Source organism: Hypanus sabinus, chromosome 9, assembly GCF_030144855.1.
Source record: "Hypanus sabinus isolate sHypSab1 chromosome 9, sHypSab1.hap1, whole genome shotgun sequence".
Lineage (NCBI taxonomy): Eukaryota > Metazoa > Chordata > Chondrichthyes > Myliobatiformes > Dasyatidae > Hypanus > Hypanus sabinus.
In genome coordinates this window covers 24,480,619-24,768,976 of record NC_082714.1, presented here as the reverse complement: position 1 = coordinate 24,768,976, position 288,358 = coordinate 24,480,619, and the positions used below count along the sequence as shown (strand labels likewise).

Here is a 288,358-nt window from a genome sequence, read left to right as displayed (position 1 = left end):
ACTGGGACTGCCAGAATTCTAATTTGCACTGTGAAATCCTCAAGAAATCTGCCAAAGAATAAAACCTTAAACACTGAATAGATTAGAGGGGTGGGAGTATGGGTTCCTCCCCCCTCTCACTGTTCTTTTTTTCCAGTGTTGTCTCCCTGCTTATGATTATTTCATTAATCAACAGAAGTAAAAGGCAAATCATTATTATATTTCTGCTCACGGGATCGTGTTGTACACAGATTGACTGTGCATTTCCCACTTTACAATTGTGACTCCACTTCCAAAATACACACAAACTTAGTTGAAAAGCACTTTGGAAAGTCCCCAAGAGTCTGAAAGGCGCTATATAAATTCATGCCCCTCTCGATTTCTGTTCATTGCTTTGCTTTTCTGATTATTAATTCCAAGGCAGAACCGTATGGACAGCCCCATGAAGGTCACAGCAAAGACAGGATTAACCAATCGGCCTGCTCTGTATTGAAAGGTCTTGTGATTCAATGAAAACAGAGTAGCTGAGGTGGTTTGCAAGTTGGTGTACTTGCTCCTTGGGGAAGACTGAATGACACAGGTACTTATGTTTCATGGAGGGTGCTCAACCGTCCTTTTAATTTCTGAGATCAATAATTTCAACTTTGATCCTTTATTATTCAATTTGTCAGGAGGTCAGCTAGTCAGAAAACATTACCGTATTTTATTTAAAATAAAAGGCTATTTTTGAAAAAAAAAAATTAATTTCCTATCGAAAACTTTCCAAGTGGAATGAAAAGTCTGCTTAAAACATCTGAAATTTCAGGTTGCAGTGAAGAGCTTCCTTGATCCATCCAGTCCCATACTTAATCACCTCCCAATTTAGCATAGTTCCTGCCTTTGTTTCGCAGTGCTTTTTCTCCCAAATACTGCCTCAATCTCCAATATTCTCAACCCCCCCCCTACATCATTCATAAACTCTAAAACTTGCCTCCATATTTCTGAATTTTTCCAAGGCCTTATTCATGATGTTCAGTTTCATAAGATGCCAGATATTCCCAATGCTATTATCCACAAATCCAACGCCCTGCACTAGCCTTCCCTTCCCACAAGATCATCGAACTACAGGAGGAGGAAATAGAGGTCCATGAGCCAGTCCTCATTAGAATATTGGAGGTAGAGAGCATCAGGAACTTGGTGTTAGGTTTCCAATGGTAGGCTCATTCAGTAAGTTAGGAGGCATAGTATCTAGGGAAACTTGTCTGTGTGGATTCGGAACTGGCTTGCCCATAGAAGGTATATAGTAGTTGCAGATGGTTCATATTCAGCCTGGAGGTCAGTGACCAGTGGTGTTCTGCAGGGATCTGTTTTGCACCCCTATCTTTGTGTTTTTTTTTTAATTGACTTAGATGAGCAAGTGGAACGATGGGTTAGCAATTTTGCAGGTGACATGAAGGTTGGTGGAGTTGAGAGTATTGAAGAAGGTTGCCAACAGGACATTGATAGGATGCATAGCTAGGCTGAGAAGTGCCAGATGGAGTTCAACCAGGAGAAACGTGAAGTGATTCACTTTGGAAAGTTGAATCTCAAGGCAGAATACAGGGTTAATGGCAGGATCCTTAGCAGTGTGGAGGAACAGAGAGATTGAGTTCAAAGCTGTGAGATAATGTTGTAGCTCTATAACACCCTGGTTGGACCACTCTTGGAGGATTGTGTTCAGTTCTGGTCACCTTATTATAGAAAGGATGTAGGAGCTTTAGAGAGTGCGCAGATGAGATTTACCAGGGTGCTGTCTGGATTCAAGAGCCTGTCTTTTGAGGATAGGTTTCTCTTTGGAGTAATGGACAATGTGAGGTAACTTGATAGAGGTGTACAAGACGATAAGAGGCATAGCTTGAGTGAACAGCCAGAGGCTTCTTCTCAAGAGTGTAAATGGCTAGTACCAAGGGCATAATTTTAAGGTGATTCAAGGAAACTACTGGGGGGGGGGGAAATGTCAAAGATAGCTATTTTACACAGGAGAGTGTGTGACTTTCATGATACCAGTGATGCAGTTGGTTGTATGTGTTATTTGAAGATGCATTCATGGAGTGTAAATACTCATATGTGTTCATTGAATTTTTTACAGCTCTCCATACAGATTCTTACCGCTAAACTAGCAGTAACCTTGAGAGAATGTAAGAAACATAGGCTTAAGTAGATTATTTGGCCCATTGAGCCCATTCTACCATTCAATAAGATTTGCCACAGCACTATTGTCCAATGCTCTTAGTCCAAAACATTATCCATATCTCTTGACCTTTTCATAACCAAAATATTATAGATTCCTGTCCTTAAAATTTTCATAATCTAAACATTCAGCAGTAACTTCCACACTAGAGAATTCAAAAGGCACATAACTCTTTCCATGAGGAAATTTCTTCTCATCTCAGTTTTCAATATCTATACTGTCATTGTGACCTTAAATTCCTAGATACCCAATCACAAAAATTGATGCCAGCATCAACCTTTCAAATCCCTTAACAATCTTAAATGTTTGAATGAAATAACCTCTCACACTTCTGGAAGCCTTTTCTACTTAACCTCACCTTATAGAACACTGTCCTTATTGTTGAAATCGATCCAATTAACTCCTGTAGCAATGCTTGAAAGGCATGTACATCCTATCTTAGGTACAAGGACTAAAAGTATTTCATATGTGATCATACCAAAGACCTATATAATTGCAGGAAGACTATGAAAGATTACTTTGCCCTTATGCCAAATCCCTTTGTAATGAAGACACGCGTGCTTTTTTTTCTTCCATATCTCTTGCCGTACTTCTTTGTTAACTTTTTGAGATTTATAATAAGCTCACCCAATGAGTTTTGAAGAATGAGGAGTGATCTCATTGAAGTACACAAAATTCTTATCCGGTTTGACAGGATGGTTATGGAAATAGCAAACTGGTTTCAGTGGCTGAAGTGTCTAGAACCAGTGGTCACTATTTCAAAATAAAGGTCAGCCTTTCAGAGAAACTGAATAGAATGTAGAGACTCAGTGTATCCAAGGCAGAAAATGTTAACTAGCAAACCAAGGGATCACTGAACAGGAGTACATGAAGAGAGCTGCCTTTTCAATCAGGTCCACACGCAAGATTAAAAAGGCATAACTATGCAGCAGTTTCTCGAAGTTGGACTGTGAACAGTCACTGAATGGGATTGATTGGAAAGAGTGAAGAAAAATAATGCAAGCGCAAACAGAATGGCAATTCTTGGAGTGGCCATTGTCGTGAGTGGAGCAGTGTTGGAATGGCTTTGGCTCATGGGGCGTAGGTGAGATCTGGCTTGGGCAAGGTAAAGTATCTGGTAAGTTTCTCTTTTTCTTCTTAATTCTTCATTCCTCGTCTGTTAGGACATAGCAGTGCTGTGAGAACGGCTTCAGGGGCAGTGTTTTGTACTGTGTGTCACATCTGGGAATTCTGGGAGACCTCCAGATCCTGAATAAATGCATCTGCACAGGTTGTGCTGAGCTCAGAGAAGATGTTAAGGGACTTCAGCTGCCACTCAATAACCTTTGGGAGACTGAGGTGGTGATAGACAGGAGCTGCAGGGAGGTAGTCACCCCTAGGAAGCAGGAGGTAGGTAACTGGATGACTGTCATGAAAAGGAAGGGAAATGCACAGCAAGTGCAGAGTACCCTCTCAATAATAAGTATACCACTTTAGATACTGTGGAGGGGGGTGACCTACCAGGGGAGCTGCAGTGACCAGCTCTCTGGCACTGAGTCTGGTGCTGTGGATCAGAAGAGTGGAGAGGTGAAGAGGGTTGCAGTGGTGTTAGGAAATTCCATAGACAGAGAAACAGAGATGAGTTTCTGTGGGCATGATAGAGACACCTGGATGGTATGTTGCCTCCCAGGTGCCAGGGTCAAGGATATCTCAGATCAGCTCCATGGCATTTGAAAGGGGGAGGGGGCAGGGGTTCAGATTTATGGTTCATTGGGATCTCTTCTGAGGAAGGTATAACCTGTGCAAAAGGAATGCGTAACACCTCAACTAAGGGAGAAAAATATCCTTGCAGCCATGTTTGCTAGAGCTGGTTGGAAGGGTATAGAAACTGGGGTGATAGTGATGAGGATGAGGTAGTTGGTTTACAAACAGAGGCAGTGTGTAATGAGGCCGATAACAAGAGAGGCTGATGATAGGACAAAATTGCAGTCAACAGGATGAGTTGCAATGTAAAATGCGGACAAAACCTAAAAGGGTGAACAGAGGACTGAAAGTGTTGCATTTGAATGCACAGAATAAAGTAGATGAATTTGTAGCACAGTTACAGATTGGCAGATATGATGTTGAAGACATCACTGAATCATGGCTGAAGGAAGATTACAATGGGGAGCTTAATATCCAAGGATACACATTGTATCGAAAGTACAGGCAAGTAGGCAGAAGGGGTGGCGTGGCTCTGTTGGTAAAGAGTGAAATCAAATCATTAGAAAGACAATAGACAATAGACAACAGATGCTTGAGCCTGCACCGCCATTTTGAGATCATGGCTGATCATCTACTATCAATACCCGGTTCCTGCCTTGTCCCCATATCCCTTGATTCCCCTATCCATAAGATTCCTATCTAGTTCCTTCTTGAAAGCATCCAGAGAATTGGCCTCCACTACCTTCCGAGGCAGTGCATTCCAGACCCCCCACAACTCTTTGGGAGAAGAAGTTTTTCCTTAACTCTGTCCTAAATGACCTACCCCTTATTCTCAAACCATGCCCTCTGGTACTGGACCCTCCCAGCATCTGGAACATATTTCCTGCCTCTATCTTGTCCAATCCCTTAATAATCTTATATGTTTCAATCAGATCCTCTCTCAATCTCCTTAATTCCAGCGTGTACAAGCCCAGTCTCTCTAACCTCTCTGCATAAGACAGTCCAGACATCCCAGGAATTAACCTCATGAATCTACGCTGCACTTCCTCTACAGCCAGGATGTCCTTCCTTAACCCTGGAGACCAAAACTGAAGTCCTCCCTCCTGCACCATCATCTCAGTGACATAAGGTTAGAAGGTCTTGAATCATTGTGGGCTAAGGAACTGCAAGAGTAAAAGACTCTTATGGGAGTATATACAGACCCTCAAGCAGTAGTGAGGATGCAAGTTATAAAGGGAGATAGAAAATGCATGTCAAAAGGGTAATATTACAATAATCATGGGGTATTTCAGTATTCAGGTACATTGGGAAAATCAAGTTGGTGCTGGATCTCAAGTGGGGAAGCTCTAGAATACTTACAAGATGGCTTTTTAGAACAGCTTGTGGTTGAGCACACTAAAGGATCAACTTTTCTGGATTGGGTATTATGCAATGAACTAGAATTGACTAGAGAGCTTAAGGTAAGGAACCCTTTGGGAGTCAGTGATCATAATATGATCAAATTCACACTTCAATTTGAGAAGGAGAAGCCTAAGAGAGGCTTATAATAGAGCAAAAATTAGTGGGAAGTTAGAGGGTTGGGAAGCTTTTCAAACCCAAAAGAAGGCAACTGAAAAGTCAATAAGGAGGAAAAGATAGAATATGAAGGAAAGCTAGCCAATAATATTAAAGATGATGCCAAAAGTTTCTTCAAATATATAAAGTGTAAGAGAGAGGCAAGATTGGATATTGGACCATTGGAAAATGATGCTAGAAAGGTAGTTATGGGAAACAAGGAAATGGTGGAAGAACTGAACAAGTATTTTGCATCAGTTTTCACTGTGGAAGACTAGCAGTATGCTGGAAGTTTGGAGTGTCAGGCAGCAGAAGTATATGAAGTTGCCACAACTAAGGAGAAAGTTCTTGAGAAACTCAGAAGTCTGAAGGTAGATACGATTCCTGGATGAGATGGTGTACACCTTAAGGTTCTGAAAGAGGTGGCTGACAAGATTGTGGAGGCATTTCAAAAAACAATTGATTCTGGTGTGATTCCAAAGGAATAGAAAATTGAAAATGTCACTCCATTCTTCAAGAAGGGAGAGGGGCAGAAAAAAGGAAATTATAGGCCAGTTAATGTGACCTCAGTAGTTGGAAAGATGTTGGAATCGATTGTTAAGGTTATGGTATCAGGATACTTGGAGGCGCATGATAAAATAAGCCGTAGTCTGCATAGTTTCCTTAAGGGAAAATCGTGCCTGACAAACATGTTGGAATTATTTGAAGAAATAACAAGCAGGATAGAGAAAGGAGAATCGGTTGATGTTGTGTACTTGGATCATCAGAAGTTCTTTGACAAGGTGCCACATGTGAGTCTACTTAACAAGTTAAGAGCCTACAGTATTATAGGAAAGATACTAGCTTGGAAATAGGTACAGAGGAGATATCAGAGGTAAGTTTTTTACACAGAGAGTGGTGAGTGCAGGGAATGGGCTGCCAGTGACCATGGTGGAGGCAGATTTGATAGGGTCTTTTAAGAGACTCCTGGACAGGTATATGGAGCTCAGAAAAATAGAGGATTATGGGTAACCCTAGGTAATTTCTCAGGTAAGGACATGTTCAGTGCAGTTTTGTGGGTCGAAGGACCTGTATTGTGCTGTAGGTTTTCTATGTTCCTATGGATAAAACAGTGGTTAACTGGCAGGAGGCAAAGAGTGGGAATAAAGGGAGGCTTTTTTGATTGGCTACTGGTGACTAGTAGTGTTCCACAGAGGTCTGCTGGGGCACTTCTTTTTATGCTATATGTCAATGACTTGGATAATGGAATTGATGGCTTTATGGCCAAGGTTACAGATGATACGAAGGTAGGTGGAGGGGCAGGTTGCTTTGAGGAAGTAGAGAGGCTACAGAATGACTTAGACAGAGTAGGAGAATGGACAAAGAACTGCAGATAGAATGCAGTGTTGGGAATTGTATGGTCATGCACTTTGGTGGAAGAAATAGAAGTGCAGACTATTTTCTAAATGGAGAGAAAATTCAAAAATTTGATGTGCAAAGGGACTTGGGAATCCTTGTGTAGGATTCTGTAAAGGTTAATTTACAGGTTGAGTCAGTGGTAAGGAAAGCATATGCGATGTTAGCATTAATTTCAAGAGGATTAGAATATAAAAGCAAGGATATAATGTTGAGTCTTTATAAAGTACTTGTGAGGCCTCACTATAGACCATCAGATATAGGAGCAGTATTAGGCCATCTGGCCCAGCAAGTCTGCTCCGCCATTCAATCATGGCTGATCCTTTTCTCTATCTCCTCCTCAACACCAGTGTCCAGCCTTCTCCCCGTAAACTTTGATGTCATGTCCAATCAAGAACCTATCAATTTCTGCCTTAAATACATTCAATGACCTGGCCTCCACACCTGCATGTGGCAACAAATTCCACAAATTCATCACACTTTGGCTAAAGAAATTTCTCTGCATCTCTGTTTTGAAATGACGCCGCTCTATCCTGAGGCTGTGCCCTCTTGTCTTAGACGCTTCCACTGTGGGAAACATCCTTTCCACATCTACTCTGTCCAGGCCTTTCAACATTTGAAAGGTTTCAATGAGATCCCCCCTCATTCTTCTGAATTCCAGCGAGTACAGGTACCCAGAGCCATCGAACGTTCCACTTGTATGATAACCATTTCACTCCTGGAATCATCCTTGTGAATCTCCTCTGGACCTTCTCCAATGCCAGCACAACTTCTCTAAGATGAGGGGCCTGAAACTGTACACGATACTCAAGGTGAGGCCTCACCAGTGCCTTATAAAGCCTCAGCATCACATCCTTGCTCTTGTATTCTAGTCCTCTTGTAACAAATGCTAACATGGCATTTGCCTTCCTCACCAACTCAACCTGCAAGTTAACCTTCAGGGTGTTCAGCACAAGGACTCCCAAGTCCCTCTGCATCTCAGATTCCTGGATTTTCTCCCCATTTAGAAAATAGTCCGCACATTTATTTCTACTATCAAAGTGCATGACCATGCATTTTCCAACATTGTATTTCATTTGCCACTTCCTTGCCCATTGTCCTAATCTATTTAAGTCCTTCTGCTTCCCTGTATAACAGAGATCAGGAGGAATTTCTTTAGCTAGAGAGTGGTGAATCTGTGGAATCTGTTGCACAGGTGACTGTGGTACGCCTGTATTTAAGGCAGAGGTTGATGGATTCTTGACTGGTCAATGCATGAAGGGATATAGGGAGAAACAGGACATTGGGGCTGAGAGTGAAAATCAATCGGCCGTGATAAAATGGCAGAGCAAACTCGATGGGCCAAATGGCCTAATTCTGCTTCTATATCTTATGGCCTATATGGGGTTAATGTGTGGAAGTGGTGCTAAGTTAGAAGATCAATCACCTTTATCCTCATGATAAAAGATGCAGAGGAAGGCTTGAAAATAGACCATTTTCAGTAGAAAGCAGAAAGATTTGAAGGGTCAATGAAGCAAACAGAATAGAAAGAATGGTGACTGGGGTAATCTGGATAGAGATTATATACTTATAATGTTAAATGGGAGAGTTGTAGCAGAGAGGGCAGGAAAAATTGTTGACACAGAGAGATCAAAAGTTATGAAGTACCAAAATAGAGATAGTGATTAATTAGGTTGAGAGGGTGATAGAAAGATAAGAAAACATGGGAACAGGGCAGGAACATTGAATGAGATCCTCCTGTTCACACAGCAGATTAACAGCATGATCGGACCAACTAGGCTATTCTAGTTTTATAACTACACTGACAATTCCTTTATTCATTTTGCCAAAAAAACGTACTTTGCAAAGTTTATGTTTAAATTATTTTGTAGTTAAGATTATGACAACATTGAATACATTTAAAAGAAGTGGCAACCAGTTTTATTAAGAACATTTTTTGTTAGCCTAGAGCAGAGATTACTGTGGTGATGTTTTTTCTATATTTACTGCATTTAATAATCATTTTATCATAGGGAATTAGAATATACTGCTGAACCTTTATCACATGCCTGACAGTTGCAGTCATTAGCACTGTAAATATGGTAACTTATAATGAGAGTTTTCAAGGCAATGGTGCAGTGTTCCATTCCTTCCACGTGTCTATCAATTTATTCCACTGAATAACTATTATTCTATAGATAGTTAGGCTGGCTGATTATAGAAAAACAAAGCAACTTAAACTATCACAAGTCATGATGTATAAAATCTTCAAGCTGGTGATTCAGTCTTCGGAATGTTGCACACACCTTTATAAATTTTATTATGCATTGAACAAACAATAAACTAAAGATTCTGAGTTTAATCAATCGAGAAACCAAGAGAAAATCTACAAATCTAATGCTGTAAGTGTGGGTTTCAGCGGAGTGTAAAAAGAATGTCAGGATTTGTTTAAAATTGGATCCTTTGTTATGCAATTGCACACATACCCAGCAAAGAGGTGAGGCATTAGAGGAAATAATGTAATCAAGACCAGAAATATTTCTTCATGCAACATTTTTATTGTCTGCTGCTCCACCTTCAATACTATAGACCAGGGGTGGGCAAACTTTTTGACTTGAGGGCCACAAAGGGTTCTAAAATTTGACAGGGGGCCGGACCAGGAGCAGATGGACGGAGTGTTTTGGTAATACACCTCATAAGAGAAAATAAAATATCATGGGATATGTAGAAAACATGTGCTTTAATTTCAATTGAAAATGAACAAATGCATTACAACAAAATATCTGTCTTTGAAGTCCCATGGTATTTAGCTATTTATTGAAATGACTTTTAAAATACTGAAAATTAAATGAATAAAATACAGTTTTTTTTAATAGTAACAGTTATTATTTTAAAGCACTGAAAATTCTGTTATCCTTCAAGATATTATCATCATCACTCTCCTCCTGTCTGTCTTTATTGTCTTAAAAACGGTAGGAGATGCAGGTCTACTTGTCCTGCTCCTTCTTATTCAATTGTCCCCTGTGCCAAAACTCAACAACGACCCGCACAATGACAGAACAGTGAAAGCGTGCCAGTATGCGGAGCGCATTTTTTATTTTGAGAACGTACGTGCACCTGCGCACTACTCATGTCCATCACTTAACAGAAATGACATGTAACATGTAAGGCTTATTGAAAAAAATATTTTCAAATGCAATTTTTACATAACACAATGAAGAAACTTATTTTTAATTTCAGTGGGAACAGTGTTGTTGGTCTCCCTTTTTAGCCAGCGCATCAAAGTCTAGATTTAGTTTTGTTGTGGCGATTCTCAGGATGGATCTGAGGTGTTGGTTAGTTAACTTGGATCTGTGGCTGGCTTTGTTGATGTTCATGACGCTGAACGCCTGTTCACACAAATAGGTCGAGCCGAACAAAGAGTAAAGCGCAAATGTGGAGTAATACGCTGCACCTCAACAAAGGTCAATGTGTAGCGGTGTGCTACATGCAGCGCTAAAATTACGACACGGAGTCGGTAACTGCAGTCGAAGAAAAAAACTTTATTCGAAATCCCCAGCCTCACTTTTAAGCCTCCCTCAACCAGCCCTCCTGCGCAGAGGCTCCAAAGCTCTGTGCTCGCAAATCCCTGCAGGCTATCTCCCTTAGCCGGAATGCTGGCTAATTGTGAGCCGGGTCGGATGTGCCAGGAAATGGGTCGCCACAAATGTATATAGAGTGCGTCATCTATTGGGAAAACGCCAGAATTGCGGGGGAAAAATGTTAACAAGGTTTATTAATATAATTTCATCAAGGTCTGCGGGCCGGATTAAAAAGCTTAACGGGCCGCATGTGGCCCGCGGGCCGTAGTTTGCCCATGCCTGCTATGAACCCAAGCAAAATAATCACCAAACTCTGAGACTTGAGAGTCAACAGCTGTCTTTGTAACTGGATGCTCGATGTCCTGACCAACAAACCACAATCAGTAATGATAGGCAGCAACACCTCTGCAACAATTATTCTAAACACTGACACCCAACATGGCTGCATCCTCAACCCTCACTTTTCTCCCTTTCTACTCATGACTCATAGGAAAGGTGATAGATAAGACCTACAGAGAGGTAGTCACCCCTAAGCTGCAGGAGGCAGATACCTGGGTGACAATCAAGAGTGGTGAAGGGAATAGGCAGCAAGTGGAGAGTACCCCTTGGCTGTTTTCCTTAATAATAAGTATTACAATAATAATAACTTATTTATGGAGCCCTTATCAGACAGAGGATATAATTCAAAGTGATTCACAGTTAAGATAAAGTGCAATCATGAAAATAAAAGACAAAAAAATGCTAGTTAAATGCAAGGTTAAATAAATAGGTTTTGAGCTGGTGTTTAAAAGTGTCAACTGAAGCTACATCCCTCATAGGTGTTGCATTTCACAGGTTCAATAGGTTTCAATAGATACATTTGATGTTAGAGAAATGTGTACAATTTACATCCTGAAATTCTTTTTCTTCGCAAACATCCACGAAAACAGAGGAGTGCCCCAAAGGATGATTGACAGTTAAATGTTAGAACCCCAAACCTCCCCAACTCCCCACTCCCTCGCTAAAGCAGCAGCAAACCAATGCCCCCTCCCCCACCAGCAGAAAAGTATTGGCACTCCCCACCGAGTACTCAAGCATGCAGCAAAGCATCAATAAAGACACAGGCTTGCAGCACCCCAAAGACTACTGGTTTACCCGGTGTTCGACATACCACAGACTCTCTCTCTCTCTCTAATAAGGGAAAAAGAGGTGTCCACATTTCACAGCGAGAGAGGAGACATAACAAAGCAACTGGCTGATTCATGGTGTTAAAAGTCTTGTTGCATCACTTCTTCTGAGCTCCGTGTCCAAAGAACTCGAGTCTCTGGGAACACAGCCAACAGCCAGCTTGCTGCTTGCAAATCTTCCATCTCCCACGAAACATCAGGCGATGGTGGCACCAGCCTTGAATCCCACCCCCACCCCCCACCAGAGCCAGGAAAATCTGGCACCCCAAAGGTGCGCTGGTCTCCCCGACCGTATCCTTGGCATATCGAAAAGCAGCTGCTCATGAGGGCCCCGAGAGCAGGTCTCATTTCCACAAAGAACCAAACCGAATCAGAGAGCAGTACGAGAAAAGATGTCATGTCAATTATCTTTTGTGGGGGGGATTGTCTAAATTTAAGAACCCACTTTGGATATTGTTGGGGGAGATGACCCACCAGGGGAAGCTGCAGTGAATGGGTCTCTGGCACTAAATTTGTTTCAGTGGCTCAGAGAGAAATGGGGTGAAAAAGGAGTGCAGTAGTGATAGAGAATTCCATTGTTAAAGGAGCATGCCGGAGATACTATGGATGTAGAAGAGACATCCTGACGTTATGTTGCCTCCTATGTGCGAAAGATCAAGAATGTCAGAATCAGAAACAAGTTTAATATCATTGGCTTATGTTGTGAAATTTGTTGTTTTACGGCAGCAGTATGTTGCAGTATATAATAATAAAGACTATAAATTACAATAAGAAGTATATATAAAAAAAGAAAATTAAATGAAACAAATAGTGCAAAAAGAGAGGAAAAGTACGGAGGTAGTGTTCATGGGTTCATTAACCATTCAGAAATCTGACGGTGGAGGGGGAGAGCTGTTCCTGAAACCATAAGTATGCGTCTTCAGGCACCAGTGCCTCAACCTTGATGGTAGCAATGAGCAGAAGGTATGTCCTGGGTGACAAGAATCCTCAATGATGGATGCCGCCTTTTTGAGGCATCGCCTTTTGAAGGTGTTCTCGATGCTGGGCAGGCCAACGCCAGTGATGAAGCTGGCTGTCTTCAACTTTCTGCAGCTTTTTCTGATCCTGTGCAGTGGCCTCCCCAGAGCAGAAAGGTGATATAACTAGCTAGAATGCTCTCCACAGTAAATCTGTAGAAATTTGCTAGAGTCTTTGGTGGCATACCAATTCCCCTCAAGCTCCTAATGAAGTATAACTGTTGGTGTGGCTTCGTTATAATTGCATCAATATGTTGGGCCCAGGATAGATCCTTAGAGGTATTAACATCAAAACACAGAAAACCTACAGCACAATACAGGCCCTTTGACCCACAATGCTGTGCCAAACACATACGTACTTTAGAAATTACCCAAGGTTACCCACAGCCCTCTATTTTCCTAAGCTCCATGTACTTATCCAGGAGTCTCTTAAAAGACCCTATTGTATCCACCTCCACCACCATCACTGGCAGCCCATTCCATGCACTCACCACTCTGCATAAAAAAACTTACCACTGACATCTCCTCTGTACCTACATCCAAGTACCTTAAAAGAGTGCCCTCTCGTGCTAGCCACTTCAGCCCTGGGAAAAAGCCTTTGACTATCCACATGATCAATGCCTCTCATCATCTTATACACCTCTATCAGGTCACCTCTCATCCTCTGCTGCTCCAGGGAGAAAAGGTTGAGTTCACTCAACCTATTCTCATAAGGCATGCTCCCCAATCTAGGCAACATCCTTGTAAATCTCCTCTGCATCGTTTCTATGGTTTCCACATTCTTCCTGCTGTGAGGTGACCAGAACTGAACACAGTACTCCAAGTGGGGTCTCACCAGGGTCCTATATAGTTGTAACATTATCTCTCAGCTCTTAAACTCAATCCCACAATTGATGAAGGCCAATACACCGTGTGCCTTCTTAACCACAAAGTCAACCTGCGCAGCAGCTTTGAGTGTCCTATGGACTCAGACCCCAAGGTCCCTCTGATCCTCCACACTGCCAAGAGTCTTACCATTAACACTATATTCTGCCATTATATTTGACCTACCTCTTCACACTTACCTGGGTTGAACTCCATCTGCCACTTCTCAGCCCAGTTTTGCATCCTATCAATATCCCGCTGTAACCTCTGACAGCCCTTCACACTATCCACAACACCACCAACCTTTGTGTCATTAGATGAGTCATCAGCATATTTACTAACCCATCCCTCCACTTCCTCATCCAGGTCATTTATAAAAATCACGAAGAGTAAGGGTCCCAGAACAGATCCCTGAGACACTCCACTGGTGACCAACCTCCATGTAGAATATGACTCGTCTTACAACCGCTCTTTGTCTTCTGTGGGCAAGCCAGTTCTGGATCCACAAAGCAATGTGCCCTTGGATCCCATGCCTCCTTACTTTCTCAATAAGTCTTGCATGAAGTACCTTGTCAAATGCCTTGCTGAAATCCATATACACTACATCTACAGCTCTTCCTTCATCAATATGTTTAGTCACATCCTCAGGAAATTCAATTAGGCTCGCAAGGCATGATCTGCCTTTCACAAAGGCATGCTGACTATTCCGAATCATACTATACCTCTCCAAATGTTCATAAAACCTGCCTCTCAGGATCTGCTCCATCAACTTACCAACCACTAAAGTAAGAATTGAATTGAATTTGAATTGAATTTCGGTTTATTGTCATTTAGAAACCCCAACTGCAATGCAGTTAAAAAATGAAACAACACTCCTCCAGAATGATATCACAAAAGCACATGACAAAACAGACTACACCAGAAAATCCACATAACATTTGGCAATCCCCAAATCCAGAGTCCGGAGAGGCTGCTGCGTATTAATATCGCGCTTCCATCTTAGCGTGTTCCCCGGAAAGGAGCTCCAAAGCCACCAGACAAAACAAGATTACCCAGATACACCAAGTCAGGAGACCAACTCTACCACCCAACAAACCAAAAACTAAAGCTACAAGATCTACACAAAACCACATAATTACAACAGTGCAAATAATACTATAATTGATAAGAAAACAGACCATGGGCACAGTAAAAATAGTCCAAAGATGTTAAAAGACTATAAGTTTGAAAGAAACCACAGTACAGTTTCCACAAGTCCTCAGAGTCCTGATAGACTCGTCATCCCACACAGGTGGCAGAAGGGAATACCCCCGCTATGGACTTCCACGGCACCGCCGGACTCAGCCTCGCGGACGCAGCACACGGTGAAAGCGCCCCAACCGCAGCGGACTCCGAGTCCATCGAACCTCCGACCATCCCCTCCAGCACAGCCTCTCTGAGCACCAACCTCTGCCAAGTGCATTACGACACCCCTGCCACCGGCCACCAGCAATGTGACCCCGAGGACTGGGGACCTGTTCTTCCCAGCAGAGTCCCGGACCTCACAACAGCAGCAGCAACGAAGTAGGCCTTCCTGGAGATTTCCAGATGTTACTCTGTGCTCCCACATCCGTTTTTCTTCAGATTAGGATTGTGCACGGCTCCCCACTTGACAAATAACAGATATCAACTCCAGAGAGGCTGCTGCAAACTGCGTTGTGCCACCATCTTGGAATATAATTATAATGTCACTGGTCTATAATTTTCTGGGCTATCTCTCCTCCCTTTCTTGCATAAGGGAACAAAATCTGCAACCCTTCAAACCTCTGGAACCTTTCCCATCCCCACTGATGATGCAAAGATCATTGCCAGAGGCTCAGCAGTCTCTTCCCTTGCCTCCCACAATCGTCTGGGGTATATCTCGTCTGGTCCCAGAGACTTATCCAACTTGATGCTTTCCAAAAGCTCCAGCACATCCTCTTTCTCAATGTCTATATACTCAAGCTTTTCAATCTGCTGTAAGTCATCCTTATAATCGCTAAGATCCTTTTCCATAGTGAATACTGAAGTAAAGTATTCATTAAGTACCTCTGCTATCTCCTCTGGTTCCATGCACACTTTTTCATTGTTACACTTGATTGGTTCTATTCTCTCATGTCTTATCCTCTTGCTCTTCACATACTTGTAGAATGCCTTGGGGTTTTCTTTAATCCTGCTCGCCAAGTCCTTCTCATGGCCCCTTCTGGCTCTCCTAATTTCATTCATTAGCTCCTTCCTGCTAGCCTTATAATCTTCAAGATCTCTATCATTACCTAGTTTTTTGAACCTTTCATAACTGTTTCTTTTCTTGTTGACTAGATTTTCAACAGCCTTTGTACACCATGGTTCCTGTACCCTACCATCCTTTATCTGTCTCATTGGAATGCACCTATGCAGAACACCATGCAAAAATCCCCTGAACATTTGCCACATTTCTGCCGTACATTTCCCTGAGAACATGTTCCCAATTTATGCTTCCAAGTTCCTGCCTGATAGCTTCATATTTCCTCTTACTCCAATTAAACACTTTGCTAACTTTTCTGTTTCTATCCCTCTCCAATGCTATGGTAAAGGAGATAGAATTGTGATCACTGTCTCCGAAATGCTCTCCCACTGAGAGAACTGACACCAGACCAGGTTCATTTCCCAATTCCAGATCAAATACAGCCTCTCCTCTTATAGGCTTATCTACATATTGCGTCAGGAAACCTTCCTGAACACACCTAACAAACTTCACCCCATCTAAACCCCTAGCTCTAGGGAGATGCCAATCAATATTAGGGAAATTAAAATCTCCCACCATGACAACCCTGTTATTATTACACCTTTCCAGAATCTGTCTCCTTATCTGCTTCCCGATGTCCCTGTGGTCTATAAAAAACACCCAGTAAAGTTATTGACCCCTTACTGTTTCTAATCTCCACCCACAGAGACTCAGTAGACCATTCCTCCATGACTTCCTCCTTTTCTGCAGCTGTGACACTGTCTCTGATCAGCAGTGCCACGCCCCCACCACTTTTGCCTCCCTCCCTGTCCTTTCTGAAACATCTAAAGCCTGGCACTCTAAGTAACCATTCCTGTCCCTGAGCCATCCAAGTCTCTGTAATGGCCACAACATCATAGCTCCAAGTACTGGTCCACACTCTAAGCTCATTTGCTTCGTTCATGATGCTTTTTGATTAAAATAGACACATCAGTCTGAGTGCATCCCTTATCTATCACCTGCCTATTCTCCCTCTCACACTGTCTCCAAGCTTTCTTCATTTGTGACCCAGGGGCCCCTTCCTCCATCTCTTCAGTTCGGTTCCCAAACCCCAGCAATTCTAGTTTATACTCTCCTCAATACCCTTAGCAAACCTCCGTGCCAGGATATTGGTCCCCCTTGGATTCAAGTGCAACCCGTCCTTTTTGTACAGTTCACACTTGTCCCAAAAGAGGTTCCAAGGATACAGAAATCTGAATCCCTGCCCCCTGCTCCAATCCCTCATCCACACATTTATCCTCCACCTCACTCTATTCCTATAGTCACTGTAATGTGGCACAGGCGGTAATCCCGAAATTTCTACCTTTGAGGTCCTGCTTCTCAACTTCCTTCCTAACTCCCTGTGGTCTGTTTTCGGGACCTCCTCCCGTTTGCCACCTATGTCATTGGTAACAATATGTACCACAACTTCTGGCTGTTCACTTTCCTGCTTCAGGATACTGTGGACGTGATCAGAAACATCCCAGAGCCTGGAACCTGGGAGGCAAACTCCTATCTGTTTTTCTTTCCTGCGCCCACAGAATCACCTGTCTGACCCCCTAACTATAGAGTCCCCTATGACTGCTGCCTTCTTCCTTTCCCTACCCTTCTGAGCCACAGGGCCAGGCTCTGTGCCAGAGGCATGGCAATTGTTGCTTCCCCTTCTCCAACAATACTCAAACAGGAGTACTTACTGTTCAGGGGAACAGCCCCTGGGGTACTCTCTAGTGTCTGCCTCTTGCCCTTCCCTCTCCTGACTGTTACCCACTTATCTGTCTCCCAAGGCCCTGATGTGACTACCTGCCTATAGCTCCTCTCTAACACCTAAGAACTTGAAACTGCTCACCCATTCCATTCCTAATCCCTCGATGCAGATTGGTGTGTGTTCCCTCAACTTCCCCTTCCTGAACTCCACAATTCATTCTTTGCTCTTACTGACATTGAGTGCAAAATAGTTGCTGAGACTCTACTCAACCAGATGATGTATCTCTCTCCTGTACACCTTCTTGTCACCATCTGAAATTCTGCCAACAACAGTTGTGTCATCTTCCTGCTTCAGGATATCGTGGACGTGATAGATAGCTGCCGTTTGAACTGTGCCTAGCCACACAATCGTGTGTGTAGAGAGCCAGTGTTGATTGTCAGCAAGGAGGTGTTATTTCTGACCCACACAGACTGTAGTCTCCCAGTGAGGAAGCTGAGGGAGGTATAGAGGCCCAGGTTTTGAAACTTGATGATTAGAACTGAGAGTATGATTGTGCTGAACACTGAGCTGTAATCAAGAAATAGCAGCCTGAAATAGGTATTGCTATTATCCAGGTGATCCAAGGCCGAATGGAGAGCCAGTGAGATTACATCCACTGTAGACCTATAATGGCAATAGATAAACTCCAGCTGCTCCAGGTCCTTGATGTTTTATCATAGGGGATTACTTAGTACAGATATCTGGGTGAGAATTAAAAACTATAAGGATATAGGAATAACATTGGGTGTATGTTGTAGACCGCCTAAATGATTTTAGTAAACATCTCCATCTGAATATCAGAAAAACAAGTTCTGAGGGTAATATTATAGTTATGGGAGACTTTAATTTCCCAAATATTGAGTGGGAGAACGCAGTGACTAATGGATTACAGGAAAGTGAATATGTTGAGTTATTAAATGATTGTTTTTGAGCCAGTATGTAAATGCACCAACAAGAGGGGAGGCCTGTCGAGATTTGATATTCTGTAACAATCAGGATAGAATTTTGAGTACAGATGTTGTTGATCCTTTAGGAACAAGTCATCATAATATTGTTAGTCTCAAAGATTTTGGGGAGAGTATTTCAGTAAAAACCAATATACACTAAGCTGTATAAACCAGTATTTAAGCTATATAATGCACTTGTGAGGCCACACCTTGAGTACAGTTTTGGTCTCCGTCTTTTGCAAGAGATGTGAAGGCACTGTAGAGTCCAGGGAAAGTCAATGAGACTCATTTCAGGTCTGCAGGGTATGAGTTATGAAGAAAGATTGAAAGAAGCAAATCTTTTTTGCCCAAGTGTTCGTAGAATGAGAGGAGACATGATAGAAGTGTTGAAAGTATTTAAGGGTGTAAGCAAGGTGGATGCCTGGGGCTACTTCATGGGGCTATAGGTGGAGACTGGTTAAGAGAAGACATCAGGAAGCCTTTCTTTACACAATGAGTTGTGGACACCTGGAACAAACTATATGTGTATAAGATGACGAGAGGCATTGATTGTGTGGATAGCCAGAGGCTTTTTCCCAGGGCTGAAATGGTTAATAAGAGGGGGCATAGTTTTAAGGTGCTTGGAAGTAGGTACAAGGGGGATGTCAAAGGTAAGTTTTACACACAGAGTGTGGTGGTGCATGGAATACACTGCTGGCGATGGTGGTGTAGGCAGATACAGTTGTGTCTCTTAAGAGACGCCTTTTAAGGTATTCTTAGATAAGTACATGGAGCTTACAAAAATAGAGGGCTATGCAGTAAGGAGATTCTAGGCAGTTTCTAGAGTAGGTTACATGTTCAGCACAACATTGTGGGCCGAAGAGCCTGTAACATGCTGTAGATTTCTATTTTTCTACCTAGTTGTGAGGTTGAGAGTAGAACCTTAGAGAACCTCAAATCCAAACTCGATAGCTATTTCAACACGCTATGTGAATCGGAATTTGGCAAGCTTTGTTGGGTCAAATGGTCTTTTCTAATGTTATAATGTTCTAACGCTTATGCAGGAGTTTATTCTGGCCATGACCAGCCTCTCAAAGCACCTCATCACTGTAGGTGTGAGTGCCATTGGGTGGTAGTTGCTGAGGCAGATCACTGGTATGATTGTTGCCCTTTCGAAGCAGGTGGAAACTATTGACTGCAGCTTTGAGTGATTGAAGATGTACTTGAGCCAGTTATTTGGCACATTTTTTCAGAGCCCTACCAGACCCTGATTTCTTGCGAGCGTTCACCCTCTTGAAAGATGTTCTGACATCAGCCTCCAAGACAGGGATCACAAGGTCAGCAGATGCGGCAGGGATTCGCACAGCTCTCGTTTTATTCTCTTTTTCAAAGTGCACATAAAAGGTGTTGAGCTCGTCTGGGAGTGAAGCATTACAGCCATTCATGATGCTGGGAAGTAATGGTTTGCTAACCCTGCCAGAGCTGACTTACATCTGACTCTATCTCTCACTTCAATCAGAATTGTTTTCTCACCCTTAAAGTAGCCTTCCCTAGGTTGTACTTGGACTTCTTGTATAGTTCTGCATCACCGGTCTTGAATCGTAGATCTAGCCCTCAGCACACCGCAGATCTCCTGGCTTTTGGCTTCAGTGTGTTTGATATGTTCTCGAAGGCACACACTCATCTTCGCAGGCCTTGATGAAGTCAGTAGTAGCTGTGGCGTAGTCATTCAGACTTGACGATGAGTCCCTGAATTGTGATCTGGTGCACAGAGTCCTAAAGGGGAAGGGTGAACAGTGGGAATTCATGCTACATAATGGTACCAAAGGCATACATACAGAACATAGGGAGTTAGGCAGAAAACCGAAATCAGGGGTACTGATCTCTGGATCAGTACCTGATCATGGCCTGTGCCATGTGCCAGTGAGGGTAAAAATAGGGTGATTTGGCAGATGAATGTGTGGCTGAGGAACTGGTGCAGGGACAAGTTTCAGATTTCTGTATCATTGGGATCCCTTCTGGAGGACAAGTTACACAGAACTCAGATGGAACCAATATTCTTGCAGCTGTTGGGGAGGGCTTGAACTAATTTGGGAGAAGGATGGGAACTGGAGTGATAAGGCTGAGTATGGTATATAAGTTGATGCAGAGTCTAGTGAGACTGAGGAGGGATAAGCAGATGATTGGCCAAAATTGCAGTCAGTGGGAAGAGTTGAAGGGTAATGTGGAGGCTAAACTGAAAAGGGTAATAAAAACAGGACTGAAGGCTTTATATTTGAATGCAAGCAGTATTCAGAATATGATAGATGATCTTGTAGCATAGTTAGAGGTTGACATTGTGGCCATCACTGTGTTGTGACTGAAAGGAGATTATAGTTGGGAGATTAACATCCAAGGATACACATTATGTAGAAAGGACAAACAGGTAGGCAGAGGGGATGGGGTAGCTCTGTTGGTAAAAAATAAAAATCAAATCCTTAGAAAGAGGTAACATAGGATCAGAAGATGTAGAGGTTGAGCGCACTAGGGGAAAGTCAGTTCTGTACTGAGTGTTGTGTAATGAGCCAGATTTGATTAGGGAGCTTATGGTAAGGAACCCTCAGGAGGCAGTGATCATAATATGATAGAATTCACCCTGCAGTTTGAGAGGGAGACGATAAAGTCAGACATATTAGTATTACAGTGGAGTAAAGGAAATTACAGAGGCTTGAGCGAGGAGCTGGCCACAGTTGATTGGAAGAAGACACATGCAAGGATGACAGGAGAACAAGAATGGCTGGAGTTTCTGGCAGCAGTTTGGAAAGCACAGGAAAGATACATCCCAAAGAAGAAGCACTCTGAAGTGAGGATGGGGCAACCACAGCTAATAAGGGAAGTCAAAGACAGCATGAAAGCAAAAGAGAGGGCATATGATATTGCAAACATTAGTGGGAAACCAGAGCATCAGGAAGCTTTTAAAAACTAACAGAAGGCAAAAAAAAAAGAAATAAGGAGAGAAAAGATGAAATATGAAGCTAAGCTAGAAAATGACGCTGGAAAGGTAGTAATGGGGGACAAAGAATGGCGGACGATCTTCCTCAGGAAGAAGTTAGAAAGAAACTTTGCATGTTCCATCAATTCTTACCAATTTTTTTCAACACACTATAGTAACCATTCTACCTGGATGCAAAATACTTGGTATAGGAACTGGTTTGCAGGTACCACAAAAAGCTGTTGAGAATTGTGGACACAGTCAGCATATCACGGAAACTAGCCTCCCTTCCATGGACTCTGACTGTACTTCCTGCTGTCTCAGTAAAGCAGCCAGCATAATCAAGGACCTGACCACCCCAGACATTCTCTGCTCTCCCCTCTCCCAGAGGTCAGAAGGCACGAAAGCCTGAGAGCATCAGGCTCAAGGACAGCTTCTACCCAGCTGCTATAAGATTATTTAATGGTTCCCTAGTGCGGTAGATGTACTCTTCCCTATCTACCTCATCATGACCTTGCACCTTGATGTCTACATGAACTGCACTTTCCCTGTAAGTATTGCATGTTCTTCTGCATTTTTTTGTTTTACTTTTGTACTACGCCAGTGCACTCTATAATGAATGAACAGATCTTTATAAACAGTATGCAAGACAAGCTCTTCACTGTATCTCAGTACAAACCAATTCTAAATTAATTCCAATTTCAAATCTATTGGTCCACTCAGTTCCACAAATAATAAACAGACAGTCCAACAGGAATTCCATGACAAAATCTTTTTTTACACAAGGAGTGATGAGAATTTAAGCACACAATCAAAGGGCAAATGACACAGATGTATTTAAGAGGAGCTGAGCTCTCTGTTTCTGCCTACCTGCTGGTATATTTGTCATTCATATCTTTGCTACCTCAAGACTTATTCCTTTTTTTCTTATTCAAATTTTTATTATTATTTATTCTTATTTTACAAAGCAGCACAGCATATCATAGAGCAGATACAGAAAAGCATATTTACACAGCCATCCCATGACAGGAAAACATATAAAACTAAGAAACAGAAAACAAAACTTCTAATTTAAGTTTAAATTAACATACAACCAAAATTGATCCCACACGTCTTGCACTTTTCCCTCACTGTTAATTCTTCCCAACATGAGTTCATATGATGAAATCTTAACCATTTCCTCAGTCCATTCCCTCACAGTGGGACATCTAGGTTTTATAAAATGTTCAAGCACTCTGTAGGTGAACCGTGTAACAATCTCAAAGCAGTATGGCAGAAGGATCTTGGAAGCGATATTGAAGATAATGAGTGGTCAAATGTTTTACCGAATGTGGGTAGACATATTAGGGAAGCGAGAGGGAAACTTATTCAGTATAAGATAGTACACAGATGTTATTGGACACCAACTAGACGCTACAAAATGGGGATTGTTGATAATCATTTATGCTGGAAATGTAAAAATGAGGTGGGCACATATTTTCACATGATTTGGGAGTGTTCCATGGTTCCTCCATTTTGGTGTAAAGTTCTTGATTTGTTGGGGAATTGGTCGGGTCCTACACTGCCCTTGTGCCCACGGCTCTGTCTCCTGGGTGATAGGACTATGATACCTAATGTAAACATTGACAAATTTACTATTTTGAAGGTGGGTCTCATCACAGCTGCAAGAATTACATTGCAAAACTGGAAAGATTTATTCGTTATAGTACCTGCCCACACCACCTCTACGTTTTCTCTTGAGGCTGCTGTCTGATTGCTACACTCTGTAAATCTGAGTTCATCTAAAACCTTTCTATCCATGCTCTGTTTGTACCAGGTCCCATTTGCCAAACATGTCTCTGCAAGTTAACCTGCACTGGATCCCAGCAGGCCAAACCTCAGTTTCAAAATCATCAGCCTTGATGCCAATCTCACCTATGGTTTGGTCACTTCCTATTTCTGTAATCTCTTGTAGCCTTATAAATCTCAGTGATTTCTGGCTTCTTGCTCTTCCCTGATTCCAATGGATTGTTAATCCTCTCCACACCTTGCTGATGCCTCGACACCACTGACCAGCTTAATTCCAATGGATGCAGCAGTAGAATGCCTTTTACTGCCTAGAACATTAATGTTGGTGACATAAAATTACTGCTTCACTTCAGTTTCACACAAACCCCTTTCCAACACAACATGAACCTAAATTGGAATGTTTATTACATAAGATGGAGTCTAATCAAGTTTGGGGATCTGGGTAACTCTGTTACAAATATTAGCAGGCTGATTGGCTGTAAGGTTGTATCCTTCACAACAACCAGATGGCGGGGAGATGTTTTTCCAGACAAGATTATGCACTGTTGTAAATGCACATTAGCCACAGTGTAAACTAGTTTCAAAACGGTTAACCTAGATGATATTTGCAAGGTCACGTTGTTGCAGGAGGAACTCTGCACAAAATATCTGGTCTCATTCTGCCAGTGTCCAGCAATGCTAAATCAAAGAAAAATAGAACAAGAATTGAATAAGAAAGCTGTAACTGTAGAGATTCATCATCATGACATTTAATATTGTGCAAAAATACAACGGAGCTTTTTTTATAGTATTTCTGGTGAAAAGGTATATAGGAGGAAACACAAGTAACTATGATAGTTGCACACTAAATCATAGAGTTAGAATATTGGAGAATTTATCAGCCACAATGGTGCTAGGAATTGTTACCTTTGTCACTAATCACTTATGAGGGACAGTTTCTTCCATTAATGACTGTCAGTTAGAAAGATACAAATATAGAAATCAGATAGAAACAAAATTACCCCATCATGTCTTTTTAATTTAAGAATAATCTGCTTTCTGCCTCAAACTTAGATAAGAACTGTTAGGTTCCTTTGGCTGGCCTCCATTGTCTGGTTGTGTAACTCTTTCTCCCTGGTGTGACTGTTTCCAAAAGTTTTCTCTGTAGCCACTGTAAATTTCAACTGCTGCTTATTTAGCTCTTAGTTCTCTAAAGTTAGTTAGTCTTCCACTCTTCCACAGTCAGGGACTTGCTGTATAGCACTTTGTTGATATTTCTTTACCCATTTATCTATTTTGTAGCATCAGAATATGCAGGATTATTCATAGTTTTCATTAAGAACTGAGGAATCTAAACATATCAGTAGATCCAATGACTTAAGCTTATCCACCATTTAAAAAAAAGCTTTACCATGATTCTTTACCACATTCACTTTCTTGCCGGATCCCTTGGATTACTATAGTGTGCAAAAATTATCCACATTTCTCACAACTTATAATCATTTGGTTAAAAATATATATTTGCCCCAGATTAAAATCATGAGGACAATCAAATGCCAAAGTCAATATGTATTCAAACTTCAAGGTCTGTCCATCGAAATTATATTTGTTGCACTAAAATCATCACCGCCACACTCATTAGAGAATGAAGAACAAGATTGAAGACCTAAGGGCAAGATCACTGTATTGAAGGGAAAAAAAGGAATTCTGTGTTTCATGGAGACGTGGCTCACTCCAAACACACTGAGTGTATCGGCAAGACCTGAAGGCTTCTCAATACACAAGATGGACCAAATGCTGATTCAGAGAAGGCAAAATGTGGAGGTCTGTGTTTAATAATAAACTCATATGTGGTGCTCATATGTGGCATTTTTGTCCAACTCTTGTTCCCCCAACCTGGAGCATCTAATGATTAAGTGCCGACTTTTCTACTTACTAAGAGAGTTTTCCTTTGCGATTTTGATGACAGTTTACTTACCGCCAAAAAGTGACGTTAATCAGGCACTCGAGATATTGAAGGCTGCCATCATCAAACAAAGAACGGCCTATTCTGATGCTTTTCAGTCAGGCTTGTTTAAATAAATCTCTGCCTAAGTATCATCAGCCTATAACCTGCACACCATAAGGAATGCCTACCATTCTATGCCCAGACCGCATTTTGGGAAATCTAGTCACTTAGCTGTACCTCTCCTACCTACATTCAGGCAGAGGCTAACCAGTAAGACTCCAGAGATAAAGACACCAAAGAAGAGGTCATGGGAGGCAGAGGAGTTGCTCCGAGTTGGTGGACTGGGCTGTCAGAGGATCTGAAAGAATACACCACGCTTGTCACAAGCTTTATAGACGAGGATATCTCCACAAAATCATCCAGAATCTTCCCCAACCAGAAGCCCTGGATCAACCATGAGAGTGCAAACTTAAATATGGCATTGCAGCTGTGCTTGGCCTCTCTGTCATAAGTATAAAGTGAGCAGAGCATTGTGGTGCACTGTGCTGATGGAGATTGTGAAAAGTGCTAACAGATCGGTGGCATTGAGGTCTGGTGATGCAAGTAAGCTCCAGGTACGATCTCTGGAAAGCCACCTCAAATGCAAAGTGGCATTTCTGACCCTAACTTGAATCACTGAAGGATGTTCATCAGCTGTGGCAGGGCTTAAATGCTATTGCCTCTTACAAAGTGAAACCAAGCAACAGGTGACAACAAGGCTTCACACCCAGGTGAGCTCAATGCTTTCTGTGCCCACTTTGACCATCAAAACATGGAGGAACCTTCGCAAACTTCCATTCTCCCTGATGACCCTGTGATTTCTATTTCTGAGGCCAACATGAGGGCATTCTTCAGGAGGTGAACCCACAGAGTACATCTGGCCTAGGGGGTACTTGGCCAAGTCATAAAGCCCTGTGCTGATCAATTGGCTGGAGTGTTTATAGATATCGTTAACCTCTCGCTCAACAGTCTGAGGTACTAATCTGCTTCAAGCATATTTACGTTATACTGTTGTCTCAGAAGAACATGGAAATCTGCCTCAATGATTAGTTTCCAGTGAGATCCAGTTACATCCATTGAGATGAAATGTTTGAGAGGCTGGTGATGAAACGTACCAACTCCTGTCTGAGAAGTGGCTTGAATCCATTCCAATCCACCTATCAGCCCAATAGGTCCACAGCATTTGCTATTTCATTGGCTCCTCACTCAACCCTGGAACATCTGGACAGCAAAGACGCACACATCAGGATGTCCTTTATCAACTACAGCTCAGCATTCAATGCCACCATCTCCTCAAAACTAATCAATAAGCTGCAAGAATTTGGCCTCAATGTATCGTTGTGCAATTGGATCCTCGATTTCTTCACTTGCAGATCCCAATCAGTCTGGATTGGCAACGACATCTCGTCCACAATCTCCATCAGCACAGGGCGCCACAAGGCTGTGTGCTAACGTCCTGCTCTACTCACTTTATACTTCTGACAGTGAGGCTAAACACAACTTCGATGCCACATATAAGTTTGCTGACGACATTACTGTTGTTGGCCAAATCAAAGGTAGTGACGAATCAGCATATAGGAGGGAGACTGAAAACCTGGCTGAGTGGTGCCACAACAACAACCTCTCCCTCGATGTCAGCAAGACCAAGGAGCTGATTATTGACTTCAGGAGGAGGAAATTGGGAATACATGAACCAGTTTTCATCGGAGGATCAGAGGTGGAGAGAGAAAGCATCTTTAAATTCCTCAGTGCTATCATTTCAGAGGACCTGTCCTGGATCCAGCATGTATGTGCCATTGCGAAGAAAGCACAGCAGCACTTCCTCTTCAGTAGGAGTTTGCGAAGATTCATCATGACATCTAAAACTTTGACAAACTTCTGTAGATGTGTGGTGGAGAGTACAGCCTACTATGGAAACACCAAAGCCCTTGAATGGAAAATCCAAATTAAAGTAGTGGATACAGCCCAGTACGTTGCGGATGACGTCCTCCCAACCATTGATCACATTTACACGTTGCAGGAAGGTAATGTCCCTCATCACAGACCTTCACCTCACAGGACATTCTCTCTTCTCACTGCTGCCATCGGGAAGATGGTACAGGAGCCTCAGGATACACACCAGGTTCAGGAACAGTTATTATCCCTCAACCATAGGCTCTTGAAAACGTCACTCAACTTCACTTGCGCCATCATTGAAATGTTCCCACAACCAATGGACACACTTTTCATCTCATGTTCTCAATATTTATTACCTATTTGTTATTTGTTATTATTTCTTTTTTATTTGCACAATCTATTGTCTTCTGCACTCCAGGTGAACAACCAAGTTGGGTGTTTTGGTTATGGTTATGGTACCCAGAGAAAAACCACACAGTTGTGGGGAGAACATATTAACTTCGTACAGATGGTGATGGGAATTGAACGTGTGTTGCTGGCACTGTAAAGCATTACATGAACTGCTACACTATGATGCAACCCTATTGTATATATGAGTAAAAAATTTATCTATTTTGCCAAATTTGTTTGCTTATAGTATTTACAAGAGTGTCAAACTACCTAGGATGTAGTTCAAACCAAAGCTGCAATATGTTCTTCATCTGAGCCTGAACTTCTGTGGTGATTTCTTCTTGCTCCCTGTGAGTCTCCCCCCAAGGTCTTTCTTAGCTCTGTTTCCAATGCCTGTGCTTCAGTCAGGGAGATGCATTTGTCAGCCCCGCGCTGCTCCGCGGAGTCCTCTGCAGCTGTCTTTCATCTGATGCCAGCCTCCTTTGAAAAGATGTTCACTGTTGCTCTTAGCAAGTTGCCGGCCTCAGAGAAGCAAGTCCCAATTCTGCAGTCGCTTAGTCTTTCTGCAGCTACCGAAAAAGCCAGAGGTTAAACAGAAAAACACAAGACCCAAGTGTGAAAGAGATAATAAGGAGTGAGAGGGACAAAACAGGGACAGGAGTTGAATCATAAGGCAGTATTATAGATAAAACAATCACTTACATTGCCATTTACTGCATCTAAAATTATTTTTCTTAACATGTCAACCAGCAAGAATAAAATGCAATATGTCAACTTAATAATTATAACATTGGATATCAATTAAGGATGCAGGAATTATTTCTTTCCAATCAGTTTATTGCTGTTTATTTCCATGAGCGGCAACTGTTCATCAGCATACAGAACGATTCAGGAAGAAGAATGTTCTATGTGCCATGAAGCCATCACTGAAAGCTCGATGGCCAGCTGAGCTGAACAGAACACAAGCTGCTGTCGTACCACAAACTTGCTTCTTCAGTGTCCCAATGCATCCTCAGTGTGTGTCACAATGCATCCTCAGTGTGTGTCCCAATGCATCCTCAGTGTGTGTCCCAATGCATCCTCAGTGTGTGTCCCAATACATCCTCAGTGTGTGTCCCAATGCATCCTCAGTGTGTGTCCCAATACATCCTCAGTGTGTGTCCCAATGCATCCTCAGTGTGTGTCCCAATACATCCTCAGTGTGTGTCCCAATGCATCCTCAGTGTGTGTCCCAATACATCCTCAATGTTGCAAAGCAACCGCAGTGTCCCAATGCATCCTCAGTGAATGTCACAATGCATCCTCAGTGTGTGTCCCAATACATCCTCAATGTTGCAATGCATCCGCAGTGTCCCAATGCATCCTTAGTGTGTGTCCCAATGCATCCTCAGTGTGTGTCCCAATACATCCTCAGTGTGTGTCCCAATACATCCTCAATGTTGCAATGCATCCTCAGTGTGTGTCCCAATACATCCTCAGTGTGTGTCCCAATGCATCCTCAGTGTGTGTCCCAATACATCCTCAATGTTGCAATGCATCCGCAGTGTCCCAATGCATCCTTAGTGTGTGTCCCAATGCATCCTCAGTGTGTGTCCCAATGCATCCTCAGTGTGTGTCCCAATACAACCTCAATGTTGCAATGCATCCTCAGTGTGTGTCCCAATACATCCTCAATGTTGCAATGCATCCGCAGTGTCCCAATGCATCCTTAGTGTGTGTCCCAATGCATCCTCACTGTGTGTCCCAATGCATCCTCAGAGTCCCAATGCATCCTCAGTGTGTGTCACAATGCATCCTCAGCGTGTGTCCCAATACATCTTCAGTGTGTGTCACAATGCATCCTCAGCGTGTGTCCCAATACATCCTCAGTGTGTGTCCCAATGCATCCTCAGTGTGTGTCCCAATACATCCTCAATGTTGCAATGCATCCTCAGTGTCCCAATGCATCCTCTGTGTTCCAATGCATCCATAGTGTGTGTCCCAATACATCCTCAATGTTGCAATGCATCCTCAGTGTGTGTCCCAATGCATCTTCAGTGTGTGTCCCAATGCATCCTCAGTGTGTGTCCCAATGCATCTTCAGTGTGTGTCCCAATGCATCCTCAGCGTGTGTCCCAATGCATCCTCAGTGTGTGTCCCAATGCATCCTCAGTGTGTGTCCCAGTGCATCCTCAGTGTGTGTCCCAATGCATCCTCAGTGTGTGTCCCAATGCATCCTCAGTGTGTGTCCCAATACATCCTCAGTGTGTGTCCCAATGCATCCTCAGTGTGTGTCCCAATACATCCTCAATGTTGCAATGCATCCGCAGTGTCCCAATGCATCCTTAGTGTGTGTCCCAATGCATCCTCAGTGTGTGTCCCAATGCATCCTCAGAGTCCCAATGCATCCTCAGTGTGTGTCACAATGCATCCTCAGCGTGTGTCCCAATACATCTTCAGTGTGTGTCACAATGCATCCTCAGCGTGTGTCCCAATACATCTTCAGTGTGTGTCACAATGCATCCTCAGCGTGTGTCCCAATACATCCTCAGTGTGTGTCCCAATGCATCCTCAGTGTGTGTCCCAATACATCCTCAATGTTGCAATGCATCCTCAGTGTCCCAATGCATCCTCTGTGTTCCAATGCATCCATAGTGTGTGTCCCAATACATCCTCAATGTTGCAATGCATCCTCAGTGTCCCAATGCATCCTCTGTGTTCCAATGCATCCTCAGTGTGTGTCCCAATGCATCCTCAGTGTGTGTCCCAATGCATCCTCAGTGTGTGTCCCAATACATCCTCAATGTTGCAATGCATCCGCAGTGTCCCAATGCATCCTTAGTGTGTGTCCCAATGCATCCTCAGTGTGTGTCCCAATGCATCCTCAGTGTGTGTCCCAATACAACCTCAATGTTGCAATGCATCCTCAGTGTGTGTCCCAATACATCCTCAATGTTGCAATGCATCCGCAGTGTCCCAATGCATCCTTAGTGTGTGTCCCAATGCATCCTCACTGTGTGTCCCAATGCATCCTCAGAGTCCCAATGCATCCTCAGTGTGTGTCACAATGCATCCTCAGCGTGTGTCCCAATACATCTTCAGTGTGTGTCACAATGCATCCTCAGCGTGTGTCCCAATACATCCTCAGTGTGTGTCCCAATGCATCCTCAGTGTGTGTCCCAATACATCCTCAATGTTGCAATGCATCCTCAGTGTCCCAATGCATCCTCTGTGTTCCAATGCATCCATAGTGTGTGTCCCAATACATCCTCAATGTTGCAATGCATCCTCAGTGTGTGTCCCAATGCATCTTCAGTGTGTGTCCCAATGCATCCTCAGTGTGTGTCCCAATGCATCTTCAGTGTGTGTCCCAATGCATCCTCAGCGTGTGTCCCAATGCATCCTCAGTGTGTGTCCCAATGCATCCTCAGTGTGTGTCCCAGTGCATCCTCAGTGTGTGTCCCAATGCATCCTCAGTGTGTGTCCCAATGCATCCTCAGTGTGTGTCCCAATACATCCTCAGTGTGTGTCCCAATGCATCCTCAGTGTGTGTCCCAATACATCCTCAATGTTGCAATGCATCCGCAGTGTCCCAATGCATCCTTAGTGTGTGTCCCAATGCATCCTCAGTGTGTGTCCCAATGCATCCTCAGAGTCCCAATGCATCCTCAGTGTGTGTCACAATGCATCCTCAGCGTGTGTCCCAATACATCTTCAGTGTGTGTCACAATGCATCCTCAGCGTGTGTCCCAATACATCTTCAGTGTGTGTCACAATGCATCCTCAGCGTGTGTCCCAATACATCCTCAGTGTGTGTCCCAATGCATCCTCAGTGTGTGTCCCAATACATCCTCAATGTTGCAATGCATCCTCAGTGTCCCAATGCATCCTCTGTGTTCCAATGCATCCATAGTGTGTGTCCCAATACATCCTCAATGTTGCAATGCATCCTCAGTGTCCCAATGCATCCTCTGTGTTCCAATGCATCCTCAGTGTGTGTCCCAATGCATCCTCAGTGTGTGTCCCAATGCATCTTCAGTGTGTGTCCCAATGCATCCTCAGTGTGTGTCCCAATACATCCTCAATGTTGCAATGCATCCGCAGTGTCCCAATGCATCCTTAGTGTGTGTCCGAATGCAACTTCAGTGTTTCAATACATCCACTGTGTGTGTCACAACACATCCTCAGGATCGCAATGCATCCTCAGTGTGTGTCCCAGTGCATCCTCAGTGTGTGTCCCAATGCATCCTCAGTGTGTGTCCCAATGCATCCTCAGCGTGTGTCCCAATGCATCCTCAGTGTGTGTCCCAATGCATCCTCAGTGTGTGTCCCAGTGCATCCTCAGTGTGTGTCCCAGTGCATCCTCAGTGTGTGTCCCAATGCATCTTCAGTGTGTGTCCCAATGCATCTTCAGTGTGTGTCCCAATGCATCCTCAGTGTGTGTCCCAATGCATCTTCAGTGTGTGTCCCAATGCATCCTCAGCGTGTGTCCCAATGCATCCTCAGTGTGTGTCCCAATGCATCCTCAGTGTGTGTCCCAGTGCATCCTCAGTGTGTGTCCCAATGCATCCTCAGTGTGTGTCCCAATACATCCTCAGTGTGTGTCCCAATGCATCTTCAGTGTGTGTCCCAATGCATCTTCAGTGTGTGTCCCAATGCATCCTCAGTGTCCCATTGTATTCTCAGTTTCCCAATGCATCTTCAGTGTGTGTCCCAATGCATCCTCAGCGTGTGTCCCAATGCATCTTCAGTGTGTGTCCCAATGCATCCTCAGTGTCCCATTGTATTCTCAGTTTCCCAATGCATCCTCAGTGTGTGTCCCAATGCATACTTATTGTCCCAATGTGTTATGAACGTGGTGAAATCCTTGCAAAGTGTGATCATTGAAGTGATGCATTTTTGATTATTCAACAGCATTTAACTACAGTTACAAGAATTGCCAGATAAATTAGTGATAACGGTGATGAATATCACAGAAACATCGCTGCTCTTCTGTGAATAATGCACTGGAATCCTTTACTTTAAAAAATTGAGGATATGTCTTCGTGGCTCAAGTGCAGCAATTCCTCAACTGTTCACGTAGGCAAGACTGTGATTACATTTTAGCTGCATTCTTCGAGTCAAAATCATAAAATGTTTTCGGCATAAAAATCGGCCTTTTGGTCCACAGGCCTACGCTGACCTTTCTGCTTGCCCACATTGTTCTCATTTGCCTGTATTAAGTTTGTACCTTTTATCATTTGTCTATTTATGTATCTGCCAGCCCTCCCATTCTCCCTAACCTGCCTGGTCTGCTCCTTCCACCAGACCTCATTAATGTCTCTTTTTTTCTCAAATTAAGCTTCACAACCCCCTGCCAAACTAGTTTAATCTATCCCCAGTAGCATGAGCAAAACTCAAGAATATTGCCTCCCTCCCCCCCCCCAACCCAGTTTAGATGCAACCTCTCCCTCTTGTACAAATCCCATGTAGCAAAGATCCAATTACTGACTGCCTGCCCTGCAGCTCTTTAGGCACTGAGTTAGTTATATTATCTTCCTATTCCTACCTTTGCTGGTATGATCGGTAAAGAGTGCTTCTAAGATTGCTACCCTAGAGGTCTTGTTTTTTTAAAACTTCTTCTTAACTCTCTAAACGCACTTTGCACTGCCTCATTTTTTGTTCTACCTACTGTACATCATTAGTACCAATGTGTACCATGACTTCTGGCTGCTCTCCCTCTTTGTCAAACGTTTTGTTTTCTTGATCCTGGCCATTCCGTGTACTGCTCTCTGCTCATTAATAAATCCCCCACCTCTGATGCCCACCTAGAGTTTACCCTTCCCGGCTTTGTAAGTGGTGTCACAAGCCTGGATATTTACTCTTTTCCTCTGAAAGGCCACATCTCCCAATAGTTTCCACAACTGGCACTTTTGTGATGTCCTGGGGGAACTAGACTCTCAAGGGTGCAGATACGGCCGGGGCGGCCATCACCGGGGATGGACTCTGTATTGGGGCCTGATGGTGGAAGCCGAACCCGTGGCTTATTCCGCTCCGATTAAAGCATCGGGTAAGATTAAAGTCATTGAGGATGAGAGCAGTAAATAAACTCCGGCCTGTGTTTGACCGGTCTCCTTCTCTTCTCACTACTGTGGTCAGGCGGGAGGTGCAGGAATCTTGGGTCGCACACCACCAGGCTCGGAAGCAGTTGTCGCCATCGGGCTCCTGGATGGTCTTCACTCAGCTCAATGCTGAACGGGCTCCGTAGCTATGGATTCACCCTCGGGCACTCTGCATGTGTTCTCCTTTACATTTTTTATTGCTATTTGCATGAACTGGTCAAGGCATCAAGGCCGGGGGCAGAGGAGAACCCGTCGTTCAGCTCACTACTCGGTGAGGTTTACTCACTGTAGCGCTGAACTGACTTTGCAGCGATGGCATGCTGCCTTTGATATTTCCCACAGCACTGAACTGGCCCCGCAGCTAGGGCCTACAGCCATCAGGCTCCTGGCTTCACTTACTGATGCACCATCAATAACTCACACTGAGACGTAGGCGAGATATCGGCTTTTATTGACTGGAAGAAGGAACCAGGAGTGAGTGTCTATCATACAAGGTCCTGGAGACTGAGGCCGATCTTCAGGCCGCAGGTCTCCTTTATACAGGGGCCTGTGGGAGGAGCCACAGGAGCAGTCAGCAGGGGCGTGTCCCGACAGGCACATAGTTCACCACACTTACCTCAGCACGGCACTGGCTCTATAGCTGAGGAATCACTTTCCGGGACTGTGTGATTAATGTTCTCTTTGTTATTGTGTTACTTCTTTATTATTTGCCCGATTTGTTCTTTCTTTCACATATGGGTGTTTGGCAATTTTTGGCGTATGTGGTTCTTTAATGGGTTGCCTTGTTTTGTGGTTCTCTGCAGGAAGATGAATCTCAAGGTTGTACACAGCATACATTCTTTGATAATAAGTCTACTTTGAAAACAGTATACCTGTTTGAGAGAAGAATTGAACACAGGGGCACTTGCTTGAAAGTACTACCTTCCTGATGGCCACCCATGTCCTTTATTTCTGAACCTGCAGCATGGCCAACTCACTAACATACTACTTGCAATATTTTCTGCATTCTGGATGCTACATACCAAGTTCAATTGCAGCTCTAAATGCTTCACGCTGTGCTGGAGGAGCTGCAGCTGGGCACACTGCAATATCTCCCACATCCTGCAGGGGGAGCATACCAGAGCCCGGGCTTCCATTTCCTTTATTCCCAGTTTTTATTGCAATTTTCAGTGACCCACTTTAGCATGATCTGCACATTTCTTATAACCATCTCCAATCATTTATATAAGTGAAAAGTTAAAGGGAATCTAGCACAGATCTCCTGGGAAACACCACTACCTTCCTATATCCGGCTATCAAGAAAACATTTATTTACCTGCCTCTTTTGACTAGACATCCAGCCTCCTCTATAAATGAGTAGCTACGTTTATTTATATCAGCTACTACAAATTTTATTGCTGAGTTCTATCACTTTATCATACGCCTAATGAATGTGCAATATCCGTAACCTTCCCAAGGGCAATTAGAGATAGCAGTAAATGCTGGTGATTTCCACTTGCTGATGAAGATCTGATGAATGTTTTATCTTTGTTTAACAGAATGAATTTATCACATTCTGTCTACCTAAGCACTCTGATATCTTCAGAAAGATCCCATTAAAGAAGTCAAGAGCAAAATGCTCTTTGCAAACATATGTTGATCACACTATACATAGTTCGTTATGCTTCAGTCCAGCATTCAACACAATCATCCCTCAGAAACTGATTGGAAAGCTGAGCCTACTGGGCCTGAACACCTCCCCCTGCAACTGGATCCTAGACTTCCTGACTGACCTCAGTCAGTCCGGATCGGGAGCAGCATCTCCAACACCATCACACTGAGCACGGGGGCTCCCCAGGGTTGCGTGCTCAGTCCACTGCTGTTCACTCTGCTGACCCACGACTGTGCTACAACACACAGCTCGAACCGCATCATCAAGTTCGCCGATGACACGACCGTGGTGGGTCTCATCAGCAAGAACGACGAGTCAGCTTACAGAGAGGAGGTGCAGCGGCTAATGGACTGGTGCAGAGCCAACAACCGGTCTCTGAATGTGAACAAAACAAAAGAGATGGTTGTTGACCTCAGGAGGGCATGGAGCGACCACTCCCCGCTGAACATCGACAGCTCCTCGGTAGAGATTGTAAAGAGTACCAAATTTCTTGGTGTTCACCTGATGGAGAATCTCACCTGGTCCCTCAACACCAGCTCCATAGCAAAGAAAGCCCAGCAGCGTCTCTACTTTTTGCGAAGGCTAAGGAAAGTCCATCTCCCACACCCCCATCCTCATCACATTGTACAGGGGTTGTATTGAGAGCATCCTGAGCAGTTGCATCACTGCCTGGTTCAGAATTGCACTATCTCAGATCGCAAGACCCTGCAGCGGATAGTGAGGTCAGCTGAGAAGATCATCGGGGTCTCTCTTCCCGCCATCACGGACATTTACACTACACACTGCATCCGCAAAGCAAACAGCATTATGAAGGACCCCATGCACCCCTCATACAAACTCTTCTCCCTCCTGCCGTCTGGGAAAAGGCTCCAAAGCATTTGGGCTCTCACGACCAGACTATATAACAGTTTCTTCCCCCAAGTCATCAGACTCCTCAATACCTGAAGTTTGGACTGACACCTTGCCCTACTGTCCTGTCTATTATTTATTGTAATGCCTGCACAGTTTTTGTGCATTTTATGCAGTCCAGTGTAAGTCTGTAGTCTAGTGTAGCTTTCTCTGTGTTGTTTTTTATTACATAGTTCAGTCTAGTTTTTGTACTGTGTCATGTAAACCATGGTCCTGAAAAAACGTTGCCTCATTTTTACTATGCACTGTATCAGCAGTTATGGTCGAAATGATAATAAAAATTGACGACTTGACTTATGAACAAATTCAGTCTATTGTGGACTGTAGAAGCCTTGTTTTCTTCGATATTGCTCCCAAATGTTACAGTGAAAAAGGTGAAATGCAGGACAAATCTAAATTCTTTGCTCCAGATTTTGTTTTCGGTTAACGATGGTATGAATATGCTTCAATGACCTTCCCGTCTCTACACCTAATTGAACACAGCAAAACAATTGTACAAATGAGAATGGGAAAAATCTGAAGGTGCTGGAAATCCAAACAACACACTCAAAGGCTGGGGGAACTCAGCTGGTCTGATGGAGGGTCTTGGCCCGAAACATCGACCGTTTGGTCATTTCTATAGATGCTGCCTGGCCTGCTGAATTCCTCCAGCACTTTGTGTGTGTGGCACAAATGAAGCTGGGTGCACACTCCTTCTCAGTTAGTAGTAAGTGGCAAAACTGACAGTGAAGCTGGTTTTGCGGGAATAGATATATCACAAGTGAACTCAGTTTGAATATAAGAAACACTTGTTGATTATTTATATTCTCTTTACAGAAGGCTGTCGGTCTATAAGGCTGAGCGATGGAGGCTGGATTCTAAAGTAAGTCATACCAATCAGGGGGAGAGTCAATGGGAAAAAAACAGCTCCAGTCCCACGACTGCAGCTGAAAAAACTTGCTTGGTTCTGAGGTGATCGGGTAGTGGCGTTCCTCTTGCGCTGTGCAAGGGGCATCACCCCGGACCATGCAACTGAGCCGTGCTACTGGAGATGAAGAAGCTTCTCAGCCAAGCGTGCACCCTCACTTCCCCTTCTCTCACCAGCTTCTCCATCTGTTTGTTTACACTGCTGTGATGCCCTCTTACCAGCTCCAGGACTGCAAAGACAGATAGCCTCACCCCTGCTAATGACCACGGCACAGCAGTAGGCATATAAAGACCACGGAAATACAAACCACAGCCTCAATCTTGTTAAAGTCGATGCCCCAAGCCTTCAGCCTTCATTAATGGATGCTTGTTTTAAAATTCGCTGTTCTATGCATCTCGAGTTCTCCCAAGATCTTTAGTTTAAATCTACTTTAGGCACCCGGCACAGAACAATATAGTTAATAGTAATAAGGGGAACATTGGCAGTGAATAGCTAAACTGAAACATGAAAACAAGGAAAAAGGGAAGCTGGAGGATAATTAGGCATTGTAATTCCCACATACATCAAAGCAATCAGATATCCTGTTTTCTTCTTGAATACTACTAATTATGTAAGTCCTGGCCCTTGCATTCCACCTGTGGGCCTGAATTTGTACCTATTTTATGATAATCATGCCCAGCTAAGAGCAAAATATGGACAGAGAACATAGAGCATTGCAAGACAGTATAGGCTCTTTGATCCAGGATGTTGTGATGATGTTTTATCCTACTCCAAGATCAATCTAACCCTTTCCTCCTACATAACCCTCTTTCTATCATCCATGTGCCTATCAAAAATTCTCTTAAACGTCCCTAATGTATCTGCCTCTACCACCATCCTGGCAGTGGGTTCGATGGACTCACCACTCTCTGTGTAAAATACCTACCTTTGGCATCTCCCCCTATACTTTCCTCCAATCACCTTAAACTTATGTCCTTCTACACTACCCACAACACCACTGAAGTTTCGTAGAACCATGGTCACTCTCATCATTGTATTATTATTTTCTATCCCGATCAGGGTCACGTGAAGCCATGGGAGCAGGTGATGGATGGTTTATGTGCAGATGGTGCATATCACAAGTCCTGGTTATGTGACCACTGATGCCAGGCAGACAATCCCTGAAGAGTATTGAAAATGGCTGGGGTCATCCGACTTGTAAAGACACTGCCCAGAAGAAGGCAATCACTTCCGTAAAAATATTGCCAAGAGCAATCATGGTCATAGATCATATGACCCGGCACATGATGATGATAATGATATGTCCTGTTACTTTACTATTTGCTTAACATTGGACTCGTCATCTTTCTTGATGTACAATGCAAGGTTCTCCACCATATTCACTCTAAGCACTACAGTCAGACCATATTTTTCAGTTTAACTCTAATTAAATTCATAAAAAATTCTAACCACATAGAAACAAACCTAAAATATATCAAAGGTAAAATGGATTGAATGCTCTTCTGTATCATATGATTCCATGATTATACGGAGAAAAATAAGTAGTGCAAAAAGCCAGTTCAAAAATTTCTGTCATAATCTAATTATCAATGACATTCTTGAATTATTCTTGTTATGGTATTTGTATACGGACAAGATGATACTCCAGCTTGTGACACCTCAAATTTCATCTGGGCACCTTCCAATTTGACCGTGTCTACATAAATTTCTCTAACTTACGGTCATTTCTCTCTTTCTGTCTTCTCTCTTTTTCCTTTCATCAGTTTGGCTCCCCTCTTACCCCTCCTCTTCTCTTCACCTGCCCATCACCTCATTCAGGTTCCCCTTCTCCTTCAAAAACAAGAGAGAATTTGCAGGTGCTGGAAATCCAAGCAACACACACACACAAAATGCTGGAGGAGCTCAGCAGGCCAGGCAGCATCTATGGAAAAAAGACTCAGCCCTGCCGAAGGGTTTCGGCCTGAAATGTCAACTGTGCTTTTTTCCATAAATGCTACTTAGCCTGCTGAGTTCCTCCAGCATGTTGTGTGTGTTCTCCCTTCTCCTTCCCCTTCTCTCATGGGCCACTCTTCCCTCCTATCAGATTCCCTCTTAAATCTTCCAGCTAGCATTTCCCAGTTTCTCACTTCATTCCTTCTCTCCCACGCACAAACCTTTCCCCTCATCTGGTTTCACCTATCACCTGCCAGCTTGTACTCCTTCCCCTCCCTTCACCCTCTTATTCTGCCTTCTTCCCCCACCCTTTCCAGTCCTGAAGAAGGGTCTCGGCCCAAAACATCGATTGTTCATTTTCATAGATGCTGCCTGACCTGCTGATTTCCTCCAGCATTTTGTGTGTGTGATGATGTGTGTGTATTTCAGAGCTGTAACCTCTGAAATAAAACCATAAAATGCTGAGAGTACACACAGGTCAGGAGAAACAGAAATTAAACTTCAGAGCTGCAATCATGCTCAAAGCATCCGGCACTGATGGTCCACTGCAGCTATCTTATGTCTGGACAACTTTTAGATGGGAAAAATAACTGCTAGAAATTTACCCATAACTGAGCAGCCCATAATCTTGGAGTTTTTCTTTCTTTCCTTCCTTCATATTTTTTAAAATTTGGGATCCTCCAGATTCCACATCTCATCCATCTTTTCCCCATCCTAAGTACATTGCAATTTATACACATTTCCTTCAATTCAGTTTAACAATGTACTTATTCTCATCTTTAGTATGGCAGGGAGAGCCAAAAGCAAGCTGCTGGAGGAACTGAATGGGCCATGCATAATCTGCGGTGGAACAGGGAGAGGCAGATGGAACAAGGTGGCAGAGCGGTAAAACTGGGAAGCAGAGAGGTTGGTGTGTGTGACAAGTGGAGTGGGAATTGGAAAGAAGGGTGTGTGTGAGAGTGGACCAGGCTTGATTGTGAAGAACAGATGGGGAGAGTTCAATGTTCATGCCGTTAAGCTGTAGGTAACCCAGTGGGATATGAGGTGTTGTTCCTGTAGTTTACATTTGACCTCATCCTGGCAGTGGAGGAGGCCAAAGTCCATGTGGAAATGGCTTACAATCAGAAGCTCAAGATGGCAATTGTGGACAGAGCACGGGAGCTCAGCAAAGCCCATTCTGCGCTTGGTTTTGATGCCCATCGTCAACGTACTGCACCAATTCTGTTCCCTTCTTCAATGTTCCTTTTTTGCCCAGCAACTCTGCCTTATCAGGTTCTACTCACCAACTTCCTCCCTTGTCTGTGTCAAAAGCACGAACTCTGCCATGGGGTCTACGGGCTTGCGCAGGTGGACAGCAGAACAGTGTCGAAAATTTTGTTTGTGAATATGCACATCCTAGTTAATTAGTGTTCCATTACAGTGATATTTAACTCCCTTCCTCTCATTCCAGTCTTGTCGATACTTGACGAAAACCACAGCAATGTTTACACTCCCTGCTTACCTTCCTCCTTGACTGGGAGAAAAGACTACCATTTAGAGTGATACTGTAAAGGTGCGGTATTCATTTAGTATTCCGTTATTGCTTCCAGCTGCAGTGCTGGCATTTAACTTTCAGCTTGAGAGTTTTAGTCAACAGCCCTGTTGGCCTAGCAATTATTGTTTTTGCTTTCCTTCAAATTCAGCAACAGTTCTCATTAAAGACAGTGAAATGTTGATCCACTCCAGTCTCTCTCTCTCTCTCTCTCTCTCTCTCTCCCTCCCTCCCCCTCTCCCTCTGCATTTGGGACATATCCGCATCCGCACCTCTTGACAGTCAGACTGAGTGATTTTTGTTGTCTCCACAGATCACCTCCCACCTTCTGTCACTACCTGAAACCCTTCCTCTCCCATCTGGCTCCATCTGCCCATGATCCTTCCTCGCTGGATCCACCTCCAGTTTATCCGCTCCTGCTTCACCCCGCCGCACCTTCAAACTGGCTATCTCCCCTTTACAGTCCTCTTAAGTTGATGCAGGGCCTCTATCTGAAATATCAACTATTCCTTAGCCACCACAGATGCTGCCTGACCTGCTAAGTTTCTCCAGCATCTTGATTTTTGCTCCAGATCCCAATATTGGCAGTCTCTCATGTCTCCGGAACACACACAGGTATGGTTATTTTATTACTAGATGTCATCTTTCAGTCCACAGAAGGGACCCTGTTCTCAGAAGCCTTAGCTCTTTGACCCTTCTGACTGCCCCACTGAAGCTTAACAGAAGCTCTTTCAGTAGCGAGTTCAGCAATTTCAGATCACTGCGGTTACTGCCTTTTTAACAGACAAAGATGCTGACAGTGATTTGGCTATTTATTTAATCACTCCTAACTCCAGCTCCATTATTTACTTTCCTTTTTATTTTTTTCTCCTGTCCCCAACATCTTCTGTCTCAGTACTTGCTCAATACCTGTCATATACTGCATTCTACTGGTGACTCATCATCCAATCACTAGCAAGAGAAAATCTCTAGATGCTGAAGATCTGAGCAACACACACAAAATGCTGGAGGAACTCAGCAGGCCAGGCAGCTTCTATGGAAAAGAGTAAACAGTCAATGTTTCAGGCTGTGACCTTTCATCAGGAATGGACAAAAAAGGTGATGAGTCAGAGTAAGAAGGCGGGGAGAGGGGAGGAAGAAATACAAGGTGGTAGGTGAAAAATGAAACTGGGAGGAGTAGAGAGGTGAAGTAAAGAGCTGGGAAATCAATTGGCGAAAGAACTAAAGGGCTGGAGAAGTGGGAATCTGATAGGAGAGGACAGAAGTCCATGGAAGAAAGGGAGAGGGTAGGAGCACCAGAAGAAGGTGATGGGAAGGGAAGGAGATAAAGTGAAAGAGGGAAATAGGAATGGGGAATGGTGAAACAGGGGGCATTACCAGAATTTTTAGAAATCGATGTTCATACCATCGGGTTGGAGGCTACCCAGATGGAATATAATGTGTTGTTCCACCAACTTGAGTGTGGCCTCATCACAACAGTAGAGGAGGCCATGGGCTGATATGTCGGAATGGGAATGGGAAGTGGAACTAAAATGGGTGGCCACTGGAAGATCCCACTTTTTCTGGTGGGCGGAGTTTAGATGTTCCCAATCTACGTTGGGTCTCACCGATATACAAGAGGCCACACCAGGAGCACTGAACGCAGTCTATGACCACAACAGACTCACAGGTGAAGTGTTGCCTCACCTAGAAGGACTGTTTGGGGCCCAGAATGGTAGTGAGGGAGGAGGTGTAGGGGCAGCTGGGGCACTTAACTTGCAAGGTTAAGGGCTAGGAGGGAGATCAGTGGGGAGGGACGATTGGACAAAGGAGTTGCATAGGGAGTGATCCCTGTGGAAAACAGTAGGGGTGAGGGGAGGGAGATGGGAAAAGATGTGCTTGGTGGCAGGATCTTGTTGGAGATAGCGGAAGTAATGGAGAATTATGTGCTGGACGTAGAGGCTGGTGGGGTGGTAGGTGAGAACAAGAGGACACCCTATCCCTGGTGGGGTGATGGGAGGATTGTGGGAGGGCAGACGTGCATGAAATGGAAGAGATGCAATTGAGGGCAGCATTGATGGTGGAGGAAGGGAAGCCCCTTTTTTTGAAGGAGGACATCTCCTTCGTTCTAGAATGAAAAGCCTCATCCTGAGAGCAGATGTGGCAGAGATGGAGGAATTAAGAGAAGGGGATGGCATTGTTACAAGTAACAGAGTGGGAAGAATTTAGTCCAGGCAGCTGTGAGAGTCAGTGGGTTTATAAAGACATTGGTAGATAAGCTGTCTCCAGAGATAGAGATGGAGAGATTGAAAAGGGGACGGCATTGGAAATAGACCAGGAAAATTTGAGGGCAGGGTGGAAGTTGGAGGCAAAGTTGATGAAGTCAACGAGCTTTGCACTGGTGTAGGAAGCAGTCGTCTGTGTAGTGTAGGAAAAGTAGTGGAGTGATACCAGTGTAGGCTTGGAACATAGACTGTTCCATGTAGCCGACAAAAGGACAGCCATAGCTGGGACCCATGCAAATGCCTGTGACCACCCCTTTTGTTTGAAGGAAGAGGGAGGAGCTGAAGAAGAAATTATTGAGAGTGAGGACCAGTTTTGCCAGATGGAGGAGGGAGGTGGTGGAGGGGATCTGGTTGGGTTTGGTGTCCAGAAAGGAACAGAGAGCTTAGAGGCCTTCCTGGTGGGGGTTGGATGTGTATAGGGAATGGACATCCACAGTGAAATTAAGATGATCAGGGCCAGGGAACTTGAAATCATTGAAAAGATCCAGAGATGCAGGTAGGAAGGGACTGAACTAGGGGGGGATAAAGCTAAGCTGAGGTATACAGATGTAAGTTCAATGGGGCAGGAACAAGCTGAAACAATGGCAGATTTGAGGATATTGGGTAGGAGGTAGAAACGGGAGGTGCAGGGTGGAAGAACTATGAGGTTGGTGGCAGTGGATGGGAGATCCCCAGAGATAATGTCAGTGATGGTGTGGGGGACAATGGCCTGGTGCTTCTTAGTGGAGTCCTGTTCGAAGTGTAAGTGAGAGGAGGTGTCTGGCAATTGTTGCCTGGCCTCAGCAAGGTGGTACACCAGACTACTACAGTGCCCCTTTATCTGCAGGCTTGACGGTAAGGTTAGGATTAGTGCAGAGAGAGTGGAAAGCAGTGCATTCAGAAGGAGTGAGGTTGGAATTGGAGAGAGGAGTGGTGAAGTCGAGACGGTCGATGTCTCGTCGGCAATTAGCAATGAAAAGATCCCGAGCAGGTTGAAGACCAGAGTGAGATGTCCAGGAAGAGGAAAAGGGTTGAAGATGGGTGAAGGGGTCATCAGCATGGGCAGGATAGTCCTTGCCAGAGACGGAGACGGCGGGAGAAGAGCTCCGCATCATGGCGGGCACAGAACTCACTCTGCCATCCGATTTCTGAATCGATATTAAATTCATGAAGACTACCTCACTACTTCTTATTTCTATTTTTGCACTACTTACTTAATTTAATTTGATATATACTTACTCTAATTCGCATTTTTCCTAATATTATGTAATAATATTTCCTTATAATATCGTACCGCTGCCGCGAAGACAACTAATTTCACGACATAAGCCCAAAGTCGTAACCAGGTCTTTGCACACGTCTTCTCAACTACATTCTGGTCGTAGTCTCCTCATATGGTCTGAGGTAAGCGTAGAAACCTGTGCAGCAAACCATGCGTGAGAACTCTGTGTGTGATAGGTCCTGGAGCAGAGATTGCTTTTTTGCTCATTTCAGTGGATGTGAATACCCGACAGGGACCAAGGTATTTGTTGATTCATAGTTTTCACAATTGTTTGAGTTCTTTTAAATATCTTTAATCTTTTACTTTAAAAAAATAACAAACATTTGAACACATTTGGAATGGTTTTAATAACGTTGGAAAACTTCTGAACATTGTAATATTTTAAAGCATGACAGTATTTTAATAGCCCACTATGTCAGGCATAGCTTAGTCAACCAGTTTCGGATAAGGCTAGTTTTGTACTGCCCACCTTCCCCCACTCCAACCTTTCCTGTGCCCCACGTTTCTGTGGAGCTGCAGCAGGCCTTATACACACATAGGCTTCTGCCTTTCTTGCTCGTGAGGGCGTCCACTCTGGGTTGTCTGAACTTTCCTCGGCAGTCAGTGGTGAGGATGGGCAATCACTCTCTGACCACAGATTCTAAGTAATTATCTGTGATTTTCTCCCCAGTGCAACTGTTTCCAACAATCTGAGCGTCCGGTTTTCCCCAGCCTTTTGTTTCTTGCACACCAGCCAACCTCCTGAATATGCAAAGTTTAACCTGATAAATTATTTGTAATATTAGTGTCCTTTTAAACCTCTGTACCCCACAGTGCTTCTTCATTACTTGCCTTAGGTATGAAATCTAGCTTTCATCTTGTTCCATAGAAAATGAAACATGATTGTTTAAAAAAGCTTCTCTAAATTCAATTCAAATGTAGGTGCTTCTGAAGATCTTAAAGTGCTTCCATAATTTAGGTGACTCGCTTTTAAATTGAAATATACACTCAGTGGCCATTTTATTAGGCAACTCCTGTACTGAAAAGAGTGGCTACTGGGTGTACGTTTACTGTCTTCTGCTGCTGTAGCGCATCCACTTCAACGTTTGATGTGTAGTGCTTTCAGAGATGCTCTTCTGCACACCACTGTTGTAACGTGTGGTTATCTGAGTTACTGTCCCCCTCAATCTTCTATGTTGTGCTGGGGCAATGGCATCAACTCGGGTGATGCCAACAGGCTGAATAAACTGATTAGAAAGGCTGGCTCTGTGAGAGGAGTCAAACTGGACATACTGGATGCTGTGGTAGAACAAAGGACCCTGTGGGAAATCCTGGCGATTCTGGACAATGTTTCTCACCCTCTGCATGTCACTTTGGCTGAACAAAGCAGTAATTTTAGTAATAGACTAAGACAACTGTGCTGTTCCAGAAAGTACAATATGAGACCATTAGGCTCTATAGTGAGTCAACATACAGCGGGGGAAGTGATGACCCCTCCTGTTAGACTGTTTATTGTAACTTACTTTTACTCTTTCTACTTCTCTTCTAATATTTGTAACTGTGCACTTGTAATGCTACGGTGACACTGTAATTTTCTTTGGGATCAATAAAGTATCTATCTATTTTCCTGTCAGCTTGAACTAGTCTGGCCATTGTCCTCTGAGAGCTCTCTCATTAACAAGGCGTTTTCTCCCACAGAACTGCTGCACACTGCATTGTATTTTGTTTTTCACACCATTGTGAGTAAACTCTTATCTGGAGACCGCTGTGTGTGAAAATCCTAGGAGATCAGCAGTTTCTAAGATACTCGAGGAGCTCGGCAGGTCGGGCAGCATCCGTGGAAACGAGCAACCCGCGGATGCTGCCCAACCTGCTGAGTTCCTCCAGTGTGTTGCTTTGACCACAGCACCTGCAGTGTACTTTGTGTCTAGGATACACAAACCACCCATCTGACACCAACAAACATTCCATTGTCAAAGTCACTTAAGATCACATTTCTTCCCCACTCTGATGTTTGGTCTGAACAACAACTGAACCTCTTGACCATGTCTGCATGCTTTTATGCATTGAGTTGCTGCCGCATGATCGACTGATTAGGTATTTGCATTAATGAGCAGGTGTACAGGTGTACCTATTAAAGTCACCACTGAAAGTACAGTATTTATAATACTCATGCTTTCTTTCTTTATCTCCCCCCCCCCAGATTTTTAACACATGCATTCTGAGACATTTTAGTCTCCTTCTTTGCTTGCTTTTTGCACACTTTGTAATTCTTTAAGGCTTTAACCCATAACTATTCCAACCGCAATTACCACTATTTCTTAATTAGATCTGTTTTCCCACTGCCCTTGCTCAATTGGAATTCTTTTTTTAATTTGGACCCTTCAATTCTTGTCAGAATGCATTTGACCTTTACTTCACACGTAAGTACTGATGATATTGAGTATTTTTAGAGCTGGTCCCTGCTTGAATTGACAGTTTAACTAATTTGTTAAGACTGGGTTCCTTTCATCGGACGTTAATGTTTTAATTATTTCTATACCAACACCTTCCTTTGGCAATACGTTTATGCTCTTTCTTTCCCAGAAATATACTGCTCTCCACCTCGCTCCACTCATTGTCCCAAGTCAGACCTGGTACTGCATCCTCCCCTTCGGGCATGAGCTACTGATATTGGTAATGTCCCCTGTGTAGAACGTTTACAACTTCACCTCACACTGTCTGCAGACACTGTCTTTGAGTTTGTTTTCACTTTTTTGTGGTCAGCCATTCACTCCCAACATGAAATCCTGGCAGATGTTTTACCTTCACCCAGACGCAGCACCACTAATAAATAACTTATTTTCTGCATTCGTAACCCACCTCTCAGACAATAATGTTGCTTTACAGTTTCTCTCTCCGGGTAAAAATATTTATTCATACATTCACTTCAGCTTACCACAATGCTACATCATCCATCCACTCTTTGAATTTAAGCCTCTTCTTTCCATACTTTGTTGGAAATAGATTCAAGTTCATTGATTCAGCGCCTCACCTTGAAATGATGCTTGAAAGATAATACAGAGGCTGGCTATACTTTAGTTGTTGGGGGTCTTGCACATGAGCTGCCGGGTGCCTGCATAAATTCTTTTGCCATGTATTGAATGTAATGAGCAGAGCAGGCAGAGACACACTCCAGATTCTTCAGGGCAACTAAGTTAATTTTCATTGTTTTTTTTCAAAGGTCAACCCTGTGGAGTCAGGAAGTGGAGGCATACATGCGATTACTCTCTTTAATCATTGCTTCTTCACCTCCCCATTCATCCGTCAAGCCACAGGTACAAGGAGACGGGTAATCTGACATTTTTTTTTAAGCGAGTGACCTATTTTGCAGATGTGACAGTCTTTGTTAATGTTAATGAGACCCAGATTCCAATGTCTGTGGCCTGTGGTCCTTGCTTTCATAGCAGCATCATTGCATATATTTCAGGCAGAGTAAAATCTTTTGAGTCGGAGGTAATTAAATGTGATTGAAGAAAGAAGGAAAGCATAGCTGAGACCAAGATCAGATCACCCACGACTCTGTTGAATAGTGGAGCAGACCTGAGAGGCTGTATAATCTTCTTTTATGATTTTATAAGTTTTCAACATAAAGCCTGAAGAAAAAACTGAAGACTATTCCATACATTATTTTAAATGGGGTGCTACAGCAACGTAACACTTAAAATGACAGGATTACAGCTCAAGGTGTCGGAGTTCAGAGTTCAATTCTGGCATTCTCTGGAAGAAAGTGTGTACTTTCTTCCTGTGTGTGTCTAGGTTTCCTCTGGGTGTGCCGGTTTCCTTCCACAGCCCAGAGATGTACCAGTTGGTTGTTGTAAATTGTCCCGTGATTAGGCTGGAGTGAAATAGGTGGGTTTCTGGGTGTCACAGCTCAGTGGACTGCGCTGAATCTCCAAATAAAATGTCTTATATATTAATGAACACAGGGCTTCAGTCTCCACATGATGTACAGATGTAAGGCTTTCCTTAGGGGGCTTTGAATATTTGCTTGAATCTTTTCCTCATTCCTCCTGGTAATCCCTTTCTACCACAACACTGAGAGTGTTTATTTCTGGAGTTAGGTGTAGGGCATGAAAACAACTTGGCCTGTCCAGTGCAACCAGCTGAGTCTAATGAGGGCCTCATGACTTAAGCTGTTGGCCCGGGAGTAACCACTGACTCTGATCGCTTATCCCTCTAGTGAACTGAAGGGGTAAACAGCTCCATACTCACTCAGAGAAGCCAAAGGCAGTATTGGATTGAGAACCTAGGGAAGGTTGTAGAAACTGGAATTATGTAGTGTTAATATCACTAGAGCTGTAGTTAGCTCTTCATATACGGTACAACAGGCTGGTAGCAGGAGTACAGCCAGGGCGCGAGTGAGATGCTAGGCATCAGGATATAATCCTATGTAGCTGTTCACTGTAATTATTTTATTCAAAAGTACTCAGAGGACTGATTTGATTGACAAGTTAGCTATTAATTAAGCACGAAAATACCAGTGGCTGCTTTCAAAGTAGAACCTCTGTTTTAATTTGTGTGGATTGTGTTATTTTGAGTGGAATTAAGTCGATTGCACAGCTGAGGGATGTTGATTTACGGGAGGCCGTCAGAATGACAAGATAGCAGAATGAGTAAAGACAGTCTCACTTGACCTGCAGTTCAGCTGACTCGAAACTATTTTAAATTATTTATTATTTCTAAATCCCTTTGTTTTAACCGAGCTTTAGAGTAGTGCTGTGCAGAACTCATTTCACTAGTTCTTTGAAATTTAATACAAATTATTTATAAGTGGATCCATTCATGCTCAATGTTTGAGAGTCAAATGGATCCAGTCTGTACTGTGAGAGAGCGCACCATCTCACTGACATTTTCACAGACATCCTCAACTCTTATCCAGACTACTTTCCCCACATGCTTCAGATCAGCCACCATCATCCCGGTACCAGAGAACTCTACACCCTCAGAGCCCAATGGCTACTGACGCCAGTCATCATGAAATGCTTTGAATGGCTGATAGCACACATTAAAAACTCCACTCCAGCCGCATTGGACACACACCAATATGTTTCCCCACAGGCGTGCTCTACGATAGATGCCATAGCATCTGTCATTCACACACCGAGAAAACAGGGACACTGATATCAGATTTCAGTTCGTCGTTCAGAACTACTATCCCACGGATCTTGGTGAGTGAACACCTACTCCTCGGTCACTGTGTAACTGGTTGTTGGACTTCCTAACAAGCTGACCTCAGATAGTCAGGATGCACAACTGCTCCCAGCTCCCCATCATTCTCAACATGAGTGCCCCCCAGGGCAGTGTGCTGATCCCACCGCTGTACACTCTGCTCACGTGTGGCAGCATGGCCAAGCACCCGAGTAATCACATTGCCAAGTTCGCCGATGACACACGGTGGTGGGGCTCATCACCAATAACGATGAGATAGCCTACGGGGAAGAGGTGGAAGAGCTCGAGGCCTAATGCCAGGCAAATAACCTCTTCCCTAATGTCAACAAGATGAAGGAGGTGGTTATTGACTTTGGGAGAACTTGCACCAGTCACACCACCCTTTACAGCAACGGCACAGCAACAGAAACTGTGAGCAATCACTGGCTCCTGGGAATGCACATCGCACACCTTTCCTCAGAGCACATCCTGCCGAGTCAGGAAAGCTCACCAACATTTCTATTTTCTGAGGAGGCTGAAGAGAGCTGGAGTTTGTACATCCTGTTACATACCCACAGTTTGATCACGGGACAGTGGGATGATGTAATGGTCTTGTGATTGGGATGATGTAATTGTCTCATGACCGTGGGGTGATGTTATGTCAATGTGACACAGTTCTCAGTTTCATTTCTGTGCAACGTTGTTGTTCCTGGTCGGAGGTGTGGAGGCTGCACCGGTTTTGTTTGTTGTAGGTTTATTTTTCCCTTACAGTCCAGTATCGGAGAGTGAAGGCATTACCGGAGTTATCCGAGTTCAAAGGATTGGATAAAGTTAATGTCGTTCAGCTTCTTGGGAATGATCGACCTTTTTAAATCTTGGTTCAGGAATTGTGGCAGGCACATTTGAATTCAACCCCTGCGAGCTGGGGAAGGTTCGTGCTGTGACCACCCTCCAGTCAAAAGGTCAGTACCTTTTATTTCCTCGTGATTCATTCGGACAAGCCATCTCCCTGTGGTGGGATCGGCAGATTCATCGTTACTTCGAAGGAGTTGTTGTTTCAGGGAAGTCTCTCCTTAATGACTGTATAAATCACATGGACTTCTGAATTTACCACTCTAACTCTGTGCTTAGATGAGAACTCATTAAGAACAGTTTCTAAGTTTGACTATTTGTTAGATACAGCCGACTAACTTCCGGTTAAGTTAGTCGTTCGTTTACTTTTCAACGTTTTTGAGCAGAGGTTAATAAATCTCGTGGTTTGTTTATAACCCTGTCTCAGTTTCATATCGATTGCTGCCGGTTCGTAACAATCGGTGCTCACATCACTCTACAGACGCATCCTAACCAGCTGCATCACTGCTCGGTACAGAAGCTACTCTGCGGCCACAGGAAGGCTCTGCAATGGGTAGTTGAAACTACCCAACACATCACTGGCACCAGCCTACCCTCCTTCAAGGAAATGCATACAGAAAGGTGCAGGAAAAGGGCCAGTAACATCACAAAGGATCCCACCCACCCTGCTCATAGACTATTTTCCCCACTCCCATTGGGGGGAGGTTATCTGCATCGATGCCAGGACCACCAGTCTCAAAAACAATTACTTTCCCCAAGCAGTTAGGCTGATCAACATCTCCACCACTACTTTATTATTTCCCTTCAGTCACCTTATATACAGCCTAGCATCACTTTATGGATATATAATCAATCTACGTACAGTATATAAACTATCACATGTATTAATATTCATTGTGCATTCTAATTATTAGAATTACAGTGTGTTCTTTATGTTTTGTAGGGATTTTTGTGCGACATTGTATCTAGAATAAAAATTATTTAATTCTCCTCACACTTTTGTATAGGTAATGATATTAAAGGTCTCAAAGAAACATTGAAGCAGGAAGTGATCACTTATGAACAACCGGTGCAAAAAAAATGGAAATAGATAATTCATGAAGGAAATAGGCAAAGACCAGAAAGGGAACTCCTAGGGCGGAGGGGTCTGCATTTATTTGACAGTATTTCTGCAGATTAGATCAATATTCCTGCTGTTGCCGAGAATGACAAAGCAGGGGAGAAAACAAGCAAGCAGTATGAAAATATTGAGAGAAAGAAAAAGTAACAGTGTTGAAAACAGTCAAGTGTTCATTCTGTCATCAATGGGAAAGGCAAACTTCTCTGGATATGCCAGGGTGCAGGCGGAGCTGCAGAAATCTATACCCTTCCAAGAATAGAGGCAGATTGGAGCTGGTGGAGGAGATTGGATGATTTCTTTATTCCTCTCAGACCTGAGGTTACCTGTGAAAGCAAAAGATTAAAAAAAAATTCAATAGTTGTACACTTGTTCATAAAGGAGTGCACGGAGAAATCCCGGTAATTACAGGTCAGCAAGGTTGCCCTCAGTGATGGGAAAAATTCTAGAAAGATAATCCCCAACAGCACTAGAGGTCTCTTGACTTATTGTGTTTGGAGAAAAACGATATGAATTTGTTAGAGACAAAACATGTCTAACGTGATTGAGTTTTTAGAGTGGGAAATGCATTGTGATGTAGTGTATAAGGACTTTGAAGAGGTGTCTGATAAATTGCCACAACAGTCCAGTGATCAGGTTTGAAGACTGTAGAATGAAAAAGGTATATTGCAGCATGGACAGCAATTGTCTGTAACAGAAAACTGAGAATGATAGTGAAAGGTTATGGTTCTGGTCAGGAAGGAAATGTACAGACAAGTGAGCATGAGATTATTCCTAGGAACATCGCTTTTCTTTATGTTCATGGATTGGATTTGGTCTTGAGCAAACAATGCACAATTTCCAAATCAGCAGATCACTTGAAGGCATGGTGAATTGTTAGGATAGCGATAAACGTTAAGCAAAAGTAGACAGCTGATGGGATGGATGCACGGATGGCAGATGAAACATAACGCTGAGAAATGTGAAATTTTGCCTAATGGTAGGAAGAATTAGTTAGTAAGACACTTAACAAGATCCTCCATAGTAGGCTGATTCAGAAGGTCAGGACATGTTGGATTCGGAGCAAGCCTTTTATTGGATCCAAAATTGGCTTAGAGATAGGAAAGAAGTAATGGCAAAAGGACATTTTTCTGATTGGAAGTCTGTAACTAATGGTAACAGATGTTAGAAGACACGAGTAGTGGTTAAGGGATGTTTTTTTCCTGATTGGATCAATGGTCTACCACAGATCAATGCCTGGTCCATTAATACTTGGGACATATTTCGAATGTACGGTATAATTAGTAAGTTTGCAGGTGACACAAAAGTTGGTGATGTTGTGGCTGGAGAGATATGTTGTCTAAGGCCACAGCAGAATATAGATCAGATGGAAAGTTGGAGATAGTATTGGGCAGATGGATTTTAATCCCAACATGTGTGAGGTGATGGATTTTGGCTGGTCAAGCAGGGATAGACCTATGCAGGGTACTAAGGAACATTGATTATCAGAAGGACCTTGGGGGTCCAAGATCTTTGAATGTAGAACACAGGTAAATGATGTAGATCAAGCTTGCCTTCATGGGTCATGGAGTATAAAATTCAGGATATAATGATTCATTATTGTAACGGCACACTGTATCCTGTTACCGGTCAGTACTCAATAGGAGGGATGAAGTATCACTGGAGTGAATGTGGAGAAGCTTCACCATGATGTTGCTTGGATTGGAGAGACCAATAGACTGATTTTGTTACTCCTCGAGCGGTGAGCAGAAACATATATATGAAATCATTACAGGCAGAGATAAGGTTGATAATCAGAATCTTTGTCCTATGACAATGTTATCAAAAACAATAGGGAAAGGGTTTAAGATGAGAGGAAGGAGCTTTAAATGTCATTTGGGTGGTAAACGTTTTACACAGAGCTGTTGATATCTGGAACTCTCTGCCATAGCAGGTGGTAGAGTCAGAAAACCATCACTATGTTTAAGAGAATTTAATAGGCATGGCATGGAAGGACATGGACCCAGTGTGGGCAAAAAGGTAGGGGTGGTCACGGTGGGTGAAGAGCCCACTTCCGCACTGTGCAACTCTCCCTCTCAAAGAATAAGAAGGGATAACTTCAACTAAAATTCTTAGGGAGCTACATGAAACAAAAGGTCTGGCAGTTTATGTGCATCATTCATTAAAAGATAGTGGAATGAGAAAGCAATTAAAGTAACATAGCAATCTGAGGTTTCACAATTTTATAGTTTTATAATAGTACTATGAAATCAACTGTTCCCTACGTACCTGTTATTATATCATGAGTGCTGAATTGGCTTGTAGAATTTTCCTTCCTGGGAGGAGGTACATTAAGAAGAAGTATATGGAATTGTAAATTATTTTGTTCAATAAAATATTTCATCTTATGGGTATTCACCACTATGTGAGAGAGAGAGAGCAGCCATCAAACTGCAGTTCTAAAGTTTGAATACAGGCCCCGCTGAATGAGGTCTATTAAGAGCTTCATACAAATTTTGCATGAATTATTTCACAGTCCTAGACATAGCCAGTCAGGCAGCATCTGTGGAAAGGGGATCCAGTTAATATTTCAGATTGAAGGCTTTCCAGAGCGTTGTACTCACTCTGGGGTGGTTGCTGCACAGCTCCAGCTGAAAGGTTGATGGTTGATCGGAGCCGGAACCCCTGAGTCTGCAAACCCGCAGAAGGCTGGAGGCAGAAGGTGGCATGTCTAGGGGTTAGAGGACTGTGAATGCGTGTGGAGGAGGGGTTGTGAGTGTGAAGGAGGAATGGGGCTTGATTTGCTCTGTGACCTGGTACACTCCATTTTGTCGTGCTCTGCTGAGCATGGCTGACGTGCTACGTTGGCACTGGGATGTGTGGCAGGCTGCCCCCAGCACATCCTTTGGTGTGTTGGTTGTTAACGTATTTCGCTGTGTGTTTCGATGTACATGTGATAACCTGAGCTATGACTGGGTAACAGCCCAGTTGTGAGCTTGTTGTTGGAACTTTTCTGGCAGCCATTAGCAGGATATCTGCTCCTGTCCATTGTCAAAGCTATCACATCTTGGAAGCTAGCTGGGAGTATTTTGAGGGTTAAAATTTCCTCTAAATCAACTTGTCAATATTTTGCAGATTTAATTTAATGCAGTTGTCTTTCAAACAATTGTGAGCAGGCCAACTTAATTAATCTGCCAGTGACCTTCCATAATATTTCCTTCAGGAGCGATACAAAAGCATGCAGTAGAGAATTTGTATAATGTCTATCTCCAAGGCAGCTGTTTGAAAATATCCAGCCAAGTTCACTTCATATTTTGAGTTATTAAACCTGAAACAAAGGTGATATTTGTTATCTCTCAGGCTCATGTTGGACAGCGTAATATAAGGAATCATTTAAGACATCACAAGAATATGAGTAGGGGATATGAACGGACAAGTAGTGACTTCTGAGGCTTCTGTCTCTATCTATTTGGCTCAGGCAATGAACAATTTAAAATAAATGAATTAATAATATCACAAAAGGAGCAAAAGAAGAATCTGAGAAAAGTTTTGAAGGTTTCTCTAAATTTGCAGTACCATATGGCATTTGTAAAGATGAGTTAATGGAAAATGATTCCCCTGTGATATAAACTGGAATTAGGCCTGGAACATGAAGTGAATTCTTTGCAATGACATTGTAGCCATGCAGCATCCCACATGGATTCATATGAAGCCATAGTAAAGTGTGAATTAGGTAGCATTGGCCAAAGGTGGAAATCAACCAGCCACCCTTACAGAGTGGCGAAAGGAACAACAGCCTCCTCTTCTCCCCAGATTTGTTTTCACATTCAGTGGAACTGGGTCCAAGATTCAGAGTTGAGCTGGGATGAAAACTTATGCCCAACACACTATTCTGAACAGGGAAATTTTCATTTCTCATTATAATGCAGGAGAAGGTTATTCAGCAGATCAAGTCTATGTCAGCTCTCAGAAAAATACCAACAGTCCCATCTCCCAGCACCCTATTCTAACTCACATACCCATCAATGCCAAGTTTACCTGCCCATCACCTTCGCTAGTCAATATACCAACACACCTCCGGGAAGTAGAAGGAGCTGGAGCAACCTGCACAAAGCCACGTAGAATAGGAGGGGAAACGTAAAATATAGACAGGTAGCACCCTAGGTCAGGACTGTTGTGTATTTAATATTTGAATATTATTGTAAATATATTGTATGAGTAAGCATTCTTTGTTTACATAATTCATTACAAACTATATATAAAAGTACGTGAATGGTATACGTTATTACACCTCCACATCATAAGTGCATGAACCGCTAAAAGTAAAAAAGTAAACTAGGACACATTATCCCCAGCTCCGTGTATTTCTTTCAATTAGTTTTATGTTTTGGACACAAACAGTGGTGACGAGGAAGTTTTAAATGAACCAGAGGTGACTATCTACTTGTTGAAACACAGCGAAACATTTGAGTTTTGACAAAAGCGCAACGAGATGTTCAAGTTAAGAAATGGAGCACGTGTTTCTCCAGAAGGGGACAGAGACAGTCATGTTAAAAAAAAAGGCAGACAGTCAAAGTAAAAAATGGCTGAAGTCACTTAGTACTTTAGCACAAAGGTGTTTATTAGGTGTGTCAAAAATCAAACTTGCAAACGTTAGTGAAATTTGTGAAAACTGCCAATATTTACAAAAAGATATCTACCAGAAAACACATAAATAGTTCCATACTTGTACTTGGCCTGTGTGAACTGCTGGAAACCCCAATCTCTCTCTTCTACCGAGAGCAATGAACCCCATTTATTAGCCATCAGGACATACCATCTTTAATTACCCACAAAGTTAACTTAAGAGTGCACATGAATCAGAATAGGATGCACCCCACAATGCAGCTTCAAACAGAAGTATCTGCTTTAAATACAGAATAAAAGTAACATATAGACATTTACACATCCCTATTACTGAGGAAATTGAATATTCCACTGTGTATGGTCCAAAAAACATCATAAAGCCAACTTGAGTTCATTAGGTCAGTTTAGGACCCATTATGAGAGTATACCAGGGAAGACGTTGAATTGCATACAGTCAATGCAATGACAGCAGAACGACAAGGCAAGGTTTGTGTGTGTGGGGGGGTAAATAGTGTGTTTACCAAGCGCCCTCCATCATGTTGCCACCCTTCCCTCCTACAACGATGTCGCTCAGCAGCTGAGACAGGTAATCTGCAGTAACATTTCTTTTCCCTGCTTTCTGGTGGACACAGAATTTGAAGGGTTGAAGCTCCAGGTACAGTACCACCACGTCACTCTGACATTAAGGTCCTTCATTATCTGAATCTATGTCAACGCTCTGTAGTCTGTGAAAAGTTCAAACTCCCTGCCAAGGTGCTAATACCAGGCCCACTTAAAGGACAGACACTCCTTTACGACGGTGCAGTGCCTAGTTTCCCTTCAGAGGAGTTTCAGCTCAGGTAAAGGACAGGTCACTCTTCTCCAGCACTGCTCCACTGCCTGCACCTGAGGCATCCAAAATGACAAGGTAGTATTTGTGTGTGTGTGTAAGGAGTGTGTTTACCAAGTGCTCTCGGTCAAACTCACTAAAAGTAAAAACAAACTAAGGACAGATTACCCCCGGCTCCGTGTTTTTCTTTTGATTAGTTTTATGTTTTGGAGTTACAAATCATAAAAAGGATTAGTCAGGGTATCAAAGATTGCCAGGAGAAAGCAGGACCCAATGCCTGGAGCTGTGAGTCACCGGCACTAATTCTGTTCTCCTCCAGAATTCTAGGAGACACAAAGAGTGATTTCAAAGTTCAAAGTAAATGTATTATTAAAGTACATATTTGTCATTGTATACAACCCTGAGGTTAATTTTCTTGTGGGCAATTGCAGTAAACACAACAATCAGTGGAAGACTACACCCAACAACCATTGCAAAAAAAGCATTTTCTGCAAATACAAAAAGAGAGAAAAAAAAGTAATAATAATAAGGAATAAGTAATAAATATTGAGAACATGAGATGTAGAGTCCTTGAAAGTGAGTCCAGTCAATGGGGTTAACCCTCTCAACCCCGTTCTCCTGCTTTCTCCTGGTAAACTTCGATGCCCTGACTAATCATGAACCTATCAAACTCCGTATTAAATATACTCAATGACTAGGCCTCCATAGCCGTCTGTGAAAGTGAATTCTACAGATTCACTGCCCTCTGACTAAAGAAATTGTTTCCTATCTCTGTTCTAGATGGTTGTCCCTCTATTCTGATGCTCTGCCCTCTGGTCCTAGACTCAGCTTCTCCACATCCACTCTATATAGCCCTTTCAGTATTCAGTAGATTTCAATGAGATCCCCCCCTCATTCTTCTAAACAGCGGGAAGTGCAGGCTCAGATGCATCCAATGCTCCTCATATGCTAACCCTTTCATTTCTGGAATCATTCTCGTGACCCTCTCTGGACCCCCTCCAATGCCAGTACATCTTTTCTCAGATAAGTGACCCGAAACTTCTCACGATACTCTGAGTATAGTCTAATTCTTTATAAAGCCCAAGCATTACATTCTTGCTCTTATATTCCAGTCTTCTTGAAATGAATGCTAACATTACATTTGCCTTCCTCACCACCAACTCAACATGCAAGTTAACCTTTAGGGAATAGAAACATAGAAACATAGAAAACCTACAGCACAATCCAGGCCCTTCGGCCCACAAAGTTGTGCCGAACATGTCCCTACCTAAGAAATTACTAGGCTTACCTAGAGCCCTCTATTTTACTAAGCTCCATGTACCTATCTAAAAGTCTCTTAAAAGACCCTATCTTATCCGCCTCCACCACCATTGCTGGCAGCCCATTCCACACACTCTCCACTCTCTGTGAGTGAAAAACATACCCCTGACATCTGCTTGTACCTACTCCCCATCACCTTAAACCTGTGTCCTCTTGTGGCAACCATTTCAGCCCTGGGAAAAAGCCTCTGGCTATCCACACAATCAATGCCTCTTGCACATGGACACCCAAGTACCTTTACACCTCTGATTTTTGAATTTTCTACCGGTTTAAAAGATAGTATGACCATACACTTCCCTCACTATATTCCATCTGCCACTTTATTGCCCAGTTTTCCAATCTATCTTAATCCTTATGCAAACTCTCTGCATCCTCAACACTACCTGCCCATCCATCTATCTTGTATCGTACACAAACCTGGCCTCAAAGCAATCTGTTCTGTCATCCGAATCATTGACATGTAAACCTGAAAAGAAGCAGTCTCAACGCTGACCCCTGCAAAACACCACTAGTCACCAACAGCCAATCGGAAAACGTACCCTTTATTCCCACTCTTTGCCTCCTGCAAATCAGTCAGTCTTTTATCCATGTAGGTATCTTTCCTATAATACCATGGGCTCTTATCTTGTTAAGTAGCCTCATGTGTAGCACCTTGTCTAAGGCCTTCTGAAAATCCAAGTAAACAACATCCACTGACTGTCCTATTCTATTCTGCCTGTTACTTCCTCAAAAAATTCCAACAGATTGGTCAGATAAGATTTCCCCTTGAGGAAACCATGCTGACTTTGTCTTATTTTATCATATGGCTCCAAGTACCCCAAAACTTCATCCTCAATAATGGACTCCAACATCTTCCCAGCCACTGAAGTCAAGCTAATTGGCCTATAATTTCCTTTCTTCCGCCTCCCTCCTTTCTTAAAGAGTGGAGTGAATCCTCTCTATTAGTTATCCATAGGCCCTGGAGTCAGTTCAGTGTTGGGCTAAGTGAAGCTATCCCCTCTGGTTCAAGAGCCTGATGGTTGAATTGTTAATTGACGCTGTAAATTTTCCTGCAATTAGGCTAGTGCTAAATACATGGGCTGCTGGGTGGTGTGGTTCATCTGGCCAAAAGTGCCTATTCCGCTCCATATCTCTAAATGTATAAATAATTAAAGAGCATGTTGTTATACTGGAGGGGATATAGGCTTTTGACATTAATGTTCAATGTTCAAGGTAAAATTTATTATCAGAGGATATACATGTCACCACATACAACCCCGAGATTCTTTTTCTGCAGGCTTAATTTGCAAATCTATGGAACAGTATCTGTAAACAAGACCTATAAACTGTAAACAAACATCAGGAACGATAAACTGTAAACAAACTGTGCAAATACACATACATAGCAATAAATAAAGAGCATGAAACAAGAAGATAATGGAGTCCTTAAATGAGTGTAGTTATCCCATTTGGTTCAAGAGCCTGATGGTTGAGGGGCAGTAACTGCTCTTGAACCTGGTGGTGTGAGTCCTGAGGCACTTGTACATTTTACCCGATGGCAGCAGCAAGAAAAGAGCATGGCCTGGGTGGTGAGGATCTTTGAAGATGGAGGCTGCTTTTCTTTGATAATATTTCATGCAGATGTGTTGAATGGTTGGAAAGGTTTTACCCATGATGTACTGGACTGAATCCACTAACTTTTGTACGATTTGCTGTTCAAAGGCATTGGTATTTCCATACCAGGCCTTAATGTAGCAAGTCAGTGCACTTTCCACCACACATCTACCTTTGCTGAGGTTCCTTTAAAAATCAATCTACATTCTGATGATCTTGTATATCTTGATTATCAGAGGATGTGGTGTGTGGCAAAGTGTAGTTGATAAAGGATATTTGTCTTCCAGTTGTGTACTGTAACCCTAGTTTTGTACACTTTATTAAAAGAGACGATGACTCAGAGTTTGATCTCTGAGTGTACACACATAGTACATTAGCGTTTTCGAATACTGTAAGATAGCTGCATTCATATTGGTTCTGAAGATATTATTTTTATTTTATTATTTAGAGATACAGCTCTGTAACAGGCCCTTCTGCCCTGACGAGCCCACACTATCCAATTACACCCACGTGACCAATTAACCTACTAACCTTTTACGTCTTTGGAATGTGGGAGAAAACCAGAGCACCCGGAGGAAGCCTGTATGGTCACGGTGAGAATGTACGAACTTCTGCAATTTGGTGTGGTTGCATAGTCTACTTGAGCCCAGTCTACTTTTAGTTTGGATCTGTGGTTTGATCCACTGGTTCTGATTATATCTTGCATATCAATGTGTAGCCAGTGTGGAGTGGTAATATATTTCTAAAGACAGCCATATTTGGAAATGGTTCGCCATTATCCTTTTTGTTTGATTGAGGTTGAGAGAAGTCAGTTCTGCTCTCTACTTTCTGTCATGATTTGTGTGTAGTGAAGAACATTACATCTGCAGTACAATTGGGAGGTATACCTCAGTCATTAGGAAGAGGTAGTTGAGGAAGGCACTTACGATTATTTTCCCTGTGGCAGACAAGATGAACTCTCTGTAACAACCACAATGGAACATATCTCATTCCTTGAAGATAGTCACAATTTTTAAACCTCTGAGATCTGTTAGCAAACTTGGTCATGCTAATTATGGTCACGAATTTCCATCAAGGGTATTTTTTGGTCATAGTTTAGCTTTCATCAAGTATAACATCTATTCTGGAGATCTTGGTTTTCAATCGTTAGATGGTTTTTATAGACCTGACAAAACTAGGATTATAGCAGCTTGTATGCCCTTGGATGGAATAAGGAGTTTCACATTCACATCAGAATTTCAGTGGAGCAAATCTTTGATATCTCTCTCTCCCTCTCTCTCTCTCTCTCTCTCTCTCTCTCTCTCTCTCTCTCTCTCTCTCTCTCTCTCTCTCTCTCTCTCTCTCTCTCTCTCTCTCTCTCTGTCTCTCTCTCTCTCTCTGTCTCTCTCTCCTTCCCTCCCTCTCTCCCTCTCCTCTTTTTCTCAAATTATCTCTCTCAGGTGCTGGCATTGATACCTGTTCTGGATAGCAATTCATTCTGACAGTTTATTTTTGATGAGGCCATCAACACCACAATTCATAGCATTCTGCAAACACTTCTCTCATTGAAACCTGTTCTAGTCTTAAAAGGTAGTTTAATAGCTGGAATACTTTTAGTTCAAAAAATGTTTCTAGTTTTGTTTCAATGGGCATCTGTAAGCATCAGACTTCAAGAAGTACCCAGAAAGCCAGCTCAAAGAGTGTATAATAACAACCAGACCAAAAATTTGCAATATTACAGTAGAATGGTGAGAGACAGGCGTGGAAGGACACAGAGACAGAAGAATATAGATTCTGGCTTCTCTAAACTTGACCATAGACTATCGATTTTTTAGTTCAATTTTGTCAGGGTATAATCAGGATGGTCCACTATTTTTAATATACCAAAACCACCGACAAAGAAACTTGTGTCCGATAGCTCTGAAAGAGAAATGAAAATGTTCATGTGAATCACAGCAAGCTCCATAAGCTGAAGAGTTGAGCTGAGTTGTTGAAAGGCTCAGAAATTCCAGGACAAATCACTGCTTGAGATAAGTGCATTACAGTCCCCTCCTGAAAAGCAGAATGTAATTGGAAATCCCTTTGAGAGATGAAAGCATTGTACATATGCTGGTGAAAAATGATTGTGTCACATTGAATATCTGTGTATATAAAAAAAATTGTCACCAATCCGTGGTGAGGAAAAAAGGAATACTGTAACAAGGCAGGGAAATAAGAGTAACCTTTCTTTTGGAGAGGAAACACAGCTGAATTTCATGAGGAGGAGCCGGATCATGAAGGGAAAATCCCTCAGATTACTTCCTCCAGGAAGTAAACAGATTGTTGAAAGTGTTACCACCCAGCTCATTTGAAGTAAAGGGTCCAGACAGTCTTGAACAAAAACTAGATAGATTGCATTTTGTAACTCCAAAGATGAAACTAATTGAAAGCAAACCACGGGAGCCCAGGGATAAAACATGTTTTCTTCAATTTTTCTTTTAGTGAGTTCCACGCTTATGATATGGTGACATAATGATGTATGCCAATCATGTACTTTGTACATATAGCCCGTAATGAATTACATAAGCAACAAAGAATGCTTAATCTAGCAATATATTTACAATATTACCCAAATATTACTGAAATATTAAGTACACAACAGATACATGAGCAAAGAAAGCACTGACAAGATACCAATTGATTGGATGAAATTGGCTGACAGGAAACTTATGTAGAGTACAAATACTTTCAAATACCATTTGAGATGGATGTGCGCTATTTGTGCTATAAATTATTTTTAGGAATAATCTTATGGATTAACAACCAGAACAAGTGAGAGAGTAATGCGTTTAAGGAATATTGCCAGTGGCTGAACAGGTGGGAGTTTGAAAGTTGAAAGGTTTTGTGTTCCCCAAGAAGAGATGTATAAAGGAGTAGGCTTAGGAAGGGAAAGTTCAAAAGAAAAGTATTATCGAAGTACTGTATGTATGTGTCACCATACACTACACTGAGATCATTGTATTCCAGGCATTCACAGTAGAACAAAGAAATACATTAGAATCTATGAAAAATTACAGAGAAATAAAGACTGACAAACAACCAATGTGCAAAAGAAGACAAAATACGCAAATACCAAAAAAAATGAATAAACAAGTAAATAAATAATACTGAGAAGATGAGTTGTAGAGTCCTTGAAAGTGAGTCACTGGGTTGTGGAATCAGTTCAGAGTCGAGGTGAGTTACGTTATCTGCACTGGTTCAGGAGCCCGATAGTAGAAGGGTAATAGCTGTTGTGGAACCTGGTGGTGTGGGACTTGCGACTGTTGTGGCTCCTTCTGCGTGGCAGGAGTGAGGAAAGAACGGTCAAGATGGGGGGGTGGGGGGTTCCTTGATGTTGGATGCTGCTTTCCTGTCGCAGCGCTCCTTGTAGATGTCCTCAATGATTGGAAGGGCTTTACCTGTGATAGACTAGGCTGCACCCATCACTATTTGCTGTCTTTTCTATTCCTGGGCATTGGAATTCCCATACCAGGCTGTGATGCACCCAGTCAGGATACTACCACAGCACATCTATAGATGTTTATCAAAGTTTTATATGACATGCCAATTCTGTGCAAACCTCTAAGAAGTTAAGAAAAGGTATGTGGCAGGAGAGTGAATTGACCAGAGATTAACCTGCTTAAGACAATGAGAGCTGGTAGGCTCAAGGACTGGATGGTGGAAGGTTATATGGTATAGAAAATTTAGACAGAGTTGAGGAAACTAAAGTCAGAGGTGAATCGTGAGACATAAAATCTTAATTTGAAGTAGAAAAGTAATGAATATTTATCAAAGAGTGAAAACTTTAAATTGTACTTATGTCAGCAACAGAGAATGAGAAAAGTCCTCTGGGAATTCACACACTCTTTTAATTTGAGATGAATTCTAGATTATCATCATTCATTTGTATCATAAATGAAGCTTTTCTCATTGAGTAAGAATGGAAATAAGAATTTTAATATCCATACAGATAACGACCAGGGATTTTGACTGTTTGTGATCCATTCGCACCATTGAAATAACTGCCTAGGGAAGATAATGGATCCCCAGTGTTACATAAGATTAAAATTTTGGGATAATTCAGCTCAGTCTCAGGATAATTCAGATTCCCTGGCACATAGTTTGGGTGGGGAAAAGATGGGGAGAATTCTCCGCATGATATTGAATGAATACCAGAGAGGATTGTCCATACACTGTGAAAGAAAATGCTTTCCTCTTTCAAGTTTTATTCTTAGATTCCTCCCCACTGCCCCACCTGCAGATACAACATTAACATAAATTGGTTAGATGCAACGCTAAATTTTCTATTTCACACAATTTTATAAATTTATGGCCATGTGTTTCGGAGGAACTGAGATAGAAAACTGCACAATGTTGCACACATGTAAACTCCATGTTTGGCGCTGAGGTTACACTCCACACCTCTTGCAAGAACAATAACAACCTCTTGGATTTGTGCTGTGGTCTTTCTGGAAGACAAATAGCATATTAATTTCACTCCTCACATTCAACTTATCCCTCTTCAAAATCACCCCTGCACAAGATCTACAACTATTCATACAGATAAGGGAGTGCAAGGTTCCTGATATCAGGTATTTTTTTCACTAAGGCAGAACTCCTGTGGGTAGGTAACATTACCATGACAATCCAGTATATTACTTTTCCAGGGTGTGCAGTGTAAAAACACTGCCAACAGGCCAAGGTGATATACTTAATCAGCGTCAGTGTTAGATAGAGATCTGAAAATGTTTCCTAGATATAATGAAGCTTAATCTCACCTACATTTCTGCAAGGTAAAGCCAGCATGATTTGGCCTGCAGGAGGAAGGAGTCAGACTACAACTCTGCAGGTGAAATTGTGCAGTGATATGTTGCACTGAAGAAACCAGCAGATCTGACAGGGAATTAATGGATTCTGCTAAAGGTCAGTTTCCAAGCATTCTTAAGTTTTTTTTCTAATACAGCAAACCTTGAAGGCAGCAAACTGAAGACTATTTTGTAGTGCGGTTTAGTCAGATTATATCTAATCCTTCAATAAATAGCTGCTCTGGGAACAGGGAAGATTGGGAACTTTCACCTTTTGACTACTAAATCCCAGGGAATTCCAAGTTCACTCATCCAGCCACTTACCACTCGCTGGATGTATTACTAACAGATCAATAACATGACAGTAATAAAGCTATATAAAACGTTAAGAAAGGTTAGAATAATCCCTAACTAAAATAATCATCCAAAATTGAATTTGAAGCAAAAGATTTAGACCACACTTTCCTTCTCTGTTTAATATTTTTCTGCCTATCTTTAGCTTGATTTTTTTGTATTTAATCAAACGCAATTATTTCTGACAATTGATCTCAATTAAAGATCAATAAAAAAATCCCTGGCTCAGTGCTGCCCACGTATCCAGGTTGGAGAAGGGATCAATGTTTAGAAACAGCTTCAGACAGTTGGCCACTTGCAAAGGCCAATCCAGGAGCCTAAGCCTGAGGTTCTGCACTGGTCAATCAATTTCTGATCCATTTATTTCTGGAACAAAAACAGGAAGCCACACAAAATCCTGGAGGGAACTCAGCAGGCCAAGCAGCATCTATGGAAAAGACGTTTCAGGCCGAGACCTTCATCAGGACTGGAAAAAAAGGTGTGAAGTTGGAGCAAGGAGGTGGGCGGAGGGGTGGTAGCTGAAAGAGGGAGGAGGAGGGGTAAAGTGATGAACTGGGAAGTTGATTGGTGATGGAGATAGAGGGATGGAGAAGGGGGAATCTGAGAGGAGAGGGTAGAAGACCATGGTAGAAAGGGCATGGGAGGAGCACAGAAGGAGGCGATGGCAGATACGGAGATAAGGCGAGAGAGGGAAACAGGAATGGGGGGATGGTGAATGGTGGGGGTGAACACTGGAAGCTGGAAAAATCAATGTACATGCCATCAGGTTGGAGGCAACCCAGACAGAATATAAGATGCTGCTCCTCTAACCTGAGTGTGGTCTCATTGACGTGTCTGGTGGAGGCCATGTTCATGAGCCATTCTGTGCTCAGCAAGTCCACACCAGCTTTTTAGTTCAATCATCTACATCATGGCTGCTAAACCAACATACACAAAATGCCAGAGGAATTCAGCAGTCTGGTAGCATCTATGGAGGGAAATGAACAGCTGACATTTCAGGCTGAGACCCTTCATGGTGAAAGTCAACTCAATTCCTCCAGCATTTTGTGGATGTTGATCCAGATTTCAAGTACCTGCAGAACCTCTTGCGTGTCCCTCATGGTGGCTGAGTGTGGCTCCTACCAAACACCAGATGTACCAACACGTCAATCAGACTTGCCACGTAAGCCGAGTTTGACACACTTGTTTGTCCTTACTGCATGATCTATAAAATACTTCAATTTCACCATAAAATTATTCTTCACCCCCAGTGTCCACCATTTCACAATCACAGTTAATGACATGTTTACCTATAATCTCCCACTATTCATCTGCAATTCATCACTCCATATTTTGTTTTTCATAAAGTAATACTGACCATATTTTACCTCTATGAATAATCTATTTTTGCAGTGTCTCTAATCAATTATGTCAAATTGTGAAAGAATTGCTCTACAAATTGATGTAATTTAGCCCATCATATGTACACAGGGTCTTTATAAGCACAGTCGGAAACGAACCATGCACACCCTTAGTCAACGTGATATCTGAAGCCCCATTCCTGGACTTCAGCCAATGCCTCTCTTCTAATGCCAGCCTTTCATTTGTTGCTAAGAGACCAACAAGGTCAGTCAAGGTCCCTTTTTTAAAAAGAAACTGGTTTAGATATTACTCAGAGAAATGCAGGCATAAAGCAAATGCCTGAGGCCATTGATAAAATAGTGTATCAGTAGGATGGTCCTGAAAAGCCAAGGGACATTTTTATTGTTGACAACATGCTGCCTGGGACCAGGGTTGGAGACAGTATTTGGGGTGGGTTGCTAAAATAAAACCCAAGGACAAAAGTGATTAGAGTATGGGTTTGCAGAGTTTGGCAGAGGGGAGGGTGGGATGTGGTCTACAAGAAGGACAAAGGCAGGGAGAAGGGCATGCACTAGAGATGGGACATGGCCAAAGGTGGCGTATGGGATTCAGGCATACAGGTATACATCTATAGGCTAGGATAGTGAAGAAATTGAGGTGGGTGAAGAATGAGAGAAAAATTGGCCTCGGGTTTGTTGATCTGGTTTTCAAGGGGCCAAATCCTTTGTTCAGCATTCAGAGGGATAAAAGATAAATTGTGGTTGAATAGGTTCTGGGCTCTGCGGTAACCAGGAAAGAGACTGAGATCGTGGGTCAATACCTGGTCCTAACCAGGATGGATTAGCGAATGGTCCGGAATGAAGTAACTTAGATCTCTTGGAGTGCAGAGGAGCTTGTAGAGAATTGGAGGAGTGGAAGATCTCTGTCTTTGGGGGTGTAGGCATCAGAGATGGAGAGAGTTTAGGAACAGTATTTATCCCTCAACCATCAAGCTCTTGAACCAGAGGGGATAACTTCACTCAATTTCACTTCCCTATCACTGAACCTTTTGCACAACCTATAGACTCTCTTTCAAGGACTCTTCATCTCATGTTCTCAATATTTATTGTTTAGTTATTTATTATTATTATTTCTTTCTTTCTGTATTTGCACAGTTTGCTGTCATTTTCACATTGTGTTTGCCCATCTGGTGTGGGGTCTTTCATTGACTTTATTGTGTTTCTTTCTATTTACTGTGAATGCCTGCAATAAAATGAATCTCAGGGTAGTACAGGGTATGTACTTTAATAATAAATGTACTTTGAACTTCTTTTGAGTCTAGACATCGGTCTAAGGTGAGATTAAGGTCCCTTACTCTGTGGATGGTGGCTATCAGAAGAAAGTGGGACTGCTTTATTTATGGGTCTTACCTTTCAGGGTTTCCAACCCTGGCCTGCCTTATCCAAAGCAACCACACTGTTGAGTGTCAACTGCATTTGTTCTTGGGACAATATAATTTCCCCTGCAATGTCTCAAAATGGTAAACAGACTAATGGCTGGAAGAACTCAACATCTGGGAGGAAAGGAAGTATCATCGTTTCAGGCTGAGACCCTGTATCAGAATTGCTCCATCTGGAAGGAGGTGGCATGAGAGCAGCAGTAAGGAAGCAGAGGAGAGCAAGCTCCATCAACCATAGCAGCAGGGAAGCTGCAAATCCTGATCAAGGGAATTCCAGATGTGCTGGAATAGAAAGGCCTCATCTTAAAAACAGATGTGTGGGAGACAATGAGCCAAGGAGACAATGAAAGAGACGGCATGGGAAGAGGTGTAGTCTGTATACCCGTGGAAGCCAGAGGGCTTCTGGTGGCCCTCACCATCTGGGATGTGCCCACTTCTCATTACTACCCAATGAGGAGGACATACAGAAGCCTGAAGACCCACACTCTACATTTTAAGAATATCTTCTTCCCCTCCATCATTCGATTTCTGAACATTACTTTCCTATTCCTCTTCTTCACTATTTATTTATTTTATCTTTTATTGTAAATTATGGTCGTTTTTTGTGTCTTGCACCATATAGCTGTCACAAAACAACAATTTTTATGATGTGTGCCAGTAATAATAAATCCGAGCAACACACACAAAATGCTGGAGGAACCCATCTATGGAAGAGTACAGTCAACATTTCAAGCCAAGACTCTTCATCTGGGCATAGATGCTGCCTGACCTGCTGAGTTCCTCCAGCATTGTGTGTGTGTGTGTGTGTTGCTTGGATTTTCAGCATCTGTTGATGCTGATAGACCTGATTCTGATTCTGAAGTAGTCCAAGCAAATTTAAAAGCATAGTGGAACGCTTAAAAGGGGTGTTAAAAGCAGAAATCCTGTCAGTTTTGCAAGGGGAGGTGCAAAACTCTGCTGAAATTATTATTATCAAATTTCACTTCATGTCCATTTTTAGTTCAAAGGTCAAAGTATATTTATTATCAAAGTACAGACCATACACAATATATAACTTTGAAATGTGCCTTCGTCCCAATGGCCCCAAAAGTAGAAACTGAATAGAATCCATTTTAAAAGACAGTCAAACATCCAATCTGTGGAAAAAAAAGAACAAATCATGTAAACAATAGAAAGTAAACAAAGAACACTCAGAACTAAAGTTCATGAAAGTGAGCACGCAGCCACAAAGCCAGCTCATCAATGCAGCTAGTCTAAGAGCCCATTAGTTGCAGGCTACAGCCTCAGTTCAGCATAGAAATGTGGATCAGCAAGATGAACACTGGCCCGTGTCGTGCCTCCAGCCCCAGTGCCACGACCTTTCCAATCTGGCCCTGCACTTAAATCAGCTAAACTTCAGCACATTCCTCACTGAGCCCTGCTGCTTTGATTTGGCCCCAAGTCTGCTCCAGCAACAGCCAAACCCTGGCCTGTTCCTCACTCTTGGGTCAGGGCCACACTGCCTCGACTAGGCCCGTACCCAACCTTTTCATTCTGGCTTAGCGCTTAACTTGACCGTATATCAGCTTGTTCCTCACTCTCAGTCCCAGGCCCTGCTGCTTCAGTTCAGCTCCAGCAAACACCAAACATCAGCTCATTCCTCGGTCTCAGGCCTGACCCTTGCCACCACAATTCAGCCCCTACCCGCTGCACCTTTGAGACTCCAGTTCACCGGATTCTCCAGAACACCACAAAAATGGCAGGTCATACAGGTACAACTCTGAAAGGCAAGTTACAGCCTGTTGATTACAGTGATCTTTGTCCAGAAATAGAGTGATTCATTGAGTAGTTAGTAGATTTATTTGTAGCCAGTAAATGTCTTTGAGTCTCACCAGCACCATCTTAAACTGAATTTTTCAACTTTTACATTTAATGTTAATAATTCTTCTTCAGGAATTCCTTTTGAAAGAAAAGGATCTCAGATATCTGTTTCTCTCTCTGCAATCCTGCCGGACCTAATAGGCACTTCCAGCCTTTTCTGTCGGACAGTGTAATGGAGTTCCAACACATTGCGCCATAAAGTACATCAACTTCCAGAATAATTTTGAACAAGCTGGAAAACTTCATCATCTCAAAGAGAGAAATCCTCTTGTGGTCCCAGAAGGATTAATTTCCAAGTTAGTTAATTCTGCACAGTATCAGAGAGAATTGCAAAAATATAGTCATGCTAATCATGAATTCATAACGATTTGCAAGACACAGAGGAGTATGGGTACAGTAAATCCTGAGATTATCAGAATCATTCATGCTACTAAATCACTTCAGAGACTGAAAGCCCTTCCTCTAAATCTATTCTACAGATATTTGATTAATCTGAAATTAAACAATATTGTTCATCAGCTGCAGCACTGTATGTTGGCATCCATCTGTCTTGTAGGAGGTTGGTTTGCATTGCAGTGATCAACTTCACCTCAGGAGCCAGGCTCTGGTGTGGCAGTCTCCGCTGCTCCTGCAGTGGATGGAAGAGGTGGACTAAGGAGGTGCAAAATTAGCCGAGCTTTCTGCATTCCCTTTTGATGCCCTCCTCTGCAGTCAGTCTCCCGACTTCACCAACCACTGTGGGCATCGTGAAAATCACAGTGAACGTCACCTTGCACTGAGATACTCAGCCCACAATCAAACAGAACGAGATCGAGAACTGGAAGGTGTATAAGAAATTGCTTACCGAGGTGGGAGCCGTGACACTTGGGCAGGTCCAGGAAGAGGGGCTATCTAGAATGAAAAACAATAAAACAAATCATCCTAGCCTTTACCCCCTCACCACTGTCCACACTTGCTCAGACCTGTGTGGTGAACTACATATTCCTGTCTGGACACGTCCCCTGCTGACTGCTCCTGTGGCTCCTCCCACAGACCCCTGTATAAAGGCGATTGAGGCCTGAGCCCGGCCTCTCAGTCTCCAGGATGTAGTATGGTGGTCAACTACTGCTTGTTCCTTCTTCCAGTCAATAAAAGCCGATATCTCGCCTTACGTCTCAGAGTGAGTTAATGATGGTGCATCAACCTGCCCGCAGTTTTTCCAGATACAAGTGGACAGCTGCCTCTGCCAATCACCACCTCCAACCTCTGGAGGGACAACATGGGCTACAGAGGTGACAAGTCCTCTGGCAGCATATATTAAGCTCTGGGAACGCCCTCACAGTTATTGACAAGGGCTATTGAAGTTTAAATTCCAGTGACATTTAAAAACTATTCAACTCATATTAAATAGTTTGAAATGTAAGAAATCATTTAAAAAATTGGAAATGTAATTCAAATAAATAAGTTCAAACAAATAATAAATAAGTATCAAAATAAAGAGTTTCTATCAAAGAAACAGGTTACTATATGGATGCCAGACTTGACTGGAATAATACTGAGGATCAGTTATGAAGTGAATCCTAACCCTCACCTTGATCAGTCCTGTACACAGTGGCGTCTCACCACAGCAGTCAGTGGCCCCTATACTGAGACCCAGCCTGTGTTTGACACGTGGGCAAAGTGAATGACGGTGATGACGGTCATTCCTCTGCAGATTACCGGTTAGTAAACAGTACAATCCAGGCCTCTGCTTTCAATGGAAATTGAAGCAAACTACAAACAAACGTCTCTCAGTGCAAAAATGAATTTTGGAGTTTGCTCTGGATATAATTGAAATGGAACTTTATTGCATAATGAGCAAATGTTTGTAATCAGCTCCATTCTGTCCTCTTCATGCAATATTTATAACGCTATTAAAAAATGATGAGATTCTGTAGCAGCAAGGATAATTATATTTCTGTAAAATATGCCATATATATGACCCTTAAGTTTCTGTAAAAATTATTATAACTGCACCTTCTTGCCTCCTACCATAATGACATGTACAGCAAGGTGCAAATATCTTCGGCACATGTATGTAGCTAGGGTGCCTAAGACTCTACTTGGAACTGAGAGCGAGGTTGTAAATCTAATGGGAGCAGAGGATGTTGAGAATGCCGAGGGTGGAATGCTGTGGGAGGGGTGTGGGACAGGTGGCAGAGAAGGAGTGCCAGGGGCGGGAGTGACACACCCAGCCCTGAGACACCAGGCAAGGACACTTCATTGCTAAATAATCGGTTTATTGATCGTAACAGAATAGATCTCCGGTACTTCCCGCTTTCCCGCCCCTCTCCCTACCCCTTTTCCCAACCATGTTTCCCCTCTCCCTGACCCCAGTCCACAACAGAGACCCATATCAGAATCAGCTTTATCATCATTCACATATGTCATGAAGTTTGTTTTTTTTTGTGTCAGCGGTACAGAGCAATACATAAAATTACTATGATATTGTGCAAAAGTCTTAGGCACCCTAGCTATGTATATTGTATGTGCCTACAAAGCTGCACAGTACTGCAATGCTCCAGCTGCAGTGTAATTGGTTCCAATTATAACTAGAAGTACATATGTAGGCATGCCAGCAAAGAGTTCATAAGATCTTAAGAGGTTTGGCACATTAAGTGTAAACCATTAGGGACTGGAGCCTCCATCTTCATTACATTTGGGTAAAATGCAAATGGTTGCACTTTGCTTCAGTCAACTGCTTGTTAGCCAACATTTGCATCCACTCTGGGACCTAAGGCCCCAAAGCTATGAGTCCTGGAGAATGCTTTCAAGTGGAAGCTGCAGAAAGGTGTTGAGGGGTGGGTGGAGAATTTCCTTCTTGGAAGCTGTGATTTTTGCCAGCGGATGAATGGCTGCAATATTATTTATCGAGCAATGCCTTGAGTTATACTCTTGGTAACATCGGGTGTTGTGGATACTTGCAAGGACCTGGCACACAGTGCAACGAGGGGAGTGGTGAAGAGGTTACAATGCAATATTGAAATTGGTTTCTCAAAATCAATAAAGGATTAAGGTCAAAGAAATGTTTGCCCTGTGGTTCCATAAAGATTGAAACAGAAGGGAACCCCAGCCACCTGATCCACAGTCGATTGCCCAATTTCACTCAATCATAAACACCAGCCAAAATGCAGAGTGTAACGGAGTATCCTAACCAGGGATCTTCAAAGTATGGGATCAGTTCGGTGAATAGTCAAAAATTCCGCCCTTATACTAATGGTCTCCCTGGGAGCTGTCAAGATCCAAGAGAAAATCTGCAAATGCTGGAAATCCGAGCAACACACACAAATTACTGCAGGGTCTCAGCAGGCCAGGCACTCCTGCTGAAGGGTCTCGGCCCGAAACGTCAACTGTACTTGCTTTCATAGATGCTGCCTGGCCTGCTGAGTTCCTCCAGCATTTTGTGTGCATTTTTGAAGAGTCAAGTACATTTACTATCAAAGAATGTATGAAGTATACACTATGAGATTCATCTGCTTACAGGCAGCCACAAAGCAAGAAACACAGAGAATCCGATTTAAAAAAAAGCGAGACGATAACTACTGTGTTGAGAAAGTGGAGGAGGGTGGAATAAACACACACACGCACACGCGCGCGCACACACACACACACACACACACACACACACACACACGCGCACACACACACACACACACACACACGCACGCACGCACACACACACACACACACGTACACACACACGCACACACACACACGCGCGTACACACTCTCACACACACACACACGCGCGCACACACACACACACACACACACGCGCGTACACACACACGCACACGCACATGCACACGCACACACATGCACATGCGCACGCGCACACCAGGCAAACAATAGGTGCAAATGACAGCATTCCAAACCAAATGGAGTCCTTAGATCCCTCCCCAGAGCAGCCGGAGTAGGCTGAAACCTCGATCTTAGTTTATCATGTTAGCGGGACAAAAACACCACAAAGCCTGCAGACGACAGCCTCCAGAGCAGTTCACAGCCTCAGCACTTCTGGTCTGTCTGGACCGGTGTTTAAATTGTCCAAGCGCCAGATGGTGCCATGCTTTAGGGGCAGAAGCATGCTTGGGTCGCACAGCCCAAAGATGTTCAGGATCTTACCAAATCGGCTCAATGATTGGAGCGTTCCAACCTCACAGCGGGGTTAGGTGGACAGGTAATGAACTCTTCCGCATCGACTCCACTCCAAACCACTCATTACAGTTCCAACAGCGATACCAACTCCGTCTGCAACCCCGCCTTGAACACATTGCCCCTCAGCTTTGCGATACACCCTTCCTTCAAATCAGCTTCGCTTCTCCTTGCTTCCTCATTGTTTCCAATGACAGTTTTCCACAATTTACTTCAGAAAAGGTGTTATTAGTAATGTTTTAATTGAATTTCGTGCCTTTTGAACTAACAGTGGGCTGTTGCATGTGTTCAGTAGTGCCATCTTAAACAGGGAACTGGAATTTTGTGCGAAAACATTTCGCCTAGCAGGAATTCTTAAACTCCTACAGTTTTTACAAGCTGAAAGCAGGAGAGCATAACTGCCACGTAGATGCCATTGCATTTGGAGGAGTGTCCCTATACCAGAAATGGATGGTTTGGTCACTGCAATCTTGCTGACTCCATACGTAGTACATTCTGTTCAACAGCCACATTCGCAGTCCCACCGCATGGAATAGCAACGTGACTTTCTCTACTGTGGATGCCTCATAGTGCACTGTTACAAAGACAAGGTAACAGTCCACTTCAGCTTTTTATTTGGCCAATACCGGGCTGATTTTTAAAAAATTCTTTCCCCTCCCTCAGCCAATTCACCAAATCTCCAGAAGCAACTTTTCTCAAGTCTGTGGTAATACATAGGATCATTGTTCTTCATTTCAATCAACCTTTAGCAAGCCTCAGTTGATAGTTTGCAGATTTTCTGTGGTGTTCTTTCATTACTGGACTGAAAGGACCTTGTAGGACCAAGATAAACATGGAGGAATAATCCGTTAGTACCCAGCTATGGATAAGCAGCCCCATTGCCTTGTGGACAGCCTCGGGAGAACAAAGGCTGTGGGAGTAAACCCAGACAGCAAATCCAGATCCACCCTGAGGCGGCTTGACATCATTGAACATCCTGCAGCCAAGCTGGTGCCAAACATATTGCTTCATAAGCTTTCCTTTGGACTACACTGGTGAGGTCAAGAGGGGGACCTTGACAACTGGGCATCTCAGGATCTCCATACCTCCCACCCAGGCCTGTGATGATAATCGCCATTGCCCATCGTCCTTCGAGACTGTCGGACGCCAACCGCCACCACCACAACCAGTTCGCCGGTGTGAAAAATAACAAAAAGAAGTCACTGAAAAGTCAGACTGCCCACTCTTTGAAGTTCAAGTTCAATGTTTCTGTCATTCAACCATACAAAGGTCTACAGCTAAACAAAATGTCATTCCCCTGGGGCCAAGGGCAAAACACAGTGCATACAGTCACACACAGACATATAGTTACAATCCAGGACATACAATCACAGAATAGTGTTATCTCAAGTAGCTGAGTGAGACAGCCTGAAGATCGGCAGGTTGACATGAAGTGCGTGGTAAATGTTTATGTAAGATAGGCATTATTATGATAAAACAAACAATTGTGTAATTATATAAAATAGCAGCAATTAAAGATGAAAAGTGACCAGTGCAGGATGGGATGAGAGTGTGGCTGTGAATTAGGGAGTGGTGGTGGGTGGGGTGGTGCGGACAGGATGTACAAGTGTGATGGGTGGCAGCTGTGTGTCAAGCAGCCCAGGGGAAGAAGCTGTTACCCAGCCTGACAGTTCTGGCTCTTATGCTGTGGTACCTTCTGCCTGATGCCAGGAAGTCAAAGGGATTGTGGGAAGGATGGGAAGGGTGTTTGACAATGCTGGAGGCTCTGTGTATACAGTGCTTCTGATATATGTCCGGAATGGGCTGGGTGGGGGGGGGTATGAAGAGAACGATGATGTTTTCAGCAGCCTTCCCTTCCATTGCGGAGTCTTATGATCTGACCCATTGCAATTTCCATCCCTGTTAGTGATGCGGCTGGTCAGGACACTTTCGAAGGTGCTTCAGTAGGAAGTGGTGAGAATGGAAGTAGGTCCCTTGCCTCGGTCTCCTCAGGAAGAGGAGGTGCTGCTGTGCTCTCTTGGCTAAAGAGAACAAACTTCTAGAGCTATAGCGTGGAGAGCATTCTAACTGGTTGCATCACCATCTCGTATGGAGGAGCCACTACACAGGATTGGAAGAAGCTGCAGAAAGTTGTAAAATCAAACAGCTCCATCATGGGCACTAACCTTCCCAGTATTGAGCACATCTTTGGAAGGCGATGCCTCAAAAAGGCAACATCCATTACTAAGGACCCCCAGCACCCAGGACACGCACTCCTTTCAGTGCTGCCATCAAGGAGGAGGTACAGGAACCTGAATACACACACTTATAAAGATAAGCTAACCAAGAATATAAAAGAGGAAACCAAAAGTCTTTTCAAACAGATAAAGAGTAAAAGAGAGATGAGAATGGATATCGGACTGTTGGAAAATGACGCTGGAGAGATAGTAATGAGGGATAAAGAAATGGCAGATGAACTTAATAAGTATCTTCCATCTGTCTTACTGTGGAAGACAGTAGCAGTACGCCAGAAATTCAAGGGTGTCAGAAGTTGTAGTTGTTATTACGAAGGAAAAGGTGCTTGGAGAGTTGAAAGGTCTGAAGGTAGATAGGTTACATGGACCAGATGGAATACACCCCAGGGTTCTGAAAGAGATAGTTGAAGAGATTGTGACAGACAGACATATTTTATTGATCCCGAGGGAAATTGGGTTTCTTTACAGTCGCACCAACCAAGAATAGTGAAGAAATATAGAAATATAAAACCATAAATAATTAAATAATAAGTTAATCATGCCAAGTGGAAATAAGTCCAGGACCAGCCTATTGGCTCAGGGTGTCTGACACTCTGAGGGAGGAGTTGTAAAGTTTGATGGCCACAGGCAGGAATGACTTCCTATGACGCTCAGTGTTACATCTCGGTGGAATGAGTCTCTGGCTGAATGTGCTCCTGTGCCTAACCAGTACATCAGAGAGTGGATGGGAGTCATTGCCCAAGATGACATGCAACTTGGACAGCGTCCTCTTTTCAGACACCACCGTCAGAGAGTCCAGTTCCACCCCCACAACATCACTGGCATTACGAATGAGTTTGTTGATTCTGTTGGTGTCTACTACCCTCAGCCTGCTGCCCCAGCACACAACAGCAAACATGATAGCACTGGCCGCCACAGACTCGTAGAACATCCTCAGCATCATGGAGGCTTTAATAATGATCTTTCAACGATCACTAGATTCTGAAATGGTTCCGAATGTCGTTCCAATCTTTAAGAAGAGAGAGAAGCAGAAGAAAGGAAATTATAGGCCAGTTAGCCTGACTTTAGTGGTGGGGAAGATGGTGGAATCTATTATTAATGATAATATTTCAGTGTATTTGGAGGAACATGATAAAGTAGACCAAAGTGAGCATGGCTGCCTTAAGGGAAAATCTTGCCTGACAAATCTGTTGGAACTTTGTGAGGAAATAACAGGGACAAAGGAGAGTCAGCGGATTTTGCTTACTTGGATTTTCGGAAGGCCTTTGACAAAGTGCTGCACATGAGGCTGCTGAACAAAATAAGAGCCCATGGTGTTACAAGAAAGATACTAGCATGGATAGAAGATTGGCTGATTGGCTGGAGGCAAAGAGTGGAACTAAAGTGAGCCTTTTCCAATTGGCTGCCAGTAAGTAGTGATATTCTGCAGGGTTCAGTTTGGGACTCTTTCTTTTCACGTTGTACATCAGCCTGTGGTGGGCCTGCCTCGGCTGAGGGTGTCTTGTGATAAAAGGCCAAAACACCCAGTGATGTCGAGGTACACAACTGAAGGTGGGTCATAATGATGGTAACGTCATCTAGTGGTCTTCTTTAAGAACTATTTCCACTCAAGTCAAGTGCAGTGCAGAAACTTTAGGGATGGTGACATCCAGTCCTATTAATCAAACCAAATGAGTTGTATGATGGAATTGATGGTTTTGTCGCCAGGTTTGCAGACAATATGAAGGTAGGTGGATGGGCGGGGAGTGTTGAGAAAGCGGAGAACCTGCAGAAGGATTTAGACAGATTAAGAGAATGGGCGAAGAAATGGCAGATGGAATACGGTATCAGGAAATGTATGGTTATGCACTTTGGTAACAGGAATGAAAGCATAGACTATTTTCTAAACAGGGAGAACATTCAAGAATCAGAGGTGCAAAAGAACTTGGGAGTCCTTGTGCAGGATTCCCTGAAGGTTAACTTGCAGGTTCAGTCATTGGTAAGGAAGGCAAGTTGAATGTTAGCATTCATTTGTATGTGATGCTGAGGTCTTATAGAGCATTGGTCAGGCTGCGCAGAGTATTGAGAGCAGTTTTGAGCTCCTTATCTAAGAAAAAATGTGCTGGCATTAGAGAGGGTCTAGAGGAGGTTCAGGAGAATGATTCCAGGAATGAAAGGGTTAATGCATGAGGAGCTTTTGATGGCTCTGGGCTTGTACTTTGCTATGAACAGCCGAATGTCCTAATTCTGCTCCTATATCTTTGGTCTTAACATTTCAGGAACAGCTTCTTTCCCTTTGCCATCAGATTTCTGAATAGACAATGACCCATGTACGCTTCTTCAATATTTTTTCTTTATTTTGCTATCTCTTTGCACTATGTATTTAATTTAATTCATATAAATTACTGTAATTTTTAGTTTTTTATTATTATGTATTGCAATGTATTGTTACCACAAAATAGAAAATTTCACGAAATATGCCAGCAATATTAAACCTGATTTTGAGTTGGTGTTGAGGGAACAGGTGAGATCATCAGACGTGCAAGCCACGAAACTTGGTGCTCCTTACTCTGTCCACGGAGAAGTCATTGTTGTGCAAGATGATCGGTCTGCACCTTCCTGAAGTCTACATCATCGTTTTAGTCTTGTCCATGTTGAGACTCAGTTGTTATGTGTACGCCAGTCCATGAGCTGCTCTAATACGTCCCTGTCTGCCATTTCATCACTGTTGCTGATGAGGCCAAGTACTGTTGTGTCATTAGCAAACTTAACGATGTGGTTAAGACTGGATTTCGCAGTACCATCGTGAGTTAGCAGTGAGAACAGCAGCAGGCTGAGCACGCAGCCCTGGGGGTGGGGGGAGGGGGTGCCAGTGCTCAGTATGGTGGAGCCAAAGATATTACTGCCAATACGACTGTCTGTCAGGAAGTCAAAGATTCGATTACAGAGGGAGGCATTGAGACCCAATATGGACATTTTTCTGTCACCAGTTTCTGTGGAATAGTTGTATTAAAAGCAGAAGTGAAGTCAATGATACACACAAGAGATTCTACAGATGCTGGAAGTCCAAAGCAACACACATGAAATGCAGTTGGAACTCAGCAGGTCAGGCAGCATATAGGGAAATGAATAAACAGTCGATGTTTCGGGCTGAGACCCTTCCTCAGGACTGGAAAGGAAGGGGGAAGATGCCAGAATAAGAAAGTGGGAGGGAGGAGACGGAGGACAAACTGGAAGGTGATAAGTGAAGTTTGGTGGGTGGGAGAGGGAGGATGAGTAAGAATCTGGGAGGTGATGGGTGAAGTCAATGAACAACATTCTGACATGGCAGTCACCATTGTCCAGGTGGGACAGCGCTGTCTAAAGGGCCGATGCTACGGCATCGACATTGGACTGATTTGGGTGATATGCAGACTGTTAGGGAATGTGCTGGGAAGGCTGGATTTAAATAAGTTCATGACCAGCCACTCAAAGCACACCATTGTTACTGTGGTCAATGGCACAGCACAGTAGGCATTGGACAGGGTGCAGTCAGTTTCTTGAGTACTGGGATGTTAGTGGTAGCCTTGAAACCTGTGGGGATGGTGGTCTGACCCGGGGAGATGTGAGAGCATCTGCTAGCTGGACTGCATGTCTCTGAACACAGGGCCAGGTATGTTGTCAGGCCTTGCAGCTTTGTGTGGGTTGATCTTGGCTAAGGTCTTCCTTATATCAGCTGTGGCCAGAGTGTGCTTAAACTGGCTGTGACAACTTGGCATGTCAGTGTGTTTATAGAATTTAAATTAACAGATGATCATACGGTGTTAATTCTTGATGGAGAATGTTGTATTAATGATTTTATTCCTATTAACAGTAATAAGTCATAGACTATAGGAGATTAAGAAAAACATTATGAGGTGCAAAATCTCCTGAACCTGCTAGTCAAACTTCCCTTTTACATCCTTTGCCTTTTTGTTATTCTTTCAAATCTCTAATTGACTTTGACATTAAACATTGCTCTCTTAAATCTGGTGACTGGGAGAACAAACAAATACTTATGAACATGAATATTGTTAATAGATACGGGTTAACCTTCTCATTCCTGCAACTGGTCAATTATTGGTGGAGATTTAGAAATTTTTTTTTTAAACTTTATAAAAATGATCCTGCATTTTTCTCTTTGATGTGCCTTCAGTTCCTACTGCCAGCAGAATGCTTGCTGGCCCTAGTCTATACATTGTTGACATCAGAAGCTAACCAGACTCAGACCTGATTAGTACCTGGTTGGCAGAAGGTTTAAGTTCAAATGAAACCAGTGCCACTGGGTCCCTCTGCCCAGGGATCTTCTATAATGTAAAACATGGTATGATATCTAAGATAACCCTGGTGTCTCAAGACCAGCTTTGAGTTTGTCTTTCAGAGGTTTACAATGGAAACTAAATATAAGCCCAAGGTGCAGAAAAAATCCCGACTAAAGGCTTGAAATGGAGTGCCCACTTACTCACTCCCTCACTCACTCTTCCATTCCCTCACTCACTCAAAAATCAAAATCTGTCTCAAGCCCAGCCGGATAAATGAACTTTAAGGAATTACCAAAGGACACCTACAATCCATGGCAGAAGCTAATATCTGATATTGCAAGGAAAAACCTCATACAATCATATTTCACAGAAAAGTGTCTGTTAGGAAACAGTTTCAATTCTGTTATAAATATTTATGAGGAATATTAGCATTAATCTAATTAGATATGGTTGTTATGCGGTAACATCCCATTTTAATTAAATCCAAAGCACACTGCAAACTGCAATTTGCACCCAGGTTTTCTTGCTATTTCCATCTCCAGTCTATCCATTTGAACATATTTTCTTTAAATTGAGGAAACGATCAGAAGCAATCACAACAATATATGTATTTGTGCTTCCACATGACAGGTGAATCTCGTCTATATATTAGTTTAGGGACTTCTGTATTATTGAAAATTTCAGTATGAAATATCACAAGTCAAGAACAAAATTTATTCACAAGTGCAAGTTTGAATGTATCTTATTTTCTAAATAGAAAAAGTTTACTGTGTAAAGTTTGCTTCAGTTGTTAGAGGCCGTATTTCCTGAATAGTCGTGAACCACAACTAGCAAATGATAGTACATAAGAGCATCATTGGTAACGGTTGTTCATGTATTCCACATTTAAGTCCACTGGGGGATAAAATGGATCTAATGCAACAGCAGCAAGAACATGTTTGCTAAAACAATGCAGAAGATTCATCGGCCAACACAGAAGTCTTATTTTGCATTGCCATGAAACGTGGTTGCCTGGAAAATGAACGGCTGAAAAAAAATAGTTCTTCTCATCTGAAGAAAGGGACAAAAGAATGTGTGTTGCCTACAGTTTAACTGCATTCAATAACTGATAGGCACAGTTCATTGTAGTTATATATAAAAATAATACTAGGGCCTGTTGTTTTGCTTTGTAGCCGTCAGACTTACAGTATTTATAGCATTCATAGAAGTGCAGCTGACCTTTAAATAACCTAGAGCTTTGACTCCAGCTAAATTTTGGAACAGAAAAGCTTCTAGCTTTCTCTGCGACCTACAGAGAGATGGAGAAACATTACTTTGTGTTTCAAAGCCTTTTACTTTCAGACAAATATTATGCTACTAAAGTTTCTCAAGAATGTATAGTGATTAATTGGTCATATGGTATGAGCGAGTGCAATCACACTAAATCTAATTGACGTGCTTTGAAATATTATTCACTCTCTTGAATTTGTTCATTCTTTCATGTTTGTGGAATGGGTCAAATGGCCTCTGCAGCTGACGAATGAATTGATGACAGTAATATTATTATTCATTAATAGACGCAGCAGTCAGGAGTCACACTTGGTCCATATAAATTATCAGAAGGAGGTTTCCACGGTTCTACCAGTCACCTTTACATAGCATAATGGATTCCCCAGTTTTTCTGATATAATATTTCCTGTCTTAATGTCCCTCTAAGTATTATAAAAACACTCCTAGCGTGTAGCTTTGGTTACAATTTGAAATGTAAGTCTTTTCCTGATAACAATTTACCAACCAGTGGAGATGGTTACCATGTCAGTTCCCAAAGATGTATTTGTACTCTTGCGAAATCCAGTCTACTTGCTCCACTTTAGGCCTTTGATATTCTCCTCTTCCTCGTAAGCAGCCCCTGGGAATCGAGACTGGCTTGCCTCTATTCCAGTTTGATATTCTTTAATGAAAGCATCGATATGAAAAATCACACTCCGGAACAGATTTTATTCATAGCTGTGATTTTGAATGCTTCTAAATTTTGAAATGGAACACAATATATAGTGCAAAACAGGCTGCACCTGTATAGAGCATATTTCCAGAGCCTTTCCCTTCGTGTTCTTATTAATGTCTTAATCCTTTTTAATTTTGTCAATTTATCTTCTGTCTCACTCATTGTTAAGCTTTATGTGACCAACATCATCCTAGTAATGCCACTTCAAACCTTTGGTTTCATGAGAAGAGGAATCTCAACAAATACTAATATATACTACAGTCATGACAATTAATCATATATTAAAAGTTTCACATCTCCTGGCCTAATGCATATCACTAATGCAATATGTGAAGAATTAATCATGTCTTCAATAATGGGTGCCCATCTTTCTGTCTTGGGTTATAGAACTGCCAAGAAAATGATCGGCTTTCCTGTGTCAAATGATACTGTCTCATGCAGAATAACTGATATCGTTGCAAAAGATATTGAATCCCAGCTGAATGAAAAAATACTAACATCAGGTTGGTGATGTCTGCACTGACATTTTGTAAAGCTGTAGTTACTATTGTTTACCTGCTCAATGCTCATGAAAGGGTCTTTCCTGCATGACAGTGTATTTTGCCATGAAGATTGTCACAAAAATAAAACAGGCGCTGAAGTTTTCTGAGTTCTGTGTGAGTATGTGATAGAACTTGGATCCCAGTGGGACTGCTTCACTGGCATCTGCACTGTGGAGCAGGTACAGTTACAGACAGATGTTCAGTCGCAGTGGCCAGAGTGATGGCAATTGCTTCATTTGTAGAGAGCGACTTGCCGTCAAGTAGCTATCTCTGACGCTTAACCTCATGTCAATAATTTCTATTATGAATTCTGTAAAGGCAAATACCCTCAGCACTCACATCTTTGCTGTTTTGTGTGAAGAAATAGGGCTGACTGCATCAAGCAATTTTATTAGCTTCATGGCAACACGAGTGAATCTGCAGATGCTGGAAATAAATAAAAACACAAAATGCTGGCAGAACTCAGCAGGCCAGACAGCAACTATGGGAGGAGGTAGTGACGACGTTTCGGGCCGAAACCCTTCATCAGGAGTGAAGTAACATGGGATGGTCAAGGGGGGATAAGAAGTGGGGGGAGGGATAAAGTAGAGAGTTAGGAAGTGATATGCTGGAGGGAAATGGGCTAGGGGGAAGGTGGAGAATTATGGGAAATAAAAGAGAAAGAAAGGTAGGGCTGGGGCAGATTATAGTGAGGGGGGAAAAAGAGAGAGAAAGAGAACCAGACTGAAATAATAGATAGGGATGGGGGTAAGGTGGGGGGCAGGGGTATCAACGGAGGTCTATGAGTTGGATGTTCATGCGGGCAGGTAGGAGGCTACCTAGGCGGGAGATAAGGTATTGCTCCATCAACCTGCGTGCAGCCTCATCTTGACAGTCTGCTTGCTGAGTTCTGCCAGCATTTTGTGTTTTTACTAGTTTTATGGTAGCTTTTAAAGTAGTTTTAAAGTAGGGAGGTGCAACTTAACAGTGTGTTGCTGAGGCTACACCAGGAAATCTGCATAGTTTTACCCAACTCAAGAAAAATACTTGCATTGGAGATGCCATTTTCACTGCGCTGAGAGAGTTCACTAGGTTTTGTTTTCTGTGGCCAAGGTGTTGATGGATGAAGAGAGGGTGAACAGACTGGGCGTGTGCTCACTAAAGTTTTGAGGAATATAAACTACTTAAATCATAAGATTCAGGATGGAATGGCTATGTTAATTGGGAGGATGTTGACATTCCAGGCCGAGATCATTCTTCAGGACTAGAAAAGAAGGGGAAGATGCTGGGATAAAAAGTTTGAGGCAGAGGAAGGAGTACAAACTGGCAGGTGATAGATGAAACTAGATGAGGGGCAAGGTGGGTGGTGGGGAGAGGGGTTAACATAAGAAGCTGGGTGAAGGGGAACCAGAATGGGGAATAAAAAGAGAGAAAATGGGGAGCGGGGAGGAATTACTGGAAGTTAGAGAAATTGTTCATGCCATCAGGTCAGAGGCTATCCAGATGGAATATGAGGTGTTGCTCCTTCAACCTGAGTTTGCCTTCATCATGACAGTAAAGGAGGCCATGGACTGACAAGTCAGAATGGGAAAGGGAACAGGAATTGTTCACTTAAAACAGAGATGATGAAGAATCTCTTCTTTTCAAAAGATCGTGACTCTTTGGCAGTCTCTTTCACAGAGCGCTGTGGAGTCATAAAGTATTTTCACGACTAAAGTTGCCGGTGGATTTGGACTACAAAGAAGTCAAGTATGGGTAAAGGAAAAGAAAGATCTGATAAGCTCTCATTTTATTGAACGGTAAAAATGGATCAATGGGCAATTGGCCTACTTCTGTTCTTGTTTCTATAATGGTAGAGATGCTTCAAGCTAAAATAAGTTACTGAACCAGACTGAACATTGGAAAGACACAATGAATGTCCTTGTTTAACTTTCATTCCCAGATCAAAAAAGCTTCTGACAACACAATAGACACAAGGAAGCTCATTAGGATCTTGTAACCAATTCATTATAAACTACATTAGAATAATAGCAAGAAAAATTGATCTTGTTATCATGCCTCTACTTATGATTTCATTAAAATTATGTACTGCTCTCTGCATTTGATGGGATCTATGTCAAAATTAAAGCACTCCCCTCTAATTCACCAGAGATATAGTGCATACTTTTCAATACGAATAAGTTTATGTCAAGGGTTTCTTCTAAAATGTAAACTTCCAACAGAAAAAATCTATTATTTGAAATTATTATGCATACTAAAGATTATTCAACTTAGTTAAACCCCATTGTGTATTTCAATTTAATTTCAAGATTAAATGTACAAATCTAGCATTGAAGAAAAAGACATAAGTTGCTGAGATCTTATAAGAAGTCAACATTAGTTTAGGACAGGGATTCCCAATCTTTTTTTATGCCACGTACCCTTAACATTAACCAAGTGGTCCGTGGACTCCAGGTTGGGAACCCCTAAGCAAGCCAATCCCGGGCATTGGAAATTTTGAGAAATACTGCACTCTCTCACATCCCTTGCACTTTGCTTTTCACTGCTTCTGATCTCTGTATTGCTTATAACTTTTCAAATTTTGTCTATATACATGAGCATGCCTGTACTATGCCTTAAGATTAGATAACATGTATTTTCTATTATAAAATACCGGTATTTTTATAGATGTTTCAAAAGTTTAATTTAATTTTGTGTTAATTTTTTACTTTTGATGTATTTCTTTACTAATAGCGTTTACCCTTTATTCAAAGCTATTAAACAGTATTACCAATCTGTGTCTACAATCTGTATTAATCCATAATCCAAGTAATATGATGTTCTGAGATGTATTATTCATGGAGAAAAGAGAGGCAAAGAGGTGTAAGGAGATAATTCTAGCATTAAATGTCTCACCATCTAAAGGCATGATAGTGGTGTGGTTACATTCAGAAATGGTCCAGAGGACAGAATCAAAGGAATGTTAATAGAGCAGAACACAGGGCAAGCAGAGATTGCAGAAATAAGACAAAGTGAAACTCTGCAGGGATTTGAAAACCAAGATGTAAATTTCAGAGTGGAGATATTAATTTAACAGAAGCAAATACAATTTAGCAAGTACAAGAGGTAATGTTGAACTTGTCTTTCTGTGAACTGGGACAAGGGTAGGAGAATAAGAAAGTCTAGCTATGTGCATATTGTAATAGCAATGACTGTAGGAATGAAAGACGAGTATCTCAGCAGCTGGAGTGGGGAAGAGGCTGGCCTTGTTGTGGGCATGGTAGCAGATGTCGCAGTGATGACATAGATTACCTCTTCAACTCGCTGGGTTTTATAAAACAGCAAAATTGCCAGGAACAGAATGTTATTTAGGGAACAAATTTCTGACAGGGGCATAATCTCTAATTTGTTCTTTCAAATGTTCATTGGAGGAAATTTTTGGTCATCCGTACCGGACTTCTGCATCTGTCTATTTAGCTCATTGCACATACAGTACATACATAGGTACATACTGTGAACGTTCATTTAGGCATCTGTATTTACTTGAAGCTAAGTACTTATAGACTTATTTCACTGTTAATATCAAATAATAATGAAATCACTAAATATTTTGATGTCATTTGTCATGTCAGATTAATAACCTCTCAGAACCACTGAAGATTATTGGCACAGTTTATACCAGCAAATATACCCTGTGCTTATGAGAACTGGAAGCTGTAGCTATGATCAATGTTGCCTGTCTTTACAATGATATATAGATATTCATGTGAAAAGAGAAAGTGTAGTAGCACTCAACAATGGAAACTTACCCCCTTCTTCCACTTAATTTCAAGCATCAATCATGTTGCAGGCAGCTAGAATTCCTTTTACACATATGCTCAATAGCAGGAACCTTTACTACATCAATATGTGACAATTCTATTACCTAAACCATCTTGTAGGTAGTTTTGATGAAATCAGATAATTAAGGTCAAAGTCGATGGTCTTCTTCTGAAAAATCCCTTGCAGTGGTAAATAATTTCATTGGTGTATGATTCTTCAGCATCGTCAGAGAGAAAGGATTTTATATTGTTAAGATATTTTCAAGGATGATTCCTAATTAGAAGACACATTAAGAAATTTCTTATCTGTGTTTTGCCAGGTTTTCAATGATTTTCAGTTTTATAGCTGTTACTTAAATCTAGGCAATGGACTATTTTACAGTTTTAGCAATTTAAATAGTGTTTTCAGTATAATTTAGGAAAAATAACAAGCTTTAACAAGCTAATATATCCTTAATTAAAACAAAATGCTGCAAATACTGAGAAAGTCAGAAGAGTTCCATGGAGAGAATTATTAAGTCTGATCAATGACCTTTAAATAGAATATTCCAAATGAAGGTCCTCATGCTGAAACACTAACTTGATTTCTCTACAGAGGCTGCATGGCTTGTTGAATATTTCCAACATCTGCTCATCTTTTAAATTAACAGCTCCTTCAGTATTTTGCTTTTATATTGAATCAATAAAATCCTTATAAATACCAAATTTAGGATTGAATGCTCAAGATGCCTTGGAAAAAAAAATCTACAGTAATCAAGCCAGGTATTCAATTTCATTTTTTTCAGTTATATTGCAGCAGCAGATTTCCATTTAACAATGGTTTGCATGGAAATGACTAGTGCGAACATTGCAGTTCTTTCTTCTAATTTTATTTTCAAAATTAAACCCTATCTTTAAGTAGTTTATTGCAAAATTGCTAAAAGAAAATCACCCATGTATGAATAAAAATAAATCTTGCCATCATTGTAAATGTGCCATGAATTTGGCCAGCTTATGGAGAGAAACATTCTGAAAACATTAACAGTAGCCTTTCTGGCAAACGTTGCCAACAGATAACCTAACTATGAATTTCAGTTTGATGTTGTTTTAGAAGAGCATGCTAAATAGACAAAATTTCAACATATCCTTGCATCAGCACATGTCACTATTCTTAATGTTTATTTGGGATGAACTATCTCCCCACTTATCCCACCCCAAATGGTGGGAGAAACCAGAAGGGTAACCAAATATAATCAGATACAAAGGGGTAAGTAGCTGGATTTTGATCATTCAACAGACTTGAATGCAGGAAAGTTGCACAGGGTATCAATGTGAAGATTTGTCTCATTAATTGATCTTTCTACTTCAGTATTCCTGTTAATAAACGGTTTTAAATTTTATCATTTTCTTGGGATATGAACATGCTGGTAAGACCGGTATTCATTACCCATGCCTGCTTGTCCTTGAGAATGTGGTGGAGACCAATGTTCCCTCTAAGGTGTGCACATGCACAAATCTATTAGTGCACAAAGGAATTTAAACTCCCCACAAAAGATTGTCACCCGCTACCTCGTTGGCATGTTAAGTATATTTCAGGATCGTCAGACACAATCACATTTCCTTTTCTGGTTTCTGATGCAGACAGTGTAGGCAATAAGATGTTTGTGATTATTTGGTTATTTATACTGTTTTTATTGAAGAAGTTATTCTGTTCGCACATGTTGTTGTCACTGGACAAGCACAGCACAAGATTTTTGCGCACTCTGATAATTACGAATTAGAGGGAACATTAGCGGAGAGCCATGTTCTTGAAAGACAGCAATCTGCCTGATGAAGCTACATCCATGGTGGTGTTGAGTACCCTGTAAAGATCTGGGAATGAAGGGAACCACTTGAGAACAGTCTTGCTGAATGTAAAGGCCAGAAGCGCTGTCAGAAATTCTTAAAGCTTAGATGAATAGATTTGACCTAAGTCTGCAACAAATACCAGGAATTTTGCACTCAAGTGCCCAGTGCTGGAAGATATTGGCACCATGGTGAGTTGCCAGATGAGCAATCTTGAGATTGGACTAAAATGCAGAAACATAAATTTAAATCTATCCCCAGCAATTGTGGTATTAATAATGTGAAATAATGAGAATGAAATAGTTAGTCATTAATAATCATAATAGCTAAACTGATGGTCATAAAAAAAGCTCAAGTGATTCATTAATATCATTCTGGGTAGGAAGTCCAGCAGTCTTAGCTGGCCTGGCCCATAAATCACTCTAGACCCACCACTGCAGTTATCTCATACATGTCCTGTGCTGTAGCCTAGCAAGTCACTTAATTCAAGGGAGATTTGAGATTGGGCTTTGTCCAGTAATGGTCAAGTTCTGGCAAATTATTTTTTAAAAACTGGCTAACAGTTAGGAATACAAGAAGGAATCAGAATCAGAATTTGTTTTATTATCATTGACACCTGTTGTGAAATGTCTTGTTCTGTGGCAGCAGTACAGTGTAAGACATAGGAAATTACTATAAGTAACCCCCAAAAAACTAAATAGTGCAAAAGAGGAATAGTGAGGTAGTTTTCATAGACCATTCAGAAATCTGATGGCAGAGGGAAAGAAGCTCTTCTGATAACATTGTGTGTGGCTCTTTAGGTGCCTGTACCTCCTGTACCTTGTTGGTATAATGAAAAAAGGGCATGTCCCAGATGGTGAATGTCCTTCATGATGGAGACTTTCTTGAGGCACCACCTTTCGAAGATGGCCTCAGTGGTGGGCAGTCTTACATTTGTGATGGAGGGTCCACAATCCTCTGAAGCTGGTTATAAGCCTGTCCATTGGTACCTGCATACCAGGCTGTGCTATTACCAATCAGAATGGTCTCCAAGATACATCTGTAGAAATTTGCTAAAATCTTTGGTGACATACCAAATCTCTCCAAACTTCTAATGACGTATAGCCGCTGGCGTGCATTATTTTTTGTAATTCCAAAGCATAAAACTAATTAAAAGAAAAACACGGGTGCCCAAGGGAATGTGTACGCTTTGTTTTACTTCTTTGGTGAGACAAGCATTCATGACGTGGTGGCATAATGATATATGCCATTCACTTGATTTTACATATAACACAGAGTGAATTATGTAAGCAAACAAAGAATGTTTAATCAAACTATACATTTACAATATTAGTCAAATATTACTGAAATATTAAATACACAACACTGTGTTTTCTTCATAATTGCATCAACATGTTGGCCCCAGGATAGATTTCCAGAGATGTTGACACCCAGGAATTTGAATGTGCTCACCATTTCCAAGGTTGACCCCTCAATGAGGACTGGTATGATGTTCCCCCAACTTCTCCACCCTGAAGTCCATAATCAATTTCTTGGTCTTGCTGATGTTTGGGTGCAAGGTTGTTGTTTTGACACCATTCGCCCAGCTGATCTATCTCACTCTTGTACACCTCCTAAGTTTCTGCCAACTATATTGGTCTCAGCGGCAAATTTATAGATGCCACTTGTGCTGCACCTAGCCACAATCATGAGTGTAATGGGAGTAGACTAAGCACACGTTCTTGAAGTGCACGTAAGCTGATTTTCAGCGAGGAGATGGTGTTACCAATCTGCACTGACTGTAATCTCCCAAGGATACAACTGGAGAGAGAGATATACAGAGGCTCAGGTTTTGAAGCTTGTTGATGAGTGCTGAGAGGATGTTGGTGTTGAACACTGCACTGTAATCTATAAACTAGAGCCTAATGTATCTTTTGCCGTTGTCCAGGTTCTCCAAAGCCAACTGGAGAGCCAGTGAGATTGTGTCCACTGTAGAACTGTCATGGCAGGAGGTAAATGTGGTGGGTACAGTTCCTTTATCAGGCAGGAGTTAATTCTAGGCATGACCAACCTTTTCAACACTTTTTCACAAGAGATGTGAATGCTACTGGGTGTTGAGTATTGAGGCATCTCACTCTCCTCTTCTTGGGCACTGGCATGATTGATGCTCTTTTGAAGCAGATGGGAACCTCTGAAAATGTCCTTGACCACTGCAGCCAGTTGGTCAGCACAGGGTTTCAGTACCCTACTGGGTACACCATCATGGCCTGAAGTGTTGTGACTATTCACCCTCTGAAGGATGTTCTGCCATTAATTTCTGAGACTGAGTTTGCAGGGTTGCAAGATGCTGTGGAGTTTTGCATGTGAGTAGCTTTATTCTCCCTTTCAAAGTGAGCGGAAAAGGCATTCAGCTCATCAAAGAGTGAAACAGCGTAGCCATTCATGGTTTTCGGTCTCGCCTTATAGGGAGCAATGGCGTGCACGCCCTGCCACTGCTGTCATGCACCCGATCCTGTCTGTAGCTTCACACCAAAGTACTGCTTCACTCTCACAATGGCACTCTGTACATCAGACCTGGACCTCTGAAGTTCTAGTCTTGATCACTACGGATCTAACCCTCAGCAACTGTGAATCTCCAGGTTCATCCAGGGCCACTGGTTTCTGTATGTTTGGTATGTTTTAAGATGGCACTGGTAAAGCTCCACGACTGTTTGCTGGTGGCAAGTAAAACAGACGCTTTTTCAGCTAAACAATTACTGAAGCAATAGACTGTAACTTCCCTGTCGGAGTTGAGCTTTTAAACCACCTGTACGACCTAGCATTTTTGCAGTGGGAGCTGAAGCCTGGAAGATGCGGGATGGCTGCCGTGGGGTGCGCACGGGCCGAATCGGGGGGGGGGGCACCAGCCCAACAGCGTATCAAAGTGGCAGAGTCAGGGTCTGAGAGCAAGGCCTGGGTGGTTTAAGCGCTGGGTCAGATTGAAACGAACAGGATGTCAGGGCCAGAGGTAAGGCTGGAACCAGTTCTAGTCGCAGCTCTGTGGGGTTTACTCATCTCCGTGCTGGACTTCAACTCCTCACTCCACAAGGTTTACTCGTCTCTGCACCAAACTGTGGCTGTGGCCCGCCAATATCAGTGTGAACACACTTCAGTTCTGAATGCTATTTGCTTACTTTTATTGTTTGCACAATTTGTCTTTCTTTTCTCTGCACGTTGGATTTTTTTAATAGGATCTACTGGGTTTCTTTGTAAGGAGATGAATCTCAAGATTGTATAAAATATACACACTTAGATATTAAATGTACTTTGACTTTGATATTCTCAAAGTCACACGCTCATCAACACAGGTCTTGATGAAGTCAGTCTTGACTGTGGCGTATTCATTCCACACCTGAAGATGAATCCCTAAATATGGTCCAGTTCACCAATTAAAAAAAAACTCTTCGTTTTTTTGCATACTTATCAGGCAACAGACTCAAATGGAAATCTCACTCATACTCCCACATGCTATTTAAATATCCCTTCTTTTAACCAGGTGCACCTTGTGACATGATATCAAAAGGATTACATTAAAAAAAGCTGCTGATAAAGACGACAGCAGGAAACATGCCTCGCCAAAGTGCACTGGAGAAATTGTAGGGGGCTTTCAGTTCCTTAATGGATAAGAAGCACTTCCACAATGCACTCCAAACCCTATGCGTTCAAGCAACCAAAGCTTGCCCTCTGTAAAGTACACTTGAAATCATGGACTCATCTTCTCCATACAGAAAAGAACATAAATAAGTAAAACGATCAATTACAAATAAGGCAACAGGCAAAATGAGAGCCAGGGAAGGAGAAGACACTGAGAGAAAAGGAAAGTAGAAAAGTAAAAGAGCAAGAGTGCAAAAACTATTCAATTAGGGTGTAGAATTGTTATTTTTCTTGTAGTTTAACTTTCCAATGTTTGCTTGTGTTTTTAGATAATCACCTACATACTTTAAAGTAATTGTTCAGTAAATTTTCCAGCAATTACAGTACAGTTGCTTTAGCATTTCTCTACAAACTTCTTTGTTTTCAGTAGCAGATGTAACGCCACTTGAATCTGGCTGTGCAGGTTAATTGTTATCACTGGAATTTGTATTATCTCTAGACTGAGTATGAGATGACCACAAATTCTTTTTTCTTTGTTCACTTGGCTACTCTCTCTTGTTCATTTCCCACTCTTATAAAACTTAGTATCATAGGCAATTAGTTTTATTGATTAGTATCACAGGCAATTAGTTTTATCAATTAGTATCGTAGGCAATTAGTTTCCAATAGGCAATTAGTTTTATTGATTAGTATCATAGGCAATTAGTTTTCTTGACTTCCGAAAATCCTTTGAATCACAAAAGTGTCATAACCAATGTCAATCCTTCCTGTTGTGACACAGAGTGTTAACTGTGGTTCAGTGTGTAGAAGAATTGTTTCTGAGTCCAAAGGTCTTGGGTTTGAGTCTTATTACGCAACATAATAGTCCAGGGTTGATACAGCAAGTGTGTCACTCAGGCTATGATCCACCTTTGCTGCACGGAGAAGGTATTGTGCCTTTTTGGCTGCTTTCAGCTGGTATTTGGGCATGCAATTTCCTTTTAGTAACCACTGACTTTCAGAGGTGCTAATAAACAACCCAGGAAATGCAAACAGCACTTGATGATTTCCTCACCAGTTCCTTGTTCTTATTCATTTATTGACATGCAGTGCAGAAAAGGCCCTTCCAGCTTCACCGCTCAACTTAATCCTGACCTAATCAAGGGGCAATTTACAATGACTAATTAACCTACCAACAGTATATCTTTCAACTAAGGGAGGAAACTGGAGGACGATGTACAAACTCCTGACAGGCAGTGGCGGGAATTGAACCCGATCACTGGTACAGTAAAGCATCATGCTACCCACTACACTATCATGCCGCCTCACAACAACATGTTCCCATGATAACAGCAACAGCTGTAGGTTAGCCTACTCCATCGCAGTCACCCCGTCAAGCCCCAGGACCCTTGTGAGTAGATTTTCTATCGGTTACTTCAGAGCTGTGGGATCTGCTGGTATAGGCCCAGTTGGCGCTCTGGCACAGTTTGACGAGAGATCACCACAAACAGAGTACATCAACATAACCGTGCTGTGATTCTACACTGCACATAGCTCAGCTCAGTTGTTGCTATTGACTTTATAGATTTATTCATAGATGCTGTTTGAGGTGTGATATAAATGATTAATAAAAAGAGCTTCTTGCTTGCAAATATGCTTTTTTATTTCTCAACTACAATAACAAATCATATAAAAATTATGAGTAATCCCTCAGCCTGGTAAAATGTTTTAAAAATACATTGCTAAATAATTAGCATTCAGTTCAGGTTTAGATTATCTTGTTGCATTAGATTTTGCATGAGTGATAATTAAGTTTTGCGTTTGGGCTGTGAGCAGTCTCTGCAAAGGCTTTTTAAAAAGTGTTGTAACTATTTTCCTTTGTCTTGAAGAAGGTACATTGGATTTTCCTGATCTGTCAGCACCCTTGGGTGATGGTATGCCCATGATCATCTCATGTCAACCAAAGTTCCCTAAAGTTGCCAGGCTTACCCTTCACTCTAATAGGAACGTGCTGCTCCTGGACTCCCAATATCTCATTTTTAAAAGCCTCCCATTTGCCATTCATTTCTTTCACTTTAAACAGGCTCATCTTAATTGACCTCTGCTAGATCATGCCTGTCTCCCCCCAAAATTAGCCCTGCTCCAGTTCAGGACCCCAACCTGTGGAGTGGTCCTATCCTTTCCCATCACTATCTCAAAACTAATGGAATTATTATCACTAGACAGCCATTTCAGTTAGCAGCTCTGCTTCATTCCCTAAGAGAAAGTTCAGTAGTAAACCCACCCGAGCCGGGTCCTCTACACATTGACTCAGGAAGCCTTCCTGGAGACTTCTCACAAATTCCATGCCATCCAGGCCCTTAACATTCTGGGTAGCCCAGACGATACCAGGGAAATAAATCTCTCTCACTAATACAATCTTATCATTCTTATAACTATGAGCAGTTTTCCACAATGCTGGTCCTCAAGTTCCCACTGACTACTGGAGAGTCTATAACGCAGCCCCATCAGAGAGACACTCACCCACTTGTTTCTAAGTTCTACACATATGGCTTTACTGGACAATCCCCGAAGAATGTCACCTATGAGTACCTAAGAAGGGCCTGATTCTCAGAATCAGAATCAACTTTAATATCATCGACATTTGTCATGGAGTTTATTGTTTTGCAGCAGCAGTACATTGCAATACATAATAATAACAGTAAATTACAGTAAACATCTATATATATATATATATATAAAACAGTTAAATTACATAAATAGGGCAAAGTGAGAACAAAAAGTATTGAGGTCGTGTTCATAAGTTCATTGTCCACTCAGAATTCTGATGGCAGAGGAAGAAGCTATTCCTGAATCATTGAGTGTATCTCCTCCCTGATGGTAGAAGCAATGAGAAGAGGGCATGCCCTGGGTGACGGGGTCCTTAATGACGGACGTCACCTTTCTGAGGCACCCGCTCCTTAAAGATGCCCTGGATGGTTGTGGAGGCCATTGCCCATGACGGAGCTGACTGAGTTCACAACATTATCCAGCTTATTTCATACTCCAATACCCTATGATCAAATACTGCTGTTGCATCCTCTTATCAAAAAGGCTGCGCACCCTTCTCGCTTACCATGAGTTCTGTCACATCTGTACCATCTCTATCCTAGAATATTGAGCTTCCTGTCTTCTGTCAGTCATTTTTCAGTTATGGCTATAACATCCCAGATTTATGAAGATGTTTTCAGGACTTCGGGGGCCTGAGTTATAGGGAGAGGGTGGCCAGGGTAGGCTTTCATTCCTTGGAATTGAGGAGAATGACTGGAGACTTTATAGAAATGCTTAAAATTATGAGAGATATAGATAAGGTGGATGGTGACAGCCTTTTCCCCAGGAAAAAGAGGAGCCCAAAACTGGTGGACATAGATTTATGGTGAGAGGGGAAAGATTTAAATGAGACATGAGGGGCAACCTTTTCATGCAGAAGGAGGTGAGCCTATGGAATGAGCTGCCAGAGGAAGTGCTGAGACAGGTACAATAGTATCATTTAAGAAGCTCTTGGAGAAGCATATGGAGGGGCAGAGCTCAGAGGGATATGGACAGAACACAGGAAATTTGAGCCAGCTGCATGGAGAACCATGGTTGTCATGGACTTGTTGGGCCGAAGGGCCTGTATACAGGCTCTATGATTCAGTAACGATGTTGGGTCAGGGATTTCAGGATCCAATATCCATTAAGGAAGTCGGGTACATAATATCAACAGACGGACAGACAGACATACTTTATTGATCCCGAGGGAAATTGGGTTTTGTTACAGTCGCACCAACCAAGAATAGTGTAGACAATATAGCAATATAAAACCATAAATAATTAAATAATAATAGATAAATTATGCCAAGTGGAAATAAGTCCAGGACCAGCCTATTGGCTCAGGGTGTCTGACACTCCGAGGGAGAAGTTGTAAAGTTTGATGACCACAGGCAGGAATGACTTCCTATGACGCTCAGTGTTGCATCTCGGTGGAATGAGTCTCTGGCTGAATGTACTCCTGTGCCTAACCAGTACATTATGGAGTGGATGGGAGACATGCAACTTGCAACTTGGACAGCATCCTCTTTTCAGACACCACCGTCAGAGAGTCCAGTTCCACCCCCACATCACTGGCCTTACAAATGAGTTTGTTGATTCTGTTGGTGTCTGCTACCCTCAGCCTGCTGCCCCAGCACACAACAGCAAACATGATAGCACTGGCCACCACATCCTCAGCATTGTCCAGCAGATGTTAAAGGACAGGAAATAAAGACTGAGGAGATCAAGGGGAATATATGGCTGTATCTCTAAACTCAGTTGGAGAAGACTGAGACCAACCTGATGGGGGGTAGTTGGGTGTGGTGGATGGTGTTTATTTCACTAATCAAGCTAGCATTGAATTTCTTACTTAATATTGTCATCTCTATGACTTATAGGGCAAAGACACTTAGAAGAAGTTTGAGAAAGGACTACTATTGGTAAACATGGAGCCAAGTGGAAAAAAGGGCAGTTCAAAGCATAAAAAAAAGCTAACAATCATAATCACACACTTGGGGCATAGGACAGACCACGCCTCAGAGCCTGTGCATTTAAGTGTGACACTGAATTGAAATCTGACTATTGCACAAATAATAAAATTCTCATTCAGGAAATTAATTTTGCATCCAAGTTGCTGAAAAACAACTATATCAAAGAAAGAGACAGTGACACCGTTCCCTAGGGAGTACTTGCCCTTGTTGCTTAGTCCCTGCGGTGAAGAAAGATTATCTGGTAAAAGTAGTGAAGCACAGTCTGTGTTCACAAAACTAAATCCAAGTATAATTAACACCTGCGGAGGAGGAAGCTGTAAGGAGAAAATTCATAAACACGAGAGATTTTGCAGATGCTGGCTACCTTGAGTAACACAAAGCACTGGAGGAACTCAGCCGGTCAGGCAGCGTCAATGGAAAGGAACAAACAGTTGACATTTTGGGATGAAACTCTTCATCAGGACTCGTGTTTCCTCGGTAAGGAGAGGAAATGAGGAAGACAGATAAAATATCCAAATTAATTTCTGTGTGGGCTCATTCCTGAATGGATCACATACAATGAAACAACTGTTAGTGCTTGAATTGTGCAGAATTTTGTTATCTTGGTGAAAATACTAGAATCATCCTTAACCTTAGTTGCTGATCAGACAACTAAAATGGCTGCAGAGGCTTCTATCCACTGATGGTCTTGCTGCATTTTGCATTTTAACCCTCACTTTGGCGCCGTTGACAAGGCATCTGGTTCCTTCTGTTGGATGAGTTCCACAGATCCCAGATGTGAAGAAACAGCTGCCATTTGTCCATAATCGGTTCACCACGCATTTCCTGCGGAAGGTATATGTCCAATGAAATCTACCAATGTAGAAGATTCTATCATGGTTCACTGTTCCTTTACTTGGGTGTTGTCTTTTCCCACTTGTGCCATCAATCTGCACTCTGAACGGAATTGTTATGAAACCTAACTTAGGACGCAAGGCTGCAGTCCCACCCTTGTTTCCTCACAGAGGCTGACAGGGTAGTCGGGTGTTAGAGGTTTTGTTGCGTGCAATTTGAGGATTAGTTAAGCTAATGTTTTTTTGTAAGCCATCACCTCACCTTCTGATTTCAGGTTCAAGAGCAAGAGGAATTTGATGGAGTTCCATTACCAGCTCAGACAGGTGCAGGCAAATGAGAGTTCTGGGCGAAAGGCTGAAGCCAGCACAATACAGAAGCACTTCTAATGGCACTGATAGCACAAAAAAGAAAGATTAGAATACAAACCTAATGTAAAGGCAGAAGTCAAAATGACACAGTAAAATACATCTTCCTTCTGAATTTGGTACAATGTAGAAATCAAAAGTAATTTTCTGAGAGTGTATCCATCCACATAAGACAAATTTGATTTTGTGTAAGGCCAGAGAGATCCCTAAGCAGTGCTTAAAGACTCAGTGATACCTCGTTCAATAAAGGGTAACATTGTTATTTTTTTCAACAGGAATAACTTTGGATAGAATAAAAACAACTTTCATTTTTCAGTATCATTGTTGTCATAGAGTTTGAATCAATTTATAATAAGCAATGAGATTAAAATAATGAAAGGATCAATTGAAGTGTGTTATGATTGCAATGTTTAATATTCCAGAGATGTTAAAATTACTTTATTTTTAGATATTAAAATAAAGAAAACAAATTAATCATATTAAACATTAATAAATATTTTAATATTAAAGATAAAGTAAAATAAGTTAATGATATAGCTAATTTTTTTAGCATGTCTGTTGCTCCAGGTTATTTGAACATCAATGGAAAATTACAAACGTTTGTACATTCAGTGACTACTTCAGTAGGTATCTCCTGAACTTAAAGAAGCCATTGAATGTACGTTCGTGGTCTTCTGCTGCTGTAGCACATCCACTTCAAGATTCTATGTGTTGTGCATTCAGAGATGCTCTTCTGCACACCACTGGTGTAACGAGCGGTTATTTGAGTTCCTGTCGCCTTCCTGTCATCTTGAACCAGTTTGGCCGTTCTCCTCTGACTCCAACTCCAAAAGCAAGGCTTTTTTGCCAACAGAACCATCACTCACGGGATATTATTTTGTTTCATGCACCATCCTCTGTAAACTCTAAGGATTGTTGTAGACGGGAATCCCAGGAGATCAGCAATTTCTGAGATACACAAAGCACTCTGACTGGTACCGACAATCATTCCATAGTTAACATCGCTTAGATCATGTTTCTTCCCCACTCGGATGTTCGTTTGGAACAACAACTGAACCCCTTGACTGTGTCTGCAAGCTCTTACGCACTGAGTTGTTTGCCACATGATAGGCTGATTTGCATTCACCTAGTAAAGCGGGCGCTGAGTGCAGTTGCCCTGATTTCAGTGACACACAATAGGAAGCAAAGATTGAAATCTGTTGCTGTGCTTTTCCAAATCTCATGATAAATTTTAAAACCCAACCAATAAGTAAGAGAGATAGGAATGAATGAGGATGTTTTGACTGAATTTTTAATGCTTTTGAATACATTTCCTTAAAAATCAACTTCTTCAGCACTGAAGCAGAAAGCAGCTAAGCTTTTGCAGGAAACCTCCTGTGAGAAAGGATGCTGTCGGGGATAATAGGATTGTCCGTGGCTCCAACTGAACCACCTGCCAAGCCACTTCTTTGCAATCTGGATCTCTGGAGTAATTTAACAGGGAGCTCTTGAATTTGCTCAACAATGAACTGCAGCATTCAAACTTCTTTTTAATGTTCCTTTTACAGAAGGAGAACTCTGTGTGCTCTGGCAGCAGATCAGATCTGTTTTATGTCACGTGTAGAACCTGTATCAAGGGGGAACTGAGATAAAGCAAATGAAACATTTCATTGTCTGGCATATATTAGTTTTTACAATATGACAAAGATTTATTGCAGCAGTTTTTCTTTGCCCTGTGTTTCTCTTCCACTTCTTTACTAATGGCTGCCAGCACGAATATTATTCCCCTTCTTCAGTGTCTGCTGTAGCCTTTGAACTCTCACAACACAGCCACTCAGCCCTCTGCTCTCTCTGTAAATTCAGCTCCATTATGTTTTAGTAAAAAGAAAACTGCTGCTTAATGTTTGACCTGATGTATGCCAACACTATAATGACATGCTCAGTAATTCTTTCCCTTTGGGTTGTAGGCTCTGGTGTCTTTGGAGGATTTTAGTTAAAGTAATCATATCAGAGTCACGTTTATCGTCAGAAACATCAGTCATGAAACTTGTTGTTTTGTGGCAACAGTACAGTGCAGGCATAACAAATTAAGTTACAATTACCAAAAAAGTGCAAAAGAGGAATAGTGCGGGTTCATGGACCATTCCGAAATCTGACCGCAGATGGAAAGAAACTTCTTAAAATGTTGAGCGTGGGTCTTCACACTCCTGTGCCTCCTCACTGATGGTAGGAATGAGAAGAGGGCATGATGCAGAAGGTGCGGGCTCTTAATGATGCTGCCCTCTTGAAACATTGCCTTTTGAAGGTGTGGGAGGCTTGTGTCCATGATGGCACCGGCTGAGTCTACGACCCTCTGAAGCCTCGTCTGACCCTGTCCATTGGAGCCTTCAAACCGAGGGTGATGCAACCATTCAGAATGGTCTCACAGTACACCTTTAGAAATTTGGTTGAGTCTCTGGTGACGTACCAAATCTCTCAAACTCCTAATGTAGTACTGCTACTGGCATGCTTCATTACAGATAGATACTTCATTGATCCCAAAGGAAATTACGCTGTTGCTGTAGCATTACAAGTGCACGGATATACAAATATACAAATATTAGAAGAGAATTAAAAAATAATAAAAAGTAAGCTTCCTCAAACCATCCAACAGGAGGGGTCATAACTTTCCCAGCTATAGGTTGACTCATTATAGAGCCTAATGACCTAATCCTCCACCTATTTTCTATGTTTCTATGTTTCTAATGGCCGAGGGTAAGAATTACCTCATATGGCACTCTTTGGAGCAGCACAGTTGTCTTAGTGTATTACTAAAAATGCTCCTCCATTCAGCCAGGGTGGCATGCAGAGGGTGAGAAACATTGTCTGGAATTACCAAGATTTTCTGTAGGGTCCTTTGATCTAGCACAGCCTCCAGTGTGTCCAGTTTGAAACCTGTAACAGAGCTAGCCTTTCTAGTTGGTTTATTGAGCCTGCTGGGATCACCCCTGTTGATGCCATTGCCCCAGTACACCACCACATAGAAGATCGTACTGGCGACAGTTGACTGGTAGAACATGTGAAGGAGAGGCCTATATTTTCCAAAGGACTTCAGTCTCCTCAGGAAGAAGAGGCAACTCTGGCACTTCTTGTACACAGCCTCTATGTTGGTGCTCAAGTCTGTCATCCAGTTGCACCCAGGGTACTTGTATGTCCTCATCACATCCACGTCCTCACCATCAATTGTAACAGGGAGCAGTGCAGGCTTAGTCTTCCTAAAGTCCATCACCATCTCCTTTGTCTTACCGATGTCGAGCTGAAGATGATTCAGCTTACACCATTTGACAACATCCTCCACCAGGGCCCTGTATTCATCCTCCTGTCCTCCCTTTATACACCCAACTATTGCTGAGTCATCAGAGAATTTCTGTAGATGACATGACTCAGTGTTGTATCTAAAGTCTGAGGTATACAGGGTGAACAAGAAGGGAGCCAATACAGTCCGCTGTGGGCCCCAGTGCTGCTTATAGCCATGTCTGATACACAGCTCTGAAGCTACACAAGCTGTGGTCTTCCAGTCAGGTAGTCCATTATCCAGGATACAATGGAAGTGCCAACCAGCTTTGAACAGCGCTTTTCCCCCAGCAATGAAGGCTGTATGGTGTTGAAGACACTTGAGAAATCAAAAATCGTGATGCTCACAGTGCTGCCCTGCTTATCCAAATGGGATAGGCTCTGTTCAGCAGGTAGATGCCAGCATCAGCGATTTCAATGTCCCCCGGTAAACAAACTACAGGGGATTGAAGGCTGATCTGACCTGGGAGTGGAGGTGAGCCAGGTCCAGCTTCTCCAGGGTCCTCAAGATGTGGGAGGTCAGCGTCACTGGACAGTAGTCGTTCAAGCCTTTCGGTTGGTCCTCCTTGGGTACTGGGACCACACGTGATGATTCCCACACTGTCAGGACCCCCTCCAGGCTGAGACTCCACACGGCTGCTCAGCACACTCCCTCAGGACCTTGGGGCTCACACCATCCAGTCCCAATGCTTTGCCGTGTCTGAATTTCCCCAGAGCCCTTCTCACCTGCTCAGGAGTGAAGGAGAATCCATGATGACTGGGGAGCTGGTGGGATGTGGGAGCAGGGGGAGGTAAAGATCGGGACGATGGCAGTTGTTATGTTGAGGGTAGGTGCAGGGCAAGGAGGGGATGTAGACAATGCTAGCCTGTGGTGCTCATCAATGTGCTGAACTGGAGGGGGGAGGAGGGGAGGTGTTGGTGCTGAGGAAGCGTGGAGTGCCTCGGCACCAAGACTGGTGTGCAGAGGGTGGTGTAAACAGGAGAGCAATTGTCAAACCTGTTGAAGAATTGGCTTAACTCAGTAGCCTATTCATGGCTGCACGCCAAGGCTCTACAGATAGGCTGATTGAAGCCAGTGATGTTCTTCATGCCTCTCCATACTTCCCATGTGCTACTCTGTTCAAGCTTGTTCTCCAGCCCTCTCCTGTATTCCTCTTCAGCCACCTTGAGCTTCTCCTTTAGCTCCCTCTGCACATGTTTCAATTTCTCCCCATCTCCTGATCTAAAGGAATTCCTTTTGGCGGGCCCAAGACAGATCTGCTGATTGTTGACTCTGAGATATGGACCAGAAATTGCTCACTCTTTCTACTGCTGACCCCTCAGTGAAAATTGGTATGCTTTCTCCCCTTCCTGAAGTCCACAATCAATTCCTTGGTCGTGGTGACATGAACTGTAAGGTTGTTGTTGAGATACTACTGGACCAGCTTATCTCTGTTGATCCAGTACGTCTCCTCATCGCCATCTGAGACTCTGCCAGTGGCACTGATGTCACTTTTGCCAAGTGTGTTAACAGTGAGGAGGACAATTTTCCAAATATCTTCCTGTGGCAGGTAATTAAGGGATAAGTCCAGTTGATTTACTAGTTTTCAATGAATAATAATCAATTGCATTTCAAAAACTAACAACAAAATATAACTGCCAGGAAATTGGAGTTATGACATTTTGAACAGTTGCTACTGACACTGGTCAAGCTATTTTTGAATAAATAAGCTTGCATTATTATCTAGTGCTACAGTTTATAATTCTAAATATGCATTTATAAACTAATAGTACTGACTTAAATTGAAATGGAAACTTAACAAATAGCAGTTTTAAAAAGGAATACATTTTGAAGTTATATATTTTTACAATACCTTATTCAACCTAAATGAAGTCTGGTCAATTTACCAGACCACCGAAAAGGATTCTCAAAATAGGCTGTGCTGTCCATTCTACTAGTGAGCTGTCTATCAGGAGCATTTCCCTCCATTCCCCATTTCCTTCTCACCCATGAACATCCGTGTACGTCCTTTACAGGGCTGCTGGGTAAGCAATGGTACTACAGGTTGTCTGGGAATGATCCCAAATAGAGGAATTGAGCCTTGTGGTAGTTTCCTACCCTTGTATGAAATCTTCTGCACTGACAGTTTTCATGTGCTGCATTAAAAATTCTTGGAGCAACACACACAAAATGCTGGAGGAACTCATCGACGTTTTGTACCGAAACCCTTTGGCAGGACAAGTCCCGAAACGGCAGGGTTTTGGCCCAAAATATCGACTGTACTCTTTTCCATAGATGCTGCCTGGCCTGGTGAGTTCCTCCAGCGCTTTGTGTGTGTTTCTCGGATTTCCAGCATCCTCAGATTTTCTCTTCTCTGTTCTCGGAGTTTAAAGTAAAAACACCATTTTGAATAAGAGCTGGGGAGTTACCCACAGTGATCCAGCCATCACTTAACCTTACTGCAAGAAAACAGAATACTTTCCTGATGGCTTGTTCCTGCCATGTACCCATTGGTTGCTGTGATTCTTACACACAACAGTAAATACACCTCAAAAGTACTTCATTATTTGTAGTGCACTGTGATATCCTAAAATGCCAATACTTCTTTGGAATCATCAATGGGAAACGAAGGAGTTTCATAAAGCTTTGATGAAGGTGCCTTACCCCCTACCTGGTATGCAAGGCATTGGCATTCTCCTAACTGCCAATAAACCTATATTGACATGTCAAGATAGAGTGGGCATCGAGACGATGCTTCCTAGACTGAAGGAGTCTAGGACCAGAGGGCACGGCCTCCGGTTAGAAGGATGTCCCTATAGAACAGATTAGAGGAGGAATTTCGTAAGCTTCTGGGTGACCAAGGGTCTTGGTCCGAAAAGTCAACTGTTTATTCATTTCCATAGATGCTGCCTGACCTGCTGAGTTCCTCCAGCATTTTGTGTGTAATGTCTAGGACAAGCTTGTTACACCGAGTGGTAGGTGCTGGGAACAGGCTGCTGGGGAGAGTGGTGGAAGCAAATTCTGTAGTGGTGTTGAAGAGGCTGTTCGATTGATACACAAATATGCAGAGAACGCTGGCATATGGATCTTGTACAAGCAGAAGAATTTGAGTTTAATTCGGCATTCCATTCAACGTGGTCATTGTTGGCCTAACAGCTTGTTCCTGTGATCTAACTGTGTTTAATTACTATCTTTGTAACTCATAACACTGCCATGATTTGTGTCACCTGCAAAATTACAAATTTAGTCTGGGGCGTAAATATGGATTGAAAAAACAATGAGCCTCTGGTCCAAGAAATAACCATTTTCATCACAAACTTTTGCCAGCCATTTCCAGTATGTCTGCTCTCAAGATTTCTGATAGGATGTGCTTCAGATTTGTTGGTGCGCTTTTGTGCAGCACCTTATCAAAAGTCTTCTGTTAATTAATGTACACGACATTGACTGTATTACTCTCATCAAAGGCTCTGGCAGCAGGCAGCAAGTGAGAATAAAGGGGGCCTTTTCTGGTTGGCTGCCAGTGACTAGTGGTGTTCCTCAGGGGTCAGTATTAGGACCGCTACTTGTCACATTGTTTGCCAATGATTTGGAGAATGGAATTGAGAGCTTTGTGGCAAAAGTTTTCAGATTATACAAAGATAGGTGGAGGAAGTGCTGAGTGACCAAAGGGATTTCAGCAGGACTAAGACAAATTGGAAGAATGGGCAAGAAAGTGACAGATGGAATAGTGTTGGGAAATGTACAATAGTGCATTTTGGTAAAAAGAGTAATAGTGTAGCCTATTCCTTAATGTGGAAAAGGTTCAATGTCAGAGGTCCACAAGTACTTAGCAGTCCTCATGCAAGACTCCCGGAAGATTAATTTACAGTTTGAGTCTGCGATAAAGAAGCCAAATGCAATGTCGGCATTTATTTCAAGGGGAATAAAATATAAAAGCAAGGAGATAATGCTGAGCATTTATAAGACACTAGTCAGGCCGCACTTGAAGTAATTGTCAATAGTTTTGGGCCCCATGTCTCAGAAAGGATGCATTGTCTTTGGGGAGAGTCCAGGGGAGGTTCACAAGGATGATTCTGGGAACAAAGGAGTTAACATATGAGGCGTGTTTGGCAGCTTTGGGCCTATACTCACTGGAATTTAGAAAAATATGTGGGGGATCTCATTGAAACCTACAGTATGTTGAAAGGACTAGATGGTGTAGATGTGGAGAGGATGCTTCCTATAGTGGGGGTATCCAGAAGTAGAGGTTACAGCCTGAAAATTGAGGGATGACCTTTTAGAACAGAGGTAGGGAGGATTTTTTTTTTAACCAGAGAGAAGTGAATCTGGCCAAGTCAATGGGTATATTTAAGGTAGAAGTTGATAGTTTCCTGATTGGTCAGGGCATCAAAGGATATGGCAAGAAGGCAGGTGTATGGGGTTGAGTGGGATCTGGGATCAACTATGATGGAATTATGGAGCAGACTCAATGGGCTGAATGGCCTAATTCTGCTCCTATGTTGTATGGTCTTATTGTCTTCTGGCTGGTGCCCATGATGGAACTAATTTTACAAGTTACTGGTTTTTGCAACAGATTGATTAAACATGAATTTTCTTTGACAAATTTGTGATAGTTTGCTTTAATTAATCTGTTTTCATCCAAGTGATGATCAATCCCGTCTTGGATAATGTTCCCAAAAGTTTTCTTACCACTTTGGTTAAATAAAAACAGAAAATGTGGGAAAACTTGGTGGGTCAGGGTAGCATCTGTGGAGAGAGAAACAATATTTACCAAGGTTATACTGAGTGCTATGAATTGCTGAGCTTAACTTTACTCCTTTTCAAATGAGTGAATAACAGTTTCCATTCTCCTCTCTTATTACCATCACCATATCGAAGGATTATCAGAAAATTGCAGTCAATCCCTCTGTGTTTTGTTTCTCACACTTCTTGCAAAATTTTAGGATACAACAGATTTGATACTGGTGACTTACTTGCTTTAAATGCAACCAACTCTTTCTGCTCCCAAATTTTATTGCATCCAGTTCCTCAACCATGTCTTCCTCCATAATTACTTTGTAGGCAATGTCCCTTCTAAAGTGTGTGCGAGTGTTAACAATGTGGAGTTTGTGATGACTTGTCTGCAAATTTTAGAACTGACTTATTTATACTGTTATTATTGAAAAAAATATTGATTCAGTTAGTCAAATTCCGAAGAAGCAAAGGGCATGAAGTGCAAAAGAACTGCTAGTTCATTTAATGTGGATTGGCTTAACGAAACAGTAGAAACTGCTACACTGAAAGCTCATGAGGTCAGGAACGTGCAGCTATGAGAAATATTTATGTACAATACAGAACCTGTGTGTATTGTCGCTATGCAAAAGATGCTGGAGAACTTACAAGTGGGAAGAAGTGGAGTGATATTTAGGATCTTGACTTTTTAAAGCGTCCTTTAACAAGGAAATCTCATATGGACAGTGTGCAAAAGCTTCGGCAAGAAATCCTTCTTTACCCGCTATAGGCATATGTTTTGTAAGTGTGCAGATGAATGAGAGTGAAAACGATTAAACCCAGAGGAGATCAAATTTCTTATTATCAGTGTTTTGCTAGCTGTTAAAATTAATACCTCTGTATATAAATTTCAGTGCATACAGGTTGTTGTCACTAGGCAAAAACTTGCACAGCCTAAGATTTTTCCACACACATGATCACATGATCACAAGATAAAGGAGCAGAAGTAGGCCATTCAGCTCATTGAGTCTGATCTGCCAATCCACCATGAGCTAAGCTATTCTCCCATGTAGTTCCAATTTCTGGCTTTTTTCCCATAGCCCTTGATACCCTGACTAATCAGATACCTGTCAATCTCCGCCTTAAAAATCTTCAATGCTTGAGCCTTCACAGCTGTATGTGACAACGAATTCCATAAATCCAAGACCCACTGGCTAAAAAAATTTCTCCTCACCTCTGTTTTAAATGGGTTCCCTCTAATTCTAAGACTGACCTCTTGTCCTGGACTCACCCACCAAGGGAAACAGCCTTTCCACATCTACTCTGTCCAATCCTTTCAACATTCGAAATGTTTCTATGAGATCCCCTGTCATTCTTCTACTCTAATGAATACAATCCAAGAGCCAATAAAATCTCCTCATATATTAGTCCCTGCATTTCAGGAATCATCCCAGTGAATCTTCTCTGACCCCTCTCCAACATCAGCACATCCTTTCTAAGATAGGGAGCCCAAAATTGCACACAGTATTCCAAATGGGGTCTCACCAGTGCCCCATAGAGCCTCATCAACACCTCCTTACTCTTATACACTATTCCTCTTGAAATGAATGCCAACATAGCATTTGCTTTCCTTACTGCAGATCCAACCTGGTGGTTAACATTTAGGGTATCCTGCATTAGGACCCCCAAGTCCCTTTGCACTTCTGATTTTTGAATTTTCTCCCCATCTAAATAATAATCTGCCTGATTGTTTCTTCTTCCAAAATGTACAACCATACATTTCTCAACATTGTATCTCATCTGCCATTTCTTTGCCCACTCTCCTAAACTGACCAAGTCTCTCTGCAACCTTTCTGTTTCTTCAACACTTCCTGCTCCTCCACCTATCTTGGTGTCATCCGCAAACTTAGCCACAAAACCATTTAATCCATAATCTAAACCATCAATATACAGTGTAAAAAGAAGAGGCCCCAACACCGACCCCTGCGGAACACCACTAGTGACCGGCAACCAACCAGAATAGGATCCCTTTATTTTCATGCTTTGCTTTCTGCCTATCAGCCAATGCTCCACCCATTCCAATATCCTTCCTGTAATTCCATGGGCCCTCATCTTATTAAGCAGCCTCTTATGCAGCACCTTATCAAAGGCCTTTTGAAAATCCAAATACACTACATCCACAGCCTCTCCCTTGTCAATCTTATTTGAGATTACCTCAAAAAATTCCAATAGGTTGGTGAGACAGGATCTTCCCTTCATGAAACCATGCTGGCTTGGGCCTATTTTGACAGGCACCTCAAGGTAATTCATAATCTCATCCTTGAGGATCGACTCCAATAACTTTTCAACTACAGATGTCAGACTAATAGGTCTGTAATTTTCTTTTTGCTGCCTCCCCCCTTTCTTAAACAACGGAACTACATTTGCGACCTTCCAGTCCTCTGGAACCATGCCTGCGTCTACTGATTGCTAGAAGATTATTTCCAATGCCTCCACAATCTCCAAAGCCACCTCCTTCAGAACCCGTGGAAGCAGTTCATCCGGTACGGGAGACTTATCTATCCTTAGTCCATTTAGCTTCTCAAGCACTTTCTCTCTAGTAATCTTGACTGTACCTAATTCTATTCCCTGAGACCTCTGGCTATCAGGTATGTTGCTAAAGTCTTCCACTGTGAAGACTGATGCAAAATACTCATTTAGTTCCTCTGCCATTTATTTGTTACCCATTATAATTTCTCCAGCATCCTTTTCATTAGGTCTTACTCTTTTACTCTTCATATATTTAAAAAAACTCTTAGTGTCCTTTTTTATGTTAATTGCCAATTTCCTTTCATAATTCATCTTTTCTTTCCTAATGACTTCCTTAGTTTCCTTCTGTAAATTTTTAAAATTCGTCCAGTCCTCAGTTTTCTCGCTAATTTTTCCTTCCTTGTACGCTGCCTCTTTTGCTTTTATTTTAGCCTTAACTTCTCTCGTTAGCCACATTTGTGTCATTTTTCATTTTATGATTTTCTTTTTTCTTGGAATATATTTTTCCTGCACTCTCCTTACTTCTTGTAGGAATTTCATCCAATTCTGCTCTACTGTCCCTCCATTTAGCTTACTTTTCCCATCAACTTGGGCCGGTTCCTCTCTCATACCACTGTAATTTCCTTTGTTGCACTGAAATATTGATACACCTGATACCAGTTTCTCCTTTTCAAATTTGAAACTGAACTGGACATTACAAATTAAAGGGAACATTGTTTGTAGGCACTGTCTCCCGTAATAAAAACTGAAGCAAACTATTCATTCAGTACATTGTGCCCTCAGCATCTGTGTATAATCTCCAGTTTCTCTCCTCTTTGGGCCTCACTGCTCTGTGTGCTTTTCTTTCACTCTTTAAATGCAGAAATGACCGTTAATAAAATCTATTTACAGCTGAAGTAAATTCAATACCATTTCTGTTAACTTTTATTAAACTGCACTTAACTTAAAAATTTGGGAAATTATAATCTTTCTCACATTATCTGTTTTGTAGAGTTGACATACATTATACATTAACATGATTTCAAAACCCATTTGTAATATTGTCTTGCTCCATTGTTATTCTTCTAGGTGTACTCAGTATATTAGCTGTTAATGAAAGCATGGTGTCTTGTTTTTGGGTAGAGGCATTCTTTGATTGTACCTGATCAAAATGAGTTGAATGCTTGCTCCAGCAACATCATGAAAGCAGAATCCTGCTTAGATCACAAACAAAGCTGGAAATCTACACAAGTTATGCGTGATAGTGTTTTACACTTGGCATAAAGGTGTTTGCTGCTCAGAATGATAGCTGAATTATTCAGCATTGTTGTTGAGGCAACATTCTATATGGCTGGGGCCAAAGGAGCCATCGCCTGTTATTAATTAAACAAGCAGGAAGCAAAATTGTTTGGTTTCTTGCAAAGAATATATTTAGACTGTGTTTTCTTTCATTGTGAGCTGAATGGAAACAGCTCTCTTCATTGTGCCTAAGGCATTGGAATAGTATTCTCCAGTCTCTACTCCTTCTGATTTGATTTCTCATTACCTTCCGCCATTTGTGCTCCTGGCCCCCATCCTTTTCGATTGGCACAGTGTTTTTGGTGCCCCTCTTATCACTGCTGAGGGGCAGTGGCAGAGTCTCTGAAGTTTTCCCCTTCTGGAACTCTAACTGTGTTGTTCCTCTACACTCTCTGCTAAACCCCCATCACTATCACCACTGGCAGTGCCTTCATTACCCACAACATGACAAGTGACTTGTCACTGCAAGCTCTGTGCCATTGCGCAAGAATAGCAGGCTATCACGGGAGTGACAATGCCCATCATCAACAAGGGATGGTGTTCCAAACCAGACAAATAATTGCAACAAGACACAATTATTCACTGGCAATACCTGTGGAGCGTTAGGATGCAACTGAACAAAAGACTGCGGAGCGGAACTTGAAGTAGAAAGCTTCCAATTGGCTTCTCTTAGCAAAGTTTTTTTCCTTCTCTTCTACGCTGAACTCCTTTTATATTTGAATCTTGGGATTCTATTCAGTCAATTAAATATATCATTTATTCAGAACCAATGGCTCTGAATGTGCGTCCCCAGTTTCTCTTTCCATAAGTGCCGTTTGCTTCTGGTGCAGTCCCAGAAACACCCCTCCCCCCCACCGCCGTCCTTGCCTTCATGTTTCTGCACCACCCTCTGCTCTTTCCTTGTTCGAGCCTCCTCCCTCATCCCCCTCACTGTGAGTCAAGAACATTATTTCAAAATGAGCCTGAGGCCCCTGTCCTTTTGAACCAATCTCATTCTCATGGCCCAGGAGTTCAAGATTGCTTCACTGTATGCATTGAATGTCGCTCCGAGAATGGGAGAAAGATCGTGCACTGAGCGGAAAGTAGGGAAACCTTATAAATATCTTGTTCCTGAAACGATTGAGCCTTGTGTCGTATCTGCTTTACAAGAGATGAGTGTGAATCCTATTGCCTTTGAGTAGTAGTTAGTGGGTCACTTTTGCTGTAGTCCTTCTGCTGAAGATAAATGCACTTCAATGTTCGATGGGGTGTCCCAGGAATTAGAATTAGTGACAATTAAGGAAAGGAAGAATATTTCCTGTCAGAATGGTGTGCAACATGGAAAGGAATAATTGGCAGGTTGCCTTGCCTGCCTGCTGAGATCTAATTGTTGCAGAGTGCCCATGCAAAATAGCAGGGTCAAATAACTCTACATGCATGGCATGTTGAAAAGCCTAACTAGATCACTTTATGTGCAAGTGTAATGGTACTAGGTGGAAATCACTTAAAAATTAATGCAGTATTGAAGGGTTGAAATAGTTTTTTTTATTTTGTGATGGGTAATATTTATTCTTTAGTTATAGGAAGTTTACAACACTATAAAATGAGCTCCAACATATTTCATCGATAGACTATCTTCTCACACCGTTTTAATCGTCACTCCTTCACTGTGATTAGACTAATCAGTGACAAGCGGTGTAATAAGAATCACAAAACAGAACTGGAGACTGATCAAGGTTTTTGATAGGAAAAGATGCAAATTGTTGCTGATGTTGGTTAAGAATAAGACAGCTAGGATGCTTGTTCAAGGTCAGATTACTATAGTCTTTCCACCGGCAGTTTGAATTGGAGATATTAACAGGAGCTAATGATTGACAGAACGTCTGACTACACGCAATGCAGTATATATAAAAAAAACAGATCTGTGTCTGTATGGGCTTGGTTTATTCCTGAAGAGTCACATTGGCTAATTAGCCTTGGCTGTCACATTTCACAGTTCCTGTAGATTTGGTAACCTGTCGCTGTTGTTCTGAGCCTCCTCCTGAGATTAGCAACATATTCTTCACACTTGTGTATCAGTTTGATGTATTTTGTGGACAGTTCTGGTGAATTTCATTGATCATCCTAGACTGAGCAAGTTAAAGCAAGCACCCAGCCTATACTTGCTGCAGTGCTGTGAATAATTTGGGCCATCTGTATAACGTGAGGGGCATCTCTTCCAGGCAATTGAAAGCATAAAATTTTCAGCCACCTGCCTTTTCGCTTCATATATTATGTGCATAATTTGCATATCCACTACTGTTGATGTTTCTAATATATTTTTCATTTTGGTTTGCTTCTTCCCCAGCTGTCATTGATTTGAAGATATATTCAATTAAAGTTTTGTTTTGCACATAAAGCATGGCTTTTATTGGAAAATTATGAAAAGCATTAGATTTATGAAAATGAACGGTTGCCAAAGTGAAGCCTGCTGAAGGTTTCTGAAACTAAAAAAAGTTTAACATCTGTTAAAATCTCGGATATTCATCGTTTACCTTGGGATGAGTGCTGATGAAGTCTAACTTTGAGAATCTGAATCACACATTAGCACTGCAATATCACTGAGCTTCCATTCATCATTCTAAACCAAGCAGCACACAGAACTCCAAACCAGAATGTGAAAGCTAAAGCAAAGCCTTCAGAAACACGAGTAGGTCTGCAGATGCTGGAAATCCAGAGCCACACACACAAAATGCTGGAGGAACTCAGCAGGCCAGGCAGCATCTGTGGAAAAGAGTAAACAGTCATTGCTTCAGGCCAAGGCTCCTCATCAGAACTTCTAATGAAGGGTCTCAGCCTGAAACGTCGGCTGATTATTCTTTTCCGTAGATGCTCTGGCCTGCTGAGAGAACCTTCACAACCACTTCTGTTACCACTGGGTCCTAAAATGCCAATGCCAACATTACTCTATCAGTCACACTGACAGAGTATCCAATTGCATAGTGCTCTTCAAAGAAATTAATGAACAGAGTTTTAGTGAATAAATGAAAAACATTTTGAAAATCAGTTAAAGTTAACAAGCAGTTGTATTACTATGGAGTTTGTTTACATAAAGATGAAGATTAGCTTTATTTGTCACACGTACATCAAAACATACAGTGAAATGCGTTATTTACATCAAATTAAATTGGCAAGGATTGTGCTGGACAGCCCACAAGTGTCTCCTGCTTCCAGCACTAAGATAAGGTGCCCACAATTTGCTAACCCTAAGCATACATCTTCGAGAACGTGGGAGGAAGCTGGAGCACCCAGAGAATATAGTATTTTCAACTTAACCAAAAATGGCGCACTGTAGCATAGCAATTAGGACTACACTATTACTGCTCGGAACGGAGTTCGGATTCAAATCTGGCACCATGTTCATGGGTTCTGTCTGTGACGGCACGAGTTTCTTCCAGGTGCTCCAGTTTCCACCCACTGTCCAAAGATGTACCAGTTGGTAGGTTAACTGGTCATTGAAGATTGTCCTGCGATTAGGCTAGGGTTCACTATTAAATAGGTGGGTTGCTGAGCAACACCGCTTGTTAGCCCAGAAGAGCCTGTTTCACACTTTATCAAGACATTTCACACATTCATTATCAAACACAAATGCAAGAAATTAGGGCGGGTAAGTAAATGCTTCATCAAAATGGCAGGTTTAACAAACCATCTTGAAAGAAAAGAGCTTTTGAAAACTGAAGTTTTGGGTGAATTACAGAGCAGGTGCAGGTGAAGCTCTGCCACCATTGGTAAGGACTTCAAGTTCAGCAATAATTGAAAACTACATTTTGAGAAGTAAAGATATCTTGGTTGGAATAGAAGGTTAGAGAAGATTATGGCATTAGAGTAAGGTAAAACCAAAGAGTAATCTGAAAACAAGAATGGGAATATTAAATCATATTGATGTTTAATTATGAGCCAGAGTAGTTCAGTGAGTGCCAGACTTAGAGGTCCTGGTGCGAGGTAGGACATGGGTAATAGAGTGAGAGAGGTCAGCCAAGAATGTATTGGAGTAGTCAAGTCTGGAATTAACAAAGTTAAGAATTTCAGCAGCAGATGAGCTGAAACAGTCAGAGTTGGGCAATGTTAATGAAGCGAAAATATGCAGTTTTAGTAACAGCACAAAGCTGAGCTCCAAAATCCAGCTAAGTGTCAAATATGACACCAATGTTTTGAAAGGTTTGCTTCCATTTCAGACACTAGCCAAGGAGGGGGTACATACCTGGAGGCCAAGGAACAGACTTTGAGAAAACTGAGTACCTATGAAACGCACTCACTGTTGCAGAGCATGTCAAAAGGAGGAGGAAAGAAACAATAGATTGAATTTTGCTAAGTGGGCAGTGCCAGCATTTTAAATTTGTTGTAAATTAGAGGCTGCTTAGTTCTTTAGAAAGCCAATTGATAGCATGGAGCATGGACTACAAGTGGCAGATCTCAATGTCAGCAGCTGTGCATTTTGGTAAAAACAAGCAGCAGTAGTTAATTATACCCTACATAGAAATACGCTTAGTGCTGTGGATATACCGAGGGTCTTCTGCTTACGGGTTGACAGGACGTTAAACGTGGCATTTAGTGTCGATAAACCTGCTAAAGGAACTAATTGAATTCTAGCTTTCATCACAAGAATATAGAATGTCAAGACCAAGTAGAAACATAAGCATACTTAAAACCTTATTAATAACTCCACTAATGCAATTATTAATCCACACACCACCTCAAGCACATTGAGCTGGAAGCTGAATCACCATCTGGTATTGGGGAGCGTGGTAGTCACCACACAGGATTGGAAGAAGCAGCTGAAACTTGTGAACTCAATCAGCTCCAACACAGGCACCGGCCTCCGTAGCATCCAGGACATCTTCAAGGAGTGTTGGCTCAGAAAGGCAGCATCCATCATTGAGGACCCCCATCATCCAGGGCAAGCCCTCTTCTCATTGCTAGCATCAGGAAGGAGGTACAGCAGGCACACACTCAGTGATTCAGGAACAGCTTCTTCCCCTCTGCCATCAGAATTCTGAATGGACATTGAACCCTATCGCACTACTTTTTTGAGCACAAATTTAATTTAACAATTGTATAATTGCTTACAGTAATTCAGTTTATTATTATGCATTGCCATGTACTGCATAATGGCAAAATAATGAATTTCATGATACATGCCAATGATATTAAACCTGATTCTGTAAAGAAGGTAGAAGTCAGATTCACCAGAAAGTTCCTGCTGGAACAAATTGCAGTTATATGTTAAGATTTGAATATCTGGGGCATTTTTTCATTAGAATATGGGGTGAAGCCCATGGGTATGAAACATTGACTCTCTTTCCCCAATCTCAATGCTGAATATTTCCAGTATTTTTGTTTTTTGTCCCAGCTTTCCAGCTGTCTGAGGTTTTGTTTTTGTACAGATTATGAAGTAGCTCAGTAGAAATGTTTAGAATTAGGAAAGGAGGGATAGAAGCAAATGGTTTCCAACAATCTAAAAGGTCAAATGTAAGAGCCCATAGATAGAAGAACTGGAACAAAGGCCAAAATGAATCTCATTCTCCAAGAATTGTGAAGCTGCAGAGTTCACTTACTCGTCAAAATGTTAAGACAGCAAGTGTTTCCAAATTTGTCTCTATTAGATAAGCGCATAATATAAAAGGAATGTAATGATAGGTTAAGTAATGGTAATTAGAATTATTTGTTTCAATGGAGAGCAAAGACCACATGGATTGGTTACTTTCTGATTTTTGTCCTTATGAATCGAGTTGAGAATTGTGCCTTGTTTCAGATCCTCAGCAAAATAACTTTCGGACACCTGAAATTTCAGTAATAACAGTTCAGCTATCTCAAATTTCTTGACCAATAACACACATTGCTAGATGAGGTGAAGGGTTATTTAATCATTCTATTGCATTTGCAATGCTCTACAAGCAATGTTTGTCATATCATCATCAGGAACATTCTGTGATCTGCTGCAATTTCCAGCTTTCTCAACCCATCTCACACTTGCTCTCTCACTTTTTGGCCTCTTTTGTTATGCCCACAAATATAGATTGGGAACTACAGTACATTCTTCCAAAATCTTACAATTTATCTGATTGCCATATTAACGAGAGTCTTTTTTGCTTCAGTGTTCCCTCTAAGTCAAAACTCCATGGTATTTGATTCCTAGATGGACATTAAAGCTTTGGACACTTTTTGTTTGTGTATGCCATACTCTGCCAGAGTCTTGACGACCACTTTTTTCTTCAAGTGGTTGTCTTGGAGGAAAGATTCTGTGAATGGAGACTACCTCACTTTTTAAAAAAAATATATACAGTATTTGTTTTTGCACATTTTAAAAAATCTATTCAATATACATAATTGATTTATTTGTTTATTTATTATTGTTTTATTTTATCTATCATTTTTTTCTTTCTCTGCTAGGTTATGTGTTGCATTGAACTGCTGCTGCTTGTGTCAATTAAATTGGTAATTAGGTGGCTAACTAAAATAACCTCGTGCCTACGCAATGTCCATTTTCCTCACAGCCACGTGCCTATCTAAAAGTCTCTAATGCTTCTACCTCCTTCAACGTCCCAGGTAGCACATTTCAGCCACCCATCAGTCTTTGTGAAGGGAAAAAAAAACTTGCCCCTCACATCTCCTTTGACATCATCCCCTCTCACCTTAAATGCATTTTCTCTGGTATTTGCCATTTCAACTCTTAGAGAAAGATATTGTCTGTCTACTCTATCTATGCCTCTCAATCTTATAAACCCCTTTCGGAATTCACCTCAGCCTCCGCCCCTCCAGAGAAAACAACCCAAGTTTGTCCAATCCCTCGTTACAATACATGCCCTCTAATTCCAGCAAACCCTCTTCTGCACACACTCCAGAGCCTTCCTATGATGGGATGTCCATAACTGCACACAAAGCTCCAGATGCAGCCTAACTAGAGTTTTAATGAGCTGCAACATTACTTCCAGACAATGTGCAGACACAAAGCAGCGCTCAAAACTGGATCCGACAAAGACAAATGGAAACAAGAAACATTGCTTCAACACTAGAAATTTGAAATAAAAATTGAAAATTCTAGAAATATTCAACAAGTTAGGCAGCCTCAGAAAGAAAAAAATAGTAATCATATTAGATGGGAGATTAGAGTCATAGAGTCATGGAAAAGTACTGCACAGAAACAGGCCCTTCAGCCCATCTAGTCCATGCCAAACTATTTAAGTTGCCTACTCCCATCAATCTCCACTGGGACCATAGTCTCCATATCCCTATTATTCATGTACCTTTCCAAACTTCTCTAACATTGAAATCAAGCTTGCCTGCACCCCCTGTACTGGCAGCTCATTCCACACTCTCATGACCCTCTGAGTGAAGAAGTTTCCCCTCATGTTCCGCTTGAACTTTTCAACCTTAACCTGTGACCTCTACTTGTAGTCCCACTTGCATTTATCCTATCTATAACCTTCAAAATTTTGTATACCTCTATCAAATCTCCCCTCAGTCTTCAATGTTCCAAGGAATGAAGTCCCAACCGATTCAATCTTTCCTTTTAACTTGTATCCTCCAGACCCAGCAACGTCCTTGCAAATTTTCCCTGTACCCTTTCATTCTTATTTACACCTTTCCTGTAGGTAGGTGACCAAGACAGCACAAAATACTCCAAATTAGGCCTCACTGATATCTTATACAACTTCAAAATAATATCCCATCTTAATGCTTTGATTTATAAAAGCCAATGAGGCAAAAGCTTTCTTTATGGCCCCTTTCTCCCTGTAACACCACTGTCAATGAATTATAGACCTATATTCCCTTTGTTCTACAGTACTACTTAGTTCCCTATTGTTCACTGTGTAAGACCTACTTTGGTTGGTCTGACCAAAATGCAACACCACACATTTTTCTGCATTGTTCCATTTGCCATTTTTCAGCCCATTTTTCCAGCTAGTCCAGATCCCACTGCAAGCTTTCGTAGTTTTTCTTGCTGTACACCACACCCCCAATCTTGGTGTCATCCACAAATTTGCTGATCCAGTTAACCACATTATCATCCAGACCATTGATCTAGATGACAACCAATAACAGGCCCAGCACCAATCCCTGCAGCACTCCACTAGTCACAGACTTCCAGTCAAAGAGGCAACCATCTACTATTACTGTCTTATTCCACAGAGCCAATGTCTTATCCTGTTTACTATCTCATCTTGAATGCCAAACAATTGAAAGTTCTTGACTAACCTCCCATGTGGGACTTTGTCAAATGCATTGCTAAAGTCTACGTAGACAACATCCACTGCCTTGGCTTCACAAACTTTTCTGCTAACTTTCTCTTTGTCAGAGCTCTGTTCCATCTTCCATAGGTTCCACTTTAAACTGCTTAGTACTTTTAGCATTTTTATTTCTGTAAAAGGACAAATGAGGTCATCCAAACCAACAGTCATCTACTCACATAGAGAAAACAAACCTCATGTTGCTCTCAGAGTTACAATGAAAAGCAATCATCAAACCTTATTGTAACCCATTGAAGGTCTGGCTAACGATAACCATGTCCTTGACAGGCGCAAGTGCAGAGGGTTTTTGAAGCATTTGGATATCCAGTCGTCCCACCCATCTGAACTGACTTTCAGCTGATGGTATATCCACATTGCTTTGTTCCTTCTGTTCAAGGTACACTGAATTACTGTGTTACCATCTGAATGGGCTTTATTTCAGGAAATGTGTACACTTGGTTCAACCGTAGAGGAGCACCTCATCATTTCATTACATTTGTGGAGCCCCACAAGGAACATCTTGAACATTTGCAGATCCAACCATTCTGCTTCTAAATACTTGTTGACCTCAGCAAACTGTCAGTCAGGCACACTGAAGTAACCCATTTATTAGAATGTTAAAAAACTACATCAGCAAATCTGACAGAATTCTAACACTGCATTGCCATTTGTCTGTATATTGTACTATTGTCACATCTTCAGAATACAAATTCTTCATCGTGAAACATCCACACGCAAGCACAGATTTTCTTGTCTGCCTCAGGGTTCCTGTACTCCCCAACAGAGGCATTGAGACATTAGTCCCTTAGTAAAGCAGAGGCTGTTTGCTTTCCTGTAGTTCATCCCTGGTCGACCGTACACATGTTGTTTTCAATGGAAGGAATTTTGGACTCCAAGTACAAAGTGCTGAAGTGACAAAATGTAAAATAACAAAATGGATTTCTAAGGACTCATCATTCCTGGGAACAACTGATTTAGATCCCACTTCCTCAGGGTGGCATTTGAATCCTGAGTATTTTTGCATAGGTTCATTATGTTAACATCCTTCCTTAATATGTCAGATGTCAGCACTAATGACCCAGGGCCGTGATTTCAGATCTCACCAAGACAGCTGGGGAATCCAAATTCAGTTAATTAAATAAACTAGAATGAAAGAAAACAAAGTAATTACAGTAAAGATGGAACTATTAGCCTGTCAAAAAAGTTCACAAGGTTCACTAATGCCCTTTAGGGAAGAAAAGCAACCATCCTTTCCTGATCCATTTTGTATGTAGTTCCAGCCTTCACAGAAAAATGTTTGATTTCTTAAGCACGGCCATTTAGCTGACTATGCCAATCAGTTCGGAGGGCAGTCAGGGTTGAGCTATAAATGCCTGACCTAACTGACAAGGCCTGCAGCTTTTAAATGAATAAGAAAAAGCAGGATAAACAGTTTTCTTTTTTTTAAATTTTTTAATGCATTTTCTACAACACTACAAAAAAAAAACCCAAGAACGAAATAGGAAATTAATAGAGTGCAAGATAAACGTACAATGGTAATATAATGCAGAATATAATAATTGAAAAAGCACCCAAATTGAAGTCGTGTAAAGTTAGTATCCACCCCCACCCCCGCAAGAAAAAAAAACTCCAGACCAACCAGAGCAAAATGTAGGAAAGATAAACAGTTTTCAAAACCAAGTGTTTGCATTTAAACAAGTTCCTAAAGCCTTACTTTAAAAAAGTAGATTAAGGATTAATGCTGTTAACCATACGTCTAACGATACTTGTGAAGGTAGATTACTATTGTTATGATGATGGGAGTCGGTCATGGACGCTCTTCAGATACTTACATGATACCAATAGTGACTGGCTCCACTGAAATATTGCTTTGAGTTTTAGCTGTCAGATTGCTTGATGTCCTTCCACGGTGACTTAATTCACAATACCTGATGTTAAGTAACAAAGAATTTGATGGCACAGCTGAGAAAGCTCAGCAATGCCTCTACTTTATCAGGAGACTAAAGAAGTTCGGCATGCTCCCATTGACTCTTAACAATTTTTAATCGATGCACCACAGAAATCATTCTGGTATGACAGCTGCTCTGCAAGTGGCCACAAGGAGCTGCATTACAAAGGGACAACAGGCTCAATGACAGCTCCTACCCCACTGTTATCAGAATCTTGAATGGTCCGCTTGTATGATAAGATGGATTCTTGGCCTCAAAATCCACCTCCTTGTGATCCTGCACTTTATCATTTACCTGCAGTGCTCCTTTTGGGAAGTGTTTGCACTTCAGTCTGCATTGTTGTTGCTTTACCTTATTCTAGCTCAATGCTTTGAGCAATGATTTGATCTGCATAAACAGCATACCAGATAAGCTTTTCATTGTATCTTGGTACATGTGACAATAATAAGCCCATAGCAATACATCTCATTACTGCCTGAAGACTGAGCCAGAACTATTCCAACTGCTGGTGGTTAACACCTCCCCCTCCCATTTAATATAAAAGGTATTAACCAGTTTTACATCTGTGGGAATAATTTTACACCTAGGTTGTACTCACAGAATAACAGAAGATATGCCAGAAGCTAGATCAGATTTTCCCATGAACAGCAGTCATCAGGCAATCCTGAAACAATTATATCTTCCTAAACTGTCCGGCTAGGCCTGCTTAAGTAAAACCTTCTGCACCAAGTCCCAGCTATGACCCTTTTCATTTCCTTTGATTTGCATGTTCTCTTTAGGTTCCTCACCTATCCCTCTTCTCTGCCTCCTGTCACATTCTGAACACAGACTCAAGCTCAGATCTCCAGAGAAGTGCCTTTCCACCACCCAAACCAGGTCCTAATCTTTGGCTGCCTGAGACTTACCCCACCATTGCCTGTCCCCAGTTATTAGAAACCTGCTCCTCCTTGGCTTAAGAGTGCTATATAATTGCAGATGAATTAATATCCCTCATTTATCATGATTATCTGAAGTCAAAACCTCTTTAGCCTCATGTTGCTCTAAAACTTTTAGTAATTTGCTAATTATTAAATAATTGCTCTGATTATTTGGGAATTTAGACTGAAATTTCCTCTATATTACTTCTTATTGCAAGTTTGATCATCTTAATGTGTAACTGTCAAAGATAAATGTACAATTATCAATAAGAGTAATTATCTGATAATTTTAATAAGCACTCACAGCAGCCAGCTTCTAAAGAATTAATGAACTTAAGAAAAGGGAGGACTCAACAACTCAAAATGAAACAACTGTTCAAAGTGGCAAAAAGGTTACTGTCTGAAATAAGCTAATTTATCAAATAGTATTTTTGTCTTCAAAAATTAGGCAAACTAAAATATTGTGTGGTTTTTGAATCAAGGGGGGAATTACCTTCTATGAGTGATGGTGATGTTTAATTCAGCACCAAGTTCCCAGAGCAAAAGGAAACCAGTCCATGTCCAAAGTACAAACAACCAGTCTAGGAAATCTGCTCTTCCCTGCTGTCCTTGCTTTTTAGATAGATTTTCTTTAGCAGGGATTTGTAATTACAGGCAAGGGAGAAGCAATCTTGGTGGAATGAAAACTATTGTGCAAAACAAAGTGGTGAGGAACAAGACAATGCCGCCTAGATAATTAGAGATAATGTCAAAATAAATCAAAGGTAAGGGATGGAAAAAATGAAAACCTCCATCTTAATTTGAAAAGTTAGATTTGTTTTAAAGTATACCAGGCAATCACATATGTTAAATACTGTGTATTACCCTGTTTAACGTTGCTAATGAGCATTTACCCTTCTGGCCATTTATTTAGAGATATTTCTTATGGTGTTGCTCCGGAAAGGACCAGACATCAGACAGTATGCTGAAAGTATCGGACTGAGGTGCATCTGAAATCCTCTGCTAGAATATTTGATGTCAGGAGGTAAGCAAAGCATTCTACAAATGGCAGGATAATGAGATTCAGCCTAATATGAAAGAAATGTTTGGTACAATGCAAGATCAGAGTGTTTCTCTAAACAGTTTTCAACATCCATGGTAACTGAACAAAACTAGACCCAGCATCACACTGAAACAAAAGGCTTACAGAAATGAAAGAAAAATGGGGATTTTAGGAGCCAAGAGAATCCAATGAAATGATGCTAAGATGGTATGAAGAATAAAAAAGACTAAAATTAAAATATTTAAGTGATATCAGAGTAACTATTTTTCCAAGTACATAAAGAAATGTAAAATAGTTTATGGAAACATGAGCCAATTTGGATAGATACTGTGCAAGTGATACTGCGATTCAAAATAAAATAATGTCAGGGCTGTTAATTTGACCTTTGTATCAGTCATAACAGTTAAGAGAGAGGACAGGAAGAACAAAAATACTTTCTGCATTTCAGAAGAGTGACATAACTTAGCAAATAATAATAATTGGGGTGAACAACTTTCCACCCTTGGGTATTGAAAGATATCATTGAGAAAGCAACGCTCCCTTGATCCCTAACCCTAACTGTTGCCAAGCAAAAAGTTGTAAATACTGCTGCTGTTTAAGGAAGGTGGGAGAGGAAAAGGGGTTACCAGTTTTGTTACAGATAACACCAGAATCTGTCCTTAGGGTGGAAGAGGGCAGGAGGGAGTGATGAGGTTGTGGGAGGGGGGATAGGGGGGCACTTGCAACCATTTCCACCATTTGCTTATATTAACATCAGTTAAGGCTGGCCTGAACTTTATCTCTATTTTCCATATGCAGAGTGCAACATTTCGAAGTTTGTTGACCATGATAGACTAGGCAAAACTAGGCTTACGAATCTGTTAACAAATCCAAGCAATGTAAGAAACTGCCTTAGAAGTAATGCAATAGACTCACTGGGCTGATTCCTGGGGGGGGGGGGGGAGTGCAACAAAGATTCATCACACTAATTCCTGGAGTTGGATTGATAGGAGACCTTGAGTAAGATTGTTTGATATCTGCTGGCATTTATAACACCTTACTCAAATCAAGGAAAATTCTGAGAGGAACAAAAAAAACATATGCTGAAAATCTAAATTAAAACCGGAAAATACTGGAAAAGCTCAGCAGGCCATGAAGCACCTGCAGAGTAAAAATAGTTTTATCTTAAAATATGCTGCTTGGCCTTCTGGTTTTATTGTAAACTTGGGAAGGATTGACAAATTCAGGACAGCCTGGTACAAGAGAACTTTCTATGAGGAATGTGATAACAAGAATCTTGTTTCAATCTTTGTAGTTTCTACTCTGAAGCACCAAAGTTCTGAATACTGTGATATTAAGCATATTCAACATTGAGATTAACAGGATTTTTGAACACCAAGGGAAAGGGTGTGGTATACACCAGTAAGTAAAAGGTACAACAGGTATTTAGAAAACTGGCTGAATATTATTCTTTATTGCATGAATCATAGAATACAGAAGCAGAGAAGTTATGCTTCAATTATATGAGGCATTTGTGTGACCATTTCTGGAGTACTGTGTGTTATTGGATTTCTTAGTTGAAATATTTACATTGAAGCAGTTCAAAGGAAGCTTACTGGACTGATGCCTAGAATGAACCAATATCCTGATGAAGACATGCCAGATAGGCTTAGGTGGATGTGAAGAGGATATTTCCTCTGTTGGACAATCTGGAACAAAAAAAAAAGGTCACTGTTTGAAGAGGGTCATCATTTAAGACAGATATAAAGCAAATTCTTTACACCAAAAGCTTTGAGACTCCTATCTTCTTGATGATAGAAGCATTGTATTTGCATATGTTTAAGGCTGGAGGTAGATAATTCTTGATAAGCAAAAAAGTGAGAAGTTACTGAGGCAGGAATACAAAATTAAGCTTTCACTTAGATCAGCTATCAATTGGCACAGCAGGTTCAAGGGACCAAGTGTCCTCCTCCTGCTCCCAATGTGTGTGTTCGCACAACTTGCTGGAGAAGTGGCTTGAGTTGAAGGGTCATCCATGTTATTAATTGGCAGGGCTGAGCTCCAGGGGCCTTATGAACTACTCTTTCCACTTGTAATGCTCTTGTCTCTTGACCTTAAGCTATATCTCTCAATTCCCTTACCTGACATGCATTAGTGAATTAGAGTGACTGTCTGACATTTTATACACCAGTGCACATGTAAAGCCCCTTTATCAGATAAAACAGCCTCTCCGCACAATTAACAGTTCAGTAATTGGAAAGATCTCTTTTAAGCAATGATGGGCACCCATCTGTGAGAGAAGACTGGCAGCTCCGTCTGCAGCTTCCGAAGGGAACTCAGCTGGCAGGTGGCAATTGTCATCAGAGATTACACACTCCAGTTGTAAAAATATCTAGAAATGTTAAAGTGCAACAGGACCCTGATTTCCTAAAATCTGCATGCATGAGTAAAACTGTCCCTAATAGTCCCATTGTTTAAATGTTGCCTTTGCTCTCATTTAAAGGCCGACTTGCATTTATGATTTCAGTGATTGATGCACCATCAATAACTCTCGGAGATGTGAGGCGAGATATAGGCTTTACTTGGCTGGAAGAAAGAACAAGCAGCAATTGACCAGCACACTACATCCTGGAGACTGAGACTGGGGCTGTGTCTCCAATCGCCTTTATACCAGGGTCCGTGGGAGGAGCCATGGTCAGTGGGAGGAGCCACAGGAGCAGTCAGCAGGTAGGGCGTGTCCAGACAGGTATATGTGGTTCACCACAGTGATGTAGTGACAGAAGTTGCTCTTAATTTGCCCGGATGTGGGCAGCTCTCACAATGTCCCCTCTCAACACCACCCAGCCCCTTTACTTGATACCTCGTCTGCCACCTTAAATCTTATTCCCTTCTTACAATCGCTGCACAGTGTCTACAGTTAGCACCACATGCAAAATGCACAGAGGCTATTTGCTTCAGCTGTTCTGACAGCACCTACCAAGCCCTTGACCTCTACCCCATGAGCGGCAGACACATTTAATGCATGCAGCTAGGAACATATTAGAAACTGCATGAAGTCTTTCATTCCAGATGAAAGATTTATGATGGTTTGATGATTTTTTAAAAAATTCTCTGCAATCCAGGCTCAGGGGAATCTCTTTGCCGATGTACCATCATGCATTCAATCCTTTTATGTTTCTTTTTCCCCATTAGAATTAACAAGCTACTGTCAAAAATGTGGCAACGTGTGACTTAGAGTGATGTGATCTTAGCCCATATGATTTTGTACTCTTTGAATAGCCAATCATGACACAGGTGTCATAACAACACTCAATGTACCACTTAACCAGTATAGATGTCAAAGTTCATTAATGTAGCATTGGAAATGTTATTTCTGAACAGAAGTGTTTATTGAAATGATAGCAAATGAAATTATTACAGTGCTAAAAATGAAATTAAACTGATGCCACGTATATAACATTCACAACGAAATGGGTGAAAATGGAAAGAGGTATATAATAGAAAAGGGTGGGTAACCGAACATGTTATAAGCAACTCGAAATTCAGAGCAAATTTCAAAGTAAATTTATTTATTTAACTATATTTGTCTCCATATACAACCCAGAGAATCATTTCCTTGTGGGCATACTCAATAAATTCATTGAATAATAAAAGACCGTACCAACTTGGGTATTCAACCAGAGTGCAAAAAACAACAAACAGTGCTAATGCAAAAGGGAGGAAAAATGATGAATAAATAAGCTATAAATATCAAAAGCATGAGATGAAGAGTCCTTGAAAGTGAGTCCATAGATTGTGGGAATATTTTAATGATGGAGCAAGTGAGGATGAGTGAAGTTATTCCCTTTGGTTCAAGAACTGGGGTAATAGCTGTTCCTCAATCTGTTGGTTTGAAACCTAAGACTCCTGTACCTTCTCACTGATGGCAGTGAGAAGAGAGTTTCCCTGTGTGGTGGGGTCCTTGATGATGGATGTTCCTTTCCTGCAACAGCATTTTGTGTAGATTTGCTCAGTAGTGGGGAACGTTTTACCTGTGATAGACCGAGCATATCCACTGCTTTTGTGGGTGAAGAGACAATGGATTATAGTCACAGCTGTGGAGCATTATCTATTATGACTGGTTTTAGCTGTTTTGCTAGCATAGGATAAGGACAAACATTTGAGAAACTTGAACAGCAGTTAAAGGGATATGGAATATGGAGAAAATGTACATTCAAAAACTTTTGATAGAAAAGCAATCCTGGAGAGCAATCTCATTTGAGAGGGAGATCTTCCACTCCCTCCCCCTGAGGATATAGGATTGTAATTTTCCAATGTTCTTTTTGAGAAGACAAAACAATTTGCACTGTCAATCAACACAGATCAGAGAGAAGGCCATAAGATATAGGAGCAGAATTAGGCCACTTAGCCCAATTAGTCTGCTCCACTATGTCATCATGGCTGATCCGTTTTTCCTCTCAGTGTATGGGAACTGTACCTCCCTTAATTGAAGGACGCTGCAGAGAGTGTTGCGGACTGCCCAGCCCATCTGTAGTTGTGAACTTCCCATGATTCAGGACGTTTACAAAGACAGGTCTGAGAAAAGGGCCCGAAGGATCATTGGGGACCCGAGTCACCCCAACCACAAACTGTTCCAGCTACTACCATACCGCACCATAAACATCAAGACCAACAGGCTCCGGGACTGCTTCTTCCATCAGGCCATCAGACTGATTAACTCACTCTGATATATGTATTTCTATGTTACATTGACTGTTCTATTTATTATAAATTACCATGATTGCACATTGCACATTTAGACGGAGATGTAATGTAAAGATTTTTACTCCTCATGTATGTGAAGGATGTAAGAAATAAAGTCAGTTCAATTCTCCCCATGCCCTGACCGATCAAGTATCTATCAACCTTAACTATACACAGAGACTTGGCCTTCACAGCTGCCTGTGGCAAAGAATTCCACAGGTTCACCACCTTCTGGCTAAAGAAATTCCGCCTCATCTCCAATCGAAAAGGACACCCCTCTGTTCTGAGGCTGTGTCTTCTGGTCTTTGACTCTCCTACCACAGGAAGCATCAAGGCCTTTCACCATTCGATAGGTTTCAGTGAGGTTACCCTCATTCTTCTGAATTGTAGTGAATACAGGCCCAGAGCCATCAAATGCTCTTCATATGGCAATCTCTTCATTCCCACAATAATTTTTGTGAGCCTCCTTTGAATCTTCTCCAATTTCAGCACATCCTTTCTAAGATAAAGAGCCCAAAACTGCTCACAATACTCCAAGTGAGGCCTCACCAGTGCTTTATAAGTTCTCAACATTACAGCCTTGTTTTTATATTCTAGTCCTCTTGAAATGTATGATAACATTGCATTTGCCTTCCTCAACACAGACTCAACCTGCAAGTGCGTTCCTCAGATGGCTAGTAGAATTGTGGCTAAGTAAGCAGATAGTGAGTGTCATGGGTGAGACAAGCTCAGAGAGCGTAGAGGAAGATGGGAAGCTAGAGAGCAGCATGTGAATCAGATGTTAGGAGTGAGCTGCGGACAAAGAATATCGGACTGCTGACAGCTGTGGCTGAAGGCAAAAGGCAGCAGCATCAGGACAGTTATGGTGCCTGTCCATTGTGTTGCACTTGTCTATTCCCAGAAGTTCTGGCAGAGCCAGGTACGTACGTGGGAGTAATCCAAGGAAAGCCTTCTCTACTTATCGTTCCCTAATGCCAGCATTGACTAGGCACGCATTAACCACACCTCTGCAAAAACACTCTTCCTCGGCAAGAAGAAAGAAAAATATTCATGAAGTAGCTTTCCTCATCTTGGGATTCCAAAGGTACTTTATAACAAAGATTTTTTTTGTAAGTTAGATAAGTTATATAAACCAGCCCCACAAATATCAATAAGAACAGAAGAAAGAGAAGCAGGAATGTGTTATTTGGCACACACGTCTACTCTACCATTCTATAAGATAAGCTCCCTCTTTTACCTCAGCATCATTTTCCTATACTAAACCCATATCTCTTGATTCTCCAATAATCTATCAGTCTCTTGCTGAACACACTCTATAAAAGAAGCTTTCTTAGGTAATGATTCCCAAAGCTTTACTATCCTGACTGAATACATTTCTTCTCATTGTCAAACAAGAATGGCTGACCACTTAATGAGATGCTGTGATCCCTGGTTACAACAAAGTAGTTCAGCACCATTTACTTTCGCAATATTGATTTCTTCTTCGTACTTATGGATATTTGCTTGCTACATATCTGCTATACGAGGGGTGATTGATAAGTCTGTGGCCCAGGGTAGAAGGAGTCGATTTTAGAAAACCTAGCACATTTATTTTTCAACATAGTTGAGGTTGAGCTGCACTTGTAAAGATTGAGTCACATCAATCCATACTAGTCCTCCTAACAAGGTCTTACTAACATAGAGCTGGCAGAATTCAATTAGTCTCTTGGGTCAAGTGACACAAAGAAATGCTTTTGAATGCTACCAAATAAGTTCTGTGAATTTTTGAAAACATGTTTTAGAATTTACCCCTTAAATTTACTTCTGTTCTGGTCTCAGTTTTAACCACCCGTCTTCTGTGAAGACCATCTTCTGGCTCTGTGTGGTGTCTCCTATTTTAAACCGCAGATGGCAGGATATTTGTTCTGCCTCCCTAAATAAATAAATAAATAAATAAATAAATAGAATTTTTGAAAATTCACAAATCTACAAGATTCCCTTTACATATGCAAATCAGTCTCTGATGTCACCGATTATTTAGCTGAGGCCTCAGAAAGGAAGGAACAACGATGACTTTCCCAGGCCTGAAGGGATTCGGTAGCATCGCCCCTGGTTGCTGTGGGCCAGGGAAACTGTACCAAAACCAGAACTGCTGGAAGGGCTAGGCAACTCAAACAGCACGTGAGGAAGAAAAGAAGCCAGTGAATGTTTTGGGTCAAAGGTACTTCATCAGAATGCCTGATTGCTTTGGAGTAGAACGGCTGAGACTGAGGAAGAAAGAAAGGGGCTCTCACGCTCTTCTGAACCACAAATAGGTCTGAGAAAAGACACTTGGCCATTCACCCTGCTTTGCTCCCCCACCCACCTTCCCCATCAGCTGTCGCATCTATGAAGCCCAGGAAGGCCAACCTGCCAACGTTGAAGTTGGAACCATGAATAATATCTAAGCAAGCAATCTCATTGCAATACTGAAATGAAGACGGTGCCCCTTGAGAGCCCCACCAGTCTCTCCTCTCTTAAAAGCAAAGTGGGCTGGTTTCAAGCCTGACATTGTTATGGTTCCGGGGATTAAAATTACTGGCATTGGTTTTATCCCTAAATGATAAACCTTAGTGGTAAATTACATCTCACCAGTTACACTTGTACATTTGATCACCTGTTCTTCGTATTATAACCATTAACGTTACAAATTTTCTTCCAAACACATTTAACCAATCTTAATGAAATTTTCAATAAGTTAAATTGGTGCTAAATCATTACAGTCATCATGTGAGGTAATTTGTAAACATATTTCCAATGCTTTGAGCAGCACTAAAATTTCAGTGAGTCATTTCCAAAATATTTATGTATCTGTGAACTTCAAGGTCAGTGCTATAATGAAAAATTAAGCTAAAGCTCCTTGAGGATATATTGGGTGTGTGGAATGACCTTGGACAAAGTTTTTACAGTTACTATTTAGTGTAGGCGGGCGAGTACAAGCCTGTCATATAGTTGCTGTGGGAGAGAACACAATAGCTCTGTGCTCATTGCTCACTGTAGGTGGGGAACATAATGCTACTGTGAAGAATGCTTGTCAAAGATGAGGGAAGCAAAGTAGCTGGTGTGGGTGGCAGGGTCCAGCATGTCTGGAGCAAACTGGTGCTAGTCAACACTTTGTAGAGGGAAAAACGCAACTGGTAAGACCTGTACTCCACACACAGGTAGGTGATTTGGGACTGGGATCACACAGACCCCACCTTTGCCTTTTGAACATTAACAAGGGTCAAACAACTCAGTACTCAGAGTATCGTGCTCCATCCTATGAATTATTATATGCTATATGCCAGCTGGAGCATGGGCTGAATGGCCTAATTCTGTCCCTATATATTATGGTCTGAAGGTTTAACCAATACTGAATGCTTGACTTAAAAGGTGGAGTATTGAATTTGCAGAACTGTCTGTCACTTGAATAGGGAAGACTTTCAGCACCTTCAACTGAATAATTCTATAGAACAGAATGGGAAGTCAGATAATTTTCTCTGACAGGAAAGCATTGATACTGAGCTATCTGAAGGAAAACTGCTGAAACAGCAGAGAAGTAGTTAAAGATACCTCACTTACCAGTCATCTGTATCGAATGAAGATTTTTTGTGCCATGTTAGTTGACACTAAGATAGGTGGCATTGTGGAAAATGAAGTAGGTTTTCAAAACTTGCAGAGAGATTTAGGCCAGTTAGAAGAGTGGGCTGAACGATGGCAGATGGAGTTTAATGCTGATAAGTGTGAGGTGCTACATTTTGGTAGGAATAATCCAAATAGGACATACATGATAAATGGTAGGGCATTGAGGAATGCAGTAGAACAGTGTGATCTAGGAATAATGGTGAATAGTTCCCTGAAGGTGGAACCTCATGTGGATAGGGTGGTGAAGAAAGCTTTTGGTATGCTGGCCTTTATAAATCAGAACATTGAGTATAGGAGTTGGGATGTAATATTAAAATCGTACAAGGCATTGGTGAGGCCAGATTTGGAGTATTGTGTGCAATTCTCGTCACCAAATTATAGGAAAGATGTCAACAAAATAGAGAAAGTACATAGGAGATTTACTAGCATATTACCTGGGTTTCAGCACCTCAGTTACAGTGAAAGGTAGAACAAGTTAGGTCTTTATTCTTTGGAGTGTAGAAGGTTGAGGGGGGACTTGATAGAGGTATTCAGAATTATGAGGGGGATAGGCTTTTTCCATTGAGAGTAGGGGAGATTCAAACAAGAGGACATAAGTTGAGAGTTAAGGGGGAAAACTTTAGGGGTAACACGAGGGGGAACTTCTTTACTCAGGGAGTGGTAGCTGTGTGGAATGAGCTTCCAGTAGAAGTGGTAGAGGCAGGTTCGATTTTGTCATTTAAAAAAAATTGGATAGGTATATGGACAGGAAAGGAATGGAGGGTTATGGGCTGAGTGCAGGTAGGTGGGACTAGGTGAGAGTAAGCGTTCGGCACGGACTAGAAAGGCCGAGATGGCCAGTTTCCATGCTGTAATTGTTATATTGACACAGTTATAGGTCACAAACATGAGGAAATCTGCAGACACTGGAAATCCAACCAACACACACAAAGTGCCCGAGGAAATGGAAAAGAGTAAACAGTTGTCAGGTTGGGCCAATAGGATGAAGGGTCCTGATGAAGGGTCTTGGCCCAAAACATCGACTATGCTTTCTTCCATAGATGCTGCCTAGCCTGCTGAGAGCCTCCAGCATTTTGTGTGTGTTGCTTTACAGTTATAGGTCAGACAGGATAAAGATGACAGGTTCTTCCCCTGAAGAAATTAGTGTTTTAAGAATAATCTTGATTGCCATTTTTGATGCCAGTTTTAGTTCCAGATGTACTTAACTACTTCCCTTTAAATTTCCAAGGTTACCGGGGTGTAATGCATGGGGAAGCACAACAGCATAGTGATTAGTGCAATTCCTTTAGAGCGCCAGTAATTACTGATCGGGGTTCAATTCCCTCCACTGTCTATAGGGAGTTTGCATGTTCTCCCCTTGAACAAGTGGGTTTCCTCCAGGTGCAATGGTCCTCCCACATTCCAAAGGTGGGGTTAGGCTGAGTAAGTCGTGGGCATGCAATGTTGGCATGGAGCCATTTGCAGGTTATACCCAGCACATCACAAACAATGAAGAAAATGATGCATTTCAGTGTATTTTATGATGTACATGTGAGAAATAAAGCAAATATTTAATCTTTATCTTTAACACAAAGTCTTGTTTACAGAAGAACTGCTTGGTTGTGGAAACAGTAACTTAACCATTGCATTAACATAGCAACTGTTGGCTCATTAGCATTTAATATTATTAATCCTGCATTCTCAAATTCCTGGTCTTCATCTTGTATCATTTTATGTATCTGCTTCGACATAATTCATAATTCACTGAATGCCTGCCTACCACTTGTGATTTAGAACTGCTGTTCAATTGAGAATTCCTAATGGGTTTCATTTCCTGTAAGTTTTAGAGCATTCCTGTGAGAAAAGAATCTCACAATCCATTAATTTGCTCTCATTGATGAGGTCATTGCAGGTTCTTATGCCACGGCAAGATTTCCCTCAATCTCACCTGTCCTTGAAAATGTTTCTGCGAACAAACATAGGCTGCAGACATTTGTGCAAAACTGTATCTCATCCAGAGAAGGGGTGTAGCAGCTGCCACAAAGAAGGCTCCATTCATTGTGAAAAACAGATAGATTGGAGTGTTTACTTTGACCTTGTCTGCAACTGCACACCCTTCAGTCTGTGGTTTGCCACAAAAAAATGCAGACAGTAGTGATTAAAAATTTGAGTGGTGGTGCTCATACAGAGACAGATCCCTATGCCACGTCCAATAATTATATTAACATTTCTACTTAAACAAAGAATCATGCTGGAGATCATATCTGCAAGCTTCCTAATTAGTGAATGGCTTTCAGCAATCATGCTCGTTGTTGGTTACCAGTCTCAAACAATGTACATTTCTTGGCTGAGAAATGGAAAAATCAAGCCAAATATCAGACATTAGTTATTATAATGAAGAACATTGTGGAGATATAAGTAACTGGGAATTCCTGGACCACATGCTGATGGAAGAGCAATGCTGTTGCATCAACAACAATGACCTTTAGCTTGGACTTTAAAGCAAGACAAGAATAACCAAGTTCAGAGTGATGAGGGCTCCTAGTCAGTGTGGTAAAGAAGCAGGTTCAAGGCATCCCAAGATTGTCCTTATGATCTGTTTAACTCTTGAGATATCGATAGTTGGAACTTGATCAGGATACTTCTGAATCCAGATATTAGCTAGTAATTTAAACTATCAAAGTGACTTTAAGAGAAAGACACTTCAATGGCTTTGATGTGCTGAAAAAGATTGAAATTTCTGTTCTGTGTTCCAACTATCACAAAGGCAAATTGGTTCCGCATAGCACAACACTAAATCACTCGCAACAACAGAGAGAGAAAGCAAGCAGATGGTTACATATGACCACTTTTAAAGTGATGCCAAACAATATCATGTGTTGCACCTTCTCATCTCCCAATTTTATTTTTTGTCATACTTCTGAAGCCTCCTCATTCACTTTGTAGCTTCCCTCCAAAGCTTCTATAGACTGGTGAAACCATTCCCCACAGCATTATTCATTAGAGGACCAAAGATCTTATTGCTTTGATTATTTCTATGAAGCAAAGCATCACGGATTACTGTCAGATCATCTGATTCATGAATCAAAATTGGTATGAACAGGAAATCAAGCAGAGCTTCCTGGTCATATCACTTCTTAACCCTGGCATTGGCCAACCTGGATTGTTCTCTTTTCAATCTGTGTACCATACTGTAAATGTTGAACCTTCTAAATAATGTGCAAACCATTTTGCTCATATTTTACCAGTCAGGATTCTGAATTAGCATCTCTCTCACTGTATAATATAATTAATATAAATTTCTAATGAGCACAAGGCAGCACTCTGGATTTCAACTTGATTTGAATATAGTGTAAGAATTATTCTGAGACAAGAATGATGATTAGTTTGCTCTACTGACATGTAAAAACATAACAATTAAGGACCGAAACAGATTTATCACTTAATTTGTACCTAACTATCCTTCCCAAACTGCATTCCTTTCCTGGGGAAATTACATTGATTTTATTGGGAAAAGTTGCTGTAGATTTTATTTCCCCCTCTCTCCAAAGAGAACTTTGTAAGCAAATTGACTCTGCTGGATAATCAACTGCCTGTTTTGCACAGATGTAAAGTTCACACCATCTCTAACTCTTTGGTTGACAAGGTAGTTCTTTTTTCTATTTCTTCAATACTAGAGTGAAAGTCACAAGCAAAACCAACATTTATTGCCCATATCTAACAGAGGATAAGTGTCAATCATGTTCATAAACCAAGAGTTGCATAATGAACCACATGAGTAATGTCTCTTTCTCTGAAGGATGCTAGTGACACAGGTAGGTTTTATGGCGTTCCAGTAATAGACAATAGGTGCAGGAGTAGGCCATTCGGCCCTTTGAGCCAGCACCCCCATTCTCTGTGATCATGGCTGATCATCCACAATCAGTACCCCATTCCTGCCTTCTCCCCATATCCCTTGACTCTACTATCTTTAAGTCTTTATCTTTAGTGGAGACTCCACTATCTCCACTATCTAACTCTTCCTTGAAAGCATCCAGAGAATTGGCCTCCACTGCCTTCTGAGGCAGAGCATTCCACAGATAATATTATAGTTGCCACCAATAAGTGTAGCTTTTTATTCTAGACATAATTTCCACTTGAACTTAAACTTCCCAGTTGCCATATTGCCATTAGGTGCTCTATCTGATTAAAAGTGCTGGCATTACCCCTGCCACCATATGTACAGTACATATAATCATATATACATGGTTTTCAATTAGCATACCTAGAGGTTTCAAGAGGTTAGTTCTTCAATACTGGCCCAGATTGACCTCACATAACCAATATAATCTCAGCCCAACAATGAGGAATTATTCTCTTTCAAGAATTACCTAGATGAGCATCTGAATCACTAATGGATAGAAGGTTACAGATGAGTGCTGGTAAAGAGAATGAGTATAAGTAATTTCTTGCCTGTCAGTAGGAATGGGGTGGACCAAAGGACATGTTTCAGTGTTGTTAAGGCAAACAATGAGAGCTCTTCAGAAGAGTTTCTCAGTTAAATCCTATTCATTTTTGTGGGTATTATTTTCTTAAATATTCCTTGTGTAGTTTTGATTATTAAGTTGTTCCAGTAACCATGTCAAGGTCTCCTAACCAGGCAAGGTGATACTTTTGCAATACCCTTTTGAATTCTCTTCCTTGTTTATCTTGTCTTGTGATGCAGTTTCTTCCTATATACCTCATTCAAATCAACAGAATGGGGGCAGAACTTTTATCATCCATTCAAATAGTTTTTGGAGCTTTACAGAACATTGGAATAGGAATTGGATTTTCAGTCCCTCACTCTTGACTGCTCTGAAATCTAACATTACATACCCATTAAAATACTGGATGCACTCAACAGAGAAATAAAGGGTTATCCCTTCAATCAGACCGAGAGGGATGAGACAACAAGAAGTTACAGAGAGATAAAAACAGAGATGCTGGAAATACACACTAATTCCCCCTAATAACTCAACATTTTTCACTGAACTACTCTTCGAGATTCCATATATTACAACCTACCATGAGCAATCCCTCCCCATTATTTAACCTTCACTGTCCAACTATCTTGCATTCCTCCAGTGTGTCTGTCCTTCACAAAATATGAACTCACAGAACGCACAGTACTTCAGTTGAGGTCCAACCAGCTGTAATGTATCCTCTAACTTTTAAATTACAGATGTCTAGATTTAATCAGCATTCCATTAGTCTTTCTGATTATTTTCTGCGTATGCCATTTTTTAAAATCTTTGTTTCCTGCTTTAGTCTAGCTGCCTTAACTGGGTTCTAGCAGCACTTGGGTAAATGGCCCAGTTCTGTAGAGCGATAAAATTTAGTGTTCTTACAAAAACATGTGTCTGGAAAATGATCAATCATACTGGACGCCCAACAGCTTATTCACTTAGCAGCTGCTACACGTGTTGGTCTGTACCTTGTTAACATTCCAAGCAGCAACCTCCAGCATTAGAGATCTTCCAGACTGAGTCTGTTTCTGGAAACCGTGTATTCTGGCTAACATTTCTGTTCCATAGATAAATCTTTCTTTTATTGCTTAATCACGTCATGTTCTGAACAGTTTCCTCAGATCTAATGCAATCATAAAAAATCGATTCATCCCCTTGCCTCCTGTGGTTAAACCTGAACCAACCAACAATATGAGTGACCCCAGACTCAGAAGCTTCTTCAGCATTTGTGGAGAGTGGTAGGGTGAGCAAGGAAAGCTTGCATTTATACAGCGCCCATTACAGTGGAATAATTCTGTGGCATAATCACTGATATTGTTTTGGAGACTTCTCTTACATTTTGTCCTTGGACTGGGCAAGAGGAAATGGATTTCTTTATCAATGTATATGTTGTAGGTCCGCAAAATTGTTAAGCAGCACATACAATATGCTGGAGGAGCTCAGCAGGCCAGGCAGTACCTATGGAAAAGAGTACGGTCGACAGTTTGGGCCAGGACCCTTCAAAATTGTTGTCATTTTGTCACCTCTTGCAAGTCTGTGTGCCAGAAGATGAAATTTTATATTTTTGTACCAACTTATCCTAGATTGATTTTTTGGGAGGAGGGAGATGCCCTTTGAGGCAAGATTGAGAAGAATGCAATTGTAGTCCTGGAGATAAGAAGACTGAGACAATTACGATTCCATGTAAAATTGATCAGGTAGATGCTATGAAGCTATTTCTCAGAATAGAATGTCTAAACAAGGGGGAATATTCTCAGGATAAGTGTTCAGCCATACAGAGCAGGAGTGTTTGCTCAGAATTCCAATTCTATTGATTTCCTAACCTGAACAGGTTATGATAATCAGATATTCAAGGATGAGATCTATTGATTTTTGGAACTGAGGAGTCTGGGAAACAGGAAAAGGGAACTGAGTTGCAGGATTATCCATGATCTCATAACATGACTGACATAATGAATTTATGTCCACTCCACTCCTTTTTATGATCCTACTTTTCCTTCCCCTCATTCCCTTCCATTGACCAGTGGTGTCAATGTAGAATAGATGCGGTATTTCAACATGGAATAGGCTTGTTATAGAACTAATATGCACCCTGAAATGTAGTTTCTCGTATTGAGAAACGACAACATAGGACCAACAGTCCTGGAGTGAGAGGTGTGAAATGTGAAAGGAGATTTTAGTGTTGGTTTTAAAAAGACTGCTCTGCGATCCGAGGAATGAAAAGCAAGTGGTGTGATCAATCTTAATATTCCAGTTCAGTGCCTTTGGATGTGAAAGACAATATATACATGCAAATTCTTTCCATCTCCTCTTCCTATTTATCCCAAATTGTTTTTGATTTAGCTCTCCACCTTGGAGAACCAACGTCTCCACTCATTTCATGATCCGCGTTGGAAAGGATGGCTAATACCAACCCCCTGAGATAAATGTTAACATCAGGGTTTATATTTTAACCTACTTTGATCTATGGAGAATGTCTTTAGCAATTCTTGACTGACATGATTGCAATCTTTAAGCAGCTGGTTTGAATCAAAAACAGTAAAACAATAACACCAGATGGCACTGCCAAAGGTCATCCTGGTGTGCCCCACTAACTGCTATAAACTGAAAACTAAAAATAGTTTACAACCTGTTTTTTATCTAAAAAGGCAACGCATACACAAGTAACCAAGACATGTACGTCAGCACTCCCACTCCTGATCATACTCTCACTTTCTTGCCCACGCTCTCACCTCCCACACACTTTGCAATATTTCTCCCACTTTCTAAAGTTAAATTACAATCTCTATGATCAACCCTGGCCAGAATGACTCAGAAACCCTCCACATTATCCTAAGGATCATAACATGATAACGACCAAAGCAGTGAGGATGGAATTTTGAACTATGCTGTAAGTCATCATTCTATTGGGGCGCCTGTGTTAAACCTGACACTGGAGTCCAAGCTGAGTCCAAGCTGGATTCCAGGTGACCAATTCCACTTGTATACTTCTGGGCAGTCTAGAGCCCAAGGTAGCCAAAGGGAAAAAGGACAGATTTAGTCAGAAGTAGTTAGATTTGCACTAGAAGCGGCTGCAGAGAAAGGATTTATAGGAGTCATAAGAAAAAGTATAGCATGGAAACAGGCCCTTTCACCAATCGAGTTTGTGCCATCAAACAAACATCCTTGTGGAAATCGAACACCTATCCTAATTTATTCTGCCCACTTCCCCATCAAGTCCACCCAGTTCCACACTCAACCACACTCTAGGGGCAACTTACAGCAGCCGATTGCACCAGCAACCTGCATTCCTTTGGGATGTGAGAGAAAAATGGGGCACCCAGGGGAAACTGGCATGGTCACAGGAAGAGCATGCAAGCTCCGCACAGACAGCACCGGATGTGAGAGTTGAAATTGAATGACTGGAACGATGAGTGAGCAGCTTCACCAGCTGCATCAGCTTGCGGGGGGTCTCGCTGGAGGGACTAAGCTCCCTTTCAGCAAAACCCATGAATAAGTTGGTAGATTGGTTTATTATTGACACATATAAAAGTACAGTGAAAAACATCTATGCATATCATTTCATCACATCAGTACACTGAGGTAGTACAAGGGAAGGCTATAACAGAACACAGAATAAAGTATTACAGTTTCAGAGAAAGTGCAGTGCAGGCAGACAATAACATGCAAGGCCATAACTAAGTACTTTGTGAGGTCAGTAGTCCATGTTAACATCTTATTAATGCTTACCTATGGTCTTCTTATGTTCTGGAATCTCAGCCACACTATTCCCCTTGCCAGAAGGTACACTGAACAGTGACCAATAGTGCCATTTTCATCTCTGCAGAGGGGGGCACACTGGTTTTACACACCCGCTCATCAGTGAGGGTTAAAATTGAGGTTGGCATGATATGTTCATGGTGGTCAGTTGGCTGATATTAACTGCCCTCCTGCCCGGTTTCTGCCAGGCTGGAGTGGTTAAAATTGCCCCTCCCAGTGACAATAAGGTTCTTCCAAGATGAGCACATTGTGTAGTCTCTGCCAATAGCCACCTCCGCAGAGTATCTATTTTTGCTGCGATAGTGTAGTCTCATGGTATTTTTAAATCATCTCTTTTTCCTCACGCAGAGTGACAAAGAAAATCTTTATAAAGATGCCATATTGACAGTAAATTTGACATTTTGACAGATTTGAAGCAGAGCTATTTTTACTTAAATAATGTGATTTTGTTGTATATTCAAAGGAGTCACTAGTTCTTCACATCAGGGAGGCAAAGAGATTTCTTACTGCAATGGCAAGAAGATTGTAGATGATTTTCAAGAGAGTTGAGGTTATTTGAACTTTAAGCTAGACTTGTTCTTTATGCTGGGTTTTCTAATGGTGTTTGCTATTGCACAGCAGTTTGCCTAGGATTGTTACACTTTCTGACCTCTGGGGAAGATATCTCAATTGTAGAGGCCAATATAATAAAAAATAGAACAGTACAGCACAGTACAGGCCCTTTGGCCCATGATATCTGGCCTGTTAACCTAGTCCAAGACAAATATAATGCTTCCCTCCTACCTAACCCTTCATTTTCCTGTCATCCATATGCCTATAATCTAAGAATCTCTTAATGCATTTCCGCCTACCACCACCCCTAGAGCACGTTCCACATACTTACCACTCTCTGTGTGGGGAGTGGGAAAAACTACCTCTGACACCTATACTTTTCTCCAATCAGCTTAAAATTATGACTTCTCATATTGGCCATTTTTTGCCCTGGGAAAAAGACACCGGCTGTCCATTTTATCAGGACTCATCATGTACATCTCTCATCCTCCCTTGCTGTAAAGAAAAAAAAACTCCCTCTAACTTTCCACATGAGAAATGTTCTCTAACGTTCCCTGGTGAATTTCTTCTGCACACCCTCTAAAGCGTCCACATTCTTTTAATAACGAAGAATCGTGAAGAATTGAACACAATACTAGACCCAGCACAACACAAAGAATGGCAGAAATGTTTCAGTAAATCCTTTGTTTGAGAATTCCTTCTGAAGTGAAGGTGCAAGTTGGACAAATGGTGGAACATGTTATCATTTCTGAATTATGTGAGAAATATGGTGAAGTTCCTTCAATCTTACCCAAGAAGATGATATAACAGCAGCCACATCAGACCCCCTGGTATCTCTGTCAGATGACTCCTTCTGAGAAAGCTAAAGCCTTGATGTCTTTCTTAGTGTGGTGCCAACGAATATCAAACTAAAATATGACTTGTGCTGTCATAAAATGTGTTGAAATAACCTGTACTTATTTTCAATTTAGTCATCTAAGAGGTGGCATAAAGACCAACTTAAACAGGGCCAGACTTCCTCCCAGGAGCAATTACTAGTAAGACTTTATATTTGGATTTCATTTAGATTTTAACCATTCACAGTTATGGGTTGGTGTGAATTTGTGCGAACTACACATTGAAACATTCCATAGCTGACTTCCTAAAGTGCTAGAATGTTCTACTGTTAACTTCGCTTCTTGCAAGCATGCCTCTCTTTCTAAACATGATACAAGGGAAATACTTGAATTAAATCTTCCACTTACATCACTTTGCAGAGACATACTCTCAAACCATTGCTGCAGAAATGTAAAAAAGCTGTCTAAAGAAAGTTATTTGTTAGTTAAAGCCAGAACTGAGTGGCATTCCATAACCCCTGTGAAATGGCATTTAAATTATAGAATATTTTATCATTGACACCTTGCTATTTTATTCATTGTGTTGTCTCTTCAATCCAAGTCATTCCGTTGTTAGATTATTTTAATGTAGGTCAAGAAATAATTACCTTATTGATCCTTAGCGCAGGCCATGAATGATTTAATTGAACCTGGCCAAGCTCAGAAAAAGCTATTGTAAGAAAGTCATCTCATTTCCTAAAATAGTATCTGAGCCAAGATCCACTGCCTTTTCTCAAATTGTATAATTCTCAAATTTTGAAAGGTTTAGTGGCTTGTATTGTTCAATTCTTCTAGATGATTCCTGTAAAACTGAAATTTCCAGAAGCATGCAAAAGGTCAGTCATACTCGAAAAACTAAGAATGTTATGATTTTCATCTTATTTCATCTTGATTATCCAATGTACTTCATGTAGCAAGTTAGGATTTCATATCAACTTTTACTGTGCTGTGGTTGAATAATTCTATTGTAGACTCTAAATGTTTCCCAGAGGATAACATAGTGACATTTTCTTTTTACATTTGAAAAAATTCAAAACAAAACGTGAACTGAGCTCGTTTGCAGGAGCAGGGTGCCTACAGTTTATCCATCTCCGGAATATTGCACAACTATCTCCCAGATGGGCCAGATGGCCTAATTCTGCTCCTATATCTTATGGTTTTATGACAAGAGAATACTTTTTTTTGGTTTACAGAAAGGCCATTCAGATCTAGGAGCAGAAATGTGGGGATTTCAGAATTATTATGCTTCAACCTTTGTCTCTCAACATTTCTGCCACTGTGATCACTACATGTGGCATGTAAGTGGGCCCAAATTCCATCCAGCGTACGGCTTCTTTGAGTCAACTTGGGAAAGTTATACAAGCAATTCCTGCACTGTTGTGTGGGGAAAAGTTATATTCTATATTGTACTTTTCTATAATGCAAAGCCATGTCAACTGTTTTTCAACAAATCCAGGTGTTTCTTGTATTGTTTTTATTTTTTCTGCATTTCTTTGAGAGTAAAATTTATTCCATATTCTCAAATTTTTGGGCAGTGGTTGAAGTTTTTAAGGGTAGTTTTGTGTACCCAAATAGTCATAATGCATGGGTCATCTATTGAAAGTTCCTAGAAGCAACACTAATGGTCCTGACCTGTCTCACATTTGGATGCTAATATTGTCCTTTTCTCATTAATTGGTGCCCAGTTGGTGGTGCCTCTGAGCTCAAATCAAAATCCAGTTGTAAATCTGGATGGACGTTTGAAGGCTCCTGGCTCTCCAAGGTCACAGTTTTTCTGATGCCCTGCTCATCATCACCATCATTACATGCTGCATCGTATCACATGGGTGATCATGGGTTTGGTCGTGATTGTTCCCAGAAAATTTTTTCCATAGAAGTGGTTTGCTATTTCCTTCTGGGCAGTGTCCTTACAAGAGAGGCAACCCCAGCCATTATCAATACTCTTCAGAGATTGTCTGCCTGGCGTCGGTGGTTGAATAACCAGGATTGGTGATATGCACCAGTTGCTCATGTGACCCTAACTGGGTGACTAAATAGGTGCTACATCTTGCCTAAGGGTGACCTGCAAGCTAGTGAAGGGACAGAGTGCCTTACACCTCTTTCAGTAGAGAAACATCTTCACACCGCCACCCTGCTCTATGCTTAAATAGTGCAAGCAACCATCCAGTTGACTCTTGACTAGGAAATGTTGTGCTTCTGGCAGTGTTGGTTGACCAGATGGAAGTTCTGGATAATGAATCTGTCACTGGCACTGCCTCTGGTGAGAGAATTCCAGATGCCAGTTCAGCCAGCTTTGACCCCATCCTTTGCATCCTACCTTGGTTACATCTTATGCCCACCTCTAGACCTTAGATTCCCCCACCATAGGAAATATCCTCTTCACATCCACTCTATCAAGGCCTTTCACCTGGCTCGGAACTTGGTTGCAATTTAAGGAGGTAGAAGTTTAGCGCATCCTGCTTATGTCTCAAATTCAAATATTTTGTTCATCCTTGAAAGAGTGTTCATTTAAATAAATATCAAAATAAGGGATAAAATTCCAACTTCATATTCCCAGTGGGGTGCCCCACCAGTTGGTGACACATCACACATTCTGACATACTGTGCATGTTTTTACAAGTAGTTGGATTAATGGATAGAAAATCGTACAACAGCATGCAGCCAAGTTTCATAATCTAGACCCAACAACAAGGCTCCCTGCCAAGATTGCAGTCAGAAAGTTAGCACTTTACCATCAGCTTGGCTCACTTGGCCGCTTTCTCATCTCAAAGTATGGCTCAGACCTCAGTTTGGACCATTACAGAGAGAGTGATCCTCCTATGCAACCCTCCAAGAATCGGTGGTCATCTCCAAGCCCAGCCTTGCACATCTTTCTAGTGTATATAATCTCCATGTAACCTGGTCTCCTCCTCCACTTCTCCTGTCTATAGTCCCCACATAACCCAGCCTCAGTCTCCTCCCTGGACAAATTCACAGCAGTTGCATGACTCCTGCATGCAGTTAGCAAAGCTTCCATGCATTCTTAGAGCTCTGCCATCATATTAATGACATGAGTGTTCAAAGGGGTTATACAGCAAGTACTCTATCCTGTAAGGAGTTGTTGTGATACCACTTTGGTACGGTGAGAACATCTGTGAACCATCCTTGTCAATACGACAATACCCTTCCTCAGCTCCAAAATGGCTGCTGTGGCATCAAGTTGGAGTTCCACAGTGATAAGTATACTGATCAGCCTGTTCACTCAATGCATTTCCAACTGTACAGAAGCCAACTCCTCCAGTATGGTAAACACAGTAAGGCGGAACTACAGCATTGTGAAATTTATGATAATGCATTTTGGTAAAAGGAACAATAGTGTGGACGATTATCTAAATGGTGAGAAGGTTCATACATCAGAGGTGCAAAAGGACTTAGGAGTCCTCATGCAAGGCTCCCAGAGGTTAACTTTTAGGTTGAGTCTGTGGAAAAGAAAGCAGGAGAAATGTTGGCATTTATTTCAAGAGGAGTAGAATATAAAAGCAAGGAGATAATGCCGAGACTTTATAAAACACTAGTCAGGCTGCATTTGGAGTGTTGTCAAAAATTTTGGGTCTCATATCTCAGAAAGGATGTGTTGTCACTGGAGAGAGTCCAGAAGAGGTTCACAAGGATGATTCTGGGAATCGAGGAGTTAACATGTGAAGTGTGTCTGGCAACTTTGAGCCTGTATTTACTGGAATTTAGAAGAATGCAGGAGGATCTCATTGAAACCTACCAAATGTTGAAAGGATTAAATATAGTGGATGTGGAGAGGCTTGTTTCCTGTGGTGGGGGTATCCAGAATAAGAGGGCACTGCCTTAAAATTGAGGGTGACCTTTCAGAACAAGGTAAGGAGGAATTTTTTTAGCTAGAGAGCTGTGAATCTATGGAATGCTCTGCCACAGACTGCAGTAGAGGCCAAGTCCATGCTAGTGTCGCTGACTGAGAAAGCAAAACATCGAGACAGCGGATGCGGCCTCTGTACTCGGGCAATATCTCTCTCCTCCTCCCTCCCCCACTCGCCCACTCCCTCATTTCCCCTCCACTCCAGATTCTCAGGTTGAAGACCCTTGGAATAAGAGTGTTGCAGCAGATTGTGACATCATAATAGCGAGCTGTTTGATTTGTTGGTCCGCCCTCACAGTGTGGAAGGGCGCACCTGTCTAGAGAGAGAGAGAGAGAGAAAAAGAGCCTGTGGCATGTCAAATTGTCAGGTAAATAATAATTTTTGCTGACTGCAGATCGTGATGCTTCCTGCTGAAGTGGGAGGGGAAGGGGGTTGTTCATGTTTTGTGCATGGGAGGGGAGACTGGGGGCTTCGGGGCTCTTACTTCTTTTTGTCAGTCATTCTTTGAGGTTCTCTTCCATTTCCATGCATGTACACAAAGAGTAAGAATTTCAGGTTGTATACTGTATACATTTTCGGATGTTAAATGGAACCATTGAACACAAGAGATTCAGCAGAAGAAGCATAAAAATATAGAAAACCTACAGCACAATACAGGCCCTTCGGCCCACAAAGTGGTGCTGAACATGTCCCTACCTTATAAATTACTAGGCTTACCCATAGCCCTCTATTTTTCTAAGCTCCATGTACCTATCCAAAAGTCTATTAAAAGACCTTATTGTATCCGCCTCCACCACTGTTGCCGGCAGCCCATTCCACACACTCACCACTCTCTGAGTAAAAAGCTTACCTCAACTAGAGAGCAGGCCATTCTAGATTGGGCATTGAGCAATGAGGAAGGGTTAGTTAGCAATCTTCTCATGGGAGGCCCCTTGGGTAAGAGTGACCATAATATGGTGGAATTCTTCAGTAAGATGGAGAGTGACATAGTTAATTCAGAAACAAAGGTTCTGAACTTAAAGAAGGGTAACTTTAAAGGTATGAGACGTGAGCTAGCTAAGACAGACTGGCAAATGATACTTAATGGTTTGACGGTGGATATGCAATGGCAAGCATTTAAAGATTGCATGGGTGAACTACAACAAGTGTTCATCCCAGTTTGGTAAAAGAATAAACCAGGGAAGGTAGTGCACCCATGGCTGACGAGGGAAATTAGGGATAGTATCAATTCCAAGGAAGAAACATACAAGTTAGCCAGAAAAAGCGGCACACCTGAGGACTGGGAGAAATTTAGAGTCCAGCAGAGGAGGACAAAGGGCTTAATTAGGAAAGGGAAAAAAAATAATGAGAGAAAGCTGGCAGGGAACATACAAACTGACTGTAAAAGCTTTTACAGATATGTGAAAAGAAAAAGATTGGTTAAGGCAAATGTAGGTCCCTTACAGTCAGAAACAGGTGATTTGATCATGGGGAATATGGACATGGCAGACCAATTGAATAACTACTTTGGTTCTGTCTTCACTAAGGAGGACATAAATAATTTTCCAGAAATAGTAGGGGACCGAGGGTCTAGTGAGATGGAGGAACTGAGGGAAATACATGTTAGTAGGGAAGTGGTGTTAGGTAAGTTGAAGTGATTAAAGGCAGATAAATCCCCAGGGCCAGATGGTCTGCATCCCAGGGTGCTTAAGGAAGTAGCCCAAGAAATAGTGGATGCATTAGTGATAATTTTTCAAAACTCCTTCAATTCTGGATTAGTTCCTGAGGATTGGAGAGTGACTAATGTAACCCCACTTTTTGAAAAAGGAGGGAGAGAGAAACCGGGGAATTATAGACTGGTTAGCCTGACATCGGTGCTGGGGAAAATGCTAGAGTCGGTTACCAAAGATGTGATAATAGCACATTTGGAAAGAGGTGAAATCATCGGACAAAGTCAGCATGGATTTGTGAAAGGAAAATCATGTCTGATGAATCTTATAGAATTTTTTGAAGATGTAACTGGTAGAGTGGATAGGGGAGAACCAGTGGATGTGGTATATTTAGATTTTCAAAAGGCTTTTGACAAGGTCCCACACAGGAGATTAGTGTGCAAACTTAAAGCACACAGTATTGGGGGTATGGTATTGATGTGGATAGAGAATTGGTTGGCAGACAGGAAGCAAAGAGTGGGAGTAAATGGGACCTTTTCAGAATGGCAGGCAGTGACTAGCGGGGTACCAGAAGGCTCAGCGCTGGGACCCCAGTTGTTTACAATATATATTAATGATTTAGACAAGGCAATTAAATGCAGCATCTCCAAGTTTGCAGATGACACGAAGCTGGGCAGCGGTGTTAGCTGTGAGGAGGATGCTAAGAGGATGCAGGGTGACTTGGATAGGTTAGGTGAGTGGGCAAATTCATGGCAGATGCAATTTAATGTGGATAAATGTGAGGTTATCCACTTTGGTTGCAAGAACAAAAAAAAAGATTATTATCTGAACGGTGGCCGATTAGGAAAAGGGGAGGTGCAATGAGTCCTGGGTGTCATTGTACACCAGTCATTGAAGGTGGGCATGCAGGTACAGCAGGCAGTGAAAAAAGCAAATGGTATGTTGGCATTCATAGCAAGGGGATTCGAGTACCGGAGCAGGGAGGTTCTACTGCAGCTGTACAAGGCTTTGGTGAGACCACAGCTGGAGTATTGTGCGCAGTTTTGGTCCCCTAATCTGAGGAAAGACATTCTTGCCATAGAGGGAGTACAAAGAAGGTTCACCAGATTGATTCCTGGGATGGCAGGACTTTCATATGAAGAAAGACTGGATCGACTAGGCTTATACTCGCTGGAATTTAGAAGATTGTGGGGGGGTGGAGGATCTTATTGAGACATATAAAATTCTAAAGGGATTGGACAGTCTAGATGCAGGAAGATTGTTTCCAGTGTTGGGGGGAGTCCAGAATGATGGGTCACAGTTTAAGGATAAAGGGGAAGCCTTTTAGGACCGAGTTGAGGAAAAACTTCTTCACACAGAGAGTGGTGAATCTGTGGAATTCTCTGCCACAGAAAACAGTTGAGGCCAGTTCATTGGCTATATTTAAGAGGAAGTTAGATATGGACCTTGTGGCTAAAGGGATCGGGGGTATGAAGAGAAAGCAGGCACAGGGTTCTGAGTTGGATGATCAGCCATGATCATACTGAATGGCGGTGCAGGCTCGAAGGGCTGAATGGCCTACTCTTGCACCTATTTTCTGTGTTTTCTATGTGTCTATGACATTTCCTCTGTACTTGCTCCCCATCACCTTAAACCTGTGTCCTCTTGTGGCAACCATTTCAGCCCTGGGAAAAAGCCTCTGACTATCCACACGATCAATGCTTCTCATCATCTCATACACCACTATCAGGTCACTTCTCATTCTCCGTCGCTCCAAGGAGTAAAGGCCGAGTTCACTCAACCTATTTTCATAAGACGTGCTCCCCAGTTCAGGCAACATCCTTGTAAATTTCCTCGGCACTCTTTCTATGGCTTCCACATCCTTAGGCGACCAGAACTGAGCACAGAAGCTGGAAATCTAGACCAAAGTACAAAAAATGCTGGAGGAATTTAGCAAGTCAGGCCAAGTCAGAGACCCTGTTCTGATGAAGGGTCTCAGACCGAAGCATCAACTGTCTATTCCCCTTTGTAGATGCTGCCAGAATTGCTGAGTTCCTCCAGCATTTTATTTGTGCTCCTCTATTATGATGATTGGGTCATTTTCAATTAAAAATGTACATGCTAACATGGCTACTATTGTTAGGACAAAGTGAATTACCACAGTGGCCAAAATTGACAGTGTTATTGTGCCCAGTTTTGCCCCACTCACTATAATGGGTGAACATTTCCCTCAACTCCTGGCACTTAAATCAGCCTGAGCCCGTACTTGGAATTTCACAGATGTACAAATCATTCCATACTCACCAGTCCTGAAGTAAATTAAACCAGTCAAAGATGCTATATTTCTGTAAAATACTTTTTTAAAAAAAACCTTCTGAGGTTTTATAAGGAGCTATATAAATACAAGTTTCTTTTCTCTTGTTTACCTGACAATTATCTGGGGGTTTTAAAAGTATTAAATCTTATTGAACCCCAAAAATATCAAAGCTTATTAACTTCAATTGCATTTGAAGTGAACAACCTTGTTTTCCTGTCAATAATTATTCAGGCATAATTTTTAAAACAACCCTCAAACTATACAGAACTGTGAACATCCTATCACACTGCTGAGATGGTAAGAGATTAAACAATACCTGGTTTTATTCTGCTGCCATGTAATTTTCCATTTACTTTGTACTTGTATTTAAATTTTAAATACAGGAAACACTGGGGAGGATTTTAACTCTTGTGAAGTATAACAAGTATTACAATTAAAACATAACATTGACCTGAGCATTTCTGTCATTTGGTAATTATATGTAAATTAGGCCCTAGTATTGGGTAGGACACCTAAGATATTTTAATGTCCTATTACTTATAGCAAAATATATTCCACCCAGCAGAAACAGAGACCGATAGGGACTTAAAAGTCATTGATGAGAATCTAGCAAGCATTGCCTGAGAGACTATTTCAGCAATGCTGCTCAGAGAGCACACTTTATTGAGACTGATTGATATCTATGGCAGCACCTCACAACCACTCCATGGGCACAATTTCCAGCTTTCCACTTGGGAATTGAAATTTGCCTGCCTACTTATTGCAGTCTTTCCCTCTCACTCCCAGTGCCGACGGAAGGTCGCAGCACTTCCGTTTTGTTTCTCCCTGGGAGAATTTTGCTTCAATCTGCAAAGTGTCAGGGGCAGTACAAATTGGCTACTGAATTAAGATTGTTGTCCTTTCCTTTAATCTGGACTGGAGATTAAATTAACATTCGATATCTCTCCCCAGAGATAAACAAAGCCACGTCCATTCAATATCACCTGTGAATTCTGGCACATTTGTTGTTCTAAGTTCTGGGATCTACATAATGTAAGGATGCAATTTGCACAAGGCCCATAACCATTCTGCAATCATTGTTCCACTGAGAAGTAGAATTTCCAGGCCAATGTCTCAGCTGAAATCAGAATCTACAAATGTGCATCAGGTCAAATATCAAATTGCTTGTTGTTGGAGGAGGATGAGAGGTGACTTGATCGATGTGTACAAGATAAGAGGCATAGATAAAGTGGACAGCCAGGCACTTTCTCCCTGAGCAGAAATAATTAGTACCAAAGGGCATGATTTTAGGATGATTGGAGGCAAATATAGGGGGAATGTCAGAGGTAAATTCTTTACACAGAGAGGTGGGTGCATGGAACACCCTGCCAAATACATTGGGGGCATTTAAGAAACTCTTTTACACATGGATGCTAGAAAAACTAAAAGCTATGTAAGAGGGAAAAGTGATACTGATCTTAGAGCAGGTTAAAAGATCATCACAACATAATGGACCAAAGGGCCCATACTGTGCTATAAAGTTCTACGTTTACGTTGACAGAATTCGATGGCACAGTAGCACGATGGTTAGCACAACGCTTTGCAGTATCAGTGACCCGGATTCAATTCCTGCTGCTACCAGTGAGAAGCTTGTACATTCTTCTCATGACCACGTGGGTTTTCTCTGGGTGCACCAGTTTTCCTCCCGCAGTCCAAAGATATAACATTCATGGGTTAGTTAGTCATTGTAATTCGTCCTTGATTCGGCTGGGGTTAGGTTGGGCATTGCCGGGCAGCACGGCTCGAAGGGCAGAAGGGCCTGCTCCCTGCCATATCTCAAAGAAGAAGAAAGGATTGAAGGTACAAAGAAGATCTCCAACTACTCTACCCACTCATCTCAGCTTCGCCACAATTGCGGTCATTTGGACAAATTACCACTATTAATCAGTGCAACTATTTCTAACCTATATCCTTCTCTTTTTTCTTTTAATGCAATAATCTGGCTCTGCATAGGTTGATGCATTATCAGCAAATTAAGAAAGATGAAATTGATATCAAATCAGAAGTCTTAATGAGCAGAAGATGACAGCAAGTCAGGTAAGAAGATAATGGCTCCAATTTTTTTCAGAGTGAGACCAACTATCTATTCTCCCACTTGGGTCCTCCACCTAGCAGGCTGGTCTCACAGCCTGAGACAGCTGAGTTGAAAGGTGGCACAGGCAGTAAACCTCACCCCATTTTTGTCATCTGTCAATGCTGTGAAGATTTTTCAATGTTGCTGAGTGACCCTGATTTCCAGAAAGTTAGAAGTATTAAAAAAGGAATTAAAGTTAAATCTTTAAAGCAATAATTTTAAATAAGCATTCAAAACATGTTTAAATCATTAAAATACTAAAGCAAACACAAATCGCATTAATAATTTTCTTACTATTCTTAACAGCTTCATTGCCTCGTGCAGAAGGGCTAACCTAGCACAGGATCTGTGTTCTTGCAGAAGACCCAACACAAACTGATGCTTATTTTGGTGAACTCAAGTATTTCCAGACTGAACAGCTGACAAAAACCAATGAATTAAACATTGAACAAGGTTGTAAGAGACCACTTGAAGAAGAGATATAACGAGGCTAAGTGGCTTAAGGAGGCATTACTGAGGTTAGGGCATTAGCCGTTGAAGACTTGGTGCTTGTGACAAAATAATAAATACGCAGGAAGCAAAATGTGGATGAATTGTTGGAGACTTTGGAGATGGAAGCACAGGAGATTTGAAAACTGATGAAATTTTAAATTAAGGCATTTCTTCATCAGGAGTTAATGTAGACCTGCAATCAGAGAGATAATCGTTGATTTCATTCAAAGCAGAGATGATAGATTTCAGAGCATTAAGCAAAATGGCTATGGAGCTGATGAAGAACAGAGCAGACTCAGAGAACTGGAGGGTCTGTTCCTTCTCCTATTTGTTATGTTCTTACCTTAAGTGTAAAAAGGACGATTCGAGTTGAGACATCAGTTGAGTTTGAGGGTCTTCAAGATAAGAAACAGCCGAATGAACTGGCCATCCAGGAGTGCAATAGATTGCTAAAATCTAAAGTTAACAATGCAACAACTGATGGTTTCAGCAACAGATGAGCTAATGTAGGGGCTCAGCTCAGGCATATTATAGAAATAGAAGTAGCCTTGTTCAGTAACAGCACAGGCAATGTAGTCAGTAGCTCATCTCTGGATCAGACATGACCTAGTTCCGTTTCAGAGAACTGCCAGAGAGAGGGTTGGAGTCAGCATTTAAGGTCTATTACTTGTGGAGAACATCAACAGCAATAGCTTGAATCTTCCAATAGTTAGCTGGGGAAAATTTCTACACACCCAGTGCCAGATACCAGATCATTGACATATTACATGCAGAGAGGTGGCAGATATCATTGAAGTAAAATTACATTTTCAGTTAATGGGGTAGATGGGCTATTGGGGTGGGCTTTGGGTGTAGCTTTAGGGAGCGTAACCATTGCAGATGATCCCCTGCCTCTGACTGCAGAGATCAAAATGGAACCAGGCAAGTACAATTCCATGCAGCTGAACCACACAGGCACATTGTTCTGGGCAGTTACATTAAAGACTTCAGACAAGCTGAGAGGAACAAAGAGGAAGAACCTCCTTTTATCGTAATCAAGAAAGATTTCATTAGTGGCGTTCATAACGAACGTTTTACAACTCTGACAAGGTGGAAAGTTAATTGTAGGGATTCAGACAAGGTCTTAAGCGAAGGCGAAATACATAATATAGCTTCATTATCCACCTTATAAAGGAATAAAGCCACTGTCTAATTTTAGTTGACTGGCACTGGGCCCACGGCTGAAATTAATAACAATAATATGAAAAATTAGTGAAGTAGGCATGAGATGAAAACTGTGAGCTCTGGATGACTGGCACCAGTTAGGAGAAAACTTTAACCATCTCTCTCAATCTCACATCCACAATGCTATTGCAGCTCGGGGAGTCAGAGTGCAGAGTTCAATTCCACCATCCTCTGTGAGAAAACTTGCACGTCCTTCCCGTGAGTTCAGGGGTTTCCTCCGAGTGCTACAGTTTCCTCCCACAGTCCAAAGACCTATCGGTTAGTGGGTTAATGTGACCATAAGACATAGAGGCTGAATCAGGCCACTCGGCCCATCAAGTCTGCTCTGCCATTCCATCATGGCTGATTTACTATCCCTCAAATTGTAAATTGTCCAGTAAACACAAAGTGCACTGCAGATGCTGCCGTCAAATCAACACGGACAATACACTGGATGAACTCAGCAGGTTGGGCAGCATCCGTTGAAATGAGCAGTCAACATTTCAGGCCGAGACCCTTGAAGACCTCGAGTCCTGACAAAGGATTTCGGCCCGAAACGTTGACTGCTCATTTCAACGGATGCTGCCTGACTTGCTGAGTTCATCCAGCTTTTCTACATGTAAATTGTCCAGTGATTGGGCCAGAGTTAAGTCGGTGGGTTGCTGGATAGTGCGGCTCGTAGGGACAGATGGGCCTGTTCTGCACTGTACCTCTAAAAATAAATAAATAGACACCCCACACCTTGTGTTTGACTCCCCACACAAGCTCGTACTGTAGTTCCATTTAACTTTTGCGGATATACTGTTGCTAAGGTCATTCCAGTATCACTGCTGCAGGGACTTGGCTCAGTCTTTTCCAATAACTCAGATCCTCAAGTCCTAGCACCATCCTTGTAAACTAATCCTTCTGCATCCTGACCCCAATCCTCCTAGCTTGAATGTTTTATTAGTCCATTAAGTAGAACAGAGAACAGTTCTCAAAAGATTGCAAATATATAAAGACCATTTGATTTCTCTCAGAGGCTTTGACTTGTTGATATCAGTTTTTTTAAAAAGGCAACCGTTTCGCTTCCATTTTAAACCAGTTCAATTTCCTTGCTCTTTTCCTTTTTATAGATTATTTTCCAGCATGCAGGAATTGTTGACAACAAACATTGATTATACTTAACTCTTGGTTGAATTCATGCAGAGCAAGTTCTGCCATGATTTCACCAACAAATTAGCATCAAAAGACAGCATTGCAGGGGAATTTGATCAATTGAATTGACTTTATTACTTGAGTCCTTCATATACATGAGGTGTAAAAATCCTTATGATACGCTTCCGTTCAAATGTGTAATGTGCAATTATAGTAGTTTATAATAAATATTATGTACAACAGGATAGTCAATATAATATAGATATACAGTTGCATCAACATGAATTAATCAGTCTGATGGCCTGATGGAAGAAGCTGTCCCAGAGCCTGTTGGTCCTGGCTTTCATGCTGTGGTACAGTTTCCCGGATGGCAACATCTGGAACAGTTTGTGGTTGGGTTGACTTGGGTCTCCAATGACTCTTCAGGCCCTTTTCATGCACCTGTCTTTGTAAATGTCCTGAATACACATCTACAGAAGCACCGGGCTGCCCGTACCACTCTCTGCAGAGTCCTGTGATTGAGGGAAATACAAGTTCCCATACCAGGCAGTGATGCAGCCCGTCAGGATGCTCCCAATCATGCCTCTATAGAAAGTTCTTAGAATTTGGGGGGCCTTACCTAACTTCTTCAGCCATCTGAGGTGAAAGAGGCGCTGTTGAGGTGAAAGAGGCACTGCCAGTATGTACAGACCATGTGAGATCCTCGGTGATGTTTATGCTGAGGAACTTAAAGCTGTTCACCCTCTCAACCCCAGATCCATTGATGTCAATAGGGGTTAGCCAGTCTCCATTCCTCCTGTAGTCCACAACCAGCTCCTTTGTTTTTGTGACGTTGAGGGAGAGATTGTTTTCTTGACACCACTGTGCCACTGTGGACAATAAACGTGGACAGCCTCTGTGACATCAAATTATAGTCTACTTGATAAAGTAAGATCTCAGATCTGGATCTAAGGTATCTGGCTACTAGCCGCTGTGGTCTCCTGTTCATTCCAGAATCTGGAATAACTTACAACAGATATCTTGGAACACTGGTGAGTTACCACCACTGTATCCTCCATTTTAAAAAAACCCAAAGCAATTGTCAACACCCCAGCATTATTACACTCAGCCTGCTCCGATGCATGGCGAAAATGTCTACAAACACAACACCATTTTGGTGTCAAAGTCCAGAGTCTGCAGGCCCATGTTTGCTGGACGCTGGAACTTGCCCTGGGGTTAAAGTGTTTTCTATGTGCGTGGGTGGGAGAGAGGAAAGGGGCTTCTTTTTGCTCTTGTTGCTTGCTGTGTTCTGTGTTATTCTGGCAATACTGTGGGCACATTATGTTGACACTGGAGTATTCAGTTGGGTGTGTTGATTGTTAATGCAAACGACACATTTCACTGTATGTTTTGATGTACACATGACAAATGCACACTTGCATCTTGAATCAGATTTTTGAAACAGAAACCCTAATCTAATCTATTTCATAGCATAAGATTTCTAGGACAAATAAAACACTGCAAGAATGTGCTCAAACCCTCTTTTAAAACAAAATGTTACATCCTATCAATTCATAGGACCCGGGCCCATGTCCACATGAACTGGAGAAATAACACTTGGGAAGGCACGAAGTGTCTCATAGTCTGTCAGGAGCATGTGAAGGTCAAACAGAAATGGCAGAACCTCCCAAACCCACTCCCATCAAGCACCCACTGCCACTCCTGTGCCAGAGTCTCTGAATTCACCTTACAAGCCACAGAACACAAGCAATTAATTCTTGACCGTAGGGGACTATCCAAGACAACTTTGATTAAAATTAATGCAGTCATCCCACCCTGCAAACACTCATTTCAGGGAGGTAGCACCATCAATTTGTGGGAGACTCCCGGGAGAGGTGGGATGTCTGTTAGTGCACAAAAACAGAACGGTTTTGAGGTAAATAAGTGTGACTAGCTACTGGGACTAAGTTTTTAAATGCCTCACTATTTAACATTCAAAATCCTTCTATAAATTCAAAGATCTGTATTAGGTCACCCACAGCCCTTCACAACTCAGTTCACCTTTCTACCTAACTTGATACATCGATTTAATTGTCTCTGAATTCTCTACATCTTATAATAAAGCAATCTGAAGAATGATTTCCCTTACCAAGGTTCAGTGTATTTTCCATATTCTTCAATTCTTTAATACTCATGATCCATATTCTTCAATTTCCTCAAATTGTGTCGCAAATGAGGCTTCTAAACAAGATAAGAGCCCATGGTATTACAGAAAACATACTAGAATGGACAGAAGATTGGCTGACTGGCAGAAGGCAAAGAGTGGAAATAAAAGGGTCCTTTTCTTACTGTGACTAGTGGTGCTCCAGGGGTCGGTGTGAGTCTGCTGTTTTGTTTTTGCATTATATGCTAATGATATGGATGACAGAATTGATGGCTTTATGGCCAAGTCTGCAGATGATTCAAAGACAGGTGGAGAAGCAGGTAGTGCTGAGGAAGCAGGGAGCCTGCAGAAGGACTGAGACAGATTTGGAAGAATGGGCAAAGAGGTGGCAGATGGAGCCCAGTTTGGGGAAGTGTATGGTCATGCACTTTGGTAGAAGGAAGACTGTTTTCTAAATGGACAGTAAATTCAGAAATCCAAGGTGCAACGAGACTTGGGAGTCTTAGTCCAGGATTCCCAAAAGGTTAATTTGCAGGTTGAGTCAGTGGTAAAGGTGGCTAATGCAATGTTAGCATTCATTTCAAGAGGACTAGACTATAATGAGTGGTGAGTGTGTGGAATGGGCTGCCGCCACTGGCCGTGGAGCCGGAAGTGATAGGGTCTTTTAGGAGACTCCTGGATGGCTACATGGAGCTTAGAAAAATAGAGGGCTATGGGTAAGCCTAGGTAATTCTAAGGTAAGGACATGTTCGGCACAACTTTGTGGGCCGAAGGGCCTGTATTGTGCTGTAGCTTTTCCATGTTTCTGTAAAAACAAGAATGTAATGCTGAGACTTTATAATGCATTTGTCAGACCACATTTGAGGTATTTTGAGGGTTTTGAAGCTCATATCTAAAAAAAGGATGTGTAGGCATTGGAGAGGAGGTTTACGAGAATTATCCTAGGAATTAAAGGGTTAATGTTCTGCATGGAGGCTGGTGACTCAGGGATCTGTTCTGGGACCCCTACTCTTTGTGATTTTTATAAGTGACCTGGTTGAGGAAGTGGAGGGATGAGTTAGTTAATTTGCTGATGACACAAAGGTTGGGGGTGTTGTGGATAGTGAGGAGGGCTGGCAGAGGTTACAGCAGGACATTGATAGGATGCAAAACCGGGCTGAGAAGTGGCAGATGGAGTTCAACCCAGATAAGTGTGAGGTGGTTCATTTTGGTAGGTCAGGTACAATGGCAGAATACAGCATTAATGGTAAGACTCTTGGCAGTGTGGAGGATCAGAGGGATCTTGGGGTCCAAGTCCATAGATAGTCAAAGCTGCTACGCAGGTTGACTCTGTGGTTAAGAAAGCATACGGTGCATTGGCCTTCATCAATTGTGGGATTGAATTTAAGAGCTGAGAGGTAATGTTACAGCTATATAGGACCCTGGTCAGACCCCACCTGAAGTACTGTGCTCAGTTCTGGTCCCCTCACTACAGGAAGGATGTGGAAACTATAGAAAGGGTGCAGAGGAGATTCAGAGGAGATTTACAAGGATATTGCCTGGACTGGGGAGCATGCCTTATGAGAATAGGTTGAGTGAACTCGGCCTTTTCTCCTTGGAGTGATGGAGGAGGAGAGGTGACCTAATAGAGGTGTACAAGATAATAAGAGGCATTGATCGTGTGGATAGTCAGAGGCTTTTTCCCAGGGCTGAAATGGCTAGCATGAGAGGACATAGTTTTAAGGTGCTTGGAAGTAGGTACAGAGGAGATGTCAGGGGTACGTTTTTTTATGCAGAGTGTGGTGAGTGCTTGGAAAGGGCTGCTGGCAATGGTGGTGGAGGCGGAAACAATAGGAACTTTTAAGAGACTCTTGGATAAGTACATGAAGCCTAGAAAAATAGAGGGCTATGAGTAAGCCTAGGTAGTTCTATGGTAAGGACATATTCCGCACAGCTTTGGGGGCCAAAGGGCCTGTATTGTGCTGTAGGTTTTCTATGTTTCTGTATATGAGGAGTGTTTCATGACTCTGAACCCCTTGTCATTGTAGTTTAGAAGAATGGAGGGCGGGGAGGACTCTCATCGAAATCCAATGAATGTTGAAAGGGCTCGATAGAGTGAAGAGGATGTTTCCAAAACAGGGAGAGTTCAGGCCAAGTGGACACAGTCTCAGAATAGAATAGAGATAAGGAGGAATTTCTTTAGCCAGAGGGTGTTGAATCTATGGAATTCATTGTCACAGACAGCTTTGGAGGCCAAGTCATTAGCTATATTTAAAGTGGAGGTTGATAGATTCTTAATTAGCAAGGTGTCAAAGTTGAGGAAGAAGGCCAGAAAATGGGGTTGAGAGGAAAAATAAATCAGCCATAATCAAATAGTGGAGCAGACTTGATGGACTGAACGACCTAATTCTGCTGCTATGTGTTAATTCCTTTGACAGAACACTTTTTCCTCACGAATTATTAAGCAAACTTAGTTAAAGCTATTTTTTATTCATTAGGGAGACCACAGTCTGTATGGATCACAAATACTATCTCCTCCTCGCTGACAATCAACACTGGTGCAGCTCACGGATGCGTCTCTATCCCGCTGCTCTGCTCCCTCTACATCCACAGCTGTGGCAAGGCACAACACAAATGGCGTTTGTAAATTTGGTGTGACACATCTATTGTTGGCAAAATTTCAGATGGTGAATACAGGAGCAAGATAGATCAGCTGGTTGAGTGGTATCACAACAACAGCCTTGCATCAAATTCAGTAGGACCAAGTAATTGAATATGGATTTCAAGAAGGGGAAGTCAAGGAAGACACATCAGTCATTATCGAGGGATTAGTGGAAAGGGTGAGCAATTTCTTGTGTGTCAACATCTCTGAAGATCTATTCTGGGTCCAACATATTGATGCAATTACAAACAAGACACGACAGTGGTTATATTTCATTAGGAGTTTGAGGAGACTCGGGGTGTCTCCAAAGACTCTGGCAAATTTCTCCAGGTGTACCATGAAGAGTATTCTAACTGGTTGTATCACAGTCTGGTATGGAGGGGTGCACTGCACAGGATTGGAAAAAGCTACAGGAAATTATAAACTCAGCCAGCTCCACCAGGGGCACCAGCCTCCCCAGCATCGAGGATACCTTCAAAATGCGATGCCTCAAAACGGTGGCTTCCATCATTAAGGACCCCCATCACCCAGGACATGTCTGCTTCTCATTACTACCATCAAGGAGGAGGTGCAGGAGCCTGAAGACACACACTCAATGGATAACGAACCCAAGAACACTACCTCACTCTATTCTGTATTGCAATGTACTGCTGACACAAACCTACAAATTTCCCAACAAATGCCAGTGATATTAAACCTGATTCTGTCTACACAACTACAACTACACAAGCAGCCAACAAAATATTTCAAAATACTTGTGAATAATAATGGGATGACTTTGAATATTTTTAAAGTTAAGGGGAAAAATGCAAGCTTTGCATTAGAATTCTCCTTAGAGTACTTGGCCTTTAGTTGATGGATGCTGGGGAGATAAATGAGTAAGACTTGCCGAATCACTCCAGAACCAATGGCTACAGGAAGCATCTCAACCAACTCCACTATAGACAGTGACAGGTCTGCACACTCAACTGAGCACTCCTCTTAAGTTATCTGAACTCAGAAATTCACCAGAATGTCTGTAAAATGAGCATCCGGTGATCTAAGATTTTCTCTCAGCACTGACTTGTAAGTTTGATGCAACATTCTCTACTTATCCAGCTGAAGATGATTCCAGCAACACTCAAGACTATACACAGGAGAGCATCTGATTGGCACCCTATCCAGAATCTTAAGCATTCATGCCCCACCACTGTCTGCACCGTATACTGTTTACAAAATGCACTGTAGTTGCACTTCCTAAATACATGCTCTCTACCACAAAGAAGATCGGGCAGGTGCATGGAAATCCCACCATGTGCAGTTCCAAGCCACACAACAACCTGATTTGTGCCATATGTTTCCTAAAAGGACTTTGAACCCATGAACACTACCTCACCTTTTTAGTATATATTATTTATGTTTTAGTACTATTTTTTAATCTATTCAATATACATATATGTACTGACTGTAGTTTATTTATTTGTGTTGGCGCGTGGCCAAGTGGTTAAGGTGTTGGTCTAGTGATCTGAAGGTCACTATTTCAAGCTTCAGTTAAGGCAGCGTGTTGTGTCCTTGAGCAAGGCACTAAACCACACATTGCTCTGCGACGACACTGATGCCAAGCTGTATTAGCCCTTGCCCATCCCTTGGACAACATCAGTGGGGTGGAGGGAGGAGACTTGCAGCATGGGCAACTGCCGGTCTCCCATACAACCCTGCCCAGGCCTGTACCCTGGGAACTTTCCAAGGCGCAAATCCACAGTCTCTCGAGACTAACATATGCCTTATTTATTTATTTATTTTCCTATATTATTAGATTAGATTAGATTAGATTGTGAGGACACTCAGTCCTCGTTTATTGTCATTTAGTAATGCATGCATTAAGAAATGATACAATGTTCCTCCAGTATGATATCACAAAAGCACAAGACAGACCAAGACTAACTTACAAAAACCACATAATTACAACATATAGTTACAACAGTGCAAAGCAATGCTGTAATTTGATAAGGGCAGACCATGGACACAGTAAAAGAGAGTCTCAAAGTCTTTGATAGCCCATCATCTCACGTAGACAGTAGAAGGAAGAAAAACTCTTCCTGCCATGAACCTCCAGCGCTGCAAAGCTTCCCGATGTAGCCTCTGGAAGCATCCGACCACAGCCAACTCTGAGTCTGTCTGAAAAACTTCGAGCCTTCGACCAGCTCACCAATACCGAGCACCGAGCACCATCTCTGCCGAGTGCTTCAACCTCGGCCCCGGCCGCCAAGCAACAGGCAAAACCGAGGATTTACGTATTGCATTGAACTGCTGCTGCTAAGGTAACAAATTTCACGACACAAACCTGATTCTGATTCTGATATCACCGTCCACAATCTCACTGTTCCAAAATCGTGAATCTTCCTCCCAACATTATCACCGCAGTGGTTCAAGAAGGTGGCTTTCTGCCAGTTTTTCAAGGGTAGTTAGGGATGGTCAGTAAATTATGGCTGTACAGGTGATGTCTGTAAATTAATCTTAAGAACTTCTACCAGGGTTGCAATCACAAGCAGACTTATTCCTCGAGATTTCATTACAAGATAACTGCCTCAAAATCCATCATCTGTACATGAGATTGCTGAAAAGATTTTTAAGGAAGAAGTACTTTTCCTCCAGCATTGCTTACAACAATGTCCACAAGTTTAATCTTCAATTTCTAGTGACTCCAACACAATGCTAAATGGAGTCACACCGCTGTGCAGCTGATTTGACCTTTCTACATTTCTAGACATCAACAGTTCACATTACTTCTGTCTACAGAGGTAAAGCATGCCTTGCAGTTTTCACTTGTATTGTTACCTCAAGTCAGGTCAGGTCATCAAGTTAGTTGTCATTTAACTAAATACATTTATATAAACTGTAATCATGAAAAGACAATGTTTCACCGAACCAGGAGATAAGCAGAAGTACACTTCCCTTCTTTCTTCTCACCTGCCTTCCCAGCTGCATGTCATTGTACGCACTCAGGCACAAATTTACATTTTGCATCCTTAACAGAACTTGCAGTGAACTATCAGTACACTTCAGAATTCCCCTCTACAAACATACAACATTTCTCCTGGATTATCAATGCCTGTTCCCATGACCTACTTCATAACCTTGAAGAATATTTTTTTTCTGCAGGATCTAAGTTTCACTAAACTATCAAGGCTGTGTTGCTTCCTTCAGGCTCTCAATAAAACAGTTTAGCGTCATTGGATTACAGCTGGGGGCCTTGTGGCAGGTGAAACAGCAGTTGTTCATTAAGTTGGTGTTCAGAATATTGTCATCCAGCATTTAAAATGCTCACCAAGTTGCCATCCAGGATCTGCCTAGCCATAGTCCGAGTGAACGTAAAGGTTATTGACAAAGGGTCTCGGCCCGAAACGTCAACTGTTTATTCATTTCCATAGGTGCCGTTGATAAGGGTTATCAGAGTGTTTTATGCACCATCACACTGCAATTTGTAACAGACTATTTCAATGATTAATGGTAACATTATTGATGAGGTGGATCTCTCCTCACTCTCTGCAATGATTCTGTGCCAGACTCTAAGATTTATCTGGAGATAGAGGCCCTTCCAGCCCAACTACACCCATGTGGCCAATTAACTTACTAGCCCAAACACCTCTGGAATGTGTACATCCGGAGGAAATCCACATGGTCACAGGGAGGACATATGGACATTGGCAGGAATTGAACCTGGGCTGCTGGAGCTGACGCTAATGACAACATAATTAATCCATGGTGGATTACAAAGCCTGCCTTATGAGGAAAGGTTGGGTGAATGAGGATGTTCCTCTTTAGAGAGAAGGAGGATGAGAGGTGACTTGATAGAGTTGTACAAGATGAAAAGGGGTATAGAGTGGACAGCCAGAGACCTTTTCTCGGGGTGGAAATGGCTAAAACAACACTTGAAGGTTTTGGGGGTGGGGTGGTGGATGTCAAAGGTAGGTTTGTGGAACCCTCTACCATGGGTGGTGGTAGAAACAAGTATATTAGGGACATTTAAGAGACTTAAGATGGGCACATGGATGAAAGAAAAATGGAGGACTATGTGTGAGTGAAGGGTTAGATTGATCTTGGGGTAAGTTAAAGGATTCGCATAACATTGTAGGCCAAAAGGCCTGTACCATGCCGTCCTGTTCTATGTTCGATAACAGACCTGACAGACTGACCAATAACATATATCACTTTGTCACCAGGCGACTGATGGCTAACCAGACCCAAATTCCTCTGATTTCCAGCGCCTGCTACTCCATCTTTGCAAGCCTTGAGATGGTGATTCCTGTCTTACTGGTGACCTGCCTTTCCCTTTCCACAGAAAGGGAAGTTCAGAGCATGTGAAATAGTATGCGTTCACCTGACAGATAAAAATCATTCAACAGGGACAATGGCGATTGAAAGTCATGAGGTTGTTTAGGAACTTAAGTGTTGTTATTGGGGAAATGGGGAATATCCGAGAAGAGAAAATGGAGTGGATGTGCAAGCAAGGCTGGAAGTGGGCTTGAAAATTCAAAGGGTCTTACAATGTGATGCACCATCAATAACTCTTGGAGATGTGAGACAAGATAGACTTTTTTTAGCTGGAAGAAAGCACCGTCAGCAGCGTCAGCAGCAAGAGCCCACCACACAACGTCCTGGAGACTGAGAGGCCGGGCTCAGGCTCCAATTGCCTTTATACCGGGGTCTGTGGGAGGAGCCACAGGAGCAGTCAGTGGGGGGGGAGGCGTGTCCAGACAGGTATATGTAGTTCACCACATTCACCCTCCCCCCTTTGTTTTAAAAGAGAGTCCCCATGGGGCGAAGTTTCTTACAAGTATATTTGCAGGTTAAGTCTATCAGGTGGTTGAATCTGTCGCTGTAATCTACGTAGCACTGGCGGTGATTGCACGGGAGACAGTGGTTGTGCTGGTTCCGGCCTGACTTGAGGTGTCAGCCCATTAGGCGTCAGTGATCCCTCACGCGTGTGCGAGGCGCCAGATATGGGAGTGTCGTAAGGAGTCTGTGTAGGGCTTGGTGTGCGCGGTGTCAGGTGGGTATACACCTCGGTGGGCACAGGGTTCATAGTTACCATGGAGTGTTCGAGGTAGTGGTCTGCTGCTCCTGCAGGTGCCAGGTCACGGACGGAGACCGTGTCCTCCCACCCATCAGGTAAGACCACGTAGGCATACTGGGGGTTCGCATGTAGAAGGTGAACCCTCTCGACCAGCGGGGAGTATTTATTGCTCCGCGCATGTTTCCGGAGCAGCACTGGCCCTGGGGATGTCAGCCAAGCCGTAGGATGGTCCCAGTGGCAGACTTCCTGGGAAAAGAAAAGAGTCGCTCATGAGGGGTGGCATTGATGGACGTGCATAACAGGGAGTGGATGGAGTAGAGTGCCTCGGGGAGGACCTCCTGCCAGCGAGAGACCACCAATCCCTTTGACCTAAGGGCTAAGAGTGTGGCCTTCCACACTGTGGCATTCTCCCTCTCCACCTGTCCATTCCCTCGGGGATTATAGCTCGTGGTCCGACTAGTAGCAATGCCCCTAGCCAGCAGATACTGGCACAGCTCGTCACTCATAAAGGAGGACCCTCTATCACTGTGGATATAGCAGGGGTATCCAAACAGAGTGAAGAGCTGGCGCAGGGCTTTTATGACAGACGTGGCAGTGGTGTCGGGGAAGGGGATGGCAAAGGGGAACCACGAGTACTTGTCGATAATGTTGAGAAAGTAGACATTATGGTCGGTGGAGGGAAGGGGGCCCTTAAAGTCAACACTCAGTCGCTCAAAGGGGAGGGTGGCCTTGATAAGTTGTACCTTTTCAGGACGGTAGAAGTGAAGTTTGCACTCAGCGCAGACTTGGCGGTCCCTGGTCATCGTCCTGATGTCCTCAAGGGAGTAAGGCAGGTTCCGGGCTTTCACGAAATGGTAAAATCAGGTGACCCCCAGGTGGCAAAGATCTGCATGGAGGCCGTATAGCTGGTCGAGCTGTTTACTGGCACATTCTCCCTGGGATAGGGCATCAGGGGGCTCATTGAGCCTTCCAGACTGGTACAGGATGTCATAGTTGTAGGTGGAGAGTTCTATTCTCCACCGCAAAATTTTATCATTTTTGATCTTGCCCTGCTGTTGGTTGCTGAACATGAACGCAACCGAGCGCTGGTCGGTCAGCAAGGTGAACCTTTTGCCAGTGAGATAGTGCCTCCAGTGCCTAATAGCTTCCACTATGGCCTGGGCTTCTTTCTCCACCGCGGAGTGCTGAATTTCAGGGCCCTGAAGGGTATGAGAGAAGAATGTTACCGGCCTTCCTGCCTGATTGAGGGTACCAGCCAGCGCGAAGTTGGAGGTGTCACTTTCTACTTGGAAGGGGATGGTCTCGTTGCTTTGGCAATGTCCCCTTTAATGCAGCTGAAGGCCGCGCAGGCCTCGGCAGAGAGGGGAAATGCGGTGGACTTGACCAGGGGGCGGGCCTTGTCTGCGTAGTTAGGGACCCATTGGGCGTAATAGGGAATGAAGCCCAGGCACTGTCTGAGGGCTCTGAGGGTGGTGGGAAGAGGGAGTTCCAACAGGGGGCGCATATGGTCGGGGTCAGGGCCAATGACCCCGTTCTCCACGACATACCCAAGGATAGCAAGTCAGGTGGTTCCGAACACACACTTGTCCCTGTTATAGGTAAAGTTAAGTGCGTTGGCCACTTGGAAAAATCGTTGGAGGTTGGTGTTGTAACCCGGCCTGTCGTGACCACAGATGGTGATGTTATCCAGATATGGGAACGTGGCCTTCAGTTGGCACTGGTCCACCATCTGGTCCATTTCCCTCTGGAAGACAGAGACACCATTCATGACACCGAAGGGGACGCGCAGGAAGTGATAGAGCCTGCCGCCCACCTCGATGGCGGTGTAGGGGCGGTCCTCTGGGCAGATGGGGAGCTGGTGGTAAGCGGATTTCAGATCTATGGTCGAGTACACCTTGTACTGAGCTATTTGATTGACCATATCTGTGATGCGGGGTAGGGGGTACGCGTCAAGCTGCGTGATCCTATTGATGGTCTGGCTGTAGTCCACGACCATCCTATTTTTCTGCCTGGTCCGAACAACAACCACCTGGGCCCTCCAAGGACTTGTGCTTGGCTCAATGATCCCCTCCCTGAGCAGCCGCTACACCTCCGACTGAATGAAGGCCCTGTCCCCCGCGCTGTACCTCCTGCTTCAAGTTGCCACAGGTTTACAGTCGGGGGTCAGGTTGGCGAACAGCGGTGGGGGAGGGATCTTGAGGGTGGAGAGGCTGGAAGTGGTGTCAGTAGCGCAGCTGTCGGCATAGTGCTGGGTGGGATGTGCAGGTCAGTGTGTGTGTGTGTGGTCAGTGGAGTATATGACAAAGTCCCACAAAACTGAGGATTCCTGACAGTGACTGGTGGGAAGGGCCCTTCATATGCCATAGTCACATTTTTCAGGTGGCTCTGGCTGTCCAGCCCCAATAGTACAGGCGCACACAGTTGAGGCATGACCAGTAGCGCAAAGTCCTGATATTCTGTGCCCTGCACCACGAATGTCACTACACAACCCACCCGGATGTCTGTGGAATGCGACCCAGAAGCCATGGTGACCCACTGGCTTACCAGCCGTGTCACGAGTCCACAGCGTTGCACTGCGTCCGGGTCAATAAAACTCTCAGTGCTGCCCATGTCAAACAGGCAGCTAGTCCTGTGCCCCTCCACTAGGATGTCCATTATTGACCTTGCAAGCTGCTGTGGGGCGCTTTGGTCAAGGGTTACGGAGGCCAGAGTTGAATTGCTGTCTTGGTGCCCGGTAAGCTCCCGTGGGTTGGAGGCGGGGCGAGGTGGCGCCGACAAAGATGGCTGCCCCCATGCCTCGCACGAGGCGGGCAGGCAAGATGGCGGCGACCAAGATGTCCACCTCCATGCCTCACATGAGGCGGGCTGGCAAGATGGTGGCGACCAAGATGGCCAGCTCCATGCTTCGCATGAGGCGGGCAGGCAAGATGGTGGCGACCAAGATGGCGACCCCCATGCCTCGCATGCGGCGCTGCCTGACCCTGCTCATGGCTTAGACATACAGACCTTGGAGAAATGGCCCTTCTGTCCGCAGCTGGAGCAGGTAGCTACTCGGGCCAGGCAGCGTTTTCGGGGGTGCTTTTTGAGTCCGCAGAAGTAACACTGTGCGGACTTGCGACTGGCAGCAGCTGTGGTCGCTTCACCAGAGGGTTTCGGGGAGTTTGTGGACTTGCGAGTGGCAGCAGCTGGTGTTGATTGGCTGGGTGGCGGGGTCTGCGGCGTCCACGGGGCCGGCGGGAGATTGCGCAGCTGGACAGCATCAGCATTGTGCAGGACAGCCTCCAGCGTGTCGGCCAGCTCGATCGCCAAGCGTAAGGTAAGATCGGCGTTTTCCAGCAGCCGCTGGTGCACGTACACTGACCTGATCCCCGTAACAAAGGCGTCTCATCCCAGGAGCTCTGCATGCTGTTCCGCCATCAGTCCCCTGCAGTCGCTGGCCCACATGAGTGTCTGTAGGGCTCGGACAAACTCAGCGCTCGACTCTCCGGCCCGCTGCCGCCGCGTCGCTAAGTGATGTCTTGCGTAGACGGTGTTCACCGGCCACAGGTATTGTCTTTTGAGGGCATCCAGTGCCCCTTGGTAGGTCGACAGGTCTCTGATGAGGGAGAATACCCTCAGACTGACTCTGGAGAGGAGGATTTTGTGCATGATAGCGGGCTCAGTCACGGGAATCTTTTCCAGGTACGATTGGAAGCATGCAAGCCAGAGTTCAAAGACAATAGCTGCTTCTGGGACTTGAGGATCAATGTCCAATTTTTTCGGATGTAAAATACTTTCCATGTTTTAAAATTCCAGCTAATATAATTGATACACAATCAATAACTCTCAGAGACGTGAGGCGAGATAGGCTTTTATTAGCTGGAAGAAAGCACAGTCAGCAGCAAGAGACCATCGCACAACATCCTGGAGACTGAGAGGCTGGGCTCAGGCCTCAGATCGCCTTTATACAGGGGTCTGTGGGAGGAGCCACAGGAGCAGTCAGCAGGGGGCATGTCCAGACAGGTATATGTAGTTCACCACACAATGATAACAGCTGGACAGGAATGAGCATGCAGTGTTAACTCACTGTCCTGAACTCATTATGTCATTGAAGCAGTGAATTCTGCACTTTTCTCCTTCTGTGGGCCTCCGGTAGTGCATTTTTTTTGGTGTCAGCAATGTGGTTAACACTGCCTCCTTCTGAATCCTTACTGTCCTCAGTAGCACCTCAGGGGTGATCCCCTCTAAACTGTATCTTTGCTTTTGCCCTTTAAATGCTGTTCAGCATCACTCATAAGGGAGGTGGCAGGTCCAGTGCTTCTGCAGGTGGCTGTACAAACATTTAACACAGAATTCCCACATTCTGCAAGCAAATTGCTGATCAAAGACCGAAGCATGTACAGATAGGTGATTTGGACTATCCATCTATGTGTAAAATAATTGACGCTTATAGATAAATCAATGGCTCATTAAGAGATTTATAGTTCTGTGAGATCAGATTTCAGCACCATCTCAATATAATGTATGCATTTTGATTACCTCTCTGTATTTCAAAATGGATTTAATTTTATACATTGAAAGATATACAATACACTCCTGAGAATAGTGCAAGTGCATAAACCACTGTATTGCAGATTTCAGCTCCATCTTATGAGCTGAGTTAATAGTTCTCGAGAGATCCAAGATCACTTGAATCACATCTTCCTAAATTAATACCCTGAGAAATACTCATATTACAAAGATGGCTTCTTGACAAATGGGTAAGAGGATGAGATTGGCACTTTCTGCCATGTCCTGAGAGAAATGCCTATCTCTTATAAAAAGAGAAATCAGTGAAATATATCTTTGTACAGGTGAACAGCCATAGGAGTTAGAGAAACGAGATGCGGGGCTATTATAATTCCTAACAGGAACAGTTGGAAAATCAGCACAGACCCAGGCTGAGTGACGGAATCAAATTACAGGGCAAACCCCTGGTGGCTTAGGGGAGGAAGGAAAGCCAGACACAAATCTTACTGATGTAGCTGAAGGGCACAGGGTGCTAAATAAAGCCCCAAGTTTTCTAAGTTGCCATCCCAGGACCCCGAGGCACAACTCCAACGCTGGCTCTGAATACACGACTGTATTTGGAGTAGCATTATCTAATGATATTCTCAGCCACTGGGCAGGGCTCCTGCCATCTTTAAGGAACTCGAAAGGAGTCACTCAATCACTAGACACAATGAAAGAGTTCAGAGAGTCAGGTCATTTGTTAATGCTTTCTCAGACTCTTGTTCATTGCAAAGTTCGTTGTCCATTCATTCCAAATGGTTCTGTTCTGCTCCTATGATCTTATAGTGTTGCAAGGATTCTGCTGTTGCTTGCATGGTGGGGAGGGGAGGTGGAGGGGTTGATGCTTTTGTTGCTGCTTGTGCGAAGGGAGAGGAAGGGGGGTCTTTGGGGCTTCAATGCTTCTATCATTCATTCTGTGCTTCGTAAATGTCTGTGAAAAGGATGAATTTCAGATTGTATACTGTATACAAACTCTGACATTAAATGTTCCTCTGAACTTTAAGCCTTTGAAGGTATTGCAGCTGTCATGAGGTGGCATCATGAAGGTATGAGACGTGAATTAGCTAAGATAGATTGGCAAATGATACTTAAAGGGTTGACGGTGGATATGCACTGGCAAGCATTTAAAGATCGAATGGATGAACTACAACAATAGTTCATCCCAGTTTGGCAAAAGAATAATCCAGGGAAGGTAGTGCACCCGTGGCTGACAAGGGAAATTAGGGATAGTATCAAGTCCAAAGAAGAAACATATAAATTAGCAAAAAAATGCGGCACACCTGAGGACTGGGAGAAATTCAGAGACCAGCAGAGGAGGACAAAGGGCTTAATTAGGAAAGGGAAAAAAGATTATGAGAGAAAGCTGGCAGGAACATAAAAACTGACTGTAAAAGCTTTTATAGATACATGAAAAGAAAAAGATTGGTCAAGACAAATGTAGGTCCCTTACAGTCAGAAACAGGTGAATTGATGATAGGGAACAAGGACATGACAAACCAATTGAATAACTACTTTGGTTCTGTCTTCACTAAGGAGTACATAAATAATCTTCTGGAAATGGTAGGGGACCAAGGGTCTAGTGAGATGGAGGAACTGTGGGAAATACATGTAAGTAGGGAAGTGATGTTAGGTAAATTGAAGGGATTAAAGGCAGATAAATCCCTAGGGCTAGATGTTCTGCATCCCAGAGTGCTTAAGGAAGTAGCCCAAGAAATAGTGGATGCATTAGTGATAATTTTTCAAAACTCCTTCGATTCTGAATTAGTTCCTGAGGATTGGAGGGTGGCTAATGTAACCCCACTTTTTAAAAAAAGAGGGAGAGAAAAACCGGGAAATTATAGAACGGTTAGTCTGACTTCGGTGGTGGGGAAAATGCTAGAGTCGGTTATCAAAGATGTGATAACAGCACATTTAGAAAGAGGTGAAATCATCGGACAAAGTCAGCATGGATTTGTGAAAGGAAAATCATGTATGACGAATCTTATAGAATTTTTTGAAGATGTAACTAGTAGAGTAGATAGGGGAGAGCCAGTGGATGTGGTATATTTAGATTTTCAAAAGGCTTTTGACAAGGTCCCACACAGGAGATTAGTGTGCAAACTTAAAGCACACAGTATTGGGGGTATGGTATTGATGTGGATAGAGAATTGGTTGGCAGACAGGAAGCAAAGAGTGGGAGTAAACGGGAATGGCAGGCAGTGACTAGTGGGGTACCGCAAGGCTCAGTCCTGGGACCCCAGTTGTTTACAACATATATTAATGATTTAGACAAGGGAATTAAATGCACCATCTCCAAGTTTGCGGATGACACGAAGCTGGGCAGCGGTGTTAGCTGTGAGAAGGATGCTAAGAGGATGCAGGGTGACTTGGATAGGTTAGGTGAGTGGGCAAATTCATGGCAGATGCAATTTAATGTGGATAAATGTGAGGTTATCCACTTTGGTTGCAAGAACAGGAAAACAAATTATCATCTGAACGGTGGCCGATTAGAAAAAGGAGAGGTGCAACGAGACCTGGGTATCATTGTATACCAGTCATTGAAAGTGGGCATGCAGGTACAGCAGGTGGTGAGAAAGGCGAATGGTATGTTGGCATTCATAGCAAGAGGATTCGAGTACAGGAGCAGGGAGGTTCTACTGCAGCTGTACAAGGCCTTGGTGAGACCGCACCTAGAGTATTGTGTGCAGTTTTGGTCCCCTAATCTGAGGAAAGACATTCTTGCCATAGAGGGAGTACAAAGAAGGTTCACCAGATTGATTCCTGGGATGGCAGGACTTTCATATGAAGAAAGATTGGATCGACTAGGCTTATACTCGCTGGAATTTAGAAGATTGAGGGGGGATCTTATTGAAACGTACAAAATTCTAAAGGGATTGGACAGGCTAGATGCAGGAAGATTGTTTCTGATGTTGGGGAAGTCCAGGATGAGGGGTCACAGTTTAAAGATAAAGGGGAAGCCTTTTAGGATCGAGATGAGGAAAAACTTTTTCACACAGAGAGTGGTGAATCTGTGGAATTCTCTGCTACAGGAAACAGTTGAGGCAGGTTCATTGGCTATATTTAAGAGGAAGTTAGATATGGCCCTTGTGGCTAAAGGGATCAGGGGGTATGGAGAGAAAGCAGGTACAGGGTTCTGAGTTGGATGATCAGTCATGATCATACTGAATGGTGGTGCAGGATCGAAGGGCTGAACTCCTGCACCTATTTTCTATGTTTCTATCATCTTGCACCATGGTGTGTTTTGGCCACACTGTATGAAAAACAGAGATGAGCAACTCATAGTTTTGCATCAAGGTGTCTTTCCAAATAGGCAAAGAAGGCAGTGCAGTTCTAGTCTCCTTACTTGAGAAGAGATATACTGGCTTTGGAGGTAGTGTAGAGGCCGTTCACCAGGTTGATTCCAGAGATGAGGGGGTTAGACAATGAGGAGAGTTGAGTCACCTGGGACTCTACTCACTGGAATTCAGAAGAATGAGTTTCATTCATAATTTTCATGAAATTTTCATTTCATAATTTTCATATAAAATTATGAAAGGGATAGATAAGATAGAGGCAGGAATGTTGTTTCCACTGGTAGGTGAGACTAGAACTAGGGGACATAGCCTTGAGATTCAGGGGAGTAGATTTAGGACAGAGATGAGGAGGAACTGCTTTTCCCAAAGAGTGAGGAATCTGTTGAATTCTCTGCCCAATGAAGCAGAGTGGAGGCTACCTCAAAGGTTGGATAGATTTTTGCATAGTAAGGGAACTACGGGTTATGGGGAAAAGGCAGGTAGGTGAAGTTGAGTCAATGACCAGCTCAGCCATGATCTTATTGGATGGTGGAGCAGGCTTGACAGGCCAGATGACCTACTCCTGCTCCTATTGCTGATGTACTCTGCCCTCAAAAGAAAGAGCAGCTATTCTGAAGGAAACTTTGGTGTATCTCATATCAATTACATTGCCAGAAATTTTGTCTGGAATAGATGAGCAGTTGGAGAAGACTATGAAAGAATGTCAGAAATGTCAAGAGCATGTTAAGTTCTAACCAATAGCTCCTCTCAAACCATGGTCAAGGATATATGTAGAGTTTGTGGCTGATATTACTGGGAACTAAAAAGAAATGGGTCACAGTAGATGCACAGTCCAAGTGAATAGAATCATGATCCAGCTCAAGCAATGGTTTCAAAGTTGAACATGAGCTGTTCTGGCGACAGAGTTGTTTGTGACAGACAACTTCACTAGTGTTATTCTTCCTGAATCCCACAGCAGGGACAAAATGAAGCTTGTGCATATGATTCCACCTCACCTGACCTTAAACCATTTAGCCAGCATAGTTCAGACTGTGAAAGAGCAACTGAGAAAAGTACCAGGAGATTAAATTGAAATAAAGGTTGTGTGCTTCCTTTTCCAAAACCAGATGTGTACACCTGTTCAGAAGACGTTTGCATTTGGTGGACAGAGCTAAAGAACCACACTAACATGTGTTTAAAATACACTACTGTGTATTTAAAACTGGTAAAGGAGAAACGTGATATGAGAACTCATGACAGTCACTTTGAAATAAATGATTCTCTACTTGTATGAAATATGGGTATTGATATTGGAATTGGATCATTATTGTCCAGATCCAGTGAAAAGCTTATCTTGCATACTGTTCAACTTGAGCCTTGTGGGATATGGCCTTTTGTAGTTTCTACCCAATGGGAGAGTGGAGAAGATGCAATGTTCAGGCTGGGTTGGATCTTTGATAATGCTGGCTGCTTTACTGAAGCAGCAAAAAGTATAGACAGAGTCCACAGAGGGGAAGCTGGTTCCTGCATTGATACATATAATGATGAGATATATCATTCACTAGAGTGACTTACGCCCATAAATGATTCAGCTGGTGGAAGCATATTGAAGTCTCATCAAGACCAGCTAAAACATCTGACCCTGCTATCATCAGCTCAACCAGATGAGCAGATGCTGGAGCCAGTCAATTCTTCACTCTTCACTTCCTTTGACACAGCAAAGAAGGACACTATTGAAGATGAAGTTTCACCGTGTATACTAATATTTCAGTACAGCCTCAGTTGCGTTGTGTCAGAAAGCTGCCAAATAGGTTTAGTTTGTAAATCAGGAAGCACACATTATGAAGGATAGAATAATCACTGTACAGTGTTGATGACTGAAGGACGTGATAGTTCACTCTGGATCTATAATTGTCAGATTTATAGCTTTTATTGTTAACATGCTTTTTCACCATTTTTTTGTATTAAATATGCTTGTGAAATTGAAGGAAAAAGAGACGTAACTTCAGAGTCTGAGACCCGTGTGCCGGAACTTAATTGCTCCATTGACATCCTATCTTAAAGGAGAGTGTTATGAGGGCACTGGCAATGACTGATCTCAGGTGCAGAGGAACAACTAAGTCCCATGTTGAGACGTAGCAGGAGTTTATTCATCAGAATTCCAACTGAACTTCAGTGGCTTTACCAAGTGACGAATAAGTGACACATATCATTCTTGAAACACACAGCCAAGGGCCCTGCAATAAGCACTAATTGGGAGTCCACTTTAAGTAATCACAGTAGGTTGAAAACCCATGCCAGTCAAAATAAAAACAACACACACAAAATGCTGGTGGAACGCAGCAGGCCAGGCAGCATCCACAAGGAGAAGCACTGTTGACGTTTCGGGCCGAGACCCAGCATCTGCAGATTTCCTCGTGTTTGCCAGTCAAAATAAACTTGACAAGATTAAACAGAAAGCACAAGGGCTTAAAGACTCTAGATAATCTAGACAACAGTTAACAACGCTCGGACAAGGTTGGGAGCTCACGACAGAGAGAGTGGAGAAGAATTTGGGGGGGGGGGGGGTGGAGGGTGGTGATAGTACTTCCAGAGCTTGACAAATGTAGACAGGGCTGTCAAAATGGAGCAAATGGAATAGAAGCCACACAACAAGACCTCAGAGTTCTTTGTGTATGACAGATGACCGATTGATTTTAAGCTAACAAGTTTAAGAATATTGGAAATCAATTACTAAAAATAAAATTATCTGAAATTCTTGATACGGTGGTAAATATTATACTCAGTCACAAAGAGAAACTGAGACATTGTGCAACGTGGCTTTAACCTGCGCACACAGAACAAAAAAAAACAAAATCTGATCAGATTTGTGCAAATGCAAACAATGCTCGGAGTTTCCAAGGAAACCAAAACGAATAATAAACACAGCTGACATGGGGCCATTATCGACGCATTCACTCACTCCTGAAGAAATAAGATTCTTGTTTTTAAAAGATACATCTTAGAGAATACCTCTAAGCTGCAAGAAACCAAAAACCATGTTGCCAAAAATTGAGCATACAGATCTGAATTCAGACTGCTTCCCAACCTGTAAAATATCTGCGCAATACAGTGATTTCTGCTCATCTTATTCCACTCAGATGTCGGGCGTTATGATCAATAGCTAGATAGTTGCTCCCTCTGGCAAATTCATATGAAACATGTTGGTTTTAATGCAATTTAGGAAATTTGTCCAGCTGTACCTGAACTCAGTTTCCGTTGGGCCATTTTGCAGAATTAACCAACACCTGGTAGAATTTAAATTCTAAGCTAAAGTCTCAATAAAGGTTGGCCAAATAAAATAGGATGAAGAAGACCTCCTTTACTCAGAAGGCTGTATGTCATGTTGCTCTGGCTGTGTACATGAAAGGATGATGTCAGTGGAGTTTAGATGCTGTTATGCAAAATGAGGATAGATTGAGAGAGTAATTTAAAGGACATCAATAGAAATGAAACTGAAGAGCAGGACAATCTCAGGGATCTCTTTGACTTGCATTAGTTTCTTTTTCTTACACTCGAAAGCTATATTAGTCTGAAATGCCTTGATAGAACAAATTATTGGGGTCAGCCTTAAATAAGCTCTTCCTTTTAATTCTCAGACAGGGGAATAAATTTTTATAACTGGATCACTATTGTTCTGATACTGGGGAGGAGGAATAATTATTTTAGCAGTTGGAGCCTTACCTGTTTCAATGGTAGGTTATTTGCCCAGTCCGAGTAAGTATTATATTTAGCTATTTATCAACCTTAGCTGATTCAGAACCCTTCCCATTAAGATTTATTTTTAAATAATAGCATTGTCATTATAAAGCCTTTCCTATAATTTTCTTGATAATAGGTAATAATTAAGACTGCGAAAGAGCAGGCTTTGGGGCACAAATGGATTACAGTTGTAGAGGTTGGGTTATATTCAACTTTGCATAATTTATTTTGTTGTGTGGGAATTTCCACAGCATCAACGCATTATGCTTTAGCTCCAACAAATAATTATTGATCTGAGCTCCACTCTGTGATGTCTCACCGAAGTCGGATATGTCAGAAGTAAAAAGAAATTGTATGGCTTGTAAGAATTTTAAACAGATAGAGTAAGGTACAAGATGAGTATTTTGGCTCATAGTGGACTATTTAAATATGTTTGAATTTATTCTTTAACCTTGTCTTTCAAACACCATATATCCCATGTGTAACTCAACCTGGAATCTGTAGATACAGAGTTGGGTAATGTAGATTCTTCACAATACAGGGAGAAACTAATAACATTTAAATGTACTTATTTATAGATTGGGAATGATCAAGAGGGCAGAATTGGAGAACCAGTTGCTCATGGAGTTACCGGACTTGGAAGTTAGGGAGAGGGAAGGGAAAACGAAGCTTCAGATTTTGAAAACATAGTACTGAGAAAATTTGCAAAGATGTTGCTAACCCTTGAGGATCCAAGTAATAGGGAAAGGTTGAATAGGTTAGAACTTTATTCTCTGGAGAAAAGGAAAATGACAAGTGATTTGATAAAGGCATACAAAATTATGAGGGGTATAAATAGGACAAATACAAACAGGCTTTTTCTACTGAGGTTGGGTAAGATTAGAGTTAGAGGTCATGTGTTAAGGGTCAAAGATGAAATGTTTAAGGGAACAAGAGGACAAACTTCTTCATTCAGAGATTAATGAGAGAATGGAACGAGTTGCTAGATGAAGTGGTAGATGTGGGTTTGATTGAAACATTTAGGACATTTTCAATAAGTACATGGATTGGAGGAGTATAGAGGACTATGGTTCAGGTGCAGATTAATGGGACTAGGCAGAATAATATGGATTAGATGCGCCAAAGGGTCTGTTACTGTTCTGTAATGCTCTATGACTTTATGACTCCATTGTTAACCAAGCTCCAGCAAGCACAAGGGTGAAGGGTAAACAAAACATTGTGAACGAGGATGTGACAGCAGAGTTTAGGACAGCATCTTTGATATAGAGGGTAGTATGAGGAAGGCTGGTAATGGGTTCCCAAGTGTAGATGGGTCCAGATGTAATAAAGGCAAGCAGGACAGTTTGGGCTGAATGGGCTGAGGCTGGATGAGTGTAGAAAAAAACTGTACCTTCAGAAACTCGATCCTCAATGTCTGGAATTCCTTACTTAGATCTTCCCATCACTCAAAACCTCTTTACCCCTTTCAAGATGCGATGAGCAAGATATTTGTACAGTAGATTCTGGTTAACCAGGGCAGCTGTTTATTTGGGACAACTCTTAAAGAAAAAAAAACTGAGAAAACAGCCGGCATTCCCTTTGTTTATTTGGGACACTCTGCCACTTAATTGGGACAGGAGACTGCTGCTGAACAGTTTCTATGTAAGGTCAGTCATGTGCCCTTGTCTGGCCATTAGACACCATACATAGAGTGAACAGTTTATTAATAATGTCAGTTACGTGTGTTTGTGTTCAAAAGTAGAGATTCTTTTGTTGGTGAGCAATAAGCAGTAAGATAGTTCAAAGCTGTTTTGCTCACCATGATTCAAGCATTCAGGCATTGAGATACCAGAAATGGCCAGGAGTAAAAATCAAACAATTTCCTGACTTCAATCAAAACTTGAAGGTATCAACAATCATCTTGGATGTTACAATGAAAAGGAAGATTTTGAGGATGCAGTTGTTGAAAGCAGTCCATTATCTGCACTGATCTTGGTCATTTGTGGTGGTTGTCCATTGTACCTGACGATGACAGGAGAACTTTAGTAGGGGAGATCTTAGGCACTAAGGCAGTTTCACCCTCTTGACATTGGAAGTCCAGGTAAGAGTGATTGTCACAGTTGGGGTCCTCCTTGGTGGCAGTGGATGACTACGACTTTTTCATGTACTTTGTTTTCCATAGAGAGTTACAGAATCAGGTATCTGGCCATTGGATCACACCATAGATCTCATCCACCCAGTCTGTCAGAATTGACTTCATTTACAATCAATCAAAAGAACATGGCAGCGTAATTCAGATAAGGTCCTCCTTCAATAACTATTAGGGATTAATATTTTATAGTACTGTTAGAGGTATTGGTAGTGTTTTAATTTGTTCTATGTTTCATTTAAGTACATAAACTGTCACTCAGTTAAACTGGAGTTTGCCTTTTTTATACCTTTTTAACTATTTCCATGAAACCTCAGCTAACTGGGCAGCCACTTAATTGGGCCAAAATATACTGGTCATAATATGTCCCAATTAACCAGAAGTCACTGTATTTGGGACAATTTAAGTTTCTGTATTTCTGATTTTGCTTGGTTTATTTTAGTGAAGAGCCTTGTGATCTTTCGTGGCTTTAAGGGAGCTTTAAACGTTGTTTTTATACAACTATGTATTTGTAATGACCACATTTTCTGGGTTGTTGGGGTAAAATCTGCAGGGCAAAGAGCGCTGACTGCAATTCCTTGGGAGTAACAGGAATTCCCATGGGCATGTGGTTAGAAAGCAGCCTGGATTAATTTCACTGAGATCAAAAGCCAACAGTGCTCCTCCGTTGTCAGGGCAATTGAATACAGGGCATTCACCGCAACAGTTAAATTCTAACTTCTGGCTGCAGTATTTAAGGACATATTCAACCTCTTGCGTCTACAATCTTAGGTTTCTATCTACTTCCAGAAGACATCTGTTGTTCTGGTGACCAGGAAGAGTATAATGACCTGCCTCAGTGACCACCATCCAGTACCACATAAACTGTAATGATGTGCTTTGAGAAGCTGGCTATGATGTGAATCAAGTCTTGCCTCAGAGAGGAACTGGAACTCCTCCAATTTGCCTACTACCACAACAGGTCAACAGCAGATACAATCTCTCTGTGCTCTGGACTCTCTGGACAATGGGAATTCATTCGTCAGGCCACTGATCATCAGCATTCAACACAATTATCCCATCCAACTTCATCACCAAACTTCAAGACCTGGGCCTCTGTATCTCCCTTGGCAACTGGATCCTCAACTTCCTCATCAGCAGACCTTAATCGGTGAGGATAGGCAACAATACCTTCTCACTGGCCGTCAACTCAGATGCACCTCAAGCAGCCATTTTACCTCCCTAATCTACTCCCTATGCACACGTAACTCTGTGCTCAGCAGAGCTCCAATGCCATCTTCAATTTCACTGTTTACACTACTATTGCTGGACAAATCACAAGGGGTGATGAGCAGGTTTACTGAAGCAAGGCAGTTAGCCAGTTAAGTGGTGCTACAAAATCCTTTCACTCAACATCAGCAAAATTAAAGAGCTGATTGTGGGCTTCAGGAAGGGGAAGGATGGTGAACATGTGACAGTCTACATTGGGAACTTGTCCATAGTGAGAGTCAGTAGCTTTAAATTACATATTGATGACCTGTCTTGGACTCAACACCTAGAGGCAGTCATAAGGAAAACATGCTAGCATCTTTACTTCTTTAGGAGATTAAGGAGGTGTGGCATGTCTGTGGAAAGTATCCTGGCTGGTTGCATATGGTCTAGTACAGCATATCGAATGCACAGGAGCATTAGAAGCTGCAAAGAGTAGTAGTCTCTGCCTTCTACCTCTTGGCCATAACCTTCCCCAATGTTGGTATTATCTACTGGTGGTGCTGCCTCAAGTAGGCCACATACATCATCAAAAATCCCCACTATCCAGGTCATGCCATCTTTTCATAGCTACCATCAGGCAGGAAGTACAGAAACCCCAGGTCCCACACTGCCAGATTCAACCATTCGGTTCTTGAACCGACTGACAAAACTATGAATCACTATGGGTCAAATGCAGATTGACCACTTTGACCTCTTTGCATTAAAATGGATTTTGGTGTTATTTTGTTCTGATTGTGTTTTCTTGTAATTTTTTTATGCTTAATTTACGATTTTCTTGTGAATGTTGCTTTTGCAATACTATGTGCCTGTGATGTTATTCCAAGTAAGTTTTTCATTACACCTTTGAATACATTAATTTGTGCATATGACAATAAATTTGACTCTGACTTCTAAAATACATGAAAGATTTCTGGACACACAATGAAAACTTAGATGAAAGTCACTAGACTAAAGCATTTCCTCTGTTTCTGTCTCCAGTGATGCTGCCTGTCCTGCTGGGTTTTCTATAATTCTGCTCCTCCTTTGGCCATTAATTGAATCTGCCTAGTGTAGAAGCCAAGAGGTGTCATCCACAAGTGCTTTACTAAAATCCCAAGTTTCCTATTTTGCAATGAGAAAGATTTAATGATTAGCTTTATTTGTCACATGTGTATCAAAACAAGTAGTGAAATGTATTATGTGTGTCAAATAAAATCAGTGAGGATTGTGCTGGCATATGGCTGCAAGAGTAGCTCTGTTTCTGGTGTGCAGAGCATAGCATGTCGACAACTTACAAACCCTAACCATATGTCTATACTATACTGTGGTAGCGTACCAAAAGTCTACTCTAACTTCCCATTGGGCTTGATCATGAGTCCTGGGCCCACCAGCCTAACACTGATCATTTTAACTTCCTAGTGCAAGTATTCAGGAGCCCAGCAGAGAGAATAAAATATGAGTAACAATCCACATCCAATATTCATGAGTTAGAAAGCAAAATCGTTCAACATTACTGATAGAGGGAAGCAGTTCAACTGGTATCACATAACTCTATAATGATGCTGCAGCAACTCTTCAGAAAGTGCATTGGCCATGACATATAAACTTTTTATAAGTCTTTCAGTCCTTTGAACGAGCTCAGCCTTTCAGTAAAATCTTGACTGATTTGATTATAACCGTAACGCCATATTGTCACCTTCCCCGGTAAACTCTCAACCTCTTACTTACAAAAAATCTAACTAGGCCTGAAAAAATTCAAAAGAAAATTCTGAATCCACCATCTTTGATGAAGTGAGGTCACAGACACATAAACCTCTGAGTGAAAAAAATAATTTCATCTCTGTCTCAAATGGACAGCCAGTTGTTTTTGAATAGCGACTCCTGTTTCTAAATTGTCCCACTCGAGGAAACTTTCTCTTCACATCTACCTTGTCGCATCATAAACATGAGAGATTCTGCAGATGCTTGAAATCTTGAGCAACACAAACAAAATGCTGGAGGAACTCAGCAAGTCAGCTGGCATCTATAGAGGGGAATAAACAGTCGACATTTTGGGCTAGGAGGCTTCATGATTCAGCCTAACTTGTTGAATTCCTCTAGCATCTTGTGAGTGTGGCCTCGTCACATCTCGTCAGGATCTCATATATCTCTGTCAATTTGCCTTTCACTCTTCTGAACAGACTCATCTTTTCCTCAAGAGACAACCCACGCATTCCCGTTATCTTCTCTGTACTCCTTTAAAAGCCACTAAAAATATCTTTACCTCCCTGCCCTCCCCACCTTGTTTTTTGCGGGGATTGCTCCATCCTTGTCTATTTGTCCTTCCCCACTAATTGTTTTCCGGCATTTATTCCTGAAGCCATCTAAGTGCTAGACTTACCTATACACCTCCTCCCTCACCTCCATCCAGATCCCCAGGCAGTCCATAAGACCATAAGATACAAGAGCAGAACTAGGCATTTGATCCATCTAGTCTGCTCCTCGATTTCATCATGGGCGATCCCATTTTCCTCTCAGCCCCAACCTCCTGCCTTCTCCCTGTATCCCTTCATGCCCTGACCATTCAAGCATCTATCAACTTCTACCTTAAATATACATCGAGACTAGGTCTCCGTAGCTGCCTCTGGCAAGGAAACCCACAGATTCACCACACTCTGGCTGAAGAATTTCCTCCTCATCTCCATTCTAAAAGGATGCCACTCTATTTTGAGGCTGTGTCCTCTGGTCTTAGCCTCTCCCACCATATGAATCATCCTCTCCACATCCATTCTATCAAGGCTTTTCGCCATTAGATAGGTTTCAATGAGGTCACCCTTCATTCTTCTGAATTCCAGTGAATACAGGCCCAGAGCCATCAAACACTCTTCATATGACAAGCCATTCAATCCTGGAATAATTTTCGTGACCCTCCTTTGAACCTGCTCCAGTTTCAGCACATCCTTTCTAAGATAAGATTCCAAAACTGTTCTCAATACACTGTGAAGCCTCGCCAGTGTCTTATAAAGGCTCAAAGTAACATCCTTGCGTTTATATTCTACTTCTCTTGAAAGGAATGCTAATGTTACATTTACCTTCCTGGCCACAGACTCAACCTGCAAACTAACCTTCTGGGAATCCTGCACAAGAACTCAAAAGTCCTTTTGTTTTCCTCTTCCTTTAGAAAATAACCAACCTTTAAATTTATTTTGCCAAAGTTCATGACCATACATTTCCCAACACTGTATTCCATCCACCAATTCTTTGTCCATTCTCCCAATCTGTCTAGGTCCTTCTGTAGCACCTGCAAGCTTTGCAACAAAACCATCAATTCCATCATCCAAATCATTTATATATAACGTAAAAAGAATTGGTCACAACAAACAACACTAGTCACCGGCAGCCAGCCAGAAAAGTTTCCCCTTTATTCCTATTCTTTGCCTTTACAACTTTATCCATGGTAGAATCTTTCCTGTAATACCATGGGCTCATAGCTTGTAAAGCAGCCTCATATGAATCACCTTGTCAAAGGCCTTCTGAAAATCCAAGTACATAACATCAACCAATCCTCCTTTGTCTATCCTGCTTGCTATTTCTTCGAAGAATTCCAACAAATTTATAGGCAAGATTTTCCCTTGAGGAAACCATGCTGACTATGGCCTATTTTATCAGGTACTTACACGTACCCTGAAACCTCATCTTTAATAACCGACTCCAACATTTTCCCAGCCACTGAGGTCAGACTAACTGGCCTATAGCTTCCTTTCTTCTGCCTTTCTCTCTTCTTGAAGAGTGGAATGACATTTGCAATTTTCCAGTCGTCCAAAACCATTTCAGAATCTAGTGATTCTTGAAAGATCATTACTTGTGCCTCCAAAATCTCTTCAGCCACCTCTTTCAGAACTCTGGGGTGTACTCCATCTGGTCCAGGTAACATATCTATCGTCGGACCCTTCAGTTTCCCAAGAACCTTCTCTCTAGTAATGGTACCATCACACACTTCATGCTCACTAACACCAGAACTTCCACCATACTGCTAGTGTCTTCCACCATGAAGACTGATGCAAAAACTTACTCAGTTCATCTGCTATTTTATTGTCCTCCATTACTACCGCTCCAGCATGGTTTTCCAGTCCTCCAGTATCCACTCTTTTATACTTTATGTACCTGAAGAATCCTTTGGTATCCTCCTTCATATTATTGGCTGGCTTACTTTTGTATTCCATCTTTACCTTCTTAATAATTTTTTTTAGTTGTCTTCTGTTGGTTTTTCCCAATCCTCTAATTTCCATTAATTTTTTGCTCTATTATATGCCCTCTCTTTGGCTTTAATGTTGGCTTTGAATTCTCTTGTTAGCCACGGTTATGTTATCTTTCCTTTAGAATACTTCTTCTTCTTTGGGATGTATATATACTGTGACTTCTGAATTGCTTTCAGAAATTCCAGCCATTGTTGCTCTGCCATCATTCCTGCCAGTGTTCTTTTCAAATCAGCTCTGGCCAACTCCTCTCTCATGCTTCTCTAATCCCCTTTACTCCACTGTAATACTGATACATCTGACTTTAGCTTCTCCTTCTCAAATTTCAGGGTGAATTAAATCATATTATGATCATTTTCTCCCAAGAATCCTTTTACACTAGCTGTCTAATCAATTCTGGTTCATTGTAGTTCCCAATCCAGAATAGCTGATCCCCTAGTGGGCTCAACCATGAGCTGCTCTAAAAAGCCATCTCTTAGGCATTCTAGAAATTCTTCCTCCTGGAACCCTGAACTAACCTGATTTACCCAATCTATCTGCATTTGAAACCCCCATGGCGATTGCATCGTTGCCCTATTGTCATGCATTTTCTATCTCATGTTGTAATTTGTAGACCACATCCTTACTACTTTTGGGGTTGGTGATCTATACACAATTCCCTTCACAGTCTTTTTACCCTTGCAGTTCCTTAGCTCTATCCGCAATGATTCAACACCTTCTGACCCTATGTCACCTCTTTGTAATGATTTGATTTGATTTTTACCAAAAGAGCAATGCTGCCCCCTCTTCCTTCCCCGTCTATCCTTATGATACAATGTGTATCCTTGGACATTAAGCTCCTAGTTATAATCTTTTAGCCATGATCCAGTGATACCTACAACATCATACCTACCAATATGCAACTGCGCTTATTCTGTATACTGCACGCACCCAGTCCTGTATGGAGCCTCCAGTGTGTTCTCCTCTACATTGATTAGACCCATCATAAATTGGGGGACCACTTCATTTAAAACCTCCACACTATCCACCACAGGCAGGATTTTCCTGTGGTCTAACATTTTAACTCTCATTCCCATCCCCATTCTGACAGGTCGATCCATTGCCTCCTCATGTGCCAAGATGTGGCCACCTTCAGGGTGAAAGAGCAACTCCTTGTATTCTATCTTGGTACCTGATGGCATGAATATCAATTTTTCCTTCCAGTTAACAAAATTTCCACTCCCCCACCCTTCCTGTATTCCCCACTCTGATCTTTTACCTCTTCTCACCTACCGATTACTTCCCCCTGGGTCCGCGCCTCCTTCCCTTTCTCCTGTGGTCACTCTCCTCTCCTATTGGATTCCTTCTTCTCCAGCTCTGACCTTTCCCACCTACCTGGCTTCACCTTCCAGCTAGCCTCTTTCTCGTCCCCACCTTTTTACTCTGGCATCTTCCCCCTTCCTTCTCAGTCCTGAAGAAGGGCCGCGGTCCAAAATGTCAACTGTCTTTTCATATCCATAGATGCTGCCTGACCTGCTGAGTTCCTCCAGCATTTTGTGTGTGTTGCTTTAAATGCATTTGTGTCCTTTTGCAGAAGGAGTCCAATCCTGTAGACAATACTCCTGATGTCATCTCAACATTGCGCTATTTAATTGAAGGATAACCTCCCTCATTTTAAACTCAATTTCCCAAGTAATAAACAGTAACATCCTGTTACTTTCATAATTACTTGCTGTACTTGCATAAGCGGCTTCTGCACACCACACAATCCAATACCCAGAATAACAATAAATCGACCAAGCATAATTTCTCTTTCACAAATCCATATTGGCTTTTCACTATTACCTTTAATTTTCCCCAGTGAGCTGCAGTACATTATTTAGCAAGCTCTAGCAATCACTGCAAATCGTTGCAATTAAGAAAAAACTGAAAATAACTTGCATCTATATCATATCTTTCATATCGCCTCAACCAGCATATAACTAATTAAGTGCTTTTGAAGTAGAGTTATTGACATGATGTGAAGAAGTTCAGTTTTGGACAGGGCAAGATCCCACAAACAGTAGCATATTCTTGACCAGGCAATCTGTGGTGCTGGGTTCTGCATCACTTCTGTGGGTTCGCGCAGTGTGATCTGTCGCATTAACTTGCGGGAGTAGATTGGATCGCAGTTTAAGACTGTAAACAATAAGCTGCATTCCCAACAGAGCAGCAGGTGTGTCACTTGGCTTGGATCCCTGCGCTCAAGTCTCTGGAATGGGACAACCCCACAACCTTCTGACTCAGAGGCGAGATTGAACTGTGGTGACAAATACATAATTATCATCCACTGATGACATTTCATTCCTCCCAAAAAAAGCACATTTTAAATGAGCATTATGAGCTCATTCATAAGTATATGTTTATTATTACTGTGATAAAGAATCTTCTTCAAAGCCCTATATCACCTCTGGGTTGCAGCCAATTGTGCATTCTCCCGAACATAAACTGATCAAGCTCCAAGAAACCAAAAGTACACGGATTAATAAAAAATTCTACTCTTAGTATATGCTATTAGGTTTCATCTCCAGAATCCATTGCAGTAAATACAGAGAACTGATCTCTACATTCAGGTTGAAGGTATTGTGATTTTACACTGGAATTTAGTGGGCTTCTGGAGATTATTTCTCCAAGGTGGAGTGTGAAAGGGGATGAGATGAAACCAGTCCTCTGCTCAAACATTAAATCAGAAATCCTGTATATTTTGAGAATATCTAGTTAGCATTCATCCCCAGTGTTGTGCTTTCTTGTTTAACTGGTGTAGAATCAAAACAACAATTTGCCTTGTGGTTTACCTTGGCTCCTCTCTGAATATCTTACAACGTTGTATACAATTTATCTTTGACAGCATTGAGAATGGACCAGAGCATCCTCTGTGAGGAATAATCACTTTCATCACAGCCTATGTTGTCAGCAACCAATAAAGCCTTCAGACATGTCAGGCTCCTGCCCTTTCTACCACGTGCACAGACCTTTTATCTGTGTTTTACAGTGTAAATCAGTGCTGCAAAGTACCACTTAATTAACATCACAAAACTGGATATATGTTCTTACTCTACAAATCAGTCCTCAATACGTTCAAACAGTCCCATGCCCTAGAATGTGAGAAAAAAATGCAACAAAAGAAGGGTGCTGCTGCATTAATTATTTACACTGTGATCTGTAGGCAGGCGTTTTATTTGTAAGTTATACCCTGCAGTCCTTAAGAAAGAGCTCTGACTCTTTTGTAGGAGATTGATGAATTGGCCTTGACTGAGGAGGATCTGAGGTGTGTGTATGGAGACAGCCGCTGAGGTATGAGCCACTATACACTGCTGCCCAAGATAAAATGCTTCCATGACAGATTCCACCATCCTACCGGTATCTCACATTCAAAGCTTGAAGATGTGAATAAACTGAAGTGTAAACAAAGAACTACCCCTGCCCAGTGGGGGTGGGGGGGGGGCTGTGGAGTAGGCTGATGCTTGAAATAAAATGAATTTTAAAAGGAAAAAGAAAAAAAAACACAAGACACTTGAGGTGCGTGGAGACTGGGCTGTGAGGATGCTCGGCTCATTCTGAGCCCGGTCTCACGTAACTGGAACAAAGGAAAGCAGAGATGAACAAAACAATCCAATTCACCAGGTGATACCACTAGCTTCAAACATCTGCATTGTTTCTTGCAACTTATTTAATTAAAAGTAGGCTATTTGATGCAGATACTGAGATGTCTGCATCATAGTAAAGCATCCCTAGAGTAGTGCACTAAAATATACTTCCTTGGCCTGCAGTGTTAATAGAGTAATAGAGTCAAAGAGTCTTAGGGATGTACAATATAGGAAAAGACCACCAGCACATGGACATTCCCTTCTTCAGGCACTAAGCCCGCAGCCTTCTATGCCTAAATTATTCAAGTATTAATCTAGAGCCATCAGGATCCCCACTTCAACCACTCGTTCAGCAGTGCGTTCAGTTTGAATAAAATGTCCCATTCATATCACATCAGAATCTCTTCCTCCCCACACCCCCCCCCCCCCCCACCATCCAATGCCTTCTTGTGTGGACTACATCTGACATAGAGAAAAGTTTCCTGCCGTCTACCTTATTTTATTTACCATTATTTTATCCTGCTTAGAGGGGTGGGTGTGGAGAATAGAAGAGTCTAGGACACAATGTCCCATTAGAACATAGATGAGAAGTGATTTCTTCAGCCAGAAGGTAGTAAATCTGTGGAACTCATTGCCACAGATGGCTGTGGAGACTAAGTTATTAGGTATATCTAAAGTGAAGGTTGAAAGGTTATTGATTAGTAAGGATATCGAACGCAGGAGAGTATAGTTGAGAGGGAAAAGAAGTTAACCCTTGTCCACGGCAGAGCAGACTTGATGGGCCTTGTAGTCTCATTCATGTCCCTTTCTGAATCTCCCCCACTCTAGGGAAAATAGACCTAGATTCTCCTTTCCCTCCTCATAACTGGAATGATCCAACTCAGGCAACGTGCTGGTGAATCTCCTCCACACCATTTCCACTGCTATCAAACCCTTCCTATAGTGTGGCACCCAGAACTCCACACAATGCTCCATTTGCGGTTGAATCAAAGCTTTATGAAGATGAACCATACTCTCCCTGCTTTGTTGTGCAATGCCATGACTGATGAAGGCCATTCTTTCCTTTGCGTTCCTAACCACTTTATGTGCATGCACTGTTATCATCAAGATATCAAGACCTGTACTCCAAGTCTTTCTGTTCCTCAGTAATCGCTAGGATCTTACTACTCAGGTCTGTGACCTCGTCTCAGTAAAAACTCAAAAAGTATATCATCATACTGTGGTGAACTACATATACCTGTCTGGACACGCCCCCCCCCCCCGCTGACTGCTCCTGTGGCTCCTCCCACAGACCCCTGTATAAAGGCGATCAAGGCCTGAGCCTGGCCTCTCAGTCTCCAGGATGTAGTATGGTGGTCACTCACTGCTTGTTCCTTCTTCCAGTCAATAAAAGCCGATATCTCGCCTTTACGTCTCAGAGTGAGTTATTGATGGTGCATCACATACATTTGTCTGGAATGGTCTCCATTTGACATTTTTCATTCAACTTTACCAACATATCAATATCACCCTGCAACCCAAAGCTAACTACAACTCAACACTATCCACAACTCAGTGAAACTTCATGTCATCTGATTGCCTCCCACGTCCACATTCAAATCAAAGTTCAAAAGTTCAAAGTAAACTAACTAACAGAGTACATAATTCACATCTGTTGGTGCCAATGACATAGGTGTAATGGGGAAAGGCCCTGTGCAGTGAGTATAGAGAGTTAGGGAAGAGGGGGAAGAGCTGAACCTCCAAGGTAGTAATCTCCAGATTATTCCCAGTACCACATTCCATTCAGGACAGTAATAGGGTGATAGAACAGATGAAAGAGTGGCTGAGGAGGTCGTATAGGGTGCAGGGTTTCAGGTTCCTGGATTATTGGGATCAGTTCTGCAAAAGGAGTAACCTGTGTAAAATGAGTCTGACAGGGGCCAATATCCCGGTGGGCAGGTTTTGCTGGAGCTGTTGGGGAGGATTTAAACTAATCTGGCAGGCAAATGGAAGTCAGAGTGCTAGTCTGAGGATGGAGCAGTGGGTATTCTAGTTGATGCGTTGTGTAATGAGATGGTGAGTGAGGATAGGCTGATGTGAGGGCAAAACTGCAGGGAAACCGGACTTTGAAAGCAGATTCTGGAATGGTTCCCAAGGACTGGAAAATTGCAAGTCTTCAAGAAGGGAAGGAGGCAGAAGAAAGACTTCAGTGGTTGGGAAGGTGTCTGATCCACTATTAAGGATCTGTATTGGGGGTGTTCGGAGACACATAATAAAGTAGGCCGAAGTCAGCATGGTTTCCTTAAGGGAACATCTTGTCTGTCAAATCTGTTGGAATTCCTTGAGGAAATAGCAGACAGGACAGACAAAGGAGGGTGAGTGGATGTTGTGTATTTGGATTTTCAGAAGGACTTTAACAAGGTGCCGCATATGAGGCTGCTTAACAAGATAAGAGCCCACAGTATTACAGGAAAACTACTAGCATGGAAAGAATATTAGCTGACTAGCAGGAGGCAAAGTGTGGCCATGAAGGGAGCATTTTCTGGTTAGCCGCCAGTGACCGGTGGTGTCCCACAGGGGATGACTTTGAGGCCACTTTATTTTGCATTATATGTCAATGATTTAGATGATGCAATTGATGGCTTTGTGGCCATGTTTGCAGATGATGCAAAGGTTTGTTGTGGGGCAGGTAGCGTTGATGAAACAGGGAATCTGCTGTAGGATTGGTAAAATAGGCAAATTAGTGGTAGATAGAATATAGGGTAAGAAAGTGTATGGTCGTGCACTTTGGCAGAAGGAATAAAGGTGAGAACTATTTTCTAAATGAGGAGAAAACTGAAAAATTAGAGGTACAAATGGACTTGGGAATCCTTGTGCAGGATTCCCTAAAGGTTAACTTGTAGGTTCAGTCGGTGGTGAAGAAGGCAAATGGAATATTATCATTCATTTCACGAAGACTAGAATATAAGAGCAAGGGTGTAATGTGTGAATGAAAGGGTTAACATATGAGGAACATTTGTCGGCTCTCAGCATGTATTCACTGGTGTTTGGAAGAATGAGAGAGGATGTCATTGAAATTTGTCAAATATTGAAAGGCCCGGATACAGTGGATGTGTAGAGAATGTTTCCTATGGTGGGTGAGGCTAGGACCAGAGAGCACAGCGTCAGAATAGAGGGATGTCCATTTAGAACAGAAATGAAGAGGAATTTCTTTAGAGGTGAATCTGCGGAATTCATTGGCATCGTTGGTTGTGGGGTCATTGAGTATATTTAAAGTAGAGTTTGATAAGTTCGTGATTAGTAAGGGCATCAAAAGTTATGGAGGAAGGCAGTGGAATGTGATTGAGAGAGAAAATATATCAGCCATAATGGAATGTGGAGCAGGCACGATGGGCGTAATGGCCTAACTCTGCTCTTATCCCTTATATTACAACCAGGAAAAGTCCCAACATTGATCCCTGAGGAACATCAAAAAATAACATCAGCAATTACTAAAATACCCCTCTACCATCATCCTCCATTTCCTATTGTCGACTCTGTTTTAGATCTAATTTGACAAGTATCCTTGGATCCCAAAGGCCCTAATCTTTTGGACTAGTCTCCTCTGTGGGACCTTAACGATGCCATACTGAAGTCCATGGAAAACACATCAATTGTTCTGTTCTCATTGATAAGTTTGGTTACATCTTCAAAAAGTTCAGTCAGATTGGTCAGGCTTGTTCTGCCCTTGACAAAGTCGCAGTAGCTGTTACTGATTAGACCCTGTCTTTAACCCTGCTCCTCAGAATTTTCTCCAATAACATCCCTATTATTGAAATTAGGCTCATATGTCCTTTCCCTGATATCCTTAATGGGGGGTGGGGTAGGGGCAGCACAGTCTCATGTGTTAACTAGTGGAGTTTTGGAAGGCAAAGGCAGACTGAAAGTTTAGGAAAGTGGTCGAAATGTGTGACAGGCTTGTTCAATGCAGGTAGAATGGCAACTTTGTGCTCCCTGTCGATCTCTGTGATTTCAATGTGCAGCCAGTGCCTTGACAGCTAAAATACTGTAACTGGCAGACACTGCTTAAAGTAATTCTGCACCTCTTGAAGGAGGTGCTTTAGAGTAGTTACAAGTAGACACACTGATCTGGGGAAAAGAAAAACATCTGAAAGTTAAGCTCCATGTTTGACTGGGGACCTTGCTGGAGGAGATTAAAGAATGTGATGGAAGGCTAGGTGGCCTTACAGATAAAATCTTTGATGGCAGCAGGAGCTATCAATAGCAGGAATCAAGAACCAAGGGTATTGATGCAACACCAGCTGATTCCTTTTGACTTTTCCATTAAGTCTATAGGGCTTTTGATGCTTCCAGTTTTTCAAGTTTTCTGATATCTGCATTGATGGAAATTTGTCCTGATTTCAAAGCTTAGACACAAATCAGTTGCTCCAGGACAAGGGTACATTAAGATATAGAACACAGAACTGGCCTTTTGGTCCATGATGTTGTGCCAACCTTTTAATCTACTCCAAGAACAAATTAACCCTTTCCTCCTATATAGCCCTCCAATTTTTCTCTCACCCATGTACTTAACTAAGAATTTCTTAAATGCCTCTGATGTATCTGCTTCTACCACCACCCCCGGCAGGGTGTTCCACACACCTAAGCTCTCTAAGTAAAATCCAACTCCTGACATTCCCCCTATACTTTTCTCCAATCACCTTAACATTATGTCCCCTTGTATTTGCCATTTCTGCCCTGTGAAAAAGTCTCTGGTTATCCAATCAATCTATGCCTCATATCATCGAATATATCTCTATCAAATCCCCTCTCACCTTCTTACTCTCCAAAAAGAAAAGTCCCAAGCCTCTCAGCCTATCCTTGTAAGACATGCTCTCTGGTGCAGGCAGCATCCTGGTGACTCTCCTCTGCGCCCTTTCTAAAGCTTCCACATCCTTCCTATAATGACGTGACTAGGACTGAACGCAATGCGGTCTATCAAGAGTTTTATAGAGCTGCAACATTACCTCAATTCCCCAGAATGAAATCCAACACACCATATGCCTTCTTAACAACTCAGGCAGCATCCCTTTTATACACAACATGGCAGAGTGAATGAGCAGTAGGCAGACAGATCAGGATTTCTGCTAGAGAGGAAAGGGGAGAACCAGTCAAAAAAATTCAGCAACCTTCATGATTTGAATGGATTGTTACACAACTGGGTTTTAGAGCTGACTGAGAGCTCCGAGCTGTCTGAGCCTTTGATCAAGAGGCAGGAGGTGGGGGTAGACTGGGATTAAATTCAAGGCATGACATTAAAACTGAATCTGGGTCTGTAAGTATCATTCAGTCCTGCTTTTTAACATTTTGAAGTCATATACTTCTGCAGAGCTGTTGGAGGAGAGTTCCTGTGGGAAGTGGATATTTTGGGAGGAGTGGGGTTTATCCAGAGTCCAGACAAGCTGTGTGAGGGTATGAGGAAGTTGACGTGAGCGGGATCAGCAGAAAGCAAGTGGGCCGAAACAGGAGGGTGAGGGAAATTATCAGAACTGGGAAAGAGGGGTTTTGAAGTCAAAGTTCTGGAGGTTTTGTCTGGCAGATCAGTGAGGGTGTGAGGGCTAGAGTGCGGGTTACAGCCGGTGAAGAAAGGTGATGCCCACGGTTCTCCCAGAGGCCACTTCTCACTACCAAGCTGCATGGTCTGGTCCCATTTAACTAATGTAAAGGAAGTCCCTGCAAAGTCCTACTCCAACTTAAGCACCTCTCAGCTTACAGAAGACATGCACGTCTAGACAAAAATCTCAGAAGGCGGACAGCACTGCCAATGTCTGAGCTCCTTCCCCTATTACCACATCAGGTGCGCTGAGTACTCGGAAGAAACACAATGTACTTCCTAATCCCTGTATGTCCCTGATTTTCCTTTGTGATTGATTTTTCACTGAACTGCTTAATGTACAAAAATGTGGCACTGTGCAAGGCAATTTCCATCATGGGTATTTTGTTTAAGATTTTATGTTCCTACGAATTGGCTTTCTGTAGTATTGCTCACAACTGAGAACCATAAATCAGTTGACTGATAAATTAGTGTGCCACTTCAAGGCACTAGTTAGATACTTCCTAGAGGGACTGGTCTTGATAAGCATATCCCACGCTTGATTACAAATTGATTACCATTGCCTTCGGATTTTTCTGCCGTTTGTTGTTGTGGCTCACCATGGGGGCAAGTTGGTTCTCTGATGACCAGAAAGTCCTTCTTAAATTACAAAAGGCTCCCTCTTTTTGCACATTTTTTAAAAATATGTGTTTGACCTCTCATGCTGAAAACACAGAGACATCTCTTCATAATCAAGAGTTGTAACTGAGTTGGTATCTCTCCATCACTGTAACCTCATCTGAAATAGTCCAGTTTAAGTGGGAAAATATATGTAAATATACCCAAACCCTATTTTTAACATAATTATTTCTGCCCCTTCTCTATTTCCATCTAGTCCAAGAGCAGGACAAGGTTAAGCAATTGGATTCTATTACTAATGCAGACATAATACCTAGAATGTAAAAACAAATCTGACAGCAAGTATCTTTTTTTTAACATGTAACCATTTTGTCTGCGGTGATAACTGTGGGGTAATGAGGTTGCGTAAAATGAAATATGGAGATAAAAATTCTTTTCATGAAAATATAACACTTTGGCTACATTACTTGTATCATGTCTGTTCATCCATCTGTGATAAAAGTATAGGTAGAATTTGACAATTCAACCAATGAAGAAGTTTCTGAGTTGATTTCATTAAGTTATGATATATTTCCAGATGCACCAGTGGTGCAGAGAATGAACATTTAGGAATTGGATGGAGTGTGATTTAAACAGGCTCTTTTGTCTTAAATGGCGCCAGAGCTCTTGGGAGTTATGCAGCTGTTCTCATCCAGAAATGTGAAGCAAATTCCAGCATATTCCTGATTTATTTCTTGTGGGGACAATAGAAAGAAATCAAACCAGATGGGAGTTAACCACTGCAGAATACCCAGCCTCCAGCCTCCTCAATGATGATGGTGATGGTGACTTCTCTAATGATAATGTGAGGGAAGGGGCTGGGGAATTAGTAATAATGTTGCTTCATTTCTGGATAATGTTGGAGGCAATCATTGCCTGACACCTGACAGGTATGAAGCAATACTGCTACTAAATATTTATCGACCAACTCTGAGCATTATCTGCATTTTCTGCATTCATTACCTGAGGAAGCTGTGGTAAATGTTGAACAGTTATCCGTTTCTGACCTTGTGATAATTATTATATCAGTAATATCAGTACATCTGTCAATCATCTCAGCCAAGTAGTTTAGAATTATCACAAGGATTTCAACTAATCAAAGCTTCCCTTCTTGGGGTTAGTTCCATTCCTCTTTTACTATCAATTGTTTGACAATGCCATTCCAGCACCTTGATGAACTGTCTGAATTTAGAAACAATAAAGAAGAGGATCATCGAAAATAAAACAGTTTTTTTAAATTCTTTTCTTAGATTTTCGGAAGCTTTTTGTTCTTTTAGGGCTTGCTCACTCTGCTTTTGCAGTTTCTCAGCTCCCACAGCCCAGGGACTAAGGTTGGCCCAGGCTCATGTCAGGAAGCCATGTTTTGAGGAATGTTGTTGTCCTTAAGCTGTTTACAATTGATGAATCATCTCATGTGCTTGTGAGAACAAAGTAACTGGCATTTTGTTTTGGGTAGAAATTTTACTGCAAGAATTTATTTTCTTCTCTAAACTCAAATCAGATCTTCTCAAGCTGTGTAGTATTTTCATGGGCATGTCTGTGGCCTTGAAGAATCTAGTAATAAATTGTGTGCATCTACTATGCTGGTTATCCCTGCTCTTCAGGTTTTATAGACTTGATTAAGTGACTTGCTCCATTCAGCCTCATAATTTCCAGTAACACACACAAAATGCTGCAGGAACTCAGCAGGCCAGGCGGCATCTACAGAAAAAGCACAGATGACGTTTTGGGCCAAAACCCTTCGGCAGGACTATTTTGTTAGAGGAACCCCTGCCAATTGAGCACAATATTCAAGTTCTATTTACTGAGCAAAGTAACGTGTTTCTGCTGACTGTTTAAAATCCAGTTTTGAAATCCAACTGCTAAGATTTGGATCAGACTCATGCTGTTAAATACCATTTAATAACAGCACCTCCTACGTCATTAAACTAAATCAGTAAGTTAGGCATTAAAAGAACTTCCAGATCTTGTATGATTTGTAAATTAAATTCTGATGAACTTCAGATATTTGAAATAATTATAAACAAGCTATTATGTGAATGTATTGGTACTGGTTTATTACTGACACATGTATCACGATACAGTGCATGTCTTGCATGTTGCTTATATAAATCAAACAACAGAGTGCATTGAACTAGAATAAGGTAAAACAATGGCAATGCAGAACTAAGTGTAAAAGCTACCAAAAAGTGCAGTGCAGTAAACAATAGCAGCAAGATAGATTGAGAAGTGAAGAATCCATCTTATTATTTATTTTATTTTTATTTAGAGATACAGCACGGAACAGGCTTTTCCGGCCCAACAAGCCACGCATCCCAGCAATCTATTTAACTCTAACCTAATCACAGGACAACTTACAATGATCAATTAATTTAATAACCAGTACGTCTTTGGACTGTGGGAGGAAACCAGAGCACACAGAGGAAACCCCACAGTCATGGGGAGAATGCAAACTCCTTACGTACGACACCAGAACTGAACTCCCAACTCCAATGCCCTGGACTGAAGTAGCTGACTGCTGTGCTGACATGGTGCGTACAAGGGTGCGGTTAAAGGTCAGATAACAGTGGGGTAGAAATTGCTCTTGAGCCTGGTACAACATGCTTTCAGGCTTTTGTATCTTCTGCTTGATGGCAGTAGGGAGAAGTGAGAATGTCCAGTGTAGGTGGGATCTTTGATTATGTTGGCTGCTTTACTGAGACCACGAGGAGCATAGGCAGAGTCCTTGGACGGGAGGCTGGTTCATGTCATATGCTGAACTGTGTCCACAACTTTCTGCATTTTCTTGCAGTCACGTGCACAGCAGTTGTCACAGCAAGCCAATATGCGCCCAGGCAAAATGCTAGATATGGTGCATCAATAAAAACTGGTAATAGTTGACAGGGACAAGCCAAATTGCTTTAGCCTCCTGAGGTGATGGAGACATTGGTGTGCTTTCTTGGCCATGACATCAATGGAATTGGACCAGGACAGGCTATTGCTTATGTTCACACATCGAAACTTGCAGATCTCAACCGTCTTAACGTCAACACCATTGAGGTAGACCACAGTATGTGCACTACCCCTCTTTCTGAAGTCAATGATCAGCCCTTTTGTTGACATTGAAGGAAAGGTTGGTGGAATGACACCACGTCAATAAGCTCTCTACCTCCTTCCTGTACTCTGACTCTTCGTTAATTGAGATGCAGCCCCAAACAGTGGTATCATCTGCAAATGTGGGGATAGAGCAGAACCTAGTCACATAGTCATGAATCACCATTAAAATGAATTGCTAGTAAGTAATAATAATTTTCAGGGATTAAGAATGATAACTAAAATATTTCTAACTGAAGTATCATAAACTTAAATTTCATCTTAATTCCTTTTTTCAAATTGTATCATTCTTAACTATTAATAGTTCTGCTGTGTTGAAAGCTAAGTATGAAATGCTGAAGTTACTCCTGGTAAGTAATAAGTCAAATTTGTTATTATTGAATATATATTTGGAAAAATATTCTAAGTTATTTCATCTCATGTTACGGATCCCTTTTATGTTGCAATGATTAGATCAGTGTAAGTTATTGAGAATTAGTAAGTTTAAACACAAGCTTTTTCTCCTCTGTTCTGCTGTTTGGTAATTATTTGACATTTAAATTGACGCTTCCCTGATAAAATTTTCCATCAAGAAACTCGAAATATGAACAAAGGCTTGTGGTTCAATGCTTGTTCATACTTATCCTCCAAAAATCTGACAGATAATTAATTATTCATTTCATTTTAGTTCCAAAATGCCACATTTTCTAAGTATTGTCTGCTTTTCTAATGTCATTTAAAGTGCTGGAATTTTTTAAAAATCTCTTAAAGTAGAAAGATCAATACATTCAAGGATTATTTTATAAAATTATGAAAACCAAGAGTATGTCTTTCATGTCACTTTCAAAGATGAATCTTTATAATTTAATTGTGTCCTTTATTTCAGTCTTTATCATTCAACTGTGTCCTTTACTACAAATAAAATAATTCCCTATAAAGAAAAAGATAGTGGGAAAGTGCACAACCAGGCAATTAGAAAGGCCAAAAGGGGCCATGAAATGTCCTTTGTGAGCAGGATCAAGGATAATCCCCAAAGCACTTTATACTTGAATTAAGAAGAGGATGACAAAGGAATTGGAGCAAGTGGCTGAAGTACTAAATGAGCACTTACGTTAGTATTTACTGAGCAGAAAGATTGGAGGATAATGAAGTTAGAAAGGGACATGCTGGGATATTTTGAGATTAAGAAGAAGCTATTGTTGGGTCTTCTGAAAAGCATTAAGGTTCATAAGTTCCCAGAACCTAACAGTATATATCCAGGAATATTGAAAGAAGCAAGTCAGGAGATTGTTGGGGCTTTGACAAGGATCTTTGTGTCCTCACTAAAAAAAGGCAAGATTCTAGAGGACTGAGAATTAGCAATTATTGTGCCTCTTATTTAAGAAAGGAAATCGGGATAATTCTGGTAACTATAGGCAGTGGTAGGAAAGCTACTGGAAAGGACACTAAGTGTTAGGATTTCTCCCCATTTGGAAAGGAATGGCCTACTTAAGGACAGGCAACATGGCTCTAAGCAGAACAAGTCATGCTTTACAAACTTGATAGAGCTTTTGAGGAGGCAACAAAGGAGCTAGATTAGGGTAAGCCAGTGGACATTATCTACATGGGCTTTAGTTATACATTTGCAAGTTTCCTCATGATTCATGATTGTAGATTGGTTCAGAAGATTAAGATGTATGGGGTCTAGGGTGAACTGCAAGATTGGATGTAGAACTGACTTCCCCATAGGGTAGTGGTGGAAGACTGTTATTCCAGCTGGAGGTCTGTGACCAGTGATTGGAGCTGTGCTCTCTGTTGTTTGTGATCATTTCTATCAATTATTTGAATGAAAATGTAGATTGGTGGATTTATACGTTTGCAGCTGAAACCAAGATTGTGGAGTTGTGGACGGTGTAAAGAACAAGGAATACAGCACGATATACGGTGGATCAGTTATCGATATGGGCAGAGAAGTGGCAGATGATGTTCAATCCCAGAAAAAGTGAGGAGTTACACTTTGGAATGGCAAATGAAAGGAGAAAGAAGATTCTTAAAAGTAGATCCCTTAAAAGCATTGAGGTACCAGGGGATCTTGAGGTTCAGTCCATCATTCCCTGAAATTGGCTACAAAAATGTTTAAGGTGGTAAAGAAGGCAAATAGGGATGTTGAGTATAAAAGTAGGGGAGTCAGGCTGAAGCTATATAAAACGTCAGTCAGCTTGGAGTATTGTGTGCAGTTCTAGTCACCCCCTTATGGGAAGAATGTAGGAACTGTGGAAAAGGTGTGGAAGACATTTATCACGAACATTATCATTGGAGAGTGTCCAGAAGAGGTTCATGAGGATGATTCTGATAATGAAGGGGTTAACATATGAGGAGTGTTTGGCAGCTTTGGGCCTGCACTCACTGGAATTCAGAAGAATGTGCGGGGATCTCTTTGAAACCTACCAAATATTGAAAGGACTAGATAGGGTGGATGTGGAGAGGATGTTTCCCATGGTGGGGGTATCCAGAACTAGAGGGCGCAGCCTCATATTTGAGGGGTGGCCCTTTAGAATAGAGGTAAGGAGGAATATTTTTAGCCAGAGAGCAGCAAATCTGTGGAATGCTCTGCCACAGACTGCAGTGGAGGCCAAGTCCATGGGTATATTTAAGGTGGAAATTGATTGTTTCCTGAGTGGTCAAGGCATCAAAGAATATGGTAAGAAGGCAAGTGTATGGGTTTGAGTGGGATCCGGGATCAGCCATGATGGAATGGTGTAGCAGACTTGATGGGCTGAATGGCCTAATTCTGTTCCTATGTCTGATGGTCTTAAATCCACCTGGATTGGAGGGTATGAGCTACAGGGAAAGATTAGATAAACTTGGGTTATTATCAGAAGCTGAAGAGAGAGCAGAGAGGTGTTTTTAAAATTATGTGAGGTTTCGATAGGATAGGCAAACAGAAATGTTTCCCCAGGCTAGAAATGTCAAATTTCAGAGAATGTGATTTAAATGTTAGAATGAGAAATTTAAAGACAACATGAGGGCAATTTTTTTTTACCTGGAAAGTAGTAGGGGCCTGGAAAGGGTTACCAGGGGTAGGAGTGGAAGTAGGCAGTTTGGTGGAGTTCAAAAGGCTTTCGGGAAAACGCATGAAAATGAAGGGAATGGGAAGATAGAAAAATAGAAAACCTACAGCACCCTCGGCCCACAATACTGTGCTGAACATCTACTTACTTAGAAATCACGTAAGGTTACCCATAGCCCTCTATTTTTCTAAGCTCCATGTAGCCATCCAGGAGTCTCTACAAGACCCTGTTGTATCCACCTCCTCCTCTGTTGCCGGCAGCCCACTTACCACACTCACTACTCTCTGTGTAAAAAACTTACCCCTGACATCTCCTCTGCACCTACTTCTAAGCACCTTAAAGCTCTGCCCTCTCAATGTGGACATTTAGTACAAATTAGCATCAAGCTTGGCTAAACATCATGACCTGAACGGCCTGTCCAATGCTCTACTGTTCTCTATCTTCTAACCATCTATTTACAAGCAGAAGCTTATGCAAGGGTGGGTCAGGAGATACAAGTCTTCCTCCTGCACTCATATTTCCTCCACCCTTCCACCATTGTAGTCCATGCCGGGTGTTTCCAAAAGACTACTCCTCCAAAAGCAGTCAAATTTAAATTCCTGCACATGTGCCAGCTTAAAATAATTCTCTTAGGATACTGTATAAGTCTGCAATTAATTTGAATCAGCAAATAGTGTTTTTCAGAATCATTGCCTGCTGCTCTAATATTTCAGAATTTTTTCCCCCAGTGGATGATGCAAACTCTCTAAAATACTAAATAACATGCCCACCAGCCCACCGCTAATTAAATGACTAAGGTTTATTCACACATCCATAACTCTAGTAAAGATTCAAGATAAAAACTGTTAATAACTAACCGAAGATATGATGTTAAACATAAGAGATTCTGCAGATGCTGCAAATCCTGAGTGATATATACAAAATGCTGGAGGAACTCAGGAAGATCAAGAGTCTCAGCCCAAAATGTTGTCTCTTTATACCAATGCTGCCTGACCCGCTGAGTTTCTCCAACATTTTGAATATGTTACTCTGATCTTAAACCTGTTTTTTAACAACAGTAGTAACAACCAGAACCTCTGTGCCCATTGCCTGACTAAAATGAAACGGATACCATCTCACTCCATGGGGCAGCCTGCCAATATGGGTACATTCCTCCCTCTCAGAATGGCGGTAAAGATTTCATACCATCTCTTGTGAACCCTCGTTCAGCTAACAGTAGCTCAATGAGACTAAAGAGATGTCAGTAACTTTGGTACTGTGGCACCACCTGCAGACAGCTAACAAACTTACACAATCTTCTATTACACCAAGAACTTTATTGGAAGATGCATGATGAACTAAATTAACTTCTATCATAAATCACCACCTTAGATGAAAATCCTTACAATGGACTGCTGTCCATGGCTCCTTAGCAAAGGGCTTGACCAATCAGGAAAGACTGGGCTTACTTTCACCAGAAACGGGAAGGGAGGAACGACACCTACCAGAAGTAGGTCTTGGTAGGACAGACATAGATTTAGGTGTTGTCACTGGTGGAGACTCCAAAATGTGTGGAAATAATAAGAATCCATAAACAAATACAGATTGGAATGAGTTCTTCACATTAAGAAATAGCTTAAATGTTGAAATGACTATCATGTTAAACAGTTAAAGTAAATGGCGTTCATGTTTTTAAGAGGAAGTCCCAATAAACACATTAGGGGGGAAAAATAGAAGGAAATGCTATTGGAGCTAAACGAAGTAGGGTTGGAAGAGACTAGTGAGAAGAGACAACCCTGTCAGTACTCTGAAAGATGCAAAGTTACAGCATGGGACTGCCCTACAGAAAGTGAGACTAGATTTTTTGGGGATGTGTGTTTCCAGATTCAGAGAAGTGCTGCAGAGCTTTCAAAATATAATGGTATTATGATTGACAAACACATTAAATTGCTCATAATGGGTATTGTATAATATTATCGTGTGCTTTGCCTATACCACAAAACTTGGACAACATTTAGTAATTATGCCATTTTAATAGGAATCCATTATGGAGAAGCTTTCATGTTCCCACTATTTAATGCAAATTGTTATTTTTCCTCCCAGCTGAAACCGGCTGGCATTTTGATGATCTATTAGCATTAAAGGCTGCTGCATTGTGTTCGGTGTGCTGTTTTGGTCTCAAAGTAGATTAACATATTTTTCCAGAGAAGTCATGAGATGGTGGCGAAAACAAGGTAAAATCACTTCAATTGCAGAAAATCTGAAATAGAACTTGGAAATCTTGTAAGCACGTAAGGTAGCATCTGTGGAGAGAGAAACAGAATTAATGTTTCAGATTGATGACTTTTCATCGGAACTGGAACATTGAGAACAAGTCACCAGCAAGTGAACAAAGGGGACTGATAGATGCAGGACAACACAAAGAGAACTGAGCGGCAGGGTAAAAGAGCACCTGTAAGACAAGGAACAAAAATAAATATTTTCTTTCCTGATAGTAAGTCTTGATGAAGGGTCTCAGTTCGAAACGTCAGCTGCCTATTCCTCTCCATAGATGCTGTCGGACCTGTTGAGTTCCTCCAGCACTTTGTGTATGTTGTTCTGGATTTACAGCATCTGCAGAATCTGTTAAGTCTAAGAAATATGTTCATCTTTCAGAGACATAGGACATCCAAAAATACCTTATATGCAATCGATTTCTTCTAATATATAACCCCCTACTAAAAATTTTGCGCACTGCATCTTCCTGTAAACAGCAATGAGGTGCTGACCAAATGATCTGTTTGACTGTTGATTGAAGAATGAGTTTGGCAAGTGCACTGTTGGGAAAACTCACTTCCCTGCACTTCAGATTTGTGCTCTGGAATTGCTACAACCAGATGACAGGACAACAGGGAGTCGGTTTAACATCTCATCTGACAGATGGCACCTCCATTGGTGTAAGTCTCCCTCAGTAGGGCACTGGAGAATCAGCTTACGTTTTGAGCTCAGTTCTCTGAAACAGGACTTGGAATCTCAACTTTCTCAGTCAGCAATAACACTGTAGTTGGCAGACGAATTTTGGAATGATGAGCCCAGGGAAATGTAAGTGACTGGAGCGGAATAAGTGAGATAGAAAGAGGTGTGGAAAATCACAAAAAGAAAGGTCTATAGCACAAGAAAGCAATGGGCAAACCTCAGTGTTCAGACCATCCACGTACCCTGCACACACATTCCAAAAATTGCCTTAGATTTGGAATGGGAGTTGGATGTGTGGGGAGGGATATGCTTTTTAATAATTTTGGTTAACACATCTAAGTGAAAATTCTTCATCAAAATATTTAACAAAAACAGTAGTCAAACTAAAAGAAGACCTTGATTATAATGATGAACAAAGCAATCATGGTCTAATCAATTAATCCATTAATTAATCTCCTGATAGACATCAATAGTAAATGAACGAATTACAACTCTGATTAGACTTCATTTTAACTCACCCGTGTATGATGCAAGACTTGTAGGGGTAAGTAATGTGCAGGAAGCGTGGCTTTCCCACACTTGGCTTGAATTCCCCTTGGAGACCAATTAGAGTTAGTGGACAGAGATAGAAGAGGGAACAGAGAGGCATCCTTTCTGCATTCTGATTTGTTGGCTGGGATCCAATATGCCTTTTTCACGAGGTCTAAAAATGGGAGAGGAGCATGACTCTTGCTATTCCCTGGACACTTCAATTTCTTGCCAGTACAACTGTGACACTAACATTAATAATTTAATTTCTTTATATTGATTGTATTGAGCACATTCGCACCAACCCATCACCACTCAACTTACTTTACTACTAATGACAGCACCTCTACTCCCTCAAGAGTCTGTGGAGATTCGGCATGTCATCAAAATCCTTGGCAAACCTATAGATATGTGGTGGAAGGTGTACTTACCAGCTGCATTATGTGTCTGGTACATGAACACCAATGTATTTGACCAGATTTGGCCCATTACATTGCGGGTAAAGCCCTCCCATCCATTGAGCACATCTACATGAAACATTGCTGTAGAAAATCAGCATCCATCATCAAAGATCCTCACCACCCAGGCCATGCACTTTTCTCACAGCTGCCCTCAGGTAGAAGGTAGAAGTGCCTCAGGACTCACGCCACCAGGTTCAAGAACAGTGACTACCCCTCAATCATCAAGCTCTTGAACAAAAGGTGGATTACTACACTCACTCTATTTCTGTTGTTCCCACAAGTGACGGTCTCATTTTAAGGACTCTTTATTTGTTATTTCATGCTTTTTCATTTCATGTTATTTCATACTCATTACTTATTGCTATTTATTTATATTTGCATTTGCACAGCTTGTTGTTCTTTGATCCTGTTTACAGTTACTATTCTATAGATTCGCGAAATATCCCCGCAGGAAAAGGGTTGTATGCGGTAACATGTATGTCCTCTGATAATAAATATTATGTTGAACTTCACCTGCCCTATGCCCCATCTCTGAGAGTTATAACCTTAATATCCAGGCACCATACTCTGGAACTGCTCCCATCGATCCATTACATCTCGAGTGCTTTTCACTTTCCTTCCATTTTCTTTTAACTTGACTTTTGGGAAGCCCTAGGTGTTTATCTGGTGGCACAAGATGTGTCACTTCTTCAGGCTCTCAGCTTCAGTTAAGTTCCAGATGTGTTTATGACTTGCAGGGGAATGGTTAATTCATTCTCTCAGTAGCTCATGGATCTGAGCTGCATGATTAGAACAGGTTTGAACTACTCATTTCCAGACTGTGTGGTAAACTATAGAGGCTTTTTAAGAAAGAACATTATGGAAATGTTTAAGAACCTGTCTTGATCTTTGCATAGAACTGCTAAGCCATTGAAGCACAAGACACTTGTGGAGTCAAAATACCCCCAGCTTCCTCCTCTCCTGGCTACTAGTTACGGCTTCTCCATCAAAACTACCAAATTCTGGTACTTAAGTGAATTTTGCAGCATTTCTTTACTATTTACCTGTGCTTTAAAATCAAAGCTTTAAGATCTCCAAGGAAGGAACCAAACAACATTGGCCTTTTCTTGATATAGACACCAGGTCTGAAATTAGTTTGCAATTGTACAATTTCGAGGGAAAATTGGAGAGTTAATCAACTGTTGCATACAGAGCACTAAGAGTAAATTAGCTGTCTGTGCTTGCTGCCAGGGAGATCTCTGCACTGCAGGAAGATTCACAGAAAACATCAGAATGAAGAATAATCTTTTTTAGAAAATCGTATTCAATTTTTTTTTCAGAATTCTTTTCATTTTACTTTGTAAGGTCATACTGTTGGATGATGGTTGTAACATAGTTAAACGATGCACAACAGTGAAAAATCTGAATCCTATCTATGCACCAGTCACAAATGTTAACATTTTTTACTGTTCTCTCTTGTCCTCAATGTATGGAGAATCTAAATCGTCCTGTTACCCTATCATAGTTATTGTCATTAACATATTCGACAAACACTGCATTTATATGGCACTAATCTATGAATAAAATCAGAGCTCAGAAACCCTGTTCACTAATAGGTTTAGCAAACATCACTCAGGGTTTGCTATCCTCTAGCTGGGTTTGCATGTGGGATACAGAAATGATTAGCAGTGCTCCAGGCATCTGTGGTCATCTCTTTCTGCACACCTGGAATTCAATAAGCATTGGAGTCCGACTGCACAACTGTTGTATTAAAGTTAGAAAGTATTTGTTGGATGGAATTGGACGTCATTTGGTCCACAGATGGAACATGTTCATTTCTACCTGTCAGGAAATGCTGAGGTTGATTGATGAGGCCACTCAGGGAAGAGCAGCGAGTTCTCCCAGTTTGCCGGTCAGTACTGTGCCACACAGACAAATTAACTGCTTATTGATTACGTTACTACCGCGGGATTTTGCAGTCGGGTATCTGTCAACTTGGTCTAAAAACAATCATGATGGTTCAGTTATGAGTCTTAAGCTTCACCTAAGAGCTAGTCTTTTCTGGTTGAATTCCTGTCAGGTCGTATTTAAGTCATATACCTCCCCTAAAGAGAGAAGATACTAGAATTTTTAAAATCTAATCTTGGCAAATTTATGTACAAACAGAACTAAAGAAAACAACAGATAAGTGAAGCATTAAACAGCATTGTATGCATTAAACTTCAAAAGTACTAACTTGCCTACAAAGTATCTTGGGAGCACCCAAGGTCACGGAAGCCTATCTCCGCAGCTACACCCAAGGGTCTGAGCATTTAATAACACCATTTTAGTGCAATTTTAAAAAGTCTATCACCACCCAAAATCAACGGAACTCAAACGGACTCTGGGCGTGATGCTTCCCCTTTAAAACGGCAAAGGGGGGATGCTGAGATGCATTAAAGGTTTGTTCAAGAAAGTGTGGATTTCGACTCCCAATACTGACCATCTTGCTGGCAAACATACAATCTCTGGTAAATAAAATTGAAGATCCCAGAGCTAGAGTGCTGGACCAGAGGGACTTTAGGACCAGCTGCATTTTTTGCTTAACCCCTTCTGTTCCAGACACAGCGATTCGGATTGTTGGGTTCACAGTGCAATGCTAAGAAAAGACTGCCGAGTCTTTCAAAGGCAGGGGAGGCACAGTGTGCTTTATGATCAATTCCTTGTGATCCTGACCCAGACCGGGAACACTTTGCAATCAAATGTCACCCATTTTATCTGCTGTGGGAGATTTCAGCCATCACCCTGGCTGCAATGTACCTCCCACAGGCCAGTGGCAACAAGCACTAGACAAACTGAGCAATGTAATCAACGGGCATGAAGCAGCACATCCTGATACATTCCCCATCATTACAGGGGATTTTAACCAGGCCAGCTTGAAAGTTTCTGAATGAACATTGAACCTATGAACACTACTTCACTACTTTTTTAAAATTTCTATTTTTGCACTACTGATTTAATTTAATGATAAAAGCCTTCTTCATCACCTGATACACTTGCGTTGCCACTTCAGGGAGCTATGGATTCATACTCCATGAACCCTTTGTACGTCACTTCTTTAAAATATCCATTTACTGTAGTGAAGTGTGAAGCAATTTTGCAAGGGACGAACAAAATGACAAGTTCTTTGTACCTTTTGATAATTCTTTTTGCAGATTTTGAAACAAAACTCCTCTTTGGAATAGAAATTGATCTAAGAGCATTCTTGTTATTTTAAAGGCAAAAGCAGGTCAATATTTCAAAACACAACACTGTTTGAAGCTTCAAAATTACAGCAAGAATCACACTAGTTTCTGGGAAAAAATTTTTTTGGCTTTGATCAGTAGTCAGGCTATTACAGACCAGATGTGAATTGAAGTTCAGCACTTACTGCATGGTTGAATTGCAACAGGTAATCATATCCTGAAGATCTATATATTTCCATTCAACATCAACAAAATAGGTTTTGGGTTTGTTGATGGTAATGCTTTACTAATCATTGACATTTGATGATGACAGATCCTGACACGCAGGTCCAGCGGCTTGAGTTTAATCCTGACCTTGGATGCTATCCACGCTGTCTCCCTCTATGGCTGTGTGGGTTTCCCCAGGGGATTTGGTTACCTGACACATGACAAAGATGTGCTGACAGGGAGGATAATTGGCGATGGTAAATTCCTTGTGTAGGAGAGTGAGGAGTAGAGATGGGTGGAAGCTGATGGATATGTGAAGGATAATAGGTTATATATAAGGAAAGAAGAAGGGAAAGAGAGTGCTCTGAGAGCTGGTAATTACATAATGGGCTGAGTGCTTGATGCACCATCAATAACTCACACTGAGACGTAAGGCGAGATATCGGCTTTTATTGACTGGAAGAAGGAATGAATGAGTGTCCATCATACTATGTCCTGGAGACTGAGGCCGAGCGTCAGGCCTCAGATCGCCTTTATACAGGGGCCTGTGGGAGGAGCCACAGGAGCATTCAGCAGGGGGCGTGTCCAGACAGGCACATAGTTCACCACATTCACCCCCCCTTTGTTTGAAAGAGGCCCCATGTGGCGAAGTTTCTTACAAGTCAAGTCTATCAGGTGGTCGAATCTGTCGCTGCGATCTACGTAGCACCGACTGTGATCGCATGGATGCCAACGACATTGGTGATTGCACAGGGGACGGAGGTTGTGCTTGTTCCTGCCCACTAGGCGCCGGTGATCCCTCACGCATGTGCGAGGCACCTGGTATAAATGCGTACGAAACGCCCGGTATACAAGTGTCGTGAGGAGTCTGTGTAGGGCCTGGTGAGCACGGTGTCACCTCTGGTGCAGGGTTCATAGTTACCGGAGAGCCTTCAGGGTAATGATCTGCTGCACCTGCGGGTGCCAGGTCGCGGATGGAGACCGTGTCCTCCCGCCCATCAGGTAAGACCACGTAAGCATACTGGGGGTTCGCATGTAGAAGGTGAACCCTCTCCACCAGCGGGGAGTATTTATCGCTCCTCACTTGTTTCCGGAGCAGCACTGGCCCCGGGGATGTCAGCCAAACTGGTAGGGTGGTCCCAGTGACAGACTTCCTGGGAAAAGAGAATAGGCGTTCGTGAGGGGTGGCATTGGTGGACATACATAACAGAGAGCGGATAGAGTGCAGTGCCTCAGGGAGGACCTCCTGCCATCGAGAGACCGGCAACCCTTTTGACTTAAGGGCTAAAAGTGTGGTCTTCCACACTGTGGCATTCTCCCGCTCCACCTGGCCATTACCCCGGGGATTATAACTCGTGGTCCGACTGGTAGCAATGCCCCTAGCTAGCAAGTACTGGCGCAGCTCCTCACTCATAAAGGAGGACCCTCTATCGCTGTGGATATAGCAGGGATACCCGAACAGAGTGAAGAGCTGGCGCAGGGCTTTTATGACGGACGTGGCAGTGGTGTCGGGGCAGGGGATGGCAAAGGGGAACCGTGAGTACTCGTCGATAACACTGAGAAAATAGACATTGCGGTCAGTGGAGGGAAGGGGGCCCTTAAAGTCAACACTCAGTCGTTCAAAAGGGCGGGTGGCCTTGACAAGTTGCGCCGTGTCAGGACGGTAGAAGTGCGGTTTGCACTCAGCGCAAATTTGGCAGTCCCTGGTCATCGTCCTGATGTCCTCCAGGGAGTATGGCAGGTTCCGAGCTTTCACAAAATGGTAAAATCGGGTGACCCCCGGATGGCAAAGTTGTGCATGAAGGGTGTACAGCTGGTCGAGCTGTGTGCTAGCACATGTTCCCCGGGATAGGGCATCAGGGGGCTCATTGAGTCTGCCAGGCCGGTACAGGATATCATAGGTGTAGGTGGAGAGTTCTATTCTCCACCGCAAAATCTTATAATTTTTGATTTTGCCCCACTGTTGGTTGCTGAACAGGAACGCAACCAAGCGCTGGTCGGTCAGCAAGGTGAACCTTTTGCCAGCAAGATAGTGCCTCCAGTGCCTAACAGCCTCCACTATGGCCTGGGCTTCTTTCTCCACCGCGGAGTGCCGAATTTCAGAGCCTTGGAGGGTGCGAGAAAAGAATGCTACTGGTCTGCCTTCCTGATTGAGGGTAGCAGCCAGAGCAAAATCGGAGGCATCACACTCCACTTGGAAGGGAGCAGTCTCATCCACCGCATGCATCGTAGCTTTGGCAATGTCCTCTTTAGTGCAGCTGAAGGCCGCGCGGGCCTCAGCAGAGAGGGGAAACGAGGTAGACTTGACCAGGGGGCAGGCCTTGTCTGCGTAATGGGGGACCCATTGGGCGTAATAGGAAAAAAAAACCCAGGCACCGTCTGAGGGCCTTGAGAATGGTGGGAAGAGGGAGTTCTAACAGGGGGCGCATACGTTCGGGATCAGGGCCAATAACCCCGTTTTCCACGACATACCCAAGTATAGCAAGGCGGGTGGTTCCAAACACACACTTGTCCCTGTTATAAGTAAGGTTCAGAGCTGCGGCCACTTGGAGAAATCGTTGGAGGTTGGCGTCGTGATCTGGCCTGTCGTGACCACAGATGGTGATGTTATCCAGATAGGGAAATGTGGCCTGCAGTTGAGACTGATCCACCATCCGGTCCATTTCCCTCTGGAAGACAGAGACACCATTTGTGACACCGAAAGGGACGCGCAAGAAGTGATAGAGCCTGCCGCCCGCCTCGAAGGCAGTGTAGGGGCGGTCCTCTGGGCAGATGGGGAGCTGGTGATAAGCGGATTTCAGATCTATTGTCGAGTACACCTTGTACTGAGCAATCTGGTTGACCATATCCGCGATGCGGGGTAGGGGGTACGCGTCAAGCTGTGTGAACCCATTGATGGTTTGACTATAGTCCACCACCATCCTATTTTTCTGCCTGATCCGAACAACAACCACCTGGGCCCTCCAAGGGCTTGAGCTTGGCTCAATGATCCCCTCCCTGAGCAGCCGCTGCACCTCCGACTGAATGAAGGCCCTGTCCCTCACGCTGTACCGCCTGCTTTTAGTTGCCACAGGCTTACAGTCAGGGGTCAGGTTGGCGAACAGCGGTGGAGGAGGGACCTTGAGAGTGGAGAGGCTGCAAGTGGTGTCGGTAGCGCAGCTGTCGGCATGGTTCTGGATGGGACGTGTGGGCCCGTGTGTGTGTGTGGTCAGTAGTGATGAAGTCCCACAAAACTGAGGATTCCTGACAGTGAGTGGTGGGAGGGGCCCATCATATACCATAGTCACACTTTCGAGGTGGCTCTGGAAGTCCAGCCCCAATAGCACAGGTGCGCACAGATTAGGCATGACCAGTAGCGCAAAGTTCCGATATTCTGTGCCTTGAACCACCAAAGTCGCTACACAACCCGCCCAGATGTCTGCGGACTGCGACCCAGAAGCCAAATGGAACCTCCGACTTACCGGCCGCGTTGCAAGTCCGCAGTGTTGCACTGTGTCCGGGTGAATAAAACTCCCAGTGCTGCCCGTGTCAAACAGACATCTAGTCCTGTGCCCCTCCACCAGGATGTCCATCATGGACCTTGCAAGCTGGTGTGGGGCGCTTTGGTCGAGAGTCACAGTGGCCAGAGTTGGATCGCCGTCGGGGTACCCGGTCAGCATCGGAGGGTCGGGGGCGGGGCATGCTGACGCCGACAAAGATGGCCGCTCACATCCGGGGTACCCGGTCAGCATCCGAGGATCGGGGGCGGGGCGTGCTGACGTCGACAAAGATGGCCGCCCACATCCCGGCATGCAAGATGGCGGCCCCCACGTTTCACCCGCAGCGCTGCACTCTGCTCGAGGTTGAGACTTACAGACCTTGGCGAAATGGCCCCGCTTTCTGCAGCTGGAGCAGGTCGCTTCTCGCGCTGGACAGCGTTGTCGAGGGTGTTTTTTATGGCCACAGAAAGAACAAAGCACAGGCTTCCGACGGGCTGCCGCTGTGGTCGGGTTCGGGGAGCTCGTGGAATCGCGACTGGCAGCGGCGTTGGCGAATTCGCTCCCGGGAGCCGGCGGTGGCGGGGTCTGAGGTGTCCACGGAACTGGCGGAGAATCACGCGACTGGACAGCGTCAGCATTATGCAAAGCAGCTTCCAGAGCATTGGCCGTCTCCATCGCCGAGCGTAAGGTAAGGTCGGCATTTTCCAGCAGCCGCTGGCGCATGTACACTGACCTCAGTCTTGTCACAAAAGCGTCTCGCACTAGCAGCTCCGCATGCTGTTCTGCCGTGAGCGTCTTGCAGTCGCAAGCTCGGACGAGTGTCTGTAGTGCTCGGAGAAACTCAGCGCACGATTCGCCAGGCCGCTGTTGCCGGGTAGCTAAACGATGTCTTGCGTAGACGGTGTTCACCGGCCGCAGGTACTGTCTTTTGAGGGCGTCCAGTGCCCCATCGTAGGTCGGCAGGTCCCGGATAATGGAGTAAACTTTGGGGGTGACCCTCGAGAGTAGAATTCTGTGCATAACGGCGGGTTCAGTTGCACGAACCTCCTCCAAGTACGATTGGAAGCATGCAAGCCAGTGTTCAAAAGCGAGAGCTGCGTCAAGGTCTTGAGGGTCCAAATCCAACCTTTCCGGACGTAAAATGGTTTCCATGTTTTAAAACTTCCAGTCAATAAAATTGATGCACCATCAATAACTCACACTGAGACGTAAGGCGAGATATCGGCTTTTATTGACTGGAAGAAGGAACCAGGAGTGAGTGTCCATCATACCATGTCCTGGAGACTGAGGCCGAGCGTCAGGCCTCAGATCGCCTTTATACAGGGGCCTGTGGGAGGAGCCACAGGAGCAGTCAGCAGGGGGCGTGTCCAGACAGGCACATAGTTCACCACAGTGCTTTCCTTCTGTGTTATAAGAAAATATAAGATCTTCATTGTTTTACCTCACTTTTGTTATGTAATGACCTGTATGGATGAGACAAGATGGCACCAGCAACCAGCAACAACATCCTCCGGACAGCTCACAAAACTACTTCTACATTTGCTTTTAAATGTGCTTCTTCTTCTGAACTGCGATTGATTTCAACCTGTAATTTCAGTTTTGATGATGTAATTTTGGGCCAGCTGAGCAATTGGGCACTTTTGATGTCTCCTGGGGAATTGAGCCAGGATGAGTGCGGAGAGTGTGGCCTTTGTTTCCTACCGGTGGAACACGAACCCACGGTCAGCTGCGTTACTCCTCGCTGACTAAAGCATGGAGCAAGGTAGAAATCGACAAGGACGGGAGTGGAAAGCGAGCCATCTGCCTGTATTTGACTGGTCTCCCTCTTGTTGCTGCTAGAGGACGGTACAGGTTTGTTCACCTCAGCACAGCTCCTGGCTGTGGGACGCTGCGGTTTGATGTTTAATACGCTCAGCACTTAACCACAGTAGAGGAACACGCACAACAAGCTGGAGGAACTCAGCAGGTCGGGCAGCATCCGTGGAAACGAGCGTCAGACTGTTCACTTCCATGGATGCTGCCCGACCTGCTGAGTTCCTCCAGCGTGTTGTGCGTGTTGCTTTGACCCCAGCATCTGCAGTGTATTCTGTGTTTACCGCGGTAGTGGACTTGCTTGCGGAGGACTCTGCAGTTCACGTTCCACGTGTTTCGGGTTACTCTCTTTTTTTTGTTGTTTGCGCAATTTGATCGAGGCACTTCATCGCGGAACTGGCTCTGTGGCTGAAGCCTGCAATCATCGACACAGTGCTAAACTGAAGTGACTCTGTGACCGTCACCCCACACCACTTCAGGGGCTCTAGAGTTTGATGTTTAACGTTCTGTGTGTTACTTGCTCACTATTTGATGTCTGCGCAATTTGTTCTTTTTTTCTCACGTTCTTTGTTTGACGTTTTCTTTAAGCAGGTTCCGTGGTGTTTCTTTGTTTCGTGGCTGAGAACAAATCTCAGGGTTTTTATACTGTATACACAGTATGATATGAAATGTACTTAGAAATTTTGAAACAAAGTTTTTCACTGCACCTCTACACATGAGGAAATAATCAACAAGTTTGCCAATTTGAAATGACTGTGGCAGGACAGGTGATGTGATCTAGCCATGGTATCTGGGAAGTGTTATAAGCCATTGTGAAGCACATCATTCATGTCTTCAGGGAAAGTCTGCAGCACCAGGAACATCTCATCCAATGAACTAGAGCCTGAGATTTGGAGGCTTTGAAGCACGAAGGAGGAAGGAATTCAGCAGAAGCTGATACTTAGGAGGGTGTTGCTCTGAGTGAGTAACACGGAAGCCTCACGGAAGAAAGCGTAAAATCTTTCTGAAATAGTGAACTATAGATGTAAAATGAAGGAGAAGTGGAAAGAAATTGGCATTGGTAAACGTAGAAGACAGGAACAGGAGTAGGCCATCTGGCCCGTCAAGCCAGCAAGGCCATTCAATAAGATCATGGCTGATCGAAAGAAATAGTAAAGGAATATGAGTTGGACTAAAAGACAATAAATCCCAAGGTTTGGATGATCTGCATCTTTAAAGTTTGAGGCAATGGGTGCACAAGTCTTCAACTTCCAAACTTCCCGAACAGTAACAGGCATAACCCCCCTTTAAAAAAGGATAGTGATTAAAAACAGGAAACTTCAGGTCAGGTCAGTAGTGGTTGATAAGCAAAATTAAAGATGCAATTTGCCCACTTGCCTTTGATGCAATGAGCTCTAAGCTTTTGTCGCAGTGTCCCATCTGAGATTCTGTCAAAGGCCTAAGTGAAGTCCCTGTAGGTTACGTGGAAAGAAAAATGAAGGTAATTTCCAGTTATCTGACTGTAAGTGGTGAAAAGTCATTGGGATCATTACTGAGCCCCAGGATTTTCATGAATATATGGTTTTCTTTATTAAGAGGATTTGAACAGAAGAGTTGAAATGTTTTACTGCAACTTTATCAGGCTTGGTGAAACCATATCTGGAATATGATGTGCAGATCAGGCTCTCAGCCTAAGGAAGGATATACTTGTAAGAGAGTACCCAAAGGCTCACTAGATTGATTACTGAGATGTGCTAATTGTCCTGTGAGAAGAGATTAAGCAGATAGATCCATGCTCTCCTGAGTTAGGAAAATAAGAAATGATGAAACACTTAAAATCCCTACAGGGCTTAGCGGGATAAATGTTTCTCCTTGCTGCAGTGTCTCGATTTACAAAAAAATCGCTCTCAAAAAGGGGCTGTCATTCAGGAATGAGAAAGAAATGAATCGTTAGAATGATCTTCCCAGGAAGCCACTGTTTTGTAGTCTACTGAAGATAAAGATGGATCAATCTTTCGATGTCAAGGAAATCAAGAGATATGGAATTAGTGCAGAAATCTGATGATCAGATAAAAGATCAGCCGTAATCTGATTAAATGATGGAGCTGGAGAAAGGAGCTTTCCCTACTTCTAATTTTTTTTATATATTCATTTGATCCTTAAAATACTTCTGGTGGGTGGGGGAGGGACATTTTGTGCACTGAGAAGTTTGATATTATCAAACAATGTTCAAGTAATTCCTCTAAAGATTTATTCTATACAAAATGGACACCAAATCATTCTAAGAAGTGTTTTTGATCAGGACCTGTAAGAAGATTTCTCAGCTGGATTTATTTACTTAACCTCTTTGTACTTTATGTACTTTATATTATACAGTATCACTTAAAAGTTTAGATGCCCTGGTTATCATATATAATTCTGCCTTGATGACTTGATTACATTATTTGAGTATATTAAATGTAAGGATCTTTGGATAAGGAAAAATAACACTTAATTATTTTAATAGTTAATGGGGTGATTTGTTAAAGACATATGGTTCTTGTTGAAGTTGAATTATCATTCAGCCATACATGAATACAGCAGCATTAAATAGCATTCCTCTGGGGCCAAAGTGCAAAACACACACAGCACATTCAAAACAGTGAGCAAAAAAAAAAATACAGTCACACAAAAACAATGTATGTATAGTCCAAGCCCCTGAGGGACAGGTCCCACAAATTCTATTGATCCCTGCCATTCCACTGATTGAACACTGGAGGGCAGCACTGATGGGAGAGGCCAGCCCCCAAATGAGCATAGACACCATGTCACACCGCCTCTGGTATCTCTCTCCTGGACTGCAGCAGTAGGCAAGCCCCTGGCTTGAGGCCCAGTCCTTGCTACAACCAAGGCCATGCAGCTCCCACACTGCCTGTTGCAGCACCAAACAAGGGAAGCAGACCTGCAGCATCTTACATTATCAATGTCCAACAGGGTCTTGCAATTGCAAGAGAAACATCCAAAACAATTTCCAACATCCAAGACAAGTACCTTACTCTTAAAATGTAAGCTTAACTGTGAGGAAGTGTTTGTTAAATAAAAACTGTAATCCAAGAATCTGAGATTTAACTTTGCAGTTACCTTTTGAAACTGAAATTGAAGCAACAGGATTAGAACTAGCGAATTAAAAAAATCACTCCTCAAATAAATTTCCTACTGCCTGTTTTGTGTTTAAGGGCAATCTCACTTCTGAAATAAAAAAAAGTTTAAAAATCTTTCATATGACCAATAACTTAAGTAAAATCCATGCATTTTAATCCTTAATTTTTCAACAGCCTATAAAAATTAGAGTGTAAAGGAATTTCAACATAATCAAGTCTTAAGTTTAATGATTGTTAAGTTTGCATTATCTTGTCATAAAAAAAAGTGCAAAGGGCAATAATTGCCAATAATAAGTCAAACCTGTGAGAGTTTCTCATATGCAGTATAACCAATTGATAATCTTCAATTTTATAGCCCTGTTATTAATAAATTTCAGTTTGAATAATTCGATAATATTCTGCTTCAGTATAACCTTGTCTCTGATTTGTAACTCATTCCAAGTCTGCAGAACAATAGGTTGCTTCATGTGTATCCATTACCATTGCCTTCACATCTACTTACTTCCATAGTACAGGTAACTCAGGCAGAAAAGTATGGGATCAACTGAAAAGAATAAATGGATAAAAATACATTGGAGAAAAAAAGAGAAGTGAAAGTTATCATCATGTTATCAGTGATAAATGTAATTTTTCTTTTAAAGTTCCTATAAATAAAACATCTTCATTTATTTACTGGTACATAATGTGTTTAAACACACACTATTAAACAAGACTATGTATTCATTTTGAATTACAGCAGAGTAATGCCTGACTCTAAACTTTAATTGTTTTTAATCTATTCTCTGAGTGACCTCCTGCGAGCTGCCTTGGTTCCAAATTCAGCAGGGTTTATTGCCAGTACTGAGCATGCCATTAAATGATTAAATTAACTAAGGATGCATAAGCCCACAAACAAGAAGAAAAAAACAACTATGAGAGAAAGGCCTTTGTTCTGGAAGAGGGAGAAGAAACCAAGTTGTAAAAATTGTTTCTGAAACAAAATAGCTGCAAATAACGTCGCATATCGATTGTAGCTTATTGTGAAAATAAATGAGTCTTCCTTTAATTGCTTGTTTTCTGACTGATGGTTGAAATATGGATTTCAACATACATTTATGGTTTCTGATTGGGACCAAAGCTGTTAAAATTATTGGAAAATACAATCTGAATTTGGATAGCAAAATTCCATAAATATGAAGCAAATCAAGTAACAAAGTGGGGGCTTCACAATTAAAACAGCCATCACTAAATGTGCTGGACGGTTTTTCAATTATCGTGTGGTTAATGCAACTTCAGGAAGATCACTAAGCACTTCAATTGTCGACATTTGAACCATGACACCTACAAACTGAAGGGAAAGCAAGGTGTCCAAAGCTATGTGGCCCTCCCACAGTCAGCTAATGTTGGCTGACCTGAGTTTGCAGTCTCAAAAAGCATGCTCTCAATTTCCTGATGTTTTACAACTCTTATTTTTGATTCTGTAAATTGATTGGGCTTTTATTCTGTCATTTTGATCTGCTGCTATGCATTATTTCATCTCATTAGTAAGAATGTTGATCACTGCTTTGCTGTGCCCATCGCAAATAAAAAAGCTCGTACATTAACTCCAGGCCAGGGTCTTTCTAGTGAATCCATTCTGAGCTAAGAAATATATTTAACAACTAAAATGATATTTGGGTTCATTTGAACACTGGCCATCAGAACAAGTGGAATGGGATTGAAGATAAAGTTGGATTCCAGATTCACCTCATGTACTGAAAATAGAAACATATAAGATTATGGAAGAGATAGATAAGATAGAGGTAGGTGAGACTAGATCTAGGAGACATACCTTCAGGATTCGGGGTAGATTTAGGACAGAGATGAGGAGGAACTGCTTTTCCCAGAGAGTGGTGAATCTGTGGAATTCTCTGCCCAATGAAGCAGTGGAGGCTACCTCAGTAAATATATTTAAGACAAGGTTGGATAGATCTTTGCATAGTCGGGGAATTAAGGGTTATGGGGAAAAGGCAGGTAGGTGGAGATGAGACCATGGCCAGATCAGCCATGATCTTATTGAATGGCGGAGCAGGCTTGTTGGGTACACAACTTGCCAATGGACACATATTACTGAAGTGCTGCCCTTACGACCCCATCAAGTTTGGGAAATGGTCAAGGGTTAGGAAAGATTGGACCAGTCATGGTAAATTACTAGTGAAGGACCATGCTCTTAGCTGAATACTGTTCTTGCCCTGGGAAAGGGGTACACTTAAATACTTAAATGGAATTTCCTGATACTCGAACCTAGGATACAGAGGTTGTCTTGTGAGGAACTGATGCAAAGGTCAGCACAATAATTTGGAGTTTAAAAGAATGAAAAGCAATCCTCCTGAAAATATAATATCCTGAAGCAGATTGGTAGAGATGATACTGAGAAGGTGTTTTCCCAGTCAGGGAATCTGGAACTAAGGCATAATTTCAAAATAAGGGTTACCCCACTTAAAGTGAAGGTGAGGGAGATTGTTTTTTTCATTATTGAGGTTGTCATGAATCTTTTTGTATTCAGCTGTGGCATCTGACTCATTGAATATAATCATAGTGTGAGCTATGTTAAAGGTAATGGTAACCAGGCAGGGAAGTTTCTTTAAAAGCAAAATCAGACCCACAATGATCTTTTTGAATGTTTGACAGGCTGTATGGACCAGTCCATCTCCTGGTTCTTAACCCAAGGGCTCCTTTCTGTAAAATAACACTTTTGTGTAGTACATTGATGGGGGTGCAGCAAGTGAGAGAGCAGGGGTGAGGAGAGACCATGTTTCTAATCAGGATGAGAACTTTAAGCTCAAGGCATTGCTTAAACTGGAGAGAGGATAAGCCAACAAGCACAGGGAAAAGGAGACAACATGACTTAGGCATGTAGGGTTTTGGAGCAATTGAGTGTTTCTCTCATTTACAATGTAGAACATAGAACATTACAGCACAGTACAGGCCCTTCAGCCCACGATGTTGTGCTGAGCTTTTAAGGTATCCTTCCATTTTTCCATCCATGTGCCTACCTAAGGGTCTCTTAAATATCCCCAATGCATCTGCCTCTACATCACCCCCAGCAGCATGTGCCACACACCCATCACTCTCTGTTTGAAACAAACTTACCTCTAACATCAGCCCTCTGGTTTAATGCTTCAACCCCAAGAAAGTTAAACTCAGAAAACTATCATTAATCGGATCATCGAGCCTTCTGCCCACAACATCCATGCCAGACCATCAAACTCTCATCCATATTCACCCCATTTATCAACTCTTGGTCTGTAGTCCACTCAACCCTGGAGATTAGAGTGCTTGACAGATGCTCCTTAACTGTGAGAATCCCTATTCCCATTAGATTCTCAGGCAATGAATTCTAGATTCTGTGTGAAAAAAAATTCTTCCTCAAACTCCTTGCAAACCTTTTACCTTAAACTCACAAGTTCCAGTTTTAGACAACCTTGTCATGGGGAGAAAAAGGTGTCTTGTAATTTGCCCTCTCTATGCTTCTCATAATTCTGTCTTCCCTCCATCAGGGATCCCTAACCCTCTTCTGCTCCAAGGAAAACAAATCTAGCCTGTCTAGGGCGTAAGTGGCTAATACGAGGGTGCATAATTTTAAAGTGATTGGAGGAAACTTTAAGGCTGATGTTCGAGGTAAGATTTTTTAGTGGTGGATGTGTGGAACGTGCTGCCAGAGGTGTTGGGTGAGGCAGAAACATCAGCGACATTTAAGAAACTCTTAGGCACATGGTTGATAGAAAAAATGGAGGGCTATGTGGGAGGGAAGGGTTAGATTGATCTTAGTGTAGGTTAAAATGTCAGCACAACATTGTGGGCTGAAGGGCCTGTACTGCGCTGTAATGTTCTATGTTCTACATTCTAAATGAGCAAGTCTCTCGATTTCTCAAAAGCCTGACACACCCAAGTCCTGTAGCCTCCTTTCCCCTGTGCTTGTTGACTTATTCTCCCTCCTGTTTAAGCAATGCCTTGATCTTAAAGTTCTCACCCTGTTTGCAAACATTGCCTCTCCCCACTGCTGCTCTCTTTCTTCCTGCATACCCTTCAGTGTATTGCAAACAAGTGTTTTTTTCAAAACAGTATTTTACAGAAAAGTCATAACTGAAACGTACTAGGCCGGGCAAAGTTCCGCTGCATCTTCCGGGAAACTTTCTCGATGCCCGAATGAACTCACCACTTCTTGATAAGCACTGCCTGCACCACTGTGGCCAAGTCTAAGGTTCCATGTTGGCTTCATAGGACGCATCAGAACCTTGGGGCATGGAGTAGAAGCATATCATTGTCAATCCCAAGGGACTGCCCGTGAAGAAGGAGGCAATTTGGGTGAACTACAGGTAGCAGCAGAACCATCAGCATGGAAAAAGGAAGCAGTGGTACAGACAGAATTTACACCTAAAGGTGCACATTGCAGAAAACTAAATTTGTCCCAGCACAGAAGGTATTCAGTCTCCAAGTGTGACGTTCTCTTTTGTACTTTAATAGAGGTCTTAATCAAAATAGACCGACAGGGTGCGGCACAGGTGCAGACACATCCTGGCCTGAGACACCAGGCAAGGTCATTTCATTCCAAACGTTGGTTTATTGATCATGTGGGAATATTTTTCTGGTCTTTCCTGCTCCCTTCCCCTTTTCCCAACTATGATTCCCCTCTCCCTGCCTTCTTCCCACTCAGTCCACAATAGCGACGCATATCAAAATCAGGTTATCATCACTCACAGATTTCCTGAAACATGTTTTTTCTTACAACAGCAGTACAGTGCAATACATAATTACTACAGTGCTGTGCAAAAGTCTTGGGCACTCTAGCTTTATATATATGTGCCTAAGACTTTTCAATAGCACTGTTTAAATATTTTCCCGTATTAAAACAGCAAGATAATGCCAAATGAGGGAGCTGGAAGTTGTGAGTTTGGGCAATTGTACTTGATTGACAGCTGAACTAATTGCAACATTTGTCAGAATTAGAAAGTCAGAATTACTCCCATTAAATGTTTGCACAATCACATCAAATGTCAATTATAGATTTCCATATTTAAAGGGCAGATGCACAGTAAATTGTTCTTTATTTTTTGCCTGATATTGAATGTTAGGGTTTGGGTGAATGCCAAGTACAGATTACTGAATTAACGTTCAGTTCATGGAGCATGCAGATTGGGCATGGACATTAATAACAACATGGGACAAAATATCAGCATTTCTATGAATAAACCAAGTGGTTATATCCTGCATGTTTGACACAGTTCATTTGCCATAATTAAAGGCAAATGCTTGGAGTTCCTGCTCTGGTTCAGCCTCCGTAGCTCACAGCTTCTCATTATTAGAGGCTAAAAGAACAACAAGACAATGAGAAAGATAAAGAAAACCAACATGTGCAAATTGCAAAGTGACATAACAAATAGTGCAAGCAGATTAACCAAGTCATCAGAAGAATATACCATTTCTGCTTCGGAAGAAGCTGTAAGTAAGGATGCATCGGGAACGTTTGCATAAGTTCGGGCCCGTGATTTTCAGGAGCGCAAAAGCTGTAGAGGAATATGTGAATCACAGTCAAAGAATGGTAGTGAAAATCACTGACTACACAAACCAAAGAGACATTCCCTGATTTTCAGTAACATTCCTTTTCCCTCAAATTGGAATATGTGCCCTGATTCGATCTCCAGTTATTGTCAGGCTGCATTCATCAGGTTTCCTTGACTCATTCCGAATGGTCAGGTATGCTTTGACATTTAAACTATCCTCCCATCGGCCATTTGGCAGCTATGGAGCTTCTCATGTGAGCTCTCCGTGTTGATGAATTATTCTGAAAACCTAATCTAAGAAACAAGAATTATCCTGTTCTTCCATGGATGACCTAGGAGATGTGTCCAATGGCTAAGACCAGAAAATCTTATTTAGCTGGAAATCAAAATTGGGAACATATGTAGTAAACAAAAACCGTTCCCAATTTTTCTAAAAGTGTATGCTAAACTATGATGATTCATATCATTTCCAGGAGTACTTGTGTGGTTTGCATAATATTTGCTGCTGCAACATACGTTAATTCAATAGATAATTTCAACAGATCTACATCTTTTATGTTGGGTAGGTTATAATTATGCTCTGCTTTTAATTTTCTCAAGTAACAAGGGATAAATGAAATTCTCTAGTTCAAAAGCAACTCATTATTTCCAGTCTGGTTAAACCACAAACATATAATAGAAGAAATATTGAGGATTTAATTGATGGTCTCGTTATTGGAAGTGGAGCTCGGAGAGCATGATTTGTTCTTATCAATGCCAACAAGATTTGAATATCTGTATCCAGCCAGCAGCAATGTCAGTCCATGGCCTCCTCTACTACCACAATGAAGCCACACTCAGGTTGGAGAAACAACTCTCTATTTTCTATCTGGGTAGCCTCCAACCTGATGGCATGAACATCAATTTCTCAAACTTCCAGTAATTGCCCCCCTCCCTTTCACCATTCCCCATTCCTGTTTCCCTCTCTCACCTTCTCACCCTACCTGCCCATCACCTTCCTCTGGTGCCCCTTCCCCTTCCCTTTCTTTCATGGTCTTTTGTCCTCTCCTATCAGATTCCCTCTTCTCCAGCCCTTTGTCTCTTTCACCAATCAACTTCCCAGCTCTTTACTTCGCCTCTCCCCCCTCTCTTGGTTTCATCTATCATCTACCATCTTGTACTTCATCCTCCTTTCCCCCACCTTCTTACTCTGAATTCTCATCTGCTTTCTCCCCAGTCCTGATGAAGGATCTCAGCCCAAAACATCGACTGTTTACTCTGTTCTGACCTGCTGAGTTTCTCCAGCATTTTGTGTTACAGCTTTACTGCTCGGGAGTTACATTGTACCTGCAAGGTACTATCAGCATTAGTTAAAGCGAGCATTCACTTCTCAAAGGGGTGCAGCACTGTAGTTAGATCTGATAGTGGGATGTGTGCCGGTAGTGAAACGACAAGATTGAGGAATGGCACTGGAATGTGGTGGTCTATCCAATGAAGTGTATTCCTCAAGCTGGTGGAAGCAGCTTTGTGGGGGACCCTTATGTTGATCCCGTACTGCTTCTCCTGAATTTAATGCAGGCGCCTCTGATAGCAGATTTCAAGGTCTTCCTGAGGCACTGCTTCAAATAAATGTACTTTATTTTGTTCTGCTGTTAATTAGCTCTCTGAAGAGTCTTTTTCTCCAGCTGTTGCAGCAACAAGACACTAGGACTCACAGAGAGTGCAAAGGTCAGTTTTGTAAGGATAGCATGGAGCCTTCTGCATAAGCTATGAGTTGAGTTGAAGCTCCGGGGTAAGCTTGTGTCCCACAAGGAGAAATCCTGGGAGACCAAGTTTCATCCAGTCATGGATCAACCTCACAGCACATGCTTGTTGGCAGACGTCAGCAAATGAACTTAAGATAGTTGTGTTGGTCGCCATCAATCCCACAAAGAGTACAAACAGTTGTAATGCTTCTTCTACCTGAATTCAGCTAATTTAGCCAGAGAATAAAACAAAATCTTTCATGGTCTATTCCACAAAAGGCACATTTAAACTGGATGATATCAAAAGAAGCATTCAATTCTTGTTAAATTTGAAGTACAAAGTTAACAGATGTAAGGCAACATTCATCCCATTATACTATCGTAGGAACAATAACCTTTGTCTATAAATATAACTATTCATATTTAACGTAAATCTGAGATTACTCTTATTGCATAAGGCAAGCAGCAGACTTTATATGGAGCCACAGAATCATGAAGTCATAGAAAAGTAAGGCACAGAAACAGGCCCTTTGGCCCATCTAGTCCATGCCACACCATTTAAACAGCCTACTTTAATTGACCTGCATCAGGACCACAGCCCTCTATACCCCTACCATCCATGTACCTATCCACACTTCGCTTTAAGTGTTGAAATCGAGCTTGCATGCACCACTTGCACCAGCAACTCATTCCACACACTTGTGGCCCTCTGCGTGAAGATGTTTCCCCTTAAACATTTCATCTTTCACCCTTAACCATGATGTCTAGTTGTAGTCCCACCCAAACTTAGTGAAAAAGCCTGCTTGCATTTACCCTATCTATGCCTCTCATAATTTTGTATACCTCTATCAAATTCCCCCTCAATCTTCTACATTCCGAGGAATAAAGTCCTAACCTATTCAATCTTTCCTTATGACTCAGGTCCTCCAGACCCAGCAGCATGCTCGTAAATTCTCTCTGTACCCTTTCCTGTAGGTAGGTGACCAAAACTGCACAGAATACTTCAGATCTGGTCTCACAAACGTCTCACACAACTTCAACATAACATCCCATCTCCTGTACTTAGTATTTGATTTATGCAGGCCAATAGGCCAAAAACTTACTTTAAGACCCTATCTACCTGCACTGACACTTTCAGTGAATTATGGACCAGATCTCCTTCATTCTACCACACCCCTCAGTGCCCTAATGTTCACCGTGTAAGAACTACCCTGGCAGGTCCTACAACACCTGCACTTGTCCGCATTAAATTCCATCGGCCATTTTGCAGCACGTTTTTCCAGCTGATCCAGATTCCCCTGCAAGCTACGATGGTCTTCCTCACTGTCCACTACACCACCAATCTTGGCATCATCTGCAAATTTGCTGATCCAGTTAAGCACATCATCATTCAAATCATTGATACAGATGACAAACAACAATGGACCCAGCACTGGTCCCTACAGCACTTCACTAGTCACAAGCCTCCAGTCAGAGGCAACCATCTACTACCTCTCCCTGACTTCTCCCACAAAGCCAAAGTCTAATCCAATCTGCTACCTCATCTTGAATGCCAAGCAACTGAACCTTCCTGATCAACCTCCCATACGGGACCTTGTCAAATATTTTGCCGAAGTCCATGCAGACAACAACCACTGCCCAATCTTCATGGTAACTTCCTCAAAAATCACTATAAGATTGATTGGTCATGATCTACCACACACAAAGCAATGCTGACTATCTCAAATCAGTCCCTGTCTATCCAAATCCACATATACCCAGTCCCTGAGAATACCTTACGATCAGTTTCCCACTACATACATTAGGCTTACTGACCTGCAATTTCCTGGTTTATGTTTAAAGCCTTTCTCAAACAGTAGGACACCATTAGCTGTCCTCCAATACTCCGTACCTCACCTGAGATTAATGATGATTTAAATATTGCTGCTCAGGCTTCTGTAATTTCTGCACTTTCTTCCCGTAGGGTCTGAGGGAACACCTTGTCAGGCCCTGGAGATTTATCCACCCTAATTTGCCTCAAGACAGCAAACGCCTCCTCCTCTGTAACCTCTGTCGGGTCCATGACCGCGCTGCTGCTTTGCCTCACTTCTAAAGACTCTGTACCTGTCTCTCGAGTAAATACAGATGCAAAATATCAATTTAAGATCTCCCCCATTCCCTTTGGCCCTCACAACAATGGTCTCCACGACCACTCTACTATCTGTTCTGGCACTCTGGTTCCAACGCCCCTGCATCTCTAGCTTAAAACCCACCCTCCCATGTGGTATTAGCAAACTTTCCCACTAGGATATTAGGCCCCTTCCAATTTAGGTGCAAACTGTCTCTTCTGTACAAGTCCCACCTTCCCTGGAAGAGAGCCCAGTGATCCAAAAATCTAAAGCCCTTCCTCCTACACCAACTCCTTAGCCACGTGTTAAATTGTATGATCTTCTTATTTCTGGCCTCACCAGCATGTGACACGGGTAGCAGTCCTGAGATTACAACCCTGGAGGTCCTGTGCTTTAACATAGCAACTAACTCCCTGAACTCACTCGTAGAACCTTGTTACCCTTCCTACCAATGTCATTGGTACCTGCATGGACCATGATCTCAGGCTGTGCACCCTCCTACGTCAGAACACTGAGGACTCAATCCAAGATATCCCAGACTCTGGCACCCGGGAGGCAGCATACCATCTCGGAATCGCATTCCTGTCCACAGGAACTCCTTTCTGTTCCCCTACCTAATGAAGTCCCATCACCACATCTCACTTCTTCTTCCCCCTTCCCTTCTGAGTCACAAAGATAGACTCTGTGCCAGAGACCTGACCGCTGTGACTTTCCACTGCTAGGTCATCCCCTCCAACAGTATCTAAAGTGCTATCCTGTTGTTAAAGGCAATGGTCACCAGGGTGTATATATTTTGCACAGATATGCCAACAGAACACCTTCTTAGGAAGTCTCATGTTAAATTTGCATTTACAAACTCTAGAGCTAACCTTCGCAGATTTTATAATCAATGTCGACATTAGTTCTCGATTTTTACCAGTTTGTGAATTTGTGTAAGGTCTTTCTGCAACTGTGGAGTGAACATGAATCTGGGAAAGAGGGCCTCGCTTCCCCCAAAGGAATTTACAAAGTCCTGAATTAGTGACTGGGTTCTGATTGTAAGAGATACAACTTGAAGATCCTCTGTTATTCCATAAGACCATAAGACATAGGAGCAGTATTAGGCCATTTGGCCCATCATTTCTGCTCTGCCATTCAATCATGGCTGATCCTTTCTTTTCTCCTCCTCAACCCCATTTCCCAGCGTAACCTTTGATGCCATGTCCAATCGAGAACCTATCAGCCTCTGCCTTAAGTACACTCAATGACCTGGCCTCCACAGCTGCATGTGGTAACAAATTCCACAAATTCACCACTCCCTGTCTAAAGAAATTTCTCCGCATCTCTTTTTTGAATGGACACCCCTCAATCCTGAGGTAGTGTCCTCTTGTCCCAGACTCTCTCACCACGGGAAACATCCTTTCCACTTCTACTCTATCTAGGACTTTCAACATTCGAAAGTTTCAATAAGATCCCCCCACATCCTTCTGAATTCCAGTGAGTACAGACCCAGAACCATCAAACGTTCCTCATATGATAACCCTTCCATTCCTGGAATCATCCTTGTGAACTTCCTCTGGACCCTCTCCAATGCCAGCACATCTTTTCTAAAATGAGGAGCTCAAAACTGTTCACAATACTCAAGGTGAGGCCTCACCAGTGCCTTATAAAGCCTCAGTATCACATCCCTGCTCTTGTATTCTAGACTTCTTGAAATGAATGCTAAAATTGCATTTGCCTTCCTCACCATCGACTCAACCTACAAGTTAATCTTTAGGGTGTTCTGCAAAAGGATTCCCAAGTCCCTTTGCATCTTAGATTTTTGGATTTTCTACCAGTTTAGAAAATAGTCCACACATTTATTTCTACTACCAAAGTGTATGACCATGCATTTTCCAACATTGTATTTCATTTGCCCCTTTCTTGCCCATTCTCCTAATCTGTCTAAGTCCTTCTGCATCCTACCTGTTTCCTCAATACTATCAGCCCCTCCATCAATCTTCGTATCATCTGCAAACTTGGCAACAAAGCCATCTCTTTCATCATAGCCATTAAAATGTCAGCAGCCTGCTGATAACAAACCCAAGAGGCAGCATAGCACATTAGAATAACAAGTAAGCCATGCAACGTGGTGAAACCATAATAATGTCATCAAGTATTGAACCACATTGGTAAAGAGATATAGAATATGCACTTGTTTGTTGAGGATTCCCTCAATCCCATGTGTAGCTAATGACTCACTCACATTACAATAATATAAAAGCAAGTGTGTTGAGTCTTTATAAAGCACTGGTGAGGCCTTACTTGGGAGTATTGTGAGCAGTTTGGGGCCCCTTATCTAAGAAAGGCTGCGCTGACGTTGGAGAGGGTTCAGAGGGGATTCATAAAAATTATTCTGTGTAATTTGTCATGTGAGGAGCGTTTGATGGCTCTGAGCCTCTACTCACTGGAATTCAGAAGAATAAGAAGTGACCTCATTGAAAGATATTGAGTGTTGAAAGGCCTCAATATAGTGGATGAGGAGAGGATGGTTCCTATGGTGAGGGAGTCTAAGATCAATGAACACAGCCTTAGGGCATCCTTTTATAACGGAAAGGAGGGGGAATTCCTTTAGCCAGAAAGTAGTGAATCTGTGCAATCCATTGCCACGTGCGGTTATGGAGGCCAAGTCATTGGGTGAGTTTAAGTCAGAGGTTGGTAGATTCTTTATTGGTCAGGGCATGAAGGGATATATGGAGAAGGCAGGAGACTGGGGCTGAGAGGGAAAATGGATCAGCCGTGATGAAATGGCAGAGAAGTCTCGATGGGCCAAATGGCCTAATTCTGCTCCTGTATCTTACAGTCTTATGGTCTCTAGTTCCTGCTGTACATTTGCAATGAATTGCTTGAGAGAAACCAAAGCAGTTCACTTAGCTAACCAAGAGAGAAAAAAAATATCAATTGACTGTCAAACCTCGATGTACAACCTGCATCCTTCCTGGTGTGACTAACTAGCCAGACAGACGAACTGGAATAAAAATGGATGTTTCTGTATACTTGTTTCAAGGAAAAGTGACAGTTCAGTCTCTAATGCCACATTTAGTTGCTTGGTGACCTTATAGGCAGTTATTATATTAAAGACTTTATTTCATGTTCTGTGTTATAGTTTCTTGACTGTTGCTCCTTGAGAATCAAAATAAAATTAGAGAGCCTATTTTCCTCTGAGGTAATGTTAAGGCTTTAGCTGCAAACCTAACCAAGAGTATAATTTGCTGACTGCTTGCAATTATCTGCAGTTGCTCAGTTGAATAACTATTCATAGCTATAGGCTTGGCTTTGCCTTTGTATAGCAAATGGATCAGAGACTGAAAGTGCAAAATCTGACCAATGCCGCAAATGTGTTATCACTTACAGCTAAGTGGTAACAAATGTTTTTGCTTTTAGAAAGCTTCAAAGGGAATTATTAATTTCTACTTTTTCCAAGCCTGGAGGAGATGACGGGAGTAGAATGGTAAATCAATAACAAATTGAAGAAGAGAAAATCGGAGACACAAGGTAGATTCTGTGGTCAAGTGGGAGGTCAGTCCCTGGCTTTCATTGCATTAGTGCAGGTAATGGATGGTGAAATGTAAAATCATACCACATGATAATTCAGGGCACCCACGGACTTGCAAACAGCAGTTAAACATGAAAGGAATAGAAATAAAAAATTGTAGTAGGAGACGTACATCTAACCGAAGCCTCCTCTGCTATTCAATATCAACCTGGCTGATCATCGAAATTCAGTATCCTGATCCTGCTTTCTCCCCACATTACTCTTCATCCTTTAGTACCGTGGCGAGCATTTGGTCCATGACGACAGACGAGAAGAGCTTGTTCAACTCACTGCTGTTTTTATTGTGACAGAGTGCCGTCACTCGGTGAGAACGCCGCTCCGTCACATACAGATGAGGGAGGTGATTATTACCCACCCCGATTACAGTCAGGGAGACCCACGGACACACAAGTGAGCAACTGCATAACCCGAGCTAAAACGGTACGATAAATGAACTTGAACATCTCACCATAATTCCACCGACGCATTTTAAGACAAAAACAATAAGTGGCGCTGGCCACTAGGAATGCTGGGGCAAGCTGTCGACCGTGCCCCTGGAGTGCTACGGTACTATATCTAAATCCTTCTGGAGTAAATTTAAAGGTTTGGCCTCAACTGCCTTTTGGTAGTATAGAATTTCATGGGTTAACTACTCTTTCCATGAAGAAATTTCTTGTCATTTCTGGCTTATGTGCATCCTTAGGCTGTGATCCGGGTCTGGACTTCCCCATCACTGGAAACATCCATGCTGTCGGGATTTTAATAATGTTAATGAGATTCCTTGTTAATTTTCTAAAATGTAGCGAAGTTCAATTGTCCAAATCTCCCTTCATATGTCTGTCCAGACATCTTGATAATTAGTCTTAGAAAATAACTTAACACTAGGTGTATGACCTAGAATCTGATCTGGAATGCATTTTAAACCAATCAGACCAGGCTATTCATTGTGGATCACTAGATAGCTCAAACGTGCATAGCATACCGTATTGCGTGGCAACCTTTTCCAGGTTTACTACATACCCAAGCCAAGTCTTCACATACTAAAAGCTCGCACATATTCTTTTCTACAACTACAGTTGGAACTTTGTCAGATCTATGTCTTCCAAGGACATGGAATGAATGTATCACAGCCTAGTGAGGCACAAATACCTGGACATACTGGACTGTGCATATTTTCTTGTATGTTTATTGATTGCTTAGGTTTTCAGCGATTGCTTTATTTGTTTCTCCAAAAACAAGAACATAAGAAATAGGAACAGGAGTAAGTCATCTGGCCCATCAAGCCTGCTCCACCATTCAATAAGATCATGGCTGATCTGGCCATGGACTCACCTTCACCTACCTGCCTTTTCCCCATAACCCTTAATTCCCCTACTATGCAAAAATCTATCTGACCTTGTCTTAAATATATTTACTGAGGTAGCCTCCACTGCTTCATTAGGCAGAGAATTCCACAGATCCATCACTCTCTGGGAAAAGCAGTTCCTCTTCATCTCTGTCCTAAATCTACTCCCCCGAATCTTGAGTCTATGTCCCCTAGTTCTAGACTCACCTACCAGTGGAAACAACTTTCCTGCCTCTATCTTATCTAGCCCTTTTATAATGTTATATGTTTCTATAACATCTCCTCTCATTTTTCTGAATTCCAGCAAGTACAGTCCCAGGCAACTCAATCTCTCCTCGTAGTCTAATCCCCTCATCTCTGGAATCGGCCTGGTGAACCTCCTCTGCACTGCCCCCAAAACCAGTATATCCTTCCTCGAGTAGGAGAGCAGAACTGCACGCAGTACGCTAAGTATGGCCTCACCAGTACCCTGTACAGATACAGCATAGCCTCCCTGCCCTTAAATTCATTCCCTCCAGCAACACCCCAATAGGTTTCTTGACAGCCTGCTGCACCTGCAAACCACCCTTTTGTGATTCATGCACAAGCACTCCCAAATCCCTCTGTACAACAGCATGCTGCAATGTTTTACCATTTAAATAATAATCTGATCTTTCATTTTTCCTTCCAAAGTGGATGATCTCACATTTACCAACATTGTACCTCATCTGCCAGACCCTTGCCCACTCACTTAACCTATCTATATCTCTCTGCAGACTCTGTATCTTCTGCACAATTTGTGTTTCCACTCAATTTAGTGTCATCAGCAAACTTAGATACACCGCACTTGGTCCCCTCTTCCGAATTTTTAATGTATATCGTGAACAGTTGCAGGACCAACACTGACCCCTGTGGTACACCGCTCACCACTGATTGCCAACCAGAGTAACACCCATGTATCCCAATACTCTGCTTTCTATTAGTTAACCAATCCTCTGTCCATGCTAATACATTACCCCCAACTCCATGCACACTTACCTTATGGATAAGTCTTTTACGCACCATTAGGAAGTTCCTTTTACTGAACAATTCCTGTGAAGAAGATTTTTCTGACATAATTTTATAGCCCCAGACAAGCCTGTAACTTTGGACATCTGGCGAGTTAGAATCAGAATCAGGTTTAATGCCACCGGCATATGCGACAACACTGGTGCCAAGCTGTATCAGCCCTTGCCCTTCCCTTGGACCACATCAGTGACGTGGAGAGAGGAACCCACTGCATGGGCAACAGCCGGTTCTTCAAATCTTCCCGCCCAGGCTGAAGGGGACACAGTGCATCAGAGGCACAAACCCTTGATCCCCTGAGATCGACGGCTCTCTACTACACATATGCCACAAGAGGACACAGGTTTAAGGTGCTGGGGAGTAGGTACAGAGGAGATGTCAGGGGTAAGTTTTTTACTCAGAGAGTGGTGAGTGTGTGGAATGGGCTGCCAGCAACGGTGGTGGAGGCGGATACGATAAGGTCTTTTAGATAAGTACATGGAGCTCAGTAAAACAGAGGGCTATAGGTAAGCCCAGTAAATTCTAAGGTAGGGACATGTTCAGCACATATTTGTAGGCCAAAGGGCCTGTATTGTGCTGTAGGTTTTCTGTGTTTCTATGTTTCTATATATATGTAGTGAAATTTGTTAACTTTGTGGCAGCAGTGCAATGCAATACATAATAATATGGAAAAAAAGTAAATCAATTACAGTATATGTTAAATTTAACGTGTATAAGTTAAATTAAAATAGTGCAAAAACAGAAATAATATAAAAAAGAGAGGTCATGTTCACGGGTTCAATGTCCATATAGGAATCAGATGGCGGGGGTGGGGGGGAGGGGGGGCAGAAGAAGCTGTTCCTGAATCCCTGAGTATGTGCCTTCAGGCTTCTGTACCTCCTTCCTGACGGTAACAATGAGAAGAGGACATGGTCTGGGCGATGAGGGTCCTTAATAATGGACACGGCCTTTCTGAGGCACCACTCCACGAAGATGTCCTGGATTTTACAGTGACTAGTACCCAAGATGGAGCTAACTAATTTTACAACTTTCTGTAGCTTCTTTTGATCCTGTGCAGCAACTTCTTCTTCTAATTAAAGGCAAACCAAACTACTGGACCCAAAACAATCCAAGAAGTGACACATAAATCTAAGAATCGTTTTGTTAAGAATAAACCTAAGACCCATTCACATCATTAAGCAAGAGCCAGTAAATCTTGTACAAAAATAGTTAATATAAGCATTAGTAGTAGCCAGCTGGTGGTGTAGTGGCATCTGCACCAGAATTCGAGATGAGTGGTCCTGGATTTGAGTCCGGCTGGCCCCTTGCACGCTTTCCATCCATGCTGGGTTAAGCATTGAGCTGACAACTCAGCCTCGTAAAAAAAAAAGAGAACTTGCTCAAGAGACAGCAAGGGAGGCGGCCGATGTGCCAGAGCAATGACAACAAACCCAAGTAGTGGAACGTTGTCAGAATAAGCGGAATATAACAAAAAACAACCATGGCAATAAAATAATTTTGTTAAAAGCTAACTGTGAAGATTCTTATACAGTTTATAATCAAATAAAAGAGCAGCAAGTGAAATAGAAGACAGCCATAGGCAAAGCAATAATGAATAATAAGGAAATGACAGACTTGTTAAGTGAGTATTTTGTTTCTAATTTCACAATGCAGGAGGATAAAATACCAGGGCTACAGGGGGAGAAAGAAAATCTAGAGAAATCTGTAGTGGATTTAATATTAGTATATAAAACAATACAGAACATATTAAGTATTGGCAAATAATTTCTGGAATCAGATATTTTCTACTCCAGCATATTAGGAAGGGAAGAAATCACAGTATTTTACAGAATGTCTCTCAACTCCAAGATTTGTGCTTTAGGATTGAAAAACTGTAAATCATACTGCATCATTTGGGAGAGAGAAACTGTTAGTTTTGGGACCATTATTGAAATCCATCATCAGTGTAGAATGAGCAAGCTCCTGGACAAGTGTGTATTGATCAAGAAGAATGGCTCCTTAAAACAAATCAACCTGCCTCAGTTCAGACTATTCCAATGTTCTTTGGCTGGGATTTTGTCTCATCTTGCAGTCCTTTCTTGATCTCCTGCTCCAACCTCACTTTCCTGACTGGCACCTCCTCCCTCCTCTTAATTAGGCACTTTTCCCAAGTTCACTATGTCTCCAACTCAAGCAATATCTTTAGGGGGGAAAAATTAAAACTGATGAAAGGACATTGAGCTGAAATATTAAATATTTCTTCCACCACATATGGAAGATGAACGCCTGAGCACTTCTAGCATTTTCAACCTTAATTTCATCTGTTATTTGCTTTTGAACTTTTTTCTGTTTTCCTTTCCATTCAGTCTGCTATACTACTTGCAATCTATCACTTTGGTGTTTCATAACACACAGATGTTTGATATGTAGCATTGATGTCTGAATAATAACAGCTGCATTCTCCACAATTCGTTTCTATTAATGAATTCTATGCTTTGCTTCACTTGCTAATCTTCTCCTAGATTCTTCATCTGTACTTTGTTGCACGTTTCACACCCAATATCAACAAAGACTTAAGCACCACTGGAAAATCTCTATCTCTGCTACATTTTCAGACTTTGACAAGTTGACGACAAACTCTGTCTTCCATGGAAAACAGCACACACTGTATTAGAAGATCATAAAACCATAAAATATAAAAGCAGAATTCAGCCATTTGGCCCATTGCATCTGCTCTGTCATTTCATCATGGCTGATCCACTTCTCCTCTCAGCCCCCATCTCCTGCCTTCTCCCCATAACCCTTCATGCCCTGACCAATTAAGAATCTATCAACCACTGCCTTAAATATACATAAAGACTTGGCCTCCACAGCTGCTTGTGACAATGAATTCCACAGATTCACCACTCTCTGGCTAAAGAAATTCCTCCTCATCTCTGTTCTGAATGGATTCCCCTCTATTTTGAGGCTATGCGCCCTCTGGTCTTAGACACTCCCGCCATAGGAAACATCCTTTTCACATCCACTCTATCTAGGCCTTTCACCATTCAATTGATTTCAATGAGGTTACTCCTCATTCTTCTGAATTCCAGTGAATACAGGCCCAGAGCCATCAAATGCTATACATGTGACAAGCCATTTAATCCTGGTAACATTCTAAAATCAATGTGGTACCAGAACTTCTGCTTTTGAAATAGTTTATATTGCAATATCTTACTCTCCTTTTGATTTAGAACAGGGCTTCCAAACCTGGGGTCCACAGACCCCTTGCTTAATGGTATTGATCTATGGCATAAAGAAGGCCAGGAACCCCTGGTCTAGAGGTAATTTGCTGCAGTGACTTGGCTACATGTTGTAAGAAAATGGGTATCAAAGATAGATAGAACTAGAGGGCATAGATTTAGAGTAAGGGACAAGAGATTTGAGGGGATATGAGGCGGCCCTTCCTCACCCAGAAATGTACTGCCTGAGAGGGTGCTTGAAGCTGAGTTACTAACTGCATTTAAGAAGTGTATAAATGAGCACTTGAATCACCTAGGCAAGATGATGGACAGGGAGATGAGTTTAATACAGAAAGGCATTCATTGATCATTGTGGATATGTTAGTCCAAATGGCCTGTTTCCATGCTGTTTTGTTCTATGACCGTGGCTCTCCAGCCTTGAATCTGAGTAAGTCCCATGCCGGTCATCTTCTCTGTCCAATTACTGATTAGGGTTGAAATGAGAATTTTCCCCAACATATCTAATTTTACCTGAATACAACTTCGGAAGAAATATTTCCTGATATCATTTTAATTAAATAATATAACTTTGTTGAAGTGAAATAGGGTTGAATCTCATGGGATTAAGTTTTCCTGTTAACAGTCTTACTCATCATGCTGTATATGGAAGAGAAGCCCTTTTTCCCCAATTCCCTTGGGAGTATAATTCTTTGAGATCACCTCAGATCTTTTCCAAATGCTCCTTATCTCATTTGGAAAATAATTATATTAAGGTATTTGCAATTTAGCAAATGAGATGAAGATAAGAAGAGTATTATTCTCATATAACAGCTGCTCCCTTTGAAAATTTATAGCTTCTCCTGCTTGAGATATCTAAGCCTCAAAGTTTTGAAATGATGCAGCCAAAGAGTGAACTACTGATATTATCAAATAAATTAAGCCGTTAATTCCATTGTCTATTGCCTAAATGACTTTGAAGGCAAGTACTGCCAATTAAAATTAGTCGTGAATTATAGAATTTAATGCTAGGTTTGCTTCTAACAACTTACCTGATTTTCCATCTAATGAACGTGAGATGTAAATTAGAGCTGCTTCTAATTAATCCATGATGAGTTTATGAGGTTTATGTGACTGATTTTATACAAACAAGACTGTTGATGCCTTGTTTTATTGCAGTTTTGTTTGTTTTAAACTCACTTTCTATATGACAACAGTAGTGAAATATAATACCTTGATTTGCATTCTAAGTCCAGCAGTCTTCCACTATCAGCTTTTGCCACTTTTATTGGTTTAGTAAGCAAGAGAGTAGTATTAGTACTCACCAACAACAGTCTACAGCCAAATCCACTGTGATAATCCTTTGCCAAAATCCCAACCCTAATGCATTCACTTCATCTGAAAAGGGATTGGGACTGTACTGCTCTGATGCAACTGCTAGAAGGCTGCAGCTAATTACAAGACTGTATCACTTCAGGAGTCCCATTCTGAGGAAAGCCACAATATCTGAGCTGGGAGTTGCCACAGAAAACCCTCCACATGCCCAGCAGCACCTCTGAGGTCATTGCTGGCACACAAGAAGCAAGAAGTACAGAAAGTTGGCCACAGAGTGAAGGAGATCCCGCTAACTGTTCTGGAGATACGTAGATCCACTTGACATTACCAGAGATCACTCCACCAGTCAGGAAGGAATTCAATGACCTCATAGTAGTGGTAAGGATAATTCAGAGCACAGGTGTCAGTACACATCCTCTGTCTTTCTTTTAGCTTCCCTCTTCCTCTTTTCCTTTCAGCACCTGAATATTTAGACACCATTTCTGGAAAGAGTCATCTAGAAGCATGCAACCCGCCACTGCTTGTAAGGAGTTTGTACGTTCTCCCTGTGACCACGTGGGTTTCCTCTGGGTGCTCCGCTCTCCTCCCGCGGTCCAAAGGTGTACCAGCTGGTAGGTTAATTGGTCACTGTAAATTGTCTCAAGATTAGGCTCAGATCAGATTGGGAGTTGCTGGGCAGAACAGCTCGAAGAGCCAGAAGGGCTGTATCTCAATAAATTAAATTAGAAGTGCCTGCTGTCAATGACACATTCTTTCAATTGTAATTAAATCTATATTGGAAAAATGTTTCATGCTACACAAGTATCTTCTCCACCTCCAATGAATGACGGGCTACAACCCCCACCACATCCATTCGAGTGGAAGAAGAGAAACGGCAATGAAAACCAAGCTCATTAGGAGAGTTCACATTGCAAGCAAACAGGTGAATGTGTGGGAGAGAGCTGGGTTGTAGTTGGGAAAATTATAGAGAAGCAATAAAAGCTGCAGAATATTAATCATAAGTAGATTCTGCTTAATGTGTTTGTTCAAAGCATTATCCTCCTTCAGATTGAGCAATGATTTTATTTGACAATGATCTCATGCTGTAGGCAAGTACGTTGTTTGTTTCACTCACTGCAGATGCTTTGCAGGAGAAGGCTGCAAAACATTAATCACCTAGAGACCTACCCTGGGCAATTAGCAGCTGCAGAGGCAGGCTGAACTGTTGCCACTTTATTGCCAACTGAATGACAGCAGCCTTTTTATCAACAATGACAGTATCATGGCAGTGTAGTGGTTACGGTAACATGACAATGCATTGGTTATGGCAACATGGCAGTGTAGTGAATAGGGGTAACATGACAGTGTAGTGGTAGGGGCAACATGGTAGTGTGGTGGATAGGGTAACATGGTAGTGTGGTGGTTAGGGTAACATGGTAGTGTGGTGGTTAGGGCAACATGGTAGTGTGGTGGTTAGGGTAACATGGTAGTGTGGTGGATAGGGTAACATGGTAGTGTGGTGGTTAGGGTAACATGGTAGTGTGGTGGATAGGGTAACATGGTAGTGTGGTGGTTAGGGTAACATGGTAGTGTGGTGGTTAGGGCAACATGATATTGTAGTGGTTAGGGTAACATGGTAGTGTGGTGGATAGGGTAACATGGTAGTGTGGTGGTTAGGGTAACATGGTAGTGTGGTGGATAGGGTAACATGGTAGTGTGGTGGTTAGGGTAACATGGTAGTGTGGTGGATAGGGTAACATGGTAGTGTGGTGGTTAGGGTAACATGGTAGTGTGGTGGATAGGGTAACATGGTAGTGTGGTGGTTAGGGTAACATGACAGTGTAGTGGTTAGAGTAACATGATATTGTAGTGGTAGGGGCAACATGATATTGTAGTGGTTAGGATGGCACTTCTCAGAACCAGCAACCCGAGTTTAATTCCTACCGCTGCCTGTAAGGAGTGCCAGTGACCACGTGGGTTTCCTCCAGGAGCTCAGGTTTCCACCCACCTGCCAAAGACGTGAATTGGTGAATTGGTCATTGCAAATTGTCCAGTGATTCAGCTAGAATTAAATCAGGTGGTTGATGGGCGGTTCTGCTCAATCTCAATAAATAAATAAGCAGACAAACAAATAAATAAATAGTACCTTTAATGCAGAAAAAATACTTCGTAAGTTTTAGTTTTACACAGAGCCAGGTAACAAGCTCAGAATCAGAATTGGATTTACTGTCACTGACATTAGTTGTGAAACTTGTTTTGTGGTAGCAGTACAGTGCAGGCAAACAAATTATGATAAGTTATGGTAACATATTTGTAAATAAATAAAGAGTGCAAAAGAAGTAGGGGAGTGTTCATGGATTCATGGACTGTCCAGAAATCTGATGACAGAGGGAAAGAAGCTGTTCCTAAAACATTGAGTGTGGGTCTTCAGGATCCTGTGCCTTTTCCTTAATGGTAATAATAAGAACAGGGCAATATCATCATCTTAATAGCATTAACTCTACCAACCAATGACAAAGATAGACCTAATAGCAAGTTGCTTAATTTGATCAATTAAAGGTAAAAAGTTAACCTTAAATAATCTTTATGTTTTTAGTAATTTTAATACCTAAGTAAGTAAAATAATCTGTAACAATTTTATATGGTAAATATTTATAAATTGGAACTTGCATATTTAATGGAAATAGTTCACTCTTGTTAAAATTCAATTTATAACCAGAAAAATTACTAAATTGAGCAAGCAAAGACAAAATAGCAGGAATAGATCTTTCAGGGTCAGATACATATAATAACAAATCATCAGCATATAATGATACTTTATACGTCCTCTCCCCACGGGTAATACCCAGAATATTAGGTGATTCACGAAGCAGAAAGACTACGAGGAGAGATTGAGTTGCCTGGGACTGTACACGAAGCAAGAGTGCAAGATGGCCAAATGCATCACTGGCACCAGCTGATTGGCCATTAAGGACATATCGACAGAAACATGCCAGAAAAAGCATAACAATATCATAAAAGATCCTACCCACACCGCTGTTGGACTGTTTGTCCCATTCTTATCGGGGAGGAGGCTACATAGCATCAACACCAGGACCACCAGACTCAGAAACAGTTACTTTCCCCAAGAAGTAAAGCTGATTAACACATCCACCAGCTAACCGACCCCTCCACACCCCCAACCACCACTACTTTATCATTTCCTGTCAGCAACATTATGTACAGACACAGCATTACTTTATATACTGTACATACAATCAATCTATCCCATATATTTATACTTACTGTGGTTTTTTGTGCTGCATCAGATCTGGAGTAGCAATTAGTTCATTCTCCTTTACACTTGGGTACTGGAAACCATCCCAAATCTTGAAAAATCGACATGCTTTTCACTCCACAGTGTTACGTTTGATTTTGTTTTAGAATTTAATGTGAAGATTCCTGCTTTACAATTTAACAGTTAATACCAAGCATGATAATCTTCATAGATCATAGCAATGAAAGGGCAGACTCACGGATAATGTGATTTAATCCAGACAGATATGAAATTGTGCATTTTTCATGAAGCAACATAGAAAACAATTTCTATTATTCTATACAGTACATATCTCTTTCTCATCCTGTTCCTATAAAGATCCCTCCAATGATTAGCACTCATGATTCTTATCACCCAATCTATTTGAACCTATCTCTAGGTAGTTATTTGTCTCACATCTCACTCCTCTCCCAATTCTGCTTTCAAAACTGCTTGCCTCTCCTGAAGCAAAAGAAAATCCTCAGATACTGGAAACCAAAGCAACATACACAGAAAGCTCAGCAGGCCAGGCAGCGTCTATGGAAAAGAGTAAACAGTTGACGATTCGGGCCAACACCCTTCATTGGTCCTGAGCTCCTCCACTCTTACCCAGCTCTGAGGAAGATTTCCTGATCTTAGACATTACCTGAATTTTTCTTTCCACAGATGCTGCCTGACTGGCTGATTTGTTCGAGCATTTTTTTTGTTCTAGCTTCTGCAGTTTTATTTGTTCACCGTCACAGGATAGGGGGTCATTCATTCAGGACTAAGATATAGAGGAATTCTTTTACACAGAAGGGCACAGTTCCTTGGCAATCTCCATGAGAGCTCAGGACAAACAGAGGGGAATATTGAAACTGTGAAATGCAGTTCAGAGTTGTTGTTGAGACCTGAAATAAGGACAATACAGGAAATGACCAACAGATAACGCAACATCTACACAGAGAGAAAATCTTACTAATATTGCACCTGGATAATACACAGCAGAACCAGTCACTACCTGTTAAATGTTCCCAATGGTGTGCGTCTCAAATAGCCTCTGACAACCAAGTCCAGCTTCTGGCCTTCGCCTGTGGCTTAGCTACTAAACCCAGCAAAACCACTTCTACTGACAGGAGAAAGGGTGAAGGTGTGGTACTGGTGCCTGTAAATCAGTTGCTTTGGACAGATGGGTCTCTCCAGCCACATTTGGCAGCTCATCTAGGAGAAGGAAAACTCTGATCTCAAAATTCTGCTGTTTTGCAGCTATACCTACTCATGGGGCAGGAGTAAACCCTGAGGAAAAAATCTGGAGCTGGAGTTCCTCAGGCAGTCCTACATTGAGCTCAATGCTGACTGGCAACTCCGACAACACTGCTGGTGCCAAACTGTACCAGCCTCTGCCATTCCTTTGGGTTTGTCAGCTGCATGGCAGAGGGAGCCTCCTATATAGGCATCAGCTTCCTCTCCATATTGTACTGCCCCGGCTTGCATATGACAGCTAGCAGGCACCATCCATGGTCAATCCCCACCAATGGAGGGCCACAGACAAGTCAGAATCTTAGTGAGAAAGAGTATATGGTGACGTGCAACTAGAACCTCAGGGTCTCCCTTGTGGACAACATACAGGTATTCTGCGAAGTCATTCTCTAACCAACAGTTGGTTTTCTCCTGTGAAGAGGCAGTCACATTGTGAGCACCAAATGCAATACACTGGATCAGAAGAAGTGCAAGTAAATTGCTGCTTCATCCAGAGGCTCTGTTCGGGTACTCAGGTGGTGGGAAGAGACAAGGTTAGAGAGGAGGTCATGGAAAAGTGCTGTGACAAGGGGATTGGTTGGTGAAGATGGAAGAATGGATCAGATCACAAAGGGAATAGTCACTTCAGAATGCTAAGAGAGGTGAAAAAGATGTGTTTGAATGTCATTGAAAGTGGTGAAAGAACTGAATGCAATCCAATTCAGGTATAGTTGTCATTCAACCGTACAGAGCCAAACGAGACAGTGTTACTCTGGAGTCAAGGTGCAAAACACAGTACCAACAGTCACACCACAGCTCAAAGCACACACAAGATAGCAAACACAAATAGTATCACAATTGCACTATAAAATGGTCCAAAACTCTTGCCATCGATCTACAGCTGACCATAACAGAGCTTGTCTTCTTGCTGAGCGAACGTTGCGGGGAAGGGCAGCACTAAGTCCAGTCTGGACACCTTGCCACGCCACCTCCAGTGAAGTGCTTAGGCTCCAATGCCTCTCTCAGGCGTCACCACGCAACCACGCAAATATATAATCCTGACCCTTCAGTCCATTGAAATCTTCAGTAGACCATAATAGAGCTTGTCTTCTGCCGAGCAAACACTGGGGGACAGCACCGACTCCAGCCTGAGCCCCGCACCACAATGCCTCTCTCGGGTGACACAGTGACTTGACTCCTAGTCCTTGCATATACTCAGTAACGCAGTGAATGTAGAGGTAGCGATGTGAACATAAGAACATGGAGACCCAGTCCTTGCTTTGAGTTGAAGACATGTTGAGACCAGAGGTACAGGAAATAGATGGCAGAACATTGAGCCTCTGTCAGCTATAGCATGGAGATGCCAAACTAAGAAAGAAGGAAGATTTCTCAAAGTTACCTGTGTGAAAGTCTTGTAAATAGGGTAGATACAATGGAGGGAGATAGTACAGGATACTTGCAATACATAATGTAGTGTACACTGTAAATAAATTACAGTCAAATAAAGGTAGCACATTTCTCGAAGGGTTCATCACTTGGTGGCAAAGCGAAAGAGAAGAGGCAGGTGATTGGATGACTTTAATCTTGCTGATAAAAGTCCTCACACATAATTTGGCAACTCTTATTTGGAAAAAAAGTTCTAGAGGATCTCTAATGCAGCTTTTCTGTTCCATACTTCTGCCACTGAATACTCAGCTGAACTGTCTTATCCACATCTTTTCTTTCCCGCGCAGAGTGGAAAAACAAGCTGGTTCCATCACTGTGTGTTTCTCAACTTTCTATCAAACAGTCTTTGTTATTTCAGTTAGCTTTGTTATCATGGATAAGCAGAAACTTTCAAGGGAAATGAAAGGACACTTGAAATTTCTCCCTGATATTTCTCTCTGGTAGTAAACTGAAATTTGGGTATCTTATTCTCCCAGTTGTTATTTAACCCTTACATAACTGCTCATATTCGACTTGTGGAAACTGTGTGGTAGTTTCTTTCGAACTTACAGTCTTTTAACATTTTTGGACTATTTTTATCGTGCCCATGGTCTTTTTTTTATCAATTATAGTATTGTTTGCACTGTTGTAACTATGTGGTTTTGTGTAGATCTTGTAGCTTTAGTTTTTGGTTTGTTGGGTGGTAGAGTTGGTCTCCTGACTTGGTGTGTCTGGGTAGTCTTGTTTTGTCTGGTGGATTTGGAGCTCCTTTCCAGGGAATGCGCTAAGATGGAAGCGCGATATTAATATGCAGCAGCCTCTCCGGACTCTGGATTTGGGGATTGCCAAATGTTATGTGGATTTTCTGGTGTAGTCTGTTTTGTCGTATGCTTTTGTGATATCATTCTGGAGGAACGTTGTTTCATTTTTTAACTGCATTGCAGTTGTGGTTTCTAAATGACAATAAACCAAAATTCAATTCAATATTCTATACCTTTACAGTATGGTCCAGGTCAATTTTGACCCAGCTCCTGAATCCACTCATAAATACCAAATTTTGAACCACAGTTCTATTTAGAATGTACAAATAGCCTATCTGACATTAATAAAGGGTGATTAAGCCTTAATTAATGTTTCAGAGATCTAAAATCCATTTCAATAGATACGGGTCAAATTTGTAGCACCTGTACAAAAGTATAACATTTTTAAAATATTTTCATTTTTACGCATTTTGGGTCACTTTAGGAAAAGTCATCAAATTTCGGCTAAAAAAAAAAATTACGGTTGGGGTGTTTTTACTGCTGTCAAAATTCAAAACGGGTCAAATTTGGCCCGAACAGTATGTAAGGGTTGAATGTAAGGAATACTGTAAATATATTATGTAGCCAGTAGTTGGCGATGTGGCTGGAGGTCAGCTAGTGAGGTACAGTGAGATGTCCCTGCGCCGTCGGATTCCGCTCCTCGGCAGCAGAGAGGTGCCGGTGTTATGGCTCCTCTCTTGGAACACGAGAACCAGATCTTTTTAGACTTATTTCACGAAGATGGCCTCGTCATCACGGCAAAGGGCTTGGGTATAGACAGGATTCTGCTGAATTTTCTCAAGCTATATTGTGACCCCGGGAACCTGGTGCTTGTGCTGAACACCAACTTGGCGGAAGAGGTAAACGTCGAGGGTCAGGGCGGCGGCCTGTCAGTCGGAATTGGATGGCTTGGCGGTGCCGTTGCCTGCACCCTCCCTCGCCGAGCATCCGTGACAGTTGTCGCGGACCCGTCGCCCCACTTTATCCATTTGTTGGCCCGGACAGAATTAGGTCGAGACCCTTCGTCCGGACTGAGGGAGTAGAGGGGAGATGGACTGAGGGAAAGGGGAGGCTGGGCATCAGTACATCAGGATGTGGTGTGAAGAGCAGCTGTCAAATGCGCTTTTAGGAGGAAGCGGTTACAACTGTTTTTCGATGGGGGTGTGTTGTTGCAGCTAGTTCTGTTCTTGAAGAGGTTGCAACTAGTTGTCTTATCAAAGGTAAAGTAATGTAGATTGTGTAATTGAGACAAAATCTCTGGCGGTGAAAAGCAAACTTGCCATTTAAAGCTCACAATAGACTGCAGATGCTAGAATCTAGAGTTTGGAAGTATTTAAGGTATTTTGGAAGTTTTTATCTGAAAGAGTTAAACATGCATTTGCCCTTTAATTGACATGTCATAACTTTATTGGCATATTTAGTACATAATTATAACTGAAAAGATGTATTTTCAGAGATTTCAGTGCTGACATTCTGACAAGGCATGATTAAGTTAATCACCATCATGACTTGCATGGTTAACTGCACATGTGCAGATCTTCTGAAATCTCTGAAAATAATGGGCTGAGGTTTTGATTACTTTTTTAGTTATGGAACAATAAATTCAAGATTTTTTAAAAGTGATTTTCCCATTTCAGTACAGAAAGAAGCCATTTGAGTCCTGTGAATCTATGGCAACGCCCACTGGTTTCATTCCCTCTTCAGTTTGCCCTGTACGTATCTACTGCACATTCCCATCAGTGATACCACCCTAAAAAAAACTTTCTACATATCCTATCTGACAGGAAAGGTACAGAGAGACACCTAGTATTGAAAGTTTTCATAATAATTTTGATCAGAGGTTGCAATGCTAATGCACAAGCATTTACAATTAAGTTAGTGCAATTAGTTCAAAGTAAATTTATTATCAAAATATGTATGTGTCACCAAATACAGCCCTGAGATTAATTTTCTTGTAGGCGTACTCAATAAGTGCAATAACCATATTAGAATCAATGAAAGACAGCACCATCAGGCAGTCAACCAGTGTGCAAAAGACAACAAACTCTGCAAATACAAAAAATAATAATAATAATAATAATAATAACAACAACAACTAAGAAATGAATATTGAGAACATGGGATGAAGAGTGTTCAAAAGTGAGCCCATGGGTTGTGGAAACAGTTCAGTGATGGGACAAGTGAGTCCTGAAGCTCATGTACCTTCTTCCTGAAGGCAAAAGCGAGAAGAGAGCATGATCTGGGTAGCAAGGACCCTTGATGATGGATGCTGCTTTCCTGCAACAGTGCTTCATGTAGATGTGCTCAATGGTAGGGAGGGTTTTACCCATGATGAACTGGGCCGTATCCACTACTTTTTGTAGGATTTTCCATTCAAGGGCAGTAGTGTTTCCATACCAGGCTGTAATGCATCCAGTCAATATACTCTCCTCCACACATCTGTAGAAGTTTATGGAAGTTTTAGATGTCATACAAATTTCACAAACTCTTAAGGAAGTAGAGGCACTGCTGTGCTTTCTTTGTAATGGCACCTACATGCTGGACCCAGGACAGGTCCTCTGAAATTATAACATGGAGGAATTTTAAGTTGTTGACCCTCTCCACCTCTGATCCCTTGCCGAGGACTGGCTCACAGAATAACAGTTTCTTCCTCCCGAAGTCAATAATCAGCTCCTTGGTCTTGCTGACGTTGAGTAGGAGTTTGTTGTTATGGCACCACTCAGCCAGATTTTCATCCTCCGTCCTATTTGCTGATCTGATTCAGCCTACAACAGTGGTATTCTCAGCAAACTGTAATATAAATATGGAGCTATGCTTAGCCACACAGTCATAAGTGTAAAGTGAGTTGTGTACACAGCCTTGTGGTGCACCTGTGCTGATGGAGATTGTGGAGATGTTGTCAATCTGAACTGACTGGGATCTGCACGTGAGAAATTGCCCAAGGAGGTATTGAGGCCAAGGTCATGAAACTTTTGGATTAATTTTGAGGGGATGAATGCAAAGTTGTAGTCGATAAAGAACATCCAGATATATGCATCTTCGCTGCCCAGATGTTCCAGGGTGTGTGAAGAACCAATGAAATGGAACTTGCTGTGGATTTATTGTACCGGTAGGCAAATTGAAACAGATCCAAATAGCCTCTCAGGCATGAATTGATATGTTTCACCATCAAATTCTCAAAGCACTTCATCGCTGTGAATCTAAGTGCTACTGGATGATAGTCATACAGGCAGGATACCAGGTTCTTCTTAGGCATTGGTATAATTGAAGCCTGCTTGAAGCAGGTGGGTATGTCAGACTGCTGAAGCAAGAGGTTAAAGATCTTAGTGAGCCCTCCAGCTAGTTGATGAGCATAGGTCTTTGGTACTCAGTCAGGTACCCTGTCTGGGCTGGATGCTTTTGGTAGGTTCACCCTTCTGAAGGATGCTCACACGTTGGCCTTAGAGACTGAAATCACGGTTATCTGGGACTGTAGGAGTTTGTTATGGTTCCTCCATGGTATAAGATCATGCAGCACTTAAAGATTGATAATGTGACATTAAAATAAGAAAATGGCAGACATTAAATATTTACCTTTCATCTGTGACCACGGAAAAATGTGAGACTACTGTGTCACATCTCTGAAGGAAATTAGTGATGAATGAAGGACACAACCCTATTGGGAAATATGATTCTCCTTCAGAGACCAGATTAAAATAATGATAACAACTTCTGGAGAAAAAAAAAGGAACTGAAGTCTACTTACCAGGACTATTCTGCTGGAGAATCAAATTAACAGTAGGGAAAATGACACTGAGAAGTAATACATTCCTGAGACCGGGTAGCTTTAGTCCCAGATTTTTAAAGAAAGTAGTTAAGATTATTGAAGATGCTGAAACTGTAGTGTTCTCTTAAACTGTTCCTTTGGATTGAACAATTGGAGATCATTTTGCATTCTATGACTATAACTAGGAAGAGAAGTAGACCTGAGGGCTAAACATTCAAAGTCCCTCACATTTGTTGTCAAGAAATTATTTGAATCTGTAGTTAAGAGCTGGTAATTAAATATCTTGGAAGTTTTCAGTAGATCAAAGGGAGTTAGGGGACAATTTGTGAAGGGTAGGACCATGGCTGGAGAGAATCTTATTTGATATTTTTTAAAAAGATGACAGAATGAGACAAGGAATATTTTGTAAAACTACACCATTCCTTCATTTCACAAATGAGAAAATCTGTGGATGCTGGAAATTCAAGCAACATGCACAGAATGCCGGAAGAACTCAGCAGGCCAGGCGGTATCTATGGAAAAAAGTATACGTGTCGGCAGTACTCTTTTCCATAGATGCTACCTGGCCTGCTGAGTTCCTCCAGCATTTTGTGCATGTTGCTTGCTGTCCCTTAATGTATTCACTATATATGTCATTGGTATACTAACAACATAGATGTCTGACAACTACATAACCATATAACAATCACAGCACGGAAACAGGCCATCTTGGCCCTCCTAGTCCGTGCCGAACCCTTAATCTCACCTAGTCCCACTTACCCGCACTCAGCCCATAACCCTCCACTCCTTTCCTGTCCATATACCTATCCAATTTTACCTTAAATGACACAACTGAACTGGCCTCTACTACTTCTACAGGAAGCTCATTCCACACAGCTATCACTCTTCGAGTAAAGAAATACCCCCTCGTGTTTCCCATAAACTTCTGCCCCCTAACTCTCAAATCATGTCCTCTAGTTTGAATCTCCCCTACTCTCAATGGAAACAGCCTGTTCACGTCAACTCTATCTATCCCTCTCAAAATTTTAAATACCTCGATCAAATCCCCCCTCAACCTTCTACGCTCCAATGAATAGAGACCTAACTTGTTCAACCTTTCTCTGTAACTTAATTGCTGAAACCCAGGTAACATCCTAGTAAATCGTCTCTGCACTCTCTCTAATTTATTGATATCTTTCCTATAATTCGTCGACCAGAACTGCACACGATATTCCAAATTTGGCCTTACCAATGCCTTGTACAACTTTAGCATTACATCCCAACTTCTGTACTCAATGCTTTGATTTATAAAGGCCAGCGTTCCAAAAGTCCTCTTCACCACCCTATCTACATGAGACTCCATTTTCAGGGAACTATGCACAGTTATTCCTAGATCTCTCTGTTCCTCTGCATTCCTTAATGCCCTACCATCTACTCTGTATGTTCTATTTGGATTATTCCTGCCAAAATGTAGAACCTCACACTTCTCAGCATTAAACTTCAGCCCATTCTTCTAACCGGCATAAATCTCCCTGCAAGCTTTGAAAATCCACCTTATTATCCACAACACCTCCTACCTTAGTATCATCGGCATACTTACTAATCCAATTTACCACCCCATCATCCAGATCATTTATGTATATTACAAACAACATTGGGCCCAAAACAGATCCCTGAGGCACCCTGCTAGTCACCAGCCTCCATCCCGATAAACAATTATCCACCACTACTCTCTGGCATCTCCCATCTAGCCACTGTTGAATCCATTTTATTACTCCAGCATTAATACCTAACAATTGAACCTTCTTAACTAACCTTCCATGTGGAACTTTGTCAAAGGCTTTGCTGAAGCCCATATAGACTACATCCACTGCCTTACCCTCGTCAACATTCCTCGTAACTTCTTCAAAAAATTCAATAAGGTTTGTCAAACATGACCTTCCACGCACAAATCCATGCTGGCTACTTCTAATCAGATCCCGTCTATCCAGATAATTATAAATACTATCTCTAAGAATACTTTCCATTAATTTACCCACCACTGATGTCAAACTGACAGGTCTATAATTGCTAGGCTTCCTTCTAGAACCCTTTTTAAACAATGGAACCACATGAGCAATACGCCAATCCTCCGGCACAATCCCCGTTTCTAATGACATATTAAAGATCTCCGTCAGAGCTCCTGCTATTTCTACACAAACTTCCCTCAAGGTCCTGGGGAATATCCTGTCAGGACCCGGAGATTTATCCACTTTTAAATTTCTTAAAAGCGCCAGTACCTCCACCTCTTTAATTGTCATAGGTTCCATAACTTCCTTACTTGTTTCCCACACCTTAGACAATTCAATATCCTTCTCCTTAGTGAATACCGAAGAGAAGAAATCATTCAAAATCTCTCCCATCTCCTTCGGTTCCACACATAGCTGACCACTCTGATTCTCTAAGGGGCCAATTTTATCCCTCACTATCCTCTTGCTTTTAATATAACTGTAGAAACCTTTCGGATTTACTTTCACCTTATTTGCCAAACCAACCTCGTATCTTCTTTTAGCTTTTCTAATCTCTTTCTTAAGATTCCTTTTCCATTCTTTATATTCCTCGAGCAATTCCTTTACTCCATGCTGCCTATATCTATTGTAGACATCCCTCTTTTTCTGAACCAAATGTCTAATATCCCTTGAAAACCATGGTGCTCTCAAACCTTTAACCTTTCCTTTCACCCTAACAGGAACATAAAGATTCTGTACCCTCATAATTTCACCCTTAAATGACCTCCATTTCTCTATTACATCCTTCCCATAAAACAACTTGACCCAATCCACTCTCTCTAAATCCCTTCACATCCCCTCAAAGTTAGCCTTTCTCCAATCAAAAATCTCAACTCTAGGTCCAGTCCTGTCCTTCTCCATAATTATATTGAAGCTAATGCTATTGTGATCACTGGACCCGAAGTGCTCCCCAACACATACATCTGTCAGCTGACCTATCGCATTCCCTAACAGGAGATCAAAACACTGCCCCATCTCTAGTCGGTACTTCTATGTATTGTTGCAAAAAACTATCCTGCACACATTTCACAAACTCTAAACCATCCAGCCCTTTTACAGAATGAGCTTCCCAGTCTACGTGTGGAAAATTAAAATCTCCCACTATCACCACCTTGTGTTTACTACAAATATCTGCTATCTCCTTACACATTTGCTCTTCCAACTCACGCGCCCCATTAGGTGGCTTATAATACACTCCTATCAGTGTTACTGCACCTTTCCCATTCTTCAATTCCACCCAAATGGCCTCCCTAGAGGAGCTCTCTAATCTATCCTTCCAAAGCACCGCCATAAGATTTTCTCGGACAAGCAATGCAACACCTCCTCCTCTGGCCCCTCCTGCTCTATCACACCTGAAGCAACTAAATCCAGGAATATTTAGTTGCCAATCACACCCTTCCTGCAACCATGTTTCACTAATAGCTACAACATCATAATTCCAGGTATCAATCCACGCTTTAAGCTCATCCACCTTTCTTGCAATGCTCCTAGCATTAAAATAGATACATTTAAGATACTCTCCGTCTCCTCCTCTCTTTCCATCCCTAACAATGCATTCAAATTTATTATCCTTTTCTTTCTTCTCCCCTACATCTTCGGGCTGAGCGCATCCCTTCTCCATCACCTGCCTTTCCTCCCTCACACACTGTCTATTTACTTGCTCCACTGGTGAACTAACCTCCTCTCCCATAGTCTCCTCAAATAGTCTCCCGCCCCCCCATCTTACTAGTTTAAAGTCCGCCCTGTAGCCCTAGCAAACCTCCCCGCTAGGATATTGGTCCCCCCACGATTCAAGTGTAACCCGTCCTTCTTGAACAGGTCTCTCCTGCCCCAGAAGAGGTCCCAATGATCCAGAAACTTGAATCCCTGCCCCCTGCTCCAATCCCACAGACACGCATTCATCCTCCACCTAATTCTATTCCTGCTCTCACTGTCGCGTGGCACAGGCAGTAATCCCGAGATTACTACCTTTGCGGTCCTTCTTCTTAACTGCCTTCCTAACTCCCTATACTCTCGTTTCAGGACCTCTTCCCCTTTCCTTCCTATGTCATTGGTACCTACATGTACCACGACCTCTGGCTCTTCACCCTCCCACTTCAGGATATCTTGGACGCGATCAGAAACGTCCCGAACCCTGGCACCAGGGAGGCAAATTACCATTCGGGACTCCCGGTCACCTCCACAGAAACGCCTGTCTGAGCCCCTGACTATTGAGTCCCCTATTACTATGGACCTCTTTCTTCTAACCCTACCCTTCTGAGCTACAGGGCCGTCCTCTGTGCCGGAGGCTCGGCCACTGTCACTCCCACCAGGTAGGCTGTCTCTCCCAACAGTACTCAAACATGAGTACTTATTGTCAAGGGGTACAGCCACTGGGGTACTCTCTAGTACCTGCCTCTTCCCCTTGCTGACTGTAACCCACCTATCTGCCTCCCGTGGTCCCGGAGTGACCACCTGCCTGTAACTCCTCTCTATCACCTCCTCACTCTCCCTGACCAGGCGAAGGTCATCGAGCTGCAGCTCTAGTTCCCTAACTCGGTCCCTCAGGAGCTGCAGTTCGGCGCACCTGGCGCAGATGTGGACGTCCGGGAGGCTCGGAGACTCCAGGATCTCCCACATCCGACACCGAGAACAACAAGCTGTCCTCACACTCATACCTCCCAAATAACTGAAAATACAAGAACTAAAAGATAAGCCTACTGTGCCCTCTTCCGCCTAAGCCCTCTGAGCCCAAGCCCTACACTCTGTGCCCGGCTCACTCCGCTGCCCGCTTCTTAAGGCGGCGTTCTTTATATATCTTCCCTCCTTCCCGGGCCTCCTTCACGCGCCTGCGCAGTCCCGCCTCTCAGAACTCTGATCTGAGAAGCAATTGGACAATTTGAAAATGGCCACCGCCGCACTTCCTCTCAAGCCTCGCTGTCCTCTTCCAAAAGAGAACTACCTCACTCAGTATCCCCTTTATATATCTTCCCTCCTTCCCGGGCCTCCTTCACGCGCCTGCGCAGTCCTGCCTCTCAGAACTCCGATCTGAGAAGCAATTGGACAATTTGAAAATGGCCGCCGCCGCACTTCCTCTCAAGCCTCGCTGTCCTCTTCCAAAAGAGCATAAGCAGTTAGAATATATTAACAGATTAGGTGAAAAAGGTAAACTTCAGTAAACACTGCAAAGTAGTATTCTAATAAGTGTATGATAGAATAATTTGGAGTACTTTCTAATTATGAAGTGCTAGAGGCAGTTGGAGTCCAGAGAAGCTCATATGCACAGGTCACATACAGGTACAAACAGTAATTGGAAATGCTAATAGAATGATCATCTTTAAATATCTCTGATAATCGATTAAGTGGATTAGAATACAGCATGTTAAAAAATCATTCAGAAATGAGACACACGCCAGTTAGCCAATACCAAAAGATTGTTGGGCATCACAGCTTTCCAGAGACACATTGGCCTTGCAGTGAATGCAGCTTATGTTGATTGAAATGATATCGGAACTCTAAGAATTTAATTATAATGGGTGATTATGAACTAGAATTGTATGCAATGAAATTTAGAAGAATATTGAAAGATTTGTTAAGTTATCAAGATGTTTGAGGAAATCAATAGACAAGTGAAGCCAAACTATTTTTGCTGAAGATCAAGATCGTAGTCTGAAATTTATAGTCAGGCTCTATTTGTCATATGTACATCAAAACATACAGTGACATGCATCACTTGCATCAAATCAAATCAGCCAGGGTTGTGTTGGGTGCGGCCCGCAGCGTCGCTACACTGCTGGTACCAACATAGCATGCCCGTAAACAAGAGAAAATCTACAGATGCTGAAAATCTGAGCAACACACACAAAATGCTGGAGGAACTCAACAGGCCAGGCAGCATCTATGGAAAAGAGTACAATCAACATTTTGGCCCAAAATGTTGACTGTACTCTTTTCCATAGATGCTGCCTGGCCTGCTGAGTTCCTCCAGCACTTTGTGTGTTTTGCATGGCATGCCCATAATTCACTAATTCTATATAAAGATATAACAATTACAGCACGGAAACAGGCCATCTCGGCACTTCTAGTCTGTGCCGAACGCTTACTCTCACCTAGTCCCACAGACCTGCACTCAGCCCATAGCCCTCCATTCCTTTCCTATCCTATCCAATTTTACTTTAAATGACAATATCGAAACTGCCTCTACCACTTCTACTGGAAGCTCGTTCCACACAGCTACCATTTTCTGAGTAAAGAAATTCCCCCTCATTTAACCCCTAAACTTTTGCCCCCTAACTCTCAACTCATGTCCTCTTGTTTGAATCTCCCCTACTTTCAATGGAAAAAGCCTATCAACGTCAATTCTAACTATCCCCCTCATAATTTTAAATACCTCTATCAAGTCCCCCCTCAACCTTCTACGCTCCAAAGAATAATGACCTAACTTGTTCAACCTTTCTCTGTAACTTAGGTGCTGAAACCCAGGTAACGTTCTAGTAAATCTCTGTACTCTCTGTATTTTGTTGACATCTTTCGTATAATTCGGTGACCAGAACTGTACACAATACTCCAAATTTGGCCTTACCAATGCCTTGTACAATTTTAACATTACATCCCAACTCCTATACTCAATGCTCTGATTTATAAAGGCCAGCAAACCAAAAGCTTTCTTCACCACCCTATCCACATGAGATTCCACCTTCAGGGAATTATGCATCATTATTCCTAGATCACTCTGTTCTACTGCATTCTTCAATGCCCTACCATTTACCATGTATGTCCTATTTGGATTATTCCTACCAAAATGTAGCACCTCACACTTATCAGCATTAAGCTCCATCTGCCATCTTTCAGCCCACTCTTCTAACTGGCCTAAATCTCTCTGCAAGAGAGATTTTAAAAATTAAAATATAATTTTCCTTCAAAGACCTAATTAAAATGCTGGCAATGTTAAGTTAGATAAATACCATTTTGGAGAAGTAAATGGAGAATTGATGACCATATACTAAGAATATTTTTGAGTAAAATAATTGCATTACACTTTAGTATTTAAGTACTCTAAGTATACCCCATTGATTACATTTTCATATTTGCTATGCACAACCCTGAATTTACACTCCAAAATGTATCCTTGTTGATCATGTACCCAATGAAGATGATTGTTACTTGTAAGTCATCCCATTCAAAGACTAGAATTTCCCCCACTTAATTTCTTTTTTAATTCACCGTTGTTTTATTTGTGGAAAAAGCTAATATACTTCTATTTTCCATGGGAGCTGATTGATACCTTAATACAAACGTGTCAACGATTGTACAATGTTCAGATTGGCAGATGCCATAAAAGGGAATGCAAGTCTTAAGCATAAGCATAATGAAGAAGTACTGAAATATATGGTGACAAAAAGAACTTCTGGGGGGGGGGGGGTATGATTGATGTACTGAGTGAAAAGTTTTGTTCTCATTTCACAAGGGAGAAGAATGCTGTCAATATAGTAATAGAGGGGATGAGAAAGAAATCTTTTTAAAATATATTTGGATAATATTTGAAGTTGTTACGTACTTGTGACACATGATAGTGGTACCCTTGTCACGTGACTGGGGTTGAAGCTATACTGGACTTGAGGTAATGGTCTTGTGATGGTGGAGACATCATTTTCCCGCCAGTAGACATCATGTGACAGTTTTTTTTACAGGGTATAAAAGGAGGACCCCTCCCTGTGAGGAAGGGCAGTTCGTGGCGGGATTTGCAATGTTGACTTTATGCCCCTGCATGATTTAATGTGATGACACAGTTTAGTTGAAGATGAAGTTTTATCTAATGCCTAAAGTTTAAAAGGTCATTGCCACCAGTTTCTTTACAATACTGCTAGTTGAGAATCAGTGGAGAGTGAAGATCGGAGTTCGGGAGTTAACGATCGAGGAGAATCTATTTTGACGGTGAAACGGGTTCGACCTTGTTTAATCCTTATTCAGAAGGAATTTGTTGACTGGTCTCGTGTTAATCTCTGCGGAATAGCAGAAAAGATTGAGGACAGTGTGATAAAGGGAAGGTCAGTGCCTTTAAGCCATTACGTTTTGTAAATTCTTCATGGGAAAAGTTCGACTTCGGGGATCGAAGCAAAACGACGTGAAAGAGAATCTAAATCGTCTTAAAAAGTCTCTCCCTTAAATGGACTGTGAGCATTTTGAACTTGTGGCAATCCTACTTTAAAGAACTGTTTTTGCAACATCACTTTAAGAACTGTTTAAGCTGCCGCACAGCAGCTGTTTCCGGTTACGTTAGTGTTTGTTTACTTTTGGGGGGTTTGTTTTCAGTGTTTAATAAACGTGGTATTTGTTATATAAACCCTGCCAAACTCATATATTTATTGTTGCCTATATACGTAACTAAGTATTTCCCCTTTATCAGCTCTCAAAGTAGAAAATTGTGAAGTTCAGATGGTTTAAAAAAAAGAATGACGATTACAAAGGTATACTCTTCTAATCCTTAATTAGACCCAAGAGATAAGTAGTGGTGAGCATATAGTGTGTTCCAGTGGTACTATTGTTGAATTGCAAATATCGTCTGTTGGACCAATCAGCATAATATCTTGGTTAGAATGGCTTCAAAGTCGATACTCACAATCAAAAATATGAAAAACATGATGTTGAATAAATGAAAACACTGATTTATCAAAGGAAAATTATATTTGACTGACATGGGGGCCATAGAGTCACACATCACAGAAACAGGCCCGTCAACCCAACTGGTCCACAATGACCGAGAGTCCCAAGTAAGCAAGTCTGATTTGCCACAATTTGGCCTATATCCTTATAAATGTTTCCTATCTTTGTAGCTATCAAGGTACCTTTTAAATGTTGTTAATGTGCCTCTGCCACTGCAGCTATAGTAGCAGCTGACAGTCAAGGCATAATGAGTTAATTCTGCCTCTTCTGGCTAACTATATGGCTTCAAACAGGCTTTAAAGCAAAACTACTTTCCAAACTTTAATTGTTCCTTTCACTTTCTCCTCTATAATCCAGCAGTGAACTATCAGTGTATGTTGCTGTCTTACTTACAAGGAAAGATGAAGAAAATGCTCAGCATCTTCCTCAGTTAAACCTTCCCGTCTTTGTACAGGCTGGCGACACAGCTATATGGTCCATTGTGCGCTTGCCAGAAATATTGGGGCTGCTGAAGTCAATTCTGCTTCCCAATTGTAGATTGGGACTGTTTATGTGCTCATCCTAATGTTTTTTTTAATGTGCTGATTTTTTCTGAACCAGCTAGTGAATTCCAAACAGATGAAAACATCTATGGAAATGAATAAACAGTCGATGTTTCAGTCCAAGATATTTTCCTCAGGACTCTGTTCAGGATATGCCCTCTTCTCATTACTATTATTAGAGAGGACGTGTTGAAACCTAAATGTTTTAAGAACATCATCTTCCCCTCCACCATCAGCTTCCTGAATGGTCCATGAACACTACCTCACAACTTTGATCCCTCATTGCATTACTTATTTAATTTTTGTATTTTTCTTTTTGTAACTTGTATTTTTTTTATGTATTACACTGTACTGTTGCTGCAGGACAAATTTCATGACATATGTCAATGATAATAAACCTGCTTCTGAGTCTGAGGAGTATTATGATGAACTTCAGGAGAATGTGCACAGATAGATAATAGACACACGCATAGTGATGTGGTTTACTTGGGAAAATGAGGCAAACTAAATGATGGAATATTCAGTGTTGCTGCCACAAAAGAGCCTGGGGGTTTGCAAACACAAAACATTAAATGAAGTAGGGCAAGTAAAGAAGGTTTTGCAACCGAATTACATGTTGTGAGTACATTTCAACTGCCCTGTGCACAAAACTGAAAATAGTTATATAACAAAGAATTTTGAAATGTCTTGTTTTTTTTATGTTTCAGCAATATTTTATTGAGCAGTTACGGTCTGAAGGAGTGTCCCATCTTCCTCGTATTATTACTAATGAAATTCCAAGCAGTGAGCGTTATGCTGTGTATACAGAAGGTGGAGTCTTATTTGTGACGAGCCGGATTCTGGTTGTTGATTTTTTAACAGATCGTATTCCTTCTAATCTAATTACAGGTGAGCAATTTATATGTTCCCCCTCCCCCCAAGGAATGGCTTGTTCTTAAGGTGTCTTAATATCAGGTTGCTCTGTAAGATGAACCTGATGTTCTTGCACTGAGAAATATGATGGTTTTGATCAGTCAAGTCGTCAATTTTTATTGTCATTTCGACCATAACTGCTGGTGCAGTACACAGTAAAAACGAGATGTTTTTCAGGACCATGGTGCTATATGAAACAGTACAAAAACTACATTAAACTAAATGAAAACAACACAGAAAAAAAATAAACTACATTAGATTATAGTCCTGCCCAGGACTGTATAAGGTGCACAAAACAGTGCAAGCATTACAATAATTAATAGACAAGACAATAGACACAGTAGAGGGCAGTAATTTGGTGTCAGTCTAGTCTTTGGCCATTGAGGAGTCTGATAGCTTGGGGGAAGAAACTGTTACATAGTCTGATCAGAGACCTTGGTTAATTTTAAGCTATCTTGTTTCCCTTTTTATATATATATATATATATATAGAATCTAGGAGTTTAAAAAGTGTAATGCAACTTCTGAAATCATACAGGAAGATTATTATTGGAAATATTTAATTTATGTTCACTTTCCTTTGAAATAAAATATATTGCCAAAGGGCTTGAGCATTTGCAATATCTTCATGCAGTAAAGTTATTTCATGTGTATATAGACTCAGCGGCTATTTCATTAGCTACCTCCTGTACTTAATAAAGTGGCTACTGAGTGTATGTTCGTGGCCTTCTGCTGCCGTAGGTTCGATATGTTGTGCGTTCAGAAATGCTCTTCTGCAGCACTATTGTTGTAACGTGTGGTTACTTGAGTTATGTCACCTTCCTGTCAGCTTGAACCAGTCTGACCATTCTCCTCTGACCTCTCTCAATAACAAGACATTTTGTCCACAGAACTGCTGGTACAGTCCACAGTAAAAACGAGATGTTTTTCAGGACCATGGTGCTATATGAAATAGTACAAAAACTACTCTGAACTACATGAAAACAACGCAGAAAAAAAGAAACTACGTTAGATTACAGACTTGCCCAGGACTGCATAAAGTGCACAAATCAGTGCAAGTATTACAATAAATAATAGACAAGACAATAGACACAGTAGAGGGTAGATAACGTAACATCACACTTGATGTTTTTTTGTTTCTCGCACCACTCTCTGTAACCTTTGTGTGTGAAAATCCCAGGAGGTCAGCAGTTTCTGAGATACTCAAACTGCCTCGTCTGGCACCAACAATCATTCTACGGGGAACGTCGCTTCTATCACATTTCTTCCCCTTTTTTTTGCATATGCAACATTGTTTTATTTGACATGATATTCCAAATTATACAAATGATTGATTGAATGGAAATTTTAAAGTATGGTGTTAATTCTACAAGACACATGTGTATGGAACTTGACATTAAAGGTGAAATCTTATATCTTAATGTCTGTTGGTGGCCAAGTTTAAATTTGATGGTGACATCGATACCAGTGATTCCCAATTGTATATTGTAATTTACACAAGACTAATGGACCGAATAGTTTTTTTTTAAAAAGGTGAATTTAAGATACCACAAATTGTAAGGTTATAGCATTTGCAATATTCTTGGCTATTATTCCAGTTGAATTTGCTTTTGAGAATAATATACAAAGGTTTCTCATTACAAAGAAGCAGGGTTTGGCAATATATCCCTCCACAACAAGTTACAAGACCACATGCAGTCTCCATAAAGTACATAGCAACATTGCATTAAGATAATCCTACCATGGATCAATAAAGCAGTGGTTATGGTCCAAATGCCTGTCCATCTTTCAGCTAGAACCAGAATTTGAGACACTGACATTGGTCTTTACTTTTGGAGGTAGGGTGGGGTCTCAACTGAGATGGTTAGTATATCTTCTGGGTTATCCAGTTCACTGTTGAGCCACAGAAAATTAGGCAGAATCAGAGGAAGCTCTGCTAAATTTTTCAGTTCAAGGATTTTTTTAATCTTTCCAATTTCAGCAATAGATTTCTTCCCCATTTTGATGTTTGGTCTAAACAACAACTAGACCTCTTGACCATGTTTTGTGCACTGAATTGCTGCCACGTGATGGGCTGATTAGAGATTTGCAGGAACGAGCAGGTATACCTAGTAAAGTGGCCATTGGGTGCATTTCATTTTGTCCCGACCTTTGAAAACTTGGTGTCTTCAGTGTGTTATTAAAGTTCAATATTTTTGCAATGCTTTTGCTTGTAAAGCAATGGAAATGCCATATTGTGTGAGGTCTCTATTTGAATAAGTGTGTTAAGTGTAAAATGAGAGACTGCCTGCCTGCCCTGGAGTGAGCAAATGGATGTATTGTCACAAATTTTTGCTTGTTGCTATTCAAAGAGGATTGATCATCCAGCATTCACCAGAAAGAGTGAAAATCCTACTACCGTTCTCCAGTGATATTGATAGTGTTGGTTTCATACCTGGGGATATAAATCTCTGTAATCTCAGTTATTAAATTCCAGGTTTCTCGTACTGTATGATTTATAGAGTTGCGTCTGTTTTAGAAAATTCATGATATTTGCTGCACACTCTCCAGCTGTCTGGACGTGACCTAGATACATTAGTGGCTTCTATGAACACTTAAGTGCTGGAATGTTTTATGTTTCTGCAGGTATTTTGGTATACAGAGCTCACAGAATCATTGATTCATGTCAGGAAGCATTTATTCTTCGACTTTACCGGCAGAAGAACAAACAGGGTTTTATCAAGGCTTTCACGGATGATGCAGTAGCCTTTAATCTTGGATTCTGTCAAGTGGAACGAGTGATGCGAAATTTGTTTGTCCGTAAACTGTACCTTTGGCCTAGGTAGGTACTGTACAGAGAAACATCATAATCTGCTGAGTTTCTTCAGTGTTTTGTGTGATCACAAGTTGACAGAAGTGAAGTTACTCTCTCAAAATCCTCTTAAACTTGTTATTTTGCCTATGTAGAATTCTTTAGGCTTCATTTGAATGGAGCAAAGTTTTTTCTTATTCAAGTGCTAATTCATTTTTGTCATTTCATCCAAATAAGAAAACAAGTTTCGTAACTATTTTAGTTTATCTGTTGAGTGCAGTGCTGTACTGTTTTAAGTGACTAACAATTGAAGTGTCTTTCTTGAATAAATGTGCCTATTGGCAATATTTTGTACCAGAATCATAGATAACATACTTGTGCTCAACTATGAAGTTACTAAGTTTAAAGCCAACACATCTGATAAAAGCCTTTGGATGTACATGCAAGTTCATTTGAAACTGAAACATTCCAGAAATCTAATGCACTGAGTGAACTAGGTATGGCTTAGCTTCCTTGAAGAAGAGCTGGTACAGTAGTAGCCAAGTATATTTATTTTCTTGAGTATTACCACGAGGAAAGTGACCATTTAGCCTGTCAGGTTCATGCTGGCTTCCGGCGGAGCATTCTTATTGGGACCATTCCCCAGTGACTTATTCTTTCTAGTGTACTCTTCAACTCACAATTCTTTAAAATTTTCTACAGCGTACCTTACATTAAAGGGTAGCTTCCATTAGCTAATTAACCAACCAGTGCATCTTTGAGATGTAGAAGGGAACTGGAGCACCCTAAGTCAGAGTGAGAACATGCTGACTCCACACATACAGCACCAGAAATCGGGAACAAATACAGATTCCTGGAATTGCAAGGCAGCAGTGCTGCCCCTGTTGTACTTGTGCATTAGATCAGGCAAGCTGGAAATAATGCCCATGGCCAAATTTGGCCAATGACAGTCTCAGTTTGATTCAGGGTGAAAATATCCTGAAGCAAAGTTTTGTCTTCTATAATGCACCTTGTCCAGAATATTGGAATAAACCTATCCCAGTGAACTTCTCCCATTAACTTTAAATTCATCAATGTTATTAAGTGCACTTATGAAGAAAGCTCTGCAGAGCCTCTTCTTCCTTAGGAGTTTGCAAAGATTCGTCATGGTGTCTAAAGCTTTGACAGACTTCTGTATATGTGGTGGAGAGTATATTGACCAGCTGCATCACAGCTTGGTATGGAAATACCAATGCCCTTGAACAGAAAATCCTACAAAAAGTAGTAGATGTAGCCCAGTCCATCACGGGTAAAGCCCTTCCCACCATTGAGCATGTCTCTATGAAATGTTGTCACAGAAAACCAGCATCCTGCATCAGAGACTCACACCACCCAGGACGTGCTCTCTTCTCACTGCTGCCATCAGGAAGAAGGTACAGAAACATCAGGACTCACACCACCAGCTTCAGGAACAGTTTATTCCCCTGAACCATCAGGCTCTTGAACCAAAGGGAATAACTTCACTCAACTTAACTTGCCCCATTACTGAAGTATTCCCACAACCAATGGACTCATTTTCAAGGACTCTTTATTTCATGCGCTCGATATTTATTGTTTATTATTATTATTATTATTGTTGTTGTTGTTATTTATGTATTTATTTTTGTATTTGCACATTTTGTTGTCATCTGCACTGTGGTTGAACACCCAAATTGGGCGGTCTTTAATTGATTCTGTTACGGTTATAATTTTATAGATTTATTGAGTATGCCCACAAGAAAATGAATCTCAGATTTGTATATGGTTGGCATATATGTATTTTGATAATAAATTTACTTTGAACTCTGAAGAGATAATATCTGCAAACGATGGGTTACATAGATGGTAAGTGGATGTATTGACGAAGAGGATTAGAACAGATTGTAGCAGCACTTCGGGAGGGGTTAAAGGGCAGTGGAGGATAGATGTTGAGTAGATTAGGACAGGATTGTGGAAACTAGGTTAGAGAGGATGGCAGGGTGAGTGACAGATGCTTGTGGGGGAAGACATCATTAAAAAGTAGTTGGTCTGGTTAGGGCAGATAATGGAGGTTTGGAAGGGGTAGGGTTCAAGATTTGCAGATGGAGGAGTGATACCATGAGGACTTTAAAAGCATTGTAAGATGAGAGCAATTACTAACACCTTACCTTCAACAGGACCTTCAAAACAAAACAGGAAGGGTGAAGCTCTTTAACTATTGCTGAAACAGGGCACTGGTCTTTGGTTAAGACTTGCTTGCTGTTCCCATTTTCCTTGCATGCATAAAGAAGTTTTGTGCAAGTGCCAACAAATGAGCCTTGTGCACCATCTGAGCACAATACATATGCCTGAGAGCATCCATGCTTCAACATGTCGTGAATAAAAGTGCAGGCAACAATATTGGCACCCATGGTCAAACTTTGGGTACAATGCATTCTACATATTGGTTTCTTTCTATAAGACCATAAGATATGACCCTTTCATTCCTGGAATCATTCTCATGAATCTTCTTTGAACCCTCTCCAATGTCAATATATCCTTTCTAAAAACCACACACAATATTCCCAAGTGTGCCTTTTAGAGCCTCAACATCATATCCCTGCTCTTATATTCTATACCTCTAGAAATGAATGCCAACATTGCATTTGCCTAATTCACCACTGACTCAACCTGGAGGCTAACCTTTAGGGTATCCTGCACAAGGACTCCCAAGTCCCTTTGCATCTCTGCATTTGAATTCTCTCCCCATCTAAATAATAGTCTGCCCATTTATTTCTTCCACCAAAGTGTATGCCCATACACTTTCCAACATTGTATTTCATTTGCCACTTCTTTGCCCATTCCCCTAAACTATCTAAGTCTCTCTGCAGGCTCTCTGTTTCCTCAACACTACCCGCTCCTCTGCTATTCTTTGAATCATTGGCAAATTTAGCCACAAATCTATTAATCCCATAGTCCAAATCATTGACATACATCTTAAAAAGCAGCGGTCCCAACATCAACCCCCGTGGAACTCCACTAGTAACCAGCAGCCAGTCAGAACAGGATCCCTTTATTCCCACTCTCTGTTTTCTGCCAACCAGCCAATGTTCCACCCATGGTCGTAACTCCCCTGTAATTCCATGGGCTCTTGTCTTGCTAAGCAGCCTCATGTGCGGCACCTTATCAAAGGCCTTCTGAAAATCCAAGTACACCACATCTACTGCACCTCCTTTGTCTAACCTGTTTGTAGTTTCCTCAAAATATTGCAGTAGGTTAGTCAAGAAGGATTTTCCTTTCAGGAAACCATGCTGCCTTTGGCCTATCTTATCATGTGCCAATGACAATGGTTTTTGTGGTCCATGGTTCTATGGTTTTTACTGCTATTAATATTAATTTAAATAAACAGTTTGAGTTTCAAAGAATGCTCAAGAATTTTTTAAAGCTATTAAGAGTTTGATGATTTATGTGAAATTTTGCTATTTATCCTACTTCTTTCTGCTGGCAACTTCAGTGACATTAAATGCATATAAATGCTACACCAAGGCAAGACTTTTTAATTGTTAAAGAGAAGATTCCAGCATGTTTCAATAGGAAAGATCTGTTCCTTACGTTTTAACTTGAAACTTTCATTTTTTTAAAAAGTTGTGCAATTTAATAATTCATTCATCTTGGGGCACCTTGATCTTTTAATTTTGTGAGCCTTCTGCAGTTGTCACCAGTTAGGAAAGAAAAACATTGAAACTTGAACAGCTGAAGTGATGAAGATGAATTGCTGCCATTTCCTTGGTATTGAGGCTGTATATTGTTCTGTATACTAAATAGGATATTGGGATTCTGTAGTTTGTCCTTGAAACTGCTTGCTTTTATTATAAATACACTGTTCTATTATTTTGAGAACAGCCTGTGTATATAATAAATGTATTCTTCTTAAAGTTCTCAAGTGTAATTTATTTTGTGCAGTAAGTGCTTTTTACACTAAGTAGCACATTAAAGCAGTATAAAAGTATGCTTCCCATTAGAGCAGGTGTAGGAAAAAGGATTGTCAGATAAAACATTTGTCCAAATGATTTGCTCTTTGTTTTGGCCTTTAGGCTTTCTCAAATTTAATCTTGCCAACACTGAAAGTTATTTAGAATCTTCACGCTTTCCTTTCAAATTCAAATCCAATTTAAGTTTATCCATATGTTTAGATCAGTTACTCTTACATGGAGGTGATACAATTTCAAGTGTATGATCTTACAATGCTTATTTTAATACCAAACTCATACTAAATGTCAACACCTAATTCCATGCTGACCTCCAGAAGTAGAGATGTCAAACTGCTTTTGAATATAAATTTTTAATGTCAACCCTGCTGCAATTTGGTCTCTCCAAGCTTTATGATTAGTTTATTTGTTCTGAAAGCTGTAATTGGTAAAATCGCTAAACAAATACACTCTTGGGGATTTTCAGCGCAAACGATGAACGACTTGTCGAAATGGTTCTAGCCTTGGTTGGATGCTTAATGGAAGTTTCTCATGCACTCTCAATGGAATTACAGAATTCAGTAATTTTAGCTGTAATTGTTCTCTGATAGAACTACTTTTTGAAGAGTCTGCTTTTTGATTGACTACATGTTATATTTCCCTTTCACTGGTGTACATCTCTCTGTTCCATTAAGGTTCCACATTGCAGTTAGCTCTTTCCTAGAAAGACACAAACCTGATGTGATAGAGCTGCATGTTTTGCTCACTCCCACTATGCTGGCTATCCAGACGGCCATTATGGATGTAATGAATGCCTGCTTGAAAGAACTTAAACAGTACAATACATCTTTGGATGTTGAGGATATGTCTCTTGAAAATGCAGTTGGAAACTCCTTTGAAAAGGTTTGTGATGTGGAATTTTGTTTTGATGAATATTTTGTATCTCAGCATTTCTTTGACAGACTCAGGACTTTTGCCCAGAGGCAGCTGTAGTTCACTTGAGCTCATTGTTGGTGAGTGATTTGAGCTGTATGGGCAACTATACCTGGTTTGTTTTTTTCTTTATTCTTTAACTTGTATCTAGTTCATTCTGGGAATGGTCTTGAGTCTATATGATGCATTTCCAAGCATACAGCTAAGAGATAAACATCCTAAATGGAGAATTACTCTATGTGGACTGAGAAGTAAGATAAATTGAGAGGGGGTTGGTGGGTGCTAGGGGACACATAGAATGGTGGGAATACAGAAATATTAAATCCCTTGGAGATGGTAAAAGACATTCCAAGATTGGTCTCTGAACCAGAGAAAATTGGAGTAATGTTTAACTTGCAGAAGTTTCAAGTTTGAAGCAATTTAAATTGAATCATAATAATCCTTGCTTTGCCTTGTTGCCTAAAGTTTTAATATTTGAGTCTTTCACCTGCCTTTAAACAAAACTGTTCTATGATTTATACAGATTTGTACACTATGGGATCGCAGTTCTGACTGGAATATATAAACTACACTGTATAAAAATATGTCTTGTAATTTATGCATGCTGGAAACTCATGAAATTTTTCCATCCAATAAAATTAACTTGCGGAAAATGCTGCAGGGTAGATTGACCTTAATATCCAAGCTATCATTGCTGCTCTTCCTTTTTGTGAAGTCCTATGCGAGGACTGTGAATTTGAAAAACCTGCTTATGAATCCAAGCATAAAGACACATAAAGACACAGCTTTGATAGGTGATTCCTCTGATCTATCTGTAATGAAGAATTTTGTATAATTTTTCTCCTGCACATTTCAAGCCTAGCCTAATAATTTCTCAAGTTCACTTTCACATCTCTTTCATAATTAGGTTTAGACTTACCACCTAACATCAAGACCCATGATAGTAAGGCCTGGGGGTAAAGGCAATTAAACCTTTTGTTCTGTGAATCAAATATTAAAGCTCCATGTTCACTTTTGGAAATTTCTAAAAGGCAGGCTGATCAACACCTTCGTGACACAAAATAAAATATAAATCAGCAAGCTGTTTGCATTTACAATTTGTCAAGTGCCTGTATAGATTAGAATTTAAACTCATAAATTCACATAAACTCATAAACTCACATAAATTCAGCTGTTCCTCCAAGAGGAAAAGTTACAGTACAATTGCTCATTATTGGGCTAAAAGTCACCTTTTTCATCATTCAGCTTCTTAATGGCTCTGTATTTTTTTCTATTTGGCTCCCTTCCAAAATTTTATGGAATTGACTGTGGACCACATTCCTCTCCCTTGTTCCCTGCTCAAAAATAGCATTCAGCAAATTGATCTTTGTTCCCCTCCTTGACCTACGGTGATTGACTGTCATGTCCGAATATGACAGGAAACCTGTGAGAGAGTTTTTTTTTAAAGTGGAAAAGCCACTGCACTGGGGTAGCTCCAATCTCTTGACCTCAGAAGTCCAGGTCCAGTGGTACAAACAAGCATCACAAACTGGGGTCTTCCTTGGTTGCACTGGGTGCCCATGAATGTTCCTTGTCATGTCCTTGGCTCTTCACAAAGCTGCTTTCCTGGCCATTGACCTCACTGTAGATCTCATCTGCCCAGTCCACCAGAGCTGACTTCGCTTGCAAGTCCCTATCTCACTGGGGTGTGAGGCTGCCAGCTGCTTTCACCTGGTTTAGCCTGTCTGTTGAAGCAGTGTGACCACTGCTGCATGCACACAGCTACTTGGAGCCATAGGTGAGAGCTGAGTGTCCGGTGGGAACTAAAGGTGAGTGAGTTGCCCTGGAATGGACACGACAAGCCTCTTCACCAGAGAAGCTAACCTTCACTGGACACCCCATACACCTTTCTCGAATAGCGATTGTCTAATAGAGTAGTTAATTAAGAGATTGTTATGATTTGAAAGAAACAACCATGTGCAAATTGGGAGTATTGTGACTACTCAGTGGCTCCAAAAACGTCACTGCAGTTTCCTCTACAAAGGCTGAATGATCAGTTGACAACTTTTTTTGCATTTCAAATTTCCAGTATCTGTATTTCTCTGCTTTTCAGGGAATGTATAAATTGGTTCATCTAGCTTGAAAACACGTGCATTTTGTTTCTGTTCTCAGTATTTAATCCCATAAGGTTAAAGTTTAACTTGATTATCAATCATGATAAAATCCTTCCACAACAAAATATTCAGAAATCCTCCTTTAAAATAATAATTATAAAATATTTGGAGCATTAAAGATTATGGTGCATCAGAGAGCTTTTTTGAGAGGAGTTCCAATGTTCTGTAATGTGACAATCAAAGTTTCCTCAAACTCTAAGGTAGTGTATCAATATATTAGAAAGGCAGAAGCATTATGTGAATATGAAACAGCCATGCAGCAAGGAAAGTACATGCGTCACTCTACGCCTGAGCTTTGTCTGAAAAGAGATTTTCTTTTGGAAAATAGCTCATCACATTACAGATCTATCATGAATCATCTTCACTTACATATGAAATGAGCCATTTACTTCTTGTTCATGAGCTCTATGATACCCAAAGGTAAACTGAAATGCCAGTACCAAGTCACTTAGTAGACTGAATCTATCATATCAACCATCAGCAAAGCAAGGACACATCCTCTAAGGCTTGATTATAGTGATAAAGACATTATGTAAAGTAATTACACATACACCAAATAAATGACTGAGCATACTTCAAATTAAATTCAGGAAGTTTGAAGAAGCTATTAAGCATTGCTTTATTTTACCTCAGCAATAAATACTTTTTTAATATCCTCATTTTTCTTAATTCCCAGGTAATACGTCACCATTTGGATCCAATTTGGCACCAGCTTGGTGCAAAAACAAAATCCCTGGTACAGGATTTGAAGATTCTTCGTACTCTGTTGCAATATTTAACCCAATACGACTGTGTTACCTTCCTCAATCTACTTGAATCTCTACGAGCCACGGAGAAAGCTTTTGGCCAGAATTCAGGTATTTGTGAAATTAAGACTTGGTAAAGTTATGGCTGGGTTCATTTATTCTGGAAATGTCTTGAGCATCTAAACAATTATCTTCAACAAGTAACTATCATTCTAACTATTTCTCAGATTTGTTGTTAATGCTGGGAAGTAGTCGAGTTCATTTAGCCTGCTTGGTGTTGAATCATGCTTGGTGTTACATCATGCTTGTGTTGCTTTAGCATTGCTTAGTATCTTGCATCATTAAAGAAAATTTAGCTAAAATACATTTTAAATGTAACTGCCTTTACCACTTCTTCTGGCAGCTCACATACCAGTGCGAGAGGGTCAAAAGTTGCCCTCATGTCTCCTTTAAATCTTCCCCTCTCACCTTAAATTTATGCCCTCCAGTTCTAGACTCTCCTACCTGGGGAAAAAGATTGTGCCCATTTACAAGAATAGTCTCCTTTGTAAAGTAGCAGCTACTCTTTGATGTGTTCCTTCAGCCCTTCAGCCTGGCATGATGAAATGGCAGAAATATTCTCACTCGCTGCATCTGAGAAGGACACGAGATCTATTTCATTCCATTTCTATCCTGGGACTGGCTCTGGGTCTCCGTCAGAGGACACATTGCCCGCAACTCAGATGGCTGTTGTCCACCAACAGCATAATATGCATTGAGTCCATCTTGCTTTCAGGTTGTCTGAAGCTACTGTGCCCAGGGGTCCAGTTTGTATCCTTGGCTTTACCAGGAACCTCAGCAGTGGTGATGACAGCATCTGCGAGTTCCTTCATGTTATTTGTGAAGCCATCATCAACCATGGGAAGAGGAAGGTTTGCCTCAATCCGATCGGGTGGCTTGGCTTAGCAGGATGATGGCTCTTATAGAGTTCTGCACACTCGGTTGGACTTACAGGTCCTGGATGGGACCACTCCTCCAGTTGGCTGATGTCTACTTCTACAATGTTGGTGGGAAGCTCCATCTTCATGACTCGTGAGAGCCACATCCCTGGATATCAGAGCCTCCACTTCAACCTCGTGCTTTCCTGACTGGCACACAGCTTATCCTCAGGAGATCAGGACTTTCCAAGGTGCTAATCCACCAGTTTAAACAGACTGTAATGCATTGATGGAATAAATCTCTTACACCATAATAAATATATAATCCATGATGATACGTCTATCTCTCAACTGTGAAGGGGCCAGGGGACAGACTCAGGGTAGAATGAGTGGTGAACGAAATGCTCACGCAGATGTGCTGACAAAAGGTACATCAGGTAATCATGAAGACAAAATGGTAACAATGACAAAACTGTGCAAGACACTAGGTGTGTGCCAAATGTTGAAGGGTGTGAGGGACGAGGAGTGAGTGCAGTTACTATTACAAGGGAGATGGCACTCAGAAAGCTGAAGGACCTAAGTGTACATAAGTCACCCGGGCCAGATTCACTGTGCACTAGAATCCTTAAAGAGGTAGTGGTAGAGACTGTGGAGGCATTAGTAGTGATCTTTAAAAAATCATTGGACTCTAGCATGGTGCCAGAGGACTGGGAAATTGCAAATGTAACTCCACTCTTTAAGAAAGGAGGAAGGCAGCAGAAAAGAAATTGTAGACCAGTTAGCCTGACCTCAATGGTTGGGAAGATATTGGGGTTAGTTGTTCAGGATGGCGTTATGGGGTACCTGGTTACACAGGACAAGATAGAACAAAGTCAGCATGGTTTCCTTAAGGGAAAATCTTGCCAGATAAACCTGTTAGAATTCTTTGAGGAGATTACATGGAGGATACATAAAGGGGATGCAGTGAATGTTGTATATTTGGATTTTCAAAAGGCCTTTGACAAGGTGCCAAACATGAGGCTGCTTATCAAGTTAAGAGCCCTTGGCATTACAGGAAAGTTACTGGCATGGTTAGAGCACTGGCTGATTGGTAGGAGGCAACAAGTGGGAATAAAAGGATCCTTTTCTGGTTGGCTGCCAGTGACTAGTTGTATTCCACAGGAGTCGGTGCTGGGACTGTTTTTTATGCTGTATATCAGTGATTTAGATGATGATGGAATAGATGGCTTTGTTGCCAAGTTTGCAGATGATACAAAGATTGGTGGAGGGGCAGGTAGTGTTGAGGAAACAGGTAGGCTGCAGAAGGACTTAGACAGATTAGGAGGTTGGGCAAGAGAGTGGCAAATACAGTGTTGGAAAATGCATGGTCATGCACTTTGGTAGTCGAAGTAAATATGCGGACTATTTTCTAAACGGGGAGAAAATCCAAAACTCTGAAATGCAAAGGGACCTGGAAGTGTAGAATGTCCTAAAGGTTAACTTGCAGTTAGAATAACAAGGTCAAATTGCAAAGAACCAGACTGGTGATCAGTCAACCTGATACCAGAAGTTATACACAAAATTACAGATCCAGCACTCACTCTTCCTGGCAGGGGACACTGCCTAATCCCAAACCCTGTCCTGACACAATCCAAAACCCTGATCCCTGACCCAACTTGTAACCATCAGCCCTAACCCTGTTGCCAGTCAAAACCTAACAAGTAAAACTAACCCTAATCCCTAACTCTTAAGTACCACTCCTGAAGTATAGGTGAACCTGTAACTCATCCCTAACCCTAAATCCTGACTGATGCCCCAATTTATAATATTTAGTAGGAGTACAATCACTCAAATCAAGCATAATGTTCTCTCAAGAGCTTATTCCCTTAATGATGAAACTAACTAGGGTTAGTTTAATGTGGGGAGGCTGATTTCCGGACAGCCACCACACAGTGCTTGACAGATCAGGGTGTGGTCTAGTGACATGGAATGCAAGATGACTGGGGTTCCTTCACTCTGCAGCCTTCCTCTGCCTTCACTGCCATTGAGCTCTTAGTTAGATCATTCTTTGTCTGGAACCTCTCTCTTGACCTTACCACCATGGGCAACTCTACCAGGAGTTAAGCTGCAGATGGCATCTCTCTTGGGATCTCAGGGGCACATAAACCTCTCCACCATGACTGTGGAGAAGATTATAAACTAACCTTCATCACTAACTCTAAACCCTAATCCATGACCTGATCGCTAACCTTACCCTCATCTCCAGTTGTAATGCTACTCCTTACATTCAACCCAAAGACCAAACCTGGACGTCAAACCTAAAGAAGCCATTGGTGACCATGGGAAGAGGAGGGACACACCCTACCTTACACAAGAGATCACTGATGCAGTCAGAAGTCCTTCCATTACTGCTGAGGTTCCAGATAAAGTGGAAGGATGTGAGGCAGAGCTCATCCTTCCTCTTCCTGTGGCCACCGAAGGCATCTCGTGCACAGAGAGGAGCTAACTGATGCATCCATGAGTCCTTCCCTCATCACTGTGGATATCCCAAATCAAGTGCTTAGCTGGCTGTTGCACTCTCTCTACAGTTGTGTTGACATATGAGAAGCACCCAGTGGCCTCTTGCCTATATTTTGCAGATTAGAGAATAACGAGGGGATCTCATTGAAACCTATCAGATATCGATATGCCTAAATAGAGTGAATGTGAAGAGGATATTTCTTGTAGTGGAGGAGACAAGGACCCAAGGGCACAGCCTCAGAATTCAAAGATGTCCCTTTAGAAAAGAGATGAGGAGGAATTTCTGAGCTAGAAGGAACTGATTCTATGGAATTAATTACCACAGATGGTGGTGGAGGCTAAGTCATTGGGTACATTGAACACAGAAGTTGATAGGTTGTTGATTAGTAAAGGTGACAAAAGTTAAAGGGAGAAGACAGGAGAGTAGGGTTGATAAATCAACCATGATGGAATGGTGAAGAAGACTTGATGGGCCAAATGCCTTAATTCTGCCTTATGGTACAAAGTCCCCCATCAGCTTCCTTGTGTAAGCACTCTATTCTGTAATCTCTGAAAAACTAATGGGAAGTCAATGACAAAAGCATGCAGCCTACTACAGTCAGACTAATGATAGAGGAAAATAATTCAGTTTGTATCTGATATTCTGATCAGTCTATTCTGAATGGATACACTTAAAGATGCTGGCTACATCTAATAAGCGAATTAAACCTTCAGTCCAAAAACTATTCATGGCAATCATGAATCTAAAGTTGTTTTACCTTTATTATTTGAACATTGCTGGGTGTTTTTAACCATGTTTGAAAACAAAATTAACTCAAGTCCGCAACTTCAGTGCATCATCTTCCCACAATTGTATCAAAATAGAGCAGTCTCTTACCTACTTCCTTTGACCATCCATTCATCTTCACTGATTTACAATGTACTGGTGCCATGAGCATAGTCAGACATCTTGCTGCCGCAGCAGACAACTGCCTCTTCAGTTGAGTGAAAGCAACAGATAAATTGAGACGAGGGTGAGGAATGCTTTGTACCTCATTCAAAGTAATCGAGAATTTGCTGTTTGATTTCAGTATAAGGTGCGGTGTTAGCATTTCAGTTTGTTATATCAGTGTGTATTTCTGGTTGAGGCCCTGCATGAGGACTTCTGGGTTTTGATGGAACCATTAATTGCCCTTTTGCCTCCACAGATATTGCTTGACACATTAAGATCCTCCAGTAGTTTGTCTGGTGCTTTCACTTAACCAGGAATTAACCGTGCAAAAATTGAATAGGAAAGGAAAATTTGAAAAAAAGATACCAGAAAACTAAATTTTAAAAAAAACTTTCAAGAACATTCTGCCATCAAGCAGTATTTGTGGAAGGAGAAACTTTTACGATATCAGGTCCAAGACACTTCATCAGAATCAAAATGAGTTTAAATAAAATCTGAAAATTTTAAAAAAACGCTGTTCTCAGTAGAAGTGGAAAAAAAACTAGCTGGTTCAAAATGTAGTTTGGACAAATCAGTTCACAGAGGATTAAGAGAGGAGACATCTGAAATCAGATCAGAAATAATTTTTCATTGGCTCCTCCTTCTCCCAGCTGCCATAGTTGTGATGGGAATTAGAGGTGATAATAACTGATATTAGCACAGCACTGGCAGACAGATCATCTCACTTTTTTTGAAGTTATATTTTAGTCATGTCAAATGTTTTGAGAGAGTTTTGCTGACAGGAACATTTTAAAATTTATTAAATGAAAACATTGAGTATTGTGAAATAGAGATCAAAGGCTAAACTTGGCAGAAATAAAACTTTACCTTAAGAAAAAGAGCTTAATTTGCATTTGCTGTAGCTAATACGGGAAATACCCTGGGAAGACATATTGCTATAATTAATGTATTATTTGAATATTTTGCTGCTATACTACTGCATCTATCCCTATTGCTACTAGCACCATATTTTATGCAGGACCAGATGGCACTTCAGTGGCTGTTGCCAAAGTCCCTAGTTGTAGCTGGAAGGAGATGACTCTGTAAAAGGCTGTGACAGCCTTTGGCAGAGTACGAAGCATAAAAACTAAAAATGCTGGTTAAGGTGCAGCATTTGTGGAGGTAAAAGCATTTCAGTTTGATGACCTTTCATTATGATCTGATCTATGAAAGATTATTCACCTGAAATATTAACTCTGTTTCGCTCTCCACAGATGACACCCAAATGTTGAGCATCTCCAGCATTTTCTGCTTTGATTTCAGATAGACAGAATCTGCGGCTTTTCAATATCTGTTATTCTGTGTTTACAGGGTGGTTATTCCTGGATGCCAGTAACACAATGTTTGTGAATGCTCGTGCCAGAGTTTATGAGCTTCCTGAGGCAAAGCTCAAAATCTCAAAGAATGTGTCAGAATCTGAAGCAAAAGAAAGAGACCAGGCAGGTATGTAACTTGCTGCTCTGCTGCATTAAAGACTGCACTGAATTCTTTGGACTGGTTGTATATGTTTCCGGAATTAACTTTTTATTGTTGAAATTAGTAAAATCTGACCTGCAGAAAGTGAGAAATCCGTAATTTTTTTTTCTCTCTCCCCAGAGGAGCTTTCCTGTGCAGTGGCCAGGACAATAGTGCCACTACACTAACAAATCGACCGTGCTGCTGCTGAGTGCCATGTACCTAGCAAAGGCTCAAACATGTGCTTGGCCATAGTCCATAACTCAGCATTAGATAATAATCCTACAGAGGAGCCTGTTGGAAAGCAAGGCACCATGTGGGGATCAAGATAATGCACCTGCACACAAACCAGACAGAAGTGGGACTAAGCCATCTCTTCCAGGCTGCCTGCCCATTCAATATGATCGTGGCTACAGCCTCTTCTGTGCCAACTCCACACAGCACACAAATATCTTTAAACAAATTAACTACTTGCACTTCAAATCCTTTGTTAATGTTGCCTCCACTACCCCTTGGAGTAGAGAATTGCAGACATCCACCACCCTATGTGAGAAGATTTAGTCACACAGCAGGGAAACAGGCTGTTTGGCCCATCATGTCCATGCTAACCAATGGGCACCCATCTACATTAATCCCATAATCAGTCTTGGGTCATTGCCTACACCTAAGCAATTTGAGTGCACATCTAGTCACTACTTAAATGTTGTCAACAACCCTGCCTCAAACACTGTCTGGGAAGTCCCTCTCAGGATACTTGCTGCTCTCTGGGAGTGGGGGTAAGTTTCTCCTCCCAAGTCCAATCCAAATCTCTCCCCCCCCCCCCCCCCCACAGTCATCAGTCTATATCCTCCAGTTTTATCTAGCTCTGAAATGTGGAAAAGTTTCCTGCAGTCTGCACCAGCAATCATGTCTTCTCTTAACCTCATCTGATCCAAAAGAAACACTCCCAGTTTTGGGAGTTTTTTTTTCTCAAGACTGAATTACACTACCTTATCTTGTTTTACTCTATAACTGCCACAGTGCACTGTTGTAACGAAATAGTCACTATGGATGGTATATAAGTACTTGTGTAAGTTAAATGAGCATAGAGGTTCAGGTTGCATTTCTCTTACTTAATGGCTGAAATAAAAGTTGAAGTAGCTGATGACTCTATACATGTATTATGCTCGGATAATTATGTTGGTACCACTTTTTGCCTCTGAAACAATGGATTCAAATCCCAATTCGTAGTCTTTAGTACAGCAATCTTTACTAGTGTCCTGTGCTGTTCCAAATGAATAAAATAGTCATCTTTCAGATAGGATGTTAAACCTGGTCCAACTTACTCTTTCAGGTAGATATGAAATTTTCAATGCCATTATTTTGGAGAACAGTAGGGAATCCTCTATGTCATTGCTCATATTTTATCCCTTCGTAAAATTACTTGGAAAGAATCAGATTATCTTGTCATTATCACATGATATATACAATTCAGTTAGCATGTACCCCAGAAATGGCACTGGTGAACCATGGCAACGTGTTGCAAGCAGCTTACAAAATTACTAAATATATTTCTAGTACATTACTCTCACTGCAGTCTGCAGACTGTCATATGGTACTTTTGAACAGTCTTTGTGAACGAGTGACTTCACAATCTTACCTCTCAAGCATTCAGGTATGGCACCTTTAAGCAGATGAAGATACATCACAATAGCCAGTAGAGAGGGAGAAGGAAAGGACTCCAAGCCAGGCTGAAATGCCAGGGTATTTCGTTAGCAGATGTACAGTCACTGAGGATCTAAGGAAAAGTTTGCGTATCAGAGGGAAATGGGGAATTGCTGTGTTCTCTGCTTCACAGAGATATGGTGCACTCCAGACATGCCAGATATATTGGTAAGACCCATGGGTTTCTTGATACAGAGAATGGACCAGATTGCTGATTAGGAAAAGGCAAGAAACAGCCTACCCCTATGCCTTTCTAATCATTGTGGGGGACTTCAATCAGGCCTATTTGAAGAAATATCTGTCCAATTATCATCAATGTATAACTTGCAGCACCAAAGGACCCAACACACTCAACCACTGCTATACTGCAATTAAGAATAACTACTGTTTAATTTCTGGGAACAGAAATTACTGCATTTTGGGAACTCTGATCACTTGGCTCTCCTCCTCCCATCTGCATACAAGCAGAGGCTAAAAAGCAAGGCTCAGAGATAAGGACCACAGAGAGGTGTTCACAGCTGGCAGAGGAGGATTACTTCAAGCTGGTGGACTGTGCCGTGTTCAAGGATTCATCAGAGGATCTGGACAAATACACCACGGTTGACATGGACTTTATAAAAACAAGTCATAGTGTGTCCCCATAAAATCATTTAGAGTCTTCCCCAGCCAGCCAGAGGCCGTGAATGAACCCCTGTTGAGACCCAGCTCAATGGCATTCAGGTCTGGCAACCAGGAAAATATAAGTCATCTAGGTATGATCTTCAGAAAGCCATTTCATGGTCAAAGCGGCAATTAGACAAAACTTGAATCTCAAGTTTTACTCGAGGATATTCAACAGCTGTGTCAGTGTTTGAATGCTATCTCCTCTTACAAAGTGAAAACAAGTCACATAGGTGATAACAAGGCTTCACTCCCAGATGACCTCAATGCCTTTTGTGCTTGCTTTGACATAGGTGAATCTTCCCAAACTCCTATAGATCCCGAGGACTCTGTGATTTCAGTTTCTGAGGCTGACATGAGAGCATCCTTCAGGAACGTGAACCCACAGAAAGCATCTGCTCCAGATGGGGAATCTAGCCGAGTACTGAAGACCTGTGCTGATCAACTTCTGGAGTGTTCACCAATATCTTTAACCTCTCACTTTGGCAGTCTGAGATATCCATCTGCTTCAAAATGACTTCAGCTATACAGGTGCCTAAGAAGAATGTGGTAACCTGCCTCAATGGCTATCATCCAGTAGCACTTGCATCCACTGTGATGAACCTCTTTGAGAGGTTGGTGATGAAACATATCTCCTGCTTGAGAAACAACTTGGATCCACTCCAATTTTCCTACCAGGTCAACAGGTCCACAACTAATGCTATTTCATTGGCTCTTCACTCAATCCTAGAATATCTGGACAACAAAGGCACACACATCAGGATGCTCTTTATCAACTGCAGCATTCAACGTCATTCAATACAGTTGGCCCTCTTTATCCACAGGGGATTGGTTCTGAGACACCCACGGATACCAAAAAACGCGGATGCTCAAGTCCCTTATTTAACCTGAATCAGTGCTGTGGTCTTTAGGACCCAGCGGAACCCCAGACTTTATTTAGCATGTTCAGTGTGGTGGACATTAGGAACCAGCATTGCTCTGAATCTGCGGTGTTTCTGTTCACGAAAAGAATCAACGCTTGCGATTGAAAATAAAGTGGAAATAATAAAGCGATTGGAAAGAGGTGAAGCGCCAATGGTCATTGGAAAAGCGTAAGGCTACAGTCGGTCAACGATCTGAACAATTTCAATGGAGCATTTGAAAGGCCCTGCCCCGATGAAAGCTACAATTATTGCTAAGCAATGCAGTGGTTTAATTATTTAAATACGTATGTTTCTTAAGTGTTTTATATGCATTGAAAGGTAAAAAATGTACTATATACTAAGAAAAATGTTTGACTAACTGACGCTAAATAATACCGGATGTACCTGTTCCGACTTCAAATCTGACTTAAAGACAGGCTCAGGAATGGAACTCATTCATAACCCAGGGACTGCCTGGACTTTTAAGTCATTTCTATATTACTTATAATGCTTAATACAATGTAAATGCTATGTAAATAGTTGTTAGACTGTATTGCTTAGGGAATAATGACAAGAAAAAATAGTCTGTACGTGGTCAAACAAGTGCTGGAGAGAACTTACAGATTTTCCCGACCCGCGGTTGGTTGAATCCGCGCATGCAGAACCTGCGGATGAGGAGGGCTGACTGTTCTATCATTGCCTCAAAACTAATCAATAAGCTTCAAGATCTTAGATCCTTGATTTCTTTACTTGCAGTCTTCAGATATTTCTAATTGGCAACATCTCCTTCACAATCTCTCATCAGTACAGGTGCGTTGCAAGGCTGTGTGTTAAGCCCTGTGCTCTACTTACGAATGTGAGGCTAAGCACAGCTCCAATACCATATTTAAGTTTGCTGATGGCACCACTGTCGTTGGCTGAATCAAAGGTGGTGACAAATCCACATATCAGAAAAGAGATTGTAAATCTGGCTACAACAACAACCTCTCACTCAATGTCAGCAAGACCAAGGATTTGATTATTGACCTCAGGAGGTCCATGAGCCAGTCCTCATCGAGGGATCAGAGGTGTAAAGGGTCAGCAACTTCAAATTTCTCAGTGTTACTATTTCAGAGGATCTGTCCATGAGTCTAGCATGTACATGCCATTATGAAGAAAGCACAACAGCACCTCTATTTTCTTAAAAGTTTGCAAAGATTCAGCATAGCATCTAAAACTGACAAACTTCTGTGAATGTGAGGTGGGGATTAGTTGCATCACAGCTTGATATGGAAACATCGATGCCCTTGAACAGAAAATCCTACAAAAAGGAATGGATTTGGCTCAGTATCATGTGTAAAGCCCTCCCCTCCATTGGGCACATCTGGATGTAATGCTGTCACAGGAAAGCAGTATCTATCATAAAGCACTCTCACCATCCAGGCCATCCTCTCTTCTCACTGCTGCCATCAGGAAAAAGATGCAAGAGCCTCAGGACCTACACCATCAGTTTTAGGTACAGTTATTACCCCTCGACCATCAAGCTCTTGATCCAGATGGGATAACTTCACTCACCCCATCACTGTACTGTTCCAACAACCTATGGACTGACTTTCAAGAACTCTTCATCTCATGTTCTTAGTAGTTATTGCTTATTTATTTATTAATTATTTTTGTGCTTGCATAGTTTGGTATCTTTTGCATAATGGCTGTTTGTCTAGCCTTTTGAGTGTGGTCCTTAAGTGATTCCATTGTGTTTCTTGTTTTTACTGTGAATGCCTTCAAGAAAAATAATCTCAGGGTTGTATATGGTGACATATACTCTACATACTTTGATAATAAATTTACTTTGAACATTGAAGATACTCTGGTTGTGGTGAACTTAGGTTGTGAAAAATGCTTTTTAAATATATGCCTTTTACTTACTTTAGAGGAAAAGAGGGGACTTGTCTTGGAGCCAAATCCAAAGTGGGAAGCATTGAGTGAAGTGTTAACAGAGATAAAAAGAGAAAATGAACCCAGTGAAGAACTGACTGACTCTGGTGAGCTGGATAAAGAGCTAGAAGAATTGAATGCCTTCTTTTTATTTGCCTATCTTCAGAATGCATGTATGGGTAATGATTGTGTGAATCCTATGAGAAGGACAAGTCCAGATGGTACAGGTTTCTACATGAAAAGCTTTAAGGTTTTGGGAGGGTTTTAGGAGACAGCTAGGACTGGGGTACATTGGTAATTGTCCATAAAATGTTTTTGAATATGGAATTTGTTCCAAGGATAACTAATTTATGAGTTGAGTACATACGTATATAGAAAAAAGATACTCCATTTTATTGCTTGTGAGATCTAGGCAGGTTTTTTTTTTCTAAAGCCTGCTGCTTCATGATGCCAACAATTGCTGCATAAATATGCAGAACCCATTCTCTTAGACTGGTATGGTGCTAATTTGGTCCAAGCTATGTGGTTTACAAGTAAAACCAATCTATGATGTCTGTGGACACTCCATGTTAGTAAGAATGATTAATGCTCTAAAAGAGAAACAAACATCGCCATTTACTGTACCTGAATCCAGCAAGTTAGCAGATTTAGAAGCTGAATATAAATGTTTAGCCTTTACTGCTGATGCCGTATATGGACTTTGGTTTTTCAGTCAGATATTGAGTCTTTAAAACATATTTGCTTTAGAAACAGAAAAGTAAAGAATTGATATAAAAACACTGAAGCAATGCAAACTAGAAACAAATACAGATGAGGGCAATTATTTGGTCATCAGTCTTTATAAAATCAACGCCATTCATTTGTGGTGTCTTTTTACTGCCTGGAGAAGTTTACATTTCACAGTTTAAAATTAAGGCAATTAAAAGTACCCTTATCATCAGAGTATAAAATGGATGAAATCGCCTGGATGTTGTAAATCCAGACATAACTCAAAAACTACAGCAAAATAAGGAAAAGTGAAAATTAATGGAATGTGAAATTTGAACAGATAGCAAGAAAAGTGAATGCAAAGTATAGGATTAATATAGAAATCAAAATAACAGGTGAAGGCTTGCTATGGTTTGTATGACTACTGTAGTCTTTTCTCTTGCCTGCCTGTAGGTCATGTACTGATCTGTGCCAGTGATGATCAGACCTGCGCACAGTTGAAGGAATACATCACCATTGGAGCAGAGGCCCTTTTAATGAAACTCTATAGTAAAACATTTGGAAAGAATGAGAAGGCTGAGTATTTAAAGACAGCCACTGTGAAAAATAAGCCTGGCAAATCCAAGGCAAGACCAAAGTCTGCAAATGGCCCTAAACTGAAGAAGGCAAAAACAGAGACTGTCAAAAAAAAGAAACCAGAACTAACACTGACTCAAATGGTTGGAAGAGAAATTAAGGAAGATTCTACGGAAGAGAAGGAGAAAGAAGATTATGGAAGTGTTAGTATGGAACATAGCAGTGAAGAAACTGAAGTTAATGATATGATGTTGAGCCTGCCAACAGATGCCTGCTATGGAATCCTAAAGGAGCCACTCATTATCCTCCATCCTTTACATGGCTGTAATGATCCATATAGTCTGTCACGCGTGCTACATGAAATTGAGCCCCGTTATGTTATACTCTATGATGCAGAACTGTCATTCGTTCGTCAGCTTGAGGTATTCAAGGCAAGCAGAACAGGCAAGCCGCTGAGGTAATTGTGTTCCTGGTATTCAGTCTTCTTAAATGTGAAACTGGGACTTGTTTGTTCTCAGAGGAAGGGGGATGCTGTTAATGCTTATTGCTCACCACTAATTGCTGTTACATTTTTTAAGTGTTTCTTTCCATAATCAAATAATCTAATGGCACTTAAAAAGAATCAACTACATTTGTGAGCTGGAATTATTACTAAACCATGTGAGGAAAAGGATATGATCCCTCGACCTGCAGCTCCATGTTTGGTGCCATAGTTGTTGCAGTGTTACTCTGATATCCACTGGAGTTCCAAGCGAATTTAATTTTGGAAGATAATCTGAGGTTGGTGGCATTCTGAAGCTTTCCCATTGTTTGTGGACTATCAGGTTAGTAGATTAAGGAGGGCAGGTAGAGAGAAAACAGAATAATGTGACATATTAAAACACAGGTCAGAGCTGTTCCTGAGACCTGAACCCAGAGGAAGAATGCTGAAAATGTGCAGAAGATCAGGCAGTGTCCGTGGAGGGAAAGAATAAAATTAATTACTGATGAATAACTTCATGGCAGAACTAGCTTGCTTCTGGCTTCTTCTAATGGTTGACTTTGCATTGCACGTTTGTTTAGTCCACAGGGTTAACACTGAGCTTCCAGTTACCTGTGGCTTTAATTTTCCAGCTCACTCCATTTTTACTTATCTGTCTGGTTTCCTGCACTGTTCCAGCAGAGCTAATGTAACTGTGTTTCAGCCTTCACAATGTGCTATCATATTCAACAGTTTCAAGTAATTTGTTTTCTCTATTAATAGCTGAGCTGATGGGTTCTGTTATAAGTTTATCCATTTGTAAAATTAACTCAACCTCCTATCACTCCACGATCTGTTTGGATCTAACCTACATTTTGCATTTTTTATATGCCTTTTCATTTGTTGGCTTACTGACTGAACTATTAATCTAACGGTCTACTTCTTGTACAGTGTATCATCATTGCAACTTTGGCCTTGCCCTTTAGATGTCCTTTGTCTTATCCATTTCACCCTTGTTTCCTCTGCAAGATTAAACAAATTTATTTTCTCTCTGCAACAATTCTGATGAAAGGGCTTTGACCTGAAGGTTTAATTCTGTTTCTCTTTCCACAGATTCTGCCTGACTTACATAAGAACATAAGAAATAGGAGTGTTTCTACATTTTTGTTACTTTATTTCAAACCTTCAATGTCTGTTTTTATTTTGAGTTTTAATTATTACATGATCACTTATTGCTGATTGCAGGATGTGTCTTTGCTCAGATTCACTCCTCCTTGCCTCCTTTACAATACTTTTAGAGTATTGTCTTTAAAGCTGTGAGATATTCTGAGATGATGTTCTTTTTGTGATTGTTATAAATGACTTAGATGAGGGAATGGAAGGGTGTTTGTAGATGACACAAAAGATGGTGATAATAGAGAAGGTTGTCATAGGTTACAGTGGGTCATAGGATGCACTGCTGGCCTGACAAATGACAGGTGGAGTTCAATCCAGAAAAGTATGAAGCAATTTCCTTTGGAAGGTCGTACTTGAACACAGAGTACAAAGTTAATGGCAAGATCCTAGCAGTGTGGAGGAACAAAGGGATCTTGGGATGTTCGTCCATAGATCCCTCAAAGTTGCCACAGAGGCCAATAGGCTGGTTAGGAAAGAGTGTGGTGTGTTGGCCTTCATTAGTTGGGGCATTGAGTTCAAGAGCTAGTTAATGTTCTAACTCTATAAAACTTTGGTAGACCACAATTGGAGAATTGTGCTCAGTTCTGGTTGTCTCATTATAGGAAGGATGTCAAAACTTTAGAGAGGAGATTTGCCAGGTCGTTACCTGGATTAGAGAGAATGTCTTTTGAGGAAAGATAGGACTTCTCTCTTGGGAGCAGAGCAGGATGAGAGGCAACTTAATAAAGGTGTATAAGGTGATAAGTGGTATAGACAGAATGGGCACCCATGCAGTGGCTAATACAAGAGTTCATACTTTTAAGATGATTAGAAGAAGGTATAGGAGGAATGTCAGAGGTAGTTTTTTTACATACAGAGTGCTAAATAAATGGAATGCACTGCCAGAGGATGCTGATATGGGCAGATACATTAGGGATATTTAAGAGACTTTACTAGGGACATGGATGAAAGAAAAGTGAAGAGCTATGTGGGATGGAAGGATTAGATTGATCTTGGTTAAAAGGTTTGCACAATATTGTGAGCCTAAGTGCCTGTACTATGCTGTACAGTTCTATACAGAACTTAATAATTAGAATCATTGAGCCAGATAGATTTCTGTAATGTGCCAGTGTGTTCATGGTCATTTCTTTTCAGATACTGTAATTGTAAATTCACAGTGTGCAAAGGTAGAATTTGCAAATGCATAGCTATTTGGATGATTACTCATCACATTAGGATAACCTTTTGCCTGAAATAAATAGTAATAAGTATACAGTTTTCTTTGGGTGTGAAATATTCATATAAAGAATCAACACTTTTTCTTAAACTATTCCCAGTTATGGGGGATTCAGAATTGGCTAGCCTATAGAAGTTAGAAGGTAGTTGGGACTGACTAGATGAAAACAGAGAAGGGTGGGTTAGTAATTTTGCAGTCAATACGAAGATTGGTGGTGGTGTGGGTAGCAGAGAAGATTGGAGAGAATACAGCAGGACATAGTTCACTTGGAGAACTGGCAGGTGGAGTTTAAACCAGACAAATGTAAAGTATTATATTTGGTGGGATCAGATGTCTAGACAGTATATTGTTATTAACAGGATCCTTAGCAGTGTTGTTGTGCAGAGGTATTGTGGGATCCAAGTCTATAGCTCCCTATAAGAAGCTATGCAGCTTGATGAGGTGATAAAGCATACTTGTCCTTATTAGCTGAGGAAAGGAATTAAGAGTTGGGAAGTTATGTTGTAGCCTATAGTTAGTTTGCATCTACAGCAGTGGTTCCCAAAGTGGGAGATATCACCCCCTCCCCCGGGAGCGGTAGGGGGGTGCACTCAGTAGCAAGAGCAGCAGGTGAGAGATTACAGGCTTAATTTGAGAAACTAATTACTTATTATAAGCATTTGATCTTCAGTGCCTCATAGTTGATTACAATGATCATGTAGTCACTTCATCTCATGCTAATCCGTCATTCTCTTAGATTTTGCTTAAAGTGCGTTATAGTTGTTGAAAAGCAATGAGGCAGTTCTGAATTTGGCATATCATGAGAAATCTGGACTGTAGAAATTGTGTTATTTCCAGGCCCAGCCTGTGTATTAGTGGCATTCAGTACTGTACTACTGTGTTAGCTAGTACAATTCCCATGCTCAATTGGGTAAAGTTCAGAATCTGCCTTTTGAATGGTCTTGACTAAATTTCTGTAGCCCATGGCCGAATTGAGTTATCACTGTCCTACTTTATATACCTTCAACTCAAGAGACAGGTTTTGCCTGAACTATGATGATGTCATAACTTTCCTAGAGCAGCGCTTGAGGTTAGACAACCGATAGGCAATTGACCATCAATCCATACGAAAAATGGCGGGGGCAGACCAAACAAAAAAGAAGTGTAGACAGTTTGGTGTGGAGTATCTGAAATATGGATTTATACCAGCATCAAGCAAACAACAGCAGCCAATGTGTGTGTTGTATGAAAAAGCTTTTTTCCAAATGAGCCAATGAAACTGTCCAAGCTCCTTGATCAATTGAAGATAACAGACTCTGATAAAGTGAACAACAACTTGGCTTATTTTCTGTCACTTCATGAAAATTTTCAGAAACAAGACATTTCAAAACAAATTTACCAGCACTTCACAACAAAACAGTGATGATTTACTGTACATACTTCATTTTTCATTGCTAAATATGGAAACTACCATACAATTGAAGAAGAACTGATTCTGCCAGCAGTAAGGCAGGTTCTGAGTACAGTTTTGCATAAGTCACCAGACAGAAGTATTAAGTTGATTCTGCTCAGTGATAAATCTGTTCAAAGACAAATAAATGTCTCAGAATATGGATGATACATTGTGCAACATATTTAGGAAAACAGGATTTGCAGTTAATTTTGCCAGGCATCAAACTTTTGCTTCTTGATTCTGTTTGCTTCATAAAAGATGAAAGCATGATTCAAGAGTTATTATTTGCAAGGGGACTGGAAACAGATACAAAGAGGAGTCAATATTCGAAAGAAAGGAACATTCTGCTCACCAACATTCTTGCCTGTACAACAGATGGTGCACCATCAATGACAGGATGTCATCATGGGATTTTTATTTCTTGAAAAAATCTGTACTTAACATATTTACCATTCACTTTGTAATTCATAGGCAACATCTTGTCGCAAAAAAAGCCTAAGTGATCAGCTGCACAAATTATTTAATACTGTTATCACAGCAGTAAATAAAATCAAATCCCATGCTCTCAATTCCCAGACTATTCAAGAGTTTTCTTTAGAGAATGATGAACAGTTTGAATGCTTGCTGTTGCACAAAGAAGTCAGATGTCTCTCAAAAGGAAATTGCCTGAAATGCTTTTATGTGCTTTTTGAAACTGATAAAATTCCTTGAAGGCTTAAATGTTTTATTCAGTATTCAACTCAAGAGTATTAGGCATGACATGGCTTATTTGTTAGAATTATTCACAAAGTTTAATGAAACCAACCTTCAATTGCAAGGAAATGATGTGATCCGGTTTAAGATGGCGCTACTGAAGTTGTGCGACAGCTTTCTGGTTCAGAAGACAGGAAATACGACAGTTAATTCCTAACATTACTAGTAATAACTTTTCTGAAGTAAATTGTGGTCACCACAAACAATAAAGAAGCAAGCAGAGATTAAGCTAATTTAAGGAATAAGCCATGGTGGTGTATCGCAAAAGCAAAGCACAGTGTGTTCAAGATGGCATCGCAGTTGGATCTGGTATCACTGTTACTCTTGGAGTGAACGATTTGGAGAGGAGTTGATGCAGAAAAGTTTTGATACCATATGCCTAATCTAGGTGCAAGGTTGGATTGCTCCAAGCACCAAGCCAATTTGGTGAGATTGAGAACAGTTTAGAGCTGTGTGACCCAAGTGTGTCACTGTGCTGTGGTCTGGGTCCGAGAGCCCGGCATGGACAGTTTAAACCAGGTAGACTGGAAAGCCCAAGTGTCTAGACTGGAGACAAAGGTCAGGCTGATTCTGCTGGCTCTCACGTAATGTTCATTCCTCTCCCTGGGGCACCAAGGCTGTAAACTGCCCCAGCAGCTGTCGTCTCTGTGAGCTTCACAGCATTTTTGCTCCGCTAATGTGATGAGTCGAGATCATGGCTTGGGTCTACTCCAGGGAGTGGATCTAAGGACTCAGTCTAGTTCGGAATGCTCTCGTTTGCTCCTATTGTTTCCACGATGTGTGTGTTTTTTCTGTCTCTCTCAGCACAGTGGTTATAGTCTTTTTTTTAATCAGGTTATTTGGGTTTCTTGCTTTGTGACTGCCTGTAAGCAAACAAATCTCAAGGTGTATTATTTATACAGTCTTTGATAAAAAATGTGCCATGAGTCTTTGAATCTTATCAATCAGCCGTCTCCACATTTCTGTCCAAGGCAACCCTATTTAAGTAGAGCATTGGCCATCGTGACCTTTTCCAATTTCTGTGACTCCAAGATGGAATAGAAAGAAAGAATACCAGTTGATGATCTTCAATATACTGTGCCCACCTAGGTGAGCTGCATAAAGACGTCAGAGAAATTTCAAGATCTTCACTTGATCCAGATTCCAGATTGGGTTCCTGAACACTAGTAACAAGGAATTAACAGGAAGGATGGAGGAGACATTGATCTTGCTACAAAATAACTTGGAACTGAAGCTGAGGTTCAAGTTTTTTACATGGAGAATATACAGCCGGGGGTAGGGGGTGGAGGCAAATATAAGAGGTATTGAAGAGGCTGTTAGACGGGTATATGAATGCACAGGACAAGGAAGGGTATGGAGATTGGGTAGGCAGAAGGAATTAGTTAGCTAGACCATTGGTGTCTGATCTTGTGTTGTGCTATTCCTGTCCTTCAGCACGTTTACTAACTTGTAGTCTAATTGACTGGAAGCCGTGAAGAGGCAAAGTAAAAGGTCTTTGGGTCAACTTGGATATTATTTGCTGTGCAGAAGTAACTTGTTCATTTGTAGTTGTCAGGGCACACAAGCACAGAGAATTGCAGATTATATAGCTAACTGTGCTCGAGCTATTTCATCTCTATAAATACATATTGTCAGGATAGTGCCTCTATAGTAGCTCACAGTTTTAATGGAAAATGTAAACATTTTAGTAAAGAGTACAGATTACTTGGTGTCAAAGACTTGCTTCCCTGGAATTTATGAATCAGGCCATTTCCAAATGTTATGCATTAATTCAGAGCTCCAGTTCCAATCGGTGCCAATGATCCAAATTGACTTCTTCATTTTTGTAGTTCTGCTTGCGCCCATTAATCTCTGATTTGCTCTGAAATGCTCTACCATGGAGGGGACAAAATGTGAAGCAAGGTTTATATTTTTTAAAAACTTAACTTGGTACTTATTTGGCACCCATTTTCATTCCATGCCTTCCAGTTGACCATTGAGCTCCTGCTATCTTGGTGGACAGTTTTCATATTTTACTTTTTGTACTGTACAGCAGAATGTTTCTTTCCACAGTATTTAGAATGTGAAACCTGCAACAGATGGAGTAATTGTGATGAGTGCCTTAAAAGGGAAGAAAATAACACACATGGTTGATTGAAGATGACTGGGAGGAGCTCATGAGTATCAGCACATATATTTTAGTCTTTACCAAACCGTATATAATGATGTTGCTTTTTAGAATGTTTGTTTCTTTCTGTGCATTTCTTCCTCCCCACTAGATTTCCTTCAGGTTAATAAATTGAAAAACATACTCCTTTCCTCATCCTGGTGATAAATTATTTTCCACCCGAGTCATTTCAATTTTGTTGAACATTAATGAAGCAAACTGAACAATTGTATTGGGAATTACACAGCTGAGTCAAAGGGAGCTACAAACCAATTTCACTTAAATATTCTGCCTTCTTTTTTAACCTAAGCAGCAGCCATGAACATGTTTCAGCGTGAATTATTATATGCGTGTTGCCTGAAGGACTGATGTTCCATTTAATTTCTTTATTCTAGAGTTTATTTCCTCATATATGGAGGCTCAACAGAAGAGCAGCGATACCTGACCAATCTGAGAAAGGAGAAGACAGCCTTTGAAAATTTGATAAGGTAAATTAATAGAAAAAGTGCTTCAGTGGGGCTGATGCTGTAAATGAAACGCTTTGTAAAATTGTATTCGCTAAGGTGGTGATGATGACTGACTTGCCCTAGATTTGTGTGCTAGGGTTTCTGATGTAGGATCCAAGAACCTAGATAAGCAATTGCCAAAAATTGGGAATAAAAGATTGTCAGAGGAAAAGTTATTCTGATGGTTTGGCAAATACATCAACAAATGCTGAAGATGTCCAGATGAAATGAGTAGTCAAATTCAGTAATCCTACAGCTGGGAAAATTGTATACAACTGCAATAAAAAGTTAGACAGCTATTCTCTTTAACCATAAGTTTATGATGTTGAACAAAGTGTAAGGCAGAATCTCCTGGTATTACCTGCTGTCTAGGTGACCCTATACATCTCTCAGCCTACCTGTACTAATGGAGTGATGCACTATTTTTCCCTGCAGGATTTCATACAAATGTAGAAAACCTTTAGCACAATTCAAGCCCTTCGACCCAGGCTGTGCTAAACATTTACTTACTGTACTTTATCTGGTATTGGGAAATGAACTTGGTCAGGTGTCAGGTCTCTCAGTGGGAGAGCATTTTGGAGATAGTGATCACAATTCTATCTCCTTCACCATAGCATTGGAGAGGGATAGGAACAGACAAGTTAGGAAAATGTTTAATTGGAGTAAGAGGAAATATGAAGCTACTGGGCAGGAACTTGGGGACAGGTGTTCTCAGGGAAATGTATGGCAGAAATGTGGCAAATGTTCAGGGGATATTTGCATGGCGTTCTGCACAGGTACGTTCCAATAAGATGGAGAAGACGGTAGGGTACAGGAACTGTGGTATACAAAGGCTGTTGAAAACCTAGTCAAGGAGAAAAGAAAAGCTTACGAAAGGTTAAAAGAACTAGGTAATGATAGAGATCTAGAAGATTATAAGGCTAGCAGGAAGGAGCTTAAGAATAAAATTAGAAGGGGCCAGGAGAAGGCCTTGGCGAGCAGAGTTAAGGAAAACCCCAAGGCATTCTACAGGTATGTGAAGAGCAAGCCGATAAGACGTGAGAGAATAGGACTAATCAAGTGTAACAGTGGAGAAGTGTGTATGGAACCGGAGAAGATAGCAGAGGTACTTAATGAATTCTTTGCTTCAGTATTCACTACGGAAAAAGAAATGCACTGACTGTAAAGGCGGCTATTGTTCAAAGAACCAGTCAGATCACTCACTAGTTCTTTGTTTATTTAGTACATTTGTAATCTACTTGTCTATAATATTAGAATATATTTTAAAAGCCTCTATTGTTCAACATTTTTACTCATTATTATTATATTGTTCACATTGGGGAAAAAAGTGCTGTTTGAATCTGCTCAGGTTCCAGTTGATCACTGCAATCATTGCAAGATAAAAACCTTAAATAAAGAGTCTTAGTAAAGAATATTTAACTATTATCAATTTCAACCCTGACCATTTTTAGGGAGAAGGCTGTAATGGTAATCCCTGAGGAGAGGGAAGGAAGGAATGACTTCAACTCAGATCTTGTACGAGATGCTGGCCTCTCACCTGCTGAAAAAGACACGAGGAAAGCTGGTTGGTTTAAACTGAGCGGGCTCTCTATTTTCTATATTTGTTGTAGATCTGAATAATGCTTCTGGTGGAAATGCCACAACCTCTACTCCAAAGAGAGGATAAAAAATGAAAGGAAAATCTACCAGTTAACTAGTTAAGAATTATATGGAAGTGCATTGCCTGATATCTTCTTAATACTCTGTAGCAATAGTAATTGCTTATTATTTAAGAAAAAAATTTATATGTTTAAATTTTTGTATGGCAATTAAAGATTTTTTAAAGTCATGATTTATTTAATTTTAACCTTATGCCTACTTTGCCTTTGTCCAGGTGGCCAGGCTCAGAAGAAAGAGCAACATCGCATTATAGTGGATTTACGGGAATTCCGCAGCGAGCTGCCTTCCCTGATACATCGGCGTGGCATTGATGTTGAGCCAGTCACCCTGGAAGTTGGTGATTACATCCTGACTCCTGACATTTGTGTTGAGCGCAAGAGCGTGAGTGATCTGATTGGCTCTTTGAACAGTGGCCGCCTTTACACTCAGTGCACTTCCATGTCACGATACTACAAGCGGCCTGTCCTGTTGATTGAGTTTGACCCCAATAAGCCTTTCACCTTGAACTTCCGAGGATCGGCCCACCAGGAAATTTCCATTAATGACATTACATCCAAGCTCACCCTGTTGACTCTACACTTCCCCAAGCTGCGAATTATCTGGTGCCCCTCCCCGTATGTTTCTGCTGAGCTGTTTGAGGAGCTGAAACAAACCCGGCCAGAGCCTGACGCCGCTACTGCCATGGCCGTCACAGCCGATTCTGAAGTAGTTTCCGAGTCAGACCGATACAATCCAGGTCCACAAGATTTCTTGATGAAAATGCCTGGAGTGAATTCTAAAAACTGCCGGGCACTGATGAATCACGTAAAAAACATTGCTGAGCTGGTAAAACTCTCTCAGGAGCAATTAGCTGACATCTTGGGGAATGCTAACAATGCCAAACAGATTTGGGAGTTCATTCACTCATCGTATACAGACAAGGCAGTACAAGCCAAAAATAGAAGATGATGTTCAGAGCGGAAAGAATTTAATGAACTCTTCCATACCTTCTGTTACCACAGCCTTTGAATACAAAATTATTGTCTTAAAGAAAAGTTGTTAACTTATTTAATTATTGTAGTAGACTTGTAAAAATAACAATAATCTGACAAAAAAGTGTTTCGAATAGGTTTCCAGTTATTTTGATAATAACATCAGGAACTCTATTTAAAATAGCCCCTTGGAAATTCCAGCTTCAATAGTCAGGTGCTTTGCTGATTCATAGATACTTGCTTTGAGTATTGGGGGCAGGGTAGAAGTTTTAAGCTAAAAGGATAGTGAACTATAAAAATGATTGGGTCAATGGTACTTTCATACAAGAGACATTTAGAGGCAAGTTTTAAGAATGCTGATAAATCAAGCTGATACCAGTCATTGAATCTAAATAACCAAGGGTGTTTAATATATTTATGTCTGTAGATGCTAATGAGATGTACATTTCTGCTGCTTTCATGTTTTGTGAACTTGTCTGTCTATGTTATAATCCATTTACCATATTAGAATCATCCCTCTAAAAGTGTATTTTGTATAGTCATTGGAGTCATTGTCATAAGATAATGGGAAATGTTCCAAAGGATTAACTCTTTGAAATATTCCTTTGACATTTTTTAATTAGGTCTGCTGATCCCTTATTTGGAAGATTCTGCCATAAAATTTGAATCAGTAGACTCAGCCTTTAATGGACTGACAGTATTAAGGACTTCTTTCTGTAGCATATGATGTACATGATGCTTTAGAAGAATTCCCTTGGATTTCTTTCCTTTTATGCTTTGAAAGCAATAGATGAAATTTACATTAATGTGTGTGATGCAATAAAGTAATTACAAAATAGAAAAAAATATGAATTTTGGATGCTTAATCTTAACTTAGAACTTTTTTTGTCAAATCAATTGAAATAGTACTACACCTTTATTTTCTGTATGGTACACTTTGCTGGATTTTGAATTTTGAAATCTTTCCAAAAAAATCCTTAGGATTCACTGATTTTTGGGTGCAATATTTAATGACAGAAACTGAAACCCTTGGAACTTTCTTGGAAACATTTTAAGAATTAACTTGGTACAAAATGAATGAGAAATATCATCCACCTTTTAGGTTGGTTGGAGTGCTAAAATATTGAATCAATGCTTTTTGTACTTGAATATTTTAATATTGTATTTTAGTTTTATAAACTTTCTGTTTAATAAAAAATGTAGCACTTAAATCAATGTTCCATTATTAAAAAAGTCAAACTTTTGATTGAAGATTCCCTCTCACCTGTTCTCAGCTATCACCTGCCAGCTTGTACTCCTTCCCCTCTCCCCACCTTATTCTGATTTCTCTTCCTTTACTTTTCAGTACCAGTGAAGGGTCTTGAACCATTGACTGTTTATTCCTCTCGGTAGATGCTGCCTGACTTGCTGAGTTCTTGCAGCATTTTGTGTGTGTTGCCCTGGATTTCCAGCAACTGCAGAATCTCATGTGATCTCTTATGTTTATGAAACTGTTTGGTCTGTTTTCTATTTTTATTGATCTTTTGTAGTTTATACTGTGTTCAAGAATGGGTATAAATGCCTGTCACCTCTGGCAAGAGTTGCTCTGTGAATTCCCCAATCCCACCCCCGTGTGCACTTCGTCTTTTTTAAGTTTCACAATTAAAATAGGTCACATGAAACTCAGACAAAGTTCATTTACTGCCTACTGAGTCCTGACGTGCCGAATGGTTCTTATGTGATAAATGGAAGTATCTCTGAAAAGCCTTTGATAAAAGATATTCTACTCCCTGGCGATTGACCAGTGCAGCCTGTCAGTTCCACCGTTTGTTGGAAAGCTGATCAATGAGCATTTTGCAACTGAAGATTTGCACAGCTGTAAGAGATATGGCCACTAACAGCATGTTTGGGAATCTACTCTGAGTCTACGCTGACAACAGGAAGTCTAGCACATAGGACAATCTGTGGCTACATTTCAGATGTTCCCACTAAACATTCCAGTTCAACAGATATAAGAGTGGCCTTTCCTGTTTGAAGATA

The 288,358-nt window shown here is 41.8% G+C and overlaps 1 protein-coding gene and 1 long non-coding RNA gene across 4 annotated transcripts; both read left to right on the top strand.

Moving 5' to 3' along the window:
* The first annotated feature begins 49,773 nt into the window (after positions 1-49,773).
* ercc4 (excision repair cross-complementation group 4) lies at positions 49,774-288,044 on the top strand. Of its 2 annotated transcripts, XM_059979328.1 has the most exons (13): positions 49,774-50,033; positions 121,140-121,250; positions 123,775-123,974; positions 252,945-253,125; positions 255,774-255,969; positions 260,579-260,786; positions 263,646-263,826; positions 269,413-269,544; positions 274,733-274,843; positions 275,898-276,477; positions 283,599-283,691; positions 285,161-285,273; positions 285,583-288,044. In XM_059979328.1, the coding sequence occupies exons 3-13, from the start codon at positions 123,939-123,941 to the stop codon at positions 286,314-286,316; spliced, it is 2,565 nt and encodes an 854-aa protein (XP_059835311.1). In that variant the 5' UTR covers positions 49,774-50,033; positions 121,140-121,250; positions 123,775-123,938; the 3' UTR covers positions 286,317-288,044. The 2 variants fall into 2 exon arrangements, with proteins under 2 accessions (XP_059835311.1, XP_059835309.1); XM_059979326.1 differs by lacking the exons at positions 49,774-50,033; positions 121,140-121,250; positions 123,775-123,974 and adding an exon at positions 239,906-240,120.
* LOC132399194 (uncharacterized) lies at positions 143,614-158,268 on the top strand. 2 transcript variants are annotated; one of them, XR_009513905.1, is made up of 3 exons: positions 143,618-149,171; positions 149,515-151,182; positions 156,661-158,268. It is a non-coding gene; the product is annotated as an uncharacterized LOC132399194 (long non-coding RNA). The 2 variants fall into 2 exon arrangements; XR_009513906.1 differs by lacking the exon at positions 149,515-151,182 and having other exon boundaries at positions 143,614-149,171.
* Positions 288,045-288,358: the final 314 nt, after the last annotated feature.

Bases quoted from the DNA above. Each gene is read 5' to 3' on its own strand.
- ercc4 (XM_059979326.1), top strand. From the start codon at position 239,947: ATGGCTCCTCTCTTGGAACACGAGAACCAGATCTTTTTAGACTTATTT. The intron at 260,787-263,645 runs GTTTGTGATGTG...CTTAATTCCCAG, and splicing joins TTGGAAACTCCTTTGAAAAG to GTAATACGTCACCATTTGGA. The intron at 274,844-275,897 runs GTGAGCTGGATA...GCCTGCCTGTAG, and splicing joins TGAAGAACTGACTGACTCTG to GTCATGTACTGATCTGTGCC.